Source organism: Hemiscyllium ocellatum, chromosome 3 (genome assembly GCF_020745735.1).
Source record: "Hemiscyllium ocellatum isolate sHemOce1 chromosome 3, sHemOce1.pat.X.cur, whole genome shotgun sequence".
Classification (NCBI taxonomy): Eukaryota; Metazoa; Chordata; class Chondrichthyes; order Orectolobiformes; family Hemiscylliidae; genus Hemiscyllium; species Hemiscyllium ocellatum.
In genome coordinates, this window is record NC_083403.1 from 104,052,027 (window position 1) to 104,268,885 (window position 216,859).

The window sequence follows — 216,859 nt, forward strand, 5'->3', positions numbered from 1 at the left end:
CTTCATTCCAGGCAACGTGGTGACCAGGCCTGGCCTACATGTGACTCTAGGTGGACATCAAGGTGGTTGACTTAGAACTGCTGCAACAAGCCACTCAGCTACATCATGCAGGTCAAATAGGGTCAAAACATCTGAATGGACAAGATGACATTGACCTGGGCACTGGAAATGTCAAGGGCACATCCTGCCCAATTGACCCCGCAAAATCTTCCTCAAACAGCACCAGAGACCCGGGTTCAATTCCCGCCTCAGGCGACTGACTGTGTGGAGTTTGCACGTTCTCCCCGTGTCTGCGTGGGTTTCCTCCGGGTGCTCCGGTTTCCTCCCACAGTCCAAAGATGTGTGGGTTAGGTAAATTGGCCATGCTAAATTGCCCGTAGAGTTAGGTAAGGGGTAAATGTAGGGGTATGGGTGGGTTGCGCTTCGGCGGGTCGGTGTGGACTTGTTGGGCCAAAGGACCTGTTTCCACACTGTAAGTAATCTAATCTAATCCAATAATGTCTGGGGACTTGTTTCCAAATTGCAGCTTCTGTCAAACACCTTTGGGAGCTTTGACTGTGTTAATGATGCTGTATGGATACAGGATACCATTTCAGTATGACACAATACAGGGAGTTTCGCAGTCCTGTTCTTGATATTTTTGATTTGAATTTAACAATAACACCTCATGGATGGATATATACTCGAACATTTATTATCAGGTGACAACAAGTCTCACCAGTGGTTAGCACTGCTGCCTCACAGCGCCAGAGACCCGGTTCAATTCCCGCCTCAGGCAACTGTCTGTGTCGAGTTTGCACATTCTCCCTGTGTCTGTGTGGGTTTCCTCCGGGTGCTCCGGTTTCCCCCCACAGTCCAAAGATGTGCAGGTTAGGTGAATTGGCCATGCTAAATTGCTCATAGTGTTAGGGGCAGGGGTAAATGTAGGGGAATGGGTCTGGGTAGGTTGCTCTTCGGCGGGTCGGTGTGGACTTGTTGGGCCGTAGGGCCTGTTTCCACACTGTAAGTAATCTAATCAAATGTCATGTTAAATGACTTTCATTGTTAAACAAATCTGGTGACATTTGTAGTGATTTGATAAGATTCCTGCCATTTACAGGTAATGGAAAATACAGAAGCAGCCTAACAGCTCTGTTCTGGTACTTACAGTCTCTTGAAAGTATCTCTGCTGTTGTTCTCAACCACTCCTGTGGCAGTGAACTCCACATTCTAATCATTCTCTTATGTAAAGAGATTTCTCTTAAAGAATTAAATATATTGATGGCCCTTAGTTTCTGTCTAATACACAAGGAAACATTTCCACATGTATCCCTACCAAACCCAGACATAAAATTAATGATCACCATCATTTAACACCTTAGCCTTCTCTTTCTAAGAGATAATTGTGACCTGTCAGTTCTGGTATCATTCTTGTGACTATCTGCACATTCTCCACTGTGTACTGTAAGTTTTCTGCAGTGCGGAGGTTGGTAACTGCTCACAGATCTTTCACAGAGAGAGAGAGAGAGATTTTAAAGACTAAGAACTCACAGAGACCAATTTTCTTACTAATGTATTTTATTGTTTTTTTGCAATTTCTGGTAAAATAGACAATAATTTTTCATCCTTAGTTTACACGTGGTTAACACAGTTCTGCAGATGAATAAATTCCATTCTTTTCAGATAAAAGTGTTTTGCATTTAAAAATAGTAACACGGTCTCAGGAAGAGGAAACCCTTCAAGCTTTCAGCTTACCTATCTACAGTCTTTCATGGCTTGTTCCTAATGACCTTGAACACCGTTTGTCATCCAGAACCCACCTGATTTCTGTTGGAAATTCATGGACGTGTTCTATTCTCACCAGGATTCACCTCCACATCCTCACCACATTTTGGTTTATTTTGGTCTCTCTTTCAAACGGCTCATTCCATGTCGTACTTCGTTCCTTAAAAAGGAAAATCTCCTTCTTTTCACATCTGATTTTGTTGTTGATTATACCCATGTCTTCGTGATACCAGTCCCCCTGTGGAAAAATGGCTTCTCCTGTCTTACTCTTCGAGGAGAAAGTGAGGTCTGCAGATGCTGGAGATCAGAGCTGAAAATGTGTTGCTGGAAAAGCGCAGCAGGTCAGGCAGCATCCAAGGAACAGGAAATTCGACGTTTCGGGCATAAGCCTGAAGAAGGGCTTATGCCCGAAACGTCGAATTTCCTGTTCCTTGGATGCTGCCTGACTTGCTGTGCTTTTCCAGCAACACATTTTCAGCTCCTGTCTTACTCTCTCAAGATCACCCACCGCCAGCCCCCACATTTTATGAAGACTCTTAAACATTCCTCTGTCTGAACAAGAATTGATCCCATCTTCTCCAGACTGGAAATGGAGATATCTGCATCTTGATCAGACATATTGTGTTTGTCAGCGAGATTCTTCTGAGAGGAAAAGGTCTTCAGGAGATTCCCATTCCTTCAAGCCCCTCCTCTCCTGAGTAACATCTCATAATCCTTTGTGGATGTGGAATGTGACGTTCTCACATCCTGACGTGTCTGATATCTCACAGAAGGTGAACTGGGAATAGTTGTGCTGCCAACTTTCCAAGATTAGCAGGAGTCACCTTTAATCTCCAAGACACGCAACAGGAGACCCAAAGTCAAGTCTTAGGGGCCTTAAACAAATGAAGCAAATTCCCCCTTTTTCTATTACACACTTTTATTAGTTATAAAAATATTGTGTTTGTGTGAATCGACAGCACAGTATTATATAACTAGGGAATGGACAGTCTGCTGTTCTGCTGACTGGCTCTGGGTAGGTGGGCATAGGTTGGGCACGAGAGGTGATTGATGGCAGGAGAGAGGGCACAGGCCTGTGAAGTCTTGTGACAGAATCCTTTGGAATAGGGTCTGACTCAGAATTGGAGGGGGGAGGAAGGTGGAAGTGGGGGATTGGTGTGGTGGCTGGTGATTGGGTTGTGCCAGTGAAGACCATGCACTTACTGATGTTTTGTTTAATACCTGAACATCATGCTTCACCTCCAGCCACCATTAAGACTGTTGTAAAAAAAACACAAACATACATTCAGACATATTAAATTAGATTATGTTAATGAAAACATGCAAGTTTGACTTAAAACTGCTTTCTCATGGCTTCCGTCAGTAAAAATCGCAAAGAGGCCACAGGCTGCTAAGTATCTGATGTTCTAATGTGATCATCCTGGTAGTATTGACTTGGTGTTGGTCACCAATATTTGATTTCACAACGTGTCACATTTTTGTTAAGTCATAAAGAGACCATCATGGTTAGTGGGTCACCACAGGAGAGTGGTTAGATTGTTCGAGCCTCAGTGGAGAACACTCTCCCTCTCTAAGTTAGAAGGTCAGGGGTTGATGCTCACCCAGGGTAGTGACTGAACATTCAGGGTGACAGAGTGAGTGCCTGACTGTCCGAGGCAACACCTTAAACTGAAGTCTGCAGTAATCGCGCTTCTTCCAATGTCCAACTGAGACTTACCTCCATTTAACACCTTCTCTGGGGGACAACCCCTCTGACATCATCAGGGGTGGGTCCAAACCCTGTCCACATTAAACCCAACTGGAATGCAGTGAGCAAATCGCAGATACCAAATACTCCCCATCCCCTCCACATCTAATTTTGTTGTTAGCTAAAGATGCCAGTCCTCCTTTGGAAAAATGACTTTTCCTGTTTAACTCTCCCAGGACCACATTCCCCCCCACAATCTTCACATTTATGAGCACCTCTTAAAAGTTCCCCTGGCTGAGCAAGAGTGATCCCAAGAATTGGAAAGGCATTATGAGAGGGAGGGGCTGGAATTGAGAAGGTGTGGAATCCTCTAAATCTCCAATTTGGGCGACAGAGGATGACCAGGGAGAACAGCAGGGACTGGCTGTGGGTCACAGCATCCCACACCCCCAACACTCCCACCCCTCCCAAGCCTCAGTAAGTAACAGTTGAAAGAAACAATGTAAGTGCCCCTCACATGTAGTGTAAAAGGGAAGAGTCTAGATTGCATCATGTCTGACTGATAGAGGAGTCCAATAACAGGCTGGTTTGAAAGTAGGGTCGGATAGGAAGTGGGTATACTGTGTGGTGGGTGATAATGCCTGGCCAAGTGCTGACAATCACTCTTGCCAATCTCACTGTCAGAGACCGGAGGCCCTGATGCCTTTACATGGTGCTCATTAAACCCCCCACTGCATGCACATTAACAATCCTGCCGAGATACCCTTTATTTATAGCACCCTTAAACTTCAAATCCTCCAATAGTCACCACAGAGAAAAAGGATGATACAGCTTCCTGTCACTAGCCCTTATAACGCAGCTGGCAGTTCTGGGGCACAAAAATGAAGAGTTTAAACATTCAGTGGTGGACTACATAGGCCAGTGTCCACATGTTGGGAACACCAATTAAAATAAATCCCAGATCCCAAAGAGGAGAACTCAGGCAGGCATCAGTTATCATCAACTCTTTGTAAAATCCACCTCAACCTTTGTCACAGAAACAAAATACTGCAGCCTCTGCTGAAACGTGCATTTGGTGACCAACAGGGAATTAACCACCTTTCTTACCCCTCGACCCCTCCGCAGCCCCCTCCCATACTACAGCTGGGCCATCTCCGAGCAGGTTGGCACTGTACCCCATGGGCTGGGAGAACCGGTCTGCCATAGCTCACCCCATCCTGAGGTCAGGTCACCACCAGCCACCCATCCCCAGCTGAAAACCTGGGCAGTAACTAAAAAAAAGATGTCAGAAGTTGAGTGGCCTTTCCTCACCGTTTCCCTTCAGAGGTATCCACTACCCCTCCCCCCCTTCAGTGACCGTGAGTCTGTGACTGGGTCCCGAGAAATGCAAGTGACCAGACATGTCCAATACGTTACAACCGCCCTACCAGACAGACCCCCATATGGAACACGAGTTCGTCATGTGTGCTGTTCATTGCCTTTCATCATCACCACGAGCTCGGTTGTAACTTCCAGGCCACTGACTAGAATGAGTGTGCAAACGTGGCAGTGGAGGTTCGTGAGCCCTTGTTTCGACTCTGTCCTGCGAAGCCAGCTTCTCCCTGCTCCTCAACAGCCTCCTCCTTCTTCCTGACCTTGAAGCGGGACAGGAAGTCCAGGGCCATTCGGTCCCACTCCTCGGGCAGCAGCAACAGGAGGAAGCCCAGGCAGATGATCAGGACAGCGATGACCCGCACACTGTTGAACACAATGTCACTGTAGTAGGCATCAGCCACTGTGGGGCAAGGGGCAAAGGGCAGAAAGCCAACAGGCAGGCATTAATAAGCTGGCAGACACTGCATTCACCTCATCCCCACATCCAGTCCCAACGCTCCCCAGTCTACCTCCCTGTGGGGTCACTGTCGGATCTTTCCCTTGATCTGCTGGGATATGACTGAGTGGCCTCTCCCAAACTCAGAGGCAAGAGATGGGTGAGTCACATTGGTAATGGGCTGCAGTCATTGCTAAGGCCGGGCTGGGTAATGGTGCTGGGCTTCCTTCCCTCTGAGGCAGATTAAATACCAGGCAGCCCCTTCTCTGGGACCACAAGCCAGGGTTCATCAAAAACAGAGCACCACACAAAGCCACCCATGGACCAGCAGCAATGCCCTTATTTAGAAAGGTGAGGTGGGAGTGAAGGCAAACAGCTCAGAGGCTATGCAGTCTTCAAGTTGGGTCAGAGGTCAGGAATATTTTACCCAGCTCCTCTGCGAATCAGGGAGCAATCCACAGAACCTTAGCCTCACTGCAGCTGGGACATGAACAAGGATTGAGAATCTCTCACCCTGAGTAAGGTGAGCAGAAATCTCACATGGTCCCATATACATGAGAATGTGGATGTAGAGGGCTGACCCCCGACACCGACCCAGATCCAGACTCGGACCCTGATGGAGTAGTGCGTCTGTCAGTGCTGTCAGTCCAAGGTAATGAATTCAGATGGAAAGCATTGTAAGGCTTGCCACCTACTGATATCATTTTTAGCTTCTGTTACTTATAACAATTGGAAAACAAATGGACGGACTCATTAGATTCAATATTCTTTCCAGGGGTAAATGAGGATTGGAGATTCTGGAGATCAGAGACGTAGAGGCTGGTGCTGAAAAGGCACAGCCGGTCAGGCAGCATCCAAGGAGCAGGAGAATCAATGTTTCAGGCATAATCTCTTCACGATGAACAATTTATGCTGGAAACCTCGATTCTCCTGCTCCTCGGATGCTGAGTGACTGGTTGTTCCTTTCCAGCGCCACACTCTTCAATTCAAAATTCTTTCCATTAACTCTCTCTACCCCAAAATGACTGCCAGACTTTCTCGCTCCTTTGTTCAGAATATGTTGCAAGGTCAAGGGAACAAGTTCCATTTCTACAGCAACTTTTACAACCTTGGGTTGTTCCAAAGCGTGTAACAGCCAGTGAAGTACTTCTTGATGCGTAGTCATGGTTACAATGTAGGAAATGGAGCAACCAATTTATTCACAGCCAGCTCCTGTGCTCAGCAGCGATGTAATAATGTCCACATACTTTACCTTGGTTTCGTGATTTTGTTTGTGGGACAACAGTTGGCCGGGACCCTGGGCTGAGCTTCCCATTCATGTTTGAATTAGTGCCGTGGGATCTATACATCGACCCGAAACAGCAGAGAGACTTTGGTTTAATGTCTTACCCCATAAATCTTCCTGCCTGCACTGATCTGCCCTCAGGTTTGCTCCTGGCAAGAGATTAAATCTCCTCCCACTGGAAGTGGGTCACAGAGTTGAAAATATTCTTGAATCCCAGCAGTAAGCAGTCAGGGTCAAAGAGGTGGGTTTGAAGGCAGGGTGCAGGGTAGGGCAGGGTCCAGAGTGGGTGAGGAGACACGGGGGTCTGGGGGAAAGAGGCTCAATTACAGATGGGGATGAGAATCGATGAAGTTCCTGTGGTAAGGGCTGGAGGGAAGTTGATTGGGGGTAAGGAGGTGGTGGGTGGTGGTGGTAAAGGAGATCGATGGAGGAAAAGCAGCAGAGGGCTGGACCTGGGCGGGTTTAGATCCAGCAACAAGAGCAGGGAGGAGGGAAAAGGTTGTCAGTGAAGACTCAGAGACCCTCTCACTGATGGCTCCTCCAATGGGACAAGAGAAAACGGGAGACAAATCTCTGCTGTTTGGAGAAAGGATTTCCAACACCATTTCCAACAAAATGTCACACCATTTGGGTATTTCTTTTTTTGTACCCTCTCATTGTCTTTTTTTGTACCCTCTCATTGTCTTAGCAAGTGAAGACAGAGCTGAGCTGGTACTGTCCTTCCCTTTTAAATGAACAGGCAAATATCTGCTTTTGGGGGTGTGGGAATCTAATCAAAGGGCCTAACCCACCCTCGATCCTGCATCTTAAGGAATGAGATGGGAAGGAATGCTGCTTTCTGTGTGGCTAATTGTCACTGACCTTAACAGAAAGATGGTAACCGGAGGTCCCACAGCTCCTCCATCTTGAAATGCAGCCTGTTAGAAGCTACTAATAATCACATTAGTGAAACCAGAGGTAATCAGCAGAGTCAACATGATTTTGTGAAAATCAAAGTATATTTAACCAATTTGTTTTTGTTCTTTGAAGTAACATGTGTCATGGGATAAAAGATTAGATTTCAAAAGACAATTGATAAAGTGCCTACATTAAAGATTGTTGTGGGGGAAACAAAAGCCCATGGTGTATTTGTTAACAAATTGGGCATTAACCTAACATGAAGATACAGTAAGGAAAGCTAATAGAATATTTCAGTGAGTGGGACTGAATAAAATTGTAGGGAATTTATGAATCAGTTATACAATATTGGTGAGCCTATATCTGGAGTACTATGCACAGTATTAGTCACCTTTTTTGAGGAAGTAAATTCATTGGTGATTTACCAGATTAATACCTGGAAAGGAGAGGTGGTCTTATGAGGGAAAGTTGGGCAGGCTCAACTTGTGCCCTTTGAAGTACAGACTAACAGTAAGAGATGATTGACACATATTAGATCCTGAAGGGTCTTGTGGCAGGGACTGGAACAAGGGGTCACTATTTAAAAATAAGGGGTCAGCCATTTAATACAGAGTCAAGACGATTTCTTTTACCCCCAGTATGAGTCATTGGAACTCTCTTCCAGAAAAGGTAGTGGAAGCAAAGTCTCCAAAATTTTTTTTAAACAGGTTCTTGTTAAGTAAGGGGTGAAAGGGTATCAGGGTATGTGAGAATGTAGAGTTACCAAATCATCCATGGTCCCCTTGAATAATGAAGCAGGCTTGAAGGTCTGAGGGACCTGCTGTTGTTCCTAACTTGAATGTCTCTATGTACCCCATTAGATCAAGGCTGATCTGTGTCTTAACTCCATTTAACCACCTTGGTTTCATAACCTTTAATCAGCATATTCACTAGAAAGATCTCTCAATCACAGGTTTGAACGTTTCAATTGACACTCTTTCTCCTTCCCTCCTCTCCCCATCCCTGCCCTCAGCCTCATCAGCTGCTTGTGAGGGTGAGAAGTCCAGATGTCCACAGCCCTTTCAGTAAGTAAGTGCTCCCTGATATCACCCTGAAAGGCCCTGCCCTATTTTGGTCCTGTTATAGTGGTCTCATGCACAAGGGAAATAATGAATCCTCAATGTTCTCCACCAGTGTGTCCAAGAAGACTCGACACAATCAGTCACTGTCGTTTAACCCTTTCAGTCCTGCTCTGGTCAATTTACTCTGCATGCTCTTCAGAGCCATTATACCGTCCCTGAGGGACTGTGTCGAGAGCTGAACACAGTCCTCCAGCTGGTATCTAACACAGCTTTACACAGTCATCCAGCTCTGTGTAAACCAGCCCTCAGAGACAACGACCAACATTTGCTCCACCTTCATTGGTTCTTTTATGCCTGACCACTGGCTTTTAGTGATTTATTTCTGTATTTGCGCTGTTCAGTCTTCCCATTCTTGCACTATTCCGAGTTTCTCGTCCCTCCATTCCAGATTTCTCTCCCCTCCATTCCGAGTTTCTCACCAATTAGGAACTGCATCTGATCATCATTCTAAGACCCAAAGTGGAGGTCCTCGCACTTGTCCACACTGAACTCCAACTCCAGTTCTACAACACAGTGGAGTTAGTCTTCCCTCATCAAGCTCTGTCCAAAACTTACACAATTACAAACACCTCGACAGAATCGCCCCTTAACCTTCCCTGCAGCGTTTTGGACGAGTTCTAGTTAACGCAGAAAGGAAAGTGGGAGGTCTACTGTGAGGGCATTTGAGAGGGTGTGGAGCTCCTACTTGGGCACCTCTTGGCTCCCCTTGTCCAAGGTACCGGGCTGCCTGTGAAAAAGAGGTGAAGGAGAAAACGTCTTACCAGCATTCACAGGGACACTGAGGACCACTCCCACCGAGATCAGAGTTGGTGATGTGACAGCAATCCCAAAATTCATCAGGATGTTAAAGGCTGAAACAATGGACACAAGAAATTGTGGATTTACAAAATAAAAGGCTTGCATTTATATAGCATCTTGGACTGAGGTCCTTGTTGTAAATCAGGTAATGTGACAGTCAATGACCCACAAGCAGGAAGAAAGGATAATGACCACACAATCTGCTCTGAATAATAATGTTTGAGGAGTAACTATTCACCAGGACTGGGAAACGTTTCCTGGTCCTCTCCAAAATATTTCCAGAGTGAGAACAGATGGAGCTACAGCTTAATATCTCAACCAAAACATGGCCACTCAGATAGTGCAGTACTCCCTCTGTCCCACCACTTTTAGCCTCAGAGGCAGGAGTGCCGTACCCACTATCCCTTAAAGACTGACCCATTGTCCTTCTGCTTCGCCCCCCCATCCCCATCCCCAAGGTTCCAGTGCCAATTGCTCGGTTCATTCACAGACTCGGCAGAGAGGTCTTGCAGGGTGGGGAGGGGACATTGTTCACTTCTCCTGAGGACTTACACAGCAAGAGAGTCGCCATCCCGCACAGTTTCTCCCAAGGAATGAGGCTGAATGGGGTCCAGTACTCAACGCCAGTGAAGTAAAGGGCCACCGGAACAAAGGTGACGAAGGTGACATTGAAAAGTCCCAGCACCGAAAGGAACAAAGCTGCTTCACCGTACTTGGCACTGCCCAGGAGCATCTTAAACAAGACCTGAAAGAAAGATTTTGCATTTCTGTAGCGCCTTTCTTGATCCCAGGATGTCCCAAAACACTTTACAGCCAATGAAATACTTTTGAGGCGCAGCCACCGCTGTAAGGTGGAAGCGATGGCAGCCAATTTGTGCACAGCAACATCCCAAAAAACGGTAATGTGACAGTGACCAGGGATTGGTATTGGTCAGGGCAGCGGGGAGAACTCTGAAACATGGGGCCATGAGTCAGCCATCCAGCCTGCCCCAGCATTCAATAAGGTCAAGGCTGATCAACAAACTAATTCTATAGGACCCCTTACACCCCATATCTTTTAATACCTTTCAGTAAAGCGAATAGGAGTCATATTGGACTTGACGGATTAACTCTCTACACGCCCCCCCCACCCCCCCAATCCTGCACAGATCTAATGAGCTTCTTCTCCCTTTAATTTAATTCAATGAATTTTTTTTCTTGTTTCAGATAGAAGCAATTATTCAAATGTGCTTCCATCCTGTCCTTCATCATTACTGGCTTTTGAGCATGACATTTTTTGCTTTTTCTCAATAAAATGGTTCCCTTATACCACAAGGAAATGGGCAGCCAAGTCCAACTGCCCCTGGAGACTCCTGAAGAAGGGCTCATGCCCAAAACGTCGATTCTCCTGCTCCTTGGATGCTGCCTGACCTGCTGCACTTTTCCAGCAACACATTTTGCCCCTGGAGACTGTCCTGCTCCTCAATAAGATCATAATTGATTAGCTCCACTTTCCTGCCTTCACTTCCTCCAACCAACCTCCTTCCCCCAAATAAAACTCTCCTGGAGTTGAATAACCTGCCTGACCTAATTTTGCCGATCCCTGTCTGAGGATATCACAAAAAAGTCATTAGTGCCATACCTGAATTCTGCTCCATCACCCATTATCTCAGTTTTGAGTTGACACAGCAAATACTTAAAGTGCAGACACGCCCCCATTGTGCGTTTTGATCTCACCCATTTGTCGTGGTTGAAAGGCCGTGCCTGTTGAATGTGACTTATTCAAGGTGACGGCCATTAGTTTACATTTTAAAATGTTGCCTATTTTAGATCATTTCTCTCAACTCGGTCAGAGATGTTGTGACACACCTCCAGGGCAGGTGAGAGTCCCACCTGGTTCAAAGGTAGAGACAGACCTTAATGTTGTCTGTTTTGATCACAAAAAAATAGGGGTTGGTGATGATTCACCACGGCAGATTTGGCACCGCCGATGAGCCACTGCCGGTTCACCACCAGCATTTCTCCATTGGGGTCGTTTGACCTCTGGAGGCTATTAACCACTGGAAATATATATATATGTACTGATTGTTTTCCCTCCCCCTTGTTCTTTCATACTTCTCAGTCCCCTTTATTTATACAACTACATAGTACATATTGATAAAAAAAGAGGTAAAATAAATATCATTTTATTGGTTTATACATAAAAATGAGTTACAAAGACTTGCAGTGGCGAATCATCCTCAGTGGCCAATGGGTGGTGGCTAAGCGTCCTCAGTGGCCAATGGGCAGTGACTAAGTGTCCTCAGTGGCCAATGGGCGGTGGCTAAGTGTCCTCAGTGGCTAAGCGTCCTCAGTGGCCAATGGGCGGTGGCTAAGCGTCCTCAGTGGCCAATGGGCGGTGGCTAAGTGTCCTCAGTGGCCAATGGGCGGTGGCTAAGTGTCCTCAGTGGCTAAGCGTCCTCAGTGGCCAATGGGCGGTGGCTAAGCGTCCTCAGTGGCCAATGGGCAGTGGCTAAGTGTCCTCAGTGGCCAATGGGCGGTGGCTAAGTGTCCTCAGTGGCTAAGCGTCCTCAGTGGCCAATGGGCGGTGGCTAAGCGTCCTCAGTGGCCAATGGGCGGTGGCTAAGTGTCCTCAGTGGCCAATGGGCAGTGGCTAAGCGTCCTCAGTGGCCAATGGGCGGTGGCTATGCGTCCTCAGTGGTGAAAGGGCAGTGGCTAATCAGCGCCGGCCAATGGTCCCATCCCGAAAAAATAGGTGGGAAGGTCAGTGGTAAGGATAACACAGAGTGTCCATAGAGATATATAAAAATGTTCAGTGAGATGAAATAAAATGGGAGAAAATGTCTGGTTATGCACTGTTGCAGGAAGAACAGAGGAGCTGAACATTAATTAGTAAGAGAAAGACTGCAGACAGCACACAATGGTTTGAAGATTCCAGTGCATGAACCAGCGCACACAGCACAGGGATTTGGGGTCCTCTTGTATAAATCACAAAAGGCTAGTGTACCATTACTGCAGGCAAAAGGAAAGGCAATTGGAAAGTTAAATGTTTATTTCAAATGGAATGAGGTAGAAAAATAGCAAGGTCTTGCTAAAACTATACAACACAGAAATCAGACTACTGCTGGGAAGCTGTGAACAGTTTTAATTCTCTTATGTAAAGAAAGATAGACTGACATTAGGCACAGCCCAGAGTATGAATGGATTGTCTTATGAGTGGTTGAGTAAGTTGAATTTGTAGACTTTGTAGTTGAGAAGATCGAGAGAAAACTAATGAAAACACACAGGATTCATAGGAGGCTTGCGAGGGTAGATGTGGAGAGGTTATTCCCATTGTGGGAAGGTCTATAATTAGAGGGCACAACTCAAATAAAGGCCAATTCATTTAAAACCGAAATGATGAGGAATTTCCTTCTCTCAGAGGGTGGTGAATCTGTGGAATGCTTTACTATAGACAATTGTCATTAACTATTTTCAAGGCGGAGATATTAGATTTTTCATCAGTAAGGGAGTCAAGGGTTAGGAGGTGAAAAGATCTGAGCAATGAAGGCAAGAGTGCTAAATGGAGTTGTGGATTATCAGATCAGCCACCATCTCATTGAATGGTGGAGCAGACTCGATGGGCCAAAGGGCCAGATTCTGCATGTGCATCTTAAGGTTTTATGTCAAAAGATTGACGAGGACAAAGCAAGAAACACTGTTTACATGGACTTTAGTGAAGGCTTTGACAAGGTTCCACATGGTAGACTAATTAGTAAAGTTAGGTAACATGGGATTCACAGCAGAGTGGTGCTGGAAAAGCACAGCAGATCAGGCAGCATCCAAAGAGCAGGAAAATCAACATTTCAGGCAAAAGCCCTTCAACAGGAACAGAAGCTCTATTCCTGATGAAGGGCTTTTGCCCGAAACGTTGATTTTCCTGCTCCTTGGATGCTGCCTGATCTGCTGTGCTTTTCCAGCACCACTCTGATCTGAACTCTGGTTTCCAGCATCTGCAGTCCTCACGTTTGCCTAACGTGGGATTCAGGGTGAGTTTGCCAATTGCATACAATATTGGCTTCTTGGTCGGAGACAGAGGGTGATAGTGGATGGTTGTTTCTCAGACTGGAGGCCTATGACCACTGGTATTCCACAGGGATCAGTGCTGGGTCCACTTTTGCTTGTCATTTATATAAACGATTTGGAATAGAATATAGAAGGCATAGTCAATACGTTTGTGGATGACACCACAATTGGTGGCATAGTGGACAGTGAAGAAGGTTATCGAAGATTACAAGGAGATCTTGATCAAGTAGTAGATGAAGTTTATTTTGGATAAATGCCAGGTATTGCGCTTTGGTAAAACCAACAAGGGCAGGACTTATACAATTAACAGTAGGGCCCTGGGTAGTGCTGTAGAACAGAAAGACATCGGGGTTCAGATACATAATTCTTTGAAATTTGCCACAGGTAGATAGGGCGGTTAAGAAGGCACTTAGCACTCATGCCTTCATTGCTCAGATCATTGTGCAAAGGTATTGAGAAATCATGTTGAGGTTGTATGGGACGGTGATGTGGCCTCTCCTGGAGTACTGTGTGCAGTTCTGGTCACCCTGTTATAGGAAGAATATTATTAAACTGGTTTCATAAAGATTTACCAGGATGTTGCGAGGAATGGAGGGTTTGAGATATAAGGAGAGGTTGGATAGGCTGGGACGTTTTTTACTGGAACAAAGGAGGTTGAGGAGCGACCTTATAGAGGTTTATAAAATCATGAGGGGCATAGATAAGGTGTCTTTTCCCTATGGTAAGGGAGTTTCAAACTATGAACCATAGTTTTAAGGTTAGAGGAGAAAATTTAAAAAAAAACACGAAGAGCAACTTTTTTGACACAGTGAGTGTGGAATGAACTGTCAGAGGAAGTGATGGATGCAGTACAGTTATAGCATTTGGATAAGTTTATGAATAGGAAAGAATTAGAGACATATGGGCCAAATGCAGGCAAGTGGGACTCGTTTAGCTTGGAATTATGGCCAGTGTGGACTAGTTAAATTGAAGGGTCTGTTTCCGTGCTGTATATCAAAAATCAAACATTTTCCGAATTTAAATTTACAATCGACCAATTGCCATTTGCAGAAGTTTTTCAAACTTTCACCACCTTTTAAGTGTGGAAGTGCGTTTTAAATTTCAGTCCTGAAGGACTGACTCTAATTTTTAGAATCTGTTCCCCAGAGCTGGACTCTCTTAACAGGAGGAATACTTTCTTCTGAGCTAACCTGTCTTCATGTCTTCATCACTTTGATTACTCTATCCCTCAAACTGCGGGAAACACAACACTAGCTTGGTGATCTTGTGTCGTAATTTAACCCTTATAGTCAAGGTGTCATTCTGGTAATCGTACATCATAACACTCTCCGAAGATAACATATTCTTCCTCAGGGTGTGCTACTCAGAGTGGCCCATAAACCATCAAGAAGACGGTTTAATAAGGGTTGTACAACTGAGCAGAAATGTTTTTTCCCTTGAGTTCTCGTCCTCCTGATGCAAAGATCGATATTCAATTTGCATTTGATTATTTAATTACCTGCTTTTGAGACTTAATGATCTTTGGATCTGGATACTCAAGTCTCTTTGAACCTTCACAGCTCCTGTTTTTTATAATTCCAAAGTCCCTTGTTCAATCCTCTTTAGATCTAAAGTGGACCACCTCATATTTGCCATGTTATGCTTCCATCCACACTGCTTACCACGTTGTTACTCTTTGTGTTACCCATAAAGTCAAATCTTGGCTTTTAGTCCAGTTCTACCAGTAGGAGATATATGGTCATGATTCCTATTTTCTATCTCCTGCCTTTTGGCCAATTTCCTGACCAAGTTAATAATTTACCCTTAAATCATGAGCTTCAATTTTAGCTAACAGTCCTTTGTGAGGCACTTTATCACAAACCTTCTGAAAGTCCCCCCCTGCCATAGACAGGCCCCTTTCCACATCTATAGGCAGTTTTTAAAAAAATATCAATCAGGCTTTTCAGGCAGGGCCTGCCACTTACTAACCTGTGCTAATTCTCTCTGGTTGGTTGAATATTCCTGTCACCTAATCTATAATTAGAGATTCTAGGAATTTCCTCAATGACAAGGGGCTTGATGTTTAGGTCACCATAGGACTCAGGACTGAGAGCTAAAATCACCCTACTGTCACCCAGCTCTACCTGCTCCTGGGCCATTTTAGTGGTGGTGAGGGTGGCAGTGCCACTCTAAACCAATTAACAGATTTGCCAGTCCACCTCCAGGTACGTACAGCTGGCGAGGGTCTGTTAAGGTAACTCAGAGCTGCCTCCTTGGGGTATACTAGGGTCCAGGCAGGTGCACAATAGTGTGACCTAGTTGTAAGACCCATCTTTAACTTGGAGATGGACGCCACCATTTTGAAATGCCCTGTCATAAGATTTTAAGAACTAGGAGCTGGAAGAGGCCATTTAGCCCATCAAGCCTTCTCTGTCATTCAGTAAGATCACGGCTGATTTGATGGTGGCTTTAACTCCACTTTGCGGCCTGTCCCCACCTAAAATTTGACTCTATTGCACGTAGCTCAATAATCTGTCTAACTCAACCTTGAATATATTCAGTGACCCAGCCACCATTGCTCTCCAGGGAAGAGAATTCCAAAGGCATCTCCATACTTCCCTGTCCTTATGGTCTGCCATTGCTTTCAAGCTGGGAAGAGTCTGATTGGCTGTCCAGCCAGCCTTACCCCATCCTTAATTGGATAATGAGTCATCACTCAGGTCAATAATGGACTGCCTCAATGAAAATGCCCAACAAATGAGTGTTTTCCTCACCATTCACATTCTAGGTTCATATTCCGGCCTGGCTGGAGAGTTCAAGAGCCTGCAGGAAAATCTGCCCCAAATAGCAGGCTCTCTGCTCTACAATTACCTGGGTTCCATCTTTCATCTTCCTTAAGTAATACAGGTCCCTGAAACATGTCACTCCAAAGTGAAACTAGTCAGTCTATGGGAGAATATGACCAAGTGGTTCCTCGTAACTTTGCCATTAGAATTATGAGGATTGTTCATATAACTCAGGTTGCTATGGAGTTGGAAGCTGGTTAACAGAAACATTGTGTGCAGAAAACTTTCCCACAGAAACTCTTGGGACAAAAGTTGCACAGCTCTCCCACAAAATAGATCTTAAATCTGTTTTGTAGAGAAACAGACAGGGAGAAGAAAAGACAGTTTCACCAGAGCTGACTATACTGTTCAATGGGGTTTATTCAAGAGGTTAACTAAAGGAGTCTCTGGGAAACCATGCTATCAGGGCGGAGGGGACTGAAAGGAAAAAGCTATCTGGGAAACTCAGATAGAATGGAATGGTTAGTGAAGGCCCTTTGAACATTTGTCTCAATCTGACAAAGTGTGGTGAGGGTCTATTGGAGAGTTGGGAGAGTCTGGGACTGTTCAGGACATAAGGTTTATGTCGTATTGACATCAAGTAAAATTTACTGCGTTGCGTCAAGTATCATTTCTTAGTTAATTAATGTTTGAGTTTTGTTGATTTTTGGTTTGTTTGTTACAGTGAACACTTTTTAAAAACTGGAAGAATTGTGGATACTGTAAATCAGAAATAAAAATAGAAATTGCTGCAAAAGCTCAGCAGATCTGGCAGCATCAGTGGAGAGAAATCAGAGTTAATGTTTCAGTTCCCTCGAACTATTCTGAGGAAGGGTCACTCAACCTGAAATGTTAACTGATTTCTCTCCATAGATGTCGCCAGATATGCTGAGCTTTTCCAGCAATTTCTGTGTTTGTTTCTGACCTTGTCCACTAGTTTGGTGCACATTTTTGTTTTTACAGCTCTTGGCCTCTTTGGGGATTGTAGCATCTGCACAGTTTTAGAATCTAAAGAAATGGTTCCTGTTTCAAGAGGACGTTTGGATGATCATAATTAAGGAATCTTCAAAGATCTCACTTGATTCTTTTAAAATCCTGGAAAGGAAACCATCTGGTCCTTGGGATTAAATGGTCGTTAGTGTTTTTATTGATTTCATTACTGTTATTTTACTTAAGCTTTCTGTGGATGGTCGCCTTGCTGCGGTGGAAAGGTTTGAATGTTTAGTTAATCCCAAGAGTGATGTGTCAGGAGTTCTCACCTCCTGGCAGGGCCACCCATGAAGTGAAAGGAGGGGAAACCAGTCAAACTGCAATCCAAAACAAGTCCTCAATGGCGATCCAGGCAGAAAATACTGTAGTTATGTGATATCAATGACTGCAGCAGCAGATGAAGGCTGCAGCAGTAGGAAAATCCCCAGTTGCCAGTTTCCTTACCACTGGAACAGGATCTTCCTTTTGTTAAGGACCATGTATGCTGATGAACAACATCACTCCAATTTTAGAAGGTGTTCCACACAAGGTTTCTACCTAGAGGAATTCAACCCCTCACACACAACATAAGCCCTGCAGCAATTGATGAGAGGTGATAGGGCCAGGATTGGGAGATCTGGAAGCCCCTAGCTTTAGACCAGCATGTAGGTGGTGGAGTTTGACTCAGTCATTTCACTCGTGCAACAGGAACAAGTGTTTCAGCAGCTTTCTTCATGGCTCAGTAGCCTTCTTCAGGATCTACTCTGCTCACCTCTCATGGGGAAGGCGCTAGAAAAGGTATCCTAAATATAGTCTGTTTCATCAGCAACCTGCCTGAAATTTCACATCCAGTGGGCTCATTTACCTGTGGTCTAAAAACCAAAGTCAAGCTTAATTTCGGAACCTGGAATATAAGTAACGAGCAAAGCAATCCTCTCAATGAAGAACTGACCTTGTGGCCTCCGCACTCAGGCACTCCAATGTTGATAGCTTTACCCTGCAGGAGAGTCAAAGAGCACCTGAGAGTAGGTGGTGGCTTCTGGAAAGAAAAACCCATAGATCGATCCATGACACATGGAACTGGATTCACGATCAAGAGTGAGCTCATTAATCAACTCTCAGAGCTCCTTGTTGGCATCAATGATTGCCTCATATCTCTCCCATTTACAACTTACCAAGAACCAACAGGCAATGTTCATGAGTGCCTATGCTCCAACCTTGATGCCATAATTGGGTCCATAGAAGGGTTCTGCACCAACCTGGACACCATAATCACCAACATTCCTGAAAAAAATAAAACTATCATTCTTGGAGCTTTGAAAGGAACCATCAGAAAGGAAGGAGCTGGGAGTTGCAACTCTAACAGGATTCTCCTGCTCACCAAAATGTGCAAAATACCAGCTGGTCACCAACACAATGTTGACTTTGACTTAAGCTTGACTTTGGTTAAAAGACAAGTTCAAGAGGCATCTATGATCAAAGCACTGGCACATGATTGATGATGCCATGGTTCATTCCTGAAACCAAAAGCGATGAGGAGTGCAGACCACTGCTGGACAGAACACTGGCTTGTCCCCTCCTCAATGTCCATCAAATGCCACCAGAAACAGCTGGAGGTGAAGCAGTTCAGAAAGATGCTCAACGTTGAGCAGTTTCAGGAGCCAAGCAGACTCGGAAACTTCCAATACCCTTCACCAAAACTTCCAGAGAGTTCATTTTAATGAACGGACAAAGTCTAGAATAAGCTGGAGACAGCCATCATATCATGCTGTGAAGAAGCTATCGGCTACAAGACCAGGAAGCACCAAGACTGGTTCAACATGAGCAACCACCTCATCGAAAATCTTATCAATAAGGGGAGGAAAGCTCTCCATGCCTAGCAAAACAACATCACCAGCCTGGCAAAGACAACTCATCAGACAGGGAAGACAGAGTTACAATGAAGAACAAGACAAATCAAGAACATATGGTGGGCCATGAAAGCAAAGGAGCTGCAACTCTTTGCTGATGAACACAACCCCAGGGTTTCTTCAGTTACACCGAGGTAATATGTGGACCCAATATCCTTGGCCTCTGATTGATGGGAATAAGTAAAGAACTCTTTTGAAAGGCAGAGGATATATCAGCCTCCGATGGAAATTACACCTCAAAACAAAATCTCCTAACCAGGGATACAATCAACAATGAGGACATATTTCAGGAAATCCTCCAAATTCCCAAAGATGATCTTGGACTCTCACTGAGTGTCACCGAATTTGAAACTGCCATTAGACAATATGAAGAATGGGAAAAGCTGCAGAAGTGGATGGGGATTCGCCAGCAGAGATTTTGAAACTTGGAGGAGCAGCGTCTGAGTCATCTCATTCAAATGTTTCCGAAAACCTGGGTCAAAGGTGATATCCCTGTTGATCTCAGGGATGCTGCCATCTCCACTGTCTTCAAGAAAGGAGACAAAGTGGACTATGGGAACTAACAAGGAATTCTATTCTCAATCGCCAGGAACATCATTGCCTGTATCCTCACCACTCACCTTCTCCCAGACTCTGAGGAAATTCTTCCTAAAAGCCAGTGTGGCTTCCAACCATGGAACTATGGACATGATTTTCACTGCTTGGCAACTCCAAGAAAAACATTAGGAACAAGTATCAACTCTATATGGCCTTCCTCAATCTGACCAAGACTTGATTCCATCAATAGGGAAATGCTACTGAAGACCCAATCAAAGACCAACTGTCCAGTGAAATTCATCAAGATCCTCTCTCGCTTCCACCACAAAAATGTTGGCAATGGTCCTCACTGACGGCAATATGACAGAAGCCTTTGGGTCAAGACAGGGTCAAACAGGGATGTATCATCACCCACACCCTTTTCTCCATCTTTGTCTCCAGTGGCGTGGACATTGTCTACAGGATGGGAAGAAAACTTTAATCGGTTGAAATCCAAGATTAAAATGACACCGACCTTGCCTGTGAAACTTCAGAATGTGGATGACAACGTCATCTCCTCGCTGCTGGAAAAGAATCTTCAAGCCTTGCTTAATGTCTTCACAGAAGCATATAGAAGAATTGCTCTTACCTTCAACTTCAAGAAGATTCCAATCTTTTGCCAACCTGTCCCAGGTCACTTTCACATCCAACCCTCCATTCAGATGAAACGTGGAACATTTGCCTTATCTGGGAAGCCACCTTTCATCTGAAGGCTAACATCGCTGAGGAGATTCAATGTCACATCAAACCTGTGAGCTCTGACTTCGATGCCCAAGGATGAGAGTCTTCCATGACCATGATATCTGTGCTGATATCAAGATCCTTGTCTAGAAGGCAGTCATCCTTCCAACTCTTCCATAAGGTTATGAAACTTGGACTATGTCATACGCCAACTCAAGACCTTTGAGAAGTACCATCAGCATTGGCTGAGCAGATTCTCCAAAACTAAGGGGCATAGATTTAAGGAGAGAAGGACAAGTTAGTAAAGGGACTTGAGGGGCAACTTTTTTTATGCAGAGTGTGCTGCGTGTGTGGAATGAGCTGCCAGAGGAAGTGGTGGAGGCTAGTTTTACAACATTTAAAAGGCATCTGGATGACTACATGAACAGGAAGGGTCTAGAGGGATATGGGCCAAATGCTGCAATTGGGACTAGATTAACTTATGATATCTGAGTGGCATAGACAAACTGAACCGAAGGGGACATTTCTGTGTTGTACAACTCTATGACTCTATGATGCATCCACAGCCGACAGATTGGTAAGACTGAGGTCAAGTATGTGTTTTTCTCTTGTTGGTTCCCTCACGACTTGCCACAGACCCCCGTCCAGCAGCTATATTCTTTCGGACCTAACCAGCTCGATCAGTAGTACTGCTGCCGAGCCACTCTTAGTGATGGACATTGAAATCCCCACCCAGAGTACATTCTGCATGCTGGCCACTCTCAGTGCTTCCTTGAGTATTGTTCACCGTGGAGGAGCACTGATCCATCACCTGAGGGAGGGCAGGATGTGCGAATCAGCAAGAGGTTTCTTTGCCCATGTTTAACCTGAAGCCATGAGGTTTCATGGAGTCCAGGGTCAATGTTGAGGACTCCCAGGACAACTCCCTCCTGACTGCACCTCCACCTCTGCTGGGTCTGTACTGCCAGAGCGTGATGTCGATGTCTGAGACAATGTCCTTCACTTTTGTGTTCTTTTACCTCTTTAGTTGCATATTTTTTTGCATAGTCGATCTCTTACCCTCAGCATAAGAAATTGATTCTCTGTCATTTTACTCCTTACCTTTTGTTAGTTGTCAGTTTACCTATGGTCTTGAAGGTTGTACATTAGTAGGAAATGGAAGGCAGAGAGCTGGGATAAGGGTGTCATTTTCAAGATGGCAACCTGTAACTAGTGGAGTGTCACAGGGATCAGTACATTGGGTCACAATTATTTACAATGTATCATAATGACCAAGATGAGGAATATGAATGTTTATAGCCAAGTTTATGGATGACACAAAAAATAGGTGGAAAGGCGAGGGGTAGGATGACTTGAGCCTGTAGGAGGATACGGACAGGTTTAACAAGCTGACAAAAACTTGGCAGATGACACATAATGTGGGAAAGTGTGAAGTTATATACTTTGGCAGAAACAATAGAGAAGCTGAATATTGTTTCAATGGAGAAAGGGTTCTAGGAGATCAGTGTTGGATCCACTGTTTTTAGTCATTTATATAAATGATTTGGATGTGAACATAGGAGGTATAGTTAGTAAGTTTGCAGGTGACACCAAAATTGGAGGTGTAGTGGACAGTGAAGATGGTTACCTCAGATTACAACAGGATCTTGTTCAGATGGGCCAATGGGCTGAGGAGTGGCAGATGGAGTTTAATTCAGATAAATGTGAGGTACTGCATTTTGGAAAGGCAAATCAGGGCAGAATTTATACACTTAATGGTAAGGTCCTGAGGAGTGTTGCTGAATAAAGAGATCTTGGAGCGTAGGTTCATAGTTCCTTGAAAGTGGTAGAATGGATAACAAAGGAAGTGGTTGATGAAGGGCTTATGCTCGAAACGTCGAATTCTCTATTCCTGAGATGCTGCCTGGCCTGCTGTGGTTTGACCAGCAACACATTTGCAGTTGCAAGGATGTTGCCAAGTTTGGAGGGTTTGAGCTACAGGGAGAGGCTGAATTGGCTGGGACTTTCTTCCCAGCGTTGTAGGCTGAGAGGTGACTTTATAGAGGTTTATAAAATCATGACGTGTAGTCCAAAACTCGAGGGTATAGGTTTAAGGTGAAAGGGAAAGATGTAAAAGGGACCTAAGGAGCAACGTTATCATGCAGAGGGTGGTGTTAGTGGAGTGCCACAAGGATCGGTGCTGGATCCTCTACTTTTCATCATTTATATAAATGATTTGGATGTGAGCATAAGAGGTACAGTTTGTAAGTTTTCAGATGACACCAAAATTGGAGGTGTAGTGGACAGCAAAGAAGGTTACCTCAGATTACAACAGGATCTGGACCAGATGGGCCAATGGGCTGAGAAGTGGCAGATGGAGTTTAATTCAGATAAATGCGAGGTGCTGCATTTTGGAAAAGCAAATCTTAGCAGGACTTATACACTTAACGGTAAGGTCCTAGGGAGTGTTGCTAAACAAAGAGACCTTGGAATGCAGGTTCATAGCTCCTTGAAAGTGGAGTCGCAGGTAGATAGGATAGTGAAGGTATGCTTCCCTTTATTGGTCAGAATATTGAATCAGGAGTTGGGACATCATATTGCGGCTGTATGGACGCTATGGCAACTGTTGGAATATTCTGTGCAATTTTGGTCTCCTTCCTATCGGAAGGATGTTGTGAAACATCCTCAAAGTAATAATCTCAAAGTAATGGGCTGCCCATTGGAGACAGAGATGAGGAGGAAGTTAATCTCTCAGCTGTTATTAGGTATATTCAAGGCTGAAATGGACAAATTTTTAATCAGTAAGAGAATTGAGGGCTTTAGGGAAATGTCAGCAAAGCGGAACTGAGGGTTATGAGATTAGTGAGGACCTCATTGAGTGCTGAGACAGGCTTGATGGACTGAATGGGCTACTTCTGCTCCTAAATCTTACTTGTCTGGTGTCTACATCACAATTTCTGACTGTTAGTTTCATGTCTTTTACTTGATCTCAGACTATCATTTCAACCACCTTTTTGCCCTCGCCCTCCTCCCACTCGCCAGACTTCTCCTCAGTAGTGTCTGTGGGATTGTTCCCACCCCCCTCAGAAAACAGACAGGGCCTTGGGCCTTGTTTTCATATTTCAATACCTTTAACAGTGTGGCACTCCCTGCACTGGACAAGGAGCTCAAGTTGTGCATTTGGAGCCGGAACCCTTGACCTTCTCACTCAGACGAGAGAGTGCTGAGCCAGGACCAAAATCCTAGAATTGCAAATGTTGGGATGAACCTGCACTTTGATGTAATTCCAATAGCAGTCAGTTCAATGCTGGAAAAATTGAGGAGTAAATCCCTGTGAAAAGGTCCAAACACTTCAAAAGGGCACAGGAGGTGTCCCACCACCCCCAACCAGATCTTTGAGCCCTTCCTGCAGCCCGCTAACACAAAGAAACACTATCAGTTAAACCTCTCACTTGTAGATCCAAAAGAGATAATTGAAGCTTTGTGGTGGTCATCACCTTACCTTGTAAAGAGCTGACATGGATGCTGATGCTACAACCAGTGTGATCCCAATAACAGAGTGACTGTGAAAACCATCAGCGTAGGTTATCATCACTATCCCTGCAATGGCAAAGATGGCGGCCACTATCTGGTTTGAAAACAGACACAGGCTGGTTAAGTCGGGTTTCATACAAGAGCAGGGAATTGACACAAACAGAGAAAGCTTTAGTCCAACTGATCTCAACAGACCTCTCCACCATCACGACACACCCACATCCACAGATACACCCAAACACACCCAGACACCCACACACACACAGACACACCCAGACACACATACCCACACACGCAGACACACATATCCACACACACAGACACACCCAAACACACACCCACACCCAGACACACACACACCCACACAGTTACACCCAGACACACATACCCACACACACAGACACACCCAAACACAGATGCACACATCCACAGACACACCCAAACACACACCCACACCCACCCACACAGACACACACATAGTGCTGGGTATTGTCGGTGGGCTGTTGCAGACACAGGAGGGATGCACAGCCCAGTCACTGCCTGACCATGCCCAATCTCTCGAGCAGGAGACATTAAACAAAGGTGCTGATGCTGACTGAGCTCCATCTCCTTCAGCCAGAGAGAGATGCTCAGAGAATCTGGTGAGTTCCTGCCCACTGACCTAACCAGGAAATCACCTTTGGATGGTCTGATCCCTGTCACACATGTAGTGTCTGCCTCAAAATTGCAGGGGCCACAGAATAGAATTTCACTCAAAGTTGTGTTCGTAACTCAAGATGCTGAAACTAACAGAGCTGGATGTTAAAAGGATGAGATCGTGCCAGTGCGGGAGAGTGATCGCGCCCAGAGCCGGGGGAGAGAGATTGGACCTTGTGGGGAAAGCCAGTGTGGAGCAACTAACTGCAGGGTGAATGTAATGTGGACCTTTTAACTTCATTTCTTATTTACTACTTCACACTGAGAAGAATTTTAATGTTTAAATTTTAACTTATTACTGTATTTTTCTACTCTTTACTTGAGATTTTGTCTCTAAGATGGTGCCATGAATAGAGATATTGTAAACTTTTCCCTCTACTCCCGCATCCATGTACTTGAGCACACATGACAATAAAGCTTATTTCTAATTCTAAGAGTTTGCAGGATCATATGGCACAGAAACAGACCATTCAGTCCATGAAAAAGCCTGAGCTAGTTCTTTGAAAGTACACACTAGCCTTGTTTACCCTCTAATGCCCCACAAGATATTCCACTCCACCTCCCAACAAGTGTTCAACCCTTTTCAAATTTGTTATTGAATCTTCTTCCCCTGCCCTTTCAGGCAGTGTGTACCAGCCCACACCCCATGGCACAAACCCCTGTTCGCCTGATCTCCCCACTCGTTCACCTGTCACTTACTTTAAATCTGTCTCCTCTAGTTACTCATCCGCTCCCAACTAGAAACAAGATCTTCATGTCAAATAAACACAGCTCCTTTTGAACATTCAGACTCTCAAACAGCAACCAAATGGGCGGCAAACGTGAGATAAATCCACGTAGAGCTTTTTTTTTAATCTTTGAGGGAGCAGGCTGGCAGGTGACAGACCCCTTTCTGGATCAGTGGTGCTGGAAGAGCACAGCAGTTCAGGCAGCATCCAAAGTGCAACGAAATCGACGTTTCGGGCAAAAGCCCTTCATCAGGAATAAAGGGATTATTCCTGATGAAGGGCTTTTGCCCAAAACGTCGATTTCGCTGCTCCTTGGATGCTGCCTGAACTGCTGTGCTCTTCCAGCACCACTGATCCAGAATTGGGTTCCAGCATCTGCAGTCATTGTTTTTACCTTAGTGACAGAGCCCACACGCTCATCTCCCCAGGCCGAATATCACAGACAGTACTTAGTCAAAACAGTCAATAAAGTCATCTGTAACGGGCTCCAGTATCACCCCTCACTCGGTCACTAACATTCAGGTTAGTTCTGAGGGACTGAGGGACAGGTGAGATAGAATGGCTTCTGTCTGAGGGCAACAGGTTTCAGAACGATGTCAGGGTCAAAATTGTGAAGCTAGCTTACCTGAGTGAAATTCTTTTATAGGAGATTAAAGGGTGATCCTTTATACATGCTTTAGATGATAAAAGGATTTGAAAGAACAGGAAGAGTGGGAGTATTTCCTCTGCAGTTGGGGGAATGCGGGGGGAGCTAGAAAAAAAAGAGGAATTTTAAATTACAGCCATTGATTCAAGGATGAGTCCTACTCAGAGTCAGGAGTTTCTGCCAGATCTTTGGGCACAAGGGGCAGGTTGAGGTCATGGGCTCCACAGCGCAAGATTTCCTTCCCTTTCTTTCTCAGCAGATAACGCACCAGATGGATGAGTTGTCACCATTTTGGTCAATTAGTGGCAACCCTTCCCAGACATGAATGTCAATGTTGCCAAGCATTGTGGAAAGCTTCAAAGTGTTCCTGTTGCGTTTTCATCGTCTCTCCCAGGAACTGGCTATATGAGGATTGAAAAGTCCAGACCTGGTGGGGCTTCACTTTTCATCTATTTGGCACAGTCCACCAGAGTTGGTTTCTCAGGAGTGTTACCTGAATGCTCATAGAGCAGGCTTCAAGAAGAACACTCATGTTTGAAGTGGAGATTACAGGGAAGGCATTGTTGACGGAAGTGTTCTGGATCTCTTATGTATCACTGACAAACTGTCCAGGTCTCACTGCAGTATGGAAGTGCAATAATGACAGTAGCTCTCAGTATTCAATTCCTTTCCTTACTTACGGAGGTCTTGCTTGTCAGACACTGCTGTAGTTTAGTAGGAGGCTGAGCTAGCACTGCTGATCCAGTATTGGATCTTCTCTCTCATCAACGTTGGCCTTGAAGGAAAGGCAGGTGACAAAGATAGGGAAGTACTCAACATATCCGGAGTCTCCTTTAACATATGTGGGAGGTGAAATATTGACCAGGTCAGGTTGAGTGAGTTTCATTTTGGGTAGACTCAGTCTCTGGATACAAAATTGAAGAGTGATTTGCAAACATGATGCAGAGCAAGCAACAAAACTACAGTCACATGTGTTCTTTCCACTGGCCATGGTGGTCAGTAGACACAGAGGCAACTGAGGTAATAGTTTACCATCTGAATGGTGTTTAGTACCCAAAGGTAGTTGACCTTTGAGGTGTATAACCCTTGTTATGTAGACGTAAAAAACATGGAAGCCATCACACAGCTCTGCCCGACACAGGTCAGATCTTTGAAGGCATTTATTTGAAGTATCCCACTGGAGACAGTTTGATTTGATTTGATTTAGACTTTATTGTCACATGTACCCAAGTACAAAAGTACAGGAGTACAGTGAAAGTTTTCAATGTTGGCACGCACGCCACCATCTTAGGCACAAGTAGCTAGGTACAAGAACTTAAGAACAACGTGGAAAGAAATAAGGAACAAAGTTATAACATTGCAGTAACTCTTAGTATCACATTAAAAAGAAATGAAGTTGCAGTCATATCATCATGACACAGTTGCAGGATTGTGGTGAGGCTCCTCTGGAGAACAGACCTTGGAACCTCAGTACATTGCAGGTGAGGCACAAGGGAGGTGACGTTTCTTCACATCAAGAGGGGGGTGAAAATCAGAAACACTTGCTGCTGAGGTTGGAGATGGACTGAAAATTTCTAAAAGTCAGATTAAAGATTTCTTTGAGGTATGTGTGTTAAGGACTGTGTGAGTGAAGACACAAACAGACCAATTTGAAGAAATGAAAGGTCTTAGTGAGGAAGAAGTCCCATGGCACTAAGTGAAGATTAAATTACTTGGTCAAATTGTAGGGGCCTGAACCCACAAAGTGTGTGACTCTGAGTGAAGAGTAATATCCACTGAGTCAGACTGACACCGCAGGGTTCACCCCCAACAAGTTTCAATCTTTGTCTAATAATGAGCGTTGTGACTCATTGCTGGCTAATTCTCACTCCATCTTCCTACACAAACTTCTTCACAGGAGCTCACACAACAGCAATAAAGAGCCCTTTCATTTCATTTGGTGGATGTTTCATCCCAGCTGGCTGCAGTGTTAAACTTGGGGCCTGCTGCCAAATACTGACATTCATCTGCACATTCACTGAAAATAAAAACTTACAACGATTCCTCATGATAGTGCGGAAACTTCTTGAACCTTCTGCATCTTTGTCACTCCACCTGCCTTCAGCCTCGTATTTGAGAATTCCCTCCTTCAGTCTCTCCATCTCCATACCTCCTTTACGATGCTCCTTGGAACCTATAATTTTTTTGGCTTGATAGGCCAAAGCGCCATCCTATACAATATAATTCAGTGATATGTCTTGGAGTAATAGCTCGCCTTGTTGTCTTCTTGTGCTCCGGTATCAGGTTCTGTGAAATAGCAGTCCTGCAGAGCACCTGGGGGAGTTCCTGAAATGCAGTGCTTTGTTCTTGTTGATGTCAGACACACGAACAATTCGGCACTCACGCCTGTCCCTCAGAGCCGAGCAGCATTAATACCCCTTTAATAAAACAAGGCTGGGCTGGAGAGGGGTAAGGACTCCTGAGCAAGGCCATCCTGATAGCACTTCCTGAATCTGTGGCAGCAGCCAACATGGTTCCAATGCTCACTGAGAGTACTGAGGCCTACACTGTCATGGGGGAATGGGGCTGGAGGTTGGGGCCGGGTGGGGGTGGTTGCAGCAGTCTCTCTGAGGAGATTTCCACTGGGAGTTGTGGTTTCCTCTCCCAGTCCAAAGATGTGCAAGTTAGGTGGATTAGCCATGCTAAATTACCCAGAGCGTTCAGGGATGTACAGGTGAGGTGGATTAACCTGGTTAAAAACCTATTGTAGGATGGGGTGGGTCTGGGTGGGATGCTGTTCGGAGGGTCAGTGCAGACTCAAGGGGCCAAATGGCCTCTTCCTGCACTGTAGGGATTCTATGAGGTGTTAAGCAGAGATCCCGCCTTTCTCTTCAGGTGATTGTAAAACATACCGTGGGCATAAATTTTATTTAAAATGAACAGGGGATCTTTGCATCATTCCGAGGAGATGTGCACAGAAACACAGAAGATAGGCGTAGGCCATTCGACCCCTCAACCCTGCTAGTTTGTTTCCGTGTTGTACATCTCTCTGATCATGGCTGACCATCCAGCTGGACACCCTAATCCCACCCTCCCCCTCTCCACATCCCTTTAGCTATAATCTACCTCCCTCAAGTAGACATAGGTTATCAGATCAATACCATTACACTTCATGGGAGCTTGCTGTGTGCAAATTGGTTGCCGTATTTCCTCTAGTGCAACAGCGAACATTTCAGAAATACTGGATTTGCTTCAGTAACACATCCTCCCGTCCCTTTTGCAGACTCTGAGGAAGTAAGGAAGAAATATGGACAAGCAGACGAGGTGACTTACCCTAACGCCCATGAATTTGTCCCGTAGAACAATCCAGGAGAGCAGGAAGACAAAGGCCTTGTTGCAGCAGAACAGAGCAGAAGTATCTGTCGCACTGATTTTCTTCAGGGCGAGCAAGTACAGGTAGTTCGTTAAAGTCCACAGGACACAGAACGGGGCCATTCTGCTGAAGAATAGTTTGATGGTCAAACCATCGTCCCCAAAAAACCTCCAACATTCCCTAAAAAAAATGGGGCGGGTAGGGGTCAGGAGGAGAATGAAAGGTCATCACTCAGACTCAATGTGAAATCTTAGAACAAAACAAACGTTAAAGTCATCCATTTCAATGCAATATGTACGGAAATGCAGTCTTCATTGTACCCTGCATGACCAGGATGTGGTAAACTGAAGGATGGGACCTGGGAAGGTCAGAATTGGTGTTCCTAAATATAGTGGGAATCAACCTTCCCGGCCAACTCAAGATGGCGGACAGAGCCTTTAGTTTAATGTCAGTAACAACTGCAGTAGGGAGTCAGCCTGGGTCAATGGTCCAGACTCTAACCCGAACCTGTGAGCCTCGGTCGAGGTGGTCCACATTAAGGCACAAAGGCACCTTAAGGTGCTGCTCTGTAACCACAACATCCTGCTGGTTGGAATACCTGGTAAATCACAGCTCCCCAAAGGAAACCATACCATGAGTTTTTGTTTCAAATAGGTTTGAATAAATTAAGAACAGAAAATGCAAGTGGACATTACATGTTATTTGGAGAAATTGTTTGTTGATGGAGTGTGCATTTGAGTTGAACTCCAGATACTCGAGCATATACTCCAGGCTGACATGGATGTAGTGCTGAGGGAGTGCCACACTGTCAGAGGGTCAGTACTGAGGGAGTGCCGCATTGTCAGAGGGTCAGTAGTGACGGAGTGCTGCACTGTCAGAGGGTCAGTAGTGAGGGAGTGCGGCACTGTCAGAGGGTCAGTGCTGAGGTAGTGCCGCACTGTCAGAGGGTCAGTGCTGAGGGAGTGCCGCACTCTCAGAGGGTCAGTACGGAGGGAGTGCTGCACTGTCAGAGGTTCAGTGCTGAGGGAGTTCCGCACTGTCAGAGGTTCAGTGCTGAGGGAGTTCCGCACTGTAAGAAGGTCAGTACTGAGGGAGTGCTGCACTGTCAGAGGGTCAGTGCTGAGGGAGTTCCGCACTGTCAGAGGGTCAGTACTGAGGGAGTGCTGCACTGTCAGAGGGTCAGTACGGAGGGAGTGCTGCACTGTCAGATGGTCAGTACGGAGGGAGTTCCGCACTGTCAGAGGGTCAGTACTGAGGGAGTGCAACACTGTCAGAGGGTCAGTACGGAGGGAGTGCTGCACTGTCAGAGGGTCAGTACGGAGGGAGTGCTGCACTGTCAGAGGGTCAGTACTGAGGAAGTGCAACACTGTCAGACGGTCAGTACTGAGGGAGTGCTGCACTGTCAGAGGGTCAGTACGGAGGGAGTGCTGCACTGTCAGAGGGTCAGTATGAGGGAGTGCCGCACTGTCAGAGGATCAGTACTGAGGGAGTGCCACACTGCCAGAGGGTCAATACTGAGGGAGTGCTGCACTATCAGAGGGTCAGTACTGAGGGAGTGCCGTACTGTCAGAGGGTGAGTACTGAGAGAGTGCTGCACTATTGGAGGGTCAGTACTGAGGGAGTGCTGCACTATTGGAGGGTCACGACTGAGGAAGCGCAGCACTGTCGGAGGGTCAGTACTGAGGGAGTGCTGCAGTGTCAAAGGGTCAGTATGAAGGGGTGCAGCACTGTCGGAGGCTCACGACTGAGGGAATGCCGCGTTATCGGAGGCTCATACTGCGGGAGTGCCGTACTGTCAAAGGGTCAGTACTGAGGGAGTGCCGCAATGTCAGATGGTCAGTACTGAGGAAGTGCTGTGCTGTCAGAGGGTCAGTACTGAGGGAGTGCTGTGCTGTTGTAAGGTCAGTACTGAGGGAATGCTGTGCTGTCGTATGGTCAGTACTGACGGAGTGCTGTGCTGTCGTATGGTCAGTACTGAGGGAGTGCTGTGCTGTTGTAAGGTGAATACTGAGGGAGGGCTGTGCTGTCGTATGGTCAGTACTGAGGGAGTGCTGTGCTGTTGTAAGGTCAGTACTGAGGGTGTGCTGTGCTGTCATATGGTCAGTACTGAGGGAGTGCTGTGCTGTCGTAAGGTCAGTACTGAGGGAGTGCTGTGCTGTCGTATGGTCAGTACTGAGGGAGTGCTGTGCTGTCGTAAGGTCAGTACTGAGGGAGTGCTGTTCTGTCGTAAGGTCAGTACTGAGGGAGTGCTGTTCTGTCGTAAGGTCAGTACTGAGGGAGTGCTGTGCTGTCGTAAGGTCAGTACTGAGGGAGTGCTGTGCTGTCGTAAGGTCAGTACTAAGGGAGTGCTGTGCTGTCGTATGGTCAGTACTGAGGAAATGCTGTGTTGTCGTAAGGTCAGTACTGAGGGAGTGCTGTGCTGTTGTAAGGTCAGTACTGAGGAAATGCTGTGTTGTCGTAAGGTCAGTACTGAGGGAGTGCTGTGCTGTTGTAAGGTCAGTACTGAGGGAGTGCTGTGCTGTTGTAAGGTCAGTACTGAGGGAGTGCTGTGCTGTTGTAAGGTCAGTACTGAGGGAATGCTGTGCTGTCGTATGGTCAGTACTGACGGAGTGCTGTGCTGTCGTATGGTCAGTACTGAGGGAGTGCTGTGCTGTTGTAAGGTGAATACTGAGGGAGGGCTGTGCTGTCATATGGTCAGTACTGAGGGAGTGCTGTGTTGTCGTAAGGTCAGTACTGAGGGAGTGCTGTGCTGTCGTATGGTCAGTACTGAGGGAGTGCTGTGCTGTCGTAAGGTCAGTACTGAGGGAGTGCTGTTCTGTCGTAAGGTCAGTACTGAGGGAGTGCTGTGCTGTCGTATGGTCAGTACTGAGGGAGTGCTGTGCTGTCGTAAGGTCAGTACTGAGGGAGTGCTGTGCTGTTGTAAGGTGAATACTGAGGGAGGGCTGTGCTGTCGTAAGGTCAGTACTGAGGGAGTGCTGTGCTGTTGTAAGGTCAGTACTGAGGGTGTGCTGTGCTGTCATATGGTCAGTACTGAGGGAGTGCTGTGCTGTCGTATGGTCAGTACTGAGGGAGTGCTGTGCTGTCGTAAGGTCAGTACTGAGGGAGTGCTGTGCTGTTGTAAGGTCAGTACTGAGGAAATGCTGTGTTGTCGTAAGGTCAGTACTGAGGGAGTGCTGTGCTGTTGTAAGGTCAGTACTGAGGGAGTGATGTGCGGTCATATGGTCAGTACTGAGGGAGTGATGTGTGTCGTATGGTCAGTACTGAGGGAGTGCTGTGCTGTCGTATGGTCAGTACTTAGTGAGTGCTGTGCTGTTGTAAGGTCAGTACTGAGGGAGTGCTGTGCGGTCATATGGTCAGTACTGAGGGAGTGATGTGTGTCGTATGGTCAGTACTGAGGGAGTGCTGTTCTGTTGTAAGGTCAGTACTGAGGGAGTGCTGTGCTGTTGTAAGGTCAGTACTGAGGGAGTGCTGTGCTGTCTTATGGTCAGTATTGAGGGAGTGCTGTGCTGTTGTCAGGTCACTACTTAGGGAGTGATGTGTTGTGAGGTCAGTACTGAGGGAGTGCTGTGCTGTCGTATGGTCAGTACTGAGGGAGTGCTGTGCTGTTGTAAGGTCAGTACTGAGGGAGTGCTGTGCTGTCGTATGGTCAGTACTGAGGGAGTGCTGTGCTGTCGTATGGTCAGTACTGAGGGAGTGCTGTGCTGTTGTAAGGTCAATACTAAGGGAATGCTGTGCTGTCGTATGGTCAGTACTGAGGGAGTGCTGTGCTGTCGTATGGTCAGTACTGAGGGAGTGCTGTGCTGTCGTACGGTCAGTACTGAGGGAGTGCTGTGCTGTCGTATGGTCAGTACTGAGGGAGTGCTGTGCTGTTGTAAGGTCAGTACTGAGGGAGTGCTGTGCTGTCGTATGGTCAGTACTGAGGGAGTGCTGTGCTGTCGTATGGTCAGTACTGAGGGAGTGCTGTGCTGTTGTAAGGTCAATACTAAGGGAATGCTGTGCTGTCGTTATGGTCAGTACTGAGGGAGTGCTGTGCTGTCGTATGGTCAGTACTGAGGGAGTGCTGTGCTGTCGTACGGTCAGTACTGAGGGAGTGCTGTGCTGTCGTATGGTCAGTACTGAGGGAGTGCTGTGCTGTCGTAAGGTCAGTACTGTAAGAATTGTTGTCTTTTGTATGAGGGGTGAAAGTGAGACCTCTCTGCTCTTTAGATGGCCACAAAGATCTCACATGTCTATTTTGAACAACAGTGTCTTCCCTGGTGTTCTGGCCAATAATTATTCCTCCTTCAATATCGACAATCAGATTATCTATTAGTCGGCCCATGCTGGCCTCAACAGTGATGGAACTGACAAAGTCCTTCAGTATTTGTCACTTTGAAATGTCCTGGTTTCTAAAAAGCCCGATAAAAGTGCACATTTTGCTTCTCGCTTGTTTTGCTTTCTGAAGAGTGTAGACATTCCTTTATTATCACGGGGTCAATATCCCTGGATTCCTTTCCTATTGAGCACTGTGGGTCCCGACAGCACGTGGGCTGCAAAGGTTGAAGAAGGCAACAAATGAAGCTTCTCTGGAAGGTGTTGGTGACCAGATCTGGGAACACGGCGAATTTCCAGCCAACCGTCTAATGGGAGCTGCTCCAACATTGGGACAAAGGAAACCCAAGCCTCCTGCATCCCCCTGAATTTCAGGAAGACAGGAGGTGGTGGGCTGGCAGGAAACTGAATTCTCCCAATAAATTGTGAGTAAGACAAGGACGGAGGCTTTGTCAGCATGGGAGAGAAATGAATTTGTACAACCTCATTCCCACTTCCACCTAAAATGTCACTTGTTTAATTACACCAGAAAATGTTGAGTACAAGTTGTTCCAGGACATATGACAAAGGCAGCACTCACTACAACTGCACAAAGATAAAAGGAAAACAGATGGCCAGGAGTCAATTCCGAGTTTTAAACTGGGAAGCTAGATTGGGTGTGAAAAGTGTTCTCAATATGCATTTCTACAGTTCCTTCCACATCCCTCAGGACAATCCAAAATGCTGTAGAGCCCCAATGAAATACATTTTGTGGAGAAGTGCCGTTGTAATGCAGGGCAATGTGGAAGTAGATTTGTGCACAGCAAGATCTCACAAATAATTGTGACCAAGTCATCTTTTTTTTTAGCCACGGACGAGGGATAAATATTGGCCAGAATACTGAGGGGATCCTCACTGCTCATGCTAAAATGGTGACGTGGAATGTCGTTCTGAGGATGCAGATGTTTGAAAGGCTCATTTGAAAACTAGCACCTCCAACAGTGCAGCCCTCCCATGGCGGTGTGTTGCCAGTGTCTGGGCAAGTCTTTTGGATCAGATTAGATTCCCTACAGTGTGGAAACAGGCCCATCAGCCCAACAAGCCCACACCGACCCTCTGAAGAGTAGCCCACCCAGACCCATTCCCCCATCCTATATTTACCCCTAACTAACACACCTAACACGATGGGCAATTTAGCATGGCCAATTCACCTGACCTGCACACCTTTTGGACTGTGGAAGGAAACCAGAGCACCCGGAGGAAACCCACGCAGACACAGGGAGAACATTGTCTTGTGTTCAAGCTTCTGGAATGGTCTTGACCTCGTGACCTATTGAGCTCCCACTGAATAACTACCGAAACCTATTGGGCCTACGGGTTGCTGAGTCAATATGCCTCCCTCTCCCTGTCCCCCTCCACCATTCAATGTGAGCGTCCTAAGCCAATAGCCTCTTACCGGAATCGCTGCCGTGGAGATTGTTTCTCTTCTGAACTCCAAAAGTGGCCAACATAGTATAATGGGAAGAAGAGAATGTTCCAGATGGTGGCAAACCAGGTCACTGCAAAGGGGGCGTCGAAGGTCCTGAAGGTGATCTTGGCGAGCTGGCTGGTGCCTGCCCAGGATGAGCAGACGCTGAGGACAACCGCTGAGCCCCAGAGGATCTTCTTCAGCTGCTTGACAGAGCAGCGGCGTTGGTGGCAACAAGCCAGCCCTGTCCTGCGGCCTAAACGCCGTCCTCCACCACCTCCTCTGGGCTCTGCCCGTGTATCTGCTTCTGTCCGGGATGCCCTCGCTCCACCTTTGCCTCCACTTGCCTCTGCCGGGCACTCATCTCCTGTGGGATGGAGAGGTCAAGGGTCAGCATAAGCCACGCATCTGGCCATGCTCATCTTGAGCTGGCACCTCATTCCCTCGGGTCTCACTGGCCGAGCTCACTGCGGCCAGGGAGGGCTACCCCCCCCCCCCCCCCCCCAGAATCTGAGGCAGCAGGTTCAAAACGAGTGCCCTGTTTTTAGCTGGAATATTCTCCCCTTGGAGTTGTGGGCTTGAGCCCCCATGCTAGAGGCATGGACAAGTGACCCAGGTCAACTCATTCAGCGCTATGCTGAGGGAGTGCTGCACTGTCAGAGCAGCCACCTTTCAGACGTGACCTTATGCTGAGGCTGCATTTACCGTTTCGGGTGGACGCAATATGGGGAGGAACGTTAGGTCACTCTCCCCAGTGTCCTGGCCAAAATCAGCTCCTCAAACTACATCAGAAAACAAACCAGGCGGCCATTAACAAACACACTGTGTGTGGAAGCTTGCTGTGTGCAAATTCCTCCATTACACAAACATCCTCCTGGAAAATGCCTTTGATACACTGTGGGGATGAGAAATGCTGCTATACAAATGCAAGAGATTGGTGGTGGTGGTTTATAAAGCACGTCGTCCGTCAGAATTATTCTTTCACATTTTAATTTCACATCAGCCATTATATTATTGAATGGCGGGGCAGGCTCGAGGGGCAGAATGGCCTACTCATGCTTCTCATTCTTATGGTTTTATAAATCCAAAATGTCAACGCCCACAAGGATAATGGAACTGCTGGACAAAAGGAAGAGTTTATGAAGAAAAATATGTGGGGATAGAAGAGGTGGGGGCGGAGACAGCGTCTGGGATACAGTGAGATAACAGTGAGATTCAGCCCGCTGAATAGGTCCTCACCCCTGCATGTGCCCCTCCAATCTGTTTGTGACCGAATGTGACAATGTGACCGAAGGGCATTAACCATGAGGGGCAAGACAGCAGGAACTTGGTCATCATCCATCCAGAGACAACTGCAATCAGAACATCAGCCCAGCACTGCCCCATCAAGGTGAGAAAATACAGGCAGCTCTCGGCATGTCGCCAAGATGGCACCCATTGGCCACGGCCCTGGGCAGACTGAGCGCTGACGGACTGCAGTCACGTTCTCACTCAGGTCAGCTGGATCACAGACAACCCACGACTTGGCGGCACTCAAGACGCATCTCTGAAACACAGTCAGTGTCTGAAATGCAGCTGCCATGTCATGCACAGCAAGATCCCGTAGGCACTGTGAAACTAAATGGGAGCGAGGCATCTGTTATTTTCGGGCTGATTGATAGAGGTTGTCCAGGTCCCTGGGGAGAACCCCCATCAATCTGCTGCCAATGGTACCATGGGACCGGGCGAAAGGTGGGGGGGCATAACAGCTCACCCAGAACACAGCAGGTTACTACTTGCTCAGTGCCATTACCAGCTATCTGACAACCCTGGCTGGAAGACAGATAGAGCCCATGGACTTCTAACCTAGGTCCAGGTGTAATTCACATTCCCCTGCAAACCATATTCAACTGGACAAAGGCCACTCTGGGTGGCCCTGCATTGTCAGACACCTCTCCTCCATTCATGTCAAACAGGGAATACATCTTTGGGACTTAGCAAGCTGGGACAGCTGGTGTCTGTGTGAGTTCCCCAAGCCCCTCTCAGGGCCTCAGTGTCTGTGTGAGTTCCCCAAGCCCCTCTCAGGGCCTCAGTGTCTGTGTGAGTTCCCCAAGCCCCTCTCAGGGCCTCAGTGTCTGTGTGAGTTCCCCAAGCCCCTCTCAGGGCCTCAGTGTGTTGTGACAGTTTCCAGGGCTCTCTCAGGGCCTCAGTATCTGTGTGAGTTCCCCAGGGCCCTCTCAGGGCCTCAGTGTGTTGTGACAGTTTCCAGGGCCCTCTCAGGAGCTCCCACCTCCTGGTCGCAGTGATTGACAGTCACGAACTGCAGCTGCTAACACTGCATTCATCCTCCTGGATATTGGTGGCTCAGCTTTTGTAGATCATCTGTGAATATTCACAGCAGCAGAGGAAGCCAGAGTGGGCCCTCAGCAGGAAGGACTGAGTCAGCATGAATCGCATTGCAAATGCCCAGAGCCAAGTCACAGTCATGCTGGAGAGAACAGCCAACAGCATGGAGTGTGGAGGTGGGGGGAAGGAGGCAGGGAGGAGGAGGGGATGGATGATGGACTGGGTGAGAATGAGGAGGAGGAGAGGGAGCAAATGGAGGTGATGTGGTAGCAACAATGGAGAGAGAAACGTAATTCACATAGATTGCAACCTGATTTTTCTTCTGAAGTGCATCATATTGTTAGGCCAGCTCTTTGTGTTTGGATTTCAGATATCCAGTAACCACAACATGTTGCCTTTCCTTTTGGGAACATTCGGCTTAGAATCACAGTTCCTTCACAATTCATTTTCTCCCAGCCACGTCTAACCCTAGAACACTCCTTCAAATGAAATGTCAAATAAACGTATGTGTTGACAAACTCCACAAAACACCCGATCCATTCCTATTACCCCTTCCCCATCTATTGCCGTTGCCTGTGCAGTGAGGTTGGTGACAACAGGCAAGATGCTTTTTTCTCAACTGCAGGCGATAGTGATGTGGGAGCACAGAGGAAACACTGGAGTCATCCGGGGGATTAGAAGGTAATAATTTGCAAACGGAAATCTGAAATCGAATATCTCATCTGATTGATACAGTCGATTCAGGAGTGTAAGGGGAAATAGGTTCAGGGGCAGCGTGAAGGAAAGGGAGTCCCGGGGCAGGGGGAGGGGAGGGGAGTCCCAGGGCAGGGGGGAGGGGAGGGGAGTCCCAGGGCAGGGGGGAGGGGAAGGGAGTCCCAGGGCAGGGGGAGGGGAAGGGAGTCCTGGAACAGGGGGAGGGGAAGGGAGTCCCAGGGCAGGGGGAGGGAAAGGGAGTCCCGGGGCAGGGGGAGGGGAAGGGAGTCAAAGTCATAGAATCATACAGATGTACAGCATGGAAACAGACCCTTCGATCCAACCCGCCCATGCGAACCAGATATCCTAACATAATCTAGTCCCCCCTGCCAGCACCTAGACCATATCCCTCCAAAGCCTTCCTTATTCATATACTTATCCACGTGGGTTTTACATTTTGCAATTGTACCAGCCTCCACCACTTCCTCTGGCAGCCCATTCTATACACGTACCACCATCTGCATTAAAACGTTGCTCCTTAGGTCTCTTTTATATCTTTCCCCTCTCACCCTAAACCATTGTCCTCTAGTTTGGACTCCTCCAACCCCAGGGAAGAGACTTTCTCTATTTACCCTATCCACATCCCTCATGATTTTATAAACCTCTGTAAGGTCACCCCTCAGCCTCTGACACTCCTGGGAAAACTCTGACACTCCTATTCAATCTTGCCCTATAGCTCAAACCCTCCAACCCTGGCAACGTCCTTGTAGATCTTTTCTGAACCCTTTCAAGTTTCACAACATCCTTCTGAAAGGTCTGGAGCAGCGCGACCTCCCTCAGTGCAGCTGAGTGCCGGTGCAGAGCATCCTGGAAATTTGCTGAGGAGTGGGTCAGTTGTTGGATTGGGGCCTAGTATAGGTGGTCAGACCACTTGCTGAGCTGCTGCTATTTGAAACGCTCTCCTGGACTGTAATGTAAATCCTCTAACTATGATATAACAATCTTATTGCTAACTTATTTTTTGATATTGTAAATAATGCTTCTACTTTTCTTTTAATTTCTCTTTGTATCCAAGATTTGTACCTAGGTACTGGTACCTACGATGGTGCCATTAGAGGCAGCCATTATAAAAACCTTTCACTGTACTCCTATACATCTGTACTGAAGTACACATGCCAATAAAGGATTTTCATAAAGGAGATCCATTCATTCATACTCATACAGATTCCCTCTTACCACACCCACAGTACACAGCTTGTGATTGGACTAGTTCACATTGTTCAGATTAGCTGCCAGTCTAACAGCGACTCCATTACAAAGATTCCTGAGCCACACTGCTGGGCTCTACTCACCTAGCTACTGAAACCCACAGCCCAGAGCTGGCTGTGCCAATGCTGTAATGACCAGCCAAGCTCCCACCATGTGTAAACTGAGTTCCTCTTGAACCCAGCTGCCTGTATGCTAACACTCTCCAAGTCCACTTTCATCATGCACAGCCCTCTCCTCACTAAGCTATTTGAGTTCCTGATCTGGCACTGTTTACAAATCTCTCCGTGACCCACCCCCCTGTTCCTCCTCCAGCACCTACAGTCCTCTGAGATCTCTGGTGCACTTCCCCCAATCGTTTTCACTCCTTAATATGTTCAAGACCCAAGTTCTGGACTCTCTCCCTATGACAACCTTGCTACAAGTCCTCATGTTGACCAAGTTTCAAGCTATCCATCATCTTTTTGTTATTCATCCACAATGATCTGTGTTCCACACACTGATATCAGTGTGCCATGCTAAAGCCAATGTTCTACATTAGGGCATCACTGGCTGGGCAACATTTATTATCCATCTGTATTTGCCCAGAGGCCAATGAAGAGTCAACCACATAGCTGTGTGTTTGGAGTCAGACCAGGTAAGGACCTCAGTTTCCCTCCCAAAAGGACATTAGTGAACCAGATGGGTTTTTCCTGACAACCAACAATGGGTATTATTAGACTCTTAATTCCAGATTTTCATTGAATTCAAATTCCAATATCTGCCATGGTAGGATTTGAACCAGGTTCCCAGAAGATTACCTGGGTCTCCGGATTCACACACAATAATACCACTCGGCTATTACCTCCTCGTTTGACTCAGTACTGTACGGTAGCACCTTTGCAAAGCAACTTAGGTTGTTTTCGAAAGGAATGATGTAAATTCATGTTTGTGCTGAATGTCCTGCAGGTCAAACATAATCAGGCCACAGCTTGACCCGAACAGAACTCCAGTTTATAGTCACACAAACTCATCTCCCACATATTAATAGCAAATGTTGGATCCATTCATACCAGTTAACATCAGTGTGCCATATTAATATCATTGTTATACACTAATGCCAGTGTAACACCATTAAGGTCAGTGTGTCACACTCTAATGTCAGCGCCACATAAGTGTCAGTGTGACACATTAATATCAAAGATACATAGTAATGTCAGTGTGCCAAGTTAATGTCAGTGTAACACACAAATGTCGGTGTTCCACATAACTATCAATGTTTCACATTAATAAAGTTATATATCAATGTAAGTGTTCCACATTAATGTCAGTGTGTCACATGTTAATGTCACTGTGTCACATGCATATCAGTGTGTCATGCTAAAGTCAGTGTGTCATACAAATGTCAGTGTTCCATATGAACATCAGAGTATCACTTGAATGTCAGTGTGTCACATAAAGTTCAGTGTTTTGCACAAATATCAGTGTGTCATATGAATGTCAATGAGTCATGCTAAAGTTCAATGTGACATGCTGAAGTCAATGTGTCACATGTTAATGTCAGTGTGTCACACATATGTCAGTGCATCATACTAAAGTCAGTGTGTCTCATGAACGTCAGTGTGTCGCATTAATATCAGCGTGTCACACACATGTCAGTGAGTCACTCAGTGTGTTACATGTTAATGTCAGTGTGTCATATGAATGTCACTGTTTCATATGAATGTCAGTGTGTCATGCTAAAGATAAGTGTGCTACACTAATGTCAGTATTCCATGGTAATGTCAGTGTGACAATGAAAAAAAGTGAGATTGTGTTACCCTTAGTTTTTTTCAAAAGGGATTGTAAAAGCCAGAGATTCCAATGTGTCTGAGATTGGGCCATTTTGATTATAGCTAACAGATACTGCCTCAGGCAACAATCAGGGAAAAGGGCTTTTCGGTTTTATTAAAAACACTTGTAAACTGAAAGGGGAGTGGCCAGTTCACCCAATTCAGGGATTTTTCCAGTTTGGTTTAGTTTTAACTGGAGGCAGGGAAAAGAAGTTCCATGCTTCAGCCAATGATCTTTGGCGGATTCTTTCTCTCTCTCTGACATCACTCCCGTAAGAATCTGTGTCTGAATTTACCTCTTTTTCCCCAAGGGGTGTGTTTATGGGGATCTTGCAGGAAATTGGAACAGCTCTTTGTTAAGTTGTAGGGTCAGTTGGGTTTTCAAACAGTTGTTGTCCTAAAGTCTGTTTTCTTTGTTTGTCTTTTATTGAGTGGTGTGTAAATAAACTCTGTTTTGCGTAAAGGTGAGTGGTTTGACCAGCTCCATCACTCCTGGGATATCCACCTCACATTTGCCAAAAACAACCAGAAAAGTTAGGGACTGGTCTAACTTCTTAAAAATGGGTGGAGGGGATCTGGCCGGTCCATGACAATCTGGGATCTCTTTGCAGGATTTATTCTATAGTACCAATTTGAGATTAGGATTGTTGAACTAGAGGGCAGTGAGTGGTAAGCGTTAGTATCTTGTGTTCTGGGTGTTGGTTGACTTATGGACCAACTCATGATCATCAGCCATTTCAGCTGGCTAATCTTCCTGTTTTAACTCTCTGCTCTTTAAAATTAGAGCAAACCTATGATGCTCTTACAGAGACAATCATTTCGGAGGAGTTCAAAAATTCACTTTCTGTAGCAGTGAGAACTCACGTGGAAAAGCAGAGAGTCAAAACAGCAACATTAGCAGCTGAAATGGCTGATGATCATGAGTTGGTCCGTAAGTCAAAGTTTGACTTCCAACATCAACTTCAATCTGTGAGGGATAGAAATCAGGGAAAAGAGAAATCCTCACATGGAAAGGGAAAAGTAGATCTTGGTGAAATTCATAAGGATAACTTACCCCAGGGTAAAGAGGTTACCCATGAAGGGGAAAGAGATGTTAAAAAGCTCCAGTGTTTTCACTGCAATAAAGTAAGCCACGTGAAATCACAGTGTTATTGGGTTAGGAAAAGCACTGGGAAGCCAGATGTGGGAAAACGGGATGAGCCGGAGAATTGTGCTGGGAGTGGTAAAGGAATGCACAGTGGAAGCTGAAAATCTGCACCAGAATGTACAAGCTGGTCGGAGGGTTGGTTAAGGAGAAAGTACCAAATCTTCTTAAACCATATACCTATGAATGCAAAGTTCACTCACATAGGCCAGGAGCACCAGGTAAAGAGGTGACAATATAAAGAGCTACAAGATCCTCTCAATCGTTAATGCTGAAAGACGAGGAGGTGTGTATCTCCAAAGGACTATGCTGGAAAAGGTGCCAGTAAGTGGAATCCATAGTGAGGCAAGAAGTGCTCAATTACAAAGAGTGAAGAGTGGAGACGTCGTGGTAGGAGTGCTGGACAAACCCTCAGCTCCAGGAATAGAATTTGTCCTTGCTAATGATAAAGCTGGTTCACAGCTGGAGTGCTGCCTATTGTTGTTGAAGAGCCAGTGGAAACTCAGGCAACTGAACTGTAACAGGATACATATCCTGGGCTTTTTCCCTGACTGTGTGGTAACAAAGTCACAAAGTACCAGTTGAAACAGGAGAGTACAGATAGGAAAGTTGAAGTGCAATTAGCAGATTTGTTTGATCAAATGGTTGAGACAAAACAGGAGCAGATGGATGACAAAGTAGATATCTTTAGCTCAGAGAAATTAACGGAGTTACAGCAGAAAAATGAAAATTTGAAGCAATTGTATCAAAGGGCAAATGCAGTAGTAGAATCTGAACATATCTCTGAATGTTACTACCTTAAAGCTAATGTCTTAATGAGGAAATGGAAGCCATCACATATTCAGGCAGGTGATAAATTGCAGAGATTCATCAAGTCGTATTGCCAGTGGGTTATAGAAAGGAAGTGTTGCAGGTGGTGCATGAACTACCAGTAAGAGGTAATTTAGGGGTAAGAAAAACACAAGCTAAAAATACAAAACCATTTTTACTGGCCTGGACTGCATAAGGATGCTGTTGAATTTTGCCAGACATGTCATACATGTCAGGTAATTGGAAAACCACAGGCAGTAATAAAACCCACATCTTTAATACCTATTCCTGCATCTGAAAAATCTTTTACAAGAGTCTTAATTGATCCCTACCTTAAAAGAAAATGGGCATCAGTATTTGTTAACAATAATGGATTTCCAGAGGCCATTCCATTACACAAAAACACAGCTAAAAGGATCATAGAAGAGTTACTCAAATTAGCTTAGAAATACAACAATTCAAATCTACTGTGTTCCATCCAGACTCGCAGGGAGTGCGAGAAAGATGGCATCAGACATTAAAGATGATTGGGATAAGGGAATTCCATTTGTACCTTTTGCAATCAGAGATGCACCAAATGAATCAACCAAATTCAGCCCATTTGAATTCGGTTTCGGGCATGAAGTGACAGGACCACTAAAATTGATTAAGGAGAAATTGCTGAGTCAGAGTTCAGAGATCACATATTTGGAGTATGTGTCAAATTTTAGGGAATGATTAAATAGAGTGGGGGAGTTGGCTAGACAGCATTTAAAAGTATCACAGCATACAATGAAACGGGAAGCAGATAAGAAATCAAAAACTCGCAATTTTGCTATCGGAGATAAGGTGTTAGTGTTACTTCCAGTGATAGGTGAACCTTTAAAAGCAAGGTTTAGTGGATCTTATCAAGTCAAAAGGTGATTGAGTGAGGTGAACTATTTGATAAGGACTCCAGACAGAAAGAAATCTCAAAGAGTATGTCATGTGAATATGTTCAAAAGGTATTTTGGCAGGGTAGGAAAGCCAAAGGAGATTGTGTTATTGGTTACAACACAGAGGGAAGAACCAAGTTCAGAGGATTCTGTATTGGACATTCCTCAAATTAAATTGCACAATGAGGAAGTTCTCAAAAATTGGGATAAATTATTGAGTTACCTTCCAGAAGAAAATCAAAATGACCTGAAAGAGTTAATACTATTGCATGGGGAGATATGTGGAAATAAGCTGGGAAGTACTAACCTAATTATGCATGATCTTGACATAGGAGATGCTGTTCCAATTAAGCAACACTTTTATAGCATTACCCTCTGAAGTTGGCACAGGTTCAAAAGGAGATTAAATGCATGCTCCAAGACAACATAATCAAAGTGAGTTACAGTGACTGGAGCTCATCCATTGTAATGGTGCCAAAACCAGATGGTACCCAATGGTTATGTGTGGACTATCGCAAAGTCAATGCCGTTACAAAGACTGATGCATATTCGATTCCATGTTTGGAAGACTGTATTGAAAAGGTGGGACAAGCAACTTATTTTTCTAAGAGGAATCTGGCAGGTACCTTTGTCGGAAAGAGCGAAGACAATTTCAGCTTTCATAACGGCGATTGGACGATCAACTTAAAGTCATGTATGAAAAATGTGCCCAGCCACATTTCAGAGACTAACCAAGAAGGTCATTTCTGTATTACCCAACTGTGTGGTATATATTGACGACCTGGTGATTTTTAGTCACACATGAAAGGAACATTTGCAACATTTATTGGAATAGCTTAAATCGACTTTAGGAAGTAGGCTTGGAGATAATCCTGGCTAAAAGTGAATTTGGCAAAGCTTAAGTCACCTTTCAGGTCCATGCTATTGGATGTGGACAAATGGCCCCATGGAATGTAAAAACGAAGGTAATTGGGGAAATTCCTGTACCATTGTTGTAAAGAGTAGTACTACAATTCCTGGGGTTGAGTGGGTTTTATCTGAAATGTTGGTGGTGTGCCTGCTCCGATCACTGAGTTACTACAGAAAGGCAAGATGTTTCAGTAGACAGCAGGCTGCCAGAAAGCATTTGACGGCATGAAAGCTGTTAATCACTGTCCCAGGATTAGCCGATGAGACCATTTTGATTATAGCTAACAGACACTGCCTCAGGCAACAATCAGGGAAAGGGGCTTTTTGGTTTTATTAAAAACACTTGTACACTGAAAGGGGAGTGGCCAGTTCACCCAATTCAGGGATTTTTCCAGTTTGGTTTAGTTTTAGCTGGAGGCAGGGAAAAGAAGTTCCATGCTTCAGCCAATGATCTTTGGCGGATTCTTTCTCTCTCTCTGACATCACTCCTGTAAGAATCTGTGTCTGAATTTACCTTTTTTTCCCCAAGGGGTGTGTTTATGGGGATCTTGCAGGAAATTGGAACAGCTCTTTTGTAAAGTGCAGAGATCGTGCGAGTTGGGTTTTCAAACAGTTGTCGTCCTGAAGTCTGTTTTCTTTTGTTTGCCTTTTATTCAGTAGTGTGTAAATAAATTGTTTTACTTGAAGCCAAGTGGTTTGACCAGCTCCATCACTCCTGGGATATCCACCTCACATCTGCTGAAAACAACCAGAAATGTTAGGGACTGTGCTAACTTCTTAAAATTGTTTTGAAGGGGTCTGGCCTGTGTCTCATGAGTATCAGTGTTTTTTACATACGCCAGTGATCCACATTCATATCAGTGTGTCACACAAACGCCAGTGTGTCACTCAAATGTCAGTGTGCCGCACACTAATGTCAGTATATCACATGCTAATATCCGTGTAACATACGCTAATGTCAGTGTGTTACACAAATGTCAGTGTGCGCTATGCTAATGTCAGGGTATCACATCCTAATATCAGTGTATCACACGCTAATTTCAGTGTGTCACATGAATGTCAGTGTCACACGCTAATGTCAGAGTGCCACACGAATCTCATTGTCTCACATGCTAATGTCATTGTATCACATGCTGTCAGTGTGTTACATGAATGTCAGTCTGCCACACAAACATCAGTGTGTCACATGAATGTCACTATACCACACGAATGTGTGTGCCACATGCTAATGTCAGTGTGTCACACGCTAATATCAGTGTATCACACGCTAATGTCAGTGTGCCACATGAAGGTCAGTGTGTTACATACTAATGTCGGTGTGCCATATGCTAATGTCAGTGCGTCACATGAATCTCACTGTCCCACATGCTAATGTCAGTATGTGACAAGCTAATGTCAGTGTGTCACACACTAATGTCTGTGTGCCACATGTTAATGTCAGTGTGCCACATGATGTTAGTGTTCACACGCTAAAGTCATTGTGCCACACGAATCTCACTGTCCCACATGCTAATGTCAGTGTGTCACACGCTAATGTCAGTGTAACACATGCTGTCAGTGTGTCACATGAATGTCAGTCTGCCACACAAATGTCAGTGTGTCAAATGAATGCCACTATACCACACGAATGTGTGTGCCACACACAAATGTCAGTGTGCCACACGCTAATGTCAGTGTGTGACATGAACATCAATGTGCCACACGCTAATGTCGGTATGTCACATGCTAATGTCAGTGTGCCACCCGCTGTCAGTATGCCACACGAACATTAGTGTGCCACACGCTAATGTCTGTGTGCCATGCGCTAATGTCAGTGTGCCACACGCTAACATCAGTGTGTCACACGATAATGTCAGTGTTACACGCTAATATCAGTGTGCCACATAAACATCAGTGTATCACACGCTAATGTCAGTGTGCCACACGCTAATGTCAGTGTGCCACATAAATATCAGTGTGTCACACGCTAATGTCAATGTGTCACACGCTAATGTCAGTGTGCCACACGCTAATGTCAGTGTGTCACACGCTAATATCAGTGTGCCACATACACATCAGTGTGTCACACGCTAGTGTCAGTGTATCACACACTAATGTCAGTGTGTCACACGAACGTCAGTGTGCCGCACGCTAACGTCAGTATGTCACAAAAACAGTGTGTCACACGCTAATGTCAGTGTGCCACATAAACATCAGTGTGTCACACGCTAATGTCAATGTATCACCCACAAATGTCAGTGTGCCACATAAACATCAGTGTCTCATAAGCTAATGTCAGTGTGCCACACGCTACTGGCGGTGTGTCACATGCTAATATCAGTGCGCCACATGCTAATGTCAGTATGCCGCACGCTGTCAGTGTGCCACACGCTATTGTCAGTGTGCCACATGAACGTCAGTGTGTCACACGCTAATGTTAGTGTGTCACACACTGTCAGTGTTCCACATAAACATCAGTATATCACATGCTAATGTTAGTGTGTCACACGCTAATGTCAGTGTATCACATGCTAATGTAAGTGTGTCACACGCTAATGCCAATGTGCCACATAAACAGTGTGTCACACGCTAATGTCAGTGTGTCACACGCTAATATCAGTGTGTCACACGCTAACGTCATTGTGTCACACGCTAATGTCAGAGTGTTACACGCTAATATCAGTGTGCCACATAAACATCAGTGTATCACAAACTAATGTCAGTGTGCCACATAAACATCAGTGTGTCACACGCTAATGTCAGTGTGCCACACGTTAATGTCAGTGTGCCACATACTAACGTCAGTGTATCACACGCTAACGACGGTGTGTGTCACACGCTAACGCCAGTTGGCCACATAAACATCAGTGTGTCACATGCTAACGTCAGTGTGTCACATAAACATCAGTGTATCAAACGCTAATGTCAGTGTGTCATATAAACATCAGTGTGTCACACGCTAATGTTAGTGTGTCACATAAACATCAGTGTATCAAACGCTAATGTCAGTGTGTCATATAAACATCAGTGTGTCACACGCTAATGTTAGTGTGTCACACACTAATGTCAGTGTTCCACGTAAACATCAGGGTGTCACACGCTAATGTCAGTTTGTCACACGCTAATGTCAGTGTGCCACATAAACATCAATGTATCACATGCTAATGTAAGTGTGTCACACGCTAATGCCAATGTGCCACATAAACAGTATGTCACACGCTAATGTCAGTGTGTCACACGCTAACGTCATTGTGTCACACGCTAATGTCAGAGTTTTACACGCTAATATCAGTGTGCCACATAAACATTAGTGTATCACACACTAATGTCAGTGTGCCACATAAATATCGGTGTGTCACACGCTAATATCAATGTATCACACACAAATGTCAGTGTGCCACATAAACATCAGTGTGTCACACGCTAATGTCAGAGTGCCACACGCTAATGTCAGTGTGCCACATGCTAACGTCAGTGTGTCACACGCTAATGTCAGTGTGCCACATACACATCAGTGTGTCACACGCTAATGTCAGTGTATCACATGCTAATGTCAGTGTGTCCCACGCTAATGTCAGTGTATCACACGCTAATGATGGTGTGTCACATGTTAACGTCAGTTAGCCACATAAACATCAGTGTGTCACACACAAATGTCAGTGTAGCACACACTAATGTCAGTGTGCCACATAAAAATCAGTGTGTCACACGCTAATGTCAGTGTGCCACACGCTAATGTCAGTGTGTCACACGTTAATGTCAGTGTGTCACATAAACATCAGTGTGCCACACGCGAATGTCAGTGTGTCACACGCCAATGTCAGTGTGTCACACGCCAAAGTCAGTGTGTCACACGCTAATGTCAGTGTGTCATATAAACATCAGTGTGTCACACGCTAATGCCAATGTACCACATAAACAGTGTGTCACACGCTAATGTCAGTGTGTCACACACTAATATCAGTGTGTCACACGCTAACGTCGTTGTGTCACACGCTAATGTCAGAGTGTTCCACGCTAATATCAGTGTGCCACATAAACATCAGTGTATCACACACTGTCAGTGTGCCACATAAAAATCAGTGTGTCACATGCTAATGTCAGTGTGCTACACGCTAATGTCAGTGTGTCACACGTTAATGTCAGTGTGTCACACTCTAATGTCTGTGTGTCACATAACATCAGTGTGTCACGCGTTAATGTCAGTGTGTCACAGGCTAATGTCAGTGTATCACACACTAATGTTAGTGTGTCACGTAAACAATGTATCACACGCTAATGTCAGGGTGCCACACGCTAATGTCAGTGTGCCACACGGTAACGTCAGTGTCGCACGCTAACGTCAGTGTGTCACATGCTAATGTCAGAGTGCCACACGCTAATGTCAGTGTGCCACATGCTAACGTCAGTGTGTCACACGCTAACGTCAGTGTGCCACATACACATCAGTGTGTCACACGCTAATGTCAGTGTATCACACGCTAATGTCAGTGTGTCACACGCTAATGTCAGTGTATCACACGCTAATGATGGTGTGTCACACGCTAACGTCAGTTAGCCACATAAACATCAGTGTGTCACACACAAATGTCAGTGTAGCACACACTAATGTCAGTGTGCCACATAAAAATCAGTGTGTCACACGTTAATGTCAGTGTGTCACATAAACATCAGTGTGCCACACGCGAATGTCAGTTTGTCACACGCCAATGTCAGTTTGTCACACGCCAAAGTCAGTGTGTCACACGCTAATGTCAGTGTGTCATATAAACATCAGTGTGTCACACGCTAATGCCAATGTGCCACATAAACAGTGTGTCACACGCTAATGTCAGTGTGTCACACGCTAATATCAGTGTGTCACACGCTAACGTCATTGTGTCACACGCTAATGTCAGAGTGTTACACGCTAATATCAGTGTGCCACATAAACATCAGTGTATCACACACTAATGTCAGTGTGCCACATAAAAATCAGTGTGTCACATGCTAATGTCAGTGTGCTACACGCTAATGTCAGTGTGTCACACGTTAATGTCAGTGTGTCACACTCTAATGTCAGTGTGTCACATAACATCAGTGTGCCACACGCTAATGTCAGTGTGTCACACGCCAATGTCAGTGCGTCACGTGTTAATGTCAGTGTGTCACAGGCTAATGTCAGTGTATCACACACTAATGTTAGTGTGTCACATAAACAATGTATCACATGCTAATGTCAGCGTGCCACACGCTAATGTCAGTGTGCCACACGGTAACGTCAGTGTCGCACGCTAACGTCTGTGTGTCACACGCTAATGTCAGTGTATCACATGCTAATGTCGGTGTGTCACACGCTGATGTCAGTGTGACACACGCTAATGTCAGTGTGTCACATGCTAATGTCAGTATGTCACATGAACAACAGTGTGGCACACGCTAATGTCAGTGTATCACACGCTAATATCAGTGTGTCACATGAACAGTGTGTCACACGCTAATGTCAGTGTGCCACATAAACACGCTAATGTCGGTGTGTCACACGCTGATGTCAGTGTGACACATGCTAATGTCAGTGTGCCACACGCTAATGTCAGTGTGTCACACAAACATCAGTGTGTCACATGCTAATGTCAGTGTGTCACACCAACATCAGTGTGCCATATGCTAATGTCAGTGTGCCACACGAACCTCACTGTGCCACATGCTAATGTCAGTGTGTCACATGAACATCAGTGTTGGTACACGTTAATGTCAGTGTATCACACACTAATGTCAGTGTGCCACATAAACATCAATGTATCACACGCTAATGATACGCTAACATCAGTGTGTCACACGCTAATGTCAGTGTGTCACATAAACATCAGTGCATCACACGCTAATGTCAATGTGTCACACACTAATGTCATTATGTCACACGCTAATGTCAGTGTGTCACAGGCTGATGTCAGTGTGTCACACAAACATCAGTGTGACACAGGCTAATGTCAGTGTGTCACACAAACATCAGTGTGACACATGCCAATGTCAGTGTGTCACATGAACATCAGTGTTGGCACACGTCAATGTCAGTGTATCACACACTAATGTCAGTGTGCCACATAAACATCAATGTATCACACGCAAATGTCGGTGTGTCACATGCGAATATCAGGGCGCCACACGTTAATGTCAGAGTGTCACACGCTAATGTCAGTGTGTCACATAAACATCAGTGTATCACACGATAATGTCAATGTGACACACACCAATGTCAGTGTGTCACAGGCTGATGTCAGTGTGTCACACAAACATCAGTGTTACACACGCTAATGTCAGTGTGCCACATAAATATCAGTGTGTCACATGCTAATATCAATGTATCACACACAAATGTCAGTGTGCCACATAAACATCAGTGTGCCACATGCTAACGTCAGTGTGTCACACGTTAACGTCAGTGTGTCACACGCTAATGTCAGTGTGCCACATAAACACGCTAATGTCGGTGTGTCACACGCTGATGTCAGTGTGACACATGCTAATGTCAGTGTGCCACACGCTAACGTCAGTGTGTCACACAAACATCAGTGTGTCACATGCTAATGTCAGTGTATCACACACTAATGTCAGTGTGCCACATAAACATCAATGTATCACACGCTAATGATACGCTAACATCAGTGTGTCACATGCTAATGTCAGTGTGTCACATAAACATCAGTGTATCACACGCTAATGTCAATGTGTCACACACTAATGTCAGTATGTCACACGCTAATGTCAGTGTGTTACAGGCTGATGTCAGTGTGTCACACAAACATCAGTGTGACACAGGCTAATGTCAGTGTGTCACACAAACATCAGTGTTGGCACACGTTAATGTCAGTGTATCACACACTAATGTCAGTGTGCCACATAAACATCAATGTATCACACGCTAATGTCGGTGTGTCACATGCGAATATCAGGGCGCCACACGCTAATGTCAGAGTGTCACATGCTAATGTCAGTGTGTCACACGCTAATGTCAGTGTGTTACAGGCTGATGTCAGTGTGTCACACAAACATCAGTGTGACACACGCCAATGTCAGTGTGTCACATGAACATCAGTGTTGGCACACGTTAATGTCAGTGTATCACACACTAATGTCAGTGTGCCACATAAACATCAATGTATCACACGCTAATGTCGGTGTGTCACATGCGAATATCAGGGCGCCACACGGTAATGTCAGAGTGTCACATGCTAATGTCAGTGTGTCACATAAACATCAGTGTATCACACGCTAATGTCAATGAGACACACGCCAATGTCAGTGTGTCACACGCTTATGTCAGTGTGTCATAGGCTGATGTCAGTGTGGCACACAAACATCAGTGTTACACACGCTAATGTCAGTGTGCCACATAAATATCAGTGTGTCACACACTAATATGAATGTATCACACACAAATGTCAGTGTGCCACATAAACATCAGTGTGCCACACGCTAATGTCAGTGTGCCACATGCTAACGTCAGTGTGTCACACGCTAACGTCAGTGTGTCACACGCTAACGTCAGTGTGCCACATACACATCAGTGTGCCACACGCTAATGTCCGCGTATCACATGCTAATGTCAGTGTGTCACACGCTAATGTCAGTGTATCACACGCTAACGACGGTGTGTAACACACTAATGTCAGTGTGCCACATAAACATCAGTGTGTCACATGCTTATGTCAGTGTATCACACACTAATGTCAGTGTGCCACAGAAACATCAGTGTATCAAACGCTAATGTCAGTGTGTCATATAAACATCAGTGTGTCACACGCAAATGTCAGTGTAGCACACACTAATGTCAGTGTGCCACATAAAAATCAGTGTGTCACACACTAATGTCAGTTTGCCACACGTTAATGTCAGTGTGTCACATAAACATCAGTGTCCCACACGCGAATGTCAGTGTATCACACACTAATGTCAGTGTGCCACATACAAATCAGTGTCACACGCTAATGTCAGTGTGCTACATGCTAATGTCAGTGTGTCACACGTTAATGTCAGTGTGTCACACTCTAATATCAGTGTGTCACACACCAATGTCAGTGTGTCACGCGTTAATGTCATTGTGACACATGCTAATATCAGTGTATCACACACTAATGTTAGTGTGCCACATAAACAATGTATCACACACTAAAGTCAGTGTGCCACATGCTAATGTCAGTATGCCACACGAACGTCAGTGTGCCACATGCTAATGTCAGTATGCCACACGAACGTCAGCGTTTCACACGCTAACGTCAGTGTGTCACATGCTAATATCAGTGTGTCACAAGCTAATGTCAGTGTGCCACACGCTAACGTCAGTATGCCACACGAACGTCAGTGTGTCACACACTAATGTCAGTGTGTCAAATGCTAACATCAGTATGTCACATAAACATCAGTGTGCCACATGCTAATGTCAGTGTATCACACACTAATGTCAGTGTGCCACATAAACATCAATGTATCACACGCTAATGTCGGGGTGTCACATGCGAATATCAGGACGCCACACGCTAATGTCAGAGTGTCACACGCTAATGTCAGTGTGTCACATAAACATCAGTGTATCACATGCTAATGTCAATGTGACACACGCCAATGTCAGTGTGTCACACGCTAATGTCAGTGTGTCACAGGCTGATGTCAGTGTGTCACACAAACATCAGTGTTACACACGCTAATGTCAGTGTGCCACATAAATATCAGTGTGTCACACGCTAATATCAATGTATCACACACAAATGTCAGTGTGCCACATAAACATCAGTGTGCCATACGCTAATGTCAGTGTGCCACATGCTAACGTCAGTGTGTCACACGCTAACGTCTGTGTGTCACACGCTAATGTCAGTGTATCACATGCTAATGTCAGTGTGTCACACGCTAATGTCAGTGTATCACATGCTAACGACGGTGTGTCACACGCTAACGTCAGTTGGCCACATGAACATCAGTGTGTCACATGCTAATGTCAGTGTGCCACAGAAACATCAGTGTATCAAACGCTAATGTCAGTGTGTCATATAAACATCAGTGTGTCACCCGCAAATGTCAGTGTAGCACACACTAATGTCAGTGTGCCACATAAAAATCAGTGTGTCACACACTAATGTCAGTTTGCCACACGTTAATGTCAGTGTGTCACATAAACATCAGTGTGTCACATGCTAATGTCAGTGTATCACACACTAATGTCAGTGTGCCACAGAAACATCAGTGTATCAAACGCTAATGTCAGTGTGTCATATAAACATCAGTGTGTCACCCACAAATGTCAGTGTCACACACACTGTCAGTGTGCCACATAAAAATCAGTGTGTCACACACTAATGTCAGTTTGCCACACGTTAATGTCAGTGTGTCACATAAACATCAGTGTGCCACACGTGAATGTCAGTGTATCACACACTAATGTCCGTGTGCTACATGCTAATGTCAGTGTGTCACACGTTAATGTCAGTGTGTCACACACCAATGTCAGTGTGTCACGCGTTAATGTCATTGTGTCACACGCTAATATCAGTGTATCCCACACTAATGTTAGCGTGCCACATAAACAATGTATCACACGCTAAAGTCAGTGTGCCACATGCTAATGTCAGTATGCCACATGAATGTCAGTGTGCCACATGCTAATGTCAGTATGCCACACGAACGTCAGCGTTTCACACGCTAACGTCAGTGTGTCACATGCTAATATCAGTGTGTCACAAGCTAATGTCAGTGTGCCACACGCTAACGTCAGTATGCCACACGAACGTCAGTGTGTCACACACTAATGTCAGTGTGTCAAATGCTAACATCAGTATGTCACATAAACATCAGTGTGCCACATGCTAATGTCAGTGCGCGACATGATAATGTCAGTATGCCACATGAACGTCAGTGTGCCACATGCTAATGTCAGTGTGCCACACGCTAACGTCAGTGTGTCACACGCTAATGTCAGTGTGCCACACGCTAATGTCAGTGTGCCACAAAAACAACAGTGTGTCGCACACTAATGTCAGTGTGTCATACACTAATGTCAGTGTGTCACACGCTAATGTCAGTGTGTCACATGGGAACATCAGTGTTAGCACACGTTAATGTCAGTGTATCACACACTAATGTCAGCATGCCACACGAAGTCAGTGAGTCACACGCTAATGTCATTGTGTCACACGCTAATGTCAGTACGCCACACGAACGCCAGCGTGTCACACGCTAACGTCAGTGTGTCACACGCTAATGTCAGTGTGCCACACCCTACTGTCGGTGTGTCACATGCTAACGTCAGTGTGTCACACGCTAATGTCTGTGTGTCACACGCTAATGTCAGTATGCCACACGAACGTCAGTGTGTCACACGCTAACATCAGTGTGTCACACGCTAACGCCAGTGTGTCTCACGCTAATGTCAGTATGCCACATGAACATCAGTGTATCACACGCTAATGTCAGTGTGCCACACGCTACTGTCGGTGTGTAACACACTAATGTCAGTGTGCCACATAAACATCAGTGTACCACACGCTAATGTAGGTGTATCACACACTAATGTCAGTGTGCCACACAATAATCAATGTATCACACGCTAATGTCAGTGTGCCACACGATACTGTCGGTGTATCACATGCTAATATCAGTGCGCCACACGCTAATGTCAGTGTGTCACACGCTAACATCAGTGTACCACACGCTAACGTCAGTGTGCCACACGCTAATGTCAGTGTGCCACACGCTACTGTCAGTATGCCACACGAACGTCAGTGTGTCACACGACAACATCAGTGTGCCACATAAATATCAGTGTGCCACATACACATCAGTGTATCACACGCTAATGTCAGTGTGCCACACGCGAATGTCAGTGTGCCACACGCTAATGTCTGTGTGTCACATGAACATCAGTGTATCACACGCTAATGTCAGTGTATCACACACTAATGTCAGTGTGCCACATAAACATAAGTGTGTCACACGCTAATGCCAGTGTATCACACACTAATATCAGTGTGCCACATAATAATCAACGTATCACACGCTAATGTCAGTGTGCCACACGATGCTGTCGGTGCGTCACATGCAAATATCAGTGCGCCACCCAATAATGTCAGGACGAATGTCAGTGTGTCACACGCTAACGTCACTGTGTCACACGCTAATGTCAGTACGCCACACGAACGCCAACGTGTCACACGCTAACGTCAGTGTGTCACACGCTAATGTCAGTGTGCCACATAAACATCAATGTATCACACGCTAATGTCAGTGTGCCAAACGCTGCTGTCGGTGTGTCACATGCTAATATCAGTGCGCGACACGCTAATGTCAGTATGCCACATGAACGTCAGTGTGCCACATGCTAATGTCAGTGTGCCACACGCTAACGTCAGTGTGTCACACGCTAATGTCAGTGTGCCACACGCTAATGTCAGTGTACCACATAAACATCAATGTATCACACGCTAATGTCAGTGTGCCACACGCTAATGTCAGTGTGCCACACGCTGCTCTCGGTGTGTCACATGCGAATATCAGTGCGCCACACGCTAATGTCAGTATGCCACACGAACGTCAGTGTGTCGCACACTAACGTCAGTGTGTCACACGCTAACATCACTGTGTCACACGCTAATGTCAGTGTGCCACATAAACATCAATGTATCACACGCTAATGTCAGTTTGCCAAACGTTGCTGTTGGTGTATCACATGCTAATATCAGTGCGCGACATGCAAATGTCAGTATGCCACATGAACGTCAGTGTGTCACAAGCTAATGTCAGTGTGCCACATGCTAACGTCAGTGTGTCACACGCTAATGTCAGTGTGTCACACGCTAATGTCAGTTTGCCACACAAACAACAGTGTGTCACACGCTAATGTCAGTGTGTCATACACTAATGTCAGTGTGTCACACAAACATCACTGTGCCACACGCTAATGCCAGCGTGTCACATGAACATCAGTGCTGGCACACGTTAATGTCAGTGTATCACACACTAATGTCAGTGTGCCACATAAACATCAATGTATCACACGCTAATGTCAGTGTGCCACACGCTACTGTCGGTGTGTCACATGCTAATGTCAGTGAATCACATGCTAATGTCAGGGTGTCACACGCTAATGTCAGGATGTCACACAAACATCAGTGTGACACACGCTAATGTCAGTGTATCACACACTAATGTCAGTGTGCCACATAAACATAAGTGTGTCACACGCTAATGTCAGTGTATCACACACTAATATCAGTGTGCCACATAATAATCAACGTATCACACGCTAATGTCAGTCTGCCACAGGATGCTGTCGGTGCATCACATGCAAATATCAGTGCGCCACCCAATAATGTCAGGACGAATGTCAGTGTGTCACACGCTAACGTCACTGTGTCACACGCTAATGTCAGTATGCCACACGAACGCCAACGTGTCACACGCTAACGTCAGTGTGTCACACGCTAATGTCAGTGTGCCACATAAACATCAATGTATCACACGCTAATGTCAGTGTGCCAAACGCTGCTGTCGGTGTGTCACATGCTAATATCAGTGCGCGACACGCTAATGTCAGTATGCCACATGAACGTCAGTGTGCCACATGCTAATGTCAGTGTGCCACACGCTAACGTCAGTGTGTCACACGCTAATGTCAGTGTGCCACACGCTAATGTCAGTGTGCCACACAAGCAACAGTGTGTCGCACACTAATGTCAGTGTGTCATACACTAATGTCAGTGTGTCACACGCTAATGTCAGTGTGTCACATGGGAACATCAGTGTTAGCACACGTTAATGTCAGTGTATCACACACTAATGTCAGCATGCCACACGAAGTCAGTGTGTCACACGCTAACGTCACTGTGTCACACGCTAATGTCAGTACGCCACACGAACGCCAGCGTGTCACACGCTAACGTCAGTGTGTCACACGCTAATGTCAGTGTGCCACATAAACATCAATGTATCACACGCTAATGTCAGTGTGCCAAACGCTGCTGTCGGTGTGTCACATGCTAATATCAGTGCGCGACACGCTAATGTCAGTATGCCACATGAACGTCAGTGTGCCACACGCTAACGTCAGTGTGTCACACGCTAATGTCAGTGTGCCACACGCTAATGTCAGAGTGCCACACAAACAACAGTGTGTCGCACACTAATGTCAGTGTGTCATACACTAATGTCAGTGTGTCACACGCTAATGTCAGTGTGTCACATGAGTATCAGTGTTGGCACACGTTAATGTCAGTGTATCACACACTAATGTCAGTGTGCCACATAAACATCAATGTATCACGCGCTGATGTCAGTATGCCACACGAACGTCAGTGTGCCACATGCTAATGTCAGTGTGCCACACGAAGGTCAATGTGTCAGACGCTAATGTCAGTATGTCATACGCTAATGTCAGTGTGCCACAAGAACATCAGTGTGTCACACGCTAATGTCAGTGCATCATACACTAATGTCAGTGTACCACATAAACATCAGTGTATCACACGCTAGTGTCAGTGTGCCACACGCTACTGTCGGTGTGTCACATGCTAATGTCAGTGTATCACACGCTAATGTCAGGGTGTCACACGCTAATGTTACGCTGTCACACGCTAATGTCAGTATGCCACATGAATGTCAGTGTGTCACACACTAATGTCAGTGTGTCCAATGCTAACTTCAGTGTGCCACATAAACATCAGTGTGCCACACGCTACTGTCGGTGTGTCACATGCTAATGTCAGTGTATCACACGCTAATGTCAGGGTGTCACACGCTAATGTTAGGGTGTCACATGCTAATGTCAGGGTGCCACACAAACATCAGTGTGTTACACCAACATCAGTGTGCCATATGCTAATGCCAGTGTGCCCCACGAACCTCACTGTGCCACATGCTAATGTCAGTGTGTCACATGAACAGCAGTGTTGGCACATGTTAATGTCAGTGTATCACACACTAATGTCAGTGTGCCACATGAACATCAATGTATCACACGCTAATGAGACGCTAACGTCAGTGTGTCACACGCTAATGTCAGGGTGTCACATAAACATCAGTGTATCACACGCTAATGTCAATGTGTCACACGCTAATGTCAGTGTGTCACACGCTAATGTCAGTGTGTCACAGGCTGATGTCTGTGTGTCACACAAACATCAGTGTGACACATGCTAATGTCAGTGTGTCACATGAAAATCAATGTTAGCCCACGTTAATGTCAGTGTATCTCACACTAATGTCAGTGTGCCACATAAACATCAATGTATCATAAGCTAATGTCAGTGTGCCACATGCTACTGTCAGTGTGTCACATGCAAATATCAGTGCGCCACCCCATAATGTCAGTATGCCACACGAACATTGGCACACGTTAATGTCAGTGTATCACACACTAATGTCAGTGTGCCACATAAACATCAATGTATCACACGTTAATGTCAGTCTGCCACACGCTAATGTCAGTGTGCCACATAAACATCAATGTATCACACGCTAATGTCAATATGCCACACGAACGTCAGTGTGCCAAATGCTAATGTCAGTGTGCCACACGCGAATGTCAGTATGCCACACACTAATATCAGTGTGTCACAAGAACATCAGTGTGTCACACGCTAATGTCAGTGTGTTACACGCTAATGTCAGTGTGTCACACACTAATGTCAATGTGCCGCATAAACATCAATGTATCACACGCTAATGTCAGTGTGCCACATAAACATCAATGTATCACACGCTAATGTCAGTGTGCCAAACGCTGCTGTCGGTGTGTCACATGCTAATATCAGTGCGCGACACGCTAATGTCAGTATGCCACATGAACGTCAGTGTGTCACACGCTAACGTCAGTGTGTCACACGCTAATGTCAGTGTGCCACACGCTAATGTCAGTGTGCCACACAAACAACAGTGTGTCGCACACTAATGTCAGTGTGTCATACACTAATGTCAGTGTGTCACACGCTAATGTCAGTGCGTCACATGAACATCAGTGTTGGCACATGTTAATGTCAGTGTATCACACACTAATGTCAGTGTGCCACATAAACATCAATGTATCACGCGCTAATGTCAGTATGCCACACGAACGTCAGTGTGCCACATGCTAATGTCAGTGTGCCACACGAAGGTCAATGTGTCACACGCTAATGTCAGTATGTCATACGTTAATGTCAGTGTGCCACAAGAATATCAGTGTGTCACACGCTAATGTCAGTGCATCACACACTAATGTCAGTGTACCACATAAACATCAGTGTATCACACGCTAGTGTCAGTGTGCCACACGCTACTGTCGGTGTGTCACATGCTAATGTCAGTGTATCACACGCTAATGTCAGGGTGTCACACGCTAATGTTACGCTGTCACACGCTAATGTCAGTATGCCACATGAATGTCAGTGTGTCACACACTAATGTCAGTGTGTCCAATGCTAACATCAGTGTGTCACATAAACATCAGTGTGCCACACGCTACTGTCGGTGTGTCACATGCTAATGTCAGTGTATCACACGCTACTGTCAGGGTGTCACACGCTAATGTTAGGGTGTCACATGCTAATGTCAGGGTGCCACACAAACATCAGTGTGTCACACCAACATCAGTGTGCCATATGCTAATGCCAGTGTGCCCCACGAACCTCACTGTGCCACATGCTAATGTCAGTGTGTCACATGAACAGCAGTGTTGGCACATGTTAATGTCAGTGTATCACACACTAATGTCAGTGTGCCACACGAACATCAATGTATCACACGCTAATGAGACGCTAACGTCAGTGTGTCACACGCTAATGTCAGGGTGTCACATAAACATCAGTGTATCACACGCTAATGTCAATGTGTCACACGCTAATGTCAGTGTGTCACACGCTAACGTCACTGTGTCACACGCTAATGTCAGTACGCCACACGAACGCCAGCGTGTCACACGCTAACGTCAGTGTGTCACACGCTAATGTCAGTGTGCCACATAAACATCAATGTATCACACGCTAATGTCAGTGTGCCAAACGCTGCTGTCGGTGTGTCACATGCTAATATCAGTGCGCGACACGCTAACGTCAGTATGCCACATGAACATCAGTGTGCCACACGCTAACGTCAGTGTGTCACACGCTAATGTCAGTGTGCCACACACTAATGTCAGTGTGCCACACAAACAACAGTGTGTCGCACACTAATGTCAGTGTGTCATACACTAATGTCAGTGTGTCACACGCTAATGTCAGTGTGTCACATGAACATCAGTGTTGGCACATGTTAATGTCAGTGTATCACACACTAATGTCAGTGTGCCACATAAACATCAATGTATCACGCGCTAATGTCAGTATGCCACACGAACGTCAGTGTGCCACATGCTAATGTCAGTGTGCCACACGAAGGTCAATGTGTCACATGCTAATATCAGTATGTCATACGTTAATGTCAGTGTGCCACAAGAACATCAGTGTGTCACACGCTAATGTCAGTGCATCACACACTAATGTCAGTGTACCACATAAACATCAGTGTATCACACGCTAGTGTCAGTGTGCCACACGCTACTGTCGGTGTGTCACATGCTAATGTCAGTGTATCACACGCTAATGTCAGGGTGTCACACGCTAATGTTACGCTGTCACACGCTAATGTCAGTATGCCACATGAATGTCAGTGTGTCACACACTAATGTCAGTGTGTCCAATGCTAACATCAGTGTGCCACATAAACATCAGTGTGCCACACGCTACTGTCGGTGTGTCACATGCTAATGTCAGTGTATCACACGCTAATGTCAGGGTGTCACACGCTAATGTTAGGGTGTCACATGCTAATGTCAGGGTGCCACACAAACATCAGTGTGTCACACCAACATCAGTGTGCCATATGCTAATGCCAGTGTGCCCCACGAACCTCACTGTGCCACATGCTAATGTCAGTGTGTCACATGAACAGCAGTGTTGGCACATGTTAATGTCAGTGTATCACACACTAATGTCAGTGTGCCACATGAACATCAATGTATCACACGCTAATGAGACGCTAACGTCAGTGTGTCACATGCTAATGTCAGGGTGTCACATAAACGTCAGTGTATCACACGCTAATGTCAATGTGTCACACGCTAATGTCAGTGTGTCACACGCTAATGTCAGTGTGTCACAGGCTGATGTCTGTGTGTCACACAAACATCAGTGTGACACATGCTAATGTCAGTGTGTCACATGAACATCAATGTTAGCCCACGTTAATGTCAGTGTATCTCATACTAATGTCAGTGTGCCACATAAACATCAATGTATCATAAGCTAATGTCAGTGTGCCACACGCTACTGTCGGTGTGTCACATGCAAATATCAGTGCGCCACCCCATAATGTCAGTATGCCACACGAACATTGGCACACGTTAATGTCAGTGTATCACACACTAATGTCAGTGTGCCACATAAACATCAATGTATCACACGCTAATGTCAGTGTGCCACACGCTAATGTCAGTGTGCCACATAAACATCAATGTATCACACGCTAATGTCAATATGCCACACGAACGTCAGTGTGCCACACGCTAATGTCAGTGTGCCACACGCTAATGTCAGTATGCCACACACTAATATCAGTGTGTCACAAGAACATCAGTGTGTCACACGCTAATGTCAGTGTGTCACACGCTAATGTCAGTGTGTCACACACTAATGTCAATGTGCCGCATAAACATCAATGTATCACACGCTAATGTCAGTGTGCCACACGCTAATGTCAGTGTGCCACATAAACATCAATGTATCACACGCTAATGTCAGTGTGTCACATGAACATCAGTGCTGGCACACGTTAATGTCAGTGCCTCACACACAAATGTCAGTGTGCCACATAAACATCAGTGTATCACACGCTAATGTCAGTATGCCACACGAACGTCAGAATGCCACACGAACGTCAGTATGCCACATGCTAATGTCAGTGTGTCACACGCTAATGTCAGTATGCCACACAAACGTCAATGTGTCACACACTAATGTCAGTGTGTCACACACTAATGTCAGTGTGCCACAAGAACATCAATGTGTCACACGCTAATGTCAGTGTAACACACATTAATGTTAGTGTGCCACATAAACAATGTAACACACGCTAATGTCAGTGTGCCACATGCTAATGTCAGTGTGCCACATGAACGTCATTGTGCCACATGCTAATGTCAGTGTGTCACATGCTAATATCAGTGCGCCACAAGCTAACATCAGTGTGCCATACGAATGTCAGTGTGTCACACACTAATGTCAGTGTGTCAAATGCTAACATCATTATGCCACATAAACATCAGTGTGCCACATACACATGAGTGTATCACACACTAATGTCAGTGTGCCACATTAACATCAGTGTGCCACATGCTAATGTCAGTGCGTCACACGCTAATATCAGTGTGTCATACACTAATGTCAGTGTGTCACACGCTAATGTCAGTGTGTCACATGAACATCAGTGTTAGCACACGTTAATGTCAGTGTATCACACACTAAAGTCTGCTTGCCACATGCTACTGTCGGTGTGCCACACGTTAATGTCAGTGTATCACACACTAATGTCAGTGTGCCACATAAACATCAATGTATCACACGCTAATGTGAATATGCCACACGAACGTCAGTGTGCCAAATGCTAATGTCAGTGTGCCACACGCTAATGTCAGTATGCCACACACTAATATCAGTGTGTCACAAGAACATCAGTGTGTCACACGCTAATATCAGTGTGTCACACGCTAATGTCAGTGTGTCACACACTAATGTCAATGTGCCGCATAAACATCAATGTATCACACGCTAATGTCAGTGTGCCACACGCTACTGTCTGTGTGCCACATAAATATCAATGTATCACACGCTAATGTCAGTGTGTCACATGAACATCAGTGCTGGCACACGTTAATGTCAGTGCATCACACACAAATGTCAGTGTGCCACATAAACATCAATGTATCACACGCTAATGTCAGTATGCCACACGAACGTCATTGTGCCACATGCTATTGTCAGTATGCCACATGCTAATGTCAGTGTGTCACACGCTAATGTCAGTATGCCACACGAACGTCAATGTGTCACACGCTAATGTCAGTGTGTCACACACTAATGTCAGTGTGCCACAAGAACATCAGTGTGTCACACGCTAATGTCAGTGTAACACACATTAATGTTAGTGTGCCACATAAACAATGTATCACACGTTAATGTCAGTGTGCCACATGCTAATGTCAGTATGCCACATGAACGTCATTGTGCCACATGCTAATGTCAGTGTGTCACATGCTAATATCAGTGCGCCACAAGCTAACATCAGTGTGCCACACGAATGTCAGTGTGTCACACGCTAATGTCAGTGTATCACATGAACATCAGTGTTGGCACACGTTAATGTCAGTGTATCACACGCTAATGTCAGTATGCCACACGAACGTCAGTGTGCCACACGCTAATGTCAGTGTGCCACACAAACAACAGTGTGTCACACGCTAATGTCTGTGTGTCACACGCTAATGTCAGTGTGTCACACACTAATGTGAACGTGCCGCATAAATATCAGTGTATCACACGCTAATGTCAGTGTGCCACACGCTACTGTCGGTGTGTCACATGCTAATGTCAGTGTATCACACGTTAATGTCAGGGTGTCACACGCTAAGTTAGGGTGTCACACGCTAATGTCAGTATGCCACACGAACGTCAGTGTGTCACACACAAATGTCAGTGTGTCAAATGCTAACATCAGTATGCCACATAAACATCAGTGTGCCACATAAACATCAGGTTGCCACATGCTAATGTCAGCGTGCCACACGCTAATGTCAGTATGCCACACGAACGTCAATGTGTCACACACTAATGTCAGTGTGCCACACACTAATGTCAGTGTATCACACATTAATGTCAGTGTGCCACATAAACATCAGTGTGCCACACGCTAATGTCAGTGTATCACACACTAATGTCAGTGTACCACATAAACGTCAGTGTATCACACGCTAATGTCAGTGTGCCACACGCGACTGTCGGTGTGTCACATGCTAATATCAGTGTATCACACGCTAATGTCAGGGTGTCACACGCTAATGTTAGGGTGTCACACGCTAATGTCAGTATGCCACACGAACGTCAGTGTGTCACACGCTAATGTCAGTGTATCACACGCTAATGTCAGTGTGCCGCATAAACATCAGTGTATCACACGCTAATGTCAGTGTGTCACACGCTAATGTCAATGTATCACACACTAATGTCGGTGTGTCACACAAACATCAGTGTGACACAGGCTAATGTCAGTGTGACACACAAACATCAGTGTGACACACGCTAATGTCAGTGTGTCACATGAACATCAGTGATAGCACACGTTAATGTCAGTGCATCACACACTAATGTCAGTGTACCACATAAACATCAATGTATCACATGCTAATGTCAGTGTGTCACATGAACATCAGTGCTGGCACACGTTAATGTCAGTGTATCGCACACAAATGTCAGTGTGCCACATAAACATCAATGTATCACACGCTAATGTCAGTGTGCCACACGCTAATGTCAGTGTGCCACACGCTAATGTCAGTGTGCCACACGCTGCTCTCGGTGTGTCACATGCGAATATCAGTGCGCCACACGCTAATGTCAGTATGCCACACGAACGTCAGTGTGTCGCACACTAACGTCAGTGTGTCACACGCTAACATCACTGTGTCACACGCTAATGTCAGTGTGCCACATAAACATCAATGTATCACACGCTAATGTCAGTTTGCCAAACGTTGCTGTTGGTGTGTCACATGCTAATATCAGTGCGCGACATGCGAATGTCAGTATGCCACATGAACGTCAGTGTGTCACAAGCTAATGTCAGTGTGCCACATGCTAACGTCAGTGTGTCACACGCTAATGTCAGTGTGTCACACGCTAATGTCAGTGTGTCACACGCTAATGTCAGTTTGCCACACAAACAACAGTGTGTCACACGCTAATGTCAGTGTGTCATACACTAATGTCAGTGTGTCACACAAACATCACTGTGCCACACGCTAATTCCAGCGTGTCACATGAACATCAGTGCTGGCACACGTTAATGTCAGTGTATCACACACTAATGTCAGTGTGCCACATAAACATCAATGTATCACACGCTAATGTCAGTGTGCCACACGCTACTGTCGGTGTGTCACATGCTAATGTCAGTGAATCACATGCTAATGTCAGGGTGTCACACGCTAATGTCAGGATGTCACACAAACATCAGTGTGACACACGCTAATGTCAGTGTATCACACACTAATGTCAGTGTGCCACATAAACATAAGTGTGTCACACGCTAATGTCAGTGTATCACACACTAATATCAGTGTGCCACATAATAATCAACGTATCACACGCTAATGTCAGTCTGCCACACGATGCTGTCGGTGCATCACATGCAAATCTCAGTGCGCCACCCAATAATGTCAGGACGAATGTCAGTGTGTCACACGCTAACGTCACTGTGTCACACGCTAATGTCAGTATGCCACACGAACGCCAACGTGTCACACGCTAACGTCAGTGTGTCACACGCTAATGTCAGTGTGCCACATAAACATCAATGTATCACACGCTAATGTCAGTGTGCCAAACGCTGCTGTCGGTGTGGCACATGCTAATATCAGTGCGCGACACGCTAATGTCAGTATGCCACATGAACGTCAGTGTGCCACATGCTAATGTCAGTGTGCCACACGCTAACGTCAGTGTGTCACACGCTAATGTCAGTGTGCCACACGCTAATGTCAGTGTGCCACACAAACAACAGTGTGTCGCACACTAATGTCAGTGTGTCATACACTAATGTCAGTGTGTCACACGCTAATGTCAGTGTGTCACATGAACATCAGTGTTGGCACACGTTAATGTCAGTGTATCACACACTAATGTCAGTGTGCCACATAAACATCAATGTATCACGCGTTAATGTCAGTATGCCACACGAACGTCAGTGTGCCACATGCTAATGTCAGTGTGCCACACGAAGGTCAATGTGTCACACGCTAATGTCAGTATGTCATACGTTAATGTCAGTGTGCCACAAGAACATCAGTGTGTCACACGCTAATGTCAGTGCATCACACACTAATGTCAGTGTACCACATAAACATCAGTGTATCACATGCTAGTGTCAGTGTGCCACACGCTACTGTCGGTGTGTCACATGCTAATGTCAGTGTATCACACGCTAATGTCAGGGTGTCACACGCTAATGTTACGCTGTCACACGCTAATGTCAGTATGCCACATGAATGTCAGTGTGTCACACACTAATGTCAGTGTGTCCAATGCTAACATCAGTGTGCCACATAAACATCAGTGTGCCACACGCTACTGTCGGTGTGTCACATGCTAATGTCAGTGTATCACACGCTAATGTCAGGGTGTCACACACTAATGTTAGGGTGTCACATGCTAATGTCAGGGTACCACACAAACATCAGTGTGTCACACCAACATCAGTGTGCCATATGCTAATGCCAGTGTGCCCCACGAACCTCACTGTGCCACATGCTAATGTCACTGTGTCACATGAACAGCAGTGTTGGCACATGTTAATGTCAGTGTATCACATGCTAATGTCAGGGTGTCACACGCTAATGTCAGGATGTCACACAAACATCAGTGTGACACACGCTAATGTCAGTGTATCACACACTAATGTCAGTGTGCCACATAAACATAAGTGTGTCACACGCTAATGTCAGTGTATCACACACTAATATCAGTGTGCCACATAATAATCAACGTATCACACGCTAATGTCAGTCTGCCACACGATGCTGTCGGTGCATCACATGCAAATATCAGTGCGCCACCCAATAATGTCAGGACGAATGTCAGTGTGTCACACGCTAACGTCACTGTGTCACACGCTAATGTCAGTATGCCACACGAACGCCAACGTGTCACACGCTAACGTCAGTGTGTCACACGCTAATGTCAGTGTGCCACATAAACATCAATGTATCACACGCTAATGTCAGTGTGCCAAACGCTGCTGTCGGTGTGTCACATGCTAATATCAGTGCGCGACACGCTAATGTCAGTATGCCACATGAACGTCAGTGTGCCACATGCTAATGTCAGTGTGCCACACGCTAACGTCAGTGTGTCACACGCTAATGTCAGTGTGCCACACGCTAATGTCAGTGTGCCACACAAACAACAGTGTGTCGCACACTAATGTCAGTGTGTCATACACTAATGTCAGTGTGTCACACGCTAATGTCAGTGTGTCACATGAACATCAGTGTTGGCACACGTTAATGTCAGTGTATCACACACTAATGTCAGTGTGCCACATAAACATCAATGTATCACGCGTTAATGTCAGTATGCCACACGAACGTCAGTGTGCCACATGCTAATGTCAGTGTGCCACACGAAGGTCAATGTGTCACACGCTAATGTCAGTATGTCATACGTTAATGTCAGTGTGCCACAAGAACATCAGTGTGTCACACGCTAATGTCAGTGCATCACACACTAATGTCAGTGTACCACATAAACATCAGTGTATCACATGCTAGTGTCAGTGTGCCACACGCTACTGTCGGTGTGTCACATGCTAATGTCAGTGTATCACACGCTAATGTCAGGGTGTCACACGCTAATGTTACGCTGTCACACGCTAATGTCAGTATGCCACATGAATGTCAGTGTGTCACACACTAATGTCAGTGTGTCCAATGCTAACATCAGTGTGCCACATAAACATCAGTGTGCCACACGCTACTGTCGGTGTGTCACATGCTAATGTCAGTGTATCACACGCTAATGTCAGGGTGTCACACGCTAATGTTAGGGTGTCACATGCTAATGTCAGGGTACCACACAAACATCAGTGTGTCACACCAACATCAGTGTGCCATATGCTAATGCCAGTGTGCCCCACGAACCTCACTGTGCCACATGCTAATGTCACTGTGTCACATGAACAGCAGTGTTGGCACATGTTAATGTCAGTGTATCACACACTAATGTCAGTGTGCCACATGAACATCAATGTATCACACACTAATGAGACGCTAACGTCAGTGTGTCACACGCTAATGTCAGGGTGTCACATAAACATCAGTGTATCACACGCTAATGTCAATGTGTCACACGCTAATGTCAGTGTGTCACACGCTAATGTCAGTGTGTCACAGGCTGATGTCTGTGTGTCACACAAACATCAGTGTGACACATGCTAATGTCAGTGTGTCACATGAACATCAATGTTAGCCCACGTTAATGTCAGTGTATCTCACACTAATGTCAGTGTGCCACATAAACATCAATGTATCATAAGCTAATGTCAGTGTGCCACACGCTACTGTCGGTGTGTCACATGCAAATATCAGTGCGCCACCCCATAATGTCAGTATGCCACACGAACATTGGCACACGTTAATGTCAGTGTATCACACACTAATGTCAGTGTGCCACATAAACATCAATGTATCACACGCTAATGTCAGTGTGCCACACGCTAATGTCAGTGTGCCACATAAACATCAATGTATCACACGCTAATGTCAATATGCCACACGAACGTCAGTGTGCCACATGCTATTGTCAGTATGCCACATGCTAATGTCAGTGTGTCACACGCTAATGTCAGTATGCCACACGAACGCCAATGTGTCACACGCTAATGTCAGTGTGCCACAAGAACATCAATGTGTCACACGCTAATGTCAGTGTAACACACATTAATGTTAGTGTGCCACATAAACAATGTATCACACGCTAATGTCAGTGTGCCACATGCTAATGTCAGTGTGTCACATGCTAATATCAGTGCGCCACAAGCTAACATCAGTGTGCCACACGAATGTCAGTGTGTCACACACTAATGTCAGTGTGTCAAATGCTAACATCATTATGCCACATAAACATCAGTGTGCCACATACACATGAGTGTATCACACACTAATGTCAGTGTGCCACATAAACATCAGTGTGCCACATGCTAATGTCAGTGTGTCACACGCTAATATCAGTGTGTCATACACTAATGTCAGTGTGTCACACGCTAATGTCAGTGTGTCACACGAACATCAGTGTTGGCACACGTTAATGTCAGTGTATCACACGCTAATGTCAGTGTGCCACATAAACATCAGTGTATCACACGCTAATGTCAGTGTGTCACATGAACATCAGTGCTGGCACACGTTAATGTCAGTGCATCACACACAAATGTCAGTGTGCCACATAAACATCAATGTATCACACGCTAATGTCAGTATGCCACACGAACGTCAGTGTGCCACATGCTATTGTCAGTATGCCACATGCTAATGTCAGTGTGTCACACGCTAATGTCAGTATGCCACCCGAACGTCAATGTGTCACACGCTAATGTCAGTGTGTCACACACTAATGTCAGTGTGCCACAAGAACATCAGGGTGTCACACGCTAATGTCAGTGTAACACACATTAATGTTAGTGTGCCACATAAACAATGTATCACACGTTAATGTCAGTGTGCCACATGCTAATGTCAGTATGCCACATGAACGTCATTGTGCCACATGCTAATGTCAGTGTGTCACATGCTAATATCAGTGCGCCACAAGCTAACATCAGTGTGCCACACGAATGTCAGTGTGTCACACGCTAATGTCAGTGTATCACATGAACATCAGTGTTGGCACACGTTAATGTCAGTGTATCACACGCTAATGTCAGTATGCCACACGAACGTCAGTGTGCCACACGCTAATGTCAGTGTGCCACACAAACAACAGTGTGTCACACGCTAAAGTCTGTGTGTCACACGCTAATGTCAGTGTGTCACACACTAATGTCAACGTGCCGCATAAATATCAGTGTATCACACGCCAATGTCAGTGTGCCACACGCTACTGTCGGTGTGTCACATGCTAATGTCAGTGTATCACACGTTAATGTCAGGGTGTCACACGCTAAGTTAGGGTGTCACACGCTAATGTCAGTATGCCACACGAACGTCAGTGTGTCACACACAAATGTCAGTGTGTCAAATGCTAACATCAGTATGCCACATAAACATCAGTGTGCCACATAAACATCAGGTTGCCACATGCTAATGTCAGCGTGCCACACGCTAATGTCAGTATGCCACACGAACGTCAATGTGTCACACACTAATGTCAGTGTGCCACACACTAATGTCAGTGTATCACACACTAATGTCAGTGTGCCACATAAACATCAGTGTGCCACACGCTAATGTCAGTGTATCACACACTAATGTCAGTGTACCACATAAACATCAGTGTATCACACGCTAATGTCAGTGTGCCACACGCGACTGTCGGTGTGTCACATGCTAATATCAGTGTATCACACGCTAAAGTCAGGGTGTCACACGCTAATGGTAGGGTGTCACACGCTAATGTCAGTATGCCACACGAACGTCAGTGTGTCACACGCTAATGTCAGTTTATCACACGCTGTCAGTGTACCACATAAACATCAGTGTATCACACGCTAATGTCAGTGTGCCACACGCGAATGTCGGTGTGTCACATGCTAATATCAGTGTATCACACGCTAATGTCAGGGTGTCACACGCTAATGTTAGGGTGTCACACGCTAATGTCAGTATGCCACACGAACGTCAGTGTGTCACACGCTAATGTCAGTGTATCACACGCTAATGTCAGTGTGCCGCATAAACATCAGTGTATCACACGCTAATGTCAGTGTGTCACACGCTAATGTCAATGTATCACACACTAATGTCGGTGTGTCACACAAACATCAGTGTGACACAGGCTAATGTCAGTGTGACACACAAACATCAGTGTGACACACGCTAATGTCAGTGTGTCACATGAACATCAGTGATAGCACACGTTAATGTCAGTGCATCACACACTAATGTCAGTGTACCACATAAACATCAATGTATCACACGCTAATGTCAGTGTGCCACACGCTAATGTCAGTGTGCCACACGCTGCTCTCGGTGTGTCACATGCGAATATCAGTGCGCCACACGCTAATGTCAGTATGCCACACGAACGTCAGTGTGTCGCACACTAACGTCAGTGTGTCACACGCTAACATCACTGTGTCACACGCTAATGTCAGTGTGCCACATAAACATCAATGTATCACACGCTAATGTCAGTTTGCCAAACGTTGCTGTTGGTGTATCACATGCTAATATCAGTGCGCGACATGCAAATGTCAGTATGCCACATGAACGTCAGTGTGTCACAAGCTAATGTCAGTGTGCCACATGCTAACGTCAGTGTGTCACACGCTAATGTCAGTGTGTCACACGCTAATGTCAGTTTGCCACACAAACAACAGTGTGTCACACGCTAATGTCAGTGTGTCATACACTAATGTCAGTGTGTCACACAAACATCACTGTGCCACACGCTAATGCCAGCGTGTCACATGAACATCAGTGCTGGCACACGTTAATGTCAGTGTATCACACACTAATGTCAGTGTGCCACATAAACATCAATGTATCACACGCTAATGTCAGTGTGCCACACGCTACTGTCGGTGTGTCACATGCTAATGTCAGTGAATCACATGCTAATGTCAGGGTGTCACACGCTAATGTCAGGATGTCACACAAACATCAGTGTGACACACGCTAATGTCAGTGTATCACACACTAATGTCAGTGTGCCACATAAACATAAGTGTGTCACACGCTAATGTCAGTGTATCACACACTAATATCAGTGTGCCACATAATAATCAACGTATCACACGTTAATGTCAGTCTGCCACAGGATGCTGTCGGTGCGTCACATGCAAATATCAGTGCGCCACCCAATAATGTCAGGACGAATGTCAGTGTGTCACACGCTAACGTCACTGTGTCACACGCTAATGTCAGTATGCCACACGAACGCCAACGTGTCACACGCTAACGTCAGTGTGTCACACGCTAATGTCAGTGTGCCACATAAACATCAATGTATCACACGCTAATGTCAGTGTGCCAAACGCTGCTGTCGGTGTGTCACATGCTAATATCAGTGCGCGACACGCTAATGTCAGTATGCCACATGAACGTCAGTGTGCCACATGCTAATGTCAGTGTGCCACACGCTAACGTCAGTGTGTCACACGCTAATGTCAGTGTGCCACACGCTAATGTCAGTGTGCCACACAAACAACAGTGTGTCGCACACTAATGTCAGTGTGTCATACACTAATGTCAGTGTGTCACACGCTAATGTCAGTGTGTCACATGAACATCAGTGTTGGCACACGTTAATGTCAGTGTATCACACACTAATGTCAGTGTGCCACATAAACATCAATGTATCACGCGTTAATGTCAGTATGCCACACGAACGTCAGTGTGCCACATGCTAATGTCAGTGTGCCACACGAAGGTCAATGTGTCACACGCTAATGTCAGTATGTCATACGTTAATGTCAGTGTGCCACAAGAACATCAGTGTGTCACACGCTAATGTCAGTGCATCACACACTAATGTCAGTGTACCACATAAACATCAGTGTATCACATGCTAGTGTCAGTGTGCCACACGCTACTGTCGGTGTGTCACATGCTAATGTCAGTGTATCACACGCTAATGTCAGGGTGTCACACGCTAATGTTACGCTGTCACACGCTAATGTCAGTATGCCACATGAATGTCAGTGTGTCACACACTAATGTCAGTGTGTCCAATGCTAACATCAGTGTGCCACATAAACATCAGTGTGCCACATGCTACTGTCGGTGTGTCACATGCTAATGTCAGTGTATCACACGCTAATGTCAGGGTGTCACACGCTAATGTTAGGGTGTCACATGCTAATGTCAGGGTACCACACAAACATCAGTGTGTCACACCAACATCAGTGTGCCATATGCTAATGCCAGTGTGCCCCACGAACCTCACTGTGCCACATGCTAATGTCAGAGTGTCACATGAACAGCAGTGTTGGCACATGTTAATGTCAGTGTATCACACACTAATGTCAGTGTGCCACATGAACATCAATGTATCACACGCTAATGAGACGCTAACGTCAGTGTGTCACACGCTAATGTCAGGGTGTCACATAAACAACAGTGTATCACACGCTAATGTCAATGTGTCACACGCTAATGTCAGTGTGTCACACGCTAATGTCAGTGTGTCACAGGCTGATGTCTGTGTGTCACACAAACATCAGTGTGACACATGCTAATGTCAGTGTGTCACATGAACATCAATGTTAGCCCACGTTAATGTCAGTGTATCTCACACTAATGTCAGTGTGCCACATAAACATCAATGTATCATAAGCTAATGTCAGTGTGCCACACGCTACTGTCGGTGTGTCACATGCAAATATCAGTGCGCCACCCCATAATGTCAGTATGCCACACGAACATTGGCACACGTTAATGTCAGTGTATCACACACTAATGTCAGAGTGCCACATAAACATCAATGTATCACACGCTAATGTCAGTGTGCCACACGCTAATGTCAGTGTGCCACATAAACATCAATGTATCACACGCTAATGTCAATATGCCACACGAACGTCAGTGTGCCACATGCTATTGTCAGTATGCCACATGCTAAAGTCAGTGTGTCACACGCTAATGTCAGTATGCCACACGAACGCCAATGTGTCACACGCTAATGTCAGTGTGTCACACACTAATGTCAGTGTGCCACAAGAACATCAATGTGTCACACGCTAATGTCAGTGTAACACACATTAATGTTAGTGTGCCACATAAACAATGAATCACACGCTAATGTCAGTGTGCCACATGCTAATGTCAGTGTGTCACATGCTAATATCAGTGCGCCACAAGCTAACATCAGTGTGCCACACGAATGTCAGTGTGTCACACACTAATGTCAGTGTGTCAAATGCTAACATCATTATGCCACATAAACATCAGTGTGCCACATACACATGAGTGTATCACACACTAATGTCAGTGTGCCACATAAACATCAGTGTTGGCACACGTTAATGTCAGTGTATCACACGCTAATGTCAGTGTGCCACATAAACATCAATGTATCACACGCTAACGTCAGTATGCCACACGAACGTCAGTGTGCCACATGCTAATGTCAGTGTGCCACACGCTAATGTCAGTGTGCCACACAAACAACAGTGTGTCTCACACTAATGTCAGTATGTCATACACTAATGTCAGTGTGTCACACGCTAATGTCAGTGTGTCACATGAACATCAGTGTTAGCACACGTTAATGTCAGTGTATCACACACTAAAGTCAGCTTGCCACATGCTACTGTCGGTGTGCCACACGCTAATGTCAGTATGCCACACACTAATATCAGTGTGTCACAAGAACATCAGTGTGTCACACGCTAATGTCAATGTGCCGCATAAACATCAATGTATCACACGCTAATGTCAGTGTGCCACACGCTAATGTCAGTGTGCCACATAAACATCAATGTATCACACGCTAATGTCAGTGTGCCACACGCTACTGTCTGTGTGCCACATAAATATCAATGTATCACACGCTAATGTCAGTGTGTCACATGAACATCAGTGCTGGCACACGTTAATGTCAGTGCATCACACACAAATGTCAGTGTGCCACATAAACATCAATGTATCACACGCTAATGTCAGTATGCCACACGAACGTCAGTGTGCCACATGCTATTGTCAGTATGCCACATGCTAATGTCAGTGTGTCACACGCTAATGTCAGTATGCCACACAAACGTCAATGTGTCACACGCTAATGTCAGTGTGTCACACACTAATGTCAGTGTGCCACAAGAACATCAGTGTGTCACACGCTAATGTCAGTGTAACACACATTAATGTTAGTGTGCCACATAAACAATGTATCACACGTTAATGTCAGTGTGCCACATGCTAATGTCAGTATGCCACATGAACGTCATTGTGCCACATGCTAATGTCAGTGTGTCACATGCTAATATCAGTGCGCCACAAGCTAACATCAGTGTGCCACACGAATGTCAGTGTGTCACACACTAATGTCAGTGTGTCAAATACTAACATCATTATGCCACATAAACATCAGTGTGCCACATACACATGAGTGTATCACACACTAATGTCAGTGTGCCACATAAACATCAGTGTGCCACATGCTAATGTCAGTGTGTCACACGCTAATATCAGTGTGTCATACACTAATGTCAGGGTGTCACACGCTAATGTCAGTGTGTCACATGAACATCAGTGTTGGCACACGTTAATGTCAGTGTATCACACGCTAATGTCAGTGTGCCACATAAACATCAATGTATCACACGCTAACGTCAGTATGCCACACGAACGTCAGTGTGCCACATGCTAATGTCAGTGTGCCACACGCTAATGTCAGTGTGCCACACAAACAACAGTGTGTCTCACACTAATGTCAGTATGTCATACACTAATGCCAGTGTGTCACACGCTAATGTCAGTGTGTCACATGAACATCAGTGTTAGCACACGTTAATGTCAGTGTATCATACACTAAAGTCAGCTTTCCACATGCTACTGTCGGTGTGCCACACGTTAATGTCAGTGTATCACACATTAAAGTCAGTGTGCCACGTAAACATCAATGTATCACACGCTAATGTCAATATGCCACACGAACGTCAGTGTGCCAAATGCTAATGTCAGTGTGCCACACGCTAATGTCAGTATGCCACACACTAAATCAGTGTGTCACAAGAACATCAGTGTGTCACACGCTAATGTCAGTGTGTCACACGCTAATGTCAGTGTGTCACACACTAATGTCAATGTGCCGCATAAACATCAATGTATCACACGCTAATGTCAGTGTGCCACACGCTAATGTCAGTGTGCCACATAAACATCAATGTATCACACGCTAATGTCAGTGTGCCATACGCTACTGTCTGTGTGCCACATAAATATCAATGTATCACACGCTAATGTCAGTGTGTCACATGAACATCAGTGCTGGCACACGTTAATGTCAGTGTATCACACACTAATGTCAGTGTGCCACATAAACATCAATGTATCACACGCTAATGTCAGTGTGCCACACGCTACTGTCGGTGTGTCACATGCTAATGTCAGTGAATCACATGCTAATGTCAGGGTGTCACACGCTAATGTCAGGATGTCACACAAACATCAGTGTGACACACGCTAATGTCAGTGTATCACACACTAATGTCAGTGTGCCACATAAACATAAGTGTGTCACACGCTAATGTCAGTGTATCACACACTAATATCAGTGTGCCACATAATAATCAACGTATCACACGTTAATGTCAGTCTGCCACAGGATGCTGTCGGTGCGTCACATGCAAATATCAGTGCGCCACCCAATAATGTCAGGACGAATGTCAGTGTGTCACACGCTAACGTCACTGTGTCACACGCTAATGTCAGTATGCCACACGAACGCCAACGTGTCACACGCTAACGTCAGTGTGTCACACGCTAATGTCAGTGTGCCACATAAACATCAATGTATCACACGCTAATGTCAGTGTGCCAAACGCTGCTGTCGGTGTGTCACATGCTAATATCAGTGCGCGACACGCTAATGTCAGTATGCCACATGAACGTCAGTGTGCCACATGCTAATGTCAGTGTGCCACACGCTAACGTCAGTGTGTCACACGCTAATGTCAGTGTGCCACACGCTAATGTCAGTGTGCCACACAAACAACAGTGTGTCGCACACTAATGTCAGTGTGTCATACACTAATGTCAGTGTGTCACACGCTAATGTCAGTGTGTCACATGAACATCAGTGTTGGCACACGTTAATGTCAGTGTATCACACACTAATGTCAGTGTGCCACATAAACATCAATGTATCACGCGTTAATGTCAGTATGCCACACGAACGTCAGTGTGCCACATGCTAATGTCAGTGTGCCACACGAAGGTCAATGTGTCACACGCTAATGTCAGTATGTCATACGTTAATGTCAGTGTGCCACAAGAACATCAGTGTGTCACACGCTAATGTCAGTGCATCACACACTAATGTCAGTGTACCACATAAACATCAGTGTATCACATGCTAGTGTCAGTGTGCCACACGCTACTGTCGGTGTGTCACATGCTAATGTCAGTGTATCACACGCTAATGTCAGGGTGTCACACGCTAATGTTACGCTGTCACACGCTAATGTCAGTATGCCACATGAATGTCAGTGTGTCACACACTAATGTCAGTGTGTCCAATGCTAACATCAGTGTGCCACATAAACATCAGTGTGCCACACGCTACTGTCGGTGTGTCACATGCTAATGTCAGTGTATCACACGCTAATGTCAGGGTGTCACACGCTAATGTTAGGGTGTCACATGCTAATGTCAGGGTACCACACAAACATCAGTGTGTCACACCAACATCAGTGTGCCATATGCTAATGCCAGTGTGCCCCACGAACCTCACTGTGCCACATGCTAATGTCAGAGTGTCACATGAACAGCAGTGTTGGCACATGTTAATGTCAGTGTATCACACACTAATGTCAGTGTGCCACATGAACATCAATGTATCACACGCTAATGAGACGCTAACGTCAGTGTGTCACACGCTAATGTCAGGGTGTCACATAAACATCAGTGTATCACACGCTAATGTCAATGTGTCACACGCTAATGTCAGTGTGTCACACGCTAATGTCAGTGTGTCACAGGCTGATGTCTGTGTGTCACACAAACATCAGTGTGACACATGCTAATGTCAGTGTGTCACATGAACATCAATGTTAGCCCACGTTAATGTCAGTGTATCTCACACTAATGTCAGTGTGCCACATAAACATCAATGTATCATAAGCTAATGTCAGTGTGCCACACGCTACTGTCGGTGTGTCACATGCAAATATCAGTGCGCCACCCCATAATGTCAGTATGCCACACGAACATTGGCACACGTTAATGTCAGTGTATCACACACTAATGTCAGAGTGCCACATAAACATCAATGTATCACACGCTAATGTCAGTGTGCCACACGCTAATGTCAGTGTGCCACATAAACATCAATGTATCACACGCTAATGTCAATATGCCACACGAACGTCAGTGTGCCACATGCTATTGTCAGTATGCCACATGCTAAAGTCAGTGTGTCACACGCTAATGTCAGTATGCCACACGAACGCCAATGTGTCACACGCTAATGTCAGTGTGTCACACACTAATGTCAGTGTGCCACAAGAACATCAATGTGTCACACGCTAATGTCAGTGTAACACACATTAATGTTAGTGTGCCACATAAACAATGAATCACACGCTAATGTCAGTGTGCCACATGCTAATGTCAGTGTGTCACATGCTAATATCAGTGCGCCACAAGCTAACATCAGTGTGCCACACGAATGTCAGTGTGTCACACACTAATGTCAGTGTGTCAAATGCTAACATCATTATGCCACATAAACATCAGTGTGCCACATACACATGAGTGTATCACACACTAATGTCAGTGTGCCACATAAACATCAGTGTTGGCACACGTTAATGTCAGTGTATCACACGCTAATGTCAGTGTGCCACATAAACATCAATGTATCACACGCTAACGTCAGTATGCCACACAAACGTCAGTGTGCCACATGCTAATGTCAGTGTGCCACACGCTAATGTCAGTGTGCCACACAAACAACAGTGTGTCTCACACTAATGTCAGTATGTCATACACTAATGTCAGTGTGTCACACGCTAATGTCAGTGTGTCACATGAACATCAGTGTTAGCACACGTTAATGTCAGTGTATCACACACTAAAGTCAGCTTGCCACATGCTACTGTCGGTGTGCCACACGCTAATGTCAGTATGCCACACACTAATATCAGTGTGTCACAAGAACATCAGTGTGTCACACGCTAATGTCAGTGTGTCACACACTAATGTCAATGTGCCGCATAAACATCAATGTATCACACGCTAATGTCAGTGTGCCACACGCTAATGTCAGTGTGCCACATAAACATCAATGTATCACACGCTAATGTCAGTGTGCCACACGCTACTGTCTGTGTGCCACATAAATATCAATGTATCACACGCTAATGTCAGTGTGTCACATGAACATCAGTGCTGGCACACGTTAATGTCAGTGCATCACACACAAATGTCAGTGTGCCACATAAACATCAATGTATCACACGCTAATGTCAGTATGCCACACGAACGTCAGTGTGCCACATGCTATTGTCAGTATGCCACATGCTAATGTCAGTGTGTCACACGCTAATGTCAGTATGCCACACAAACGTCAATGTGTCACACGCTAATGTCAGTGTGTCACACACTAATGTCAGTGTGCCACAAGAACATCAGTGTGTCACACGCTAATGTCAGTGTAACACACATTAATGTTAGTGTGCCACATAAACAATGTATCACACGTTAATGTCAGTGTGCCACATGCTAATGTCAGTATGCCACATGAACGTCATTGTGCCACATGCTAATGTCAGTGTGTCACATGCTAATATCAGTGCGCCACAAGCTAACATCAGTGTGCCACACGAATGTCAGTGTGTCACACACTAATGTCAGTGTGTCAAATACTAACATCATTATGCCACATAAACATCAGTGTGCCACATACACATGAGTGTATCACACACTAATGTCAGTGTGCCACATAAACATCAGTGTGCCACATGCTAATGTCAGTGTGTCACACGCTAATATCAGTGTGTCATACACTAATGTCAGGGTGTCACACGCTAATGTCAGTGTGTCACATGAACATCAGTGTTGGCACACGTTAATGTCAGTGTATCACACGCTAATGTCAGTGTGCCACATAAACATCAATGTATCACACGCTAACGTCAGTATGCCACACGAACGTCAGTGCGCCACATGCTAATGTCAGTGTGCCACACGCTAATGTCAGTGTGCCACACAAACAGTGTGTCTCACACTAATGTCAGTATGTCATACACTAATGCCAGTGTGTCACACGCTAATGTCAGTGTGTCACATGAACATCAGTGTTAGCACACGTTAATGTCAGTGTATCATACACTAAAGTCAGCTTTCCACATGCTACTGTCGGTGTGCCACACGTTAATGTCAGTGTATCACACATTAAAGTCAGTGTGCCACGTAAACATCAATGTATCACACGCTAATGTCAATATGCCACACGAACGTCAGTGTGCCAAATGCTAATGTCAGTGTGCCACACGCTAATGTCAGTATGCCACACACTAAATCAGTGTGTCACAAGAACATCAGTGTGTCACACGCTAATGTCAGTGTGTCACACGCTAATGTCAGTGTGTCACACACTAATGTCAATGTGCCGCATAAACATCAATGTATCACACGCTAATGTCAGTGTGCCACACGCTAATGTCAGTTTGCCACATAAACATCAATGTATCACACGCTAATGTCAGTGTGCCATACGCTACTGTCTGTGTGCCACATAAATATCAATGTATCACACGCTAATGACAGTGTGTCACATGAACATCAGTGCTGGCACACGTTAATGTCAGTGCATCACACACAAATGTCAGTGTGCCACATAAACATCAATGTATCACACGCTAATGTCAATATGCCACACGAACGTCAGTGTGCCACATGCTATTGTCAGTATGCCACATGCTAATGTCAGTGTGTCACACGCTAATGTCAGTATGCCACACGATCGTCAATGTGTCACACGCTAATGTCAGTGTGTCACACACTAATGTCAGTGTGCCACAAGAACATCAGTGTGTCACACGCTAATGTCCGTGTAACACACATTAATGTTAGTGTGCCACATAAACAATGTATCACACGTTAATGTCAGTGTGCCACATGCTAATGTCAGTATGCCACATGAACGTCATTGTGCCACATGCTAATGTCAGTGTGTCACATGCTAATATCAGTGCGCCACAAGCTAACATCAGTGTGCCACACGAATGTCAGTGTGTCACACACTAATGTCAGTGTGTCAAATGCTAACATCATTATGCCACATAAACATCAGTGTGCCACATACACATGAGTGTATCACACACTAATGTCAGTGTGCCACATAAACATCAGTGTGCCACATGCTAATGTCAGTGTGTCACACGCTAATATCAGTGTGTCATACACTAATGTCAGTGTGTCACACGCTAATGTCAGTGTATCACATGAACATCAGTGTTGGCACACGTTAATGTCAGTGTATCACACGCTAATGTCAGTGTGCCACATAAACATCAATGTATCACACGCTAACGTCAGTATGCCACACGAACGTCAGTGTGCCACATGCTAATGTCAGTGTATCACATGCTAATGTCAGTGCGTCACACGCTAATATCAGTGTGTCATACACTAATGTCAGTGTGTCACACGTTAATGTCAGTGTGTCACATGAACATCAGTGTTGGCACACGTTAATGTCAGTGTATCACACGCTAATGTCAGTGTGCCACATAAACATCAATGTGTCACACGCTAACGTCAGTATGCCACACGAACGTCAGTGTGCCACATGCTAATGTCAGTGTGCCACACGCTAATGTCAGTGTGCCACACAAACAACAGTGTGTCTCACACTAATGTCAGTATGTCATACACTAATGTCAGCGTGTCACACGCTAATGTCAGTGTGTCACATGAACATCAGTGTTAGCACACGTTAATGTCAGTGTATCACACACTAAAGTCAGCTTGCCACATGCTACTGTCGGTGTGCCACACGTTAATGTCAGTGTATCATACACTAATGTCAGTGTGCCACATAAACATCAATGCATCACACGCTAATGTCAATATGCCACACGAACGTCAGTGTGCCAAATGCTAATGTCAGTGTGCCACACGCTAATGACAGTATGCCACACACTAATATCAGTGTGTCACAAGAACATCAGTGTGTCACACGCTAATGTCAGTGTGTCACACGCTAATGTCAGTGTGTCACACACTAATGTCAATGTGCCGCATAAACATCAATGTATCACACGATAATGTCAGTGTGCCACACGCTAATGTCAGTGTGCCACATAAACATCAATGTATCACACGCTAATGTCAGTGTGCCACACGCTACTGTCTGTGTGCCACATAAATATCAATGTATCACACGCTAATGTCAGTGTGTCACATGAACATCAGTGCTGGCACACGTTAATGTCAGTGCATCACACACAAATGTCAGTGTGCCACATAAACATCAATGTATCACACGCTAATGTCAGTATGCCACACGAACGTCAGTGTGCCACATGCTATTGTCAGTATGCCACATGCTAATGTCAGTGTGTCACATGCTAATGTCAGTATGCCACACGAACGTCAATGTGTCACACGCTAATGTCAGTGTGTCACACACTAATGTCAGTGTGCCACAAGAACATCAGTGTGTCACACGCTAATGTCAGGGTGTCACACGCTAATGTTAGGGTGTCACACGCTAATGTCAGTATGCCACACGAACATCAGTGTGTCACACGCTAATGTCAGTGTATCACACGCTAATGTCAGTGTGCCGCATAAACATCAGTGTATCACACGCTAATGTCAATGCATCACACACTAATGTCGGTGTGTCACACAAACATCAGTGTGACACAGGCTAATGTCAGTGTGACACACAAACATCAGTGTGACACACGCTAATGTCAGTGTGTCACATGAACATCAGTGATAGCACACGTTAATGTCAGTGCATCACACACTAATGTCAGTGTGCCACATAAACATCAATGTATCACATGCTAATGTCAGTGTGTCACATGAACATCAGTGCTGGCACACGTTAATGTCAGTGTATCGCACACAAATGTCAGTGCGCCACATAAACATCAATGTATCACACGCTAATGTCAGTGTGCCACACGCTAATGTCAGTATGCCACACGAACGTCAGTGTGTCGCACACTAACGTCAGTGTGTCACACGCTAACATCACTGTGTCACACTCTAATGTCAGTGTGCCACATAAACATCAATGTATCACACGCTAATGTCAGTATGCCACATGAATGTCAGTGTGTCACACACTAATGTCAGTGTGTCAAATGCTAACATCATTATGCCACATAAACATCAGTGTGCTACATACACATGAGTGTATCACACACTAATGTCAGTGTGCCACATTAACATCAGTGTGCCACATGCTAATGTCAGTGCGTCACACGCTAATATCAGTGTGTCATACACTAACGTCAGTGTGACACACGCTAACATCACTGTGTCACACGCTAATGTCAGTGTGCCACATAAACATCAATGTATCACACGCTAATGTCAGTGTGCCAAACGCTGCTGTTGGTGTGTCACATGCTAATATCAGTGCGAGACATGCGAATGTCAGTATGCCACATGAACGTCAGTGTGTCACAAGCTAATGTCAGTGTGCCACATGCTAACGTCAGTGTGTCACACGCTAATGTCAGTGTGTCATACACTAATGTCAGTGTGTCACACAAACATCACTGTGCCACACGCTAATGCCAGCGTGTCACATGAACATCAGTGCTGGCACACGTTAATGTCAGTGTATCACACACTAATGTCAGTGTGCCACATAAACATCAGTGTATCACACGCTAGTGTCAGTGTGCCACATGCTACTGTTGGTGTGTCACATGCTAATGTCAGTGAATCACACGCTAATGTCAGGGTGTCACACGCTAATGTCAGGGTGTCACACAAACATCAGTGTTACACATGCTAATGTCAGTGCATCACACACTAATGTTAGTGTGCCACATAAACAATGTATCACACGCTAATGTCAGTGTGCCACACGCTACTGTCGGTGTGTCACATGCTAATGTCAGGATGTCACACGCTAATGTCAGGATGTCACACAAACATCAGTGTGACACACGCTAATGTCAGTGTATCACACACTAATGTCAGTGTGCCACATAAACATAAGTGTGTCACACGCTAATGTCAGTGTATCACACACTAATATCAGTGTGCCACATAATAATCAACGTATCACACGCTAATGTCAGTCTGCCACACGATGCTGTCGGTGCGTCACATGCAAATATCAGTGCGCCACCCAATAATGTCAGGACGAATGTCAGTGTGTCACACGCTAACGTCACTGTGTCACACGCTAATGTCAGTACGCCACACGAACGCCAACGTGTCACACGCTAACGTCAGTGTGTCACACGCTAATGTCAGTGTGCCACATAAACATCAATGTATCACACGCTAATGTCAGTGTGCCAAACACTGCTTTCGGTGTGTCACATGCTAATATCAGTGCGCGACACGCTAATGTCAGTATGCCACATGAACGTCAGTGTGCCACATGCTAATGTCAGTGTGCCACACGCGAACGTCAGTGTGTCACACGCTAATGTCAGTGTGCCACACGCTAATGTCAGTGTGCCACACAAACAACAGTGTGTCGCACACTAATGTCAGTGTGTCATACACTAATGTCAGTGTGTCACACGCTAACGTCAGCGTGTCACATGGGAACATCAGTGTTAGCACACGTTAATGTCAGTGTATCACACACTAATGTCAGCATGCCACACGAAGTCAGTGTGTCACACGCTAACGTCACTGTGTCACACGCTAATGTCAGTACGCCACACGAACGCCAGCGTGTCACACGCTAACGTCAGTGTGTCACACGCTAATGTCAGTGTGCCACATAAACATCAATGTATCACACGCTAATGTCAGTGTGCCATACGCTGCTGTCGGTGTGTCACATGCTAATATCAGTGCGCGACACGCTAATGTCAGTATGCCACATGAACGTCAGTGTGCCACACGCTAACGTCAGTGTGTCACACGCTAATGTCAGTGTGCCACACGCTAATGTCAGTGTGCCACACAAACAACAGTGTGTCACACGCTAATGTCAGTGTGTCACATGAACATCAGTGTTGGCACACGTTAATGTCAGTGTATCACACACTAATGTCAGTGTGCCACATAAACATCAATGTATCACGCGCTAATGTCAGTATGCCACACGAACGTCAGTGTGCCACATGCTAATGTCAGTGTGCCACACGAAGGTCAATGTGTCACACGCTAATGTCAGTATGTCATACGTTAATGTCAGTGTGCCACAAGAACATCAGTGTGTCACACGCTAATGTCAGTGTGCCACACGCTACTGTCGGTGTGTCACATGCTAATGTCAGTGTATCACACGCTAATGTCAGGGTGTCAGACGCTAATGTTACGCTGTCACACGCTAATGTCAGTATGCCACATGAATGTCAGTGTGTCACACACTAATGTCAGTGTGTCCAATGCTAACATCAGTGTGCCACATAAACATCAGTGTGCCACACGCTACTGTCGGTGTGTCACATGCTAATGTCAGTGTATCACACGCTAATGTCAGGGTGTCACACGCTAATGTTAGGGTGTCACATGCTAATGTCAGGGTGCCACACAATCATCAGTGTGTCACACCAACATCAGTGTGCCATATGCTAATGCCAGTGTGCCCCACGAACCTCACTGTGCCACATGCTAATGTCAGAGTGTCACATGAACAGCAGTGTTGGCACATGTTAATGTCAGTGTATCACACACTAATGTCAGTGTGCCACATGAACATCAATGTATCACACGCTAATGAGACGCTAACGTCAGTGTGTCACACGCTAATGTCAGGGTGTCACATAAACATCAGTGTATCACACGCTAATGTCAATGTGTCACACGCTAATGTCAGTGTGTCACACGCTAATGTCAGTGTGTCACAGGCTGATGTCTGTGTGTCACACAAACATCAGTGTGACACATGCTAATGTCAGTGTGTCACATGAACATCAATGTTAGCCCACGTTAATGTCAGTGTATCTCACACTAATGTCAGTGTGCCACATAAACATCAATGTATCATAAGCTATTGTCAGTGTGCCACACGCTACTGTCGGTGTGTCACATGCAAATATCAGTGCGCCACCCCATAATGTCAGTATGCCACACGAACATTGGCACACGTTAATGTCAGTGTATCACACACTAATGTCAGTGTGCCACATAAACATCAATGTATCACACGCTAATGTCAGTGGGCCACACGCTAATGTCAGTGTGCCACATAAACATCAATGTATCACACGCCAATGTCAATATGCCACACGAACGTCAGTGTGCCACATGCTATTGTCAGTATGCCACATGCTAATGTCAGTGTGTCACACGCTAATGTCAGTATGCCACACGAACGTCAATGTGTCACACGCTAATGTCAGTGTGTCACACACTAATGTCAGTGTGCCACAAGAACATCAATGTGTCACACGCTAATGTCAGTGTAACACACATTAATGTTAGTGTGCCACATAAACAATGTATCACACGCTAATGTCAGTGCGCCACATGCTAATGTCAGTGTGTCACATGCTAATATCAGTGCGCCACAAGCTAACATCAGTGTGCCACACGAATGTCAGTGTGTCACACACTAATGTCAGTGTGTCAAATGCTAACATCATTATGCCACATAAACATCAGTGTGCTACATACACATGAGTGTATCACACACTAATGTCAGTGTGCCACATTAACATCAGTGTGCCACATGCTAATGTCAGTGCGTCACACGCTAATATCAGTGTGTCATACACTAACGTCAGTGTGACACACGCTAACATCACTGTGTCACACGCTAATGTCAGTGTGCCACATAAACATCAATGTATCACACGCTAATGTCAGTTTGCCAAACGCTGCTGTTGGTGTGTCACATGCTAATATCAGTGCGAGACATTACGAATGTCAGTATGCCACATGAACGTCAGTGTGTCACAAGCTAATGTCAGTGTGCCACATGCTAACGTCAGTGTGTCACACGCTAATGTCAGTGTGTCACACGCTAATGTCAGTTTGCCACACAAACAACAGTGTGTCACACGCTAATGTCAGTGTGTCATACACTAATGTCAGTGTGTCACACAAACATCACTGTGCCACACGCTAATGCCAGCGTGTCACATGAACATCAGTGCTGGCACACGTTAATGTCAGTGTATCACACACTAATGTCAGTGTGCCACATAAACATCAGTGTATCACACGCTAGTGTCAGTGTGCCACATGCTACTGTTGGTGTGTCACATGCTAATGTCAGTGAATCACACGCTAATGTCAGGGTGTCACACGCTAATGTCAGGGTGTCACACAAACATCAGTGTGACACATGCTAATGTCAGTGCATCACACACTAATGTTAGTGTGCCACATAAACAATGTATCACACGCTAATGTCAGTGTGCCACACGCTACTGTCGGTGTGTCACATGCTAATGTCAGTGAATCACATGCTAATGTCAGGGTGCCACACAATCATCAGTGTGTCACACCAACATCAGTGTGCCATATGCTAATGCCAGTGTGCCCCACGAACCTCACTGTGCCACATGCTAATGTCAGTGTGTCACATGAACAGCAGTGTTGGCACATGTTAATGTCAGTGTATCACACACTAATGTCAGTGTGCCACATGAACATCAATGTATCACACGCTAATGAGACGCTAACGTCAGTGTGTCACACGCTAATGTCAGGGTGTCACATAAACATCAGTGTATCACACGCTAATGTCAATGTGTCACACGCTAATGTCAGTGTGTCACACGCTAATGTCAGTGTGTCACAGGCTGATGTCTGTGTGTCACACAAACATCAGTGTGACACATGCTAATGTCAGTGTGTCACATGAACATCAATGTTAGCCCACGTTAATGTCAGTGTATCTCACACTAATGTCAGTGTGCCACATAAACATCAATGTATCATAAGCTATTGTCAGTGTGCCACACGCTACTGTCGGTGTGTCACATGCAAATATCAGTGCGCCACCCCATAATGTCAGTATGCCACACGAACATTGGCACACGTTAATGTCAGTGTATCACACACTAATGTCAGTGTGCCACATAAACATCAATGTATCACACGCTAATGTCAGTGGGCCACACGCTAATGTCAGTGTGCCACATAAACATCAATGTATCACACGCCAATGTCAATATGCCACACGAACGTCAGTGTGCCACATGCTATTGTCAGTATGCCACATGCTAATGTCAGTGTGTCACACGCTAATGTCAGTATGCCACACGAACGTCAATGTGTCACACGCTAATGTCAGTGTGTCACACACTAATGTCAGTGTGCCACAAGAACATCAATGTGTCACACGCTAATGTCAGTGTAACACACATTAATGTTAGTGTGCCACATAAACAATGTATCACACGCTAATGTCAGTGCGCCACATGCTAATGTCAGTGTGTCACATGCTAATATCAGTGCGCCACAAGCTAACATCAGTGTGCCACACGAATGTCAGTGTGTCACACACTAATGTCAGTGTGTCAAATGCTAACATCATTATGCCACATAAACATCAGTGTGCTACATACACATGAGTGTATCACACACTAATGTCAGTGTGCCACATTAACATCAGTGTGCCACATGCTAATGTCAGTGCGTCACACGCTAATATCAGTGTGTCATACACTAACGTCAGTGTGACACACGCTAACATCACTGTGTCACACGCTAATGTCAGTGTGCCACATAAACATCAATGTATCACACGCTAATGTCAGTTTGCCAAACGCTGCTGTTGGTGTGTCACATGCTAATATCAGTGCGAGACATTACGAATGTCAGTATGCCACATGAACGTCAGTGTGTCACAAGCTAATGTCAGTGTGCCACATGCTAACGTCAGTGTGTCACACGCTAATGTCAGTGTGTCACACGCTAATGTCAGTTTGCCACACAAACAACAGTGTGTCACACGCTAATGTCAGTGTGTCATACACTAATGTCAGTGTGTCACACAAACATCACTGTGCCACACGCTAATGCCAGCGTGTCACATGAACATCAGTGCTGGCACACGTTAATGTCAGTGTATCACACACTAATGTCAGTGTGCCACATAAACATCAGTGTATCACACGCTAGTGTCAGTGTGCCACATGCTACTGTTGGTGTGTCACATGCTAATGTCAGTGAATCACACGCTAATGTCAGGGTGTCACACGCTAATGTCAGGGTGTCACACAAACATCAGTGTGACACATGCTAATGTCAGTGCATCACACACTAATGTTAGTGTGCCACATAAACAATGTATCACACGCTAATGTCAGTGTGCCACACGCTACTGTCGGTGTGTCACATGCTAATGTCAGTGAATCACATGCTAATGTCAGGGTGTCACACGCTAATGTCAGGATGTCACACAAACATCAGTGTGACACACGCTAATGTCAGTGTATCACACACTAATGTCAGTGTGCCACATAAACATAAGTGTGTCACATGCTAATGTCAGTGTATCACACACTAATATCAGTGTGCCACATAATAATCAACGTATCACACGCTAATGTCAGTCTGCCACACGATGCTGTCGGTGCGTCACATGCAAATATCAGTGCGCCACCCAATAATGTCAGGACGAATGTCAGTGTGTCACACTCTAACGTCACTGTGTCACACGCTAATGTCAGTACGCCACACGAACGCCAACGTGTCACACGCTAACGTCAGTGTGTCACACGCTAATGTCAGTGTGCCACATAAACATCAATGTATCACACGCTAATGTCAGTGTGCCAAACGCTGCTTTCAGTGTGTCACATGCTAATATCAGTGCGCGACACGCTAATGTCAGTATGCCACATGAACGTCAGTGTGCCACATGCTAATGTCAGTGTGCCACATGCTAACGTCAGTGTGTCACACGCTAATGTCAGTGTGCCACACGCTAATGTCAGTGTGCCACACAAACAACAGTGTGTCGCACACTAATGTCAGTGTGTCATACACTAATGTCAGTGTGTCACACGCTAACGTCAGCGTGTCACATGGGAACATCAGTGTTAGCACACGTTAATGTCAGTGTATCACACACTAATGTCAGCATGCCACACGAAGTCAGTGTGTCACACGCTAACGTCACTGTGTCACACGCTAATGTCAGTACGCCACACGAATGCCAGCGTGTCACACGCTAACGTCAGTGTGCCACATAAACATCAATGTATCACACGCTAATGTCAGTGTGCCAAACGCTAATGTCAGTGTGCCACATAAACATCAATGTATCACACGCTAATGTCAGTGTGCCAAACGCTGCTGTCGGTGTGTCACATGCTAATATCAGTGCGCGACACGCTAATGTCAGTATGCCACACAAACAACAGTGTGTCGCACACTAATGTCAGTGTGTCATACACTAATGTCAGTGTGTCACACGCTAATGTCAGTGTGTCACATGAACATCAGTGTCGGCACACGTTAATGTCAGTGTATCACACACTAATGTCAGTGTGCCACATAAACATCAATGTATCACGCGCTAATGTCAGTATGCCACACGAACGTCAGGGTGCCACATGCTAATGTCAGTGTGCCACACGAAGGTCAATGTGTCACACGCTAATGTCAGTATGTCATACGTTAATGTCAGTGTGCCACAAGAACGTCAGTGTATCACACGCTAATGTCAGTGTGCCACACGCTACTGTCGGTGTGTCACATCCTAATGTCAGTTTATCACACGCTAATGTCAGGGTGTCAGACGCTAATGTTACGCTGTCACACGCTAATGTCAGTATGCCACATGAATGTCAGTGTGCCACACACTAATGTCAGTGTGCCACATAAACATCAATGTATCACACGCTAATGTCAGTGGGCCACACGCTAATGTCAGTGTGCCACATAAACATCAATGTATCACACGCCAATGTCAATATGCCACACGAACGTCAGTGTGCCACATGCTATTGTCAGTATGCCACATGCTAATGTCAGTGTGTCACACGCTAATGTCAGTATGCCACACGAACGTCAATGTGTCACACGCTAATGTCAGTGTGTCACACACTAATGTCAGTGTGCCACAAGAACATCAATGTGTCACACGCTAATGTCAGTGTAACACACATTAATGTTAGTGTGCCACATAAACAATGTATCACACGCTAATGTCAGTGTGCCACATGCTAATGTCAGTGTGTCACATGCTAATATCAGTGCGCCACAAGCTAACATCAGTGTGCCACACGAATGTCAGTGTGTCACACACTAATGTCAGTGTGTCAAATGCTAACATCATTATGCCACATAAACATCAGTGTGCCACATACACATGAGTGTATCACACACTAATGTCAGTGTGCCACATTAACATCAGTGTGCCACATGCTAATGTCAGTGCGTCACACGCTAATATCAGTGTGTCATACACTAATGTCAGTGTGTCACACGCTAATGTCAGTGTGTCACATGAACATCAGTGTTGGCACACGTTAATGTCAGTGTATCACACGCTAATGTCAGTGTGCCACATAAACATCAATGTATCACACGCTAACGTCAGTATGCCACACGAACGTCAGTGTGCCACATGCTAATGTCAGTGTGCCACACGCTAATATCAGTGTGCCACACAAACAACAGTGTGTCTCACACTAATGTCAGTATGTCATACACTAATGTCAGTGTGTCACACGCTAATGTCAGTGTGTCACATGAACATCAGTGTTAGCACACGTTAATGTCAGTGTATCACACACTAAAGTCAGCTTGCCACATGCTACGGTCGGTGTGCCACACGTTAATGTCAGTGTATCACACACTAATGTCAGTGTGCCACATAAACATCAATGTATCACACGCTAATGTCAATATGCCACACGAACGTCAGTGTGCCAAATGCTAATGTCAGTGTGCCACACGCTAATGTCAGTATGCCACACACTAATATCAGTGTGTCACAAGAACATCAGTGTGTCACACGCTAATATCAGTGTGTCACACACTAATGTCGATGTGCCGCATAAACATCAATGTATCACACGCTAATGTCAGTGTGCCACACGCTAATGTCAGTGTGCCACATAAACATCAATGTATCACACGCTAATGTCAGTGTGTCACATGAACATCAGTGCTGGCACACGTTAATGTCAGTGCATCACACACAAATGTCAGTGTGCCACATAAACATCAATGTATCACACGCTAATGTCAGTATGCCACACGAACGTCAGTGTGCCACATGCTATTGTCAGTATGCCACATGCTAATGTCAGTGTGTCACACGCTAATGTCAGTATGCCACACGAACGTCAATGTGTCACACGCTAATGTCAGTGTGTCACACACTAATGTCAGTGTGCCACAAGAACATCAGTGTGTCACACGCTAATGTCAATGTATCACACACTAATGTCGGTGTGTCACACAAACATCAGTGTGACACAGGCTAATGTCAGTGTGACACACAAACATCAGTGTGACACACGCTAATATCAGTGTGTCACATGAACATCAGTGATAGCATACGTTAATGTCAGTGCATCACACACTAACGTCAGTGTGCCACATAAACATCAATGTATCACATGCTAATGTCAGTGTGTCACATGAACATCAGTGCTGGCACACGTTAATGTCAGTGTATCGCACACAAATGTCAGTGCGCCACATAAACATCAATGTATCACACGCTAATGTCAGTGTGCCACACGCTAATGTCAGTATGCCACACGAACGTCAGTGTGTCGCACACTAACGTCAGTGTGTCACACGCTAACATCACTGTGTCACACTCTAATGTCAGTGTGCCACATAAACATCAATGTATCACACGCTAATGTCAGTTTGCCAAACGCTGCTGTTGGTGTGTCACATGCTAATATCAGTGCGCGACATGCAAATGTCAGTATGCCACATGAACGTCAGTGTGTCACAAGCTAATGTCAGTGTGCCACATGCTAACGTCAGTGTGTCACACGCTAATGTCAGTGTGTCACACGCTAATGTCAGTTTGCCACACAAACAACAGTGTGTCACACGCTAATGTCAGTGTGTCATACACTAATGTCAGTGTGTCACACAAACATCACTGTGCCACACGCTAATGCCAGCGTGTCACATGAACATCAGTGCTGGCACACGTTAATGTCAGTGTATCACACACTAATGTCAGTGTGCCACATAAACATCAGTGTATCACACGCTAGTGTCAGTGTACTACATGCTACTGTTGGTGTGTCACATGCTAATGTCAGTGAATCACACGCTAATGTCAGGGTGTCACACGCTAATATCAGGGTGTCACACAAACATCAGTGTGACACATGCTAATGTCAGTGCATCACACACTAATGTTAGTGTGCCACATAAACAATGTATCACACGCTAATGTCAGTGTGCCACACGCTACTGTCGGTGTGTCACATGCTAATGTCAGTGAATCACATGCTAATGTCAGGGTGTCACACGCTAATGTCAGGATGTCACACAAACATCAGTGTGACACATGCTAATGTCAGTGCATCACACACTAATGTTAGTGTGCCACATAAACAATGTATCACACGCTAATGTCAGTGTGCCACATGCTACTGTCGGTGTGTCACATGCTAATGTCAGTGAATCACATGCTAATGTCAGGGTGTCACACGCTAATGTCAGGATGTCACACAAACATCAGTGTGACACACGCTAATGCCAGTGTATCACACACTAATGTCAGTGTGCCACATAAACGTAAGTGTGTCACACGCTAATGTCAGTGTATCACACACTAATATCAGTGTGCCACATAATAATCAACGTATCACACGCTAATGTCAGTCTGCCACACGATGCTGTCGGTGCGTCACATGCAAATATCAGTGCGCCACCCAATAATGTCAGGACGAATGTCAGTGTGTCACACTCTAACGTCACTGTGTCACACGCTAATGTCAGTACGCCACACGAACGCCAACGTGTCACACGCTAACGTCAGTGTGTCACACGCTAATGTCAGTGTGCCACATAAACATCAATGTATCACACGCTAATGTCAGTGTGCCAAACGCTGCTTTCAGTGTGTCACATGCTAATATCAGTGCGCGACACGCTAATGTCAGTATGCCACATGAACGTCAGTGTGCCACATGCTAATGTCAGTGTGCCACATGCTAACGTCAGTGTGTCACACGCTAATGTCAGTGTGCCACACGCTAATGTCAGTGTGCCACACAAACAACAGTGTGTCGCACACTAATGTCAGTGTGTCATACACTAATGTCAGTGTGTCACACGCTAACGTCAGCGTGTCACATGGGAACATCAGTGTTAGCACACGTTAATGTCAGTGTATCACACACTAATGTCAGCATGCCACACGAAGTCAGTGTGTCACACGCTAACGTCACTGTGTCACACGCTAATGTCAGTACGCCACACGAATGCCAGCGTGTCACACGCTAACGTCAGTGTGCCACATAAACATCAATGTATCACACGCTAATGTCAGTGTGCCAAACGCTAATGTCAGTGTGCCACATAAACATCAATGTATCACACGCTAATGTCAGTGTGCCAAACGCTGCTGTCGGTGTGTCACATGCTAATATCAGTGCGCGACACGCTAATGTCAGTATGCCACATGAACGTCAGTGTGCCACACGCTAACGTCAGTGTGTCACACGCTAATGTCAGTGTGCCACACGCTAATGTCAGTGTGCCACACAAACAACAGTGTGTCGCACACTAATGACAGTGTGTCATACACTAATGTCAGTGTGTCACACGCTAATGTCAGTGTGTCACATGAACATCAGTGTCGGCACACGTTAATGTCAGTGTATCACACACTAATGTCAGTGTGCCACATAAACATCAATGTATCACGCGCTAATGTCAGTATGCCACACGAACGTCAGGGTGCCACATGCTAATGTCAGTGTGCCACACGAAGGTCAATGTGTCACACGCTAATGTCAGTATGTCATACGTTAATGTCAGTGTGCCACAAGAACGTCAGTGTGTCAGACGCTAATGTCAGTGTGCCACACGCTACTGTCGGTGTGTCACATCCTAATGTCAGTTTATCACACGCTAATGTCAGGGTGTCAGACGCTAATGTTACGCTGTCACACGCTAATGTCAGTATGCCACATGAATGTCAGTGTGCCACACACTAATGTCAGTGTGCCACATAAACATCAATGTATCACACGCTAATGTCAGTGGGCCACACGCTAATGTCAGTGTGCCACATAAACATCAATGTATCACACGCTAATGTCAATATGCCACACGAACGTCAGTGTGCCACATGCTATTGTCAGTATGCCACATGCTAATGTCAGTGTGTCACACGCTAATGTCAGTATGCCACACGAACGTCAATGTGTCACACGCTAATGTCAGTGTGTCACACACTAATGTCAGTGTGCCACAAGAACATCAATGTGTCACACGCTAATGTCAGTGTAACACACATTAATGTTAGTGTGCCACATAAACAATGTATCACACGCTAATGTCAGTGTGCCACATGCTAATGTCAGTGTGTCACATGCTAATATCAGTGCGCCACAAGCTAACATCAGTGTGCCACACGAATGTCAGTGTGTCACACACTAATGTCAGTGTGTCAAATGCTAACATCATTATGCCACATAAACATCAGTGTGCCACATACACATGAGTGTATCACACACTAATGTCAGTGTGCCACATTAACATCAGTGTGCCACATGCTAATGTCAGTGCGTCACACGCTAATATCAGTGTGTCATACACTAATGTCAGTGTGTCACACGCTAATGTCAGTGTGTCACATGAACATCAGTGTTGGCACACGTTAATGTCAGTGTATCACACGCTAATGTCAGTGTGCCACATAAACATCAATGTATCACACGCTAACGTCAGTATGCCACACGAACGTCAGTGTGCCACATGCTAATGTCAGTGTGCCACACGCTAATATCAGTGTGCCACACAAACAACAGTGTGTCTCACACTAATGTCAGTATGTCATACACTAATGTCAGTGTGTCACACGCTAATGTCAGTGTGTCACATGAACATCAGTGTTAGCACACGTTAATGTCAGTGTATCACACACTAAAGTCAGCTTGCCACATGCTACGGTCGGTGTGCCACACGTTAATGTCAGTGTATCACACACTAATGTCAGTGTGCCACATAAACATCAATGTATCACACGCTAATGTCAATATGCCACACGAACGTCAGTGTGCCAAATGCTAATGTCAGTGTGCCACACGCTAATGTCAGTATGCCACACACTAATATCAGTGTGTCACAAGAACATCAGTGTGTCACACGCTAATATCAGTGTGTCACACACTAATGTCGATGTGCCGCATAAACATCAATGTATCACACGCTAATGTCAGTGTGCCACACGCTAATGTCAGTGTGCCACATAAACATCAATGTATCACACGCTAATGTCAGTGTGTCACATGAACATCAGTGCTGGCACACGTTAATGTCAGTGCATCACACACAAATGTCAGTGTGCCACATAAACATCAATGTATCACACGCTAATGTCAGTATGCCACACGAACGTCAGTGTGCCACATGCTATTGTCAGTATGCCACATGCTAATGTCAGTGTGTCACACGCTAATGTCAGTATGCCACACGAACGTCAATGTGTCACACGCTAATGTCAGTGTGTCACACACTAATGTCAGTGTGCCACAAGAACATCAGTGTGTCACACGCTAATGTCAATGTATCACACACTAATGTCGGTGTGTCACACAAACATCAGTGTGACACAGGCTAATGTCAGTGTGACACACAAACATCAGTGTGACACACGCTAATATCAGTGTGTCACATGAACATCAGTGATAGCATACGTTAATGTCAGTGCATCACACACTAACGTCAGTGTGCCACATAAACATCAATGTATCACATGCTAATGTCAGTGTGTCACATGAACATCAGTGCTGGCACACGTTAATGTCAGTGTATCGCACACAAATGTCAGTGCGCCACATAAACATCAATGTATCACACGCTAATGTCAGTGTGCCACACGCTAATGTCAGTATGCCACACGAACGTCAGTGTGTCGCACACTAACGTCAGTGTGTCACACGCTAACATCACTGTGTCACACTCTAATGTCAGTGTGCCACATAAACATCAATGTATCACACGCTAATGTCAGTTTGCCAAATGCTGCTGTTGGTGTGTCACATGCTAATATCAGTGCGCGACATGCAAATGTCAGTATGCCACATGAACGTCAGTGTGTCACAAGCTAATGTCAGTGTGCCACATGCTAACGTCAGTGTGTCACACGCTAATGTCAGTGTGTCACACGCTAATGTCAGTTTGCCACACAAACAACAGTGTGTCACACGCTAATGTCAGTGTGTCATACACTAATGTCAGTGTGTCACACAAACATCACTGTGCCACACGCTAATGCCAGCGTGTCACATGAACATCAGTGCTGGCACACGTTAATGTCAGTGTATCACACACTAATGTCAGTGTGCCACATAAACATCAGTGTATCACACGCTAGTGTCAGTGTACTACATGCTACTGTTGGTGTGTCACATGCTAATGTCAGTGAATCACACGCTAATGTCAGGGTGTCACACGCTAATGTCAGGGTGTCACACAAACATCAGTGTGACACATGCTAATGTCAGTGCATCACACACTAATGTTAGTGTGCCACATAAACAATGTATCACACGCTAATGTCAGTGTGCCACACGCTACTGTCGGTGTGTCACATGCTAATGTCAGTGAATCACATGCTAATGTCAGGGTGTCACACGCTAATGTCAGGATGTCACACAAACATCAGTGTGACACATGCTAATGTCAGTGCATCACACACTAATGTTAGTGTGCCACATAAACAATGTATCACACGCTAATGTCAGTGTGCCACACGCTACTGTCGGTGTGTCACATGCTAATGTCAGTGAATCACATGCTAATGTCAGGGTGTCACACGCTAATGTCAGGATGTCACACAAACATCAGTGTGACACACGCTAATGTCAGTGTATCACACACTAATGTCAGTGTGCCACATAAACGTAAGTGTGTCACACGCTAATGTCAGTGTATCACACACTAATATCAGTGTGCCACATAATAATCAACGTATCACACGCTAATGTCAGTCTGCCACACGATGCTGTCGGTGCGTCACATGCAAATATCGGTGCGCCACCCAATAATGTCAGGACGAATGTCAGTGTGTCACACGCTAATGTCACTGTGTCACACGCTAATGTCAGTACGCCACATGAACGCCAACGTGTCACACGCTAACGTCAGTGTGTCACACGCTAATGTCAGTGTGCCACATAAACATCAATGTATCACACGCTAATGTCAGTGTGCCAAACGCTGCTGTCGGTGTGTCACATGCTAATATCAGTGCGCGACACGCTAATGTCAGTATGCCACATGAACGTCAGTGTGCCACATGCCAATGTCAGTGTGCCACACGCTAACGTCAGTGTGTCACACGCTAATGTCAGTGTGCCACACGCTAATGTCAGTGTGCCACACAAGCAACAGTGTGTCGCACACTAATGTCAGTGTGTCATACACTAATGTCAGTGTGTCACACGCTAATGTCAGTGTGTCACATGGGAACATCAGTGTTAGCACACGTTAATGTCAGTGTATCACACACTAATGTCAGCATGCCACACGAAGTCAGTGTGTCACACGCTAACGTCACTGTGTCACACGCTAATGTCAGTACGCCACACGAACGCCAGCGTGTCACACGCTAACGTCAGTGTGTCACACGCTAATGTCAGTGTGCCACACGCTAATGTCAGTGTGCCACACAAACAACAGTGTGTCGCACACTAATGTCAGTGTGTCATACACTAATGTCAGTGTATCACACACTAATGTCAGTGTGCCACATAAACATCAATGTATCACGCGCTAATGTCAGTATGCCACACGAACGTCAGTGTGCCACATGCTAATGTCAGTGTGCCACACGAAGGTCAATGTGTCACACGCTAATGTCAGTATGTCATACGTTAATGTCAGTGTGCCACAAGAACATCAGTGTGTCACACGCTAATGTCAGTGCATCACACACTAATGTCAGTGTACCACATAAACATCAGTGTATCACACGCTAGTGTCAGTGTGCCACACGCTACTGTCGGTGTGTCACATGCTAATATCAGTGTATCACACGCTAATGTCAGGGTGTCAGACGCTAATGTTACGCTGTCACACGCTAATGTCATTATGCCACATGAATGTCAGTGTGTCACACACTAATGTCAGTGTGTCCAATGCTAACATCAGTGTGCCACATAAACATCAGTGTGCCACACGCTACTGTCGGTGTGTCACATGCTAATGTCAGTGTATCACACGCTAATGTCATGGTGTCACACGCTAATGTTAGGGTGTCACATGCTAATGTCAGGGTACCACACAAACATCAGTGTGTCACACCAACATCAGTGTGCCATGTGCTAATGCCAGTGTGCCCCACGAACCTCACTGTGCCACATGCTAATGTCAGTGTGTCACATGAACAGCAGTGTTGGCACATGTTAATGTCAGTGTATCACACACTAATGTCAGTGTGCCACATGAACATCAATGTATCACACGCTAATGAGACGCTAACGTCAGTGTGTCACACGCTAATGTCAGGGTGTCACATAAACATCAGTGTATCACACGCTAATGTCAATGTGTCACACGCTAATGTCAGTGTGTCACACGCTAATGTCAGTGTGTCACAGGCTGATGTCTGTGTGTCACACAAACATCAGTGTGACACATGCTAATGTCAGTGTGTCACATGAACATCAATGTTAGCCCACGTTAATGTCAGTGTATCTCACACTAATGTCAGTGTGCCACATAAACATCAATGTATCATAAGCTAATGTCAGTGTGCCACACGCTACTGTCGGTGTGTCACATGCAAATATCAGTGCGCCACCCCATAATGTCAGTATGCCACACGAACATTGGCACACGTTAATGTCAGTGTATCACACACTAATGTCAGTGTGCCACATAAACATCAATGTATCACACGCTAATGTCAGTGTGCCACACGCTAATGTCAGTGTGCCACATAAACATCAATGTATCACACGCTAATGTCAATATGCCACACGAACGTCAGTGTGCCACATGCTATTGTCAGTATGCCACATGCTAATGTCAGTGTGTCACACGCTAATGTCAGTATGCCACACGAACGTCAATGTGTCACACGCTAATGTCAGTGTGTCACACACTAATGTCAGTGTGCCACAAGAACATCAATGTGTCACACGCTAATGTCAGTGTAACACACATTAATGTTAGTGTGCCACATAAACAATGTATCACACGCTAATGTCAGTGTGCCACATGCTAATGTCAGTGTGTCACATGCTAATATCAGTGCGCCACAAGCTAACATCAGTGTGCCACACGAATGTCAGTGTGTCACACACTAATGTCAGTGTGTCAAATGCTAACATCATTATGCCACATAAACATCAGTGTGCCACATACACATGAGTGTATCACACACTAATGTCAGTGTGCCACATTAACATCAGTGTGCCACATGCTAATGTCAGTGCGTCACACGCTAATATCAGTGTGTCATACACTAATGTCAGTGTGTCACACGCTAATGTCAGTGTGTCACATGAACATCAGTGTTGGCACACGTTAATGTCATTGTATCACACGCTAATGTCAGTGTGCCACATAAACATCAATGTATCACACGCTAATGTCAGTATGCCACACGAACGTCAGTGTGCCACATGCTAATGTCAGTGTGCCACACGCTAATGTCAGTGTGCCACACAAACAACAGTGTGTCTCACACTAATGTCAGTATGTCATACACTAATGTCAGTGTGTCACACGCTAATGTCAGTGTGTCACATGAACATCAGTGTTAGCACACGTTAATGTCAGTGTATCACACACTAAAGTCAGCTTGCCACATGCTACTGTCGGTGTGCCACACGTTAATGTCAGTGTATCACACACTAATGTCAGTGTGCCACATAAACATCAATGTATCACACGCTAATGTCAGTGTGCCACATGCGACTGTCGGTGTGTCACATGCTAATATCAGTGTATCACACGCTAATGTCAGGGTGTCACACGCTAATGTTAGGGTGTCACACGCTAATGTCAGCATGCCACACGAACGTCAGTGTGTCACACACTAATGTCAGTGTGTCAACTGCTAACATCAGTATGCCACATAAACATCAGTGTGCCACATAAACATCAGGTTGCCACATGCTAATGTCAGCGTGCCACACGCTAATGTCAGAATGCCACACGAACGTCAATGTGTCACACGCTAATGTCAGTGTGTCACACACTAATGTCAGTGTTACACACACTAATGTCAGTGTGCCACATAAACATCAGTGTGCCACACGCTAATGTCAGTGTATCACACACTAATGTCAGTGTACCACATAAACATCAGTGTATCACACGCTAATGTCAGTGTGCCACACGCGACTGTCGGTGTGTCACATGCTAATATCAGTGTATCACACGCTAATGTCAGGGTGTCACACGCTAATGTTAGGGTGTCACACGCTAATGTCAGTATGCCACACGAACGTCAGTGTGTCACACGCTAATGTCAGTGTATCACACGCTAATGTCAGTGTGCCGCATAAACATCAGTGTATCACACGCTAATGTCAGTGTGTCACACGCTAATGTCAATGTATCACACACTAATGTCGGTGTGTCACACAAACATCAGTGTGACACAGGCTAATGTCAGTGTGACACACAAACATCAGTGTGACACACGCTAATGTCAGTGTGTCACATGAACATCAGTGATAGCACACGTTAATGTCAGTGCATCACACACTAATGTCAGTGTGCCACATAAACATCAATGTATCACACGCTAATGTCAGTGTGCCACACGCTACAGTTGGTGTGTCACATGTGAATATCAGTGCGCCACACGCTAATGTCAGTATGCCACACGAATGTCAGTGTATCACACACTAATGCCAGTGTGCCACATAAACATCAGTGTATCACACGCTAATGTCAGTGTGCCACATGCTAACGTCAGTGTTTCACAAGCTAATGTCAGTGTGTCACACGCTAATGTCAGTGTGTCATACACTAATGTCAGTGTGTCACACAAACATCACTGTGCCACACGCTAATGCCAGCGTGTCACATGAACATCAGTGTTGGCACACGTTAATGTCAGTGTATCACACACTAATGTCAGTGTGCCACATAAACATCAGTGTATCACACGCTAGTGTCAGTGTGCCACATGCTACTGTTGGTGTGTCACATGCTAATGTCAGTGAATCACACGCTAATGTCAGGGTGTCACACGAACATTAGTGTGACACATGCTAATGTCAGTGTATCACACACTAATGTTAGTGTGCCACATAAACAATGTATGTCAGTGTGCCACACGCTAATGTCAGTGTGCCACATGCTGCTGGTGTGTCACATGCGAATATCAGTGCGCCACACACTAATGTCAGTATGCCACACGAACGTCAGTGTGTCACACACTAATGTCAGTGTGTCAAATGCTAACATCAGTATGCCACATCAACATCAGTGTGCCACATCAACATCAGTGTATCACACGCTAGTGTCAGTGTGCCACATGCTACTGTTGGTGTGTCACATGCTAATGTCAGTGAATCACACGCTAATGTCAGGGTGTCACACGAACATTAGTGTGACACATGCTAATGTCAGTGTATCACACACTAATGTTAGTGTGCCACATAAACAATGTATGTCAGTGTGCCACACGCTAATGTCAGTGTGCCACATGCTGCTGGTGTGTCACATGCGAATATCAGTGCGCCACACACTAATGTCAGTATGCCACACGAACGTCAGTGTGTCACACACTAATGTCAGTGTGTCAAATGCTAACATCAGTATGCCACATCAACATCAGTGTGCCACATCAACATCAGTGTGCCACATGCTAATGTCAGTGTGTCACACGCTAATGTTAGTATGTCACACAAACATCAGTGTGTCACACGCTAATGTTAGTGTGCCACACGCTAATTTCAGGGTGCCACACACTAATGTCAGTATGCCGTACGAGCGTCAGTGTATCACACGTTAATGTCAGTATGTCACACGCTAACGTCAGTGTGTCACAGGCTGATGTCAGTGTGTCACACAAATATCAGTGTGATACACGCTAATGTCAGTGTGTCACACAAACATCTGTGTGATACACGCGAATGTCTGTGTCTCACATGAACATCAGTGTTGGCCCACGCTAATGTCAGTGTGCCACATAAACATCAATGTATCACACGCTAATGTCAGTGTGCCACATGCTACTGCCTGTGTGCCACATAAACATCAATGTATCACACGCTAATGTCTGTGTCTCACATGAACATCAGTGTTGGCCCACGCTAATGTCAGTGTGCCACATAAACATCAATGTATCACACGCTAATGTCAGTGTGCCACACGCTACTGCATGTGTGCCACATAAACATCAATGTATCACACGTTAATGTCAGTGTATCACACACAAATGTCAGTGCGCCACATAATCATCAATGTATCATACGCTAATGTCAGTGTGCCACACGCTAATGTCAGTGTGCCACACGCTGCTGTCGGTGTGTCACATGCGAATATCAGTGCGCCACACGCTAATGTCAGTATGCCACACGAACGTTAGTGTGTCGCACACTAACGTCAGTGTGTCACACGCTAACATCACTGTGTCACACGCTAATGTCAGTGTGCCACATAAACAGCAATGTATTACACGCTAATGTCAGTTTGCCAAACGCTGCTGTTGGTGTGTCACATGCTAATATCAGTGCTCGACACGCTAATGTCAGTATGCCACATGAACGTCAGTGTGTCACACGCTAATGTCAGTGTGTCACACGCTAATGTCAGTTTGCCACACAAACAACAGTGTCACACGCTAATGTCAGTGTGTCATACACTAATGTCAGTGTGTCACACAAACATCACAGTGCCACACGCTAATGCCAGCATGTCACATGAACATCAGTGTTGGCACACGTTAATGTCAGTGTATCACACACTAATGCCAGTGTGCCACATAAACATCAGTGTATCGCACGCTAATGTCAGTATGCCACATGCTACTGTTGGTGTGTCACATGCTAATGTCAGTGAATCACACGCTAATGTCAGGGTGTCACACGCTAATGTCAGGGTGTCACACAAACATCAGTGTGACACATGCTAATGTCAGTGCATCACACACTAATGTTAGTGCGCCACATAAACAATGTATCACACGCTAATGTCAGTGTGCCACACGTTACTGTCGGTGTGACACATGCTAATGTCAGTGAATCACACGCTCATGTCAGGGTGTCACACGCTAATGTCAGGGTGTCACACAAACATCAGTGTGACACACGCTAATGTCAGTGCATCACACACTAATGTTAGCGTGCCACATAAACAATGTATCACACACTAATGTCAGTGTGCCACACGCTAATGTCAGTGTGCCACATGCTAATGTCAGTATGCCACATGAACGTCAGTGTGCCATTTGCTAATGCCAGTGTGCCCCACGAATCTCACTGTCCCACATGCTAATGTCAGTGCATCACACGCTAATGTCAGTGTGTCACACGAACATCAGTGTATCACACGCTAACGTCACTGTGTCACACGCTAATGTCAGTACACCACACGAACACCAGCGTGTCACACGCTAACATCACTGTGTCATACGCTAATGTCAGTGTGCCACATAAACATCAATGTATTACACGCTAATATCAGTGTGCCAAACGCTGCTGTTGGTGTGTCACATGCTAATATCAGTGCGCGACACGCTAATGTCAGTATGCCACATGAACGTCAGTGCTGCCACATGCTAATGTCAGTGTGCGACTTGAACGTCAGCGTTTTACACGCTAATGTCAGTGTGTCACATGCTAATATCAGTGCACCACACGCTAACGTCAGTGTGCCACACAAACGTCAGCGTGTCACATGTTAACGTCAGCGTGCCACACGCTACTGTTGGTGTGTCACATGTGAATATCAGTGCGCCACACGCTAATGTCAGTATGCCACACGAATGTCAGTGTGTCACACGCTAATGTCAGTGTGCCACATAAACATCAATGTATCACACGCTAATGTCAGTGTGCCAATCGCTGCTGTCGGTGTGTCACATGCTAATATCAGTGCGCGGACACGCTAATGTCAGTGTGCCACATGCTAATGTCAGTATATCACACACTAATGTCAGGATGTCACACGCCAATGTCAGAGTGTCACATAAACATCAGTGAGTCATATGCTCATGTCAGTGTGTCACACAAACATCAGTGTGCCATATGCTAATGCCAGTGTGCCCCACGAACCTCACTGTCCTACATGCTAATGTCAGTGCATCACACGCTAATGTTAGTGTGCCACATAAACAATGTATCACCCGCTAACGTCAGTGTGCCACATGCTAATGTCAGTATGCCACACGAACGTCAGCGTTTTACACACTAATGTCATTGTGTCACATGCTAATGTCATTGTGCCGCATAAACATCAGTGTATCACACGCTAATGTCAGTGTGTCACACGCTAATGTCAATGTATCACACACTAATGTCGGTGTGTCACACAAACATCAGTGTGACACAGGCTAATGTCAGTGTGACACACAAACATCAGTGTGATACACGCTAATGTCAGTGTGTCACATGAAGATCAGTGATAGCACACGCTAATGTCAGTGTATCACACACTAATGTCAGTGTTCCACATAAACATCAGTGTATCACACGCTAATGTCAGTGTGCCACACGCTACTGTCGGTGTGTCACATGCTAATGTCAGTGTATCACATGCTAATGCCAGGGTGTCACACGCTAATGTTAGGATGTCACACGCTAATGTCAGTATGCCACACGAACGTCAGTGTGTCACACACTAATGTCAGTGTGTCAAATGCTAACATCAGTATGCCACATCAACATCAGTGTGCCACATGCTAATGTCAGTGTGACACACGCTAATGTTAGTATGTCACACGAATGTCAATGTGTCACACGCTAATGTCAGTGTGCCACATAAACATCAATGTATCACACGCTAATGTCAGTGTGCCAAACGCTGCTGTCGGTGTGTCACATGCTAATATCAGTGCGCGACACGCTAATGTCAGTATGCCACATGAATGTCAGTGTGCCACATGCTAATGTCAGTATATCACACGCTAATGTCAGGATGTCACACGCTAATATCAGAGTGTCACATAAACATCAGTGTGTCACATGCTCATGTCAGTGTGTCACACAAACATCAGTGTGCCATATGCTAATGCCAGTGTGCCCCACGAACCTCACTGTCCTACATGCTAATGTCAGTGCATCACACGCTAATGCTAGTGTGTCACATAAACAATGTATCACACGCTAACGTCAGTGGGCCACATGCTAATGTCAGTATGCCACACGAACGTCAGCGTTTTACACACTAATGTCATTGTGTCACACGCTAATGTCAGTGTGCAGCATAAACATCAGTGTATCACACGCTAATGTCAGTGTGTCACACGCTAATGTCAATGTATCACACACTAATGTCGGTGTGTCACACAAACATCAGTGTGACACAGGCTAATGTCAGTGTGTCACATGAAGATCAGTGATAGCACACGCTAATGTCAGTGTATCACACACTAATGTCAGTGTTCCACATAAACATCAGTGTATCACACGCTAATGTCAGTGTGCCACACGCTACTGTCGGTGTGTCACATGCTAATGTCAGTGAATCACACGCTCATGTCAGGGTGTCACACGCTAATGTCAGGGTGTCACACAAACATCAGTGTGACACACGCTAATGTCAGTGTATCACACACTAATGTTAGTGTGCCACATAAACAATGTATCACACGCTAATGTCAGTGTGCCACACGCTAATGTCAGTGTGCCACATGCTAATGTCAGTATGCCACATGAACGTCAGTGTGCCATTTGCTAATGCCAGTGTGCCCCACGAATCTCACTGTCCCACATGCTAATGTCAGTGCATCACATGCTAACGTCAGTGTGTCCCACGAACATCAGTGTGTCACACGCTAACGTCACTGTGTCACACGCTAATGTCAGTGTGCCACACAAACAACAGTGTGTCACACGTTAACGTCAGTGTGCCACACGCTACTGTTGGTGTGTCACATGTGAATATCAGTGCGCCACACACTAATGTCAGTATGCCACACGAATGTCAGTGTGTCACACGCTAATGTCAGTGTGCCACATGATAATGTCAGTATATCACACGCTAATGTCAGGATGTCACACGCTAATGTCAGTGTTCCACATAAACATCAGTGTATCACACGCTAATGTCAGTGTGCCACACGCTACTGTCGGTGTGTCACATGCTAATGTCAGTGTATCACATGCTAATGTCAGGGTGTCACACACTAATATTAGGATGTCACACGCTAATGTCAGCATGCCACACGAACGTCAGTGTGTCACACACTAATGTCAGTGTGTCAAATGCTAACATCAGTATGCCACATCAACATCAGTGTGCCACATCAACATCAGTGTGCCACATGCTAATGTCAGTGTGTCACACGCTAATGTCAGTGTGCCACATAAACATGATTGTATCACATGCTAATGTCAGTGTGCCAAACGCTGCTGTCGGTGTGTCACATGCTAATATCAGTGCGCGACACGCTAATGTCAGTATGCCACGTGAACGTCAGTGTGCCACATGCTAATGTCAGTATATCACACGCTAATGTCAGGATGTCACATGCTAATGTCAGAGTGTCACATAAACATCAGTGTGTCACATGCTCATGTCAGTGTGTCACACAAACATCAGTGTGCCATATGCTAATGCCAGTGTGCCCCACGAGCCTCACTGTCCTACATGCTAATGTCAGTGCATCACACGCTAATGTTAGTGTGCCACATAAACAATGTATCACCCGCTAACGTCAGTGTGCCCAATGCTAATGTCAGTATGCCACACGAACGTCAGCGTTTTACACACTAATGTCATTGTGTCACACGCTAATGTCAGTATGCCGCATAAACATCAGTGTATCACACGCTAATGTCTGTGTGTCACACGCTAATGTCAATGTATCACACACTAATGTCGGTGTGTCACACAAACATCAGTGTGACACAGGCTAATGTCAGTGTGACACACAAACATCAGTGTGACTCACGCTAATGTCAGTGTGTCACATGAAGATCAGTGATGGCACACGCTAATGTCAGTGTATCACACACTAATGTCAGTGTTCTACATAAACATCAGTGTATCACATGCTAATGTCAGTGTGCCACACGCTACTGTCGGTGTGTCACATGCTAATGTCAGTGTATCACATGCTAATGTCAGGGTGTCACACGCTAATGCTAGGATGTCACACGAATGTCAGTGTGTCACACGCTAATGTCAGTGTGCCACATCAACATCAGTGTGCCACATCAACATCTGTGTGCCACATGCTAATGTCAGTGTGTCACACGCTAATGTTAGTATGTCACACGAATGTCAGTGTGTCACACGCTAATGTCAGTGTGCCACATAAACATGAATGTATCACATGCTAATGTCAGTGTGCCAAACGCTGCTGTCGGTGTGTCACATGCTAATATCAGTGCGCGACACGCTAATGTCAGTATGCCACATGAATGTCAGTGTGCCACATGCTAATGTCAGTATATCACACGCTAATGTCAGGATGTCACACGCTAATGTCAGAGTGTCACATAAACATCAGTGTGTCATATGCTCATGTCAGTGTGTCACACAAACATCAGTGTGCCATATGCTAATGCCAGTGTGCCCCACGAACCTCACTGTCCTACATGCTAATGTCAGTGCATCACACGCTAATGTTAGTGTGTCACACGCTGATGTCAGTGTGCAGCATAAACATCAGTGTATCACACGCTAATGTCAGTGTGTCACACGCTAATGTCAATGTATCACACACTAATGTCGGTGTGTCACACAAACATCAGTGTGACACAGGCTAATGTCAGTGTGACACACAAACATCAGTGTGACACACGCTAATGTCAGTGTGTCACATGAAGATCAGTGATAGCACACGCTAATGTCAGTGTATCACACACTAATGTCAGTGTTCCACATAAACATCAGTGTATCACACGCTAACGTCAGTGTGCCACACGCTACTGTCGGTGTGTCACATGCTAATGTCAGTATATCACACGCTAATGTCAGGATGTCACACGCTAATGTCAGAGTGTCACATAAACATCAGTGTGTCACATGCTCATGTCAGTGTGTCACACAAACATCAGTGTGCCATATGCTAATGCCAGTGTGCCCCACGAACCTCACTGTCCTACATGCTAATGTCAGTGCATCACACGCTAATGTTAGTGTGCCACATAAACAATGTATCACCCGCTAACGTTAGTGTGCCACATGCTAATGTCAGTATGCCACACGAACGTCAGCGTTTTACACACTAATGTCATTGTATCACACGCTAATGTCAGTGTGCCGCATAAACATCAGTGTATCACACGCTAATGTCAGTGTGTCACACACTAATGTCAATGTATCACACACTAATGTCGGTGTGTCACACAAACATCAGTGTGACACAGGCTAAAGTCAGAGTGACAAACAAACATCAGTGTGACACACGCTAATGTCAGTGTGTCACATGAAGATCAGTGATTGCACACGCTAATGTCAGTGTATCACACACTAATGTCAGTGTGCCACACGCTACTGTCAGTGTGTCACATGAAGATCAGTGATAGCACACGCTAATGTCAGTGTATCACACACTAATGTCAGTGTTCCACATAAACATCAGTGTATCACACGCTAATGTCAGTGTGCCACACGCTACTGTCGGTGTGTCACATGCTAATGTCAGTGTATCACATGTAATGTCAGGGTGTCACACGCTAATGCTAGGATGTCACATGCTAATGTCAGTATGCCACACGAACGTCAGTGTGTCACACACTAATGTCAGTGTGTCAAATGCTAACATCAGTATGCCACATCAACATCAGTGTGCCACATCAACATCAGTGTGCCACATGCTAATGTCAGTGTGTCACACGCTAATGTTAGTATGTCACACGAATATCAGTGTGTCACACGCTAATGTCAGTGTGCCACATAAACATGAATGTATCACATGCTAATGTCAGTGTGCCAAACGCTGCTGTCGGTGTGTCACATGCTAATATCAGTGCGCGACACACTAATGTCAGTATGCCACATGAATGTCAGTGTGCCACATCAACATCAGTGTGCCACATGCTAATGTCAGTGTGTCACACGCTAATGTTAGTATGTCACACGAATGTCAGTGTGTCACATGCTAATGTCAGTGTGCCACATAAACATGATTGTATCACACGCTAATGTCAGTGTGCCAAACGCTGCTGTCGGTGTGTCACATGCTAATATCAGTGCGCGACACACTAATGTCAGTATGCCACATGAACATGAATGTATCACACGCTAATGTCAGTGTGCCGAACGCTGCTGTCGGTGTGTCACATGCTAATATCAGTGCGCGACACGCTAATGTCAGTATGCCACATGAATGTCAGTGTGCCACATGCTAATGTCAGTATATCACACGCTAATGTCAGGATGTCACACGCTAATGTCAGAGTGTCACATAAACATCAGTGTGTCACATGCTCATGTCAGTGTGTCACACAAACATCAGTGTGCCATATGATAATGCCAGTGTGCCCCACGAACCTCACTGTCCAACATGCTAATGTCAGTGCATCACACGCTAATGTTAGTGTGCCACATAAACAATGTATCACCCGCTAACGTTAGTGTGCCACATGCTAATGTCAGTATGCCACACGAACGTCAGCGTTTTACACACTAATGTCATTGTGTCACACGCTAATGTCAGTGTGCCGCATAAACATCAGTGTATCACACGCTAATGTCAGTGTGTCACACGCTAATGTCAATGTATCACACACTAATGTCGGTGTGTCACACAAACATCAGTGTGACACAGGCTAATGTCAGTGTGACACACAAACATCAGTGTGACACACGCTAATGTCAGTGTGTCACATGAAGATCAGTGATAGCACCCGCTAATGTCAGTGTATCACACACTAATGTCAGTGTGCCACACGCTACTGTCGGTGTGTCACATGAAGATCAGTGATAGCACACGCTAATGTCAGTGTATCACACACTAATGTCAGTGTTCCACATAAACATCAGTGTATCACACGCTAATGTCAGTGTGCCACACGCTACTGTCGGTGTGTCACATGCTAATGTCAGTGTATCACATGTAATGTCAGGGTGTCACACGCTAATGCTAGGATGTCACATGCTAATGTCAGTATGCCACACGAACGTCAGTGTGTCACACACTAATGTCAGTGTGTCAAATGCTAACATCAGTATGCCACATCAACATCAGTGTGCCACATCAACATCAGTGTGCCACATGCTAATGTCAGTGTGTCACACGCTAATGTTAGTATGTCACACGAATATCAGTGTGTCACACGCTAATGTCAGTGTGCCACATAAACATGAATGTATCACATGCTAATGTCAGTGTGCCAAACGCTGCTGTCGGTGTGTCACATGCTAATATCAGTGCGCGACACGCTAATGTCAGTATGCCACATGAATGTCAGTGTGCCACATCAACATCAGTGTGCCACATGCTAATGTCAGTGTGTCACACGCTAATGTTAGTATGTCACACGAATGTCAGTGTGTCACACGCTAATGTCAGTGTGCCACATAAACATGATTGTATCACACGCTAATGTCAGTGTGCCAAACGCTGCTGTCGGTGTGTCACATGCTAATATCAGTGCGCGACACGCTAATGTCAGTATGCCACATGAACGTCAGTGTGCCACATGCTAATGTCAGTATATCACACGCTAATGTCAGGATGTCACACGCTAATGTCAGAGTGTCACATAAAAATCAGTGTGTCACATGCTCTGTCAGTGTGTCACACAAACATCAGTGTGCCATATGCTAATGCCAGTGTGCCCCACGAACCTCACTGTCCTACATGCTAATGTCAGTGCATCACACGCTAATGTTAGTGTGTCACACGCTAATGTCAGTGTGCAGCATAAACATCAGTGTATCACACGCTAATGTCAGTGTGTCACACGCTAATGTCAATGTATCACACACTAATGTCGGTGTGTCACACAAACATCAGTGTGACACAGGCTAATGTCAGTGTGACACACAAACATCAGTGTGACACACGCTAATGTCAGTGTGTCACATGAAGATCAGTGATAGCACACGCTAATGTCAGTGTATCACACACTAATGTCAGTGTTCCACATAAACATCAGTGTATCACACGCTAATGTCAGTGTGCCACACGCTACTGTTGGTGTGTCACATGCTAATGTCAGTGTATCACATGCTAATGTCAGGGTGTCACACGCTAATGCTAGGATGTCACACGCTAATGTCAGTATGTCACACGAACGTCAGTGTGTCACACACTAATGTCAGTGTGTCAAATGCTAACATCAGTGTGCCACATCAACATCAGTGTGCCACATGCTAATGTCAGTGTGTCACACGCTAATGTTAGTATGTCACACAAACATCAGTGTGTCACACGTTAATGTCAGTATGTCACACGCTAACGTCAGTGTGTCACAGGCTGATGTCAGTGTGTCACACAAACATCAGTGTGACACACGCTAATGTCAGTGTGTCACATGAAGATCAGTGATAGCACATGCTAATGTCAGTGTATCACACACTAATGTCAGTGTTCCACATCAACATCAGTGTGCCACATCAACATCAGTATGCCACATGCTAATGTCAGTGTGTCACACGCTAATGTTAGTATGTCACACGAATGTCAGTGTGTCACACGCTAATGTCAGTGTGCCACATAAACATGAATGTATCACACGCTAATGTCAGTGTGCCAAACGCTGCTGTCGGTGTGTCACATGCTAATATCAGTGCGTGACACGTTAATGTCAGTATGCCACATGAATGTCAGTGTGCCACATGCTAATGTCAGTATATCACACGCTAATGTCAGGATGTCACACGCTAATGTCAGAGTGTCACATAAACATCAGTGTGTCACATGCTCATGTTAGTGTGTCACACAAACATCAGTGTGCCATATGCTAATGCCAGTGTGCCCCACGAACCTCACTGTCCTACATGCTAATGTCAGTGCATCACACGCTAATGTTAGTGTGTCACACGCTAATGTTAGTGTGTCACACGCTAATGTCAGTGTGCAGCATAAACATCAGTGTATCACACGCTAATGTCAGTGTGTCACACGCTAATGTCAATGTATCACACGCTAATGTCGGTGTGTCACACAAACATCAGTGTGACACACGCTAATGTCAGTGTGTCACATGAAGATCAGTGATAGCACACGCTAATGTCAGTGTATCACACACTAATGTCAGTGTTCCACATAAACATCAGTGTATCACACGCTAATGTCAGTGTGCCACACGCTACTGTCGGTGTGTCACATGCTAATGTCAGTGTATCACATGCTAATGTCAGGGTGTCACACGCTAATGTCAGTATGCCACAAGAACGTCAGTGTGTCACACACTAATGTCAGTGTGTCAAATGCTAACATCAGTGTGCCACATCAACATCAGTGTGCCACATGCTAATGTCAGTGTGTCACACGCTAATGTTAGTATGTCACACAAACATCAGTGTGTCACACGCTAATGTCAGTGTGCCACACGCTAATGTCAGTGTGTCACACACTAATGCCAGTATGCCGTATGAGCGTCAGTGTATCACACGTTAATGTCAGTATGTCACACGCTAATATCAGTGTGTCACAGGCTGATGTCAGTGTGTCACACAAACATCAGTGTGATACACGCTAATGTCAGTGTGTCACACAAACATCAGTGTGATACACGCTAATGTCAGTGTCTCACATGAACATCAGTGTTGGCCCACGCTAATGTCAGTGTGCCACATAAACATCAATGCATCACGCGCTAATGTCAGTGTGTCACATGAACATCAGTGCTGGCACACGTTAATGTCAGTGTATCACACACAAATGTCAGTGCGCCACATAAACATCAATGTATCACACGCTAATGTCAGTGTGCCACACGCTAATGTCAGTGTGCCACACGCTGCTGTCGGTGTGTCACATGCGAATATCAGTGCGCCACACGCTAATGTCAGTATGCCACACGAACGTCAGTGTGTCGCTCACTAACGTCAGTGTGTCACACGCTAACATCACTGTGTCACACACTAATGTCAGTGTGCCACATAAACATCAGTGTATCATACGCTAGTGTCAGTGTGCCACATGCTACTGTTGGTGTGTCACATGCTAATGTCAGTGTGTCACACGCTAACGTCAGTTTGCCACACAAACAACAGTGTGTCACATGCTAATGTCAGTGTGTCATACACTAATGTCAGTGTATCACACACTAATGTCAGTGTGCCACATAAACAATGTATCACACGCTAATGTCAGTGTGCCACACGCTAATGTCAGTGTGCCACATAAACATCAATGTATTTCACGCTAATGTCAGTTTGCCAAACGCTGCTGTTGGTGTGTCACATGCTAATATCAGTGCACGACATGCTAATGTCAGTATGCCACATGAACGTCAGTGTGCCACAAGCTAATGTCAGTGTGCCACATGCTAACGTCAGTGTGTCACACGCTAATGTCAGTGTGCCACATGCTAACGTCAGTGTGTCACACGCTAATGTCAGTGTGCCACACACTAATGTCAGTGTGCCACATGCTAATGTCAGCATGCCACACGAACGTCAGTGTGTCACACACTAATGTCAGTGTGTCAAATGCTAACATCAGTATGCCACATCAACATCAGTGTGCCACATCAACATCAGTGTGCCACATGCTAATGTCAGTGTGTCACACGCTAATGTTAGTATGTCACACAAACATCAGTGTGTCACACGCTAATGTCAGGGTGCCACACACTAATGTCAGTATGCCGTACGAGCATCAGTGTATCACACGTTAATGTCAGTATGTCACACGCTAACGTCAGTGTGTCACAGGCTGATGTCAGTGTGTCACACAAACATCAGTGTGATACACGCTAATGTCAGTGAGTCACACAAACATCAGTGTGATACACGCTAATGTCAGTGTCTCACATGAACATCAGTGTTGGCCCACGCTAATGTCAGTGTGCCACATAAACATCAATGTATCACACGCTAATGTCAGTGTGTCACATGAACATCAGTGCTGGCACACGTTAATGTCAGTGTATCACACACAAATGTCAGTGCGCCACATAAACATCAATGTATCACACGCTAATGTCAGTGTGCCACACGCTAATGTCAGTGTGCCACACGCTGCTGTCGGTGTGTCACATGCGAATATCAGTGCGCCACACGCTAATGTCAGTATGCCACACGAACGTCAGTGTGTCGCACACTAACGTCAGTGTGTCACTCGCTAACATCACTGTGTCACACGCTAATGTCAGTGTGCCACATAAACATCAATGTATTACACGCTAATGTCAGTTTGCCAAACGCTGCTGTTGGTGTGTCACATGCTAATATCAGCGCGCGACATGCTAATGTCAGTATGCCACATGAACGTCAGTGTGCCACAAGCTAATGTCAGTGTGCCACACGCTAACGTCAGTGTGTCACACGCTAATGTCAGTGTGTCACACGCTAATGTCAGTTTGCCACACAAACAACAGTGTGTCACACGCTAATGTCAGTGTGTCATACACTAATGTCAGTGTGTCACACAAACATCACTGTGCCACACGCTAATGCCAGCGTGTCACATGAACATCAGTGTTGGCACACGTTAATGTCAGTGTATCACACACTAATGTCAGTGTGCCACATAAACATCAGTGTATCACTCGCTAATGTCAGTGTGCCACATGCTACTGTTGGTGTGTCACATGCTAATGTTAGTGAATCACACGCTAATGTCAGGGTGTCACACAAACATCAGTGTGACACACGCTAATGTCAGTGCATCACACACTAATGTTAGTGTGCCACATAAACAATGTATCACACACTAATGTCAGTGTGCCACATGCTAATGTCAGTATGCCACATGAACGTCAGTGTGCCATTTGCTAATGCCAGTGTGCCCCACGAATCTCACTGTCCCACATGCTGTCAGTGCATCACACGCTAATGTCAGTGTGTCACACGAACATCAGTGTGTCACACGCTAACTTCACTGTGTCACACGCTAATGTCTGTACGCCACACGAACGCCAGTGTGTCACACGCTAACGTCACTGTGTCATACGCTAATGTCAGTGTGCCACATAAACATCAATGTATCACATGCTAATGTCAGTGTACCGAACGCTGCTGTTGGTGTGTCACATGCTAATATCAGTGCGCGACACGCTAATGTCAGTATGCCACATGAACGTCAGTGTGCCACATGCTAATGTCAGTATATCACACGCTAATGTCAGGATGTCACACGCTAATGTCAGAGTGTCACACGCTAATGTCAGGGTGTCACACAAACATCAGTGCAACACACGCTAATGTCAGTATGCCACACGAACGTCAGTGTGTCACACGCTAATGTCAGTGTGCCACATAAACATCAATGTATCACACGACAACGTCAGTGTGTCACATGCTAATATCAGCGCACCACAAGCTAACGTCAGTGTGCCACACGAACGTCAGTGTGTCACACACTAATGTCAGTGTGTCACATGCTAATGTCAGTGTGTCACACGCTAATGTCAGTATGCCACGTAAACATCAGTGTGCCACATACACATCAGTGTATCACACGCTAATGTCAGTGTATCACACGCTAATGTCAGTGTGCCGCATAAACATCAGTGTATCACACGCTAATGTCAGTGTGTCACACACTAACGTCACTGTGTCACACGCTAATGTCAGTGTGCCACACGCTAATGTCAGTATGCCACATGAACGTCAGTGTGTCGCACACTAATATCAGTGTGTCAAATGCTAACATCAGTATGCCACATAAACATCAGTGTGCCACATGCTAATATCAGCGCGTGACACGCTAATGTCAGTATGCCACACGAACGTCAGTATGCCACATGCTAATGTCACTGTGTCACACGCTAATGTCAGTGTGCCACACGCTAATGTCAGTATGCCACATGAACGTCAGTGTGTCGCACACTAATATCAGTGTGTCAAATGCTAACATCAGTATGCCACATAAACATCAGTGTGCCACATGCTAATATCAGCGCGTGACACGCTAATGTCAGTATGCCACACGAACGTCAGTATGCCACATGCTAATGTCAGTGTGCCACACGCTAATGTCAGTGTGTCACATGCTAATGTCAGTGTGTCAAATGCTAACATCAGTATGCCACATAAACATCAGTGTGCCACATGCTAATGTCAGTGTGTCACACGCTAATGTCAGTATGCCACGTAAACATCAGTGTGCCACATACACATCAGTGTATCACACGCTAATGTCAGTGTGTCACAAGAACATCAGTTGTCACACGCTAATGTCAGTGTATCACACGCTAATGTCAGTGTGCCGCATAAACATCAGTGTATCACACGCTAATGTCAGTGTGTCACACACTAACGTCACTGTGTCACACGCTAATGTCAGTGTGCCACACGCTAATGTCAGTATGCCACATGAACGTCAGTGTGTCGCACACTAATATCAGTGTGTCAAATGCTAACATCAGTATGCCACATAAACATCAGTGTGCCACATGCTAATATCAGCGCATGACACGCTAATGTCAGTATGCCACACGAACGTCAGTATGCCACATGCTAATGTCAGTGTGCCACACGCTAATGTCAGTGTGTCACATGCTAATGTCAGTGTGTCACATGAACATCAGTGTTGGCACACGTTAATGTCAGTGTATCACACACTAATGTCAGTGTGCCACATAAACATCAACGTATCACACGCTAATGTCAGTGTGCCGCATGAACGTCAGTGTGCCACATGCTAATGTCAGTGCGCCACATGCTTATGTCTCTATGCCACACGAACGTCAGCGTGTCACACTCTAACGTCAGTGTGTCACACACTAACGTCACTGTGTCACACACTAATGTCAGTGCGCCACACGCTAATGTCAGTATGCCACATGAACGTCAGTGTGTCGCACACTAATATCAGTGTGTCAAATGCTAACATCAGTATGCCACATAAACATCAGTGTGCCACATGCTAATATCAGTGCGTGACACGCTAATGTCAGTATGCCACACGAACGTCAGTATGCCACATGCTAATGTCAGTGTGCCACACGCTAATGTCAGTGCGTCACACGCTAATGTCAGTGTGCCACACAAACAACAGTGTGTCACACGCTAATGTCAGTGTGTCATATACTAATGTCAGTGTCTCACATGCTAATGTCAGTGTGTCACATGAACGTCAGTGTTGGCCCACGTTAATGTCAGTGTATCACACACTAATGTCAGTGTGCCACATAAACATCAATGTATCACACGCTAATGTCAGTATGCCACACGAACGTCAGTGTGCCACATGCTAATGTCAGTGTGCCACACGCTACTCTCGGTGTGTCTCAAGCTAATGTCAGTGTACCACACGCTAATGTCAGGGTGTCACATGCTAATGTCAGTGTGTCACACGCTAATGTCAGTATGTCACACAAACATCAGTGTGTCACACGCTCATGTCAGTGTGTCACACGCTAATGTCAGTGTGTCACGCTAATGTCAGTGTGTCACACGCTAATGTCAGTATGTCACACAAACATCAGTGTGTCACACGCTCATGTCAGGGTGCCACACGCTAATGTCAGTGTGTCACACGCTATTGTCAGTGTCACACGCTAACATCATTGTGTCACACGCGAACGTCAGTGTGTCACATGCTGATGTCAGTATGGCACACACTAATGTCAGTGTATCACACTCTAATATCTGTGTGTCACATGAACAGTGTGTCACACGCTAATGTCAGTGTGTCACACGCTAATGTCAGTGTGTCACACAAACATCACTGTGCCACACGCTAATGCCAGTGTGTCACATGAACATCAGTGTTGGCACACGTTAATGTCAGTGTATCACACACTAATGTCAGTGTGCCACATAAACATCAATGTATCACAGGCTGATGTCAGTGTGCCACACGCTAATGTCAGTATGCCATATGAACGTCAATGTGTCACACGCTAATGTCAGTGTGCCACACACTAATGTCAGTGTGCCACAAGAACATCAGTGTGTCACATGCTAATGTCAGTGTACCACACACTAATATCAGTGTGCCACATAAACATCAGTGTATCACACGCTAATGTCAGTGTGCCACATGCTACTGTCGGTGTGTCACATGCTAATGTCAGTGAATCAGATGCTAATGTCAGGGTGTCACACGCACATCAGTGTGACACACACTAATGTCAGTGTATAATACACTAATGTTAGTGTGCCACATAAACAATGTATCACACGCTAATGTCAGTGTGCCACACGCTACTGACGGTGTGTCACATTCTAATGTCAGTCAATGACACGCTAATGTCAGGGTGTCACACGCTAATGTCAGGGTGTCACACAAACATCAGTGTGACACACGCTAATGTCAGTGTATCACACACTAATGTTAGTGTGCCACATAACAATGTATCACACGCTAATGTCAGTGCATCACACGCTAATGTCAGTGTCACACGAACATCAGTGTGTCACACGCTAACGTCAGTGTATCACACACTAATGTTAGTGTGCCACATAAACAATGTATCACACGCTAATGTCAGTGTGCCACATGCTAATGTCAGTATGCCACATGAACGTCAGTGTGCCATATGCTAATGCCAGTGTCCCCCACGAATCTCACTGTCCCACATGCTGTCAGTGCATCACACGCTAATGTCAGTGTGTCACAGGAACATCAGTGTGTCACACGCTAACGTCACTGTGTCACACGCTAATGTCAGTACGCCACACGAACATCAGCATCTCACACACTAACGTCAGTGTGTCATACGCTAATGTCAGTGTGCCACATAAACATCAATGTATCACACGCTAATGTCAGTATGCCAAACGCTGCTGTCGGTGTGTCACACGCTAATACCAGTGCGCGACACGCTAATGTCAGTATGCCACATGAACGTCAGTGTGCCACATGCTAATGTCAGTGTGCGACATGAACGTCAGCGTTTTACACGCTAACGTCAGTGTGTCACATGCTAATATCAGTGCGCCACACGCTAACGTCAGTGTGCCACACGAACGTCAGTGTGCCACATGCTAATATCAGTGCGCCACAAGCTAACTTCAGTGTGCCACACGAACGTCAGTGTGTCACACACTAATGTCAGTGTGTCAAATGCTAACATCAGTATGCCACATAAACATCAGTGTGCCACATACACATCAGTGTATCACACACTAATATCAGTGTGCCACATAAACATCAGTGTATCACACGCTAATGTCAGTATGCCACACGAACGTCAATGTGTCACACGCTAATGTCAGTGTGCCACACACTAATGTCAGTGTGCCACAAGAACATCAGTGTGTCACACGCTAATGTCAGTATACCACACACTAATGTTAGTGTGCCACATAAACAATGTATCACATGCTAATGTCAGTGTGCCACATGCTAATGTCAGTATGCCACATGAACGTCATTGTGCCACATGCTAATGTCAGTGTGTCACATGCTAATATCAGTGCGCCACAAGCTAACTTCAGTGTGCCACACAAACGTCAGTGTGTCACACACAAATGTCAGTGTGTCAAATGCTAACATCAGTATGCCACATAAACATCAGTGTGCCACATGCTAATATCAGTGCGGGACACGCTAATGTCAGTATGCCACACGAACGTCAGTGTGTCACACGCTAACGTCACTGTGTCACACGCTAATGTCAGTATGCCACACGAACGCCAGCGTGTCACACGCTAACGTCAGTGTGTCACACGCTAATGTCAGTGTGCCACATAAACATCAATGTATCACACGCTAATGTCAGTGTGCCAAAAGCTGCTGTCGGTGTGTCACATGCTAATATCAGTGCGCGACACGCTAATGTTGGTATGCCACATGAACGTCAGTGTGCCATATGCTAATGTCAGTGTGCCCCACGAACCTCACTGTCCTACATGCTAATGTCAGTGTGTCACAAGAACATCAGTGTGTCACATGCTAACGTCAGTGTATCACACACTAATGTTAGTGTGCCACATAAACAATGTATCACACGCTAACGTCAGTGTGCCACATGCTAATGTCAGTATGCCACACGAACGTCAGCGTTTTACACACTAATGTCAGTGTGTCAAATGCTAACATCAGTACGCCACATAAACATCAGTGTGCCACATACACATCAGTGTATCACACACTAATGTCAGTGTGCCACATAAACATCAGTGTGCCACATGCTAATGTCAGTGTGTCACACGCTAATGTCAGGGTGCCACACGCTAATGTCAGTGTGTCACATGCTCACGTCAGTGTCACACGCTAACGGCAGTGTGTCACAGGCTGATGTCAGTGTGTCACACAAACATCACTGTGCCACATGCTAATGTGAGTGTGTCACATGAACATCAGTGTTGGCACACGTTAATGTCAGTGTATCACACACTAATGTCAGTGTGCCACATAAACATCAGTGTATCACACGCTAATGTCAATGTGCCGCATGAACGTCAGTGTGCCACATGCTAATGTCAATGTGCCACATGCTTATGTCTGTATGCCACACGAACGTCAGCGTGTCACACTCTAACGTCAGTGTGTCACACACTAACGTCACTGTGTCACACGCTAATGTCAGTGTGCCACACGCTAACGTCAGTATGCCACACAAACGTCGGTGTGTCGCACATTAATGTCAGTGTGTCAAATGCTAACATCAGTATGCCACATAAACATCAGTGTGCCACATGCTAATATCAGTGCGTGACACGCTAATGTCAGTATGCCACACGAACATCAGTGTGCCACATGCTAATGTCAGTGTGCCACACGCTAATGTCAGTGTGCCACACAAACAACAGTGTGTCACACGCTAATGTCAGTGTGTCATACACTAATGTCAGTGTGTCACATGCTAATGTCAGCTTGTCACATGAACTTCAGTGTTGGCCCACGTTAATGTCAGTGTATCACACACTAATGTCAGTGTGCCACGTAAACATCAGTGTGCCACATGCTAATGTCAGTGTGTCACATGCTAATGTCAGTATGTCACACAAACATCAGTGTGCCACACGCTAATGTCAGTGTGCCACACGCTAATGTAAGGGTGCCACTCACTAATGTCAGTATGCCACACGAACGTCAGTGTATCACACGCTAATGTCAGTGTGTCACACGCTAACGTCAGTGTCACACGCTAATGTCAGTATGTCACAGGCTGATGTCAGTGTGTCACACAAACATCACTGTGCCACATGCTAATGTCAGTGTGTCACATGAACATCAGTGTTGGCACACGTTAATGTCAGTGTATCACACACTAATGTCAGTGTGCCACATAAACATCAATGTAGCACACACTAATGTCTGTATGCCACACGCGACTGTCAGTGTGTCACACTCTAACGTCAGTGTGTCACACACTAACGTCACTGTGTCACACGCTAATGTCAGTGTGCCACACGCTAATGTCAATATGCCACACGAACGTCAGTGTATCACACGCTAATGTCAGTGTGTCACACGCTAACGTCAGTGTCACACGCTAATGTCAGTATGTCACAGGCTGATGTCAGTGTGTCACACAAACATCACTGTGCCACATGCTAATGTCAGTGTGTCACATGAACATCAGTGTTGGCACACGTTAATGTCAGTGTATCACACACTAATGTCAGTGTGCCACATAAACATCAATGTAGCACACACTGTCTGTATGCCACACGCTACTGTCAGTGTGTCACACTCTAATGTCAGTGTGTCACACACTAACGTCACTGTGTCACACGCTAATGTCAGTGTGCCACATGAACGTCATTGTGCCACATGCTAATGTCAGTGTGTCACATGCTAATATCAGTGCGCCACAAGCTAACTTCAGTGTGCCACACAAACGTCAGTGTGTCACACACAAATGTCAGTGTGTCAAATGCTAACATCAGTATGCCACATAAACATCAGTGTGCCACATGCTAATATCAGTGCGGGACACGCTAATGTCAGTATGCCACACGAACGTCAGTGTGTCACACGCTAACGTCACTGTGTCACACGCTAATGTCAGTATGCCACACGAACGCCAGCGTGTCACACGCTAACGTCAGTGTGTCACACGCTAATGTCAGTGTGCCACATAAACATCAATGTATCACACGCTAATGTCAGTGTGCCAAAAGCTGCTGTCGGTGTGTCACATGCTAATATCAGTGCGCGACACGCTAATGTTGGTATGCCACATGAACGTCAGTGTGCCATATGCTAATGTCAGTGTGCCCCACGAACCTCACTGTCCTACATGCTAATGTCAGTGTGTCACAAGAACATCAGTGTGTCACATGCTAACGTCAGTGTATCACACACTAATGTTAGTGTGCCACATAAACAATGTATCACACGCTAACGTCAGTGTGCCACATGCTAATGTCAGTATGCCACACGAACGTCAGCGTTTTACACACTAATGTCAGTGTGTCAAATGCTAACATCAGTACGCCACATAAACATCAGTGTGCCACATACACATCAGTGTATCACACACTAATGTCAGTGTGCCACATAAACATCAGTGTGCCACATGCTAATGTCAGTGTGTCACACGCTAATGTCAGGGTGCCACACGCTAATGTCAGTGTGTCACATGCTCACGTCAGTGTCACACGCTAACGGCAGTGTGTCACAGGCTGATGTCAGTGTGTCACACAAACATCACTGTGCCACATGCTAATGTGAGTGTGTCACATGAACATCAGTGTTGGCACACGTTAATGTCAGTGTATCACACACTAATGTCAGTGTGCCACATAAACATCAGTGTATCACACGCTAATGTCAATGTGCCGCATGAACGTCAGTGTGCCACATGCTAATGTCAATGTGCCACATGCTTATGTCTGTATGCCACACGAACGTCAGCGTGTCACACTCTAACGTCAGTGTGTCACACACTAACGTCACTGTGTCACACGCTAATGTCAGTGTGCCACACGCTAACGTCAGTATGCCACACAAACGTCGGTGTGTCGCACATTAATGTCAGTGTGTCAAATGCTAACATCAGTATGCCACATAAACATCAGTGTGCCACATGCTAATATCAGTGCGTGACACGCTAATGTCAGTATGCCACACGAACATCAGTGTGCCACATGCTAATGTCAGTGTGCCACACGCTAATGTCAGTGTGCCACACAAACAACAGTGTGTCACACGCTAATGTCAGTGTGTCATACACTAATGTCAGTGTGTCACATGCTAATGTCAGCTTGTCACATGAACTTCAGTGTTGGCCCACGTTAATGTCAGTGTATCACACACTAATGTCAGTGTGCCACGTAAACATCAGTGTGCCACATGCTAATGTCAGTGTGTCACATGCTAATGTCAGTATGTCACACAAACATCAGTGTGCCACACGCTAATGTCAGTGTGCCACACGCTAATGTAAGGGTGCCACTCACTAATGTCAGTATGCCACACGAACGTCAGTGTATCACACGCTAATGTCAGTGTGTCACACGCTAACGTCAGTGTCACACGCTAATGTCAGTATGTCACAGGCTGATGTCAGTGTGTCACACAAACATCACTGTGCCACATGCTAATGTCAGTGTGTCACATGAACATCAGTGTTGGCACACGTTAATGTCAGTGTATCACACACTAATGTCAGTGTGCCACATAAACATCAATGTAGCACACACTAATGTCTGTATGCCACACGCGACTGTCAGTGTGTCACACTCTAACGTCAGTGTGTCACACACTAACGTCACTGTGTCACACGCTAATGTCAGTGTGCCACACGCTAATGTCAATATGCCACACGAACGTCAGTGTATCACACGCTAATGTCAGTGTGTCACACGCTAACGTCAGTGTCACACGCTAATGTCAGTATGTCACAGGCTGATGTCAGTGTGTCACACAAACATCACTGTGCCACATGCTAATGTCAGTGTGTCACATGAACATCAGTGTTGGCACACGTTAATGTCAGTGTATCACACACTAATGTCAGTGTGCCACATAAACATCAATGTAGCACACACTGTCTGTATGCCACACGCTACTGTCAGTGTGTCACACTCTAATGTCAGTGTGTCACACACTAACGTCACTGTGTCACACGCTAATGTCAGTGTGCCACACGCTAATGTCAATATGCCACACGAACGTCAGTGTATCACACGCTAATGTCAGTGTGTCACACGCTAACGTCAGTGTCACACGCTAATGTCAGTATGTCACAGGCTGATGTCAGTGTGTCACACAAACATCACTGTGCCACATGCTAATGTCAGTGTGTCACATGAACATCAGTGTTGGCACACGTTAATGTCAGTGTATCACACACTAATGTCAGTGTGCCACATAAACATCAATGTAGCACACACTAATGTCTGTATGCCACACGCTACTGTCAGTGTGTCACACTCTAACGTCAGTGTGTCACACACTAACGTCACTGTGTCACACGCTAATGTCAGTGTGCCACACGCTAATGTCAATATGCCACACGAACGTCAGTGTGTCGCACACTAATGTCAGTGAGTCAAATGCTAACATCAGTATGCCACATAAACATCTGTTTGCCACATGCTAATATCAGTGCGTGACACGCTAATGTCAGTATGCCACACGAACGTCAGTATGCCACATGCTAATGTTAGTGTGCCACACGCTAATGTCAGTGTGTCACACGCTAATGTCAGTGTGTCACACAAACAACAGTGTGTCACACAAACAACAGTGTGTCACATGCTAATGTCAGTGTGTCATATACTAATGTCAGTGTGTCACATGCTAATGTCAGTGTGCCACACGGTAATATCAGTATGCCACACGAACATCAATGTGTCACACACTAATGTCAGTGTGACACAAGAACATCAGTGTGGAACATTCTTGTGTCACACTAACATTAGTGTGTGGCACTCTGACATTAGCATGTGACACATTGACGTTCGTGTGGCATACTGACATTAGCATGTGGCACACTGACATTAGCATGTGGCACACTGACGTTCGTGTGGCATACTGACATTAGCGTGTGATACATTGATGTTTATGTGGCACACTGACATTAGTGTGTGATACACTGACATTAACATGTGCCAACACTGATGTTCATGTGACACACTGACATTAGCGTGTGACACACTGACATTAGTGAATGACACACTGACATTAGCATGTGACACCCTGACATTAGCATGTGACACCCTGACATTAGCATGTGACACACCGACAGAAGCGAGTGGCACACTGACATTAGCGTGTGATACACTGATGTTTATGTGGCACACTGACATTAGTGTTTGATACACTGACAGTGTGCCACATAAACATCAGTGTATCACATGCTAATGTCAGTGTGCCACACGCTACTGTCGGTGTTTCACAAGCTAATGTCAGGGCGTCACCCGCTAATGTCAGTGTGTCCTACACTAATGTCAGTGTGTCACACACTAATGTCAGTGTGTCACATGAACATCAGTGTTGGCACATGTTAATGTCAGTGTGTCACATACTAATGTCAGTGTGCCACATAAACATCAATGTATCACACGCTAGTGTCAGTATGCCACACGAACGTCAGTGTGCCACATGCTAATGTCAGTGTGCCACACGCTACTCTTTGTGTGTCACAAGCTAATGTCAGTGTATCACATGCTAATGTCAGGGTGTCACACGCTCATGTCAGTGTGTCACACGCTCATGTCAGTGTGTCACACGCTAATGTCAGTATGTCACACAAACATCAGTGTGTCACACGCTAATGTCAGTGTGTCACGCTAATGTCAGTATGTCACACAAACATCAGTGTGTCACACGCTCATGTCAGGGTGCCACACGCTAATGTCAGTGTGTCACATGCTAATGTCAGTGTCACACGCTAACATCAGTGTGACACACGCGAACGTCAGTGTGTCACACGTGAATGTCAGTGTGTCACACGCTGATGTCAGTGTGATACACGCTAATGTCAGTGTATCACACGCTAATATCAGTGTGTCACATGAACAGTGTGTCACACGCTAATGTCAGTGTGCCACATAAGCATGCTAATGTCGGTGTGTCACACGCTGATGTCAGTGTGACACATGCTAATGTCAGTGTGCCACACGCTAATGTCAGTATGTCACACAAACATCAGTGTGTCACATGCTAATGTCAGTGTGTCACACCAACATCAGTGTGCTATATGCTAATGTCAGTGTGCCACACGAACCTCACTGTGCCACATGCTAATGTCAGTGTGTCACACAAACATCAGTGTGTCACATGCTAATGTCAGTGTGTCACACCAACATCGGTGTGCCACACGAACCTCACTGTGCCACATGCTAATGTCAGTGTGTCACATGAACATCTGTGTTGGCACACGTTAATGTCAGTGTATCACACACTAATGTCAGTGTGCCACATGAACATCAATGTATCACACGCTAATGATACGCTAACGTCAGTGTGTCACACCCTAATGTCAGTGTGTCACAGAAACATCAGCGTATCACACGCTAATGTCAATGTGTCACACGCTAATGTTAGTGTTTCACACGCTAATGTCAGTGTGTCACAGGCTGATGTCAGTGTGTCACACAAACATCAGTGTGACACAGGCTAACGTCAGTGTGTCACACACGAGTTTCAGGGTGCCACATAAACATCAATGTATCACACGCTAAAGATACGCTGACATCAGTGTGTCACACGCTAATGTCAGTGTGTCACAGAAACATTAGCGCATCACACGCTAATGTCAGTGTGTTTCACGCTAATGTCAGTGTGTCACACGCTAATGTCAGTGTGTCACAGGCTGATGTCAGTGTGTCACACAAACATCAGTGTGACACAGGCTAACGTCTGTGTGTCACAAAAACAGGGTGTCACACGCTAATGTCAGTGTATCACACAAACATCAGTGTGTCACATGCTAATGTCAGTGTGTCACACCAACATCAGTGTGCCATATGCTAATGTCAGTGTGTCACACGAACCTCACTGTGCCACATGCTAATGTCAGTGTGTCACATGAACATCAGTGTTGGCACACGTTAATGTCAGTGTATCACACACTAATGTCAGTGTGCCACATAAACATCAATGTATCACACGCTAATGATACGCTAACGTCAGTGTGTCACACCCTAATGTCAGTGTGTCACAGAAACATCAGCGTATCACACGCTAATGTCAATGTGTCACATGCTAATGTCAGTGTTTCACACGCTAATGTCAGTGTGTCACAGGCTGATGTCAGTGTGTCACACAAACATCAGTGTGACACAGGCTAACGTCAGTGTGTCACAAAAACAGTGTGCCACATGCTAATATCAGTGTGTCACATGAACATCAGTGTTGGCACACGTTAATGTCAGTGTATCACACACTAGTTTCAGTGTGCCACATAAACATCAATGTATCACACGCTAAAGATACGCTGACGTCAGTGTGTCACACGCTAACGTCAGTGTGTCACAGGCTGATGTCAGTGTGTCACACAAACATCAGTGTGACACAGGCTAACGTCAGTGTGTCACAAAAAGTGTGTCACACGCTAATGTCAGTGTGTCACACGCTAATGTCAGTGTGTCACAGAAACATCAGCGCATCACACGCTAATGTCAATGTGTCACACGCTAATGTCAGTGTGTCACACGCTAATGTCAGTGGGTCACAGGCTGATGACAGTGTGTCACACAAACATCAGTGTGCCACATGCTAATATCAGTGCGTGACCAGCTAATGTCAGTATGCCACACGGACGTCAGTGTGTCACACGCTAATGTCAGTGTGCCACACAAACCACAGTGAGTCACACGCTAATGTCAGTGTGTCATACACTAATGTCAGTGTGCCACATAAACATCAATGTGTCACGAGCTAACTTCAGTGTGCCACATAAACGTCAGCGTCACACGCTAATGTCAGTGTGTCACATGAATGTAAGTGTGACACATGCTAATGTCAGTGTGTCACACACTAGTGTCAGCGAGTCATACAAACATCAGTGTGTCACATGCTAACATCAGTATGTCACACGCTAATGTCAGTGTATCCCACATGAATGGCAGTATGTCACACGCTAATGTCAGTATGTCACATGAATGCCAGTGTGTCACATGATAATGTCAGTGTGCCACATGAATATCAATATCACACACTAGTGTCAGTGTGTCACACAAACATCAGTGTGTCACATGCTAATGTCAGTGTGCCCCTCATGAACGGCAGTATGTCACACGCTAATGTCAGTGTGCCCCACAAGAATGTCAGTGTGCCACACATTAATATCAGTGTGCCACATGAATGTCAGTATGTCACATGCTAATGTCAGTGTACCACATTAATGTGTGTCACACGCCAATGTCAGTGTACCCCATGAATGTCAGTGTGCCATACACTAATGTCAGTGTGCCCCACGCTAATGTCTGTGTGCCACATGCTAATGTCAGTGTGCCTCACGCTAATGTCTGTGTGCCACATGAATGTCAGTGTGCCACACGCTAATGTCAGTATGTCATATGAATGTCAGTGTGCCACACACTAATGTCTGTGTGCCACATGCTATTGTCAGTGTGCCACATGCTAATGTCAGTATGTTACATGAATGTCACTGTGTCACACGCTAACATCAGTATGTCACATGAATGTCAGTGTGTCACACACTAATGTCAGTGTGCCACATGAATGTCAGTGTGCCCCATTCTAATGTCAGTGTGCCACACGCTAATGTCAGTATGTCACATGAATGTCATTGTGTCACACGAATGTCAGTGTCACACGCTAATGTCTGTGTGTCACGCTAAAGTCTGTGTGTCACATGCTAATGTCAGTGTGCCACACGCTAATGTCAGTGTGTCACATGCATGTCGTGGTGTCATACGAATGTCAGTGTATCACACTAATGTCTGTGTGTCACGCTAAAGTCTGTGTTTCACATGCTAATGTCAGTGTGCCACATGAATGTCAATGTGCTACACGCTAATGTCAGTGTTACACAAATGTCAGTGTGCTACATAAATGCCAATGTGTCAGACACTAATGTCAGTGTGTGACACGCTAATGTCATGTGCCACACGAATGTCAGCGTGTCACATGCTAATGTCAGTGTGCCACACGCTAATGTCAGTGTGCCACACGCTAATGTCAGTGTGTGACATGCTAATGTCTATGTGTGACACGCTAATGTCATGTGCCACATGAATGTCTGTGTGTCACACGCTAATGTCAGTGTGTCAAATGCTATCAGTATGCCACATAAACATCAGTGCGCCACATACACATCAGTGTATCACATACTAATGTCAGTGTGTCACACGCTAATGTTAGTGTTTCACACGCTAATGTCAGTGTGTCACAGGCTGATGTCAGTGTGTCACACAAACATCAGTGTGACACAGGCTAACGTCAGTGTGTCACACACGAGTTTCAGGGTGCCACATAAACATCAATGTATCACACGCTAAAGATACGCTGACATCAGTGTGTCACACGCTAATGTCAGTGTGTCACAGAAACATTAGCGCATCACACGCTAATGTCAGTGTGTTTCACGCTAATGTCAGTGTGTCACACGCTAATGTCAGTGTGTCACAGGCTGATGTCAGTGTGTCACACAAACATCAGTGTGACACAGGCTAACGTCTGTGTGTCACAAAAACAGGGTGTCACACGCTAATGTCAGTGTATCACACAAACATCAGTGTGTCACATGCTAATGTCAGTGTGTCACACCAACATCAGTGTGCCATATGCTAATGTCAGTGTGTCACACGAACCTCACTGTGCCACATGCTAATGTCAGTGTGTCACATGAACATCAGTGTTGGCACACGTTAATGTCAGTGTATCACACACTAATGTCAGTGTGCCACATAAACATCAATGTATCACACGCTAATGATACGCTAACGTCAGTGTGTCACACCCTAATGTCAGTGTGTCACAGAAACATCAGCGTATCACACGCTAATGTCAATGTGTCACATGCTAATGTCAGTGTTTCACACGCTAATGTCAGTGTGTCACAGGCTGATGTCAGTGTGTCACACAAACATCAGTGTGACACAGGCTAACGTCAGTGTGTCACAAAAACAGTGTGCCACATGCTAATATCAGTGTGTCACATGAACATCAGTGTTGGCACACGTTAATGTCAGTGTATCACACACTAGTTTCAGTGTGCCACATAAACATCAATGTATCACACGCTAAAGATACGCTGACGTCAGTGTGTCACACGCTAACGTCAGTGTGTCACAGGCTGATGTCAGTGTGTCACACAAACATCAGTGTGACACAGGCTAACGTCAGTGTGTCACAAAAAGTGTGTCACACGCTAATGTCAGTGTGTCACACGCTAATGTCAGTGTGTCACAGAAACATCAGCGCATCACACGCTAATGTCAATGTGTCACACGCTAATGTCAGTGTGTCACACGCTAATGTCAGTGGGTCACAGGCTGATGACAGTGTGTCACACAAACATCAGTGTGCCACATGCTAATATCAGTGCGTGACCAGCTAATGTCAGTATGCCACACGGACGTCAGTGTGTCACACGCTAATGTCAGTGTGCCACACAAACCACAGTGAGTCACACGCTAATGTCAGTGTGTCATACACTAATGTCAGTGTGCCACATAAACATCAATGTGTCACGAGCTAACTTCAGTGTGCCACATAAACGTCAGCGTCACACGCTAATGTCAGTGTGTCACATGAATGTAAGTGTGACACATGCTAATGTCAGTGTGTCACACACTAGTGTCAGCGAGTCATACAAACATCAGTGTGTCACATGCTAACATCAGTATGTCACACGCTAATGTCAGTGTATCCCACATGAATGGCAGTATGTCACACGCTAATGTCAGTATGTCACATGAATGCCAGTGTGTCACATGATAATGTCAGTGTGCCACATGAATATCAATATCACACACTAGTGTCAGTGTGTCACACAAACATCAGTGTGTCACATGCTAATGTCAGTGTGCCCCTCATGAACGGCAGTATGTCACACGCTAATGTCAGTGTGCCCCACAAGAATGTCAGTGTGCCACACATTAATATCAGTGTGCCACATGAATGTCAGTATGTCACATGCTAATGTCAGTGTACCACATTAATGTGTGTCACACGCCAATGTCAGTGTACCCCATGAATGTCAGTGTGCCATACACTAATGTCAGTGTGCCCCACGCTAATGTCTGTGTGCCACATGCTAATGTCAGTGTGCCTCACGCTAATGTCTGTGTGCCACATGAATGTCAGTGTGCCACACGCTAATGTCAGTATGTCATATGAATGTCAGTGTGCCACACACTAATGTCTGTGTGCCACATGCTATTGTCAGTGTGCCACATGCTAATGTCAGTATGTTACATGAATGTCACTGTGTCACACGCTAACATCAGTATGTCACATGAATGTCAGTGTGTCACACACTAATGTCAGTGTGCCACATGAATGTCAGTGTGCCCCATTCTAATGTCAGTGTGCCACACGCTAATGTCAGTATGTCACATGAATGTCATTGTGTCACACGAATGTCAGTGTCACACGCTAATGTCTGTGTGTCACGCTAAAGTCTGTGTGTCACATGCTAATGTCAGTGTGCCACACGCTAATGTCAGTGTGTCACATGCATGTCGTGGTGTCATACGAATGTCAGTGTATCACACTAATGTCTGTGTGTCACGCTAAAGTCTGTGTTTCACATGCTAATGTCAGTGTGCCACATGAATGTCAATGTGCTACACGCTAATGTCAGTGTTACACAAATGTCAGTGTGCTACATAAATGCCAATGTGTCAGACACTAATGTCAGTGTGTGACACGCTAATGTCATGTGCCACACGAATGTCAGCGTGTCACATGCTAATGTCAGTGTGCCACACGCTAATGTCAGTGTGCCACACGCTAATGTCAGTGTGTGACATGCTAATGTCTATGTGTGACACGCTAATGTCATGTGCCACATGAATGTCTGTGTGTCACACGCTAATGTCAGTGTGTCAAATGCTATCAGTATGCCACATAAACATCAGTGCGCCACATACACATCAGTGTATCACATACTAATGTCAGTGTGTCACATAAACATCAGTGTTCCACATGCTAATGTCAGTGTGTCACACGCTAATTCAGTGTGCCACACATGCTAATGTCAGGGTGCCACACGCTAATGTCAGTATGCCACACGAATGTCAGTGTATCACACGCTAATGTCAGTGAGTCACACGCTAATGTCAGTGTCACACGCTAACATCAGTGTGTCACAGGCTGATGTCAGTGTGTCACACAAACATCAGTGTGACACACGCTAATGTTAGTGTGTCACACAAACATCAGTGTGACACACGCTAATGTCAGTGTGTCACATGAACATCAGTGTTGGCACACGTTAATGTCAGTGTATCACACACTAATGTCAGTGTGCCACATAAACATCAATGTATCACACGCTATCAGTGTGCCGCATGAACGCCAGTGTGCCACATGCTAATGTTAGTATGCCACACGAATGTCAGTATGTCACATGAATGTCACTGTGTCACACGCTAACGCCAGTATGTCACATGAATGTCAGTGTGTCACACACTAATGTCAGTGTGCAACATGAATGTCAGTGTGCCACACGCTAATGTCAATGTGTCACACGCTAACATCAGTGTGCTACATGAATGTCAGTGTGCCACACGCTAATGTCAGTGTGTGACACGCTAATGTCAATGTGCCACACACTAATGTCAGTGTGCTACATGAATGTCATTGTGTCACACGAATGTCAGTGTCACACGCTAAAGTCTGTGTGTCACGCTAATGTCGGTGTTTCACATGCTAATGTCAGTGTGCCGCATGAATGTCAGTGTGCCAGATTAATGTCAGTGTCACACGCTAATGTCTGTGTGTCACGCTAAAGTCTGTGTTTCACACGCTAATGTCAGTGTGCCTCACGCTAATGTCAGTGTGCCAAATTAATGTCAGTGTCACACGCTAATGTCTGTGTGTCACGCTAAAGTCTGTGTTTCACACGCTAATGTCAGTGTGCCACATGAATGTCAGTGTGCCTCACGCTAATGTCAGTGTGCCAAATTAATGTCAGTGTCACAAGCTAATGTCAATGTGTCACACGCTAATGTCAGTGTGTCACATGAATGTCAGTGTATCACACTAATGTCTGTGTATCACACTAAAGTCTGTGTGCCACACGCTAATGTCAATGTGTCACACGCTAATGTCAGTATGTCACATGAATGTCAGTGTGTCACACGCTAATGTCAGTGTGTCACATGCATGTCATTGTGTCATACGAATGTCAGTGTATCACGCTAATGTCTGTGTGTCACGCTAAAGTCTGTGTTTCACATGCTTATGTCAGTGTGCCACATAAATGCCAATGTGTCAGACACTAATGTCAGTGTGTGACACGCTAATGTCATGTGCCACATGAATGTCGTGTGTCACATGCTAATGTCAGTGTGCCACACGCTAATGTCAGTGTGTGACACGCTAATGTCATGTGCCACACGAATGTCTGTGTGTCACACGCTAATGTCTGTGTGTCACACGCTAATGTCTGTGTGCCACATGCTAATGTCAGTGTGCCTCACGCTAATGTCAGTGTGTCAAATGCTATCATCAGTATACCACATAAACATCAGTGTGTCACATACACATCAGTGTATCACACACTGTCAGTGTGCCACATAAACATCACTGTGCCACATGCTAATGTCAGTGTGCCACATGCTACTGTCAGTGTGTCACACGCTAATGTCAGTGTGCCACATAAACATCAATGTGTCACAAGCTAACGTCAGTGTGCCACATGCTAATGTCAGCGTGCCACATAAACATCAGTGTCACACGCTAATGTCAGTGTGCCACATGAATGTCAGTGTGCCAGACGAATTAGTAAAAAGATGTTACACATTACTATCAATCACACGTTGATTTCATTGTTAGACATTAGCATCACTATCTCATATGTCATTACTGTGTTACACATGTTGATATCAGAATAAATGAGATGCCAACTTGCTGGAGATATGAATCTTGTCAGCTAAACAGGAAAGGCAGTATGTTACAAACAAAGGAAACTGATGACACAACCAACAGATCAGATCTAAGCTCTGCAGCCCTGCCTTGTCCAGTTGTGAATGTTACTGGACAATTAAACGAGCAGGAGGCTCAACAAGTACCCCCACTGTCAATAATGGGGACGTGTAGCCAATCTTCAGCCAGGAGTACAAAGTGGATGATCCATCTCAGTGTCCTCCAGTGGTCAGAACATTAAGTATAGGAGTTAGGACGTCATGTTGTAGCTGTACAGGACATTGGTTAGGCCACTTTTAGCATACTATGTACAATTCTGGTCACCCTTCTATAGGAAAGGTGTTGTTAAACTTGAGAGGGTGCTGAAAAGGATGTTGGGTTTGAGCTAAAGGGAAAGGCTGAATAAGTTGGGGCTGTTTTCCCTGGAGCATTGGAGTCTGAGGGGTTACCTTATAGAAGTTTATAAAATCATGAGGGGCATAAATAAGACAAATAGCCAAGGACTTTTTCCTAGGGTGGGGGAATCCAAAACTGAAGGGTGTAGGTTTAAGGTGGGAGGGTAAAGATCTACAAAGGATCTGAGGGGTGCCTTTTTCACACAGAGGGTGTTGTGTGTATGGACTGTGCTGCCAGAGGAAATGGCGGAGGCGGGTACATTTCCAACTTTTAAAAGGCACCTGGATGGGTATGAATAGGAAGGGTCTAGTGGGATATGGACCATGTACTGGCAAATGGGACTATGCCAGACTGGGATATCTGCTCAGCATGGACACGTTGGACCAAAGGGTCTGTTTCCATAATGTATGACTCTGCGGCTCTATCACAAATGCCAGTCTTCAACCAACTTGAATCACTCATACATAATGATATCAAAAACAGCTGGAGGCATTGGATACTGCAAAGGCTTTGGGCCCTGACAACACTCTGGCTATAGCACTGCAGACATGCTCCAGAACTTGTCAAGCCCCTAGCCAAGCTGTTCCAGCAAAGCTACAACAATATGGAAAATTGTCCAGGTACGTCCTGTACACAAAAAGCAGGATAAATCCAACCCGGCCAATTACTGCTCCATTGATCTTCTCTCGAACATCAGTGAAGTGATGGGAAGGTCTCATTAACAGTGCTAATATGCAGCACCGGCTCAGCAATAACCTGCTCAGTGACGCCCAGTTTGGGTTCTGTCAGGGCCACTCAGTTCCTGACCTCATTACAGCCTTGGCCCAAACATGGAGAAAAGAGCTGAATTCCAGAGGGGAGGTGAGAATGACAGCTCTTGACATCACATTCGACTGCATGTGAAATCCAGGAACCCTAGCAAAGTTGGAATCAACTCTCCACTGGCTGGAGTCATACCTTGCACATAGGAAAATGGTCACGGTTACCGGAGGTCAGTCAGCTCCAGGACATCTCTGCAGGAGTTCCTCAGGGTAGTGTCCTCCGCCAACCATCTCCAGCTGCTTCATCAATTACCTTCCCTCCATTAGAAGGTCAGAAGTGGAGATATTCAATGATGACCGCACAATGTTCAGCACCATTCACAACTCCTCAAATAGTGAAGCAGTCCATGTTCAGATGCAACATGATCTGGACAATGTCCAGGTTGAGGCTGACAAGTGTCAAGTAACATTTACTCCACACAAATACCAAGCTATGACAATTTCCAAAAAGAAACAATCTAACAACCACTTCTTGTCATTCAATGGTGTTACTATCACTGAATACCTCAATAACAACTTCCTCGGGATTACCATTGATCAGAAACCTAGCACTGCTACCTCACAGCGCCTGAGACCCGGGTTCAGTTCCTGCCTCAGGCGACTGACTGTGTGGAGTTTGTACATTCTCCCCGTGTCTGTGTGGGTTTCCTCCGGGTGCTCCGGTTTCCTCCCACAGTCCAAAGATGTGCGGGTCAGGTAATTGGCCATGCTAAATTGCCCGTAGTGTTAGGTAAGGGGTAAATGTAGGGGAATGGGTGGGTCGCGCTTCGGTGGGTCGGTGTGGACTTGTTGGGCCAAAGGGCCTGTTTCCACACTGTAAGTAATCTAATCTAATCTAATCTAATCAATTGACTCACAAGCTTAACACGTGTTTACAAGAGCAGGTAGGAGGCTGGGAATACTGTGGTGAGTAACTCACCACCTGACTCCTCAAAGCCTGTCCACCAGGCCAGGTCAGGAGAATAATGGAGTGTTCCCCACTTGCCTGGGTGAGTGCAGCTCCAATAACATTCAAGACGCTCGACACCATTCAGGACAAAGCAACCCACTCAACTGGCATCACATCCACAAGCATCCATTTCCACCGCCACTGACGCTCAATAGCAGCAGTGTGTACCATCTACAAGGCACACTTGTTGAAATTCACCAAAGATCCCTAGACAGCACCTTCCAAACCCACAACCACTTCCATCTAGAAGGACAAGGACAGCAGTTACATGGGACTACTACCACCTACAAGTTCCTCTTCAAGCTACTCACCATCCTGATCTGGAAATAGATCAGTGTTCCTTCACTATTGCTGGGTCAAACTCCTGGAATTCTCTCCCTAATAGCATTGTGGGTCAACCTATAGCAAGTGGACTGCAGTGGTTCAAGAAGTCAGTTCACCACCACCTTACAAGGGCAGCTAGGGACAGGCAATAAATGCTGGCCCGACAACGACACACACATCCTACTAATCAATAAAACAAATGGCATAGGAAAATGCTTTAAAGCAGTTTGGGCAGATCCTGGGGAACAAGATGCACATCCAAAGCTGGCACCTCTCCAATCTGAAAGGACCATGGCAGCACATGCATTCGGAACGTGATCACATTCAAGTCTCCCTACAAGCTGCATACTGTCCTGATGTGGAGCTTCACTGATGCAGGGACTTTGTGGTAGAACTGTGCGTCTGCCTACAACTCAATGGACTGCAGCAGTTTAGCAGGTTGTTTTCACCACGGGACCATACCCCACCATCAAAACCAGGATCCCTCGAATCGAGGACTTCCCCCTCACCCCGAATCTAGGAACCTCACCCTCCAAATCCAGGATTGCCGAGATCTGGAACAGGTAAGTCTGAAGGGTCTCACAGTAGGGGTCAGAATAAAAGCCAGGGAAAACATAGATAGAGATCGGGGAGGCGGTGACAGGGAACTATTCCTGGGTGGGATGGGAATGGGGCTTTAAGGAGTAGAGTGGGGAGGAGGAGAAGATGTGTTTTCCATGAAGGGAGATACCCCACCTTCCCACACTGAATGACCCGGGCTTCAACTGCCCTTACCATTCACCCCCCCCCCCCCAACACTCCCCCTTCCCAATGAACCCCTCCCTCCACCCGATCAGTCTCATAGTGAAAACTGCGGAGTAAGCTGCCTTTATGTGGCCAATAGCCGGGGAAAGGCGAGGTCCTGGTGTGGCCTCACACGTCCTGGGGAAAGTTGCAAATGAGTCAGAGGTGAACAGGAGGATGAATTTCACAAAGCCCACTTGGAAACCTGCCAGTGGAGAACCATTGTGTTCTGCCCTGCGTTACACTTATTAGTCAGCGGTTAATATTACACTGTCACACACGTGTATATCATTGTTAGAAAACAGAACAATTAGGAGCAGGAATGGGCCATTCATTCCCCTCCAGTCTACTCTGCCATTCAATAACACCACAGCTGATTCGATTGTAATCTGACATTGTCACTCATGCCCAATAACCTTTCCACCCCTGTTTATCCCAGAGGCCATCTACCTCTGCCTTAAATAGATTCTAGCACTTGTTTCCACCACTTTATCAGGGAAAGTTGCAAAGGCTCACAATCATCAGAGAAAAGAAACTCACCTAAATACTTTTTAAACTGGTGACTCCTACTGGTCCCTAGTTTGAGACTCTCACAATGTTGAGCTTGCTCAGGCAGCTCCAGTGACCAACTCATTAATGCTTCTAGAGTTTTTGCTTCCAAGTTAGGAGAAGTTATACAGTGCCTTCAGGATTCTGTCATTGATAGCTGTAGCTGGTAGAGGAATATCAGAATTTAGTGGTGTTGGGTGATGTATTCCTGTCTTTTTATTCTGATAGCCCATAGTGCGTGATCCAACCATGTTTAAAAGCGTGCCTTAAGGAGACAGTCTTCAGGAAACAACAGAGAGTGGTTTGTTTGTGGAATGAACTGCCAGAGGAAATGATGGATGCAGGTAAAGTTACAAAATTTATAAGACATTTGAATAGGTACATGAATAGAAAAGGTTTGGAGGGATATGGACAAAATGCAGGCAAGTGGGTGTAGTTTCGTTTAGGAACACAGTCGGGCTGGACTGGTTGGACCAAAGGGTCTGTTTCTATGCTGTATCACTCTATGACTCTATGGTATTTACAAAACCATGTTGACCCTGCCTGATTATCTTGAATTATCCAAATGCTTAAAAGCTATTTCTTAATAGCTTCTAACATTTTCTCTCTGACAGATGTTAAGCTAACTGGACTGCAGTTTCTGCTTTCTGCCTTTCTTTTTGAATAGAGAAATTATATTTACTATCTTATAGTCTAATGGGACCAAATCTAAGGAGTTTTGGAAAATTAGAACCAAAGCAATAACTATTCCATTAGTAAATTCTTTTCATAGGATGAAGCCACAGGACACAGGCACTTGACCTCCTGTGCTTTTTTTCCAACTCCACATTTTATTGACTGTGAGAGATAGTGCAGCCCTCACTATCTCTCAGCCCACAACCCCAACAACTTACTCAGTGCCATTGCTCTGGTCATTGTGATTTCCTTTGGTTTCTCCACCCTTCCATTTTCTGATTGATTGCTGCTTCTAGGATATTCCTTACTCCACTATAGTCAAGACTTTACCAAATACTTGTTCTATTCATCTGCTATTTCCTTATTTTCATTGATCAATTCTCCAATCGGATTTTCTTTATGACTAATCTTCATTTTGTGAACTCTTTTCTTTCTTAAACAATTATAGAAGCCTTTACTATCTGTTTTTATACAGTTGGATAACTTTTCCTGTCCTCTAATTTTCCCCCGTATTTTTTTAAACCATAATTTGCTTTGTTTCAGTATTCTGTCCAATCTTCTGACCTGCCACCCATCTTTGCATAATGAAATGCTATTTTTTAAAATTTTGATACTATCTTTAACCTGACTAGCTAACTAAGGATGGGACTCTATTCCTAGGAATTTCCTTACTCATTGAAATGTTTCTGTTTTGAATATTCAGAAGTAACACTTTAAATGTTTTACACTGCATCTTCATTGAACTATCCTTTAACTTACTTTTCCAATTCACTTTAACCAGCTCTAGTTTCATGCCCTTAGAATTGTCCATTAATACTGTTACGCATGAATACCAGTGTTACATGTTAATACCATTGGGTCATAGAGTGATATAGCATAGAAACAGACCCTTTGGTCCAACCAGTCCAGCCCGACTGTGTACCTAAACAAAACTACATCCACTTGCCTGCATTTTGTCCCTTTCCTATTCAAGTACCTATCCAAATATCTTATAAATTTTGTAACTTTACCTGCATCCATCATTTCCTCTGGCAGTTCATTCCACAAACATACCACTCTCTGTTGTTTCCTGAAGACTGTCTCCTTAAGGCACACTTTTAAACATGGTTGGATCACGCACTATGGACTATCAGAATAAAAAGACAGGAATACATCACCCAACACCACTAAATTCTGATATTCCTCTACCAGCTACAGCTATCAATGACAGAATCCTGAAGGCACTGTATAACTTCTCCTAACTTGGAAGCAAAAACTCTAGAAGCATTAGTGAGCTGGTCACTGGAGCTGCCTGAGCAAGCTCAACATTGTCCTGTTTACACAAGAGACTGGAGGAAGTAAGATCTTAGTGTGTTGTATAGAAAGCTGCAGAAATACTTATCCTTCTATACATCTGTGAGACATCTAGATGGTGGGTTCCACATGAGTCAGCGTGGGCATCAAAATGGAAGGACAAAGTGGCCAACACTGAGGGGTTTTCAAGTGCAGAAATATCCAGAATTGAAGCTCTCCATCTGAGCGGGGCTGCTGATGATGGACATTCAGTACAAATGACTAATAACAAAATCCCTGAGATTAAGATCGCCTTGAAGCTGAACTTCAGGAAATGTGGAAAGTGCAGACTAGAGGAAACACACGCAGAAAGAACTACCTGGACAGCAATCTGAAGTGGTGCCAGTGTTTCCTTCAAACAGCTAGACAGGCTCAACAAATTCAGGTCATTCCTCCTAGTCTATCCTACAGAAAACACGTCTGCCATCAGCTTCCACAGCCATGTTAGAAAGCATAACAGATGACTTGATGCACGCAAGAATTGGCAATTCTTGAGAGGACAGAAACAATCACAGAGTACGTTTGTTTATAATAGTCTTATACATGTTTATCTCAGTGTCATATGTTTATATCACTGTATTTCATATTAATATCAGTGTTATGTCTTCTGTGGCAGTGTTGTACATTAATAATACTGTTATACACATGTACAGCAGTGCTACACATTAGTATCACAGTGTCACATCAATACTATAGTGTTATGCATGTTTATTCTGGTGCTACACAATATTTGGCATGGACTAGTTGGACCAAAGGGCCTATTTCTGTGCTGTACGACTCTATGACTATTAGTGTTATGAACCGTGGCTGCAATGTGGCACGTTACTATATACCATTACACAGGCTCATAATATTAGAGTATTACAATCTTCAGTGTGGTTAATACTATTGTGTTACACATGCTTATACTGGTGTTAGCTTCAATTAAATAGTGATATGTCTATTACAGTGTGACACATACCTACAGCAGTTACACCTTACTATTAGTGTTACGCGCTTTTATCATGATGTTACATGTTAATATTTGCGTATGTATGTCTATAGCAGTACTATACATTAATATTAGTGTTATGTATATCTATGGCAGAGTTATATATTAATATTAGTGTTATTAATATATAACTGTGTATATACATAACACTAATATTAATATAAAACTGTGTATATACATATTAGAGTTATGTATATACACAGTATTATGTATAATATTAGTGTTATGTATGTGTAAAGAAGTGTTACATATTAATATTAGTGTTATGTATGTCTACAGCAGTGCTACACATTAATATTAGTGTTATGTATATTTACAGCATTGTTATATATTAATATTAGTGTTATGTGTGTCTATAGAAGTGTTACACATTAATATTAGTGTTATGTATGTCTATAGCAGTGTATACATTAATATTAAAGTTATGTATATCTATAGCTGTGCTACACATTATTATTAAACTTCCACACACACATCTATATTTGCAATGCTATACATTACTTTAAGTATCAGGCCTGTTTACAGTAGTGTTACAAATTAACATTAGTTATCTGCATGTTTACCCTATTTCAATACCAAATATAACATTGCAGTGCTACACATAAGTGTTACACATAAAAAATAGTGTCCCACATTAATATGTGTATCAGCGCCACACAGATGTGAAGCAGTGATATATGTTAATACTAGTATCACATGTTAATATCAGTGTTTCCGATGTTAGAAAGTGAATACTGATGTTAAACATTGAAATATTACACTTGCTAGTTGTAGTTATAAACATTATCGCCACAATGTTGTCATTTTGGTTAATTGGAAACCACGTTAACCTGGGTGTTTACACGTGATTTTTTGTTAAGCTGCTGTCAAGAGTTGAAATTGTCAGAAAGCAGCACCTCTTGACTTGGACGAACCGGAGTTTCTACTCTATGCTAGATTTGAACCGCATTTGTGACCTTTCAACAGCAGCAGTGCTGGGTGGCTCTTCCCGCGTCCCCCCCCATCCCTCAGACCCAGGGGTATACAATCGTTACAAACCTTCCACCTTGGTGAGAGTTAGCACCGGACTATTGCAGGCAGTGAGAGGGGCCACTCTGGCCGAATGCTTTTTCATCGTCATCCCGTCTCAAGGGCAGTGTGGGAACTGCTCGACCCTGCATCTCACCAGCCACACAAGAAGAGATGCAGTCCTTCGCTGTCACATCCCTCTCGGCAGCCTGGCTGTTTATGTCTGTCTGATATACAGCAGGTAACACACAAATATACAGTGTGTTTGCTGTAATCATGAGGCGTCACATGTTGGTGTCTTCCTTCCCGGTTGCAAAAATAAACAAAATGCACCGTCTCAAAGCAGCAGGGCTGTACTTTCCGTTAGTGGCGCAATGCTGTTATCCCTCCCTCCCCCAGCCCCTGCCCTCCTCATACCTGCCTGTTTAGCTCTGCCCCCACTAGCAGCAGCTCCAGCCTCAACTCCACCTCCTGAAGCAGGCACCCTCTCTCCCTCCCCCCCCCCCCCCGGCCAATTCGATCAGAAGTAAACTCCAATCTGCAATATTTTATTCTTTCACATCTCCCACACATATTGTCCACTTGTAAGGGAGCCCACGGCAAGGCGCTATCATTATAAACCAGTCACGAATAAAGCCAAGGGATTTCAGGATAAACTTCCTCACCCAAACATGGGGGGGAGTTCAGATGTTGCAGGAAAATTGCAGGGATCTATTTAATTGGAAGCTGGATAAACACGAGGGAGAGGGGAAATGATAATGTGTGCGGTGAACCCTGGGGTTGAATGATGTGTCTTTATGCTGTACTGTGCAACTCAATCATTCATCAACTTAATGAGGTGGTTGGCTGTGACAATGTGATATTCCCAAATGATGGCGATGAGAAGGTGGCGGGGGTTATGATCAATAAGTTTGTGGCTGACACAAGATTGGTCGGGTGGTTGACAGTGAGAAGGAAGGTTTTAGATTACAAGATATAAACAGATTGATCAGATGGGCAGGTTAGTGACAGATGGAATTTAAGCCTGATAAATATGAGATTGGAAGAAGGAATTCGACAAGGGAGTACTCTATGAATGGCAGGACATAAGGATGCTCAGAGGAACAGAGGGATCTTCCAGTGCTTATCCAAAGATCACTGAAGGAAGAGGGATTTTGGAGTGCTTGTCCATAGATCCCTGAAAGAAGAAGGATTTTGGGGTGCTTGTCCATAGATCCCTGAAGGAAAAGGGATCTTGGGGTGCTTGTCCATCGATCCCTGAAGGAAAAGGGATCTTGGGGTGCTTGTCCGTTTGATCCCTGAAGGAAAAGGGATCTTGGGGTGCTTGTCCGTTTGATCCCTGAAGGAAAAGGGATTTTGGGGTGCTCGTCCGAATATCCCTGAAGGAAGAAGGATCTTGGGGTGCTTGTCCGTAGATCCCTAAAGGCAGCAGGACAGGGTAATACTGTAGTTAAGGCACCATATGGGACACTTGCCTTTATCAGTTGGGACATGGATTTTAAGGAGGTCATGTTGAAGAACTTTGATCAGGCCACAGTAGGAGTAATGTGTACAATTCCGGTCACCACACTTTAAGAAGGATATGTTTGCACTGGTGGAGGTGCAAAAGAGGGTCACCAGGATGTTGCCTGGGATGGAGTATTTCAGCTATGAAGAGACGCTGGATAAGCAGTTTGGGTTGTTTTCTTTCAAGCAGAGATGTTTGTGGGGAAGGTGTATGAAATAAAGAGGACCATGGACAGGGTGAATAGAAAGCACCTTTGTTGAGGGGCCAGTAACATGAGGCATGATATTGAAGTGAAAGGCAGGAGCTTGAGAGGGAATTTAAGGAAAAACATTTTCACCCAGAGGGTGATGGGGTCTGCAATGCACTTCCTGAGAGGGAAACCTCACAATCTTTAGAAGGTACTTGGATGAGCACTGGTTGTATCACAACATTCAAGGCTATCAGCCTAGTGTGGGAAAGAGGGACTAATGTATATAATCGTTGATTGTTGGTGGTACAGGCTCAATGGGCTGAAGGGCCTCTTCTGGACTGTAGGATTCTACGATTGTTTGTCTGGATTGGTTTTACTCTATGTCCAACTATTCAGGACATATGACCACTGTCTCTTGAGGGCTCTTGCAACACAGTGGTAGTGCCCCTACCTCTTGCTGAGAAGATCTTGGTTCAGGTTTTACCTGCCCTGGATGTATGTTATCACATGTCAAAACAAATTGATTACAATAGCTATTGTAACTGATGTCCCAGCCAATGGTGTGGGTTGGAATGGGCAAACTGATGAAAGGTGAACTTTAATGTGGAGAAACGTGGGATTTGCAAAGGAAAGGCATGGAGGGAGAACCTAAACCAAAAGGTGCAACCTTAAACGATGTGTAGGAGCAGAGAGACCTGGGGTATATGTGCACAACTCATTGAAGATGGCAGGAGGGGTTCAGAGTGCTGTTTGTTAATGAAGCAAACATTACCCTCCATTTTACTAATGGGGCATAGAGTAGGAGAAGGTTACAATGAACTTGTCACCAGTTCAGTCTTATCTGGATGACTGCTTCCAGCAATAGGCAGCACACTTTAGGAAAGTTGGGAGGACATTGGATGAGGTGCCTCTGCTTTGAAGACAGATTGGAGAAGTTTGGAGTTTGTTCCTTGGAGAACAGAAAGTTGAGGGGAGATTTGATAAGGTTTTCAAAATCAAGAGGGATCTGGACAGATGGTGAAAGGATCGAGACTAAAAGGACGCAGACAGTGAAGGCGGTGTTTGGTATGCTTTCCTTTATTGGTCAGAGTATTGAGTACAGGAGTTGGGAAGTCATGTTGGATAGGCCACCGTTGGAATATTGCGTGCAATTCTGGTCTCCTTTCTTTCGGAAAGATGTTGTGAAACTTGAAAGGCTTCAGAAAAGATATCCAAGGATGTTGCCAGAGTTGGAGGATCTGAGCTATAGGAAGAGGCTGAACAGGCTGGGGCTGTTTTCCCTGCAGCGTCCGAGGCTGAGGTGTGACCTTATAGAGGTTTATAAAATCATGAGAGGCATGGATAGGATAAATAGATAAAGTCTTTTCCCTGGGATGGGGGAGTCCAGAATTAGACGGCATAGTTTTAGGGTGAGAGGGGAAAGATATAAAAGAGATCTAAGAGGCAACATTTTCACACAGAGGGTGGTACGTATATGGAATGAGCTGCCAGAGGAAATGGTGGAGGCTGGTACAATTGCAACATTTAAGAGGCATTTGGATGGGTATAGGAATAGGAAGGGTTTGGAGGGATATGGGCCAAGTGCTGGCAGGTGGGACTAGATTGGGTTGGGATATCTGGTCGGCATAGACGAGTTGGACCGAAGGGTCTGTCTCCGTGCTGTACATCTCTATGTCTCATTGACTCTATAAAAGATCAAAAACTCTATGAGAAAGAAAGTTTTCACTCATCAAACTGTTAATGTCTGGGATAGGGTGCCTGAGATTGAGGTAAGCCAGTTTCATTGAAGGCATTCAGAAAGGAGATACCAGTAAAGGATGCATTGCAAAGTTATGGAGGGAAAGGCACTGACTGAAATGTCCCATTCGGAGAGGCAGTGTAAATACGATGGGCCGATAGAACTTCTTGTGCACCATAACCACTCCATCAAACAAGGCAGATTACAGCTGTCCCCTTCTCAGTTCAGCACCAACTTGTACTGTGGGCTGGGCTCAAGCTAGTCTTGGATTCCAACTGCACGTGCTCCACACTTTGTGTACATATTGGATCCAGTCCTCAGTCAGCTTCACCAGTGGGGATTCACTCCGCCCACCCCATCACTTTGTGGAATGTGTGAAGCCACTAAAACCAAGACTCTGTCTGGTTTGTCCTCAGCAATTCATATTCGGTGACTTGGCTTTTGGTCCTCCCTCTATTGACCACAGCTAGGAAACAGGTGACCAGCTTTCTGTTTCTCACCTAGCTTGGGCGCTTGCTGTGCTGAAATTGACTGCTACACTCTACTATAAAACAGTACATCATTTATGGAAAGCGTTTGAGACGTCTGAAAGGATGTTATCCTGCACTTCAGAATACCACATCCCTCTTTATAGCCTGCCACATTGACCAGTGCTAAGACATGCGGGCGGTGTAGTATTACTCCCATCCAGTGTGAAATGCTCAATTGAAGATTGGTCAATTGTGGCGATCTTCCTTCCCTTTCACAATCTCAGTCTCCCCACTTTACAATGAATGAAATAAATATCCTTTGACACAAATTGGAACCAATCTTTGTGTGATAACTGTCCTGTACCACACCTCTCAGTGGGATGTTTTCCATCATTAATGGTACAATACAACGCAAATTATTGATGAACTGCAGCCGCTGTAGTAAGGTAGGGAAATCTATTATCCAACACTGGACATCACTGAGTGAAATGATTACTGAAGGTAACATTGGGAAGACATTGGGGTGAGGCCACATCTATTCCTCTCGACCTGTTGTGGCTCATGAGAGAAGGGAAGTTTGGGCACCGTTCAGAACTCTGTGGGAAGCTAGAGAAGTGATTGCTGGGCCTCTTGCTGAGATATTTGTATCAGCGATATTCACAGGTGAGGTGCCGGAAGTCCAGAGGTGTGCTAACATGGTGCCACTGTTTAAGAAGGGCGGTAGAGACAAGCCAGGGAACTATAGACCGGTGAGCTTGACCTTGGTGGTGGGCAAGTTGTTCGAGGGAATCCTGAGGAGCAGGATGTACATGTATTTGGAAACGCAAGGACTGATTCGGGACAGTCAACATGGCTTTGTGCGTGGGAAATCATGTCTCACAAACTTGATTGAGTTTTTTGATGAAGTAACAAAGAAGAATGATGAGGGCAGAGCAGTAGATGTGATCTATATGGACTTCAGTAAGGCGTTCAACAAGGTTCCCTATGGGAGACTGATTAGAAAGGTTAAATCTCACGGAATACAGGGAGAACTAGCCATTTGGATACAGAACTGACTCAAAGGTAAAAGACAGAGGGTGGTGGTGGAGGGTTGTTTTTCAGACTGGAGGCCTGTGACCAGTGGAGTGCCACAAGGATCGGTGCTGGGCCCTCTACTTTTTGTAATTTATATAAATGATTTGGATGTGAGCATAAGAGGTACAGTTAGTAAGTTTGCAGATGACACCTCAGATTACAACAGGATCTGAACCAGATGGGCCAATGGGCTGAGAAGTGGCAGATGGAGTTTAATTCAGATAAATGCAAGGTGCTGCATTTTGGGAAAGCAAATCTTAGCAGGACTTATACACTTAATGGTAAGGTCCTAGGGAGTGTTGCTGAACAAAGAGACCTTAGAGTGCAGGTTCATAGCTCCTTGAAAGTGGAGTCGCAGGTAGATAGAATAGTGAAGAAGGTGTTTGGTATGCTTTCCTTTATTGGTCAGAGTATTGAGTACAGGAGTTCAGAGGTCATGTTGCGGCTGTATAGGCCACTGTTGGAATATTGCATGCAATTCTGGTATCCTTCCTATCGGAAAGATGTTGTGAAACTTGAAAGGGTTCAGAAAGGATTTACAAGGATGTTGCCATGGTTGGAGGATTTGAGCTATAGGGAGAGGCTGAACAGGCTGGGGCTGTTTTCCCTGGAGAGTCAGAGGCTGAGGGGTGATCTTCTAGAGGTTTACAAAATTATGAGGGGCATGGATAGGATAAATAGACAAAGTCTTTTCCCTGGGATGGGGGAGTCCAGAACTAGAGGGCATAGGTTTAGGGTGAGAGGGGAAAGATATAAAAGAGACCTACGGGGCAACTTTTTCACACAGAGGGTGGTACGTGTATGGAATGAGCTGCCAGAGGACGTGGTGGAAGCTGGTACAATTGCAACATTTAAGAGGCATTTGGATGGGTATATGTATAGGAAGGATTTGGAGGGATATGGGTCGGGTGCTGGCAGGTGGGACTAGATTGGGTTGGGATATCTGGTCGGCATGGACAGGTTGGACGGAAGGGTCTGTTTCCATGCTGTACATCTCTATGACTCTGTTGGAGTCACTATTCACTGCTGGTCACTAAACCTGGGCCCAGAATTAGTAAGCTGTTCTCTGAGCATGAAGCTCTGGCCCAAACAGCTTCTGGGCAGATTTATTGGCAGCTCCTTGGCAACACAGCTGCTGTTATTTACACATGCAGTCTACACTCATATTGGAAAGAAGCAATAGGCAACAGAGCCTCTCACTGTGTAGGTTAGGAAAGGAAAACACGTGCATTCATATAGATCCTTTCACAACAATCCTTCCTCAAATATTTCACAGCTGGCAATGAACTTTGGAGGCATAGTTGCATTGAAAGGCAGAAAATGTTGGCAGCTAAATGTAACACAGCAAAATCCCAGAAGCGGCTATGTGGTAAAGAGCAAATCATTTGCCTATCGTATTGGAGACAAAAAACAAACTGCAGATGCTGGAATCCAAGATAAACAAGCAAGAGGCTGCAAGAACACAGCAAGCCAGGCAGCATCAGGAGGTGGAGAAGTCAACATTTCAGGTGTAACCCCTTCTTCAGGACTGGGTTACACCTGAAACATTGATTTCTCCAGCGCCTATAGTATTGGCCACCATGGAGAATACCCCTGCTCTTCTCTGAGATAGGCCCATGGTTCTACTTTACATCCACTGGAGAGGGCAAATGGGGCCTCAGTTTATTGTCTCATCTGAAAGTTGGCACCTCCCAGTGGTGTAATGCTCCCTGGGTACTGCACCAAGAATAGCCATCTGGATGACAGGCTCAAGTCTCTGGAATGCAGTGGAACCCAGGGTTGAAAGCGGCACACAGTGGTCAATAGCTGGCACTGTGGGCATCCCAGGCAAAGCTGGCATTTATCCCGAAACCAAGATGCCCTTGAAATGGTATTAAAGTGGGCCTTGTGTATAAGCCTGTATGGTGAAGGTATTCCCACAGTGATAGTAGAGAAGATGCTCCATGATTCTGACCCAATGACACTGAAAGACGGTGATTCACTGACATGTTGTGAAGATGCGTGTGACTTGGAGGCTAACATGGTTTGTTCCCATTGCATCTGCTTCCCTCCTTCTAGATGGTGGAGGCTGTAGGTTTGGGGCTTGCTGCCAATTGACTAGATCAGCAGCACTGCGACGGGGTAGGCAGCATTTGGCGGAAGGTGAGCTGGAACTTGGATTCAGTTGCTTCACTCCCACAGTCCCCCGGGATTGAAAGGAAAGGAACGCAATGTGTGGAACAGATGGCATGTGGCAGATGGTCAACTGATCTTTGCAAATTCTCTTGCTGTTGGGAACAAGAGATTCTTTGCGAGGGGGATGTTCCTTCCCAGAACCTCTGCCCCGTTGCCCATCCTGGAACAGCCATTGTCCAAGCACCTCTGGCCTTTTCCCAAACAGGAAGAGGTTCCTATTGGTCCATCAGACTCCACTTCCTCCATGTGGCAGATGTTGCTAAGACAATCCCCTTCGGGAACAGAAAGATGGCATGATTCTGAGCATACAGAAAATGTCCTCACTCTCAAATGCCAACAAAAAGATGTCATACCGTAATAAACTAAATGGAAAGTCGTGCTGTGTTGACATAGATGGGCGATGACTCCAAGCACAGACTTTAAATGGACAAACCGGGGCCTGAAATATCCTAGAGGAGAATCAAGTGGTTTGGCAGCAGGAAATTCAAACTGCATTTCTACAAATAATGAAGGAAGGTTGGAAAAGGTAGGAAATAAAAGGAAAACTAGGCAGTGTGGTCGTCAGAAAGTCAGGAAAGTCAGGCAGTGTGGTGGTCGGAAAGTCAGGAAAACTAGGCAGTGTGGTGGTCGGAAAGTCAGGAAAACTAGGCAGTGTAGTCATCAGAAAGTCAGGAAAATTAGACAATGTGGTGGTCGGAGATTCAGGAAAATTAGGGAGTGTGGTGGTTGGAAATTCAGGAAAATTAGGCTGTGTGGTGGTCGGAAATTCAGGAAAGTTAGGGAGTGTGGTAGTCGGAAATTCAGGAATATTAGGCAGTGTGGTGGTCGGAGATTCAGGAAAATTAGGGAGTGTGGTGGTCGGAAAGTTAGGAAAATTAGGCAGTGTCGTGGTCGGAAATTCAGGAAAATTAGGGAGTGTTGTGGTCGGAAATTCAGGAATATTAGGGAGTGTGGTAGTTGGAAATTCAGGAATATTAGGCAGTGTGGAGGCCAGAAATTCAGGAATATTAGGCAGTATGGTGGATGAAAACTTGGAAAAACTAGACTATAATGAAGCTAGAACCATCCTCTTTAACACTTCAATATAAACCGTTAAGTAAAAATCATCCAATATACCATCTGGAAATAAAATTCACTTTGACGTACAGGGAGAAAGTGAGGACTGCAGATGCTGGAGATCAGAGCTGAAAATGTGTTGCTGGAAAAGCGCAGCAGGTCAGGCAGCATCCAAGGAGCAGGAGAATCGACGTTTCGGGCATGAGCCCTTCTTCAGGAAGAAGGGAAATGTCGATTCTCCTGCTCCTTGGATGCTGCTTGACCTGCTGCGCTTTTCCAGCAACACATTTTCAGAAATATCCCTCAGGTTTGGGATGGACTAAGAAATAACAAATTCATAAATCTTCACAGAGTAGGTGGTTTACCCAGTACAACTGAAGGAACTTCATCGGAGAGATGACAGAAAGTCTCTCTCATCAAGGTACTGTCTCAATGTGGGTAGGATGCTGCCTGCTGCTGAGATTTGGCTGCTGGGTTTAAGGACTGGAACTGCAAGTGGAATATTTCAGAAAAGCACTCAGTGAAGACACAAAGGAAAACTCTGGGGGTGGATGGGGGTGTTGGTTGTTGATTCTATCTCCCTCGGCTCCCTTTACCCTCACCAAGGTCAAACTGTCCCCTTTAACGCAGTAACAGTAAAGCCGAGATTTGCTGAGCTGCCCTGCTGGTGTGTCAGTGAAAACATGAACTTAGAAAATCTGTTTGTGATTAAGACTCACCTGCTAACTGAATTTACGCAATCAAAAATGGTTTTGTTTAATATACACAAATGTCGAAAAATTGTTTCCAGCAGCACCTGCACTTCAGGTGAAGTGAGTCTCTTCAGGATATCCTGTGGCTGCAAGAGGCTAAGTGAGGAAAGTTTTAACCACTTGGTGAATTCATGACACCCATTCGTTAATAGGCCATTCAGCCCAACTGATCCATATTGGTATTCATTCTCCACAGGAGCTTCCACACTCTGTTCTTTATCTAGCTATAAACATTAGTAACTTTCTCTCTCACCTACCTATCTCACTCATCTTATTGCATTCACCTGAGCCACTCCCTGTGGGAATAATGCCCACAATCCTGCTACTCAGAGTAAAGACGCACTCCTGAGATACCCTCTCCCCTAAAGAAGCACCCCTACTGATCATTGTCTAATATTTACCCCATCCTGAGTTCTGCTATCTCCCAGGGTTATACTTTAGCCTACCCCACCAAATACTTTCATTAGATTAAAACCCTATTAGGTCATCCATTTCTACCCATTTCTCTGCAAGGTAACTAAATTAAGAGAATTCAAAAATATCTTCCTTTACAAGGACCTGAGGTATAATTTTTTCACACAGAGGGTGGGGTGTGTCTGGAATGAGCTGCCAGAGGAAGTAGTGAAGGCTGGTACAATTATAACATCTAAAGGCATCTGGATGGGTATATGAATAGGAAGGGTTTAGAGGGATATGGGCCAAATGCTAGCAAGGTCAGATTGGGATGTCTGGTCAGTGTGAAGGACCTATTTCTATGCTCCATGGCTCTATGACTCAATGTAATTAGAAGATGACTCCTTGCAAATTGTGTCAGTGCTTCGAGGCCCTGGGAGTTGTGAAAAGCACCATATCAATACAAGCCTTTCTTTTTAACAGTCCGTGATTGTGATGCCATTGAATAAGAAAGGGCAAATGATACTCTCTTGCAGGAGATGGTCACTGAATAGTGTGAATGCTGCTTGCTACTTTTCAGCCCAAGCCTGCATATTGTCCAAGATTTGCAGCATTTGAACACAGGCTGCTTCAGTATCTGAGGAGTGGTGAATGGTGCTGAACATTGTGCAATCATCAGTGAACATCACCACTTCTAACCTTATGATTGGGGAAGGACATTGATGAAGCAGGTTGGGCCTAGGACACTGCCCTGAGGAACTCCTGCAGAGATGTTCTGGATGACCTCCTGACCTCTGACATCCACAACCAGCTTCCTATGTGACATCAACCAGCAGAGAGTTTACCCCCGGATTCCCATTGATTCCAGTTTTGTTGGGGCTCCTTGATGCCACACTCGGTTGAATGCAGCCTTGATGTCAAGGGCCATCACTCTCCCCTCCCCTCCCCTCCCCTCTGGAATTCAGCTCTTTTCTCCATGTTTGGACCAAGGCTGTAAATGAGATGAGGAGCTGAGTGACCCTGGTGGAACCCAAACTGGGCGTCACTGAGCAGGTTATTGCTGAGCCGGTGCTGCATATTAGCACTGTTAATGAGACCTTCCATCACTTCACTGATGATCAAGAGTAGACCATTGGGGAAGTAATTGGCCAGATTGGATTTGTCCTGCTTTTTCTGTACAGGACACAGGTGGGAAACTTTCCATATTGTTGGGTAGATGCCAGTGTTTCTTGGCTGGAGGCTTGTCAAATTCTGGACTATAAGTCTTCAGTACTATAGCCAATATGTTGTCAGGGCCCATAGCCTTTGTGGTATCCAGGGTCTCCAGCTGTTTTCTGATATCATGTTGAATGAATTGAATTGGTTGAAGACTGGCATCTATCATAGAGTCATACTCCTTCCATCACTTTGCTGGTGATCAAGAGTGGACTGATGGGGCAGTAATTGCCTGGGTTGGATTTGTCCTGTTTTTTATGTACAGCACAAACCTGGGTAATTTCCACATTGTCTGGTTGATGCCAATGTTGTAACTGTACTGGAACAGTTTAGCTAGGGGAGTGGCAAGTTCTGGAGCACAAGTCCTCAGTACTATTGTTGGGATGTTGTCAGGGTCCATAGCCTTTGCAATATTCAGTGCCTCTAACTGTTCCTTGGTATCATGTGCAGTGAATCGAATTGGCTGAAGATTGGATCTGTAATGTTGGGGACCACTGGAGGAGGCTGAGATGGATCATCTCCTCAGCACTTCTGGCTGAAGGTTGCAGTGAATGGTTCAGCCTTACCTTTTGTATTGTTGTGTTGGGCTCTTCCATCATTGAGAATAGGGATACTTGTGGAGCCTCCTTCTCTGCGACTTGTTTAATTGTCCAACACTATTCATGACTGCATGTGGCAGGACTGCAGAGCTGTTGTTTGTGGGATCACTTAGCTCTGTCTATCAGAGCTGTCTATCTTGATGACACACCCTTAGTCCTGTTTGGTAGCTTCACCAGGTTGACACCTCATTTTTAGGTACACTGGATGGACTCCTGACATCTCCTGGCTGGATGGTCATGGCTGAGTGGGGGATATGCCGGGGCATGAGGTTACAGATTGTGCTGGAGTACAGTTCTGCTGCTGTTAGATTAGATTAGATTACTTACAGTGTGGAAACAGACCCTTCAGCCCAACAAGTCCACGCCGACCCACCAAAGCGCAACCCACTCATTCCCCTACATTTACCCCTTTACCTAACACTATGGGCAATTTAGCATGGCCAATTCACCTGACCCACACATCTTTGGACTGTGGGAGGAAACCGGAGTACCCGGAGGAAACCCACGCAGACACGGGGAGAATGTGCAAACTCCACACAGTGTAGTCGCCTGAGTTGGGAATTGAACCCAGGTCTCTGGCGCTGTGAGACAGCAGTGCTAACCACTGTGCCACCATGCCGCCCATGATGCCTCATGAAAGCCCAGACTCGAGTTGCTGGATCTGTTTGAAATCTGTTTCATTTAGCACGGTGATAGTGCCACACAACACGATAGAGGGTATTCTCAATGTGAAGGTGGGACTTGACCTCCACTAGGACTGTGTGATGGTCACTCTTGAAGATACTGTCATAGACAGATGTGTCTGCAGCTGGTGGATTGGTGACAATGAGGTCAAGTATATTTTCTCCCCTCTTAGTTCCCTCACCACCTGCTACAGAGCCAGTCTAGCAGCTGTGTCCTTTAGGACCCGACCAGCTCCATCAGTAAAGCTGCTGCCGAGCCACTCTTTGTGGTGGGCATAGAAATCCCCCACCCAGAGTACATTTTGTGCCCTTGTCACCCTCAGTGCTTCCTCCAAATGTTGTTCAACATGGAAGAGGACTGATTCATCAGCTGAAGGAGAATGGTACATAGTAACCAGTAGGAGTCAAGGATTGCCAGTCAAGTATACACTGTGCCTACACCACTACTGGGTCTGTTCTGTCACGCTCAGATGTTGATAGTGGTATCTGGGACATTGGCTGTAAGGTGTGATTCAATGAATATTACAATGTCAGGCTGTTGCTTGGCTGGTCTGTGAGACAGCTGTTCCAGATGTTAATAAGGAGGTCTTTGCAGGGTCTGCTGGGCTAGTTCCAGGTTATCTTTCCCTTGGTTGATGCCAGGGGAGTCTGTCCAATTTCATATCTTTGAGACTTTGCAGCAATTGATATGTTCGAATAGCTTGCTAGGCCATTTCAGAGGACAGTTAAGAGTCAACCACATTGCTGTGGGCCTAGAGATACATGTAGACCAGGTGAGGATGGCAGATTTCCTTCCGTGAAGGACATTCGTGAACTGCATGGGTTTTTTTGGATAATCGGCGATGGTATCATCATCCACAATAGATTATTAATTCCACAAATTGTTTATTGAACCAAATTCCACCATTCCAACGGAAATACTACTCGGCCACTACTTTCAATTTTGTTGCTGAAGTATTATTGTAATACTATTGCTATCATTGCTAAGGCATATTGCTGCGAGAGCTTCAATCTTTTGCAACGATCTGCTGTGCTCTTCATTCATTCAGGAAAGGAATTTGAGTGACTTTTTCAGGAAATAGATGAGCATGAGGATGAAAATTCTGCTGCTGATGATGACCCACAGTGCATCAAGGATGTTGGTTTGTACTGAATAGGCTGGGGCTATTTCCCTGGAGCATCGGAGGCTGAGGGGAAATCTCATAGAGGCTTATAAAATCATGAGGGGCATGGATGAGGTAAATGGTCAAGGGTCTTTTTCCCAGGGTAGGGGAGTCTGGGAAAACTGGAGGTCATAGGTTTAAGGTGACAGGGGAAAGATTTAAAAGGGACCTGAGGGCCAATCTTTTCACTCAGAGGGTGGTGTGTGTATGGAATGAGCTGCCAGAGGAAGTGAAGGCTGGCACTATTACAGCATTTAAAATGTATCTGGATAGGTACATGAATAGGAAGGGTTCAGAGGGATATGAGCCAAGTGCTGGCAAATGGGACTAGATTAATTGAGGATATCTGATTGGTATGGACGAGTTGGGCCGAAGGGTTCGTTTCTGTGCTGTACATCTTTATGATTCCATATCCTTGTATCTGCTTCTTTTGCAAAACAAATTAAAACTGCGCTCCCTGATTCTTGATCTATGTACAAGTGTGAACAATTTCTCCCTGTCCATGCTGTCCAGACCCCCAGGATTTTGAAAAATTCTACCAGATTTTTTTTAGCCTTTTCCTCTCCGACGAAAACAGTCCCAACTTTTTCAACCTTTCCACATAACCGAGTATCTTATCCCTACAACCATTGTTATAAACTTGTTTGGCATTCTGTCCAACGTATTCATGTCATTCCAATGATGTGGTGTCAGAATTGTACAAAGTACTACAGCCAAACCTCTAACTGGTTCAACATAATCTCCCTACACTTGTACTCTATGTTCCTATTTATGAAGCCTACAATACAGTATGCTTTATTAACAAGCTCTCGCCACCTCTCCTCGCACCTTTAATAACTTACGTACCTGTATACCCAGGTCTCTCAGCTCCTATATACCTTTTAGAATCATATCCTTTATTTTGTGTTATCTCTCCATAGTCTTTGTTCCAAAGTGCATCACCTAACACCTCTGCACATTGAACGTAATCTGTCATCTATCTGACCATTCCACTGCAGTGTCAACATCTTCCTCAAGTTCTATAAAGTCCTCCTCATGGTTTACAATTCTCACAAATTTTGTCTGAAAACTCTGAAATTGTCCCTACACACTAAGATCTAGATCATTAATAACCTCTCTGCTTTCTGTCTATGAACAAACCTTGCGTCCATACTAAAATATCACGCCAACGCCACTAATCCTTATTTGGTTATATTGAATAAACCCAAGTAAATTACATCTACTGCTTCCTCTTTTCTACTCTACAAGTTACAACTTCAAAATAAACTGTAAAAAAAATCATTGTTGGACTCAACTTAGTAAAACCCTTCAATAAAACCATATTGATTTGTCCGTAGCATTCATAGTGTGTGGTTAAAATGTGCTTCATAATAGATTCCAACATTTTCCCAATGACTGCTGTCAGGATATATGGCCTGTGGTTCTATTCTCTCTGCAGTAGCATTGCACTTGTTAACTTCCAAAATGCTGGGATTATTCCAGAATCTGAAGAATTTGAAAGATCACAGCCAGCATATTCACCATCTCTGCAGTTAGCTCTTAGAGGCCAAGGCTAGAGGCACATCAGGTCCTGGGGATTTGATGAATTTTAGTCCCTCACTCTTCTCCAATAGTACTTTTCTGTGAATGTTGGTTACTTTAATTTTCTCACTTGTATTAACCTCTTGGCTAACCTCATTTTAGAGTCATATTCATGATGTCCTACAGTACAGAAGAGGACCTTTGGCCCATCGAGTCTGCTTGACCTATCTACATTAATCCCATTTCCCAGAACTTGGCCCATAATCTTGAATGTTTCAAATGTTCATCCACTTACTTTATGTCATCATCAATCCTGCCACTCTCTTTTGCTTTTCTGTTAAATATCTTGAGCTGTCTTTTTTTTAAAATATGTAACTCTGGTGTTGGGCCAAAGGGCTTGTTTCCACACTGTAGGGAATCTAATTTAATCTAATCTATCCAATGAAGCCAACGTTGTTTTTAGATTAGATTACTTACAGTGTGGAAACAGCCCTTCGGCCCAACAAGTCCACACTGACCCGCCGAAGCACAACCCACCCATACCCCTACATTTACTCCTTACCTAACACTACGGGCAATTTAGCATGGCCAATTCACCTGACCCGCACATCTTTGGACTGTGGGAGGAAACCGGAGCACCCGGAGGAAACCCACGCAGACACGGGGAGAACGTGCAAACTCCACACAGTCAGTCACCTGAATCGGGAATTGAACTCGGGTCATTGTGTTCAATGACACTCCATCTGGAGCTTTGTGGGCAATGGAGAGCTTATAGAGATCAGTGTTGTTATAGGCAGGTCATGTTTGACAGATGTGTTAGATTTCTTTGAAGTTGTAATGTGCAGGATGGATAAAGGGGCATCAGCAGACGTAGTGTACTTGGATCTCAAAAAGGCATTTGTTAAGGTGCCACATAAAAGGTTACTCTACTTAATAAGAATTTGTGAAATTGTTTTGTAACAGGATCAGACTTGGTATAAATAGGTTATTTTCAAGTTGGCAAACTGACTCTAATGGAGTCCCAAAGGGATTGGTGACGGGGTGTCAGATATCTATGATCTATATTAATGACTTGGATGAGGGAGCTGACCGTGATGTAGTCAGATCCGCAATTGATATGCAATGAATGCAAGTTGGAAATACAAAGAGACATCGAGAGGTTAAGTAAGTGGGCAAGATTTGGCAGATGAAATATAATTTGAGGTTGTCCTTGTACATGAATCACCAACTGTTAGTGTAGAGATACATCAAGCTAATAGGAAAATAAAGGGAATGTCCTTTGTTGCAAAGGAGATTAGATTACTTAGTGTGGAAACAGTCCCTTCGGCCCAACAAGTCCACACCAACCCGCTGAAGCGCAACCCACCCATTCCCCTACATTTACTCCTTTACCTAACACTACAGGCAATTTAGCATGGCCAATTCACCTGACCTGTATATCTTTGGATTGTGGGAGGAAACTGGAGCACCCGGAGGAAACCCATGCAGACACAGGGAGAACGTGCAAACTCCACACAGTCAGCCGCCTGAATCGGGAATTGAACCCAGGTCTCTGGTGCTGTGAGGCAGCAGTGCTAACCACTGTGCCACTGTGCTGCCCACTAGCATAATGTGACATAAAAGTAGGGATATCTTGCTACAGCTGTTCAGGATGTTGACGAAACCACGTCGAGTGGTATGAACAGTTTTGGTCTCTTTGAGGAGGAATATACTTGCACCGGAGGATACTCAGAGAAAGTTCAGGAAGGCAGATTCATGGGATAAAAGAGACCGTCTTATGAGGAAAGGTTAAGGCTAAGCAGTTTGGATTTATACTCATGGAAAACATTAATCCTGGAGTTCAGTTACTAGTGGAGAACCGCAAGGATCTGTTTTGGGGCCACTGCTGTTTGTCATTTTTATAAATGACCTGGGTGAGGGCGAAAAAGGATGGGTTAGTAAATTTGCAGATGACACTAAGGTCGGTACAATTGTAGATAGTGCCAAAGGATATTGCAGGTTACAGAGGGTCATAGATAAGCTGCAGAGCTGGGCTGAGAGGTGGCAAATGGAGTATAATGCAGAAAAGTGTGAGGTGATTCACTTTGGAAGGGGTAACAGGAATGCAGAGTACTGGGCTATTGGTAAGATTCTTGGTACTGTAGATGAGCAGGGAGATCTCATGTCCATGTGCCTAGATCCCTCAAAGTTGCCACCCAGGTTGATAGGGTTGTTAAGAAGGCATACGGTGTGTTAGCTTTTATTAGTAGAGGGATTGAATTTCAGAGCCATGAGGTCATGATGCACCTGTACAAAATTCTGGTATTGGAATGTATAAGATTTGGAGGAGGTTTGGCAGGGTAGATACTGAGAGGATGTTTCTTCTTGTCAGGGAATTGAGAACTCAGGGCACAGTTTCAAAAATTAAAGTTTCTCCATTAAAGACAGAGATGTAGAGGAATTTCTTCTGTCAGCCTCATTAGACTTTGGAGTTCTCTCCAAGTGGGGGGCTTGGTCACTGACTATGTTCAAGGCAGTGTTAGACAGGCTCTTGATCAGCAAGAGTCAGGGGTTATACAGGATGGGTAAGAAAGTAGAGTTGAGGCCACAGTCCAGTCAACCATTGGTGGTGGAACGGGATCCAGGGTCTGAATGGGTTGCTTCAGCTTGTTGGATAACGACACATAGGTTACATTGGAATCACAGTGATGACACCACCCACTGGAGATTCTGCCGGAGCCCTTTGTCATGTGACATTATCCGGTCTTCCCTCATAATTGCTCATAAATTCACTTGCTCTTTAACTTGAAGGTATACTTCTTGATAGTCTTAGTTTTAGACCAATGCGGCTCTATTACAGTTGTTATCTGTACATAAATTCTCAATAAATTAATTAAAATTTTTAAATAAACCAACTCACTGCACAGCTTTAGTGAGTAATTTACGGCTGATTGAGTCAAATGCTTTTGCGAGATCAACAAAATTTAACTTTTCATGTTGTTTGACACCCTTCGTAATATTTTCCATGATGTTCTCATTACATCCTGAGGTCACTGCCAGAAAGCCCTAGTGCCTGGGTTAATGTGAATTAGCTGAAAATGTGTTGCTGGAAAAGCGCAGCAGGTCAGGTAGCATCCAAGGAGCAGGAGAATCGACGTTTCGGGCATGAGCCATTCTTCAGAAATGAGGAGAATGAGCCAAGCAGGCTAAGATAAAAGGTAGGGAGGAGGGACTTGGGGGAGGGCCGTTGGAAGTGCGATAGGTGGAAGGAAGTTAAGGTGAGGGTGATAGGCCGGAGTAGGGGTGGGGGCGGAGAGGTCAGGAAGAAGATTGCAGGTTAGGAAGGTGGTGCTGAGTTCGAGGGTTGGGACTGAGACAAGGTGGAGGGGGGGAAATGAGGAAACTGGAGAAATCTGAGTTCATCCTTTGTGGTTGGAGCGTTCCTAGGTGGAAGATGAGGCGCTCTTCCTCCAGCCGTCATGTTGCTATGGTCGGGCAATGGAGGAGTCCAAGGACCTGCATGTCCTTGGTGGAGTGGGAGGGGGAGTTGAAGTGTTGAGCCATGGGGTGGTTGGGTTGGTTGGTCCGGGTGTCCCAGAGGTGTTCCCTGAAAGTAGGCGGCCGCCTACTTGTGGAACGTTTCAGCCGCTGCGTGGGTGCTCTATAATTTTCCGAAATTTGATTGGGTGTTTTTGTTGTAAGGATGCTCACAATATTTTTATTGAGAAATGAACATCCCATAAGTTATTGTTCCAGCTGATATAGAAGATTTGTTTCCTTGTCTAATCATTTATACTCCCTCCTCTCTCAGGTTTAGCCTTGGTTCTTAGTGATTCCAAGCACTTTTCATTCTGTAGCTGGAGGTGCCTATGTCTCCTGCTGGTCTAAGCCAATTTTTGATATAAATCTAAGTTCACATTTGGAGCATGCATAGACTCCCTTTTGTTAAACTAGTCTTCCACCATGACTTAGTGACAAACTATCACGTAGTATTCTCCACATTAAAAGGAGGGAGTTGAATGACTACAAAACAATAGGATTATGTACCATGACTTATTTTATTGCAGTCCTATCACAATGGTTCAATAATGATAGATTAGATTACTTAGTGTGGAAACAGGCCCTTCGGCCCAACAAGTCCACACCGACCCTCCGAAGAGCAACCAACCCAGATCCTTCACCTAACACTACGGGCAATTTAGCATGGCCAATTCACCTAACCTGCACATCTTTGGACTGTGGGAGGAAACCGGAGCACACCCACGCAGACATGGAGAGAATGTATAAACTCCACACAGACAGTTGCCCAAGGTGGGAATTGAATCCAGGTCCCTGGCACTGTGAGGCAGCAGTGCTAACCACTGTGTCACTGTGCCACCCAGGTTCTGCATATGCTATCAAGTTTTATCAAGTTTTATTATTAATGATATGGTCAGTCTTACCATTTGAGGCTTTTACACCCCTTTGTATGTAACATCTTTTATAGAAAGTTTATGACTTATTGTATTATTACCCGTACGTGGAGAGTAGTCTTTTCAATTGTAAGTTTCCCTTCCTCAACCAGTATTCCTGGAGTCAGTCAGACAGCATAGTGCATCAGGCTTGGAATCCTGGCCAAAGCACTCCTGAGGGTATGGCTGAGATTAAACAAATCCCGAGACTCAGTGGGATTGTGTATTCAAAGAATACATGGTCTCCTTTTCACAGGGTGAGATACACAAGCCTTTGGTGTTACTAACAGCGTGTGGAGATAGAGAAACTAATCCAGCCTGGCAGCTATAGCTGGAGCTCCTCAGCGAGTTTTGAGAAGATTTGACATTCCGACTGGAATTCTATCAACAAACACATCGAGTTAGACCCCATCTACTGCCCCCTGAGAAAAAGAACAGGAAATGACATCACAAGCCCAAATAAACCCAAACATATAAATAGAAAGCAGGAATCATCAGCAGTGCTTTGCTCGGAGGCCCACTGAAGATGTTACCTAGTAGGGTGACGAAACGTCTGGAAATGAACCTTCCAGCTCAGCAAGCAAACCTACATCCTGCAGCTCCTCAGTTATGCCCAAATTAGACAGCTCCACAAGGCTCTGCCTGTATCAACTTCTGAAATCTTAATACAATGAGCAGAGCCGACTCCTACGTAGTACTCTAACTGGAAGGATGGAGAGAAGAGGTAGGTTCCCCAAGATAGATTTATTCATGGGGCTCTGTCAGGTTCTGATGACTATGTCAAAAAGGAATCTCTGCCATTTGTTATCAACCAGACCCAGACCCCTCAATACATATTAAAAAGGTAGCCTAGACCCTAACGTTTCTTATTTTAAAGGTAGATGTGAAGTGCTGTGTTCCAGATGCAGTGTGACTGGTCAAACTACTTGATGTTAAGCAAAGCACAATTTACTTAAACACAATTGTTAAAATACAAACAAAAGAAAGAGGAATTTAGAATAGCTTAGCTATTGGAAAATGTCAATAGGTACAATAACTATTACTAATTAACTGTTCCAATATAGTAATACCCGATAAACACACCCATTAGCAAAAAGGCAAATTCAGACACTGATTCTTAAATGCAGTTCTCCAATCCAGGAGGAAAAAACATCAAGAGAAGGTTTAAGAGAATAGCAGCTGGCAATCATTCACGTTTGCTTCCAACTCTTTTTAAGATCGCAAAGGCTTCTGATACTACTGAAAAAAAAACCCAAAGCCCAGAGAAGTGGATCTGTGAGAGCTGGCTACACCCAGGCTGTTCCAAGTTTAAAAAAAATCCAACACCTCAAGTTATTCCCCTAAGTAATTTCAGTAACTGGTTTGGCATCTCTCCTTACAACCTCTCTTCAAATGGAATCAGGACAAAGTAACCTTTTAAAGTGACAGCATCATCATATTTTGTAACTCCAGTAGCAAGTCATACCATTCAGATTCCGAACTGTCCCAGCCACCATTCACAGGTTGATGAATCTAACAGTGATGGGCTTTTGTAATTGTGTGGTCGGGTTAGACAACCACCTGGTGTACAGTGACACCTGAGATACACACTTATGGCAACTGGAAGCCCTCTTACAGAAAATATAGTTAGCTGACCAACTGGTCAATCTCAAGTCAAAAATTGTGGTGCTGGAAAAGTGCAGCCAGTCAGGCAGCAAGCGAGGAGCAGGAAAATCGACATTTCAAGTATAAGCTCTTCATCACATTCCTGATGAAGAGCATATGCTCGAAACGTCAGCTCTCCTGCTCCTCGGATGCTGCCTGACTGGCTGCGCTTTTCCAGCATCTGCAGGCCTCACTTTCTGCCAGTGGTCAATCTCACAAACAGTGAGTTTGGTCAAGCCCAAGTGACCCATCTAGGTAGAAGCTATTCTCCAGTTCCCTATTCCCAGGATAAAGCAGGAAATCATGCGGTTCTTAGGAATGTGTGGATTTCATTGAAAGTTTGTCCCTGTAACGGTGGGGTTTATGGCCAGTCAGTTCCCTATTCACAGGGGGATTCACTACACTCAAACTGTCCCCTTGAGTTGTGGAGTCCTCCAGAGAGAGAGAGCCCTGAGAGACAGAGCCTGCAAATTCCATGTGCAAGGATTGGGAGGGGAAGCGGTGGAGGGGTGGGGAGGCGGAGAGGTGGTGGAATTGATCAGGGCTAGCCATGCCTTACCCTCCTGGGTCTTAGTGCACATCCTGGGTATACTGACGACAAGTATCTGCAATTTTTTAAAAAACTCAGAGCTTCTAACAAATCACATTTTCAATTCCCACGTAAAATCAATTAAAGATAGGACTTCTGTTTAAACACTGATTTGCATCAAAGGTACAGGTCATTCAGCCCATCTGATTCAGGCCAGGGCTTCTGCTCTACACAAGCCACCACCCATCCCTCTGCAGTGTATCCTTTCTCCCTCATGCATCTATCATCCCGTAACCTTCTCGGCAAATTTTGGAAACCTGGGAATGGCTGAGAAACACCATCCACAGTTGAATTTCTGACCTCACACAAGTCCTGCACACAGGGTTCTACGTAGTATAACATCCAAACACTCAGCCTGTCGAAATATCCACTGATGTTTGACAGCATCTGCTCATGGTGTTAATACATGTGGTAGGGGTCAGGGAGGGAATATTCCAATTCTTGAACATTATTAGTAACATCAAGAACAATCCTGTCGGTGTATAAAGTGTGATTTACACTTACTCAGTCAGCAATGGGACAAGGGTGTTTTGGGAAATACAGTGTGATATTATCTTGGCATAAGATAGATTTGTAGTACTCCTTGCTGGATAAGTCAGTCAGTGCAGCAATGGTGTCCTCTTTAAAAACTTGAATTTATATAGTGCCTTTCATTACCCTCGGCCATCTAACTGGGTTTTATGGCAGTCACTGCTGTAGGTAGGAAAGACAGTGGTCAGTTTGAGTGTTGCGAGGACCACGCAAACAACTAGATGAACATGAAAATTGAATCTAAATTTTAGATGTTGTTTGAGTGTAATGAGACAACAGTAAATGCAAGAGTAGACCATTCCGCCCATCAAAGCTATTCATTCCAGTTATAGTTTATGTTCAAGTTCAGTTCCAGTTCCCTGTCTGATCCCCATCTCCCTTAATTTCCTAAAGGCCCCAAAGTTGATTGGTCTTACTCTCGATTATATTTAACAACTGAGCATCCCGGGTTCTCTGGAGGTTACAGATTTCCAATGATTCACAACCATTTGAAATGACTCCTCACCTCAGTGTTAAATGGCTGACCCTTTTACCTAAGGCTATACTTGGAACAACTCTGCCATTTGAATAGGGTGTGCAGGCTAACACTAATATTCTAATTTATTTACCAGCAGAACATTACATTGAAGCAAGGATGTGCTGCAAGTGACTGAAACTGTGAAACAGCAGTAAAGAAACAGGCCTGTCTCTTCTTGAGGTAAAAACAATGACTACAGATGCTGGAAACCAGATTCTGGATAAGTGATGCTGGAAGAGCACAGCAGTTCAGACAGCATCCAACGAGCAGCGAGATCGACATTTCGGGCAAAAGCCCTTCATCAGGAATAAAGGCAGTGAGCCTGAAGCATGGAGAGATAAGCTAGGGGAGGGTGGGGGTGGGGAGAGAGTAGCATAGAGTACAATACGTGATTGGGGACTCCTGTTAACATTCTCTGTTTCTCTTCCCACAGATGCTGCCAGACCTGCTGAGATTTCCCAGCATTCTCAGTGTTTGATTAACGTCCTGTTGTTGTCTTGTTTAGCAATGAGATCATCACTCTGTAAATAGAGTGCATTTCTGCTGGTTCAAAGTGTGATTGCATCTGCCTCTAGTATTTACAATATAGATAGTACAGCAGTTACTTGTTGATGAATAATCCAGGGAACATAATTTTTAAAAAGTTGGTGTCAGGACGTGTCAGAATTGTGAATGAACCTGACGAGTTCACTCATGCCCCTTTTCAATGCCCCATCCTTATCTGGAACCCAAATAGAACACCAGTCCCATAATAACTGACTGACCTTCTGCCCACTGAAATGACTTGGCAGTCTTGTCCGTTGTATTAAAAAGGCTGCCTTTCGCAGAGAAACGGTCAAGAAATGCCAGCCTCACCACTGATGCCTGCATGCCAAGAGCAAATAAAGAGAATATTCACTGAACAATCCGTTCCATTGAACCTAACAGTGGGGGCACGTTGAATCCAGAGTTGATGGAATTATCTGGGGAAGCACTCCTGGCTCTATATCTATTGGAGAAAGGTATCAGGGAATGTCAGGTCCTTAATGTAGGGAATGCTTGAATTCCCAATGATGTGAGAATTCCAGCAGACAGCTTGGCAAGCCCAGTTATTATGACTTTTTAAATATGTATTCTTCTTAGTTCAATGGGATATGGGCCTAGCTATGGGCCAAGACGCAGGCAGGTGGGACTGAATTAGTTTGGGATTATGTTCGGCATGGACTGGTTGAACCGAAGGGTGTGTTTCTGTGTTGTATGACTCCACGATGTCAAGGTCAGCATTTGTTTATCTCCTCAATTGCCCTTCGCTGTCAGCCTTGCTACAAAATTCCATAGGGGTGTCGAATCAAATTATCGTGGGCCTGGAGTCGACCAGACTAGGTAGGGATGTGAAATTTCCCTCTCCAAAGGATATTGATGAGCAGGATTGGTTTTTGCAATAACCCATGATTATTTTGTGGTCACTCCCATGACAGAGACCAGCAATCAATTCCAGATTTTATTAGCTGAATTTAAAACCCACTAGCTCACATGCTGGTATCTGAATCCATGTCCCCAGGGGATCACGAATCTAACGACTTTAATGTAGATTGGGGTTCCTGAGAGGCTTGGAATACTGATATGAGGGACCGGTTGACGTTCCTGTGCCCTCACTCATTGCTAAGGAATACTGGCTCAATGGCCAGTTAAAGAAAGGTTGGACAGTGCTGCTGATAGCACTGACCCCAGCACGTTTGGCCGCCTCATTAGGAAATGGTACGGAGTGCGGTCAAACAACACAACGTGGAGCTAACACAGATTTCCAAAGAGCTGGAAGGGCCATGGGAATGCAGGAGGTGTGGTTACCATGGCAAGTTTACATCTCCACAACTCCATCTAGAGAGGGGTCCAGCCCTGACTGCTACAGGGGGTTTGCTGCTGTGAAACTGGAGTTGGTAGGGAGGGGTGGACAATCCTCACTCTTCAAAAGTTCAGCCTTTTGGGAAGTTTGTACCTTTTACAACAAGCAAATTCCGCTGAGCACCAGCTGGTGGGGCTGTGGAGCCATAAAAAGGTTCTCTCACCGACAGCTTCACAAAGATGTTATTGGAACGTGGTCCCTCTGCAGAGCATAGGGACTCTTGAGCATCAATTCAACTTTAGGTTTGGTCTTGAGACTACTCTAGAGTGTGTTGGAGATCTTACAGCCTGCTTCTGCATGGGCACCCAGTCTCACTACAGTTGGCCTGGGGAAGTGTACCGGCCTGAGCAGAAAGGACTTACATTTATATAGTGCCTTTCACACCCTGGGGCAGTCCCAAGGCCCTGCTGAGGTGCTTCTCAAAATGCCCTTCTTTCCTTATGCCCAAAACGTCGATTCTCCTGCTCCTTGGATGTGCTTTTCCAGCAACACATTTTTCAGCTCTGACATCCAGCATCTGCAGTCCTCACTTTCTCCTAGTGCTTCTCAAAATGTCTTGATTACAGAAATGTGGTGGCCAATTTAGACACAGCAAGATCCCACAGCAAGCAACAGCACCAGACTGACTGCTTTAGGGATGTTGGATCTTCAATGCCCACCTGTGAGGGCACTGGGGAGGGTGATTGAGCAGCAGTCTCTCACGCGGAGGATGGTATTTGGGAGCTTGCTGTGTGTAAGTTGGCTGCCACTAAAATTGCTGTACTTCAGAAAAAGCGAATGGGCTGTGAGGTATATGGAAGCTGTGAAAGGTGCTATTGAAATGTAAGTCCTGTCCTCCCTCCGTTTCTGTCCAGAAGTGACTGACTGATTCCCGAGACAGACAGACTGCGGGGGGCTGTATTCTAGAGGGTGGTGAAGCTGCTAACCCACCACCCAGGGGATGAGTTACAGATAAAGACCACTCAGCCTTCAGAATGTGGCTCTTTCCTACAGAATATAACAACGACTGGAAACATATTACCTGTTAATGTTCCCCTATTAATTTTTCGTTTTAAATTAATTCAGCAGGCCTAGTGATCACTCAGTGAATGTTATTCTGCAGCTTTTAATTGACAACTTGGCCAAATTGAAAAACAATACAGTGAAGTCCCACAGAGATGTGAAATCATTGTCTGGACCGACAAGCCCTGTGCAGTACTTTTGGGGTGCTGCACTGCCAATGACACTGTCTCCCATATCGGGTGGTAACCTGAAGCCTCACCTATCCCTCTCAGGTGGCTGAGGGGGCCCCTGTGAAAGAACAAAGAAAAAGGACTGCAAATGCTGGAAATCAGAAACAAAGACAGACAATTCCAGAGAAACTCAGCAGGTCTGGCAGTGTCTATGGAGAGAAAGCAAAGTTCTGAAGAAGGGTTATTGGATGGAGTTTAATTTAAATAAATGTGAGATGTTGCATTTTAGTGCAGCAAATCAGGTGAGGATTATACACTTAATGGTAAGGTCCTGGGGAGTGTTGCTGAACAAAGAGACCTTGGAGTGTAGGTTCATAGCTCCTTGAAAGTGGAATCACAGCTAGACTGGATAGTGAAGAAGGCTTTTGGGTCACTTGCCTTTATTGGTCAGTATGTCGAGTATAGGAAGTGGGAAGTCATAGAGTCATAGAGATGTACAGCATGGAAACAGACCCTTCGGTCCAACCCATCCATGCCGACCAGATATCCCAACCCAATCTAGTCCCACCTGCCAGCACCCAGCCCATATCCCTCCAAACCCTCCCTATTCATATACCCATCCAAATGCCTCTTAAATGTTGCAATTGTACCAGCCTCCACCACATCCTCTGGCAGCTCATTCCATACACGTACCACCCTCTGTGTGAAATAGTTGCCCCTTAGATTTCTTTTATATCTTTCCCCTCACACCCTAAACCTATGCCCTCTAGTTCTGGACTCCCCCACCCCAGGGAAAAGACTTTGTCTATCTATCCTATCCATGCCCCTCATAATTTTGTAAACCTCTATAAGGTCACCCCTCAGCCTCCGACGCTCCAGGGAAAACAGTCCCAGCCTGTTCAGCCTCTCCCTGTAGCTCAGATCCTCCAACCCTGGCAACATCCTTTTCTGAACCCTTTCAAGTTTCACAACATCTTTCCGATAGGAAGGAGACCAGAATTGCATGCAATATTCCAACAGTGGCCTATACAGCCGCAACATGACCTCTGAACTCCTGTACTCAATACTCTGACCAATAAAGGAAAGCGTACCAAACACCTACTTCACTATCCTATCTACCTGTGACTCCACTTTCAAGGAGCTATGAACCTGCTTTCCCAAGCAAAGACACAATCTTGGTTAGAGTCAGGAATGGAAATAATGAAACGAGTCCCAACTGGGTGCTCAGAGGATTAGACGGTGGGTTAGGATAGTAACATTGGCTATGAAAGCCTGCCTGTCTCCTGTCACTATCAGCACAGCAAGGGCGACGCAGACACAGACACAGACACAGACCCTTCACTTCTACTGCATCGAATGGTTATCATTCTCTGTAAAGAGTGAAGGAGTTCTCTCCTGCACTACAACGAAATGCTCAGACTGTCTGACATCCAGTGTTGTTAAAAATTGTGAAGAGTAGTTATACTGTTTTCGGCCCCCACTCCAAACTCTATCCACCAGCCACCCACTTTGTCCCTATCCTTGGCAACTGCTAATGCTGAACCACATTGTACACAATCCTGCTGTTGATGAGAAAACCTTACAGTTTTTTATCTACATCATTGTGAGGACAGCTTTCCTTCAGTCCTGTAACATACCCATTTGCCCCAGCTGATCAACTGCTGCAGTCCTCACCTAATTCTACCTTGAGTTTTGCTCCTTCCAGCAGTACATTCCTGACCAGCCTCCCACCTTGTGCTCTCTGTAAACATGAGCTCATATAAAGCTCTGCTGCCACATGGTCTTTATTTGGATCATACCCTGCCTATATCCATCACCCTAACGCTTGACAGCCTCCCCTGGACCCATTCAGCCAGACCAGCTTTTCATATTCTCAGCCTGTTTTCAAATTCCTCTCACCTGTCTCTGTCTTCTCCACCAGCCTCACAACCCTCTGAGATTACTCATCTCGTTCCGGACTCTTCCCCGTCCCTGATTGTAGTCACTCCGCTAACGGCAGCTCTAACTGGCGAACTCTGGAGTTCCCTCCTTCAAGTTCTCGGTCTCTTCGTCTTTCTCTCCACTTTTATGACACCCCTTCAATCCTCTTCTCTTTGATCAAGCTTTCAGTCAGCTGACCTCAAATCGCTCCTTATGTGTAGCATAAAGGGTTAATTATGCCTGTCCTCTAAGAATAGTTAATGAGCATGTACCAAAGAGGCACTGAATGTCAGTCTGTGTTTTTTTATATATCAGCTAACTTGATGGAACTGGTCTTCAGTTTGGGTTCCACCATGAGTCTCGGAGAAATCCTCTCCCAGTTTTCTTTTGATCTGTTGTTCTACACCAAATTGTTCAGTAACTGGAAGTTCTTTGACCTCTTGTTCCATCATCAGCTTCACCAGTGGTCTCTTGACTTTAAGTTTTGTCTTTTTCAGGCAAAGATTCAGGTTAAAATATACATTCCTGCTCAAGTCTGAGATGTCCCGTTTGTGAAACGCGCACGGGTTCTCTACTGACGGACACCCCTCATGTTGCAGAATTGCTCAGAGTATATCTTCAGCTCCTGGGTCAGATAGCTACACTGCTGTTGGCTGTAAGCACTGGCTCTTCACTCATGTAGAGGGAGGAAGAGAGCTTCTTCAAGGAAGGCATCCTTGCAAGAGGATTCGCAGTAGGTTAAAATCTTCGAGTAAAAAATGAGGTCTGCAGATGCTGGAGATCACAGCTGCAAATGTGTTGCTGGTCAAAGCACAGCAGGTTAGGCAGCATCTCAGGAATAGAGAATTCGACGTTTCGAGCATAAGCCCTTCATCAGGAATAAGAGAGAGAGAGCCAAGCAGGCTGAGATAAAAGGTAGGGAGGAGGGACTAGGGGGAGGGGCGATGGAGGTGGGATAGGTGGAAGGAGGTCAAGGTGAGGGTGATAGGCCGGAGTGGGGTGGGGGCGGAGAGGTCAGGAAGAGGATTGCAGGTTAGGAGGGCGGTGCTGAGTTGAGGGAACCGACTGAGACAAGGTGGGGGGAGGGGAAATGAGGAAGCTGGAGAAATCTGAATTCATACCTTGTGGTTGGAGGGTTCCCAGGCGGAAGATGAGGCGCTCCTCCTCCAGCCGTCGTGTAGTTGTGTTCTGCCGGTGGAGGAGTCCAAGGACCTGCATGTCCTCGGTGGAGTGGGAGGGGGAGTTAAAGTGTTGAGCCACGGGGTGATTGGGTTGGTTGAAGATCAGTCCTCAGCAGGGGCCTCACCTTCGTTCCCCTACGCCCTCGGATTAATGAGTTCAACACGCGGCGAGATATTGAACAATTCTTCCGCCGCCTTCGCCTCCGTGCCTACTTTCACAACCAAGACTCCCGCCCACCCTCTGACGACCCCTTCTCCCGCCTCCAACACACCCCATCCACCTGGACACCCCGTGCAGGCCTCCTACCCGCCCTCGACCTCTTTATAGCCAACTGCCGCCGTGACATCAACCGACTCAACCTGTCCACCCCTCTCACCCACTCCAACCTCTCACCCTCAGAACGTGCAGCCCTCCACTCCCTCCGCTCCAATCCCAACCTCACCATCAAACCCGCAGACAAGGGAGGCGCGGTGGTAGTTTGGCGCACTGACCTGTACACCGCTGAAGCCAAACGCCAGCTCGCGGACGCCTCCTCTTATCGCCCCCTTGACCACGACCCCACCTCCTACCACCAAACCATCATCTCCCAGACCATCCAGGACCTCATCACCTCAGGGGATCTCCCATCCACCGCCTCCAACCTCATAGTCCCACAACCCCGCACCGCCCGTTTCTACCTCCTGCCCAAAATCCACAAACCTGCCTGCCCCGGCCGACCCATTGTCTCAGCCTGCTCCTGCCCCACCGAACTCATCTCCCAATACCTCGACACGGTCCTGTCCCCTTTAGTCCAAGAACTCCCCACCTACGTTCGGGACACCACCCACGCCCTCCACCTCCTCCAGGATTTTCGCTTCCCCGGTCCCCAACGCCTTATTTTCACTATGGACATCCAGTCCCTGTACACCTCCATCCCCCATCACGAAGGACTCAAAGCCCTCCGCTTCTTCCTTTCCCGCCGCACTAACCAGTACCCTTCCACTGACACCCTCCTTCGACTGACTGAACTGGTCCTCACCCTGAATAACTTCTCTTTTCAATCCTCCCACTTCTTCCAAACTAAAGGAGTTGCCATGGGCACCCGCATGGGCCCCAGCTATGCCTGCCTCTTCGTAGGATATGTGGAACAGTCCATCTTCCGCAACTACACTGGCACCACCCCCCACCTTTTCCTCCGCTACATCGATGACTGTATCGGCGCTGCCTCGTGCTCCCACGAGGAGGTTGAACAGTTCATCAACTTTACTAACACCTTCCATCCCGACCTGAAATTCACCTGGACTGTCTCAGACTCCTCCCTCCCCTTCCTAGACCTTTCCATTTCTATCTCGGGCGACCGACTCAACACAGACATCTATTATAAACCGACTGACTCCCACAGCTACCTGGACTACACCTCCTCCCACCCTGCCCCCTGTAAAAACGCCATCCCATATTCCCAATTCCTTCGTCTCCGCCGCATCTGCTCCCAGGAGGACCAATTCCAACACCGCACAACCCAGATGGCCTCCTTCTTCAAGGACCGCAGATTCCCCCCAGACGTGATCGACGATGCCCTCCACCGCATCTCCTCCACTTCCCGCTCCTCCGCCCTTGAGCCCCGCTCCTCCAACCGCCACCAAGACAGAACCCCACTGGTTCTCACCTACCACCCCACCAACCTGCGCATACAACGTATTATCCGCCGCCATTTCCGCCACCTCCAAACGGACCCCACCACCAAGGATATATTTCCCTCCCCTCCCCTATCAGCGTTCCGCAAGGACCACTCCCTTCGTGACTCCCTTGTCAGATCCACACCCCCCACCAACCCAACCTCCACCCCCGGCACCTTCCCCTGCAACCGCAGGAAATGTAAAACTTGCGCCCACACCTCCACACTCACTTCCCTCCAAGGCCCCAAGGGATCCTTCCATATCCGCCACAAGTTCACCTGTACCTCCACACACATCATCTATTGCATCCGCTGCACCCGATGTGGCCTCCTCTATATTGGTGAGACAGGCCGCTTACTTGCGGAACGCTTCAGAGAACACCTCTGGGCCGCCCGAACCAACCAACCCAATCACCCCGTGGCTCAACACTTTAACTCCCCCTCCCACTCCACCGAGGACATGCAGGTCCTTGGACTCCTCCACCGGCAGAACACAACTACACGACGGCTGGAGGAGGAGCGCCTCATCTTCCGCCTGGGAACCCTCCAACCACAAGGTATGAATTCAGATTTCTCCAGCTTCCTCATTTCCCCTCCCCCCACCTTGTCTCAGTCGGTTCCCTCAACTCAGCACCGCCCTCCTAACCTGCAATCCTCTTCCTGACCTCTCCGCCCCCACCCCACTCCGGCCTATCACCCTCACCTTGACCTCCTTCCACCTATCCCACCTCCATCGCCCCTCCCCCTAGTCCCTCCTCCCTACCTTTTATCTCAGCCTGCTTGGCTCTCTCTCTCTTATTCCTGATGAAGGGCTTATGCTCGAAACGTCGAATTCTCTATTCCTGAGATGCTGCCTAACCTGCTGTGCTTTGACCAGCAACACATTTGCAGCTCTTCACTCATGGTACACTATCTGAGAACAGAGTGACACTCACCCCTGCATAAAGCTTAAAATTACTGAGATACACATTGATACAAATTAAGATAAAGTGTGGTCTTCATCACCTATTTCCCCGCTAATGTAATCTGTTTTCCCTCCTTTGTAGCATATTTGACTTCTTGTTGCTCTGTAACTGTCCTATTTTGGCATTTTCTGAAAGTGGTGTATTGTTTTATAGATAAAACATTCTCCTTTTAATAATTGGGCACTACTTATGCCTGTGTGGTTTCCTTCCTCTACAATGACTGTTAGTGTCTGGTGTCTGAGCAGCTTTCTGTACAGGCTTCTCACCTGTATCTTTAGGGGTCTGCATTTTAAAAATGGAACGGCTCTTGCTGATCTCCTGTGATTAGGTCGATCCTCTCCTTTTAGCATTAATCTTTGCTGCTTCCAAATTTCTGTTTCATGCACGATCTAAGTGTCTTCCTGTGAAGTCCTTTTGATAGTAATAAGACCATAAGACCATAAGACATAGGAGTGGAAGTAAGGCCATTCGGCCCATCGAGTCCACTCCGCCATTCAATCATGGCTGATGGGCATTTCAACTCCACTTACCTGCATTCTCCCCGTAGCCCTTAATTCCTCGAGACATCAAGAATCTATCAATCTCTGCCTTGAAGACATTTAGCGTCCCAGCCTCCACTGCACTCTGTGGCAATGAATTCCACAGGCCCACCACTTTTTGGCTGAAGAAATGTCTCCGCATTTCTGTTCTGAATTGACCCCTTCTAATTTTAAGGCTGTGTCCACGGGTCCTAGTCTCCTCACCTAACGGAAAAAAATTCCTAGCGTCCACCCTTTCCAAGCCATGTATTATCTTGTAAGTTTTTATTAAATCTCCCCTTAATCTTCTAAACTCCAATGAATACAATCCCAGGATCCTCAGCCATTCCTCATATGTTAGACCTACCATTCCAGGGATCATCTGTGTGAATCTCCGCTGGACACGTTCCAGTGCCAGTATGTCCTTCCTGAGGTGTGGGGACCAAAACTGGACACAGTACTCCAAATGGGGCCTAACCAGAGCTTTATAAAGTCTCAGTAGCACAACAGTGCTTTTACATTCCAGCCCTCTTGAGATAAGTCTGACAGATTCATCAACAATGCGGCATCTTCTGAGTTCGGTCTTTAAAGGTCTACAGTCACCTTTTTTTCACTAACCTGTGGAGGTCATTGATGAAATTGTCTATGGATGTGCCTGAATGCTGAACTTTTCAATCAAATCTTGTTCTTTTAGAATTTCATTTGTTCTGGAGTTAAAATAATTGTCAAAGACTTTCAATAACTCTTCAAAGGACATGTTGCTTAGTTTACCCCACACCAAGCTATAATATCACTAGCTACATCTTCAATTGTACACAAAAGAGTGGGAATTGGTTTACAGTAGTAGTATAATGCTAACAGTATGGGTTCAATTCCCATCACTGGTTTGAGGTTACCATGAAGGACTTCCCTTTCCTGAAGTCTGCTGGCCCTCAGGTTAAATCACCACCTGTCACTTCTCTCTAATAACAGAGCAGCCCCTATGGTCTGGTGAGACACCAACAAAAGAGAATTTCCTCACGCAGTTATCTAGTTTGGAAGCAATTTCACATCTTAAAAATTATTTTCTTCAAGGTGTCCAATTCTGTGTTCTTTGTGGCCCATCCCTGAATGTAAATCTCCTGGCAATGTTTTATCTGTTGTCATGCCTTTTTAATGTAATTATTTATCTGCCTTGTGTTGTAGGATTTTAATTCTGCAGTAGAGCAGTGCTATTACGGTGTATTTCTGCCCTGGAGACTTTTTTTTACCCTACACAACTAAATCCCCATCTTTGACGAGTAAAGTGGAGAATTGTCATGCCTCTGCAAGTTTGTGAATGATTCCTTCCTTTTGTGAATGAAGTGGATAATTTCCCCTCTTACTGTGGTGACACCGGCTGAATCTTGCTAATTGCAGATTTAATGAATGATTCCCATTTCCTTATTGGCTTCACTGAATAAATACCACTGCCTTCAGCTTTATTAAACTGCTCAATTCTCATACTGTCTTCACTCAATTAATCAGGCTGTATCAGATAAATCCTATTTCCTTGACAAATTTCCCTTCACAATTCCCGCTGTGGTGCTACTAATAATCCCTTTCGCTTCAGGATTTTTTTTAGAATGAGTACATTTTTAAAATAAATGCTTCCTACCTCAGCCAGGGCCTCTCACTGTTTGCTTCAGTTTCTAATTTGCCGCCTTCAGCTTGAAGGTTGACAATCCTGGGTCTGTGATTTTATTTTAAATTCCTCTATGGCTCTTTATTTCCCTTACTGTATCTGTACAGCTCGGTACCCGTTCACTTTGATGAGTTAGTTTGGTTACTTCTAGTTTTCCCAACCTGTAATTTGTGCCTTTTTAAAAGTTTTCTATAGCACACTAAGGGCTTGAATATAACTCACCGAGTCTTTCATGCATGTTTTCTCTCAGTCTGAACCTTGACTTGGGACTGTTATAACAGATCACCAGTACCTAATGCAATCTAAGTATAACTAGTGTTTCAGCTCCATGGAGTTTCTAGTTCTCATTTATTGCTGTGTATCTCTTACCAGGTTTGAAACGCTTTTTACCATTGACCATAGGTTCTGCGTCTTAAAATTTTGCCAAGAGGTTCTCTTCTACAAGATTCACAAATGTTCAGCTCTTTCAGATGCTCAGTTTCTGGTCGTGGAGCCTTCGTAAAGCTGTGCCTGAAGAATCTTCACATCTCCGCACCTGCCAGCATTTTGTAGATCCCTACCGAGGAAGAATGGTACCAGGTGGACCCTACACCATAGGCTGTGGTGAGATCCATCTTATAACATGGCGGCAAGTGATGGTATTCTCTACATCGGAGAGACCGAACTTAGGGAACGGTTTGCCAAGCATCGCAGCCGGGCCTGCGGGGGCTGACCGGACCTCCCAGTCACCGCCCATTTTAATTCCCATTCCCACTCGCTTTCTGACATGACCATCCTCGGCCTCCTCCATCGCCACAATCAACCACACCATAAATTGGAGGAACAACACCTCATCTTCCACCTGGGCAGCCTACAGCCCGGAGGCCTCAGCATTGAGTTCTCCAATTTCAAATAACCTCCTTTCCCAATCCCCGATTCACTTCCCAGCCCCGCCCCCTCCCTTCCACTCCTCCCTGCCACCAACCGGATTCATTCTTCCCACTGACCAACCAGGTTGTACCCTCCATCTGTCTTCACCTATCCCCACTTCACCACCCTGCCCCCACCACCCCCTTTATCTGCAGTTCCCACCCATAGCCCTGAAGAAGGGTTACACCCAAATGGTTGACTTCTGTATCTCCTGATGCTGCCTGGCTTGCTGAGTTCTTCCAGCCTCCTGCCTGCCAGCTTTTGGTAAACAGCAGCTAAATGAACTCTGCACCACCTTCCCACCATGTTGTAAGATGAATCCTCACCACAGCTTGTGGCATAAGATCCATCCAGTAGATTTGCTACCACCATTCTTTCTGGTTTGGGATCTACAGACTGGTGTGATCGATGAGATCCATCTGACAGTCTAATGAAACTTGGCTCTTGTTTTAAGCAAGAAGTAGTTTTTGCATAATAGCAACTAGGTATAAGTTATGTTGATATGATAAATATTGTTACTGACACTGAGGGAGAAATCAAGGTTAGCTCTCACTTACTTGTGGCAGCACGGTGGCACAGTGGTTAGCACTGCTGCCTCACAGTGCCAGAGACCCGGGTTCAATTCCTGCCTCAGGCGACTGGAGTTTGTGGAGTTTGCATGTTCTCCCCGAGTCTATGTGGGTTTCCTCCAGGTGTTCCGGTTTCCTCCCACAGTCACAAAGATGTGCGGGTCAGGTGAATTGGCCATGCTAAGTTGCCCGTAGTGTTAGATAAGGGATAAATGTAGGGGTATGGGTGGGTTGCGCTTCGGTGGGTCGGTGTGGACTTGTTGGGCCGAAGGGCCTGTTTCCACACTGTAAGTAATCTAATCTAATCTTTGAGACCCAATGTAGTTTTCCCACCTGGGTTCATTTGACATCAATGCATTGACCCTTACACCCTTATGTAACAGTCTCACCTGACAGTGGACCTCACCGCCTCACGTTCTGTGATGTAGAGTCAGTCTTTGTTCTTACACTGCGATTCTGCAGTGAACCACATGATTGGGGAGAAAAACACAAGAGTCAAAAATGAACTCCGCGGGTTTCAAATGAAACCCGCTGAAAGTTTCTGAAAGCAAACGGCAACGTGAGGCCGTTTGGAACAAAATGGCAGGGTCTTGCCTCTGCAGCTCTGCAGTCCTGCCCACCAGCTCCAGCTTCCAATCTGCCAGGCCTCATCAAGGCCTTGTCAGAGGATAAAAGTGCCCCATGTCAAGAGCTGCCTCATTCTTTGCTTTAATTCACTGCATTTCAAAGCTCCCTGTTCCCTTTCACAGCGTGAGTCATTTTCCAAAAGCAGGGCTGTTTTTTTCCCAAGCAACACAACGCCCCTCAGCTTCCCTCTAAAGAAGGAGTAAATCGATTGGATTTGTTTGCTGAGACATATTGAGAAGGGTTCAACGTTTCGTCCCCTTTCTAGGTGACATCCTCAGTGCTTGGGAGCCTCCTGTGAAGTGCTTCTGTGCTGATTCCTCTGGCATTTATAGTGGTTTGAATCTGCCGCTTCCGGTTGTCAGTTGCTGTCCGCTGCAGTGGCCGATATATAGGGTCTAAGTCGATGTGTCTGTTGTTAGAATTCGTGACCTAGACCCTATATACCAGCCACTGCAGCGGACAGCAACTGACAACCGGAAGCGGCAGATTCAAACCACTATAAATGCCGGAGGAAACATCACAGAAGCGCTTCACAGGAAGCTCCCAAGCACTGAGGATGTCACCTAGAAAGGGGACAAAACATTTGCAAGAAAAACTCCCAGCTCGGCGAACAGAACCACAACAACGAGCACCCGAGCTACAAATCTTCTCCCAAACTTTGAAGGGTTCAACACTTGGGCAAATCGAGCTTTTTGTTCACGACACTTGTGGGATCTGTCTGTCCTCTCAGGTAGAAAGAAAAGATTCCCAGGGAACAATGTGCAAAAGCAAAGCACTGAAACAGGGTTCATCGATTTCATGGTGGGATTTTGCTCTGCACAGACCGCTCGCTGTCTTTCCTACGTTACAACAACAACAACAATACTCCAGGAGTGCCTGGAAAACACTTCAAGAATGTTCTGAGCAAGTGGAAAGGCGCTACAGAAATGCAAATCTTTCCTTGAAGTTAAAAAGAAAATACAAGCCTTTAAGAGCACCATTCTCTGATCGATCATCTGCTTATACAGATCACCCCTTCCCCCCCACCCCTCGCCCCCACACCTCCTCACTGCACTTTCAGCAATGGCCAACAAACTCTGGGAAAGCTGCCAATCAAATCACTCCAAATATACATCACAAATAGCTTGTGGTCAGGTACAAATAATTATTCAGGCTAATGGAATGTTGGTTTGACAGTGGCCAGGGTACACGGGACTGGAAATGATGCTACAGTACACTCATACAGAAGTTTGGTCAGTGTCCCTGGAGGTTAGTTTGACCCTGGAAACTGTACCTCAGGAAGGACATCTTCACCTTGCAGAGAGAGCAGTGAAGATCAAATGGTGCTGCCTTTACATAATTACACAACTATAAAACAATCTGATTAACTCTGTCAGAAACGGGTGTAGATGATGGGGAATATTATTAAATGGAATATTGTAAATTCCAATGTAATTTGTCACTGGTTAGGTCCCAGGTAGAGTGTAGTAGGTTACCCTTTACAAAGAATGCCAAGCCCTCAGGGAAGGTGCTGACCAGACTCACCAGACTGAAACCAAGGGGGGAAGATATCTCTCTCTAATCAGAGAGCAGCCCTATGATCTGGTAAGACTACAGCGACTTGACATCTTCAGCTGCTTCATCAATGACTTTCCCTCCATTATAAGGTGAGAAGTGGGGATGTTTGCTGATGATTACACAATGTTCTGCACTCTGCAGATATTGAAGCCTTGGACAAGACTTGGACAACACCTAGGCTTGGAGTGATAAGCAGAAACTTTATTCACACCACACAAGGCTCAGGCAATGACTGTCTTCAATAAGAGAAATGAGTCCACACCTCCCCTCAATGTTCAGTGGCATCACTGAGTCACCCACTCTCGACATTCTGGGGGTTACTTTAATCAGAAACTGAACACGACTAGGCAAATAAACATAGTCAAGACCTAGTCAAATCGTGGGATTTCCGTGACAAGTGAATCACCCCTTGACTCCCCAAAGGCTGTCCACCATCTAGAAGGCACAAGGCAGGAGCATTAAAACCACACAGTGTATTCCATCAACAAGATACATTACAGTAATTCACCAAGAGTCCTTCAACAGCACTTTCTAAACCCACAAACCTTACCCCCTTAAAAGAACGAGGCAGCAAAGTTATGAAAGCCCCAATATGGACTGCAGGGATACAACAATACAGGTTAGCAATGAGGGCTGGATCATAACTACTCAACAAACCACTAGTGCCTGCTTCCTGTGACTGAAAAAAAAAGATTTGAAAGCACGGATGAGAATTTGTGACTAGACTCTAGAATGGTGAAAGAAATCAATTCAATCTAAAATTTCATAAGAATGTGGACTGCAATGTGAACTCACCTGCAGGGTAACAGGAAGGAAGCAATGGCATAAGATTAAACCGACACTCCTTCAATTAGCTGACACAGGAATTGATGGATGGATGGCTCTATTTTATGACAGCAGTTGGAACAGACCAAATTAACTGTATGAACTAATATTGTAAACATGTCCCCTCTTTCTCTACATTTTTTTTTACCCTTAACAGAACTGAATGAAATGTTTTCAGTTCTTCTGATACAGACAATTCCTCTCTGAGCTGTTGTCCTGCGGAATCCATTATCAAACTGAATTACAAAACATTAAAATGGTGGGCTAAGCTGGGAAAGGCTTTAAAGTGTGATTGACGATACTACAATGACCATGGGTTTGAATCTCTCTTCCAGGTCCCTCTCTGACCCAGAATTTAACACCCACGGGTCACCCAGAGCCACGCTCCTCCTCAGCTGCACATCCTGCCTTTAGGTAGAGCCCTCACTGTCAGATAGCTCCTTACGGTGACTCACGGAGAATGGTAATAGGTTGGAGAAAGAGTCAGCTAAAGAACCTTGGGTACTGGAACATCAGAATCCGAAACGGGAATTGCTGGAGCCAGTTCTGAAGAAGGCTCAGTGGACTTGAAACGTTAACTCTGCTTTCTCTCTGCAAAAGCTGCCAAACCTGCTGAGTTCATCCAGCAATTTCTAATTTTGTTTCTCATTGAGTCACAGAGATGTTCAGCACGGAAACAGACCCTTCGGTCCAACCTGTCCATGCCAACCAGATATCCCAACCCAATCTAGTCCCACCTGCCAGCACCCGGCCCATATCCCTCCAAACCCTTCGCATTCATATCTGTTGAAAGCTTTAGTGTTTCAGGATGGCTTAAAAAGTTAGGCAAGATGGGAAGAGAGAGATAGCAGGAAGAGAGAGATAGCAAGGAAGGGGGGAGAGAGAGAGAGAGAGAGAGAGAAGGAAAGAGAAAGATAAAGACAGGGAGAGCAAGACAGAGTGCTATCTTCCTTATCTAACTTTTATAAGAACTACACAATGCAGTATTTGCCAAGGAAATCACCGACGACCCACTGGGATGGCTTCAGCAACACGTCCAGCATTAATTTCAGTGGAAAATGCCTCACACACACACACACACGATGAAGGGAAAATGTTTGTCTTCATTCAACAAACAGCTCCCACCATTCACAGCGTGGTCACAGCAATGATCCACTCACACTCTCTGTTTTACAAATCACCATTTTACCAACAGACCCCAAGGATGGTGTTTGTGTGAACAATTAGTGGAAATATATTCGGATTATAGTCACAACCACACTGCCCTTGTAGAAATTCTTTAAATCAACCTTTTCAGATATATGATAATACATTGCTGAAACAGGTGGGATCGAATGTGTCCCCACTGTCCCAGAGATAGGAACACTACCACTGTGCCACAAGAGCCCTCAGTTACCCATTCTATACCTAGTAGCATGAAGTGCAATTCTCCACATCTGGATTCCCAAATCTCCAAAACCTGGAAGCCCACTTCTCTACATCTACATTATCGAATTTCCACACTTGGATTCCCAGCTTGTCCAAGATGGTTGCTGGATGGTGTGTTGTACTGCCCTGATGTAGATACAGGCCTGGGGCAATCCTAGTCCTGCAGTTCAGACCAATTTGCCCCCCAGGGATGAGATGACTGTTGGCAAACCATAAGGGGTTACTGCATGTGAAAGCACACCACAGGTCAGTGTGGAGAGTACAGTGCAACGGGCCGCGGGACTCACGGGAGTAACGAAGTGACCAGGGTTGGTAACCGTAGTAACCGGTGATCCTCAGGATACGCTCCTCAATGGAACTGAGGCCAGCTGAGGAGATACTGCTCAAATCCTCAAATGATCTGGATGCTTTCCCATCCTCCTTGATGCACTCATCCACGACCAGGTACTTGAGCTGGCGAAGCTGAGGGCTGACATCTGATAACCTGCGGGGACTCACATCAGGAGACCTACGCATAATCCTGCAGGAAAAGAGCAAGTTTTTTTAATACAAAAATATTCTTTAGTCATAAAAGAATATCTCTGTGTTCCTACACAGTTCATGAAGCATTCACAGCTATAACATCTTTACTCATAGAGTAGAAAGCAAACACTGAGACTCTACTTCCTCTGTACTTACTTTATACATACAATTAACCAACAGGCATTTATGTGAGGCTCTGGGATACTGTAAGGAGTGAATGGACTCTCGTTATACTTCCTGCTCCTCGGATGCTGCCTGACCTGCTGTGCTTTTCCAGCACCACTCTAGTCTAGATTCTGGTTTCCAGCATCTGCAGCCCTTGCCTTTATCTCGTTCTACTTCAGCAGGCAGACCTTACACGGTGGCCTTTCCCCACTGTGCCTTGGCGGCAGCTGCCCCAAGCATTGAGTGAATCCCTCAGCACACAGTCCTGCTCTTCTAACTGTGCCAGTCTCATTCGGGGTCAACTCTTTCAACTGGAAAAGCATCACGTTTCGGGCAGAGCGAAGAGCACCTCTCACCGAGTCGATGGTCCTCCAGGCACAGTGAATGTCAGTCTCGGAGCGCGTCCCGGGGATCAGACCAGAGATCACACAGTGCTGCGTCACGGAGCTTCTCAGGATCAACCTCGACAAAGACCACTGCATCTATCAGCAGTCGCACATTCCAGTCTCTACTCGCCTTGCAGCTGCATTGAGGGCAACATGTTGTGGCACAGAGAGGCCGCACGTGGTATAAAGGATCTCGCAGGGTAGTGTCCTTACCACCACCACCCAAGTGATGTCAGGATATACACAGGACAAAATCTCTGCACTTCTGCTTAAAGGGCAGCCCTGCCTGGTGCTACTGGGTTAAAGGGAACAGCATTGCAGTGCTGCTTGTTAAAGCAGGGTGCCCGCTCCTACTTGCAATGGGGGATAAGCTCAGTCTGCTAGTGGTTAAGGACGAAGATGATGAGTTTGTTTCTGTATGAAGAAGAAGGTCACTGCGCATTTCGATGTAGGAAAGCAATGTCACTGTAGCTCTAAAAAAACGGGAAAATCTACTAAGATGAGAAAAAGTCATTGTGGCTGTGGATAAAGGGGAACAGTGTCACTGTGTCTCTAGTTAAAGGGAACAATATCACTGTGTCTCTGGTTAAAGAGACATAGTCACTGTGTCTCTGGTTAAGGGGAACAATATCATTGTGTCTCTGGTTAAAGGGGACAACATCACTGTGCCTCTGGTTAAAGGGAACAATGTCACTGTGTCTCTGGTTAAAGGCGACAATATCACTGTGTCTCTGGTTAAAGGGAAACAGTATCACTGTGTCTCTGGATAAAGGGAACAATATCACTGTGTCTCTGGTTAAAGGGGACAATATCACTGTGTCTCTGGTTAAAGGGGAAGAATATCACTGTGCCTCTCGTAAAAGGGGAACAACATCATTGTGTCTCTGGATAAAATGAAACAATGTCACTGTGTCTCTAGTTAAAAGGGAACAGTATCACTGAGGCTCTGGCTAAACGGGAAACAATGTCACTGTGTCTCTGGTTAAAGGGGAACAGTATCACTGAGGCTCTGGCTAAAGGGGAAACAATGTCACTGTGTCTCTGGTTAAAGGGGAACAATATCACTGTGTCTCTGGTTAAAGGGGAACAGTGTCACTGTGTCTCTGGTTAAAGGGGAACAGTGTCACTGTGTCTCTCGTTAAAGTGGAAGAATATCACTGTGTCTCTGGTTAAAGGGGAACAATGTCACTGTGTCTCTGGTTAAAGGGGAACAGTGTCACTGTGCCTCTGGTTAAAGGGGAACAGTGTCACTGTGTCTCTGGTTAAAGGGAACAATATCACTGTGCCTCTCCTAAAGGGGAACAACATCATTGTGTCGCTGGATTAAGGGAGCAATATCATGTGCCTCTGGTTAAAGGGGTCAATGTCACTGTGTCTCTCGTTAAAGTGGAAGAATATCACTGTGTCTCTGGTTAAAGGAGACAATGTCACTATGTCTCTGGTTAAAGGGGAACAATATCACTGTGTCTCTGGTTAAAGGGGAACAATGTCACTGTGTCTCTGGTTAAAGGGGACAATGTCACTGTGTCGCTGGTTAAAGGGGAACAATGTCACTGTGTCTCTGATTAAAGGAACAATATCACTGTGCCTCTCGTAAAAGGGGAACAACATCACTGTGTCTCTGGATAAAGGGAGCAATATAATGTGCCTCTGGTTAAAAGGGACAATGTCATTATGTCCCTGGTTAAATGGATCAATATCACTGTGTCTCTGGTTAAAGGGGACAATATCACTGTGCCTCTGGTAAAAGGGGAACAATGTCACTGTCCCTCTGGTTAAAGGGAACAATGTCACTGTGCCTCTGGTTAAAGGGGAACAATGTCACTGTCCCTCTGGTTAAAGGGGAAACAATGTCACTGTGTCTCTGGTTAAAGGGGAAACAATATCACTGTGGCTCTGGTTAACGGGGAACAATATCACTGTGTCTCTGGTTAAAGGGGACAATGTCACTATGTCTCTGGATAAAGGGGAACACTATCACTGTGTCTCTGGTTAAAGGGAAACAATATCACTGTCTCTCTGGTAAAAGGGAACAATATCATGTGCCTCTGGATAAAGGGAGCAATATCATGTGCCTCTGGTTAAAGGGGAACAATGTCACTGTGTCTCTGGTTAAAGGGAAACAATATCACTGTGTCTCTGGTTAAAGGGGAACAACATCATTGTGTCTCTGGATAAAGGGAGCGATATCATGTGCCTCTGGTTTAAGTGGCCAATGTCACTATGTGTCTGGTTAAAAGGGAACAATATCACTGTGTCTCTGGTTAAAGGGAACAATGTCACTGTGTCTCTGGTTAAAGGGAACAATCTCACTGTGTCTCTGGTTAAAGGGGACAATATCACTGTGCCTCTGGTAAAAGGGGAACAATGTCACTGTCCCTCTGGTTAAAGGGGAAACAAGGTCACTGTGTCTCTGGTTAACGGGGAACAATATCACTGTGTCTCTGGTTAAAGGGGAACGATGTCACTGTGTCTCTGGTTAAAGGGGAACAATATCATTGTGTCTCTGGATAAAGGGAACAATGTCACTGTGTCTCTGGTTAAAGGGGAACAATGTCACTATGTCTCTGGTTAAAGGGAACAATGTCACTGTGTCTCTGGATAAAGGGAACAATATCACTGTGCCTCTGGTTAAAGGGGACAATATCACTGTGCCTCTGGTTAATGGGGATAATATCACTGTGTCTCTGGTTAAAGGGAACAATATCACTGTGTCTCTGGTTAAAGGGGAATAATATCACTGAGCCTCTGTTTAAAGGGGATAATATCACTGTGTCTCTGGTTAAAGGGAACAATATCACTGTGTCTCTGGTTAAAGGGGACAATATCACTGTGCCTCTGTTTAAAGGGGAAATGGGGAACAATGTCACTGTGTCACTGGATAAAGGGAACAATATCACTGTGTCTTTGGTTAAAGGGAACAATATCACTGTGTCTCTGGTTAAAGGGGAACAATGTCACTGTGCCTCTGGTTAAAGGGAACAATGTCACTGTGCCTCTGGTTAAGGGGATCAATGTCACTGTGCCTCTGTATAAAGGGGAACAATATCACTGTGTCTCTGGTTAAAGGGGAACAATATCACTATGTCTCTGGATAAAGGGGAACAATATCACTGTGTCTCTGGTTAAAGGGGAACAATATCACTGTGTCTCTGGATAAAGGGGAAACAATATCACTGTGTCTCTGGTTAACGGGGAACAATATCACTGTGTCTCTGGTTAAAGGGAACAATGTAACCGTGTCTCTGGCCAAAGGGGAACAATGTCACTGTGTCTCTGGTTAAAGGGAACAATATCACTGTGTCGCTGGTTAAAGGGGAACAATGTCACTGTGTCTCTGGTTAAAGGAACAATATCACTGTGTCTTTGGTTAAAGGGGAACAATATCACTGTGCCTCTCGTAAAAGGGGAACAACATCACTGTGTCTCTGGATAAAGGGAGCCATATCATGTGCCTCTGGTTAAAAGGGACAATGTCATTATGTCTCTGGTTAAATGGTTCATAATCACTGTGTCTCTGGTGAAAGGGAACAATGTCACTGTGTCCCTGGTTAAAGGGGACAATATCACTGTGCCTCTGGTTAGAGGTGAACAATGTCACTGTCCCTCTGGTTAAAGGGGAAACAATATCACTGTGTCTCTGGTTAACGGGGAACAATATCACTGTGTCTCTGGTTAAAGGGAACAATGTCACTGTGCCTCTGGTTAAAGGGGAACAATGTCACTGTCCCTCTGGTTAAAGGGGAAACAATGTCACTGTGTCTCTGGTTAAAGGGAAAACAATATCACTGTGGCTCTGGTTAACGGGGAACAATATCACTGTGTCTCTGGTTAAAGGGGACAATGTCACTATGTCTCTGGATAAAGGGGAACAATATCACTGTGTCTCTGGTTAAAGGGAAACAATATCACTGTCTCTCTGGTAAAAGGGAACAATATCATGTGCCTCTGGATAAAGGGAGCAATATCATGTGCCTCTGGTTAAAGGGGAACAATGTCACTGTGACTCTGGTTAAAAGGGAACAATATCACTGTGTCTCTGGTTAAAGGGAGCAATATCATGTGCCTCTGGTTAAAGGGGAACGATGTCACTGTGTCTCTGGTTAAAGGGGAACAATATCATTGTGTCTCTGGATAAAGGGAACAATGTCACTGTGCCTCTGGTTAAAGGGGAACAACGTCACTATGTCTCTGGTTAAAAGGAAACACTATCACTGTGTCTCTGGTTAAATGGATCAATATCACTGTGTCTCTGATTAAAGGGGAACGATGTCACTGTGCCTCTCGTTAAAGGGGAACAATGTCACTGTGTCTCTGGTTAAAGGGGACAATGTCACTGTGTCGCTGGTTAAAGGGGAACAATGTCACTGTGTCTCTGATTAAAGGAACAATATCACTGTGTCTTTGGTTAAAGGGGAACAATATCACTGTGCCTCTCGTAAAAGGGGAACAACATCACTGTGTCTCTGGATAAAGGGAGCAATATAATGTGCCTCTGGTTAAAAGGGACAATGTCATTAAGTCCCTGGTTAAATGGATCAATATCACTGTGTCTCTGGTTAAAGGGGACAATATCACTGTGCCTCTGGTAAAAGGGGAACAATGTCACTGTCCCTCTGGTTAAAGGGAACAATGTCACTGTGCCTCTGGTTAAAGGGGAACAATGTCACTGTCCCTCTGGTTAAAGGGGAAACAATGTCACTGTGTCTCTGGTTAAAGGGGAAACAATATCACTGTGGCTCTGGTTAACGGGGAACAATATCACTGTGCCTCTGGTTAAAGGGGAACAATGTCACTGTGTCTCTGGTTAAAGGGAAACAATATCACTGTGTCTCTGGTTAAAGGGGAACAACATCATTGTGTCTCTGGATAAAGGGAGCAATATCATGTGCCTCTGGTTTAAGTGGCCAATGTCACTATGTGTCTGGTTAAAAGGGAACAATATCACTGTGTCTCTGGTTAAAGGGAACAATGTCACTGTGTCTCTGGTTAAAGGGAACACTATCACTGTGTCTCTGGTTAAAGGGAACAATCTCACTGTGTCTCTGGTTAAAGGGGACAATATCACTGTGCCTCTGGTAAAAGGGGAACAATGTCACTGTCCCTCTGGTTAAAGGGGAAACAAGGTCACTGTGTCTCTGGTTAACGGGGAACAATATCACTGTGTCTCTGGTTAAAGGGGAACGATGTCACTGTGTCTCTGGTTAAAGGGGAACAATATCATTGTGTCTCTGGATAAAGGGAACAATGTCACTGTGTCTCTGGGTAAAGGGGAACAATGTCACTATGTCTCTGGTTAAAAGGGAAAACTATCACTGTGTCTCTGGTTAAATGGATCAATCTCACTGTGTCTCTGCTCAAAGGGAATAATATCACTGTGTCTCTGGTTAAAGGGTAACAATGTCACTGTGCCTCTGTATAAAGGGGAAACAAAGTCACTGTGTCTCTGGTTAACGGGGAACAATATCACTATGTCTCTGGATAAAGGGGAACAATATCACTGTGTCTCTGGTTAAAGGGGAACAATATCACTGTGTCTCTGGTTAAAGGGGAAACAATATCACTGTGTCTCTGGATAAAGGGAACAATATCACTGTGCCTCTGGTTAAAGGGGACAATATCACTGTGTCTGTGGTTAAAGGGAACAATATCACTGTGCCTCTGGTTAATGGGGATAATATCACTGTGTCTCTGGTTAAAGGGAACAATATCACTGTGTCTCTGGTTAAAGGGGAATAATATCACTGTGCCTCTGTTTAAAGGGGATAATATCACTGTGCCTCTGTTTAAAGGGGAAATGGGGAACAATGTCACTGTGTCACTGGATAAAGGGAACAATATCACTGTGTCTTTGGTTAAAGGGAACAATATCACTGTGTCTCTGGTTAAAGGGGAACAATGTCACTGTGCCTCTGTTTAAAGGGGAAATGGGGAACAATGTCACTGTGTCACTGGATAAAGGGAACAATATCACTGTGTCTTTGGTTAAAGGGAACAATATCACTGTGTCTCTGGTTAAAGGGGAACAATGTCACTGAGTCTCTGGTTAAAGAGGAACAATGTCACTGTGCCTCTGGTTAAAGGGAACAATATCACTGTGTCTCTGGTTAAAGGGGAACAATGTCACTGTGCCTCTGTTTAAAGGGGAAATGGGGAACAATGTCACTGTGTCATTGGATAAAGGGAACAATATCACTGTGTCTTTGGTTAAAGGGAACAATATCACTGTGTCTCTGGTTAAAGGGGAACAATGTCACTGAGTCTCTGGTTAAAGGGGAATAATATCATTGTGTCTCTGGATAAAGGGAGCAATATCATGTGCCTCTGGTTAAAGGGGACAATGTCACTGTGTCTCTGGTTAAATGGATCAATATCACTGTGTCTCCGGTTAAAGGGAAACAATATCACTGTGTCTCTGGTTAAAGGGGAAACAATATCACTGTGTCTCTGGATAAAGGGAACAATATCACTGTGGCTCTGGTTAATGGGGAACAATATCACTGTGTCTCTGGTTAAAGGGGACAATGTCACTATGTCTCTGGATAAAGGGGAACAATATCACTGTGTCTCTGGTTAAAGGGAAACAATATCACTGTCTCTCTGGTAAAAGGGAACAATATCATGTGCCTCTGGATAAAGGGAGCAATATCATGTGCCTCTGGTCAAAGGGGAACAATGTCACTGTGACTCTGGATAAAGGGGAACAATGTCACTGTGTCTCTGGTTAACGGGGAACAATATCACTGTGTCTCTGGTAAAAGGGGAACAATATCACTGTGTCTCTGGTTAACGGGGAACAATATCACTGTGTCTCTGGTTAAAGGGAACAATGTCACTGTGTCTCTGGTTAAAGGGGACAATGTCGCCATGTCTCTGGTTAAAAGGGAACAGTATCACTGAGCCTCTGGTTAAATTGGAACAATGTAACCGTGTCTCTGGTTAAAGGGGAACAATGTCACTGTGTCTCTGGTTAACGGGGAACAATATCACTGTGTCTCTGGTTAAAGGGGAACAATATCACTGTGTCTCTGGTTAGAGGGGAACAATGTCACTGTCCCTCTGGTTAAAGGGGAAACAATGTCACTGTGTCACTGGATAAAGGGGAAACAATATCACTGTGTCTCTGGTTAACGGGGAACAATATCACTGTGTCTCTGGTTAAAGGGGAATAATATCATTGTGTCTCTGGATAAAGGGAGCAATATCATGTGCCTCTGGTTAAAGGGGACAATGTCACTGTGTCTCTGGTTAAATGGATCAATATCACTGTGTCTCCGGTTAAAGGGGAACAATATCACTGTGTCTCTGGTTAAAGGGGAAACAATATCACTGTGTCTCTGGATAAAGGGAACAATATCACTGTGGCTCTGGTTAATGGGGAACAATATCACTGTGTCTCTGGTTAAAGGGGACAATGTCACTATGTCTCTGGATAAAGGGGAACAATATCACTGTGTCTCTGGTTAAAGGGAAACAATATCACTGTCTCTCTGGTAAAAGGGAACAATATCATGTGCCTCTGGATAAAGGGAGCAATATCATGTGCCTCTGGTTAAAGGGGAACAATGTCACTGTGACTCTGGTTAAAAGGGAACAATATCACTGTGTCTCTGGTTAAAGGGAGCAATATCATGTGCCTCTGGTTAAAGGGGAACGATGTCACTGTGTCTCTGGTTAAAGGGGAACAATATCATTGTGTCTCTGGATAAAGGGAACAATGTCACTGTGCCTCTGGTTAAAGGGGAACATGGTCACTATGTCTCTGGTTAAAAGGAAACACTATCACTGTGTCTCTGGTTAAATGGATCAATATCACTGTGCCTCTGGTTAAAGGGGACAATATCACTGCGTCTGTAGTTAAAGGGAACAATATCACTGTGTCTCTGGTTAAAGGGGACAATATTACTGTGTCTCTGGTTAAAGGGAACAATATCACTGTGCCTCTGGTTAATGGGGATAATATCACAGTGTCTCTGGTTAAAGGGAACAATATCACTGTGTCTCTGGTTAAAGGGGACAATATCACTGTGCCTCTGTTTAAAGGGGAAATGGGGAACAATGTCACTGTGTCACTGGATAAAGGGAACAATATCACTGTGTCTTTGGTTAAAGGGAACAATATCACTGTGTCTCTGGTTAAAGGGGAACAATGTCACTGTGCCTCTGGTTAAAGGGAACAATGTCACTGTGCCTCTGGTTAAGGGGAACAATGTCACTGTGCCTCTGTATAAAGGGGAACAATATCACTGTGTCTCTGGTTAAAGGGGAACAATATCACTATGTCTCTGGATAAAGGGGAACAATATCACTGTGTCTCTGGTTAAAGGGGAACAATGTCACTGTCCCGCTGGTTAAAGGGGAAACAATATCACTGTGTCTCTGGTTAATGGGGAACAATATCACTGAGTCTCTGGTTAGAGGGAGCAATATCACTGTGTGTCCGGTTAAAGGGGAACAATATCACTGTGTCTCTGGTTAAAGGGGAAACAATATCACTGTGTCTCTGGATAAAGGGAACAATATCACTGTGCCTCTGGTTAAAGGGGACAATATCACTGTGTCTGTGGTTAAAGGGAACAATATCACTGTGTCTCTGGTTAAAGGGGACAATATCACTGTGTCTCTGGTTAAAGGGAACAATATCACTGTGCCTCTGGTTAATGGGGATAATATCACTGTGTCTCTGGTTAAAGGGAACAATATCACTGTGTCTCTGGTTAAAGGGGACAATATCACTGTGCCTCTGTTTAAAGGGGAAATGGGAACAATGTCACTATGTCACTGGATAAAGGGAACAATATCACTGTGTCTTTGGTTAAAGGGAACAATATCACTGTGTCTCTGGTTAAAAGGGAACAATATCACTGTGTCTCTGGTAAAAGGGGAACAATGTCACTGTGCCTCTGGTTAAAGGGAACAATGTCACTATGTCTCTGGATAAAGGGGAACAATATCACTGTGTCTCTGGTTAAAGGGAAACAATATCACTGTCTCTCTGGTAAAAGGGAACAATATCATGTGCCTCTGGATAAAGGGAGCAATATCATGTGCCTCTGGTCAAAGGGGAACAATGTCACTGTGTCTCTGGTTAACGGGGAACAATATCACTGTGTCTCTGGTAAAAGGGGAACAATATCACTGTGTCTCTGGTTAACGGGGAACAATATCACTGTGTCTCTGGTTAAAGGGAACAATGTCACTGTGTCTCTGGTTAAAGGGGACAATGTCGCCATGTCTCTGGTTAAAAGGGAACAGTATCACTGAGCCTCTGGTTAAATTGGAACAATGTAACCGTGTCTCTGGTTAAAGGGGAACAATGTCACTGTGTCTCTGGTTAACGGGGAACAATATCACTGTGTCTCTGGTTAAAGGGGAACAATATCACTGTGTCTCTGGTTAGAGGGGAACAATGTCACTGTCCCTCTGGTTAAAGGGGAAACAATGTCACTGTGTCACTGGATAAAGGGGAAACAATATCACTGTGTCTCTGGTTAACGGGGAACAATATCACTGTGTCTCTGGTTAAAGGGGAATAATATCATTGTGTCTCTGGATAAAGGGAGCAATATCATGTGCCTCTGGTTAAAGGGGACAATGTCACTGTGTCTCTGGTTAAATGGATCAATATCACTGTGTCTCCGGTTAAAGGGGAACAATATCACTGTGTCTCTGGTTAAAGGGGAAACAATATCACTGTGTCTCTGGATAAAGGGAACAATATCACTGTGGCTCTGGTTAATGGGGAACAATATCACTGTGTCTCTGGTTAAAGGGGACAATGTCACTATGTCTCTGGATAAAGGGGAACAATATCACTGTGTCTCTGGTTAAAGGGAAACAATATCACTGTCTCTCTGGTAAAAGGGAACAATATCATGTGCCTCTGGATAAAGGGAGCAATATCATGTGCCTCTGGTTAAAGGGGAACAATGTCACTGTGACTCTGGTTAAAAGGGAACAATATCACTGTGTCTCTGGTTAAAGGGAGCAATATCATGTGCCTCTGGTTAAAGGGGAACGATGTCACTGTGTCTCTGGTTAAAGGGGAACAATATCATTGTGTCTCTGGATAAAGGGAACAATGTCACTGTGCCTCTGGTTAAAGGGGAACATGGTCACTATGTCTCTGGTTAAAAGGAAACACTATCACTGTGTCTCTGGTTAAATGGATCAATATCACTGTGCCTCTGGTTAAAGGGGACAATATCACTGCGTCTGTAGTTAAAGGGAACAATATCACTGTGTCTCTGGTTAAAGGGGACAATATTACTGTGTCTCTGGTTAAAGGGAACAATATCACTGTGCCTCTGGTTAATGGGGATAATATCACAGTGTCTCTGGTTAAAGGGAACAATATCACTGTGTCTCTGGTTAAAGGGGACAATATCACTGTGCCTCTGTTTAAAGGGGAAATGGGGAACAATGTCACTGTGTCACTGGATAAAGGGAACAATATCACTGTGTCTTTGGTTAAAGGGAACAATATCACTGTGTCTCTGGTTAAAGGGGAACAATGTCACTGTGCCTCTGGTTAAAGGGAACAATGTCACTGTGCCTCTGGTTAAGGGGAACAATGTCACTGTGCCTCTGTATAAAGGGGAACAATATCACTGTGTCTCTGGTTAAAGGGGAACAATATCACTATGTCTCTGGATAAAGGGGAACAATATCACTGTGTCTCTGGTTAAAGGGGAACAATGTCACTGTCCCGCTGGTTAAAGGGGAAACAATATCACTGTGTCTCTGGTTAATGGGGAACAATATCACTGAGTCTCTGGTTAGAGGGAGCAATATCACTGTGTGTCCGGTTAAAGGGGAACAATATCACTGTGTCTCTGGTTAAAGGGGAAACAATATCACTGTGTCTCTGGATAAAGGGAACAATATCACTGTGCCTCTGGTTAAAGGGGACAATATCACTGTGTCTGTGGTTAAAGGGAACAATATCACTGTGTCTCTGGTTAAAGGGGACAATATCACTGTGTCTCTGGTTAAAGGGAACAATATCACTGTGCCTCTGGTTAATGGGGATAATATCACTGTGTCTCTGGTTAAAGGGAACAATATCACTGTGTCTCTGGTTAAAGGGGACAATATCACTGTGCCTCTGTTTAAAGGGGAAATGGGAACAATGTCACTATGTCACTGGATAAAGGGAACAATATCACTGTGTCTTTGGTTAAAGGGAACAATATCACTGTGTCTCTGGTTAAAAGGGAACAATATCACTGTGTCTCTGGTAAAAGGGGAACAATGTCACTGTGCCTCTGGTTAAAGGGAACAATGTCACTGTGCCTCTGGTTAAAGGGGAACAATGTCACTGTGTCTCTGGATAAAGGGGAAACAATATCACTGTGTCTCTGGTTAACGGGGAACAATATCACTGTGTCTCTGGTTAAAGGGAACAATGTAACCGTGTCTCTGGCCAAAGGGGAACAATGTCACTGTGTCTCTGGTTAAAGGGAACAATATCACTGTGTCTCTGGTTAAAGGGAACAATATCACTGTGTCGCTGGTTAAAGGGGAACAATGTCACTGTGTCTCTGGTTAAAGGAACAATATCACTGTGTCTTTGGTTAAAGGGGAACAATATCACTGTGCCTCTCGTAAAAGGGGAACAACATCACTGTGTCTCTGGATAAAGGGAGCCATATCATGTGCCTCTGGTTAAAAGGGACAATGTCATTATGTCTCTGGTTAAATGGTTCATAATCACTGTGTCTCTGGTGAAAGGGAACAATGTCACTGTGTCCCTGGTTAAAGGGGACAATATCACTGTGCCTCTGGTTAGAGGTGAACAATGTCACTGTGGCTCTGGTTAACGGGGAACAATATCACTGTGTCTCAGGTTAAAGGGGACAATGTCACTATGTCTCTGGATAAAGGGGAACAATATCACTGTGTCTCTGGTTAAAGGGAAACAATATCACTGTCTCTCTGGTAAAAGGGAACAATATCATGTGCCTCTGGTTAAAGGGAGCAATATCATGTGCCTCTGGTTAAAGGGGAACAATATCACTGTGTCTCTGGTTAAAGGGAGCAATATCATGTGCCTCTGGTTAAAGGGGAACGATGTCACTGTGTCTCTGGTTAAAGGGGAACAATATCATTGTGTCTCTGGATAAAGGGAACAATGTCACTGTGCCTCTGGTTAAAGGGGAACAACGTCACTATGTCTCTGGTTAAAGGGGAATAATATCATTGTGTCTCTGGATAAAGGGAGCAATATCATGTGCCTCTGGTTAAAGGGGACAATGTCACTGTGTCTCTGGTTAAATGGATCAATATCACTGTGTCTCCGGTTAAAGGGAAACAATATCACTGTGTCTCTGGTTAAAGGGGAAACAATATCACTGTGTCTCTGGATAAAGGGAACAATATCACTGTGGCTCTGGTTAATGGGGAACAATATCACTGTGTCTCTGGTTAAAGGGGACAATGTCACTATGTCTCTGGATAAAGGGGAACAATATCACTGTGTCTCTGGTTAAAGGGAAACAATATCACTGTCTCTCTTTAAAAGGGAACAATATCATGTGCCTCTGGATAAAGGGAGCAATATCATGTGCCTCTGGTCAAAGGGGAACAATGTCACTGTGACTCTGGATAAAGGGGAACAATGTCACTGTGTCTCTGGTTAACGGGGAACAATATCACTGTGTCTCTGGTAAAAGGGGAACAATATCACTGTGTCTCTGGTTAACGGGGAACAATATCACTGTGTCTCTGGTTAAAGGGAACAATGTCACTGTGTCTCTGGTTAAAGGGGACAATGTCGCCATGTCTCTGGTTAAAAGGGAACAGTATCACTGAGCCTCTGGTTAAATTGGAACAATGTAACCGTGTCTCTGGTTAAAGGGGAACAATGTCACTGTGTCTCTGGTTAAATGGAAAAATGTAACCGTGTCTCTGGTTAAAGGGGAACAATATCACTGAGCCTCTGGTTAAAGGGAACAATATCACTGTGTCTCAGGTCAAAGGGGAACAATGTCACTGCGCCTCTCGTAAAAGGGGAAAAACATCATTTTGTCTCTGGATAAAGGGAGCAATATCATGTGCCTCTGGTTTAAGGGGACAATGTCACTATGTCTCTGGTTAAAAGGGAACAATATCAATGTGTCTCTGGTTAAAGGGGACAATGTCACTGTGCCTCTGGTTAAAGGGAACAATGTCACTGTGCCTCTGGTTAAAGGGGAACAATGTCACTGTGTCTCTGGATAAAGGGGAAACAATATCACTGTGTCTCTGGTTAACGGGGAACAATATCACTGTGTCTCTGGTTAAAGGGAACAATGTCACTGTGTCTCTGGATAAAGGGGAAACAATATCACTGTGTCTCTGGTTAAAGGGGAACAATGTCACTGTGTCTCTGGATAAAGGGGAAACAATATCACTGTGTCTCTGGTTAACGGGAACAATATCACTGTGTCTCTGGTTAAAGGGAACAATGTCACTGTGCCTCTGGTTAAAGGGAACAATATCACTGTGTCTCTGGTTAAAGGGGAACAATGTCACTGTGTCTCTGGATAAAGGGGAAACAATATCACTGTGTCTCTGGTTAACGGGGAACAATATCACTGTGTCTCTGGTTAAAGGGAACAATGTCACTGTGCCTCTGGTTAAAGGGGAAACAGTATCACTGTGTCTCTGGTTAAAGGGAACAATGTCACTGTGTCTCTGGTTAAAGGGAACAATATCACTGTGTCGCTGGTTAAAGGGGAACAATGTCACTGTGTCTCTGGTTAAAGGAACAATATCACTGTGCCTCTCGTTAAAGGGGAACAACATCACTGTGTCTCTGGATAAAGGGAGCCATATCATGTGCCTCTGGTTAAAAGGGACAATGTCATTATGTCTCTGGTTAAATGGTTCATAATCACTGTGTCTCTGGTTAAAGGGAACAATGTCACTGTGTCCCTGGTTAAAGGGGACAATATCACTGTGCCTCTGGTTAGTGGGGAACAATGTCACTGTCCCTCTGGTTAAAGGGGAAACAATATCACTGTGGCTCTGGTTAAAGGGAACAATGTCACTGTGCCTCTGGTTAAAGGGGAACAATGTCACTGTCCCTCTGGTTAAAGGGGAAACAATGTCACTGTGTCTCTGGTTAACGGGGAACAATATCACTGTGTCTCTGGTTAAAGGGGAACAATATCACTGTGTCTCTGGTTAACGGGGAGCAATATCACGGTGTCTCTGGTTAAAGGGAACAATGTCACTGTGCCTCTGGTTAAAGGGGAACAATGTCACTGTCCCTCTGGTTAAAGGGGAAACAATGTCACTGTGTCTCTGGTTAAAGGGAAAACAATATCACTGTGGCTCTGGTTAAAGGGAACAATGTCACTGTGCCTCTGGTTAAAGGGGAACAATGTCACTGTCCCTCTGGTTAAAGGGGAAACAATGTCACTGTGTCTCTGGTTAACGGGGAACAATATCACTGTGTCTCTGGTTAAAGGGGAACAATATCACTGTGTCTCTGGTTAGAGGGGAACAATGTCACTGTCCCTCTGGTTAAAGGGGAAACAATGTCACTGTGTCACTGGATAAAGGGGAAACAATATCACTGTGTCTCTGGTTTACGGGGAACAATATCACTGTGTCTCTGGTTAAAGGGGAATAATATCATTGTGTCTCTGGATAAAGGGAGCAATATCATGTGCCTCTGGTTAAAGGGGACAATGTCACTGTGTCTCTGGTTAAATGGATCAATATCACTGTGTCTGTGGTTAAAGGGAACAATATCACTGTGTCTCTGGTTAAAGGGAACAATATCACTGTGCCTCTGGTTAATGGGGATAATATCACTGTGTCTCTGGTTAAAGGGAACAATATCACTGTGCCTCTGGATAAACGAAACAATATCACTGTGTCTCTGGTTAATGGGAACAATATCACTGTGCCTCTGGTTAATGGGGATAATATCACTGTGTCTCTGGTTAAAGGGAACAATATCACTGTGTCTTTGGTTAAAGGGAACAATATCACTGTGTCTCTGGTTAAAGGGGACAATATCACTGTGTCTGTGGTAAAAGGGGAACAATATCACTGTGCCTCTGGTTAAAGGGGAACAATGTCACTGTGTCTCTGGATAAAGGGGAAACAATATCACTGTGTCTCTGGTTAACGGGGAACAATATCACTGTGTCTCCGGTTAAAGGGAACAATGTCACTGTGTCTCTGGATAAAGGGGAAACAGTATCACTGTGTCTCTGGTTAACGGGGAACAATATCACTGTGTCTCTGGTTAAAGGGGAATAATATCATTGTCTCTCTGGATAAAGGGAGCAATATCATATGCCTCTGGTTAAAGGGGACAATGACACTGTGTCTGTGGTTAAAGGGAACAATATCACTGTGTCTCTGGTTAAAGGGGAAACAATATCACTGTGTCTCTGGTTAAAGGGAACAATATCACTGTGCCTCTGGTTAATGGGGATAATATCACTGTGTCTCTGGTTAAAGGGAACAATATCACTGTGCCTCTGGATAAAGGGAACAATATCACTGTGTCTCTGGTTAAATGGAACAATGTAACCATGTCTCTGGTCAAAGGGGAACAATGTCACTGTGTCTCTGGTTAAAGGGAAACAATGTCACTGTGTATCTGGTTAAAGGGAACAATATCACTGTGTCTCTGGTTAAAGGGGACAATATCACTGTGTCTCTGGTTTAAGGGAACAATATCACTGTGCCTCTGGTTAATGGAGATAATATCACTGTGTCTCTGGTTAAAGGGAACAATATCACTGTGCCTCTGGATAAAGGAAACAATATCACTGTGTCTCTGGTTAATGGGAACAATATCATTGTGTCTGGTTAGAGGGAACAACATCATGTGCTTCTGGTTAATGGGAACAATGTCACTGTGTCTCTGTTTAAAGTGGAACGATGTCACTGTGCCTCTGTATAAAGGGGAACAGTGTCACTGTGTCTCTGGTTAAAGGGAACAATGTCACTGTGTCTCTGGTTAAAGGGAACAATATCACTGAGCCTCTGGTTTAAGGGAACAATGTCACTGCGTCTCTGGTTAAAGGGGAAGAATGTCACCGTGGCTGTGGTTAATGACGAAAAATATCACTGTGTCTCTGGTTAAAGGGAACAATGTCACGGTGTATCTGGTTAATGGGAATGATCTCACTGTGTCTCTGGTTAAAGGGAACAATATCACGGGGCCTCTGTTTAAGGGAGCAATATCACTGTGTCTCTGGTTAAAGAGGACAATATCACTGTGTCTCTGGTTAAAGGGAACAATGTCACTGTGTCTCTGGTTAAAGAGGACAATATCACTGTGTCTCTGGTTAAAGGGAACAATATCACTGTGTCTCTGGTTAAAGAGGACAATATCACTGTGTCTCTGGTTAAAGGGAACAATGTCACTGTGTCTCTCGTTAAAGGGAATAATATCACTGTGTCTCTGGTTAAAGGCGACAATATCACTGTGCCTCTGGATAAAGGGAACAATATCACTGTGTCTCTGGTTAAATGGAACAATGTAACCATGTCTCTGGTCAAAGGGGAACAATGTCACTGTGTCTCTGGTTAAATGGAACAATGTAACCATGTCTCTGGTCAAAGGGGAACAATGTCACTGTGTCTCTGGTTAAAGGGAAACAATGTCACTGTGTATCTGGTTAAAGGGAACAATATCACTGTGTCTCTGGTTAAAGGGGAATAATATCATTGTGTCTCGGGATAAAGGGAGCAATATCATGTGCCTCTGGTTAAAGGGGACAATGACACTGTGTCTCTGGCTAAATGGATCAATATCACTGTGTCTCCGGTTAAAGGGAACAATATCACTGTGCCTCTGGTTAATGGGGATAATATCACTGTGTCTCTGGTTAAAGGGAACAATATCACTGTGCCTCTGGATAACGGGAACAATATCACTGTGTCTCTGGTTAAATGGAACAATGTAACCATGTCTCTGGTCAAAGGGGAACAATGTCACTGTGTCTCTGGTTAAAGGGAAACAATGTCACTGTGTATCTGGTTAAAGGGAACAATATCACTGTGTCTCTGGTTAAAGGGAACAATATCACTGTGTCTCTGGTTAATGGGGATAATATCACTGTGTCTCTGGTTAAAGGGAACAATATCACTGTGCCTCTGGATAAAGGAAACAATATCACTGTGTCTCTGGTTAATGGGAACAATATCATTGTGTCTGGTTAGAGGGAACAATATCATGTGCTTCTGGTTAATGGGAACAATGTCACTGTGTCTCTGGTTAAAGGGAACAATGTCACTGTGTCTCTGGTTAAAGGGAACAATATCACTGAGCCTCTGGTTTAAGGGAACAATGTCACTGTGTCTCTGGTTAAAGGGGAAGAATGTCACCGTGGCTCTGGTTAATGACGAACAATATCACTGTGTCTCTGGTTAAAGAGGACAATATCACTGTGTCTCTGGTTAAAGGGAACAATGTCACTGTGTCTCTGGAAAAAGGGAACAATATCACTGTGTCTCTGGTTAAAGAGGACAATATCACTGTGTCTCTGGTTAAAGGGAACAATGTCACTGTGTCTCTGGTTAAAGGGAACAATGTCTCTGTGTCTCTCGTTAAAGGGAATAATATCACTGTGTCTCTGGTTAAAGGGGACAATATCACTGTGCCTCTGGATAAAGGGAACAATATCACTGTGTCTCTGGTTAAATGGAACAATGTAACCATGTCTCTGGTCAAAGGGGAACAATGTCACTGTGTCTCTGGTTAAAGGGAAACAATGTCACTGTGTATCTGGTTAAAGGGAACAATATCACTGTGTCTCTGGTTAAAGGGGACAATATCACTGTGCCTCTGGTTAATGGAGATAATATCACTGTGTCTCTGGTTAAAGGGAACAATATCACTGTGCCTCTGGATAAAGGAAACAATATCACTGTGTCTCTGGTTAATGGGAACAATATCATTGTGTCTGGTTAGAGGGAACAATATCATGTGCTTCTGGTTAATGGGAACAATGTCACTGTGTCTCTGTTTAAAGTGGAACAATGTCACTGTGCCTCTGTATAAAGGGGAACAGTGTCACTGTGTCTCTGGTTAAAGGGAACAATATCACTGAGCCTCTGGTTTAAGGGAACAATGTCACTGTGTCTCTGGTTAAAGGGGAACAATATCACTGTGTCTCTGGTTAAAGGGAACAATATCACTATGTCTCTGGTTAAAGGGAAACAATGTCACTGTGTCTCTGGTTAAAGGGAACAATATCACTGTGTCTCTGGTTAAAGGGAAACAATGTCACTGTGTCTCTGTTTAAAGGGAACAATATCACTGTGTCTCTGGTTAAAGAGGAACAATATCACTGTGTCTCAGGTCAAAGGGAACAATGTCACTGTGTCTATGAATAAAGGGAGCAATATCATGTGCCTCTGATTAAACGGAACAATATCACTGTGTCTCTGGTTAAATTGTTCAAAATCACTGTGTCTCTGGTTAAAGGGGAACAGTGCCACTGTGTCTGTGGTTAAAGGGGAACAATATCACCGTGTCTCTGGTTCAAGGGGAACAATATCACTGTGTCTCTGGTTAATGGGGAACAATATCATTGTGTCTGGTTAAAGGGAACAATGTCACTGTGTCTCAGGTCAAAGGGGAACAATGTCACTGTGTCTCTGGTTAAAGGGAACAATGACACTGTGCCTCTGGTTAAAGGGAACAATGTCACTGTGTCGCTGGTTAAAGGGAGCAATATCATGTGCCTCTGGTTAAAGGGAACAATATCACTGTGTCTCTGGTTAAATGGATGAAAATCATTGTGTCTCTGGTTAAAGGGAACAATATCAATGAGTCTCTATATAAAGGGAACAATATCACTGTGTCTCTGGTTAAAGGGAACCGTGTCACTGTGTCTCTGGTTAAAGGGAACAATATCACTGAGCCTCTGGTTAAAGGGGAACAATGTCACTGTGTCTCTGGTTAAAGGGGAAGAATATCACTGTGTCTCAGGTCAAAGGGAACAATGTCACTGTGTCTGTGGTTAAAGGGGAACAGTGTCACTGTGCCTCTGGTTAAAGGGAACAATGTCACTGTGTCTCTGGTTAAAGGGGAACAATATCACTGTGTCTCAGGTCAAAGGGGAACAATGTCACTGTGTCTCTGGTTAAAGGGAACGATGTCACTGTGCCTCTGGTTAAAGGGAACAATGTCACTGTGTCTCTGGATAAAGGGAACAATATCACTGTGTCTCTGGTTAAAGGGAACAATATCACTGTGTCTCTGAATAAAGGGGAACAGTGTCACTGTGTCTCTGGTTAAAGGGGAACAATGTCACTGTGTTTCTGGTTAAAGGGAACAATGTCACTGTGTCTCTGGTTAAAGGGGAACAATATCACTGTGCCACTCGTAAAAGGGGAACAACATCATTGTGTCTCTGGATAAAGTGAGCAATATCATGTACCTCTGGTTAAAGGGGACAATGTCACTGTGCCTCTAGTTAAAAGGGAAGAATATCACTGTGTCTCTGGTTAAAGGGAAAATTGTCACTGTGTCTCTGGTTAAAGGGAAACAATATCACTGTGTCTCTGGTTAAAGGGTTCAATGTCATTATGTCTCTGGATAAAGGGGAACAATATCACTGTGTCTCTGGTTAAAGGGAACAATATCACTGTGTCTCTGGTAAAAGGGAACAATGTCACTGTGTCTCTGGTTAAATGGAACAATGTAACCGTGTCTCTGATTAAAGGGGAACAATATCACTCTGTCTCTGGTTAAAGGGGAACAATATCAATGTGTCTCTGGTTAAAGGGGAAACAATGTCACTGTGTCTCTGGTTAAAGGGGAACAATATCACTGTGTGTCTGGTTAAAGGGAAACAATGTCACTGTGTCTCTGGTTTAAGGGAACAATGACTCTATGTCTCTACTAAAGGGAACAATATCACTGTGTCACTCGTTAATGGGAACAATATCACTGTGTCTGGTTAAAGGGAACAATATCATGTGCTTGTGGTTAATGGGAACAATATCACTGTGTCTGTGGTTAAAGGGGAACAGTGTCACTGTGCCTCTGGTTAAAGGGAACAATGTCACGGTGCCTCTGGTTAAAGGGGAACAATGTCACTGTGTCTCTGGTTAAAGGGACAATGTCACTGTGCCTCTGGTTAAAGGGGAACAATGTCACTGTGTCTCCGGTTAAAGGGAACAATGTCACTGTGTCTCTGGTTAAAGGGGACAATGTCACTGTGCCTCTGGTTAAAGGGGAACAATATCACTGTGTCTCTGGTTAAAGGGAACAATGTCACTGTGTCTCTGGTTAAAGGGGAGCAGTGTCACTATGTCTCTGGTTAAAGGGGAACAATGTCAATGTGTCTCTGGTTAAAGGGGAACAATATCACTGTGTCTCTGGTTAAAGGGAACAATATCATGTGCTTCTGGTTAATGGGAACAATGTCACTGTGTCTCTGTTTAAAGTGGAACAATGTCACTGTGCCTCTGTATAAAGGGGAACAGTGTCACTGTGTCTCTGGTTAAAGGGAACAATATCACTGAGCCTCTGGTTTAAGGGAACAATGTCACTGTGTCTCTGGTTAAAGGGGAACAATATCACTGTGTCTCTGGTTAAAGGGAACAATATCACTATGTCTCTGGTTAAAGGGAAACAATGTCACTGTGTCTCTGGTTAAAGGGAACAATATCACTGTGTCTCTGGTTAAAGGGAAACAATGTCACTGTGTCTCTGTTTAAAGGGAACAATATCACTGTGTCTCTGGTTAAAGAGGAACAATATCACTGTGTCTCAGGTCAAAGGGGAACAATGTCACTGTGTCTATGAATAAAGGGAGCAATATCATGTGCCTCTGATTAAACGGAACAATATCACTGTGTCTCTGGTTAAATGGATCAAAATCACTGTGTCTCTGGTTAAAGGGGAACAGTGCCACTGTGTCTCTGGTTAAAGGGGAACAATATCACCGTGTCTCTGGTTCAAGGGGTACAATATCACTGTGTCTCTGGTTAATGGGGAACAATATCATTGTGTCTGGTTAAAGGGAACAATGTCACTGTACTTCTGGTTAAAGGGAACAATGTCACTGTGTCTCAGGTCAAAGGGGAACAATGTCACTGTGTCTCAGGTCAAAGGGGAACAATGTCACTGTGTCTCTGGTTAAAGGGAACAATGTCACTGTGCCTCTGGTTAAAGGGAACAATGTCACTGTGTCGCTGGTTAAAGGGAGCAATATCATGTGCCTCTGGTTAAAGGGAACAATATCACTGTGTCTCTGGTTAAATGGATGAAAATCATTGTGTCTCTGGTTAAAGGGAACAATATCACTGAGTCTCTATATAAAGGGAACAATATCACTGTGTCTCTGGTTAAAGGGAACCGTGTCACTGTGTCTCTGGTTAAAGGGAACAATATCACTGAGCCTCTGGTTAAAGGGGAACAATGTCACTGTGTCTCTGGTTAAAGGGGAAGAATATCACTGTGTCTCAGGTCAAAGGGGAACAATGTCACTGTGTCTCTGGTTAAAGGGAACAATGTCACTGTGTCTCTGGTTAAAGGGGAACAATATCACTGTGTCTCAGGTCAAAGGGGAACAATGTCACTGTGTCTCTGGTTAAAGGGAACAATGTCACTGTGCCTCTGGTTAAAGGGAACAATGTCACTGTGTCTCTGGATAAAGGGAACAATATCACTGTGTCTCTGGTTAAAGGGAACAATATCACTGTGTCTCTGAATAAAGGGGAACAGTGTCACTGTGTCTCTGGTTAAAGGGAACAATGTCACTGTGTTTCTGGTTAAAGGGAACAATGTCACTGTGTCTCTGGTTAGAGGGGAACAGTGTCACTGTGCCTCTGGTTAAAGGGGAACAATATCACTGTGCCACTCGTAAAAGGGGAACAACATCATTGTGTCTCTGGATAAAGTGAGCAATATCATGTACCTCTGGTTAAAGGGGACAATGTCATTATGTCTCTGGATAAAGGGGAACAATATCACTGTGTCTCTGGTTAAAGGGAACAATATCACTGTGTCTCTAGTTAAAAGGGAAGAATATCACTGTGTCTCTGGTTAAAGGGAAAATTGTCACTGTGTCTCTGGTTAAAGGGAAACAATATCACTGTGTCTCTGGTTAAAGGGTTCAATGTCATTATGTCTCTGGATAAAGGGGAACAATATCACTGTGTCTCTGGTTAAAGGGAACAATATCACTGTGTCTCTGGTAAAAGGGAACAATGTCACTGTGTCTCTGGTTAAAGGGGAACAATATCAATGTGTCTCTGGTTAAAGGGGAAACAATGTCACTGTGTCTCTGGTTAAAGGGGAACAATATCACTGTGTGTCTGGTTAAAGGGAAACAATGTCCCTGTGTCTCTGGTTTAAGGGAACAATGACTCTATGTCTCTACTAAAGGGAACAATATCACTGTGTCACTCGTTAATGGGAACAATGTCACTGTGTCTCTGGTTAAAGGGGAAGAATAGCACTGTGTCTGTGGTTAAAGGGGAACAGTGTCACTGTGCCTCTGGTTAAAGGGAACAATGTCACGGTGCCTCTGGTTAAAGGGGAACAATGTCACTGTGTCTCTGGTTAAAGGGGACAATGTCACTGTGCCTCTGGTTAAAGGGGAACAATGTCACTGTGTCTCCGGTTAAAGGGAACAATGTCACTGTGTCTCTCGTTAAAGGGAATAATATCACTGTGTCTCTGGTTAAAGGCGACAATATCACTGTGCCTCTGGATAAAGGGAACAATATCACTGTGTCTCTGGTTAAATGGAACATTGTAACCATGTCTCTGGTCAAAGGGGAACAATGTCACTGTGTCTCTGGTTAAATGGAACAATGTAACCATGTCTCTGGTCAAAGGGGAACAATGTCACTGTGTCTCTGGTTAAAGGGAAACAATGTCACTGTGTATCTGGTTAAAGGGAACAATATCACTGTGTCTCTGGTTAAAGGGGAATAATATCATTGTGTCTCGGGATAAAGGGAGCAATATCATGTGCCTCTGGTTAAAGGGGACAATGACACTGTGTCTCTGGCTAAATGGATCAATATCACTGTGTCTCCGGTTAAAGGGAACAATATCACTGTGCCTCTGGTTAATGGGGATAATATCACTGTGTCTCTGGTTAAAGGGAACAATATCACTGTGCCTCTGGATAATGGGAACAATATCACTGTGTCTCTGGTTAAATGGAACAATGTAACCATGTCTCTGGTCAAAGGGAACAATGTCACTGTGTCTCTGGTTAAAGGGAAACAATGTCACTGTGTCTCTGGTTAAAGGGAACAATATCACTGTGTCTCTGGTTAATGGGGATAATATCACTGTGTCTCTGGTTAAAGGGAACAATATCACTGTGCCTCTGGATAAAGGAAACAATATCACTGTGTCTCTGGTTAATGGGAACAATATCATTGTGTCTGGTTAGAGGGAACAATATCATGTGCTTCTGGTTAATGGGAACAATGTCACTGTGTCTCTGGTTAAAGGGAACAATGTCACTGTGTCTCTGGTTAAAGGGAACAATATCACTGAGCCTCTGGTTTAAGGGAACAATGTCACTGTGTCTCTGGTTAAAGGGGAAGAATGTCACCGTGGCTCTGGTTAATGACGAACAATATCACTGTGTCTCTGGTTAAAGAGGACAATATCACTGTGTCTCTGGTTAAAGGGAACAATGTCACTGTGTCTCTGGAAAAAGGGAACAATATCACTGTGTCTCTGGTTAAAGAGGACAATATCACTGTGTCTCTGGTTAAAGGGAACAATGTCACTGTGTCTCTGGTTAAAGGGAACAATGTCTCTGTGTCTCTCGTTAAAGGGAATAATATCACTGTGTCTCTGGTTAAAGGGGACAATATCACTGTGCCTCTGGATAAAGGGAACAATATCACTGTGTCTCTGGTTAAATGGAACAATGTAACCATGTCTCTGGTCAAAGGGGAACAATGTCACTGTGTCTCTGGTTAAAGGGAAACAATGTCACTGTGTATCTGGTTAAAGGAAACAGTATCACTGTGTCTCTGGTTAAAGGGGACAATATCACTGTGCCTCTGGTTAATGGAGATAATATCACTGTGTCTCTGGTTAAAGGGAACAATATCACTGTGCCTCTGGATAAAGGAAACAATATCACTGTGTCTCTGGTTAATGGGAACAATATCATTGTGTCTGGTTAGAGGGAACAATATCATGTGCTTCTGGTTAATGGGAACAATGTCACTGTGTCTCTGTTTAAAGTGGAACAATGTCACTGTGCCTCTGTATAAAGGGGAACAGTGTCACTGTGTCTCTGGTTAAAGGGAACAATATCACTGAGCCTCTGGTTTAAGGGAACAATGTCACTGTGTCTCTGGTTAAAGGGGAACAATATCACTGTGTCTCTGGTTAAAGGGAACAATATCACTATGTCTCTGGTTAAAGGGAAACAATGTCAGTGTGTCTCTGGTTAAAGGGAACAATATCACTGTGTCTCTGGTTAAAGGGAAACAATGTCACTGTGTCTCTGTTTAAAGGGAACAATATCACTGTGTCTCTGGTTAAAGAGGAACAATATCACTGTGTCTCAGGTCAAAGGGGAACAATGTCACTGTGTCTATGAATAAAGGGAGCAATATCATGTGCCTCTGATTAAACGGAACAATATCACTGTGTCTCTGGTTAAATTGTTCAAAATCACTGTGTCTCTGGTTAAAGGGGAACAGTGCCACTGTGTCTGTGGTTAAAGGGGAACAATATCACCGTGTCTCTGGTTCAAGGGGAACAATATCACTGTGTCTCTGGTTAATGGGGAACAATATCATTGTGTCTGGTTAAAGGGAACAATGTCACTGTGTCTCAGGTCAAAGGGGAACAATGTCACTGTGTCTCTGGTTAAAGGGAACAATGTCACTGTGCCTCTGGTTAAAGGGAACAATGTCACTGTGTCGCTGGTTAAAGGGAGCAATATCATGTGCCTCTGGTTAAAGGGAACAATATCACTGTGTCTCTGGTTAAATGGATGAAAATCATTGTGTCTCTGGTTAAAGGGAACAATATCAATGAGTCTCTATATAAAGGGAACAATATCACTGTGTCTCTGGTTAAAGGGAACCGTGTCACTGTGTCTCTGGTTAAAGGGAACAATATCACTGAGCCTCTGGTTAAAGGGGAACAATGTCACTGTGTCTCTGGTTAAAGGGGAAGAATATCACTGTGTCTCAGGTCAAAGGGAACAATGTCACTGTGTCTGTGGTTAAAGGGGAACAGTGTCACTGTGCCTCTGGTTAAAGGGAACAATGTCACTGTGTCTCTGGTTAAAGGGGAACAATATCACTGTGTCTCAGGTCAAAGGGAACAATGTCACTGTGTCTCTGGTTAAAGGGAACAATGTCACTGTGCCTCTGGTTAAAGGGAACAATGTCACTGTGTCTCTGGATAAAGGGAACAATATCACTGTGTCTCTGGTTAAAGGGAACAATATCACTGTGTCTCTGAATAAAGGGGAACAGTGTCACTGTGTCTCTGGTTAAAGGGGAACAATGTCACTGTGTTTCTGGTTAAAGGGAACAATGTCACTGTGTCTCTGGTTAAAGGGGAACAATATCACTGTGCCACTCGTAAAAGGGGAACAACATCATTGTGTCTCTGGATAAAGTGAGCAATATCATGTACCTCTGGTTAAAGGGGACAATGTCACTGTGCCTCTAGTTAAAAGGGAAGAATATCACTGTGTCTCTGGTTAAAGGGAAAATTGTCACTGTGTCTCTGGTTAAAGGGAAACAATATCACTGTGTCTCTGGTTAAAGGGTTCAATGTCATTATGTCTCTGGATAAAGGGAACAATATCACTGTGTCTCTGGTAAAAGGGAACAATGTCACTGTGTCTCTGGTTAAATGGAACAATGTAACCGTGTCTCTGATTAAAGGGGAACAATATCACTCTGTCTCTGGTTAAAGGGGAACAATATCAATGTGTCTCTGGTTAAAGGGGAAACAATGTCACTGTGTCTCTGGTTAAAGGGGAACAATATCACTGTGTGTCTGGTTAAAGGGAAACAATGTCACTGTGTCTCTGGTTTAAGGGAACAATGACTCTATGTCTCTACTAAAGGGAACAATATCACTGTGTCACTCGTTAATGGGAACAATATCACTGTGTCTGGTTAAAGGGAACAATATCATGTGCTTGTGGTTAATGGGAACAATATCACTGTGTCTCTGGTTAAAGGGGAACAGTGTCACTGTGCCTCTGGTTAAAGGGAACAATGTCACGGTGCCTCTGGTTAAAGGGGAACAATGTCACTGTGTCTCTGGTTAAAGGGGACAATGTCACTGTGCCTCTGGTTAAAGGGGAACAATGTCACTATGTCTCCGGTTAAAGGGAACAATGTCACTGTGTCTCTGGTTAAAGGGGACAATGTCACTGTGCCTCTGGTTAAAGGGGAACAATATCACTGTGTCTCTGGTTAAAGGGGAACAATATCACTGTGTCTCTGGTTAAAGGGAACAATGTCACTGTGTCTCTGGTTAAAGGGGAGCAATGTCACTGTGTCTCTGGTTAAAGGGGAACAATGTCACTGTGTCTCTGGTTAAAGGGGAACAATATCACTGTGTCTCTGGTTAAAGGGAACAATATCATGTGCTTCTGGTTAATGGGAACAATGTCACTGTGTCTCTGTTTAAAGTGGAACAATGTCACTGTGCCTCTGTATAAAGGGGAACAATGTCACTGTGTCTCTGGTTAAAGGGAACAATATCACTGAGCCTCTGGTTTAAGGGAACAATGTCACTGTGTCTCTGGTTAAAGGGGAACAATATCACTGTGTCTCTGGTTAAAGGGAACAATATCACTATGTCTCTGGTTAAAGGGAAACAATGTCACTGTGTCTCTGGTTAAAGGGAACAATATCACTGTGTCTCTGGTTAAAGGGAACAATGACTCTATGTCTCTACTAAAGGGAACAATATCACTGTGTCACTCGTTAATGGGAACAATATCACTGTGTCTGGTTAAAGGGAACAATATCATGTGCTTGTGGTTAATGGGAACAATATCACTGTGTCTGTGGTTAAAGGGGAACAGTGTCACTGTGCCTCTGGTTAAAGGGAACAATGTCACGGTGCCTCTGGTTAAAGGGGAACAATGTCACTGTGTCTCTGGTTAAAGGGGACAATGTCACTGTGCCTCTGGTTAAAGGGGAACAATGTCACTGTGTCTCCGGTTAAAGGGAACAATGTCACTGTGTCTCTGGTTAAAGGGGACAATGTCACTGTGCCTCTGGTTAAAGGGGAACAATATCACTGTGTCTCTGGTTAAAGGGAACAATGTCACTGTGTCTCTGGTTAAAGGGAGCAGTGTCACTATGTCTCTGGTTAAAGGGAACAATGTCAATGTGTCTCTGGTTAAGGGGAACAATATCACTGTGTCTCTGGTTAAAGGGAACAATATCATGTGCTTCTGGTTAATGGGAACAATGTCACTGTGTCTCTGTTTAAAGGGAACAATGTCACTGTGCCTCTGTATAAAGGGGAACAGTGTCACTGTGTCTCTGGTTAAAGGGAACAATATCACTGAGCCTCTGGTTTAAGGGAACAATGTCACTGTGTCTCTGGTTAAAGGGGAACAATATCACTGTGTCTCTGGTTAAAGGGAACAATATCACTGTGTCTCTGGTTAAAGGGAAACAATGTCACTGTGTCTCTGGTTAAAGGGAACAATATCACTGTGTCTCTGGTTAAAGGGAAACAATGTCACTGTGTCTCTGTTTAAAGGGAACAATATCACTGTGTCTCTGGTTAAAGAGGAACAATATCACTGTGTCTCAGGTCAAAGGGGAACAATGTCACTGTGTCTATGAATAAAGGGAGCAATATCATGTGCCTCTGATTAAACGGAACAATATCACTGTGTCTCTGGTTAAATGGATCAAAATCACTGTGTCTCTGGTTAAAGGGGAACAGTGCCACTGTGTCTCTGGTTAAAGGGGAACAATATCACCGTGTCTCTGGTTCAAGGGGTACAATATCACTGTGTCTCTGGTTAATGGGGAACAATATCATTGTGTCTGGTTAAAGGGAACAATGTCACTGTACTTCTGGTTAAAGGGAACAATGTCACTGTGTCTCAGGTCAAAGGGGAACAATGTCACTGTGTCTCAGGTCAAAGGGGAACAATGTCACTGTGTCTCTGGTTAAAGGGAACAATGTCACTGTGCCTCTGGTTAAAGGGAACAATGTCACTGTGTCGCTGGTTAAAGGGAGCAATATCATGTGCCTCTGGTTAAAGGGAACAATATCACTGTGTCTGTGGTTAAATGGATGAAAATCATTGTGTCTCTGGTTAAAGGGAACAATATCACTGAGTCTCTATATAAAGGGAACAATATCACTGTGTCTCTGGTTAAAGGGAACCGTGTCACTGTGTCTCTGGTTAAAGGGAACAATATCACTGAGCCTCTGGTTAAAGGGGAACAATGTCACTGTGTCTCTGGTTAAAGGGGAAGAATATCACTGTGTCTCAGGTCAAAGGGGAACAATGTCACTGTGTCTCTGGTTAAAGGGAACAATGTCACTGTGTCTCTGGTTAAAGGGGAACAATATCACTGTGTCTCAGGTCAAAGGGGAACAATGTCACTGTGTCTCTGGTTTAAGGGAACAATGTCACTGTGCCTCTGGTTAAAGGAACAATGTCACTGTGTCTCTGGATAAAGGGAACAATATCACTGTGTCTCTGGTTAAAGGGAACAATATCACTGTGTCTCTGAATAAAGGGGAACAGTGTCACTGTGTCTCTGGTTAAAGGGAACAATGTCACTGTGTTTCTGGTTAAAGGGAACAATGTCACTGTGTCTCTGGTTAGAGGGGAACAGTGTCACTGTGCCTCTGGTTAAAGGGGAACAATATCACTGTGCCACTCGTAAAAGGGGAACAACATCATTGTGTCTCTGGATAAAGTGAGCAATATCATGTACCTCTGGTTAAAGGGGACAATGTCATTATGTCTCTGGATAAAGGGGAACAATATCACTGTGTCTCTGGTTAAAGGGAACAATATCACTGTGTCTCTAGTTAAAAGGGAAGAATATCACTGTGTCTCTGGTTAAAGGGAAAATTGTCACTGTGTCTCTGGTTAAAGGGAAACAATATCACTGTGTCTCTGGTTAAAGGGTTCAATGTCATTATGTCTCTGGATAAAGGGGAACAATATCACTGTGTCTCTGGTTAAAGGGAACAATATCACTGTGTCTCTGGTAAAAGGGAACAATGTCACTGTGTCTCTGGTTAAAGGGGAACAATATCAATGTGTCTCTGGTTAAAGGGGAAACAATGTCACTGTGTCTCTGGTTAAAGGGGAACAATATCACTGTGTGTCTGGTTAAAGGGAAACAATGTCCCTGTGTCTCTGGTTTAAGGGAACAATGACTCTATGTCTCTACTAAAGGGAACAATATCACTGTGTCACTCGTTAATGGGAACAATGTCACTGTGTCTCTGGTTAAAGGGGAAGAATAGCACTGTGTCTGTGGTTAAAGGGGAACAGTGTCACTGTGGCTCTGGTTAAAGGGAACAATGTCACGGTGCCTCTGGTTAAAGGGAACAATGTCACTGTGTCTCTGGTTAAAGGGGAACAATGTCACTGTGTCTCCGGTTAAAGGGAACAATGTCACTGTGCCTCTGGTTAAAGGGGAACAATATCACTGTGTCTCTGGTTAAAGGGGACAATGTCACTGTGCCTCTGGTTAAAGGGGAACAATGTCAATGTGTCTCTGGTTAAAGGGGAACAATATCACTGTGTCTCTGGTTAAAGGGCAACAATGTCATTGTGTCTCTTGTTAAAGTGAGCAATGTCACTGTGTCTCTGGCTAAAGGGAACAATATCACTGTGTCTCTGGTAAAAGGGAACAATGTCACGGAGCCTCTGGTTAAAGGGAACAATGTCACTGTGTCTCTGGTTAAAGGGAACAATGTCACTGTGCCTCTGGTTAAAAGGAACAATGTCACTGTGTCTCCGGATGAAGGGAACAATGTCACTGTGTCTCCGGATGAAGGGAACAATATCACTGTGTCTCTGGATAAAGGGAACAATATCACTGTGTCTCTGGTTAAAGGGGAAGAGTGTCACTGTGTCTCTGGTTAAAGGGAACAATATCACTGTGTCTCTGGTTAAAGGGGACAATGTCACTGTGCCTCAGGTTAAAGGGGAACAATGTCATTGTGTCCCTGGTTAATGGGAACAATATCACTGCGTCTGGTTAAAGGGAACAATATCATGTGCTTGTGGTTAATGGGAACAATGTCACTGTGTCTCTGGTAAAGGGGAACAATGTCACTGTGTCTCTGTATAAAGGGAAACAGTGTCAGTGTGTCTTTGGTTAAAGGGAACAATGTCACTGTGTCTCTGGTTAAAGGGAACAATATCACTGTGTCTCTAGTTAAAGGGAACAATGTCACTGTGTCTCCGGTTAAAGGGGAACAATATCACTGTGCCTCAGGTCAAAGGGGAACGATGTCACTGTGTCTCTGGTCAAAGGGAACAATGTCACTGTGTCTCTAGTTAAAGGGAACAATGTCACTGTGTCTCCGGTTAAAGGGGAACAATGTCACTGTGCCTCAGGTCAAAGGGGAACGATGTCACTGTGTCTCTGATTAAACGGAACAATATCACTGTGTCTCTGGTTAAATGGATCAAAATCACTGTGTCTCTGGTTAAAGGGGAGCAATATCACTGTGTCTCTGGTCAAAGGGAACAATGTCACTGTGTCTATGGATAAAGGGTGCAATATCACTGTGTCTCTGGTTAAAGGGAACAATATCACTGAGCCTCTGGTTAAATGGGAACAGTGTCACTGTGTCTCTGGTTAAAGGGGAACAATATCACTGTGTCTCTGGTTAAAGGGAACAATATCATGTGCTTCTGGTTAATGGGAACAATGTCACTGTGTCTCTGTTTAAAGTGGAACAATGTCACTGTGCCTCTGTATAAAGGGGAACAGTGTCACTGTGTCTCTGGTTAAAGGGAACAATATCAGTGTGTCTCTGGTTAAAGGGAACAATATCACTGTGTCTCAGGTCAAAGGGGAACAATGTCACTGTGTCTCTGGTTAAAGGGGAACAATGTCACTGTGTCACTGGTTAAAGGGGAAACAATATCACTGTGTCTCTGGTTAACGGGGAACAATATCACTGTGTCTCTGGTTAAAGGGGACAATGTCACTATGTCTCTGGATAAAGGGGAACAATATCACTGTGTCTCTGGTTAAAGGGAGCAATATCACTGTGTCTCTGGTAAAAGGGAACAATATCACTGTGTCTCTGGTTAAAGGGAACAATATCATGTGCTTCTGGTTAATGGGAACAATGTCACTGTGTCTCTGTTTAAAGTGGAACAATGTCACTGTGCCTCTGTATAAAGGGGAACAGTGTCACTGTGTCTCTGGTTAAAGGGAACAATATCAGTGTGTCTCTGGTTAAAGGGAACAATATCACTGAGCCTCTGGTTAAAGGGAACAATATCACTGTGTCTCTGATTAATGGGGAACAATGTCACTGTGTCTCTGGTTAAAGGGGAAGAATAGCACTGCGTCTGTGGTTAAAGGGGAACAGTGTCACTGTGCCTCTGGTTAAAGGGAACAATGTCACTGTGTCTCTGGTTAAAGGGGAACAATATCACTGTGTCTCAGGTCAAAGGGGAACAATGTCACTGTGCCACTCGTAAAAGGGGAACAACATCATTGTGTCTCTGGATAAAGGGAGCAATATCATGTACCTCTGGTTAAAGGGGACAATGTCACTGTGCCTCTAGTTAAAAGGGAAGAATATCACTGTGTCTCTGGTTAAAGGGAAAATTGTCACTATGTCTCTGGTTAAAGGGGAACAATATCACTGTGTCTCTGGTTAAAGGGGACAATGTCACTATGTCTCTGGATAAAGGGGAACAATATCACTGTGTCTCTGGTTAAAGGGGAACAATATCACTGTGTCTCTGGTTAGAGGGGAACAATGTCACTGTCCGTCTGCTTAAAGGGGAAACAATGTCACTGTGTCATTGAATAAAGGGGAAACAATATCACTGTGTCTCTGGTTAACGGGGAACAATATCACTGTGTCTCTGGTTAAAGGGGACAATGTCACTATGTCTCTGGATAAAGGGCAACAATGTCACTGTGTCTCTGGTTAAAGGGGAACAATATCACTGTGTCTCTGGTTAAAGGGGAAACAATGTCACTGTGGCTCTGGTTAAAGGAGAACAGTGTCACTGTGTCTCTGGTTAAAGGGAGCAATATCACTGTGTCTCTGGTAAAAGGGAACAATGTCACTGTGTCTCTGGTTAAATGGAACAATGTAACCGTGTCTCTGGTTAAAGGGGAACAATATCACTGTGTCTCTGGTTAAAGGGGAAACAATGTCACTGTGGCTCTGGTTAAAGGGGAACAATGTCACTGTGTCTCTGGTTAAAGGGAACAATATCACTGAGCCTCTGGTTAAATGGGAACAGTGTCACTGTGTCTCTGGTTAAAGGGGAACAATATCACCGTGTCTCTGGTTCAAGGGGAACAATATCACTGTGTCTCTGGTTAATGGGAACAATATCATTGTGTCTGGTTAAAGGGAACAAGATCATGTGCTTCTGGTTAATGGGAACAATGTCACTGTGTCTCTGTTTAAAGTGGAACAATGTCACTGTGCCTCTGTATAAAGGGGAACAGTGTCACTGTGTCTCTGATTAAAGGGAACAATATCACTGAGCCTTTGGTTAAAGGGGAACAATGACACTGTGTCTCTGGTTAAAGGGAACAGTGTCACTGTGCCTCTGGTTAAAGGGAACAATGTCACTGTGTCTCTGGTTAAAGGGGAACAATATCACTGTGTCTCAGGTCAAAGGG

At 45.1% G+C, this 216,859-nt stretch overlaps 1 protein-coding gene across 2 annotated transcripts; it reads right to left on the reverse strand.

The window, feature by feature from the left end:
* Nucleotides 1-2,665: 2,665 nt before the first annotated feature.
* slc35f3b (solute carrier family 35 member F3b) lies at nucleotides 2,666-144,104 on the reverse strand. Of its 2 annotated transcripts, XM_060852496.1 has the most exons (7): nucleotides 143,882-144,103; nucleotides 35,028-35,406; nucleotides 29,242-29,461; nucleotides 23,828-23,953; nucleotides 9,915-10,107; nucleotides 9,326-9,415; nucleotides 2,666-5,225 (listed from the first exon to the last, which is right to left on the reverse strand). In XM_060852496.1, the coding sequence occupies exons 1-7, from the start codon at nucleotides 143,961-143,963 to the stop codon at nucleotides 4,975-4,977; spliced, it is 1,341 nt and encodes a 446-aa protein (XP_060708479.1). In that variant the 5' UTR covers nucleotides 143,964-144,103; the 3' UTR covers nucleotides 2,666-4,974. The 2 variants fall into 2 exon arrangements, with proteins under 2 accessions (XP_060708479.1, XP_060708488.1); XM_060852505.1 differs by lacking the exon at nucleotides 23,828-23,953 and having other exon boundaries at nucleotides 143,882-144,104.
* Nucleotides 144,105-216,859: the final 72,755 nt, after the last annotated feature.

Coding starts and splice junctions, on each gene's coding strand:
- slc35f3b (XM_060852496.1), bottom strand. CDS start 143,963: ATGACGATGAAAAAGCATTCGGCCAGAGTGGCCCCTCTCACTGCCTGC. Junction 35,407..143,881: donor AACTCTCACCAAGGTGGAAG/GTTTGTAACGAT, acceptor TCCATCCCACAG/GAGATGAGTGCCCGGCAGAG. Junction 10,108..23,827: donor CCATGTCAGCTCTTTACAAG/GTAAGGTGATGA, acceptor TCTTTCTTTCAG/GTCTTGTTTAAGATGCTCCT.